The sequence below is a fragment of the Salmo salar genome, chromosome 08 (genome assembly GCF_965601325.2).
Source record: "Salmo salar chromosome 08, fSalSal1, whole genome shotgun sequence".
Classification (NCBI taxonomy): Eukaryota; Metazoa; Chordata; class Actinopteri; order Salmoniformes; family Salmonidae; genus Salmo; species Salmo salar.
Window position 1 is genome coordinate 7,595,578 of NC_138298.1, and position 288,358 is coordinate 7,883,935.

Sequence of the window (288,358 nt, forward strand, 5' to 3'; positions counted from 1 at the left end):
ATGCTGAACGGAAGTATATATATTTTTTTTCTGTAGAAATGGAGCCGGAAGGATGCCAGGCAGAACAGTGATTGAATAAAACAGAAAAAAAATGCACGACACTCCGGTGCTTTTCAAAATGTTCTTATATGCAGTGATCGCGGCATTCTTGTGATTTCCTTTGGTGGCTTGAGATTAAGCAGTCCAGTGTCTAATTCTGTAATTTGTCGATCTATGTATCATGGATTCAAACAGTTGCATGTATCCTGTTTTTGCTTCCATTGTTCAACATTGTGTTTGGTTTTGTGCCTGACTACATGCATTCTTCGGCATAACTCTACAACTTCTGTCTCTATGGTTGGACAACGGAAGCAAAAACAGTGTTGACAACCCCTTCACACCATTTTGCGGAATGTCAGTGCGAGCAGCGTGAATTGCATTATCCTTAAATTGATTGTGTGATCTTTCAATTTGCAGTTGTTGACTGTAAGGATCTTACATATCCTCTGCCTTTGGGGACAACTTTACCGGGGTGCAAGTACCAGTCACAACCATATTCACCATTGAATTGCTTACAGTAACGAAGGATTGGCCTGGCAATTGCATCTGAGGAAAAAATCAAGGAGAAGACCTTTGTCCTCTTCAGAATCCCACTTCTCTCTCCAAAGTAATGGGTTTTGGGCTAAATCGCAACATTAATCAATAAAAAGGTATCCATTCTGGGTTTTTCTGAGCCAATCCAAAGTCCTGCAACCATCACATTTTCTTTCCGATGTATGTAAGGCAGTTCATTTATGGTAAATTGAAGGGGCCAAACTGAGTAATTTGAGGAGTTAAAAATGGGTACTCCATCACAGTTCCAGGTTCATGTTAAATCATCAGCAGATAGTCTCTTCCCTTTCAGTACTGTTTGGTACAGCTTTCCATCCATGACATCCTCGATTTCATTTTCTTCTTCCTTCACCGTTTTCCTCAAAATATTTATTCCATGGTTCTCCACTGTATCTCGCAAAGGTATTGACAAAATTAAAACATTTTGTTTCTCTGATGAAGGACGTTCCACAATGTGAGCAATTTGTGTCTTCGGGTTGCTTTCCTAAGTAATTTTGGCATTCATCACAAAATAAATGAGAGACAGCTGTCAGGGCTGGATTACCCAAAAACTTTTTGAAGAGCTATTTAGATGTTGGAGACAAGCAAATTCAGCAACGCAAGTAAGTCTATCAGGGCAGTTCCAGTCAGGTGATGATGCAGAAAAAAGAGCATTATTGCCATAAGGCATTGCCCCCTTTGTTACTGATTCCCCAGGGTAAATCCTTTCTTCATTCTGAAAAGAGTTAGATGCAACGTATATTTAGACATTTGTTTAAGCCAGAAGGAAACCTATAATAAATCTGCAAAGGTAGAACAGATTGCTAAGGCCTGAGAGTTGTGTGTGTTTGTGAACCTGACACTAACCATCTCAGGGGCTTCATCATAGTCTAAATCATCAGAGCCAGGTTGATTGTGGTGTGTCAGGGGGTCCTGAATTAGGAATACATGGAGAAAATCAAAACATTATTTAACTGAAATATTTGCTAGAATACATAACACTGACTTCACAAGAGTGAGGCTAAGAAACTGAATGTCTATGTGTGTGTACCACCTTTATGTGGGTACCTGATGTCCCCACATGTATACAAATACCTGACAAATTGGACCTCGTGGGGATATTTGGCAAGTCCTCATAAGGGGAATTGCGATCTTTGGCTTAGGGGTTAAGTTTAGGGAAAAACATACAATTGGATATAGTGTTAGAATTGGGGTTACTATTAGGTTTAGGCATTGTGGGTTAAGTTTAGGGTTAGGCATTAGGGCCAGGTGAATTTTAGCCTTAACATTTAGGTAATGGAGGTTAGGGTTAGGATAAGAGTTAGGGCTACGTTTAGGGCTAGGGAACATGGTTTTTTGGGTTGTTGCGAGACCCAAAAAGTTGGCCATTGTTTCCCCTGGGACTTCTCACACCCCTGTAGCACTAGGGTGGGAGAACTCTGTTGACTTAAACCAGGCTTCAGGAAGTGATACCCATGTAAGGCCTGAGACATCCGTAGACCAGGCTGAGCCACCTCTGTCAGAGGAAGTCCCCACTGGTTCGGTTGATACTCAGAGAGTGTGGGAGGATCTGACAGAACTGAACCTGAATGAGTGACTTATGCTTAAGTAAACTGTATGGCTTAGAAATGTATACACTAGCGGCATGAGTGCCAAAGAGTTAAGATAAGTAGATGTCAGCCACCTTTGATCCAAAAGAGTATATAAGAGGACAGCTGCCCTGTGGAGGGTAGAGTAAAACAGAGCTATAGATTGCCTCACCTTAGTTCGGAATTTACAGAAACTCTCGAGCAGCTTGAAGTTGACGGAACACTTGGGTTGAAACTGAGTAGCTAAGTACGGACTTACCTCTTGCAGTTTGCTCACTGTTTGCAACGGCAAGGCTAGTTTGACCAAGTGGTCTCTTAGACAACGGCCATTGGATTCAGGTTGGAATCCTCTGTACCGTCCCAGTATAAGCTGACAGGGTCAACTACAAGTGACATAGACTAAACCTCCTTTTATTAGTAAATACTCGTGGGTCATTGGTGGCTGTACCCATAGGACTATCAGGGACCTGATAGACTAGGTGAGGATACCTAACGCACCATAGACACACTGTAACTGATTTAGACTTAGTTTATTCATTGCATGTAACCACTGTGTAACCATTGTTGTTGATGATTGAAGTATTATAAAATAAATTGCTTACACTGTTAAACTTACATTTCTAAGATTGGACAATCCCTTACTGAAAGTGTAATTACTAACAGCTGAGCTAAGGAAACAGTTCATGAAATACACTGCTCCAAAAAATTAAGGGAACACTTAAACAACACAATGTAACTCCAAGTCAATCACACTTCTGTGAAATCAAACTGTCCACTTAGGAAGCAACACTGATTGACAATAAATTTCACATGCTGTTGTGCAAATGGAATAGACAACAGGTGGAAATTATAGGCAATTAGCAAGACACCCCCAATAAAGGAGTGGTTCTGCAGGTGGGGACCACAGACCACTTCTCAGTTACTATGCTTCCTGGCTGATGTTTTGGTCACTTTTGAATGCTGGCGGTGCTTTCACTCTAGTGGTAGCATGAGATGGAGTCTACAACCCACACAAGTGGCTCAGGTAGTGCAGCTCATCCAGGATGGCACATCAATGCGAGCTGTGGCTAGAAGGTTTGCTGTGTCTGTCAGCGTAGTGTCCAGAGCATGGAGGCGCTACCAGGAGACAGGCCAGTACATCAGGAGACGTGGAGGAGGCCGTAGGAGGGCAACAACCCAGCAGCAGGACCGCTACCTCCGTCCTTTGTGCAAGGAGGAGCAGGAGAAGCACTGCCAGAGCCCTGCAAAATGACCTCCAGCAGGCCACAAATGTGCATGTGTCTGCTCAAACTGTCAGAAACAGACTCCATGAGGGTGGTATGAGGGCCCGACGTCCACAGGCGGGGGTTGTGCTTACAGCCCAACACCGTGCAGGACGTTTGGCATTTGCCAGAGAACACCGAGATTGGCAAATTCGCCACTGGCGCCCTGTGCTCTTCACAGATGAAGCAGGTTCACACTGAGCACGTGACAGACGTGACAGAGTCTGGAGACGCCGTGGAGAACGTTCTGCTGCCTGCAACATCCTCCAGCATGACCGGTTTGGCGGTGGGTCAGTCATGGTGTGGGGTGGCATTTCTTTGGGGGGGCCGCACAGCCCTCCATGTGCTCGCCAGAGGTAGCCTGACTGCCATTAGCTACCGATATGAGATCCTCAGACCCCTTGTGAGATCATATGCTGGTGCGGTTGGCCCTGGGTTCCTCCTAATGCAAGACAATGCTAGACCTCATGTGGCTGGAGTGTGTCAGCAGTTCCTGCAGAGGAAGGCATTGATGCTATGGACTGGCCCGCCCGTTCCCCAGACCTGAATCCAATTGAGCACATCTGGGACATCATGTCTCGCTCCATCCAGCAACGCCACGTTGCACCACAGACTGTCCACGAGTTGGCGGATGCTTTAGTCCAGGTCTGGGAGGAGATCCCTCAGGAGACCATCCGCCACCTCATCAGGAGCATGCCCAGGCATTGTAGGGAGGTCATACAGGCACGTGGAGGCCACACACACACTACTGAGCCTCATTTTGACTTGTTTTAAGGACATTACATCAAAGTTGGATCAGCCTGTAGTGTGGTTTTCCACTTTAATTTTGAGTGTGACTCCAAATCCAGACCTCCATGGGTTGATAAATTGGATTTCCATTGATTATTTTTGTGTGATTTTGTTGACAGCACATTCAACTATGTAAAGAAAAAAGTATTTAATAAGATTATTTCTTTCATTCAGATCTAGGATGTGTCGTTTAAGTGTTCCCTTTATTTTTTTGAGCAGTATAGTTCTCCCCCAATGGGTAGGAGAGGGACGCCTGGAAAGTGCTCAAGGCCTTAACATAGTTATGCCTGCACCGCCATCTATTGACTGATAGTAAGATTGCCACTTGGGCCTAAAATCTTATAGGGAGTATCTAGTGAAATAACATTGTTTACACTTATTAAAAGGTACAGCTACTGCTACTGGAACCTGAAGGAATAAGGGGTTACACTCTTAAGGCCTCTCCCCTAGGAACGGTTGAGAGTATCTAGAACAGTAGGTCCGGCTAACTGTCACAATTTGGTGACTAGTGTGTAAATAGGCTCACGTGCTGAGTGTGAAGGAAGAGAAGGCATCGGACAAAGGGTCACCTAATCACTTGGTGCGGATCTCAGGGGCATCATCACAGTCTAAATCATCACAGCCAGGTTGATTGGGGTGTGTTAGAGGGTCCTAAAAAAGTAACAGAGAAAACCAACACAGAACATTATCTAATGAAAATATTAGCTAGAATACATGACACTGACTTCACAAGGGTGAGGCTAAGAAACTGAATATCTGTGTGTGTGTGGGTCAACATAGCTCTAAATAACAGAGCCATGTTGATTGAGGTTTGTAAGTAGCTAGTTAGAAACGAGATGCTGAATACAAACACTGTCAGTGTACCATCTAGTTAGCAAGTTAATTAGCTACTGTATCTAGCTAGCAGATATACAGCTAGTGTATACATACCAGTAACAGCATAGCATAAGCAATTGAACACACCAAACAGTAATTATGCTTGTAGCTTCATAAAAAATGAATCTAGTTTTCTAGAGCTCACACCTAGCGAAGGCAATATAACAACAATACCTTAATATTCCTGCTTGACCTGGTCTGTCGAGGAAAAGGGAAGTTTTCATCACGCATCCATTTTATTTTATATGGTCCCTTTATCACTCGGACTGGAGGCATTTCTTACTTAGCAAATGATCTAATTGTTGAAAACTGCTCGCATCATGTCAACTGCTAATGAAACTGATTCCGTAGCCAGCTATAAGATAAACTTTGCGGCAAAGCATAAAAGGCGAAAGTAAAAAATGTAGAAAACTAGGTGCAATCAAAGAACACGGTTTACTCTCAGTTTGCACTTTGCAGCACAAGCAAAACTTGTGGATTTTTTTAAGGGACATCAGAAATTGTTTCAGTGGAAAATATTGACGAGTTTGATGGGACGTGCGACAATTTTAAAGAATGTATTGTTAATTGGCAGCGCACAGGGAAGAGATATCCCGCCTACGTCATGGCTCTGGCTGGTATTCTAACTAGCTAGCTACCCAGCTAATGACACAGTATAACGTAGCTAGCTAACAATATATGGTTAATGTTATCAGTCGTTAAACTTAGTTATAAAAAGTAATGCAGCCAATACATTGGCTATAACAATAATTAATGTAGCTAACGTTAGCTAGCTAAGGAGCTAGTTATAGCACTTAAGTTCACTAGTATATGTAGGTAGCATGCTAACCACTGGCTAATTAGCTGTTCGACAGGCCGATCCACCAGCTAACTACCTGCTGGTTAGCACGAAAGCTAGCTAACACATACTAACTGGGCTGATTGCATGGTAAAATAAAATGGCTTACTAGCTAGCTATATATTTTAAGTTGCAAACACAGCTTATGATATTATGGGGTGAGGGGGGTATGCAACATGATGAGTGACGTGAGCTTTGTGTGTTCCCAGACATCATGGCTAGTGGATCCAAACCCATCTCCAAAACTCACAATGGTGAGAGAGGAAACACAATTTCTAACAGCGTGTGTGTTTGGTTTAAGCATGATGATCAGAATATGAGGAGTAGAGATTGAGAGTAACAAATATGATTAGACCTTGGGAAGGAGGTGGTTGAATGAATCTTTATCAGGGATGTGTTAGGTTGCGTCAATCGAATCGGGTATCAGAACAGAATTTAACACTAAGTCACTGAATATATTCTCTGCTTTTTTATTCAATATAATTAGTCAGGTGAATAAATGGTAAATGCAATCTTCGTATGTATGGGTTCACTGTAACACCTCTCAGGGCAAACAGAGAACTGACAGTTCAAACTCAAAGTAATTTTTTAATACTCTGACAGAGATAGTTCCCGCTCAGAGCGGGCCTGTCAGAGTAGAGGCTGAGCGTGGTTTAGACTTGCTCAGCCTATCGCAGGCGCACAGGCTGGTCCCAGCCTCTTGGCGCATCACTGTTGCCAAGCGTAGTTGTCTTCCAGCTTATCTTTGTGTGTGTACCCGAGAGTCAGACACCCAAGGACAGTGCCTGTTTTTATGCTACAGTTATTCTCCCCTCTATCAGAGTCTAACTCAGCCTACACCGTAGTAACCCCCCCATTAGTCACATTTTATTATGTTGCTCAATCTATGTCAGCACAGCACAAACCTGTTATGTTTAACATTAATGTATGCATAAGCTATGCACCACAACTAGAACTAGTTTAAGAAAATATAACCCAACAGATGCAAACTAGTCACCTTTCGGCGAAATTCCCCGTTTTGAATCCAAAATAGGTGACGTACGTGATTCGTGTAGATCCAATGAAAAAAGTTTGGGAGGGGGGTTGGATCACTAGTGGCTGTAAGCGAACGTGTGATGCGCGTTTGGAGCAAAACTGGCTGTATCCAAGGCTCAGCTATCGTTTACATAACAACATAATGCAGCGCAGCAAGCGACTGAAGAGAGAAGAGATAACCAACTTGTTAGTTACAGCGTCAGCATGCACTCTGGAAAGACCACATTGAGTAGAAAGCCAGTTACAGCAGCACGTCCCCTGAACGATAACGAAGAGGTAACGTTAGGTGAGAAGCCTGACCACGGAGACGGGGGTGAGAAGGTGATGAAGCATACTTCATGATCTGTAACCGAAAAACAACTGGCATTTGGAAAATTTGAGGTGGGGGAGAAGGTGTGGATTGTTAAGTATCTTGCTAGCTGGTTTGAATTCTCCGTTAGCTAGCCAGAGAAGTATTGAGCAACATAAGCCAACTCATCTGATCAAATAATAGAGTTTATGGTGTGAGAATTAGCTTGCTAATAAAGTCAGACAGCTAACGTTAGCTAGCTAACCTTACAATATCAGATGAGCTAACATTAGTAACCTAACCAATTGGCTATACTATTAGCTGGTATACGAGTCCTTGCCGTTCAAGTTATAAAGCGTTAGTTGCATACTGCACCCTGGCAATCTGTGTGAAATGTTAACTAGCTAACGAACAAACCACTATCTGTTAACTAATGTTTCCCCTCTACAGTATGTGGTTTATTTTCGGAATGAGAGAATTAGGTGAAAATGAGGCGTTGCTTCTTAAACAAGTGGATTCAGGGATCAAGTGGAGCTAGTGCTGGGCCTGGCTTAAACTGGATGCCACTATAGATGTGAAAGGAACACTACACACTTTCCCTCTTTCTCACTTTTACTGGCACATTGTAGAACAGATGTCCACAGGCAGAAAGTGTATAATTTGCAGTGTAGCCCAAAGATATTGTTTTGTTGTGTTGAACTTGACATTAACACGTGTGAGAGTGAGGGGGATTATCTTTTTTTTAAATTCAGTGAATGTTATTTTTGCACACATGTAGCCTTGTGCACATGATCGATGTCTATAGTATAGTGTGTATATATATATAATAGAGAAAAAATAGTGTTTTTTTCCCAAGTGCAATATTTATGTGTGTGGTCACAAGCATTCTATTATAAAGGCTGTCATGGCTAACTGCAATATTAGTGTATCGTTTTTTTTTCTCAAGACTTAAGTGACATTTGCAGTAAAGTCTAGGCAACAAATAACATTGGATTGCTTTCTTTACATTTTTTAGCTGTGAGTTAGGTTCACATTAACCACTAGATTTTAAAACAGAGACTGATCATGTTGATCATATTCTTTGTTGTTTAATTAGTTAAAACCTGCATTTCTCCCTAGAAGGGATTTTTTAAAATGTTTCAGTGCAAAAAAAGTGTCACCTTTTTGGGCCCTCACCAGTTTGCATCCCTGCTGTATTCATTTTCTCTAACTGTCTGTCATACTGTGTGTTCCCAGACATGGCTGGTTGTTTGAGACCCATCCCCAAATCTCACAATGGTGAGAGAGGAAAAACAGTTTCTAATGGTGTGTGTGTTTATATATTGTTGTTGGTTGATGATCAGAATGTGAGGAGTAGAGTAAATAACTTCTGGACATCAGAAAAGCAATTACGCACTGCGGACTGGAAGAAACTTTTTCCTTTAACGAGTCTGACAACAAGGATATCCTGCTTTCACTGGATCAGGCCCAGATCCACGCCTTTTGCGTGAAGAAAAGGGGACGCAGATCGGGGATATTTCTGAGAAGCCGGAAGAGAGCGAGTAAACTCCCAATGCCTTCCATTCTCCTTGCTAATGTGCAATCGTTAGAAAATAAGATTGACATACTATTAAGATTATCCTACCAACGGGACATTAAAAACTGTAACATCTTATGTTTCACATGTGTCTGAACGAAGAAACGGACAATATAGAGCTGGTGGGATTTTCCATGCACCGGCAGAACAGAGACACTGCCTCTCATAAGACGAGGGGTGGGGGTGTGTGTCTTTTTGTCAATAACAGCTGGTGTGTGATGTTTAATATTAAAGAAGTCTCGAGGAATTGCTCGCCTGAGGTAGAGTACCTTATGATAAGCTGTCGACCACACTATCTGCCAAGAGAGTTCTCATCTGTATTATTCGTAGCCGTCTATTTACCACCACAAAGTGAAGCTGGCACTAAGACGGCTCTCAACCAACTCTATAAGGCCATAAGCAAAGAAGAAAATGCTCACCCAGAAGCGGCGTTCCTAGTGGCCGGGGACTTTAATGCAGGCAAACTTAAATCAGTTTTACCACATTTTTACCAGCATGTCACATGTGCAACCAGAGGAAAAAAAGCCTAGACCACCTTTACTCCACACACAGAGATGCATACAAAGCTCTTTCCCACCCTCCATTTGGCAAATCTGACCACAATTCTATCCTCCTGATTCCTGCTTACATGCAAAAACTAAAGCAGGAAGTACCAGTGACTCACTCAAAACGGAAGTGGTCAGATGATGCAGATGCTACAGTACAGGACTGTTTTGCTAGCACAGACTGGAATATGTTCCGGGATTCATCCAATGGCATTGAGGAATACACCACACCAGTCATTTGCTTCATCAATAAGTGCATCGATGACGTTGTCCCCACAGTGACTGTACGTACATATCCCAACCAGAAGTCATGGATTACAGGCAATATCCGCATCGAGCTAAAGGCTAGAGCTGCCGCTTTCAAGGAGCGGGAGACTAATCTGGATGCTTATAAGAAATCCCGCTATGCCCTCAGACGAACCATCAAAACAAAACGTCAATACAGGATTAAGATTGAATCCTACTACACCGGCTCTGACGCTCGTCGGATGTGGCAGGGCTTGAAAACTATTACGCACTACAAAGGGAAACCCAGACGCGAGCTGACCAGTGACGCAAGCCTACCAGACAAGCTAAATGCCTTTTATGCTCACTTTGAGGCAAGCAACACTGAAGCATGCACGAGAGCACCAGCTGTTCTGGATGACTGTGTGATAACGCTCTCTATAGCCGGTGTGAACAAAACCTTTAACCTCTCTGGGATATAGCGTCCCACCTCGACAACAGCCAGTGAAATTGCAGGGCGCCAAATTCAAAACAACAGAAATCTCATAATTAAAATTCCTCAAACATACAAGTATTATACACCATTTTAAAGATAAACTTCTTGTTAATCCAGCCACAGTGTCTGATTTCAAAAAGGCTTTACGGTGAAAGCGCACCATACGATTATGTTAGGTAAGCGCCTAGTCACAAAAAAAACATACAGCCATTTTCCAGCCAAAGAGAGGAGTCACAAAAAGCAGAAATAGAGATAAAATTAATCACTAACCTTTGATGATCTTCATCAGATAGCACTCATAGGACTTCATGTTACACAATACATGTATGTTTTGTTCGATAAAGTTAATATTTATATCCAAAAATCTCAGTTTACATTGGTGCGTTATATTCAGTAATGTTTTGCCTACAAAAACCGGTGATTTTGCAGAGTCACATCAATTTACAGAAATACTCATCATAAACTTTGATGAAAGATACAAGTGTTATGCATAGGATTATAGATAAACTTCTCCTTAATGCAACCGCTGTGTCAGATTTCAAAAAAGCTTCACGGCGAAAGCACACCTTGCGATAATCTGAGTACAGCGCTCAGCCACCAAAACAAGCCATACAGATACCCGCCATGTTGTGGAGTCAACAAAAGTCAGAAATAGTGTTATAAATATTCACTTACCTTTGATGATCTTCATTGGAATGCACTCCCAGGAATCCCAGTTCCACAGTAAATGTTCGTTTTGTTCGATAAAGTTAATATTTATGTCCAAATACCTCCTTTTTGTTCGCGCGTTCAGTTCACTATTCCAAATGCATAAGGCGCAGGCACAAAGTCCAGACGAAAAGTCAAAAATTTCCATTACAGTTTGTAGAAACATGTCAAATGATGTTTAGAATCAATCTTTAGGATGTTTTTTATCATAAATCTTCAATAATATTCCAACCGGACAATTCCTTTGTCTTTAGAAATGAAAAGGAACACAGCTTGCTCTCACGGCCGCGCACTTGACTTAGCTCATGGCATTCTGCCAGACCCCTGATTCAAACAGCTCTTATTCTCTCCCCCTTCACAGTAGAAGCCTGCACCAACGTTCTAAAGACTGTTTACATCTAATGGAAGCCTTAGGAAGTGCAATATGACCCCACAGACACTGTATATTGGATAGGCAATCACTTGAAAAACTACAAACCTCAGATTTCCCACTTCCTGGTTGGATTTTTTCTCAGGTTTTTGCCTGCCATATGAGTTTTGTTATACTCACAGACATCATTCAAACAGTTTTAGAAATGTCAGAGTGTTTTCTATCCAAATCTACTAATTATATGCATATTCTAGCTTTTGGGCCTGAGTAGCAGGCAGTTTACTCTGGGCACCTTATTCATCCAAGCTACTCAATACTGCCCCCCAGTCCCAAAGAAGTTAAACAGGTCAACATTCACAAAGCCGCTGGGCCAGACGGATTACCAAGACGTGTACTCAAAGCATGTGCGGACCAACTGGCAAGTGTCTTCACAGACATTTTCAACCTCTCCCTGACCGTGTCTGTAATACCTACATGTTTCAAGCACACCACCATAGTCCCTGTGCCCAAGGAAGCGAAGGTAACCTGCCTAAATGATTACCGCCCTGTAGCACTCACGTCAGTAGCCATGAACTCCAAGTCGCATACCGCCCCAACAGATCTACAGATGACGCAATCTCAATCGCACTCCACACCGCCCTTTCTCACCTGGACAAAAGGAACACCTATGTGAGAATGCTGTTCATCGACTACAGCTCAGCATTCAACACCATAGTGCCCACGAAGCTCATCACTAAGCTAAGGACTCTGGGACAAAACACCTCCCTCTGCAACTGGATCCTGGACTTCCTGACGGGCCACCTCCAGGTGGTAAGGGTAGGCAACAACACGTCTGCCACGCTGATCCTTAACACTGGGGCCTCTCAGGGGTGTGTGCTTAGTCCCCTCCTGTATTCCTTGTTCACCCACGACTGCGTGGCCAAATACGACTCCAACACCATCATTAAGTTTGCTGACGACACAACAGTGGTAGGCCTGATCACTGACAATGATGAGACGGCCTATAGGGAGGAGGTCAGCGAACTGGCAGTGTGGTGCCAGGACGACAACCTCTCCCTCAATGTGAGCAAGACAAAGGAGCTGATCGTGGCCTACAGGAAAAGGCTGGCCGAACAGGCTCCCATTAACATCGACGGGGCTGTAGTGGAGTGGGTCGAGAGTTTCAAGTTCCTTGGTGTCCACATCACCAACCAACTATCATACTTAAAACATACCAAGACAGTGGTGAATAGGGCACAACATAAGCCTTTCCCACTCAGGAGACTGAAAAGATTTGGCATGGGCCCCCAGATCCTCAAAAAGTTCTACAGCTGCACCTTCGAGAGCATCCTGACCGGTTGCATCACCGCCTGGTATGGCAACAGCTTGGCATCTGACCGTAAGGCGCTACAGAGGGTAGTGGAAACAGCCCAGTACAGTATTGGGGCCTAAGCTTCCTGCCATCCATGACGTATGTAATAGGTGGTGTCAGAGGGTAGCCCATAAAATTGTCAGAGACTCCAGTCACCCAAGTCATAGACTCTTCTCTGCTACCGCACAGCAAGCGGTACCGAGCGCCAAGTCTAAGACCAAAAGGATCCTCAACAGCTTCTGCCATTAGACTGCTGAACAATTCATAAAAATCACCACCGGACAATTTACATTGACCCCCCCCTTTGTACACTGCTGCTTCTCACTGTTTGTTTGTTACCTATGCATGGTCACTTCGCCCCCACCTACATGTACAGATTACCTCAACTAGCCTGTACCCCTGCACACTGACTCGGTACCGGTGCCCCCTGTATATAGCCACGTTATTTTGATTGTGTTACTTTTTATTATTACTGTTTATTTTAGCCTTCTTTGGTAAATATTTTCTTCTTCTTGAACTGCACTGTTGGTTAAGGGCTTGTAAAGCATTTCACGGTAAAGTCTACACTTGTTGTATTCGGTGCATGTGGCAAATAAAGTTTGATTTAGAGATTGAGAGTAGGGATGATTTGAAGTTGTAAGGAGGTGGTTGAATGAATCTGTATTAAATCTCTTTAACTGTCTGTCATACTGTGTGTTCCCAGACATCATGGCTGGTGGATCCACACCCTTCCTCCAACCCCCAAAAGCAGCACCCCAAGACATAGCCGTCACAACTAGAGGTCGACCGATTATGATTTTTCAACGCCGATACCGATACCAATTATTGGAGGACCAAAAAAAGCCGATACCGATTAATCAGCCTTTTTTATTTTTTTTGTAATAATGACAATTACAACAATACTGAATGAACACTTATTTTAACTTAATATAATACATAAATAAAATCAATTTAGCCTCAAATAAATAATGAAACATGTTCAATTTGGTTTAAATAATGCAAAAACAAAGTGTTGGAGAAGAAAGTAAAAGTGCAATATGTGCCATGTAAGAAAGCTAATGTTTAAGTGCCTTGCTCAGAACATGGGAACATATGAAAGCTGGTGGTTCCTTTTCACATGAGTCTTCAATATTCCCAGGTAAGAAGTTGTAGTTATTATAGGAATTATAGGACTATTTCTCTCTATACGATTTGTATTTCATATACCTTTGACAATTGGATGTTCTTATAGGCACTTTAGTAATGCCAGTGTAACAGTATAGCTTCCGTCCCTCTCCTCGCTCCTACCTGGGCTCGAACCAGGAACACATCGACAACAGCCACCCTCGAAGCAGCGTTACCCATGTAGAGCAAGGGGAACAACTACAAGATACATGGTTGATGATATTACTAGTTTAACTAGTGATTATGTGAAGATTGATAGTTTTTTATAAGATAAGTTTAATGCTAGCTAGCAACTTACCTTGGCTTCTTGCTCCCCTCGCGTAACAGATAGTCAGCAGGCTCCTTTTGGAGTGCAATGTAAGGCAGGTGGTTAGAGCGTTGGACTAGTAACCAGAAGGTTCCAAAAACGAATCCCCGAATCCCCCCTGAACAAGGCAGTTAACCCCCGTTCCTAGGCCATCATTGAAAATAAGAATGTGTTCTTAATCTGACTTGCCTAGTTAAATAAAGGTGTACATTTAAAAAAATAATTATAATAAATAAATTCATCTGCAAATCGGTGGCTAAAAATACCGATTACCGATTGTTATGAAAACTTGAAATCGACCCTAATTAATCAGCCATTCCGATTAATCGGTCGACCTCTAGTCACAACCCTACCAGACAGCATGGTAGGGTGACTTCAAACCTTGAGCTGTAAAGTGGGGATGCAAACTAGTCACAATCTGAATACAAAAGCAGGTGTATTAACATTGTAACAATACAGCAAGCAGAAAAATACTGTAAGCATGTGCAGTTTTGCTTAATTTAACGAAAATGTTTAATGCATATTATAGTACAATGATAATTTGTCTTATAAGTGTTTTAACTTACAGATCGCCATATAGGATTATGCGAAACATATTCACGAAGCTATTTCTCGTTAACTACTAAAACTATCTAACCGAGTACAGCAAGCAAACAACTTGGGTCGTGGCAGAAAGGACGACGAGAATGGTTTTATTATTCAAATACAATTACTTAATTAAAGGGGTGGTTCATCTAAAAATACTTTTAACCTCATTAGAGCATTAGCCTTTACCAGAGACAGTTTTTAGGTTAGTTGGATCAGTATTTAGACTTCTGCAATTTTATTTCAAAATGCGACATTTACGATTTTATCTAGAATGTGTAAAAAATATCCTCACTTTATGCAACAAATATTGTCTCGTCATTGAATTGCCCAAAACCTATGTTTTGCTTTAAAACATGTTACGAAAATCGACCTACTAGAGCTAATGTTTTCTTCAGATTTGTGTCATCTGGTTGATACTCTTCCTCTTGATTCAAAGATTTGTAATTAAGTTCTGACTCTGACCCAAATCGCGGCTCGGCGCAGATTAATCATAAATGACTTCCTGGATTTTAATGAAAAAATTACTGATATCATTTGGAAATATTAGGCTAGGTAAATATTTTAGCAAAGCAATCTTATCGAGATTTTAACTACAAGGGCTATTGCAGTGATTGGAGGCACCGGTTGTGTCTTTCGAAGGTATTTATGACAACTTTGACATTAAATGGGGTTTCTATGGGAGAGGGAAATGTAGAATTCGCTGATGAGCTAAACTAAATACTGATCCAACCAACATAAAAACTGTCTCTGGTTAAGGCTAATGCCTAGGAAAATGTTCTAGCCAGATGAAATTTATTTTTCGATGAACCACCCCTTTAACATAGTTGATGAAAACATTAAACAAGGCAATATAACAGTTTACATTTCAAGATAATACTTTATGAACAAAGCATTTATCTAAACATGAATCTGAGAGATAGGCAGAGAACGTAGCTTGACTCAAATCTAATATACTGTACTTAGAAAGGGGGGGGAGAAAGATGGAAGGGTAGAGTGACAAAGCGAGGGAGACAGAGAGAAAGAAGGAGATACGAGTTGTATAGTTGCCACTAGGGCTGAGGGATAGGACTACATCCATCGTCAATGGCAACGACGTGACAATGTCAAAAACAATGTTTTGTTAAATTTGTAGTCAACTCGAGAAATTCTGTTTTCAGAAACTTTTTACAATCGCGGATAATGTTAATAATCTATTCATATTTGTGTTCTGCAAAGTCCTAATATTGGTAATAATAATGGTTTTGTTCGAATACTCGGCACACCCCTATTAAAGACATACTGGGGACGATTGCGCTAACAAGGCAAGGGGTTTTTGGAACAGGTGCACACAAACTGGAACTCAGAGCAAATCCTAATATTAAAATACTGTGTTGATTTCAGATATAATTTTAAAAAAAATTCTAAAATGCAAAAAACTAAGTTTCTGTCCATCACAAAGGAAGTTTGAATGCATTGTTGATAACTACTACAGTACTGTACAAAGAGCACATTTTGACCACAGCTTCTAAAGGCCGATGTTTTACAGGTGGAACTGGGTGTTAAACTCCAGGCGAACATTATCACTCGACTGAGCAAAGAACCATCAAAGTGCATTTCTGAGCTCATGACAGCTCTATTTCCCAGAGACGTGATGGCCGTCTCTTGACAGAAAAAAAACTGAATGCATTCCGGGACCCGGAGGCAAAGAAACAGCTGTGCCCAACCAAAGTGTGCCATTTGCAGTAAGTTGCATATAGTCATTTTTTAGTAGAATTCTGAAAGATTTTCACTTCAAAATACAGCAGAACTACTAGTACTGTAAATGGCCAAAAAGGGGTTTTGTAGTTTATTTTATTATTTATTTATTACAAGAGTGTGAATGTGTGTGTGTGTAACCTGATCTCAGGTCCATTACTTTGTGCCAAGACTGTTGATTCATTTGGGGTTAGGCAGGCTATTCTGCACTCTAAGCAAATTTGTTTAAACCTTCTTCTTTTTCTCCACAGCCTTTTTAATTTGGCGAAACCTGATGGAGGAGAAGGATGTCTTAAAAATTATTTGATCGAAGCTTAACAATGAGCCAGAATTGCTTAAGAAGTCCAAGATTTAGGTTTAAAACTGCTTTTTTTTTACTCAAAGGGAGTAACTTGGAGGCTAAGGCCTAACTATTTGGTTTGTTAACTCAGTGAAAAAGTATTCAAGTTGATAATTTTTCAAATATGATGTCCTCGTATCTGTCAACTTCTTAACGTACACAGAACATTTTTTTTTTCAAAAGTGTACTGTAGTTATTGCTATAGTATAAGAAGATGTTATAGTATTCCTTTAAGGTTACCATAGTTATTCTATATTATGTCCGAATTTACCAAAAGAATACTATAGAAGTTTTTCTGTGATATTTACATAATATTGTTCTATACTAATCTTATAGGATCACAGTAATATTGCTATAGTTATTGCTATATTTTACTATAAGATTACTATGGTTATTCTATAGTATGTCTGAATTTACCACAAGAATACTGTATGTTTTTTAGTGACATTTGTATAATACTCTTTTATAGTAATCCTATAGTGCTTTTTTGTAAGGGATAGTCCATGCCCGATGAATTGAGGTTGTTTAGAGGGCAAAGGGGGTCAAACTCATGAGGTATTCCTAATGTTTTGTAAACTGAATGTGTATTTTGTCTCCAATGTTCATAGGCAAATTATTACATTTGTACAATGAGCACTTCTCTCAAATATGTCATTAGTTGTTAGTTAGCAAGCCAGCTAGCTAATTTTTGCCATATTAGCATTGACATGAAATCAGTCAGAACACCTCAAAACAAATATCAAGAACAAGACGAAACAAGTAAAATTGTGGGGCTTGCTTTAGCTCTTTACAAGTATTTTATATACAAAAATATAAACACAAAAGGTAAAGTGTTGTTCCCATGAGGGGTCTTTGGCCTGGTTTGCTAACTACCTCTCTCAAAAAGTGCAGTGTATAAAGTCAGAAAATCTGCTGTCTCAACCACTGCCTGTTGCCAAGGAAGTACCCCAAGGCTCAATCCTAGGCCCCACGCTCTTCTCAATTTACATCAACAACATAGCTCAGGCAGTAGGAAGCTCTCTCATCCATTTCTATGCAGATAATACAGTCTTATACTCAGCTGGCCCCTCTGCGGATTTTGTGTTAAATGCTCTACAACAAAGCTTTCTTAGCGTCCAACAAGTGTCCTCTACCCTTAACCTTGTTCTGAACACCTGTTATGTTTAGAGGTCGACCGATTACTCGGAATGGCCGATTAATTAGGGCCGATTTTCAAGTTTTCATAACAATCGGTAATCAGCATTTTTGGACACCGATTATGGCTGATTACATTGCACTCCACGAGGAGACTGCGTGGCAGGCTGACTTCCTGTTACATGAGTGCAGCAAGGAGCCAAGGTAAGCTGCTAGCTAGCATTAAACTTATCTTATAAAAAACAATCAATCTTAACATAATCACTAGTTAACTACACATGGTTGATGATATTACTAGTTTATCTAGCTTGTCCTGCGTTGCATATAATCAATGCGGTGCCTGTTAATTTATCATTGAATCACAGCCTACTTCGCCAAATGGGTGATGATTTAACAAGCGCATTCGCGAAAAAAACTCTGTCGTTGCACCAATGTGTACCTAACCATAAACATCAATGCCTTTCTTAAAATCAATACACACGTATATATTTTTAAACCTGCATATTTAGTTAATATTGCCTGCTAACATTAATTTATTTTAACTAGGGAAATTGTGTCACTTCTCTTGCGTTCTGTGCAAGCAGAGTCAGGAAATATGCAGCAGTTTGGGCTGCCTGGCTCGTTGCGAACTGTGTGAAGACTATTTCTTCCTAACAAAGACTGTAATTAATTTGCCAGAATTGTACATAATTATGACATAACATTGAAGGTTGTGCAATGTAACAGCAATATTTAGGGACTTAGGGATGCCACCCGTTAGATAAAATACGGAACGGTTCCGTATTTTACTGAAAGAATAAATGTTTTGTTTTGGAAATGATAGTTTCCGGATTTGACCATATTAATGACCTAAGACTCGTATTTGTGTGTGTTATTATATTATAATTAAGTCTATGATTTGATATTTGATAGAGCAGTCTGACTGAGCGGTGGTAGGCAGCAGCATGCTCGTAAGCATTCATTCAAACAGCACTTTCCTGCGTTTACCAGCAGCTCTTCGCTGTGCTTCTAGCATTGCGCTGTTTATGACTTCAAGCCTATCAACTCCCGATTCGATCCTGGTCTGTATCACAACCGGCCGGTTGCGCACAATTGGCCCAGCGTCATCAGTTTTAGGGTTTGGCCGGAGTAGGCCGTCATTGTAAATAAGAATTTGTTCTTAACTGACTTGTCTAGTTAAATAAATAAATAATACAATTTTTAAAAGAAGTCGAAGGAATTGTCTGTTGAGCTCTGAGACAGGATTGTGTCGAGGCACAGATCTGGGGAAGGGTACCAAAACATTTCTGCAGCATTGAAGGTCCCCAAGAACACAGTGGCCTCCATCATTCTTGAATGGAAGAAGTTTGGAACCACCAAGACTCTTCATAGAGCTGGCCGCCTGGCCTAACTGAGCAATTTGGGGAGAAGGGCCTTGGTCAGGGAGGTGACCAAGAACCTGATGGTCACTCTGTCAGAGCCCCATAGTTCCAGAGAACCTTCCAGAAGGACAAACATCTCTGCAGCACTCCACCAATCAGGCCTTTATGGTAGAGTGGACAATACGGAAGCCACTCCTCAGTAAAAGGCATGACAGCCCACTTGGAGTTTGTCAAAAGGTACCTAAAAGACTCTCAGACCATGAGAAACAAGATTTTCTCTGTTCTGATGAACCAAGATTTAACTGGTCTGAATGCCAAGTGTCACGTCTGGAGGAAACCTGGCACCGTCTCTACAGTGAAGAATGGTGGTGGCAGCATCATGCTGTGGGGATGTTTTTCAGCGGCAGGGACTGGGAGACTAGTCAGGATCGAGAGAAAGATGAACGGAGCAAAGTACAGAGAGGTCCTTGATGAAAACCTGCTCCTGAGCGCTCAGGACCTCAGACTGGGTGAGCACACAGCCAAGACAAAGCAGCAATGGCATTTTGGGACAAGTCTCTAAATGTCCTTGAGTGGTCCAGCCAGAGCCCGGACTTGAACCCGATCAAACATCTCTGGAGAGACCTGAAAATAGCTGTGCAGCGACGCTCCCCATCCAACCTGACAGAGCTTGAGAGGATCTGCAGAGAAGAATGGGAGAAACTCCCCAAATACAGGTGTGCCAAGCTTGTAGCGTCATACCCAAGAAGACTCGAGGCTGTAATCGCTGCTAAAGGTGCTTCAACAAAGTACTGAGTAAAGGGTCTGGATACTTATGTAAATGAGATTTTTCATTGTATTTTTAATACATTTGCAATTTCTAAACCTATTTTTGCTTCGTCATTATGAGGTATTGTGTGTAGATTGATGAGGAAAAAAACGAATTTAATCCAGTTTAGAATAAGGCTGTAACAAAGTGGATAAAGTCAAGTGGTCTGAATACTTTCTGAATGCACTGTAAAGGGATAACTGCCACACCACATTCATACGATACTCGGTCAATGAACGCATCTCTGCTGTTACATGTTGTTTTCATTGTAAGAGGGCTAATCTTCTATAACATTATTGCGGTCCGCAAACAAATGTCAATAGGTGCATGCCGCTGCCTACTGTACTGGAGTGTGTAGTCAATCACAGTTTACAAACGAAATGAATAAGAACCAAACATTATGAGAAACTAAACCCTCCTATCTCATCCTGTACAACTAAGAACATAAAAAAGAGCCCTACTAACTTCTATCTAAACCTCTCCCACCCCATCCACCCTCAATTACTCTATACATCAATCTTTCTCTTTCTTCCACATCGCGGTATTTCCAATAATACATAAACAAACGCTTCACTGGTTCATTGACTATACACTCTGAACACAAACCATTCACGTTTGCCAACCAAATATGACAAATTCAATGTCCTAGATGCAATCGCGCAAACACCACATCTTCCTTCCTAATCTGACCCTTGAATCTTGGTCCGACAACCTTTTTATGGAGGGAATATAAATGCCGGCCCTTGGGTTCTGAGTCCCACCTCTTCTGCCACACATCTATCATAATGGCTGTAATCTTACATTTGGCCTCACCTCTACCCAATGGAGCACGAATATCAATTATATCTCGTTTTAAAGCCTTTTTGGCTACCTGGTCTACCATTTCATTCACGTTCACTCCCGAATGGGCTGGGACCCAGCAGAATTTCACTACTACACCCTGTCTTTCGATTCTCCATAATACATTAATACCTCCAATAGTAGGTCACTCCTATTAGATTTGCCAGATGATAAACGAATCAATACAGACAGGCAATTGTATACTACAATTCTGACAAGTTGAACATCCTCCACCCACTGGAGGGCAGCTACCATCGCAAACAAGTTAAGAGTATACTGAGAGTTCATCTGTTAGTCTTCTACACATCTCCACATCAAATTGAGGAATGTAAACACCTGCTCCTGTACGACCAATATCTGGGTCTTTCGAGTCCCCCAAAAAAGTTACTACCAATGTAATTGTCAACAAGTTCCCCTATATCACTCACTTCTGTACAATCTTTTCTTTACCAAGGTTAGATCAACAACAGGACCACAGAAGGGCTAAACCTCCAACTCCCTCAGACCACTCATCAGGAAGCTTTTCAACTGTCCATCCAAATCCACTGCCTTGTTTACTAGTATATTTCCAACAGCCATCTAGAACAGTAGCAGTGAGATGACCAACCTCACAGCTTTTCAGGGTAACCCACATGTGTAAAACTCATTCCACGGAGGACAGAGTGTCTACAGGTTTCTGCTCCTCCCTTGTACTTGATTGATGAATTAAGGTCATTAATTAGTGAAAAACTCCCCTCACCTGGTTGTCTAGGTTTTAATTGAAAGGAAAAAATGTTTAACCCGCAGACACTAGGCCCTCCATGGAATGAGTGACACCCCTGGTCTAACACAATAAGTTAACAATGTTTTACTGCGTATCACCAAAGGCATCGCTGCTGCCTCTACTAATAATGCACTTAAACGTGTTGATTTAAATGCACCAGTACATATCCTTAAAGAGCTATACTGGATTCTGTCCAGCCTCTGAAGCCAAGTCTTTGCCACTGTTCCATAAACTTTGCACCAATAATCAACTGCTGTTCTGATCAAAGCTCTATAAGTGATTGTATGTCAGCACCCCATTTATAACAATTTCACCACGCTCGCCACCGGGTCTGCGTCGCATCAAACGGTGGGCATCACAGACACAGGGAATTTCCAATTTACGGTCAGATGCCGAGCAGTTACCATACCAGGCGGTGATGCAACCGGTCAGGATGCTCTCTATGGTGCGGCTGTCAAATTTTTTGAGGATCTGGGGTCCCATGCCAAATCTTTTCAGTCTCCTGAAGGGTGTTGTCGTGCCCTCTTCACGACTGTCTTGGTGTGTTTGGACCATGATAGTTTGTTGGTGATGTGGACACCAAGGAACTTGAAACTCTCGACCCACTCCACTACAGCCCCGTCGATATTAATGGGGGCCTGTTCAGCCCGCCTTTTCCTGTAGTCCACGATCAGCTCCTTTGTCTTGCTCACATTGAGGGAGAGGTTGTTGTTCTGGCACCACACTGCCAGGTCTCTGACCTCCTCCCTATAGGCTGTCTCATCGTTGTCAGTAATCAGGCCTACCACTGTTGTGTCGTCAGAAAATGTAATGATTGGGGTTGGAGTCATGTTTGGCCACGCAGTCGTGGGTGAACAGGGAGTACAGGAGGGGACTAAGCACACACCCCTGAGAGGCCCCAGTGTTGAGGATCAGCGTAGCAGATGTGTTGTTGCTTACCCTTACCACCTGGGGGCGGCCCGTCAGGAAGTCCAGTATCCAGTTGCAGAGGGAGGTGTTTAGTCCCAGGGTCCTTAGCTTAGTGATGAGCTTTGTGGGCACCATGGTGTTGAACACTGAGCTGTAGTCAATGAACAGCATTCTCACATAGGCATTCCTTTTGTCCAGGTGGAAAAGGCCAGTGTGGAGTGCGATTGCGTCATCTGTGGATCTGTTGAGGCGATATGCGAATTGGATTGGGTCTAGGTTATCCGGAAGGATGCTGTTGATGTGAGCCATAAAAAGCACTTCATGGCTACTGACGTGAGTGCTACGGGGCGGTAATCATTTAGGCAGGTTACCATCGCTTCCTTGGGCACAGCGACTATGGTGGTCTGCTTGAAACAAGGAAGAGGTTGAAAATGTCAATGAAGACACTTGCCAGTTGGTCCGGACATGCTTTGAGTACACGTCCTGGTAATCCATCTGGTCCCGCTGCTTTGTGAATGTTGACCTGTTTAAAGGTCTCACATCGGCTACCGAGAGCGTTATCACACAGTCATCCTGAACAGCTGGTGCTTCAGTGTTGCTTGCCCGAAAGCGAGCATAAAAGGCAGGCTGCATATGGTGAGTTGTAGAAGCTGAGCTGGGGCCTGGTATGGCTGGGCCAGGGGCTGGTAGGGCTGAGCTGGTGCCTGGTATGGCTGGGCGGGAGGCTGGTAGGGCTGAGCTGGGGCCTGGTATGGCTGGGCCAGGGGCTGGTAGGGCTGAGCTGGTGCCTGGTATGGCTGGGCGGGAGGCTGGTAGGGCTGAGCTGGGGCCTGGTATGGCTGGGCCAGGGGCTGGTAGGGCTGAGCTGGGCCTGGTGTGGATGGGACAGGGGCTGGTATGGCTAGGCCAGGGGCTGGTAGGGCTGAGCTGGGGCAAGTGTGACTTGAAGGTCCAATGCAGCCATTTTATCTCAATATCAAATCATTACTCGGTAACAGTTAACTACCTTACTGTGATTCTTTTCTATTAAAATGTTGAAAAAGAAACAACAATAGATTCTTAGCAAATAGCAATTTCTCAAGCACTAATTTTGCAAGCACGGTCTGAGAGTGGTCTGAGTGGGGAGGAGAAAATGGAAAATGACCTGCTATTGGCGGAGAGCCTTGTAACTCTCTTTCTAATTGGTCTATTAACTGGTCCTGTATGGCTCAGTTAGCGCGAGCACCATGCTCTACCATCAGGGTAGTGGGTTCAATTCCCGGAGTCTTCCATACATAAAATGTATGCACACATGAATGTAAGTTGCTTTGATAAAAGACTCTGCTAACTGACGTATAAAATATATAACTAATTTAATACCTAGTGATGTCACCAGGCAGATGACAAACAGGCTGAAATTTCAGGCAATCTTTTCTAACAGCTCTTACACTAAAAGGGCATTAACCACAATTTAACAGTATTATTCCAACCTCATAGTGTGGAAATATATATAAAATAAAGTGTTTGACTGCACTGGGCATTTAAAAGATGCCTCAGGCCATTTGAAAACATGATTTATTCTACATCATTTGAAGTCCACAAGTACGTAACCTTTGTTCGTTTCTCATGAAAAAAAAAACATTGAACTTTGTGTTTGCAGAAGGCTAATATATCTACTAGAGTTTGAGGATAATAATAATAATGATAATAATTATAATAGAGCAACACACACGTGCCTGAGTCTATCATGTGCCAACTGGTTGTGTAACGTTTTCTAACAAAATGATAACACTCCACCCTTAAAACAAAAAGAGGAGGACTGCGTCCCAAAAGCCACCCTATTCCTTGTATAGTGTATTACTTTTGACCAGAGTCTTATGGGCCCTGGTCAAAAGTAGTGCACTATATAGGAGGTAAGGTACCTTTTGGAACACAGTGTATGTAGAAGTGTATGTAGAAGAAGAAGAGTCAGCCAGCCTGTCTGTCTATCGATAGAGATAATCAGCTTGTATGTCGGCAAAGATCTCGGCCTCCCACTTGTCAAGCAGTTCCCCTTTGTTGTGGAGCTCCTCATGGGTCTCTGTAGAAAACTAAAAGAGAGTCAAGCACTGACACCAAACTTGGTTTTCTTTAGGCTTATTTAGTGAGGAAACTGACACTTTTTACTCTCTATTCTATAGGCATTTTGACTCTTCTATCAAAATGCCTGATAATGCTTGTAGGAGATGTCATGGCAACGTTGGTTAGCTGAGCTTACGTTCAGAAACACGTCATGGAGTCTAACGGTCGTCTCGCGCCGAACTGTGCATGTGCAGGCCGTCAAATCAAAGGAACTCCTTCGATATAAAGTTGTTTTGACAAATGAAAACATGTTAGTTTGTCACTTTCACAAGGTTGGAGTAATAACATGTTCAACTACTGAAGACATTGGCTCCAATCAAAGTTGTGCCTTTAGATTGAGAAAATGAACAACTAAGGAATAATTTTTCACTTCTCTCATTGGCTTCTCAAATCGCAAACCCCGCCTGGTCTGCTTTGTCTGTTTCACAAGCATTCTCAGAAGTCTCATGATGTTGCGACTCTGGGTTTAGAAACTCGGTGCTAGTAGGGTTTTCTAAACTGACACTATTGGCCTTTACAAGTAAACATTAGCCCTGTTAAGAAATGCATCATAGACCAACGCTCTTACATAAGACATGTTGAAATATTAGAGTAACTCCCAACTGAAGTGTGGTCCAGCCAACGCTGCTGGCTACAATATGCAAACCTCCAAAATGACCTGCACAATAACAAAGGTAATGCGTGCGTCTCTTTCAGGTGCTCACAAGCTCATTTCACAACAAACTCGTTACATGGTACAATAAAAAAGTATCTCCTCGTTGTAACAATAGCTATGTTTCCTTTAACTTGTCCAGTGATTTTGTTGACATTTAGAACGTTTATATAAGAAATAAATTTGACATTTGCCTGCTACGATGTGTTTCCATTTAACAGTCTTGTCTCGATTTAAACAGCTGGACATAATGACGTCACAATAACACAATTAAAAATAAACTAAAGTGTTGAATAAAAATGAAGCGGTTGAAGTGTTTCCATTACCCATTTAGGCAAATTGTGCATCAATAAATTGGCGACAGCCTGCATGCCCTCCCTCCTGCAGTGCCTTCAGAAATTATTCACGCCCCTTGACTTTTTCCAATTTTTGTTGTGGTACAGCCTGAATATAAAATCGATTAAATTGAGATTTTGTGTTTGGCTAACTCTTGGAAAATTCTTCTGAAATACCAACCCTATCTTGTCACAACTCAATTGGCTCAAACGCATTACGAAGGAAAGAAATTCCACAAATTAACTTTAAACAAGGCACACCTGTTACATGAAATGCATTCCAGGTGACTACCTCATGAAGCTGGTTGAGAGAATGCCAAGAATATATTATGATTTGTTTAACACATTTTTGGTTCCTACATGATTCCATATGTGTTATTTCATAGTTATTATTCTACAATGTAGAAAATAGTACAAATAAAGAAAAACCCTTGAATAAGTAGGTGTGTCCAATCTTTTGACTGGTACTGTACATACAGTGCACTCAAAGTATTCAGACCCCTTGACTTTTTCCACATTTTGTTACGTTACAGCCTTATTCTAAAATTGATGAAATATTTTTTTTCTCATTAATCTACACACAATACCCGATAGTGACAAAGCAAATACAGGTTTTTAAAAATGTTTGCACCAAAAAAAGCTGAAATATCACATTTACATAAGTATTCAGACCCTTTAACCCAGTACTTTGTTGAAGCACCTTCGGCAGCAAATACAGCCTAGAGTCTTCTTACGTATGATGCAACAAGCTTGGAGTACCTGCATTTGGAGAGTTTCTCCCATTCTTCTCTGCGGATGCAATTTTGCTCACTCTTCAGCTGTAAACTGCTCCCAATTCTTCAATGTATGATGGTTGCCTTTGACCAACTGCTGTTTTCAGATCTCGCCGTAGGTTTTCGATGGGACACAGATCTGGAGTCATTGCTGGTCAGTTCAGTGTTTCTTCTTGAACCATTCCTGGGTGCTTTTTAATGTTCTTGGGTTCGTTGTCCTGCTGGATACCCACGACTTTGACGGAGACCTAGTTTTTGAACACCGGGTTGAACACTCCACTCCAAAACCCCTTGATAATCTGCTGATTTCATGATGCCTTGCACATGTTCAAGGCCCCCAGTACCAGAGGCAGCAAAGCAACCCCACAGCATTATCGAAACTCTCCCATGTTTGATTGTAGGGAGGAATGCTGTAGGAATGCTTCATTTGGTGATACATTACTGTAGTTATACTTGTTGTTTTTCAATGGGACAAGTAAAACAAATAACTGGAGTTTTTTTGTTGTTGAAAAGTGCAAGGGTGACAACTGTACCCAGGGATTGCACATACTGTCGAGACAAACCTAGAGGGGTTGCAACTTTTTATGTGTAAGAGGTTGAGACAGCAGAAAAGAGGAAATACATCTGAGATTAGGATGGAGATTAAGAGGCATGGAATAGGTATATAAGGAAGCAGAGCTGAGTGAAAGAGAGCATCTGAAGCATCGAGAAGCAAGAATAGAGGAAAAAGATGTTGACATTTACATACACCAAGGTAAAACCCAAATATTTAATTCTGTAATGAGAAAAAGCACCTCTTTCCCATTTGTCTCTGAGTTTGCGAGAGTCTGGTTGCGTGCCTCCACAGATCGGAACTCCCAGTTTCCTTTATAAAATATATATAATAACTTTGCTCTTTTCCCAACAGCTGAAGAGAAGTGTAGATTCCATGATGAAGGTCCTATCCATTCTGGCCATGATGCTACTCGGGGCGTCTGCCATGGGCGTCTGCTCAATGGCCTAAAGTCCACCGGTACAGTAGCCTTCCCTCATCATCTCAACACCACAGTGACTGATGTAGATTCTCTCAATAGAAGATATTTATTGAGGGCCGGTTACCCTGACCCAGAATAAGTCTCATCCTGGACTGAAAAGAATGCTCAAATTAGAATAGCCATGTAAAGTTCTGTGTCTGCCCACATAAGAAAATATATGCTATAGTATACATGTGAATACTATAGTATTCACTGTAGCGTGAATACTATATGAGTCTAAGACAGGCCCTAACGCTTCTGCTCTTTTCTATAACCTGTAGGGAACACAATATTTGGTATATAATTGGCATGTAGGTTTCTCACTTATGGGTGGAAAAAATGGCGATATGGGTGAGGGGAATGGGCAGGTTATATGCAAATAAGATAGTGTAGTATTTACTATAGTTAAAAAAAGTGTAGTGTTTTTTTGTGTGGATAATACTATAGTATTTACTATAGTATTCTACAGTATACTACAGCATTCTATAGTAAGTACTACACATGTTCGAGGGATACAACAGTGTGTAGTGTAGTGTTCCACAGTTTACTACAGTTTACTATGGAATTCTATAGTAAGTAGAGTACTATTCTATTGGAAATTGTAGTTTTTTTTTCATGTGGGTGGGAAACCAGCCCTGTGAGTATATGGACGGAGCCTCTCTCTCATATCCGTCCTTTTAATCTCTCGCTTGTTCTCCCCTTGTTCTTTTAGAACCTAAGTGGGTCTCTGGGAAGGTCAAGGCCTTTCTCCCATGTCCTGGCCATTCTACCTGGTATAAACTGGGGTCCAAATGTGTTAAGCACTTCAAAGAAGAATTGGACTTTGCATCTGCTGAGGTAAATTCAGACTTCTCTAAGGTTTTAGTCTACAGACCCATGTTCCCTCAGTTAATTAACCTTTATTTAGGCAAGAGAGTCCCATTGAGACCAAGGGCTCTTTTCGTTAAAGGTAGACATACTGTAGTGTACCTCTGTATCTCTACATGATATGCCTTATTACCAAAATTACCACCATAACTAACTCTCAAAGCCGCATGCTGTACTCAAGTTCAGTATATCCACACTATTGTCTTTAACAAGTTTTCAGTGTTGCGCATTAGTGTCTAACCCTAACTCTAAATGTATTTTGATGATGACATCTCTCTCTCTCTTTCGTTTTCTCATTCATTCATTCTCACCCACACAGGATTTCTGCCGCTCTCAAAAGGGCAAATCTCATCTGATATCAATCCACTCTGCCCAGGAGAATGAGGATGTGGATGTTTTTGCTCAGACGTTCAGCAGAAATTCCCCTCGCATCTGGCTTGGCGGTTTTACAGTATCCGACCCCCTTCAGGTGGTGGTTTTAGACTCAATAGGGGCAGTTTCCCAGACACAGATTGACCTAGACTAAAAATTATTATTGATGGAGTTTCTTTATTGAGTCTGCTTTTTAGTCCAGGACTAGGCTTAATCGGTATCCAGGAAACCACCCCATAGTGTTCACCATTCAACTTGATCATCATTATAAAAACCAGGTGGACAACAGTGTTCATGCCCCCCAACTCCTTCTGTCGTTATGCTTGATCTCTGTCTGTCTCTCTCTGTATCGCTCTCTCTTTCTCTCTCTCTCATAGCCTCACCGCTACCTCTGGACTGATGGGTCCCCCATGGACTACTATTCCTGGCTTCAGAACCCCAGGCAGCCATCCGATGACGGACAGTGCATGGAAATGAACTGGCAGCGTAAGCAAGAGAAGGCAGGGATAATGGGAGGGGAGGGAGAGAGGGGGTGAGGGAGGGAAGGAAGGCAGGCAGAGAGGGAGGGAGTATTTTTTTTATTTAACTAGGAAGGTCAGTTAAGAACAAATTCTTATTTACAATGACAGCCTACCTCGGCCAAACCCTAAACTGGACAACGCTGGGCCAATTGTTCGCTGACCTATGGGACTCCCGATCACAGCTGGTTGTGATACAGCCTGGAATCGAACCAGCGTCTGTAGTAATACCTCTAGCACTGAGATGCAGTACCTTAGACCGCTGCTCAACTCGGGAGTAGGGGAAAGAGGGGACATGACAGAGCGACATCCAAGAGCAATTAAGGTTAATTGCCTTAATCAAGGGCACATCGACAGATTTCTCACCTAGTCAGCTCTGGGATTTGAACCAACGCTCTTAACCGCTAAGCTACCAGCTGCACCAAATTCAGTATGCTGATGTATTCAGAATTGTGTTAAATATTGTGGAAAAAGGGAGTGGGAGGTTTTAGATTTGAAGTATGACAAATCTCATAGTTTTGTGTTATATAGATCAGTGGCCATGTGGTTAGAGTGACTGTCCTGAGCTTGGAAGGTTGGGGGTTTGATCCCAGGTCAAGTCATACCAAAAGGGGACAGATTCCTCTCTGCTTGGCACTCAGCATTAAAGTGAAGTTTTGGGGGTAAGGCCCTGTGATAGACTAGTGTCAAGACGTTGTACTTGTATTAAATGATACATCAAAAGCCTCATGGTACAGAAACAGTAGATAGGCTCATGCGGTTCTGGCTTGGACAAGGCTACTTAGCTACTTATATAGCTCAATACTCTCTAAAAGGGATTTAATAATGGATAAAACTAACTTTTTTCATTTTATCTCTCCATCTCTATGCATCTCAGTCAAAGGGGAATGGAATGATAAGCCGTGCAGCCAAACCAATTACTTTCTGTGTGCCTTCATATCTGGTGAAAGAGAGGAAACGAAAGGAGGAGAAGAAGAAGAGGGGATGGTGGAAAAAGGGAGTGGGAGGTTTATCATTTAAAGTAGATGACAGATGAGCAGTATAGCAGTATATACTACCTGTCAGATACGCTTTGCATTACAGCTTTCTCAGACATCACGACACCAGGACCCTGTAAAATGTTAGAGAAAACCCACTGCTCAAAGACTAAGCCTTTGTCAGCTAAAAGTTCTCACCATCACAGTCAGTTTCAGTCCGCCCAAAGTAAGATTTAATGAAACAACTGATTGTATTACAAACTTCTAAACACATTGCATTTGAGAATTCTATCTAGGCCTATTGTCAGAAAATAGTGTAACCTAATCTATTTCAGGGGAATGGTGTTGATAAAATACTGCTTCACTTGTTTGTACTATGAAACACTGTGCATTGCTTGACTAGCAAAAATAAAAAAGGAATAGAAAAATATCTTCATTAAAATAATCATTGCATGACTTTCTTTTGTTGACTTGGCCTTATTTAGCAAGTCGATGGGGACAAGGGGTCACTACATAACAACACAGCCTCGTCTTATAGATAGATGGACAACCCACTGGGTTGACTTTACAGATTTAGAATTTAACCTATTACCTTTCCATTCGGTGCCATGTTTGAGTAGTGTGCCCAAAACAGAGAGCATGCATGATATTTACTTTGCTTGCTTTTTTACGCATGCTATTGATCAGAAAGAGAGGGAGAGATTAATCTAAACATTAGCGCCACAGGTAACTTCCACAAAGCTGTGAACGAGCTGAGAGACAAGGTAAGAAGGGCCTTCTATGCCATCAAAAGGAACATCAAATTCGACATACCTATTAGGATCTGGCTAATAATACTTGAATCAGTTATTGAACCCATTTCCCTTTATGGTTGTGAGGTCTGGGGTCCGCTCACCAACCAAAAATGCAGAAAATGGGACAAACACCAAATTGAGACACTGCATGCAGAATTCTGTAAAAATATCCTCTGTGTACAACGTAAAACACCAAATTACGCATGCAGAGCAGAATCAGGCCGATACCCGCTAATTATCAAAATCCAGAAAAGATTGGTTAAATTCTACAACCACCTAACAGGAAGCAATTCCCAAACCTTCCATAACAAAGCCATCACCTACAGAGAGATGAACCTGGAGAAGAGTCCCCTAAGCAAGCTGGTCCTGGGGCTCTGTTCACAAATACAAACAGACCCCACAGAGCCCCAGGACAGCAACACAATTAGACCCAACCAAATCAGGAGAAAACTAAAAAGTATTACTTGACACATTGGAAAGAATTATTAAAAAAACAGAGCAAACTAGAATGCTACTTGGCCCTAAACAGAGAGTACACAGTGGCAGAATACCTGACCACTGTGACTGACCTAAACTTAAGGAAAGCTTTGACTATGCCTTGCTATTGAGAAAGGCCTCCATAGGCAGACCTGGCTCTCAAAAGAAGAAAGGCTATGTGCAACACTGCCCACAAAACCTCCTGCCAAATGTACAGTTTGACAATATTAGAGACACATATTTCCCTCAGATTACACAGATCCACAAAGAATTTGAAAACAAACCCAATATTGGATGAAATATCACAGTGTGCCATCACAGCAGCAAGACTTGTGACCTAATGCCAAAAGAAAAGGGCAACAAGTGAAGAACAAACACCATTGTAAATTCTACCCATATTTATGTTTATTTATTTTCCCTTTTGTACTTTCACTATTTTCACATCGTTAAAACACTGTATATACACATAATATGACATTTGAAACGTCTTTATTCTTTTGGAACTTTGTGAGTGTAATGTTTACTGTAAATTTGTATTGTGTATTTCACTTTGTTTATTATCTACTTTACTTGATTTGGCAATGTTAACATATGTTTCCCATGCCAATAAAGCCCTTGAATTGAATTGAGATCAATTGCCCTCTATACAACTGTTGCTCTAATCCTCCTTGAGAGGATAGGCGTAGTAAAACTACAGGTTGGAAACACTGCTGCAGCCATATTGAGCAAAACAAATTTAATATCATCCAGCTACTGTAGCCGCCTACTTAACATCAACAGGCAGTACTAGTAGTGCAACAATTGAAAATAGAAACCAAAAGTAAAGTTCCTAGCGATCATAGCGATCTGACTCCCCCCTTCTGTCTGAACTTGGAATATTCCTGTTCGCGGGCTTGGGCCACTGACCCTTCACCTGGATATTCTGTTCTGCGTTGTGTACTATTCTAATAATTTAAAGTTTGATGGAATAAGCATTTTAACTCTTTTAATTTCACCAAACGTTAAGACATAAGGTAAGAGTTCTTCCTCCACAGGGGTAACCTTGATCAAGCCAGGTAGAAATATGGCCTTATTCATATAACCTATGACCCTCTAATAAAGTATTTCTCATTCCCTTAATCTATTGATTCTTTCTTGAGATCTATTTCTCTATTAATCTATCCTCTGGGTCTCTATGTTTCACTGGGGTAGTACTGTCACTTCAACAAAAGTTGATAGGGCTTGAATCAGGGCAGCTAAATGCTCTTTTGTCAGGCTCAGCAATCACTTGACTCATTGACTCTAAAAGTCTTCTGACAGGCTTCACAACTCTTCCAGTTCGAGTTCTCAGGGTGTCTTCACTGGGTCTTAGGACTGTATCAGTGAGCTCAAAAGTCTGGCTGTTTCTGCGCTCTTCCTCTCTTTGGTTACTCATTCTCTTCTTAGTAGATCTTATGTTCTGGTTACTCGATCTCATTTTAGTAGATCTTATGCATCCAGAGCTGCTGACTGATGCCCTTCTACTGCTGATGCCATCTAGACTGCTCACTGACGTCGCTTTTTTACTTGTGTCATCTTTGGAAGGATCACTTGAACCATCACTAGGCATCCTTGAGGAGCTTCCTGTGCTTGAGCTAGCTGTTTGTCCGGAGATCATGTCCACCCGTAGGCTTCGAGGATCAGCTTCTCTCATGTTTACTCCATCTTCAAGTCCCGAAGATTTTTGGGCTTCAGCTTCCGTGGGCCCCTCAGGGTTCTGGCCCTCGAGAATCCAGGCAGCAGTCCTTTGATCCTCTGAATCCTCATCCATATCGAATACCGGTCTGTCGTCACCTTTGTCTGCGTTTATGTTCTCCTCTGAAGCAGTAGAGGTGACTGTGGACATCTCATCTGTCTGTCCCACCGGCAGGAAGTTCACTGGCAGTATGAAGTTTCGATGAAGCATCTTCTTGGTGGTAGGATCTTCAAACTGTAGATGTGCACAGATGGGTCTTTCCATGTGATCACATAGACCATTGAATCCCACAAGTTTTCCCTTTCCTCTTTTCTTTCGGTTGGCCAAGAGAGCTTGGTCTCCAATCTCCAGGGTAGTACCTTTCACTCTCTTGTTATACTGACTTGCTTGCTTTTTCTGAGCTTCAGTGGTGTTGGCCTGAGCGATCCTGACAGCCTCTCGCAGGTCCTTTTGGAAGGAGTCGACATACTTGTCATGAGTCAACACATCTTTGTTTTTCAAGGTGCGAACATGATGACCACTGGCAACCTTGGAACTCGGCTGAACATCAGGTAGAACGGTGCGAATCCTGTCATTTCGTGTGTGGTACAGTTGTACATCTGGGGTCATCTTTCTTTTGCTCTCGCTGGCAACGATCGGACCATGTTACCAAGCATGCGGTTGAATCTTTCCGTCTGACCGTTGCCCATAGGTTGATATGGAGTGGTATGGGACATAAACATATGCTTCACTATTTCATTGACCATACACTCTGAACACAAACCATTCACATGCTTGCCAACCAAATATGACAAGTTCAATGTACAATGTCCTCGATGCAATCGCACAAACACCACCTCTTCCTTCCTAATCTGACCCTTGAATCTTGGTCCGACAACCTTTTTTTGGAGGGCATATAAATGCCGGCCCTTGGGTTCTGAGTCCCACCTCTTCTGCCACACATCTATCATAATGGCTGTAATCTTACATTTGGCCTCACCTCTACCCAATGGAGCAAGAATATCAATTATATCTCGTTTTAAAGCCTTTTTGGCTACCTGGTCTACCATTTCATTCACGTTCACTCCCGAATGGGCTGGGACCCAGCAGAATTTCACTACTACACCCTGTCTCTCGATTCTCCATAATACATTAATACCTCCAATAGTAGGTCACTCCTATTAGATTTGAGAGATGATAAACTAATCAATACAGACAGGCAATTGTATTCTACAATTGTGACAAGTTTAACATCCTCCACCCACTGGAGGGCAGCTACCATCGCAAACAAGTTAAGAGTATACTGAGAGTTCATCTGTTGGTCTTCTACACATCTCCACATCAAATTGAGGAATGTAAACACCTGCTCCTGTACGACCAATATTTGGGTCTTTCGAGACACCCATGAAGTTTCTACCAATGTAATTGTCAACACTGACATTCCTGTCTTGTAGGAAATCACGCACAGAACGAGCAGTATGGCTGGTGGCATTGTCATGCTGGGGGGTCATGTCAGGATGAGCCTGCAAGAAGGGTACCACATGAGGGAGGAGGATGTCTTCCCTGTAACGCACAGCATTGAGATTGCCTGCAATGGGTTTGTGCCCATAGGCGACGTTGTTGCCGGTGATGTCTGGTGAGGACCTGCCTTACAACAGGCCTACAAGCCCTCAGTCCAGCCTCTCTCAGCCTATTGCGGACAGTCTGAGCACTGATGGAGGGATTGTGCGTTCCTGGTGTAACTCGGGCAGTTGTTGTTGCCGTCCTCTACCTGTCTCGCACGTGTTATGTTTAGAGGTCGACCGATTACTCGGAATGGCCGATTAATTAGGGACGATTTCAAGTTTTCATAACAATCGGTAATCAGCATTTTTGGACACCGATTATGGCTGATTACATTGCACTCCACGAGGAGACTGCGTGGCAGGCTAACTACCTGTTACATGAGTGCAGCAAGGAGCAACGGTAAGTTGCTAGCTAGCATTAAACTTATCTTATAAAAAACAATCAATCTTAACATAATCACTAGTTAACTACACATGGTGGATGATATTACTAGTTTAACTAGCTTGTCCTGCGTTGCATATAATCGATGCGGTGCCTGTTAATTTATCATCGAATCACAGCCTACTTCGCCAAACGGGTTAGGATTTAACAAGCGCATTCGCGAGAAAAGCACTGTCGTTGCACCAATGTGTATTTAACCATAAACATCAATGCTTTTCATAAAATCAATACACACGTATATATTTTTAAACCTGCATATTTAGTTAATATTGCCTGCTAACATGAATTTCTTTTAACTAGGGAAATTGTGTCACTACTCTTGCATTCTGTGCAAGCAGAGTCAGGAAATATGCAGCAGTTTGGGCTGCCTGGCTCGTTGCAAACTGTGTGAAGCCCATTTCTTCCTAACAAAGACTTTAATTAATTTGCCAGAATTGTACATAATTATGACATAACATTGAAGGTTGTGCAATGTAACAGCAATATTTAAGGACTTAGGGATGCCACCCGTTAGATAAAATATAGAACGGTTCCGTATTTCACTGAAAGAATAAATGTTTTGTTTTCGAAATGATAGTTTCCGGATTTGACCATATTCATGACCTAAGACTCGTATTTGTGTGTGTTATTATATTATAATTAAGTCTATGATTTGATATTTGATAGAGTAGTCTGACTGAACGGTGGTAGGCAGCAGCAGGCTCGTAAGCATTCATTCAATCAGAACTTTCCTGCATTTGCCAGCAGCTCTTCGCTGTGCTTCAAGCATTGCGCTGTTTATGACTTCAAGCCTATCAACTCCCGAGATTAGGCTGGCAATACTATTATAGTGCCTATAATTACATCCAGTAGTCAATGGTATATTAAATACAAATGGTATAGAGAGAAATGGTCCTATAATTCCTATAATAACTACAACCTAAAACTTCTTACCTGGGAATATTGAAGACTCATGTTAAAAGGAACCACCAGCTTTCATATGTTCTCATGTTCTGAGCAAGGAACTTAAAAGTTAGCTTTTTTACATGGCAAATATTGCACTTTTACTTTCTTCTCCAACACTTTGTTTTTGCATTATTTAAACCAAATTGAACATGTTTCATTATTTATTTCAGACTAAATTGATTTTATTGATGTAAGTTAAAATGAAAGTCTTCATTCAGTATTGTTGTTATTGTCATTATTACAAATATACATACTGCTCAAAAAAATAAAGGGAACACTAAAATAACACATCCTAGATCTGAATGAATGAAATAATCTTATTAAATACTTTTTTCTTTACATAGTTGAATGTGCTGACAACAAAATCACACAAAAATAATCAATGGAAATCCAATTTATCAACCCATGGAGGTCTGGATTTGGAGTCACACTCAAAATTAAAGTGGAAAACCACACTACAGGCTGATCCAACTTTGATGTAATGTCCTTAAAACAAGTCAAAATGAGGCTCAGTAGTGTGTGTGGCCTCCACGTGCCTGTATGACCTCCCTACAATGCCTGGGCATGCTCCTGATGAGGTGGCGGATGGTCTCCTGAGGGATCTCCTCCCAGACCTGGACTAAAGCATCCGCCAACTCCTGGACAGTCTGTGGTGCAACGTGGCGTTGATGGATGGAGCGAGACATGATGTCCCAGATGTGCTCAATTAGATTCAGGTCTGGGGAACGGGCGGGCCAGTCCATAGCATCAATGCCTTCCTCTTGCAGGAACTGCTGACACAATCCAGCCACATGAGGTCTAGCATTGTCTTGCATTAGGAGGAACCCAGGGCCAACCGCACCAGCATATGGTCTCACAAGGGGTCTGAGGATCACATCTCGGTACCTAATGGCAGTCAGGCTACCTCTGGCGAGCACATGGAGGGCTGTGCGGCCCCCCAAAGAAATGCCACCCCACACCATGACTGACCCACTGCCAAACCGGTCATGCTGGAGGATGTTGCAGGCAGCAGAACGTTCTCCACGTCTGTCACGTGTGCTCAGTGTGAACCTGCTTCATCTGTGAAGAGCACAGGGCGCCAGTGGTGAATTTGCCAATCTTGGTGTTCTCTGGCAAATGCCTAACGTCCTGCACAGTGTTGGGCTGTAAGCACAACCCCCACCTGTGGACGTCGGGCCCTCATACCACCCTCATGGAGTCTGTTTCTGAACATTTGAGCAGACACATGCACATTTGTGGCCTGCTGGAGGTCATTTTGCAGGGCTCTGGCAGTGCTTCTCCTGCTCCTCCTTGCACAAAGGCGGAGGTAGCGGTCCTGCTGCTGGGTTGTTGCCCTCCTACGGCCTCCTCCACGTCTCTTGATGTACTGGCCTGTCTCCTGGTAGCGCCTCCATGCTCTGGACACTACGCTGACAGACACAGCAAACCTTCTTGCCACAGCTCGCATTGATGTGCCATCCTGGATGAGCTGCACTACCTGAGCCACTTGTGTGGGTTGTAGACTCCATCTCATGCTACCACTAGAGTGAAAGCACCGCCAGCATTCAAAAGTGACCAAAACATCAGCCAGGAAGCATAAGAACTGAGAAGTGGTCTGTGGTCACCACCTGCCGAACCACTCCTTTATTGGGGGTGTCTTGCTAATTGCCTATAATTTCCACCTGTTGTCTATTCCATTTGCACAACAGCATGTGAAATTTATTGTCAATCAGTGTTGCTTCCTAAGTGGACAGTTTGATTTCACAGAAGTGTGATTGACTTGGAGTTACATTGTGTTGTTTAAGTGTTCCCTTTAATTTTTTGAGCAGTGTATATATATATATATATATATATATATATATATATATATATATATATATATATATATATATATATATATATATATATATACCTTGTGCTGGGGACAATAAAAAGACACTCTCAAAGTGCAGTTTTGTCACACAATACAACACCACAGGTGTCTCAAGTTGAGGGAGCGTGCAATTGGCATGCTGACCGCAGGAATGTCCACCAGAGCTGTTGCCAGAGAATTTAATGCTAATTTTCTCTACCATAAGCTGTCTCCAATGTCGAATTTGGCAGTAAATCTAACTGGCCTCACAACCGCATACCACGTGTAAGCTGCCCTCCCAGGCCCACCCATGGCTGCGCCCCTTCCCAGTCATCCAACCCGCCTCACCAATTAAAAAAAAAAGTATTATTTACCTCAAATCTGAAATCTACAACAGAAGCTAGCCAGAGGATAGCCAGAGGCTGGCCAGTTCACTGGCTAACGTAGGAGTTCAGCTAGCCACGGTTGGCGGTCATCAGCTATCCCTTAGCTCGGAAAACTATCGGCAGTTTTGTACAGCGCGACTCAGACCAGAGCATACTGGACCTATTTTTCTCTCCATATACCGGGATTTCTACCACAGGCTCTGGACATTTACACCTGGATCTTGCAGCTAGCTAGCTGCTACCCGAGTGACTATTGGCTAACGTCGGTCCCAATTATTCCGGAGCTAACCAGCTGAAGAGTTCCATCAGCCACTCCTGGGCTACAATCACCTATCCGGACCCGTTTTACTGCCGATGCGGAGCCCCATCGGGCCTTCACGACTGGACTACCGATGTTATCTGCCCGAGGGAGTTATCCAACTGGCCCCTCCGTCGCGACGTAACCTGAACGCCCATCTGCGGCCCGCTAATCGTTAGCTGTCTTATCGGCTGCTATCTTAATAGGTCTATCGGACAATTTTCTTGGGCCACTATAACTATAACTATTTTGCCAATTGGACTGGTCCCCCCTACCACACAGAACCCCACTAATATACAGACAGAAATCCACGAGGTGGCTAAAAACAGACCTCCCTCCATCTTCTGCCAGCTTGCTACCTATGGCCCGGCTAGCTGTCTGAATCTCACTTGGACATTTATGAGCATGCCTATCCTTAATGTCAATATGCCTTGTCCATTGCTCTTCTGGTTAGTGTTTATTGGCTTATTTCACTGTAGAGCCTCTAGCCCTGCTCATTATACCTTATCCAACCTTTCAGTTCCACCACCCACACATGCTATGACATCTTCTGGTTTCAATGACGTTTCTAGAGACATGTCAGGATGAGCCTGCAGGAAGGGTACCACATGAGGGAGGAGGATGTCTTCCCTGTAACACACAGCGTTGAGATTGCCTGCAATGACAACAAGCTCAGTCCGATAATGCATGGACACACCGCCCCAGACCATGGCGGACCCTCCACCTTGATCCCGCTCCAGAGTACAGGCCTCGGTGTAACGCTCATTCCTTCGACGATAAACACGAATCCGACCATCAATCCTGGTGAGACAAAACCGCGACTCGTCAGTGAAGAGCACTTTTTGCCAGTCCTGTCTGGTCCAGCAATGGTGGGTTTGTGCCCATACGTGACGTTGTTGCCGGTGATATCTGGTATGGACCTGCCTTACAACAGGCCTACAAGACCTCAGTCCAGCCTCTCTCAGCCTATTGCGGACAGTCTGTGCAATGGAGGGATTGTGCGTTCCTGGTGTAACTCGGGCAGTTGTTGTTGCCGTCCTCTACCTGTCTCGCAGGTGTGATGTTCGGATGTACCGATCCTGTGCAGGTGTTGTTACACGTGGTCTGCCACTGCGAGGACGATCAGCTGTCTGTCCTGTCTCCCTGTAGCGCTCACTTAGGCGTCTCACAGTACAGACATTGCAATTTATTGCCCTGGCCACATCTCAGTTCCTCATGCCTCCTAAGGCACATTCATGCAGATGAGCAGGGACCCTGGGCATCTTTCTTTTGGTGTTTTTTAGAGTCAGTAGAAAGGCCTCTTTAGTGTCCTAAGTTTTCATAACTGTGACCTTAACTGCCTAAGCTGTTAGTGTCTTAACAACCGTTCCACAGGTACATGTTCATTGTTTATGGTTCATTGAACAAGCATGCGAAACAGTGTTTAAACCCTTTACAATAAAGATCTCTGAAGTTGTTTTCATGAATTATCTTTGAAAGACAGGGTCCTGAAAAAGGGACATTTCTTTTTTTGCTGAGTTTATATCTCAATAAGCCACTTAATTATTATTACCTCATATCAGTCTCATTCTGAATGTCGCATAATTCTTTGATATCTGCAAGAATCCTAACCTAATTGATGAATCAGCAATACACAAATTGGCTTAATGTTTTATTTAGTAACTAAATAATCACACAAATACATAAACACACACATGGTATAGGTTATTTATTACTAACATAATGCAAGTGGACTAACAAAAGCATGACTGTTTGGTTACACAATGGAAAGGGAGGGGTATGTAAGGAGAGGGGGAGACAATGAGTCAACTTATCATACATATATTTGGAAGCTACGGTCATGGGAATATGAATACTTAGCACCCAACAACTGCTCATTCGGATTAGAAATGCAATATATATTTACGCATAGATGTCTTTCTCTGTCGTCTCTGTTGAAACCACTTGATCCGTCTATGGGGAGTGGTTCGATATAAGTCTCTGGTTGTCCACCAGAGGTCAATGCCCTTAGTTTTAGGCTTCTTTGATCTTGTAGTGTTCGTTAGAGTAGACACTACAGACGAACCTACAGTGGTCAGAGGGATCGGTCTTCCCCCACGTACTGAGAGTTTAATGTCCTAGAACCACTTTTACATGCACAGCTGCAGACTGTGAATGTTCTGGTCTAGTCTTTACCTTCTTCACTTGTGTTGAGGGTTTCAGAACTTCTAACCATTTCGTAATGTGTAGCTACCGCTCCACGCTGTCTGGTCTTGTAGTTAACCATTCGTGATGCCCGGTTTACACCATCTGTCTGCTTGGTCTCTAACCACTTTACACGCGAGCAGCAACCTGGCATGTTTTGGTCTGGTTTACAAAGTTTCTAACCATTTCAACGTTTGGACCCTGGCCTCACATTATCTGGTCTGTATGTTAATTCTTAGCAAGTCCTTTTAAGCACTCAGGCCTTGGAGAGCATTCAGTCATGTTGAAATGAACTCTGAGCTCACTTGGGCGTGACTACTGACTGGGCACAAGTTTGCATGAAAAACAATTATCATTTATAAGGCTAAAATCACATTGCTATCTTCACAAAAGTATTCTCATGTTTAATCAATTTCTACAACATTTAGATGCAAACCTTATACCAAGGACGCATACACTTTGAGTTACCGTTACCTTGATATAACATCCTTAATGACATCACAAAAGAATAAACCATGTGACAGGTTTATTCTTTAAGTTCCCACTGACCATTTCCCACATTCTTTGTTAGAAAAATTGTTCCAAAGTTCTTCTTTGGCCGTTAAGAGTTTTTAGGCGGGCCACAGTCTCTGTAACAAAGGGATTTCTTTCCCAATACTGCAGGCCAGAAAGAGAAAGTTCTCTCTAAATTTACGACCGGCTGCTAAGTCATAAAACCTTCCTAACTCCCCCTCCTCTCCTGTGGGAGAGAGGGGGTTTTGCTGTCAGCCATGTGCCAAGCTGATCTGGCACCTTTGATCCTCACCAAGGAGAGTCACGACAACTGTCAACTGTGGGACCTTACATAGACAAGTGTGTGCCTTTCCAAATCATGTCCAATCAATTGAATTTACCACAGGTGGAGTCCAATCAAGTTGTAGAAACATGTCAACGATGATCAATGGAAACAGGATGCACCTGACCTCAATTTCGAGTATCATAGCAAAGGGTCTGAATACTTATGTAAATAAGGTACTTGTTTTAGTTTTTTTTATAAACGTGCAAACATTTATAAAAACCTGTTTTCACTTTGTCATTAAGAAAAGAAAAGATACATTTTAGAATAAGGCTGTAACGTAACAAAGTCTGGAAAAAGTAAAAGGGAATGAATACTTCCCGAATGCACTGTATAACTAATTTACCACCTGAAACAGGCTCTTACACTAAAAGGGCATTATCAATTCCACAGTACTCTTCTAACCTCAGTGTGAAAATATATATAAAAACACAGGAAAATCACACCTTTGACTTCAATGGGACTTTAAAAGACAACGCTGCAGGCCATTTTAAAACTTAGGACAGAACAAGATTTATTCTTCATAATTTAAAGTCCACAAGTATTTAACCTTTGTACAATTCTCATGACAACAAACCCCCATGTAACTTAGTTTGCAGCAGGCTAATATATCTACTAGTTTGAGGATAATAATAATAGAGCCTGAGTATCATGTGCCAACTGGTTGTGTATTACTATCTGACAAAATGTTAACACTCCGCCCTTAAAACATAGTAGGACTGCATCCCAAAAGCCACCCTATTCCTTCTATAGTGCATTAATTTTGACCAGTCTTATGGGCCCTGGTCAAAAGTAGTGCACTATATAGGAGGTAAGGTACCATTTGGGATACAAAGTAGGTAGTTGTCCCTAACAACTAACACATGGTAAGATTTTTTTCCCTTGTCCCTAATGGTTCAAGTTCATTTGATCGGATCCTAGATCTGTGGTTTGGGGAAATATCTTACCTCGAATCAGATAGATATCAGGGGTGCGTTCAGCAGGGCACAGCGTTCAGACATATGGTACGTAGAACAAACATGCCTCTCTGACAAGTAGAATAAAGAATCATGTCAACTCCATTATGTAATTTCTTTATGAAATTTTCCACAACGTATCCCTATTGAATATACCCCAGGATAGGCATCTGTGGGCTGGCCGCCGGTACAGGAGACCGAGGGTGCATCTCTCTGTGGGTGAGCTGAGCTTATTTTAACAGTGGTCCACACAGACCTGGTTCTGGAGAGCTGTGGCTTCCTGCTGTTTATTTTATCCCATTCATCCAAGTCACATTCAATATCTATACAGTATAGATATGCAATATAGATAAACGGTGCTGTCTGGATCTCTGGAAACCGGTCTGGGTGTGAACACTGATCTGGATCAACTGTACAGTAGAAATGGACGTGTGTCTGTGTCAAAGAGGCTGACGGATATCTATACAATGTGCATCTGTGTGTGTTTCATGGTTATCAACAGAGCACGGTCGGTCAGTCTGTGTGTGTGCGCGCATGTCAGCCAGCCTGTCTGTCTATCGATAGAGATAATCAGCTTGTATGTTGGCAGCGATCTCAGCCTCCCACTTGTCTCCGTTGTTGAGCAGTTTCTCTTTGTTGTAGAGCAGCTCCTCATGGGTCTCTGTGGAAAACTCAAAGTTGGGGCCCTGAGGGAGAGAGAGGGAACGAGAGGGGAGACACCAAAACAAATAGTTTTACAGGTCCTTCACGCCAACCTCAGTCACAGGAATCTGAACATCCAGACATCTACAGAGGAAGCTATGGTAGAGGGGTTTGTGCCAAAAGGCACTCTTTTACCTACATAGTGCACTACCTTTGGTCAAATGTAGTGCACTAAGTAGGGAATAGGGTGCCATTTGGGACAACGACCACAGTAGAGGTTTAGAAGGTCCTGCTCACCTCCACGATGGCATCAACAGGACAGGCCTCCTGGCAGAAGCCACAGTAAATACATTTGGTCATGTCGATGTCGTAGCGCGTTGTCCTCCTGCTGCCGTCCGAACGGGGCTCTGCCTCAATGGTGATGGCCTATGCATTGGGGGGGGGGGGGTAAATCATGTTTAGGGCAGCGAGCCTTAAGGTGTTATGCTATAGCAGACATAGGATTGGTCCCAAATGGCACCATATTCTGTAAGTGGTGCACTTCTTTTGACCAGGGCCTATAGGGTGCACTATGTAGGGATCTGCGCAGCCATGGAGGTATTTACGTTGCAAAGTGCAGGTGTTTTAATGCCCTGGGAGTGGTAGGGATATGCAGATGTGAATAGTACAGTCGTGTAAACACTACAGGGTACGGTTGCACCAGTTGGTCGTAACTACGTCAGACGTAAAATGCGCATAACGCCGGACAAAAAAAATCATACCCGTTGCACCACCTGGGCGTAAGCCTTCTGTGAGTTGTCTAGTAGTGAGCAGGAGTATGGTGTTAAATTGAGACGATCTTCATCACGATACCGATTTAGAAATGAATAGTCCTCCATTTTCAAAAGCATGTGAATCTCGCGTTCGTATTTCACAACCTCCACTGGCTTTTGGAGTTGCCTACGCACGAGTCATTAGCTAAATAACACTGTAGATTTGGGCAACATTATAGCATGCTAAATGTTTCTGATCAGCGATCGATGAGCAAATGAATAAATGAGCTGCCAACACTGATTTGCCCAGCCCGAGACCAATTAACCAAATATACAGACGGAGATTCAGTGAAACAAAATCACATCAGACAAGTTAATACGAGAGTAAATAGAAAAATCATCAACTTGTTATAGGCCACATAACATGCTATCAAAATGGTCTGAGTGCTAAATAATAGATGAGTCGTCAAGACTAAAAGATAGGTTTCCCGCCTGCAAATATCTTGGCATTTACATTTAATACGCATGACTGCATCCTGTATCAAAAGGTTAGCTGGTCCTCATGAAAGTACAGTAGATCACTTCATTATTCCTTTTTTGTCCACAAAGCTCTACTACACAAGCTTCTGATTTACCTAGCTTCATTGTGAAAGTATCAAAACATGATACCAAACCAGTTCAAGGTTCCTCTGGTCTCTCCACCGAATTAGGTTTTAAATGCCCCCAATTGTTTTAATAATCTGCAGAACTGCATATTGATTCCCTGGTGTCGCTAGGGCAGTTTAGGAGTCTAATGTTGAATTTGTTAAATGAGAATTGCATTTGTTTTGATTGAAAGCAACAACAAAAAATAAAAATGGTGTTGAATTTTTTTATATTTGAGATTCTTAAAATAGCCACCCTTTGCCTTGATGACAGCTTTACACACTCTTGGCATTCACTCAACCAGCTTCATGAGGTAGTCACCTGGAATACATTTCAATGAAGAGGTGTGCCTTAAGTTCATTTGTTGATTTAAAAAAAAAAAAAAATTCTTCCCCATCTTAATGCGTTTGAGCCAATCAGTTGTGTTGTGACAAGGTGGGGGGGGGGGGGGGGGTATACAGAAGATAGCCCTATTTGGTAAAAGACCAAGTCCATATTATGGCCAGACTAGCTCAAATACGCAAAGAGAAATGACACTCCATTACTTTAAGACATGAATGTCGGTCAATACGGAAAATGTCAAGAACTTTGAAAGTTTCTTCAAGGGCAGTCGCAAAAACCATCAAGCGCTATGATGAAACTGGCTCTCACGAGGACCGCCACTGGAATGGAAGACCCAGAGTTACCTCTGCTGCAGAGGATAAGTTCATTAGTTACCAGCCTCAGAAACTGCAGCCCAAATAAATGCTTCACAGAGTTCAAGTAACAGACACATCTCAACATCAACTGTTCAGAGGAGACTGTGAATCAGGCCTTCATGGTTGAATTGTTGCAAAGAAACCACTACTAAAGGACACCAATAAGAAGAAGAGACTTGCTTGGGCCAAGAAACACGAGCAATGGACCTTAGACCGGTGGAAATCTGTCCTTTGGTCTGGAGTCCAAATTGGTGATTTTTGGTTCCAACGGCCGTATCTTTCTGAGATGCGGTGTGGGTGAACAGGTGATCTCTGCATTTGTATTTCCCACCGTAAAGCATGGAGAAGGAGGTGTTATGGTGTGGGGGTGCTTTGCTGGCGACACTGTCTGTGATTTATTTATTATTAAAGGCACACTTAACCAGCAAGGCTACCACAGCATTCTGCAGCGATATCCCATCTGGTTTGTGCTTAGTGGGACTATCATTTGTTTTTCAACAGGACAATGACTCAACACACCTCCAGGCTGTGTAAGGGCCATTTTACCAAGGACAGTGATGGGAGTGCTGCATCAGATGACCTGGCCTCCACAATCCCCCCCACAATATTAATATATATACATACTTTTGTAGGGAATGTTCATGTTGAATTTGTTGTCCTCATGGCACTATTGAAAATGAGACCCTTGTCTCAATGGGTTCCCGATTAGATACAAGTAAAACAATATATAGAATATTAATTCCCACAGTAATTCCTTATGGATCCATCCAGTTGTGGTTAACAAAGGTTAATGCATAGTGGTGGGTTATGCAAAAGGATGGACTGTTCTCTCTCTATGGAAGTGACATGGCTCGCAAAGTTTAGAACTGCCACGAGGACGGTAACAGCCTAGTAACAGGAGCTGCCTCGCAACCATCATGCAGGGATGCAAAAAAAAATCCCTGCTAGGGGGAAATGCAGGTTTTAACTAATTAAACAACAAAGAATATGATCTACATGATCATTCTGTTTTAAAATCCAGTGGTTAATGTGAACCTAACTCACAGCTAAAAAAATTTAAGAAAGCAATCCAATGTTATTTGCTGCCTAGACTTTACTGTAAATTGCACTTATGTCTTGAGAAAAAAACAATACACTAATACTGCAGTTAGCCATGACAGCCTTTATAATGCTTGTGACCGCACATAAATATTGCACTTGGGGGAAAAAAACATCTTAAAGTAGAAATAGTGAAACAGGCATTCTATTTTTGCTCTATTATAGTGGCCACTATAGCAGACGTCGATGAAGTGCACAAGGCTACATGTGTGCAAAAAATAACATTCACTGAGTAAAAAATGTAATAATCCTCCCTCACTTGCAGGTGTTACTGTCACGTTCAACACAACAAAAGCAATATCTTTGGCAGCACTGCATATTATTACATTGTACACTTTCTGCCTGTTGACATCTGTTCTACAACGTGTCACCAGCAGAGCATGATACCCTTTGTTGGCATAATTGATCTTTCAGGCAGAGAGTACACCTGGCATACCCCTTGTTATCCACTGTATTGAAAGAGGGAAAGTGTGTGGTGTTCCTTCACCTCTATAGTGGCATCCAGTTTAAGCCAGGCCCAGCTACACATGATCCCTGAATCCACTTGTTTAAGAAGCAACGCCTCATTTTTCACCTAATTCTCTCATTCTGAAAACTAACTACAAACTGTAGAGGGAAAACATTAGTTCACAGATAGTAGTTAGCATTTCACACAGATTGCCAGGGTCCAGCAAGGTGTCGTATACCAGTTAATACTATAGCGAATTGGTTAGGTTACTAATGTTAGTAACGTTAGCTGTCTGACTTTATTAGCAAGCTAATTTTCACACCATAAACTCAATTATTTGATCAGATAAGTTGGCAAATTTTGCTCAACATGTCTCTGGCTAGCTAACGAAGAATTCGATCCAGCTAGCAAGATACTTAATCCACACCTTCTCCCTCACCTCAAACTTTCCAAATGCCAGTTGTTTTTCGGTTACAGATCATGAAGTATGCTTCATCACCTTCTCACCCCCGTCTCCGTGGTCAGGCTTCTCACCTAACATCACCTCTTCGTTATCGTTCAGGGGACGCGCTGCTGTAACTGGCTTTCTACTCAATGTGGTCTTTCCAGAGTGCATGCTGATGCTGTAACTAACAAGTTGGTCATCTCTTTTCAGTCACGTGCTGCGCTGCATTCTGTTATGTGAACGATTGGCTGAGCCTTGGATACAGCCAGTATTCCTCCAAACGCACATCACTTGTTCACTTACAGCCAGTAGTAATCCAGCCAGTAGTGATCCAAAGTCGCCCCCACCAAACTTTTCTCATTGGATCTACACGAATCACGTAGGACACCCATTTTGGATTCAAAACGCCGAATTTTGCCGAAAGGCGACTCGTTTGCATCCCTGATTATGAAGCATTAAATCTCATGAACACGCTTTGCTTAGCTACGACAAGTCTTATTTTGGGTTGGTGCAACAGGTGTAAATTCTGATCACAGTCTGACGTAGCTACGCCTGACCTAGCATTTAAGACCACGCTTTAACGCCCAACTGGTGCAACAGGTGTGTTTCTATGTACCTGGGCGGGGCAGATGGCTTCACACAGCTTGCAGGCGATGCAGCGTTCCTCTCCAGAGGGGTACCTGCGCAGGGCGTGCTCACCGCGGAAACGGGGAGACAGGGGCCCCTTCTCAAACGGGTAGTTTATGGTGGCCGGCTCTCTGAACAGGTAGCTCATGGTCATGCCCAATCCTGGCGGAGCAGGAAGTGATGTTATACACTGCACTGGCTGCATCCAAAATGGCACCGTACAAGCACAGAGTTCAGGTAAAGACTACTTTGTCAGTATGTAGCCGTTATCACAGTCATTGCAAGGCTGGTCCCTGATCTTTTGGTGCCCTCTTGTCAACTCCTATGAAAGTTGTCATAGGAGTTTGCAAAATAACAACAAGAAATCTGGGACCAGGTTATTCAGTGGCTGTGTCTGAAATGACATCCTATGGGCCCTGGTCAAAAGTAGTGGACTATATAGGGAATACAGCACCGTTTCAGACATGGGGGTTGGTGTCACGAAGAGTCAGGAGGGAAACTGACCTCTGAAGAGCTCCGTCCACAGCAGAGTCTGAGCGGCTCGGTCTGTTATGGACTTCATGTCTGTGGGCAGATCCTGAGCATTCACATACTCTACAGAGAGAGGGAAGGGAGGGAGAAAGAGAGCGACGTAAAGAAAAAAGACAGTGAGATTAATGTTGAGTGCGCGTCTGAACATTCATACTAATCAAAGGCAAACAAAGTGCAGCTGTGTGGGGATCACAGTGGTCAGGTGTATATGAGAGACACTGGGTGTGCTCGTTTTGAATTTCCCAGTGCCCCGGATGGGTGGGGGATACCCCTCGAGGACTAATGGAATGTGCAAATGCCGCCCACCCAGTGATGCAAAACTAACGTGCCTTGAGAGCCGGGGGAAGAGGCAGTACTTACTGAATCCCTCTCGCTGGGCCGACAGACTGATAGGACGCACAAGATTGTGTCCAGCCGCAATGGTGCCTGTGGAAAAATAAAAATAAAGGAGTAAAATTATGACATAAGGCAGAAGATGGAATGGCGCTATCAGGGAAATGTTTTCACCACAAGAGATCAACAATTAGCAAGTAGACTTCAATGACGGCTAACAAATAACAGCATTGACTCGTCTTACATTTTCACATTTAGAGAATTTATCAGACACTTATCCAGAGCGACTTAGTCAGTATCTTCATAGATAGTTGAGATGAGTTGAGATGTGTTTTGGGTATCTGTAACCACTGTTACCCCCAAATAACTGAGTATAGCCTAAATTTCCTCTTGAACTGTTGATGACCAATGTGACTTTTCTATCAATAAAGCAGTGCACCACATCAATATCCATCCATCTTTCCTTCCCTCCCTCCTCAGGTGAGGTCTTACCTGGCCGGGACAAGGAATATAGTACACGCAACGCTGCAGACATGCCTGGAACATGTCAACACCACAGGAGGAAAGAGGTAGAGAAAGAAACAGAAACATGTTATTATTAACCATGTGACACGGAACAGGTGCAACATTTTAAGGTTACTGATCTATTAAACCGACAATGTGAAATCTATTGGCAGATAATACATTGCGCTCATTCAGAAAACCGGTATTGGTCTTACTTTGTTTGTCATGACATAATGTAAAGATGTGCCTGGTCAAGAAATAGGTAGATAGCTAACTAAGTTCCATAGCTAAGAGGTTAGTATGTGAGCTTGTTAAGAAAATCCTTCATGTGTGATGATCATAATGACCCTTATGTCAGCGTTCAGCTGGTCCTTGTGATGACAGCATGCGATGCGAGAGAGAAGCTACTGTACTGCTGAATATCTGTTGACAGCATAGGTTAGTCAGTACGTTATCTCGCTAGTTGAGGACATAAGTGTTCTAGCAAGACAACTGTTCTTCCCGAAAACAAAAGTCAACCGTCTACCCAGGTGACCCAGGCCCCGTTCAACGCTATTTTTACTGCGTGACAATATATATTGTAGAAAAATGTATTACTCCCAAAAATCTAAATACCAAAACGCGTTATACTATGACAAATGCTTGTTGGATGGGTATTAGCGAGCCGGCTAGCAACCGGTTAGCCATACCATCCTCAAGGACTTTTCCAATGACTGACGTTATGTCGCTTAGCTGTAAAAACAGCGGTAATACAAGCACCAAAAGGCAGTAGAAATATAAAATATATTATGTGTTGTAAAATATATTTAAAATCATTGCAAATAATGATGTAGTTGATAAAATAACTTGAAGCTCACTGACCTGTCGCTATTTGGCCTTCTAAACCAGAACAGCGGACGAATTGGGAAGTGCAACCTGCGTGGGCAGGAAGTGAAAGCACGTTATGACAGATCTCGCGTTGAACGTCAAAAAGTCGCCATGTTTGATGTGGCAAGTTCAAAAGTTTGAGAATATGATTTTCTATCCTAAAATAGTGCTACGTGAAATTATTAAATGTATCGTTGTTTTGAATTGATTGTGCTTCATTCAGTATTTAGTAGTGATATTTTACAGACACACACACACAATGCTTGATACCGTATTTGCTAGCAAATGAATCAGGATAGTTTTAATTGGAGATTGTGTTTTTGATGTCGCTTTGTGTAATTTTCACTCTCCCATAACTCCCTCTATCTCCTCATGGTTGTGGACTCTAACCATCCGTTTTAAAAGTAAGTACGCTACTGTATTACAATTACATTAATTATTCTATAATATCAATGATTTTTTCTACAAGTTGTGATGCTTTCAAGATTGTATAATTTGACTAACCAACAGTAATTGACTGAATTAATTTATATCTTTATAACGTATCCCTGTTCTTTCTCTTCTCCATCGCTCAGTGAACGAGTGGGCCAACAGTACAGCAGTAGTGTTGGAGCAGTCGTGGACGAGGGCTGAGAGGTCAGTGCTGGTGGCAGTTCTGAGCGTGGAGATGGTGCTGGGGGTCATTGGGAACTGTCTGGTACTACTGGCAAAAATCCTGCTAGGTAATTGTTATTAACTCTAACTGAGTGTGACTCTCTTTCTCACACACACTTCTCTCCCTGACCTACTGTTAGGAGATCTAACCAAGGACTCGTATATCCTATTTTTAACCAGTGTTCTGACTAGCTTACTTCTGTGAATGCGTTTTACTTTACATATGCCTGCCTGATGGTGGCATTCTTTTACAAAATGTCATAGTACAAACAAGCTCTATCTGCTGATAAAGAGGCACTGAGCAATGCCAATGAGCATAGCCCATTATTTATATATATATATATATATATATATATATATATATATATATAAGCTTGAAATAGAATAATCTCTTTCTGTCTCTTTCTCAGTGTAGGGGTCAGTTTCCCTGTAGATACTGGGTCCCCTTTGTCAGTCTGACCCTCTCCGACCTTGGCTCCTCCCTGCTCATCATCTCTGGCTCCCTATTGGCTATGCTGACTAAGGGTCAGAGGTCACCATGGTGCGAGGTTCAAATTCACCTTCATCACTTCCTCTATTGGAAGCATAGGTGAGACTCTCCTGGGCTTAGGTGTTACAAGACTGACTTTGATGACCACTTACTGCCCTAACCAACTTCTCTTCCCACACACACCTTTTACCTTCCATTCTCACTATTCACTTCTAAACACCCACTCCTCTCCTCACACATACAGCTTTTACATCCAATTCAACAATCCTCAATCCACTTACATCTATGGTGTATACCAAATAGCACTCTATTTCCTATGTAGTGCACTACTTTTAAAAACACTAATTCCTCCCCTGTCCACAGCGATTCTCTGCATCCAGCGAGCCAAGGGCTTTGGTGCCACAGGGAGTGGCGCCTTTGTTTTCGTGGCGCTGGCTTGCCTGGCTTCCTGGTTGACAGGGGTGGTGTTTGGGAGCATCCCTGTGGTCTACAACTGGATCAGGTGAGGGAGGGGTGTGGAGATGGTCTTGTAGTTTGGGTCATACAAGACATACAGTGAGGAAGACTAGGTCAATGTTCATTTATCTTCTCTCCAATCAATGTACTAGAGTCCATCTTTAGCCCAGTTAGCCAATCTAAATGAGTGGTTTTGCACAGAATTATAATTATTTAGTCAATAATGGGGGCCCAAGGAAAAAGTGGGCTGGTGTTGGGCCCTCAATGAAAGAAATAGGCCGGTCTGTTAGAAATGTTCAAGGCCGAATTTGGTCTGGTCTGTCCCTGCCTCTGAACTCTCTCTAACTCTCAGGTACGACCCTGCAGAGATGCTGTGTGCAGTGTTCTGGGAGAGCAGTTACTCTGACATGCTGGTCTATATCCTCTGTGCTTTCTCCATCTTCTTCCCCTTCTGCTCTCTCTTCACTGCTGCTGGCTGTGGGAGGAACTGCGACAGGTATGTGTTGTGTTTTGGATGCATCGTAATAGTCTGAAATGGTCTCCTCCCCCTCGTCTCGTTTACATCATCTGCATTTGTATGATGCATTGACACCATTCTTGCGTTACCAAAGTATCTTATTCAAGTTGGAAATGGAGGTTCCATTCATATATAGTCCAAAATGACAGATCAGTGCAGATGATGGAAAGGCGATGAAGAGAGAAGGCAACCTCACATAGAATGAGAGGCACCCAGATTAGTACCTTCCTCAGTAACGGCTCTCTTTCCCTCTCTCCTTCATAGTGACCCAGATGACCTCTCCTGTCACTCCTCTGATGGTCGCCTTCTACCTGCTCTGCTACACTCCATTGTGTCTGAGGTGACACGCATGCACGTGCACCCTCACTCTCCCCTGAAGCCAATGGTTCTTTTTGATCCCTCTCACCACAGCTGATTCTCCTGGGTAGACTGGACCTATCCACTGCACCTGATTGGCTGAGAACCCTGTCGTCGGTGATGTCTTACCTAGACTTCGGGTTGAACCCCATCTACTGTGCCAATCAGGACTTCCGAGAGGCGGGACTTGCTCTGTTCTGGACCAGTAGGATGTTGTTATTCTCTGAGCCTTTGCTGGCAAGCATGACAAAGTTGGAATTGTAAAGATTGACAAAAAAATAAATTATGTAAAGTTGGTGGCTATAAGATTTCTCATAAAAGTTTTAATTCCTCCAATTTGAAGTATTATGACAATGATTGTTTTACATATTTACACATTTGTTGGAAATACAAGTTGCACTGATGTTGATATTACGTATGAGATAAGATGGTAACGAATGAGACATCACGCATTGGTTAAAATTACAAAGAAAAAAACATCTTCATCGATCTTAATTCTTGCTGACTATTCCCCTCTGAATTTGATCAAACCAGCCTACATGTACCTACATTCCTTTCAAATCTAAATTAGGTGTGATTAGCCTAATATCTAAAATACAACTTCAGTGAATGATGACACAGTTTTGTAATTTGTCCTTGAAGTGGGCTAAGTTTCTTCTACACAATTTCTGCTCCCTCAAGTCCATGAAGACAATTGAATGAATTAACATACATTAGTTGCAACCAGACTCCGACCTACTGCCCCATGACATTGATTGCCATTGATCATCCACGGATAGACCTATTCAGACCGTTTTGGTGCTATACTTGTGAAGCGCGTGAGAAAGCAGAAACTGTAGTGGAACTGCAGAACGTCACACACTTTGGACCAGAAGTGTCCAGTGAGATGTTGGAACGGTCGGTACCGGGCCAGGGTGTGATCCAACAGTTTCAGCAACACGAAACCACAGCAGGACAGTACCGCAAGACCCAGGTATCTCCGGGAGTTGTAGTCTCCATGGTTACGGTTTACCCCTACACCTTTGATGACCGCGAAGGCCACATGACACCCGAGGGCCACCTCGAACCCTTGGTCGTGCACCAGCGAAAGGCCATAGCTGAGAATGGAGAACAACTCGACCGTTAACGCGTACCGTGGCCGCCAACCGTGCTCTATAACCACACCGGAACCCACGCAAAGATGGGAAGACTGAACCACTGGTCCAAAACAGCTGGGGCGCGAAGGAGCGTTGCGAGGCGCACCCACTGCACAGGTGCGTAGGCAATGGCCATGAGTGCGAACATGTCTTTGATGTAATCTGCCCTCGTGTCTCTTTTACCGTCCGTCCGTTGAAGTAGCCAGTAAATGCCCATGAAAATGTATCCCAAATTGACCAAGGAATTGAATGGCATTGCCAGGTAAAAGGGTAGGTAGTCAACTGTCTTCTCGGCGTAGTGATCATAGTCCATGTCGACTAAAACGCTGTTGAATAGACCAGTGTTCGCCAAAGCGATACAAACACAAAAGGGCACTAAAACGTGTAACAATGCAGACTTCATTGTTATATCATATATTCCATCGCATTGGTGCAATAACTGTTTAAAAAAATAATGGAAAATGAAATGTTTTGACAGAGCAAGTTGCGAATCAAACTTTTTTTCTATTATTTTTCCGGGGTTGGAATCACATGATGGTGCCAATGATTAATACACTAGATGACTCATGGGTCACTGTTTTGAAAATAGGTGCCTCCATCTTGGCACTCCCCCACCGGTTTAAAACAATATAAAAGGACGTTTTGATATGCATTTATTAATGTCTACATTTGTTTTTGTCAAGTTTATTCTATTACAGACACCTGAATGTATACTTGTATATATTATTATCTAAACATAAAAGTAAAACATTTGAAAATATATAAAAACATTTTACTTAAAGTATTATTTTTGTTGTTGATTGAAGTAGCTATTTACTGTACATATAGGTAGGGGTAAAGTGACTAGGCAAACAGGATATATAATACAGTAGCAGCAACGTATGTGGTGAATGTGAAAGTGTGTGTGGCGTCAGTATGCATGTATGTGTTGGGGTGTCAGTATAGGAGCCAACTTATGCTTGATCCGAAAATATGGTCGTAGACTTCATATGGAGGGTGTGACGCATTTGCGGAGCCTCTGAAGGCATGCAGAGGCCAAATTGAGCTTGAATTCTGTTACGGAGGGCTCCGTATATCTCCGCATTGACATGATTGGTTAACGGTAGCTGGGGGCGGGAGGTCCTATATAAACACAAACTCACTTCCTTGACAACTTCCTTCACAACAACGCTGCACTGTGCCGTGAAGCGCAAGTTGTATGAAACCGGATGCACCTGAGCTCCATTTCGAGTCTCATATCAAAGGGTGTGAATACTTATTTAAGTGTGATATTGCATTTATTTATTTTTATACATTTGCAAAGAATTCTACAAACCTTTTTGCTTTATCATCATGGGGTATTGTGTGTAGATTGCTGAGGGGAAGAAAAAAAAACGATTTAATCCATTTTAGGATAAGGCTGTAACGTAACAAAAATGTGGAAAAAGCGAAGGGGTCTGAATACTTACCGAATGCTCTGTATGCAGGAGCATACAATACATTTTTGGACTCACCATTGTTGTGCTGTGCTCATTTGAACAGGAAGGTGGCTCAACGGTCCTTGTGGCCAAATTTTGTCATCGGTCTGGCATTCTCAGGATTTATGGTGCTTTCAAGACAACTGGGAACTGGGGGGGAAAAAAATAAGTTTGATTCCATGATGTCAGTGATCATCAGGTCGGAGCTCCAGAAAGAGGCCAGAGTTCCCAACTTGGAATTCCGAGTTGGATGACCGTTCAAAACGTGTTTTCCAAGTCGGAGCTCGTCTAGTTGGCTTGAACTCACTGAAGTCTGAGATTTCCCAATTCAGAGTTTCCAGTTGTTTTGAAAGCGGCAGAAGTCATGTTGGATTGACAGCATGGCCAATGTATTCAACCTTTTCTGGCCCATGGTGTTGTGTGTGAATGTTCCTTCCAAACCCCTCTTTGTTGAATTTGCGATTTCTGACTTGTTATGTAATGTTTATATCCAATGGCCGATGAGCACCAATACGTTTTATCTATCATTTCTCTTCATATGACAAGGATTGAAAAGGATTTGCCAGTAGATTGTCGATGTGATTCATGATGATGACTGCTTGTCTAGCTTGCTTGCTACGATATTGAAAGTATGATGTTGACATGATCAGTCCAATCAAAGCCACGGTAGATATAATGGGATATAATGTAATTTTATCTGTGGCCAATGACCTTGAGCCTTCTTGGATGGGCACTTCTAATGTAACTCTATGGCAGCACCCAAGGAGGCTTGAACTGCCTAGCTCTCCCTGTAGATTCTGCGTTGTCGTAGTGTTCCCATGAGTGACAGAACACTGAGCAACTAGAGAAGATTACCAACGCCTACGCTGTAGTTTCAGCTGGCTGCCCCTCCACAACAGAAAGCACTGAGCTTGGCTGAAACACCTGCATTTTGGTGTTGCCTTACTCAAGAAAGCAAGAAAGAGACGGCGTTTGTATGCGGCTTTATTCACTCAAATGTTTTTACATTGTTTTCAAACTGATATGTGACAGGAATTAATGCCAAAATAACATGCAAAACAGTCAACAAATCGGTGGTGCTCAAAACTGCCCTGAATGGCGGGTCGCCACTGCTGGCACCACACTGCCAGGTCACTGACCTCTTCTCTTACAGGCTGTGTCATTGTCTTCTGTGATCAGGCCTACCACCGTTGTCTTGTCGGCAAACTTATCGATGGTGTTGGAGTCGTGCATTGCCACAGTCGTGGGTGAACAGGCAATACAGGAGTGGACTAAGCACGCACCTCTGAGTGGCCCCTGTGTTGAGGGTCAGCATGGCGGATGTGTTATCTACCCTCACCACCTGGGGTGGGCCCGTCAGGAAGTCCAGGATTTAGTTGCACAGAGCATCACCTTAGCTTAGTGATGCGCTTTGAGGCACTATGTTGTTGAATGCCGAGCTGTAGTCAATGGACTGCATTCTCACATAGGTGTTCCTTTTGTCCAGGAGGGAAAGGGCAGTGTCGAGTGCAATCGAGATTGCGTCATCTGTGGATCTGTTGGGGCGATATGTGAATTGGAGTATGTCTGGGATGATGGTGTTGATGTGAGCCTTGACCAACCTTTCAAAGCCTTTCATGGCTACAGATGTGAGTGCCAAGGGAAGCGCAGAATCGTCTAGAATGTCATTGTATGCTGTAGCGTAAAGATTTCCCTTCACTTGAACTAAGGGGCCTAGTCCGAACCATGACAAACAGCCCCAGACCATTATTCCTCCACCTACAAACTTTACAGTTGGCACTATGCATTGGGGCAGGTAGTGTTTCCCTGGCATCCGCCAAACCCAGATTCGGCCGTCAGACTGCCAAATGGTGTAGCATGATTCATCACTCCAGAGAACGCGTTTCCACTGCGCCAGAGTCCAATGGCAGCAAGCTTTACACCACTCCAGCTGACGCTTGAAATTGCGCATGGTGATCTTAGGCTTGTGTGCGGCTTCTTGGCCATGGAAACCCATTTCATGAAGCTCCCGACGAACAGTTATTGTGCTGACGTTGCTTCCAGAGCCAGTTTGGAACTCGGTAGTGAGTGTTGCAACTGAGGACAGACAATTTTTACGCGCTTCATCACTCGCTGTTCCCGTTCTGTGAGCTTGTGTGACTTACCACTTAGCAGCTGAGCCGTTGTTGCTCCTAGACGTTTCTACTTCACAATAATAGCACTTACAGTTGACCAGGGCAGCTCTAGCAAGGCAGAAATTTGCTGAACTGACTTGATTGAAAAGGTAACATCCTACAACCTGTGTGAAAGTCACTGAGCTCTTTAGTAAGGCCATTCTACTGCAAATGTTTGTCTATAGAGATTGCATGGCTGTCTGCTCGATTTTATACATTGGTCAGCAACGGGTGTGGCTAAAATAACCGAATGCACTAATTTGAAGGGGTTTCCACATAGTTTTGTGCATATATAGTGTACTATTTGGACAATGATGCAGCGGAGGAGAGTGAGATGGACCACTCCAGACCCATGTCTAAGGACATCCATGACTCTAAGTCCCCCATAAGGAACAAATCAAAGGACCTTCTTGATGTCTCCTGTGTTGAGGTGAGCCACACTGCAGGATTGTGGGTATTGCAGTCATTTTAGAGTGCTGTAATAGGCCTGAGTGTATCGAAACACTCACTGCAAATCTCTATCTCTCTCTGTCTCTCTGTCATTTGGAGTTCTGGACAGTTCTGCTCAGAAACATTGGATTCATCTGAACAAAAAGAGAAAGCACAGACTTCCGGGGCTAAAGAAGAGAAGTAAGATTAAATGGCTGGAAAACGGGATGAAGGAATCAGTGAAAACAGAAGGGTAGAAAGGAGTTGGACAAAAGCTGAGACCCTGAAATATAAAACAATTCTGCTGTTCTCTTTCTTTCCAGAAACCGAGACCTTCAAGAGAAGATGCACTGCAATCAAAGCCTCTCAAACCCTTTCCTCCTCCACACTCTCCCCCACATTACTCCCTTCTTCCTCCTCCCTCTCTTCCTCCTCTTCCTGCTTCTCCCACCTATGTCTTTTCGTCCTCTGTTTTCTACAACATCGCTCCATCCGCTGAAGAACAAGACCCTGTGACATCACCGACACAGGACAACCTCTCCGGAAAGTTCAGAGTTCATTTGACCCCGTAACCATTGGCAACATTTTCAAATACTGTACATTAACATGATGTGCCTCTGAAGTGTGTCTGAAATGGCACCCTACTCCCTAGTGCACTATAGGAATAGGATGTAATTTCAGACATAGCTTATTACTGAATGTACACTGAACAAAAATATAAACTCAGCATGTAAATGGTTGGTCCCATGTTTCATGAGCTGAAGTAAAAGATCACAGAAACTTTCCATACGCACAAACCGGCCTCACAACCGCATGCTGGAGCATTCATCTCCTCTTCAGGGATTAATCCCGGTTTCAACTGTACCGGGCAGATGGCAGGCAGCGTGTATGGCGCCGTGTGGGCGATCGGTTTGCTGATGTCAATGATGCGAACAGAGTTCCCCATGGTGGTGGTAGGGGCAAGCATAAGCTACACACAACAAACACAATTGCATTTTATCGATGGCAATTTGAATGCACAGAGATACATTGACAAGATCCTGAGGCCCATTGTCGTGCCATTCATCAGCTGCCATCACCTCATGTTTCAGCATGATAATACACAGCCCTACTCGCAAGGATCTGTACACAATTCCTGGAAGTTGAAAATGTCCCAGTTCTTCCTTTGCTTTATACTCACCAGACATGTCACCCGTTGAGCATGTTTGGGATGCTCTGAATCGACGTGTACGACAGTGTGTTCCAAATGTAATGCAGATGTAAGACGGTTACGGTATCTGTAAGGGTGAGAGGCACAGGGAGGAGGTGAGATTACATTTTATATTAGATAATGGACTATCTCGACAAAAAAGGAGAAGAGAGGATGATTTACTTTAAAATGCCATTGTGAAAATTTTATTTTTTTATTTGTAACGAGAGTCATAGAATAGACTTTATTCTCAGTCAATTTACCTGGTGAAACAGTGTAGTTATTCCATCATCGTCCCCTAGGTGGCGCTGCTGTCCCAGTGAATCTCCAGGAGGAGACTGCAGGGTATGACATGCCCAGAGCCTGTGACCTGAATACATTTGACGACTGTTACAGGCTGGGCACCTACTGCATCAAATACTAAAAGGCTTCTCTCAACTTCACTACCAATTTCGGTGCTTTATGAGAAAAAAACATACCATTTCACCTAGGAGCACATGTTCAATTTAATAAAAAAACATGTTTTCCCATCTCAAGAGGTTAATAAAATGTTTACTATAAGTGCCAAATGAAGTAACATGGTTGATGATTTCATCTTCAATCAGCCATAAATCCCCTTGTAGCATAGGGAATGGAGGCTTGTTGAATGCAAGAGGAAGGGCAAATGAATGCAAGCTCCACCAAAAAATAAATGATGAAAACATTTCTAGCCTGTCTCTCTGTGGGTAACAGGGTTGACGTGTTATGCTCGACCCACTCAGTTTTCCACCAGAAAACGACCAAAAGAAAGAGTAGAACCAGCTCACCTGCCCTTACACTATGATTGACTATTAGATGTTAAATATTTACTTAAAAAAAGAATAGTTTCAATATATTAAAACGGGAGTTTAGTTCACGTAACAGGGTTGACCTTAAAATTAGGGATTACATTTTTTTTAATCTTCAAATGAATCACTAATCGCAAATGAATCTTTAGAAATGACTTTGTCAAAGCAACTGGGACTTACATTTTTTTTTTTTTAACTAAGCAGCCAAGATTTAAACCAGTGACTGTAGTGACGCCTCTTGCACCGAGATGCAGTGCCTTAGACCACTGCGCCACTAGGGAGCCCACATTGATGGTGAAAACTTGGAAACATTTTGGGGTTAAGTGGGTTAAAATCTTCCTGGATGTCACAGAGGGTGCAAAGAGGGACCTGTCAAAATTCTGAATTTGGGCAGTTAGGAAGTCTTTATTCATATTAAAAATCTGATTTATTGAATTCTCCATGTGGTCTATATTAAAGTTCACTACATTGAATATAACAGGTTTTAAAAATTCAATATGGGTGCACAATTTCTACTTAACATATCAAAGGGATGCAAAAGGCACTAACATTCTATGAGAGGACAATGATGTTATAGTACAGTAGATAAGCTCCCAAAAAATACCATATTGTTTGATTTACTATGGAAGCGTGGAAATTGGCACACTTATATAATTTTTCACGCTGAACAAAATCTGATATAGGTCCATTTCAGCACCCCCTATAGGTAAATGGTGAAAAAGCATTCACCTGTATTGACGTTTTGGGTCATGGCTTCCCTTGTTGCCCCAAAATACCTTAAAATATTTGTATTTTATAACCTTTATGATCGCAACAATGATGAAAAACAGAAACCGCAGAAACCGCAGTAAAATGTTTATATTTCTACTTTCAATGTGGTGTATTAATTACAAAGTTACCTTTTACACGAAATTTTACACTAATGTATCCATCTCATCATTAAATGACAATTTACATGACGGTTTTGTTATCCATTCATCATGATGCATTACACCTCATGGCACAACAAGCTGCTTAATACTGATATAGAAATATACTTAATTTTTTCAAACATGCATTCCAGATGAAATCCTGCGATGGGTCATGTCTGGCTGCTCAACTATCTACCCGCTCGACCCCATCTCCTCCCTTCCCCAGACCATCTCTGGAGACCTTCTTCCATTCCTCAATTCTCTCATCAACTAATCCCTGACCACTGACTTCAAGATAGCCAGAGTCGCTCCCCTCCTCAAGAAACCAACACTCGACCCCTCTGACATCAAACTATAGACTGGTATCCCTTCTTTCTTTTCTTTCCAAAACACTTGAGCATGCTGTCTATGACCAACTCTCTCATTATCTCTCTCAGAACTATTTTCTTGACCCTAACCAGTCAGGCTTCAAGATGGGCCACTCACCCGAGATCGTTCTCCTCTGCTTCATGGAGGCTCTCCACACTGCCAAAGCTGACTATCTCTCCTTTGTTCTCATCCTCCTAGATCTATCTGCTGCCTTTGACACCGTGAACCATCGGACCCTCCTCTCCTGCTCTCACTACTGGTGTCCCCCAGGGCTCGGTTATAGGCCCTCTTCTCTCTATACACCAAGTCACTTGGCTCCGTCATATCCTCACGTGGTCTCTCCTATCATTGCTATGTTGACGACAGTCAATGACTTTTCTCTTTACCCTCTACTGACACCCAGGTGCTGACACGCATCTCTGCGTGCCTGGCAGACATCTCAGCTTGGATGTCGGCCCACCACTTCAAGCTCAACCTCGACAAGACAGAGCTGCTCTTCCTCCCAGGGAAGGCTTGCCCGCTACAAGACTTCTCCATCATGGTTGACAACTCCACTGTGTCCTCCTCCCAGAGTGCAAAGAACCTTGGCGTGACCCTGGACAACACCCTGTCGTTCTCTGCAAACAAAGCAGTGACTCGCTCCTGCAGGTTCATGCTCTACAACATTCATAGAGTGCGACCTTACCTCACACAGGAAGCGGGGCAGGTCCTAATCCAGACATCTCCTCTCTCAACTACAAAAACTTGCTGTTGGCTGGGCTCCCCACTTGTGCTATTAAATTCCTGCAACTGTTGCAGAACACAGCAGCCTGATTGGTGTTCATCCATTCCAAGTTCTCCCATGTCGCTCCGCTCCTCCATACACTCCACTGGCTTCCAGTCGAAGCTCGCATCCACTACAAGACCTTGGTGCTTGCCAACAGAGCAGCAAGGGGAACTGTCCCTCCCTACCTCCAGCCTATGCTCAAACCCTACACCCCAACCCGAGCTCTGACACCTCTGGTCTCCTGGCCCTCCCACCTCTAAGGGAGGTCAGCTCCCACTCAGCCCAGTCAAAGCTCTTGTCTGTCCTGGCACCCCAATTGTGGAACAAGCTTGCCCCTGCCCATCTCTCCCCAAAACGTCTGAGACCCTACCTCTTCAAAGAGTATCTTAAATAATCCCACAGCACCACCCACCCCTTGCCTTTTATCGAATTGACACTCGGAAGTGACTTTTTTTTTCGTACTAGCATTGCTAGCGCTTTTCCTACTAACTATTTTATTTAGGAAAATGTACTTACTATGACTGAGATAATGTGGTTGTCCCACCTAACTATCTTAAGATAAATGTACTAACTGTAAGCTGCTCTGGATAACAGTGTCCGCTAAATGACTAAAATGTAAATGTTATTCAACATTGTGTAAAATAATCATAAGGTAAAACATTTTTGAATTACCCACAGTCCTCGAAAAATGGAGCCACTTGGCAAGTTGTTGCAAGAACTTAAATTATGTTTAGAGAAATATGATAATACATTTTGAGCAACATATTAAATAGGATTTATTCTGAAATGTTGTGGTAAAATGTAATTAACAAATCACTGAAACTACTTGCCTTCATTTTGATTAAGTATATGTTTATTACCTTTTTTGTCAATTTCAATTAACTTTTTTTACACTGGCGAATAACAGTAACAGTTTTGTTCTTTGTCCTAGAAGTGGGCTAGGACTATAAATCAGCATTAGTGGGAAATCAGGTGTGGTGGGACATTTGTGATTGATGGTACTGTACTATGATAATGTATACTACAAAGTAATTTCAGTGTGTACAGAATATTAAAATAAATGGTAAGTGTGTGGTATGGTGCAATATTCAACCCAAGGTTCAGCTGTTGGAACAATATTGTGGCTTGATTGTAGAGGCTGGCTTTGAGACAAGTGGTCTGAATCTTGATGTTGACCTTCACTGCAGCAGATCCCTCTCTCCTGTGCGCCACCACCTCCTGCCTTCACAATCGGAGGCCCCTTTCAGATAACGGGTGACCTGAATCTGGACCCTCATCCGTGGCAAGGTAGCATCTGCCACACTGTCGACTTCAGGTCCTTGGCATTACAGCCAGAAACCTAAGCTACAAAATGCAAGAGAAGTATTAGAAATGACTTACTATGTTAACATATTTCCCTCCCCCACCCCCTATATTTTTTATATATACATTCATTGTGACAGTCTATAAAAACATGAACGTTTTTAACAGTTATGTTCTTACCTTCATGTCTGCGGCCCAAACTTGGCACCGTTGGCCTGTAGTGTCTCTCTCCTGGCCCTGATTGAAACAATAACGCCACATTGAAATGAATACCCTAATTGAATGAAACCAGAGTAGCAACATGAATAAAAGGGGCTTCAACATGAATAAAATGGGCTTTTTTCTCCTCTGAATGTGCATATAAAGTTAGTCAATGTTGTTAGCTATCTAGCTAACTAACATTAACAAACCATCTAAGGTTAGCAAGATGGCTAGCTACGTAAATCGGCTAGCAAGGACACAGTCAGATAGCAAACTAGCCAACTTAACAGCATTTACCCCATAGTTTAGCTAGCTAGCAACTGCTAAGTTCATGTTTCTAGCTAGCTAAGTAGCTAACATTAGTAAGCCATCTAACTTTAGCAAGCTAGCCAAGTAACGTTAACTAGCTAGGCTAGCTATCTATCTTGCATTATTGTCGTTTTTTATGTTAATGCTTTACACAAGTAAAACTACACACAAATGAAGGAAAGCCGTAACTTTCCTTACTTGGGAAAAAAAACTTTGCATTCCAATCTGGTGTATGAAAAGATGAGAACATTTTTTTTTTGAACATTTCAAATTAAGTCTATTGTCTCCAACGAACAATCCACTCTCTCCATGCATGATTCAAAATCCATGCTAGCGAATTGGTGATCAATCTATCTACAGTCCCTTCAGAAAGTATTCACACCTCTTGACTTTTTCCACATTTTGTTGTGTTACAGCCTCCCTTTGAGCATGGTGAAGGTTTTCATTACACTTTGGATGGTGTGTCAATACACACAGTCACTACAAAGATACTGGCGTCCTTCCTAACTCAGGACTGGGGAAGGTGGGAAGCTCCTTGGCGTACACATCACTAACAAACTGAAATGGTCCACTCACACAGAGAGACTGAAGAAATTTGGCTTGGCACCTAAAACCCTCACAAACTTTTACAGATGCACAATTGAGAGCATCCTGTCGGGCTCTATCACCACCTGGTATGGCAACTGCACCGCCCGCCCGCAACCGCAGGGCTCTCCAGAGAGTGGTGCGGTCTGTCCAACGCATCACCGGGGGCAAACTACTTGCCCTCCAGGACACCTACAGCACCCAATATCACAGGAAGGCCAAAAAGATCATCAAGAACAACAACCACCCGAGGCACTGCCTGTTCGCACAGCAATCATCCAGAAGGTGAGGTCAATACAGGTGCATCAAAGCTGACTGTTAAATAGACATTACTAGCACATTAAGCACATTAGAGCTGCTGCCCTATATGCATAGACTTGAAATCACTGGCCACTTTAATAAATGGAACACTACTCACTTTAATAATGTTTACATATTTTTGCAGTACTCATTTCATATGTATATACTGTATTCTATTCTATTCTACTCTATCTTGGTCTATGTTGCTCTATTCTTAATTCCATTCCTTACTTAGATTTGTGTGTATTGGGTATATGTTGTGAAGTTGTTAGATATTACTTGTTAGATATTACTTGTCGGAGCTAGAAAAACAAGCATTACACTACACCCACAATAACATCTGCTAAACATGTGTATGTGACCAATAACATTTGATTTGATTTGAGTTGCTGGAGAGGAAGTAAACTTCTCAAGGATTTTACCATGAGGCCAATGGTGACTTTAAAACTGTTACAGAGTTTAATGGCTGTGATAGGAGAAAACTGATCAACAACATTGTAGTTACTCCACAAAGTTAACCTAATTGACAGAGTGAAAAGAAGTAAGCCTGTACAGAATACAAATATTCCAAAACATGCATCCTATTTGCACAGCCTGGTCTCACAGACTAGACGTAACACAGTAAAGGTCAATCCAGGACACTCAAATGAGTATGATATGAAACGTTTGGTATGGTTACATCAGACAGATGGCTACTTAAGGCAACAACCAAAGTAGGGTGGTTGGTCTGGGTGGGTGTATAATGCGAACATTAAGGACTGGGGAGTTTTTCAGGATAAAAAAGAAACGGAGTGGAGCTATGCACAGGCAGAATCCTAGAGGAAAACCCGTCTGCTTTCCACCAGACACTGGGGGAGGAAATCACCTTTCAGCAGGACACTAACCTAAAACACAAGGCCAAATCTACACAGCGTTGCTTACCAAGAAGACATTGAATGTTCCTGAGTGGCCGAATTTTGAAAATAATAATGGGCAAATATTGCACAATCCAGGTGTGGAAATCCCTTAGAGACTTACCCGAAAGACTCCAAAAGACTCCAGATGCCAAAAGTGCTTCTACAAAGTATTGACTCAGGGGTGTGAATACTTATGTAAATGAGATACTTCTGTATTTTATTTATTTTCAATACATTTGCAAACATTTCTGAAAACATGTTCTCAGATTGTCAATATGGGGTATTGTGTGTAGATGGGTGAGAAAAAACATATATTTCCACATTTTGAATTCAGGCTCTAACACAACAAAATGTGTAATAAGTCAAGGGGTATGAATACTTTCTGAAGGCACTGTATATCGAATGTGTGCAGCTAGTGTATTATTGATCAGTATTTCAAAACGTTAGGTGTGTTACTAATGCCTCCTAGTAGGAGGGAGGTGCAGGAATCAGGAGCAGGAGAGCAAGGAAGTTCCAGTGGCACAAACGTTTATTATTGTAGTCCTGACTCAAATACACACAGGGAAACTAATTACACACGGAGGGGAAACCTTGACTCCTAAACAAAATCTCGAAAACGGTAAACACTACCGAATAAAACGAAAGCCCCGTGGTGCAGACACGCACCCCTAACGTAGAAAACATACAAACAATCCCGCACAAAGACTAGCGGGCAGCGGGGTGTAAATAAACCCACCGAAATCAACTAAATGAACACAGGTGTGAAAAAACAGACAGACACAAACGAAAAGGAAAAATGGATCGGTGGCAGCTAGTAGGCCGGCGACGACGACCACCGAGCACCGCCCGAACAGGGAGAGGAGCCACCTTCGGTGGAAGTCGTGACAGGGTGGTGATAAATACAGACAATTAAACTGTTCTTTACCTCCAAAAGCCTGTGGCGTTTTCATTCTAAAAGCTACTGGCTTCTTCTTTGTGTGGCATATTGCTGCCTTTCACAGTTTAGAAAGTGCATTGCACATTTTGTTCACAATAAAGGGAAAATGGAAATGGGGAAAATATAAATTGCATCAACATCCAACCCTAGATCTATACCTCTATCCCCAACAAACCCACAACCCCATCCCACTACTTTGGCCCGGACAGATCCTATACTAGGCCATCAGCCTGAGAGGCTGGAACCCCTTTTCTCAACCCCCCCCTGCAGTTCTGCACTAAAATCTCTTGCCACCCAACAACGTCTCTGTTGCTACTACCAATTCAATGTTCTGGGATTTCCTTTCCGACTGTGCAATACAATTAATGACCATCGTAATCAATGCCAAGAAGTCAGCCTTACTAAAGGACAAACTGTTCGGGTAACTCTGTACTGTCCTACTGACAGTGATCCTCTCAGGCTCCCTCACCCTTAGCCCACCATCCTCTACTTTCCTCACAGCCTCAGAGCTACTGGCTACTACCAAGTATCAAAGACAGTTTTGAAAACTTGATGGAGGATGGCAAAAAAACGACTTCCTATTGAAGGCTTTTCAGCTTCTTCTGTGGGGTTTACACGGTGCCGCCACCTACTGTACGTAGTGACCTACACTTTTCTTCCAGTGGGTGAGGCGGTTCAGCGACTGGCATTTATTGATAGAAAGGAACCGTTCGGATTGCCTCAAAAATATTGTATATTAAATCAATGGCAAACATGTAGGCTATTTTGGGGTATATCCTGAGTACAGAGGACAGCTATAATCACATCTTGAACGGCAAACTCCGCTCACTTGCTGGCTGTAGGAATTTATAGGCTAAAGCCGGCCCTGGTTGGCCTACTTGTTGAAGGAGTAGGCAAGTAGTCAAAGGGGGGGGGGTGTGTGTGTGTGTGTGTGTGTGTGTGTGTGTGTGTGTGTGTGTGTGTGTGTGTGTGTGTGTGTGTGTGTGTGTGTGTGTGTGTGTGCATCCGTGCACTCCTGTGCACAACATCTGATGCCGAATCTACCTTACACAGTTTAGTCACAGAAGCCAATGGAAACTGGCATCTCAAAATGTTCAAGGAAAAAGGTGGATCATTTAATGTTTGGAAACTGTGTGTTTAATATAGCATGCCATGCAATGTTAAACTTTGAGTCACTGACACTGTGCGCGGAATGGGAAAGAACTGGTTTTGGCAGATTCGATGAAGAAATTATTAAAAACACACACACACATGCACGAGCACACAGAGCCAGAGGGAAACGACAGGAGGGAAGAGTGAGGCTGCACATGTTAGAGTTGTGTTTGTTAGGAACACACATGGGAAAAAGAGAGAGAGGGACTGAAGGAAAGCAGCTGAGTTTAAAGGAGAGCTTTTAATGAAAGAGGGAGAAGAGGATGAAGGGAAGGAAACACAGACGAAGAGAACAGAACAGCGGTAAGAGAAATATACAGACAGATTTTTCCAGAAATCCTGGTGGGAGGTCTCGGGATTCCCTGTGTATTCCCTTCTGATTCCGGGAATATTCTAACCGGAATTTCCAGAGAACCTGGGAATTTGGGGAAATGTACCGACATTTTTCAACCTTAAGTCTAATACATAGATCTCTAAAGAACTGTGAAGAAGCAGTGATTGAAATGCATTAACATTACACTGAGGGAGAGGGCGTAGTAATGTTAACAGCTTGTTGTACAGCTTCTGTAGGGGCATATTGGACGTCATGAGTGAATCCGAGCTGTGAATAGCCTCAGTTGACAAAACTAAGTCAAGATTTCTGTAAAATTATGCCATCAATGACTTGTGCTGACTTTGACACACACTGGTCACAGACAGGCAGACAGACAGGTCGAGAGACAGACAGGCAGACAGACACTGAGTGTATTATTACTGTAGAAATGTGGTTATGAAACAACACTCTGTATGCATCTAAAATGACACCGTATTCCTTATGTAGTGCACTACTTTTGACCAGAGCCCTATGGGCACTATATTTGGAATGGGCCCTGGTCAATAGTAGTGCACAATAAAGGGAATAGAGTGCCATTTGGGCCACACATGATAAAAATGTCTCTGTATTCCTCTCTTTCTAGATGTCTGAGGCGGACAGTCACTCTGGAAGTATGTTTCTGATCCAGTCCATGCTGCGCAGACTGAGCACTGCAGAAGACACTGATCAACCTCCTAACACACACCGTAACACACACTGTAACACACACCGTAACACACACCAACACCTCAGAGACCTCAGTGGAAACAGACAGGGGATTCTATGTGACCCCTCAGGACCACAATAATGCAGAGCTCATATTCAAAGGAAAGCTTGTTGCAGTGATTGAGGATGATGATGGTGATTGTGTTGATAATGATAATGATCCCCAATTGGAAGTTTTGACTGAAAGGGACAACGGTCTGGAATCATCAGACAGGGATTCAGAAAGAGAAGAATGGAATTTTGGTATTCCATTTTTGGATGCAGGATTGGAAAAACTGGGCAACGAGGAGGAAGAGGAAATCAGCGAAAGCCCTGCTGTGATTCCCAGAAGGGAGGGAAGGCAGTTGCTACCCTGTCCCCCTGGCCTGGACGCCAGACCCCCACTTCCCCCCCTTCCCCCCAAGAGGAGGGCTAAACCACCGCTACACCCTACAGGGCCACCACCGCCGCCCCCTCCACCAGCCCTCGACCCTAGCCAGAGTGCTCCTGTGTGGGGGAGAGTGGTAGGCGAGGGCCCAGGCTGTGAGCTGAGGCCTACAGGGCATGGGAGAGGGCCTGGAGGCCAGGAGGAGGATATGCTATCATCCTCAGCAGATAGGCTGTCAATATACTCAGCTGTCACCCTTAAGTCAGAACGCCGATTCTCACAGCCCATTCTGGATTTTACTCTGAGCTCTACAGCACAGAGGGGTGGGGGCGTGCAGCAGTTGGAGACGACTGTGTCCGTGGCAACACAGGACCCTTCCCACTTGAGGGGGAAGGATATAGGGCGCCCCCCTAAAGCCTCTGAGCCGGTGGGGATGGGGGTAATGGGGATACCCAAACCATTGGAATTCACCTCACCCAAGCCACTTATGCCAAAACCTCCACGCAGAAACAGATCTCTGCCCCAGGTACCTGAAGGGAGAGCCCAGGACAGCCCAGATGGAAGTGCCTCTTCTGGCTCTGAAATGAGAGACATCCCCCCTGGCCTCCAGTCTATATCTCCAGAGACAGAGGGAGTTAGAGAACCATCAGAGCCTAGCAAACACATCGCAGATGGGAGCGAGAGCTCCAGAACCCCTGCAGAGATTCGGTGTAACACGGAGGAGGGAGGTTTGTTAGAAGGGGGGAGGAAATTTAGAAGGCACACAGGAAGTTGTGGTTCAGGACACTGCAACATGGGGTGGTGGGGGTATGCTTGGGTCGAAACGCCCGAATATGAAGAAAATGAAGGGAGGAAAGCTGAGGAAATTTACCAAGAAGATGATGAGCAGATGGAAGGAGAGTCGAGAGGAGAAGAGAGGAAATGGAGAGATTCAGGAGGACGACGGAGGAAAAGAGGTGGAGAGCGAAATGCCGTTAGTGAGTCTTTCTTGCTCATTAATGCGACGAAATTACATTCGTATTCTTTCTTTTACACCAATGAACTATCTAACATTAAATAATGAGACAATTATTGCATCATTTTCCTCTTACAGTTATGTTAGAACAGGTGAACCTCAATCAAGATCAACATCCAGTTGAACTATTTAACATTGATTAAGAATGAAGTCGCCCTCTTCTTTTAGGGTGATGATCATGGTGTGATCTTTTTGACAGGTGAACCTCCATCGACATGCATACTAAAATGTCCGTCATAGAGGAAGAGGAGGAGAAAGAGGAGGAGAAGAGGAGTGATGAGGCTACACAGGAGTCACTAACGATGGAGCAGCCCAGCCAAGCTGAGACGGAGAGGAAGCCTGTGGGACACCATGCATGTTTTCAGAGGTGAGAGACAGAATGAGAGGGAGTAAGATGAGGAGAAAGAGAGAGAGAGAGACACGTTTTCAGAGGTGAGAGACAGAATGAGAGGGAGTAAGATGAGGAGAGAGAGAGAGAGAGAGAGAGAGATACGTTTTCAGAGGTGAGAGACAGAATGAGAGGGAGTAAGATGAGGAGAAACACACACACACACATTCTGTGCTCCGAGCTGTTAGGTCAGTTATGTGGCATTTTTGCAATATCGTTATTTCCCCCCAATCGCTTTGGTGCTATTTTCACAAGTATGTGGTGAATTTTCCCACACAACGACATAGGTGACTCATTCACCTTGACAGGCCTGCTCAATCTCATGGAGTAACTCAATGAGATGTGCAGCATTGTAAACCAGTGTGAAACCCCCCCTGCAAAAAGAACAAAAACAACAACATTATTTTCGATCCGTTCTTACTGTGTGGGTGATGCATCGGTTGCATACAGTACATCTCTGTTCTTGTCAATATCAGATTTGTTTTTAAACTTACCGTAGAGTCAAATCACAATAGCCATCATCATAATTGTACATTACAGTATACATCCCTTTCCATGACATAGACTGAGCGGGTGAAAGCTATGATCCCTTATTGATGGCACTTGTTAAATCCATTTCAATCAGTTTAGATGAAGGAGAGACCGGTTAAAGAAGGATTTTCATGAGACATGGATAGTGTATGTGTGCCATTCAGAGGGTGAATGGGCAAGACAAAATATTTAAGTGCCCTTGAACGGGTTATGGTAGTAGGTGCCAGGCGCACCACTTTGAGTGTGTCAAGAACTGCAACGCTGCTGGGTTTTTTGACACTCAACAGTTTTCCGTGTGTATCAAGAATGGTCCACCACCCAAAGGACATCCTGCCAACTTGACACAACTGTGGGAAGCATTGGAGTCAACATCCCTGTGGAACACTTTCGACACCTTGTAGAGTCCATGCCCTGACGAATTGAGGCTGTTCTGAGGACAAAAGGGGGTGCAACTCAATATTAGAAAGGTGTTCCTAATGTTTTGTACACTCAGTGTATATCATACGTTATATGTTTATACTTTACAAATATACGTTTTTATTCTGTAGTTATAAAAATGAGAATATAGGTTTACCAAATGGTTAAGTGATTATCAATTAAGAGCAGTTGGATTAAGTACCAGAACAATGTATTTGAACAAATGAGAACAGAATCATATCATAAGTAATGTGAACAATGCATTGTGAAAGGCTATTACTTTATATGAACATGTATTACAATGTCAAACATGCATTTCTAGATTAAACACTGATTAAGTGTGGTGAAAAAGTGACTGTGTGAGTTTGTGTGTTGTACTTTGTCAATTGAAAATGTAATTAAAGTTTTGAAACAACTACCTTTTAGATGATATCTTTTGAGTTTTGTACTATCTAGAGTTGTGAAAATGTACCACATACTTGTGAAAATTATTATTATATATATTTGTTTAAAGAAATGTGACTACTGGTTTCATCAACCCATGACAGACGACATAATATATATTTTGTTTCCCAAATGGCACCCTATTCCCTATATAGTGCACTAATTGGTTAAATGTAGTGGTCAAATGATGTGCACTTTATAGGGAATATGGTGTATAGTTTTATCAGAGCACTGTTCAAATGTAGTGCACTATATAGGGAATAGGGTGCCATTTTGTGACAAAACCATTAACTTCAATGTTTTTTCCCCTCTATTTTTCAGCTCCTTCAGCTCTTTCAAGTTCAACTTCAGTCCCATCAGCTTGGTGGACGAGATTCTAACAGGAGAGGAGTGGTCACCATTCCTGTCCATCAAGGACAGTCCCGCCCCCTCACCGTCCGTTTACCAATCAGAGGCTGCTAGCCAACACGGTTATGAGGAAGGCGACCAATTAAAGACTGGACCAGAGTCCCAGCGACGTTCAACGTAACCACGAGGACATAGGCCTTTCTTTATACGAGGCCGTTAGCTTCAGCCAATCAAGTCCGAATGAGATCATGGACAACCAATCGGACAACAGACAACAGGAAGTAGACAACAACAATGACACAGGAGCTGATGCCATTGCTGTCATCAAACCGAAGATACTATTGGACAATGATGCAGCGGAGGAGAGTGAGTTGGACCACTCCAGACCCATGTCTAAGGACATCCATGACTCTGTTGAATTGTGCAAGTCCCCCATAAGGACCCAATCAAAGGACCTTCTTGACTTCCTCTGTGTTGAGGTGAGCCACACTGCAGGATTGTGGGTATTGTAGTCATTTAAAGTGCTATTGTAGGACTATGTCTATAGAACAGGGCTCTCCAACCCTGTTCCTGGAGAGCTACCCCCCCCCCCCCCCCCCCCCCCGTGGGTTTTTGCTCCAACCCCAGTTGCTACTAACCTGATTCATCTTATAAGCCAACTAATTATTACAATCAGGTGCTCTGGATTAGGGTTGAACACCTATGGGACAGTAGCTCTGCAGGAACAGGGTTGGAGAGCCCTGGTATATAAACACTCACTGCAAAATCTTGTTCTTATTCTCTCTCTCTCTCTCGCTCTCTCTCTCTCGCTCTCTCTCTCTCTCTCTCTCTCTCTCTCACACACCCTCTCTTTCTCAGTCACTTGGAGTTCTGGACAGTTCTGCTCAGAAACATAACATTTGTCTGAGCAAAAAGAGAAAGCACAGACTTCCGGGGCTAAAGAAGACAAGTAAGAGTGAATGGCTGGAAAACTAGATGAAATAATCAGTAAAAATATACGGGTAGAAAGGAGTTGGACAAAAGCTGAGACACTGAAATATTCATTTTTTCTGCTGTTCTCTCTCTTTTCAGAAACAGAGACCTTCAAGATAAGATGCACTGCAATCAAAGCCCCTGAAATAAAATTCCTCAAACCCTCTCCTCCTTCCACACTCTCCCCCACATTACTCCCTTCTTCCTCCTCCCTCTCTTCCTCCTCTTCCTGCTCCTCTCCCTCCTATGTCTTTCCGTCCTCTGTTTTCTACAACATCCCTCCGTCCGCTGAAAAACAGGACCCTGTGACATCACCGACACAGGACATCCTCTCTGGAAAGTTCAGAGTTCATTTGACCCCGTAACCATTGGCAACATTTTCAAAGACTGCATATTAACATGATGTGTCTCTGAAGTGTGTCTGAAATGGCACCCTACTCCCTAGTGCACTATAGGAATAGGATGTCATTTCAGACAGACTGTAGCTTATTACTGAATGTAATAATGTATATTAGCATCACTAACCTGGTTTCCATCCAACCTTGTTATGTGAGTAAAGTACATGTCGGATTAAACATGTCAGGACAGGCCTGATGGAAACAACACATTTGGCTGTAAACTTTCCAAATGTCGACAAAACAAAATACGCCAGGCAAGGTGGGATCTTTCTGTGTCGGTAAAATGAATTATGCGAGAAATGGCGGTGGAAACACCTTTATGCGCAGATATTGATATAATAACCATCATATCGAAGTCAACTTGGATTCAGGTGATATGGTGTGTGGTCCTCCCACTACGACTCGGGAAAGGCTACAGTTTATTAGGCTAGAGGTGAAATAAGTTATGATGAACTTTACAGGGTGGTGAAAGATGAGACTGATCTCTCTCTCTCTCTCTCTCTCTCTCTCTCTCTCTCTCTCTCTCTCTCTCTCTCTCTCTCTCTCTCTCTCTCTCTCTCTCTCTCTCTCTCTCTCTCTCACCACTGAAAGCAGCAGAAAGCCAGGTTCAAGTCCCAAGCCGCCTCTGTCCAATCAGTCCTGAGAGACAAAACCAAGAGGACGCTTAAACAGTGAAGAGAACTAGGTCTTGGTGATCCAATAGTAACCCATAGCTTCTTCTCCATAGCCCCTACCTCCATGCCCTAGCCACTACCTCTTTAGTGTTTACAGTTTTAGGTGAGTAAGCGATAACACCGCAGCTGCACACAGTAATGAAATATGTATGCCTATCTTTGATCAAAGTATTATCTTGCTATATTGAGTGTGTTACCAACACTTTTAGTCACTAATACATTTTCTCTAACATCAGTGAGATTCTGTAAGATCTGAATAAATGTTATTTTTTTTGTATCCCCCCCAATTTCATGGTATCCAATTGGTAGTTACAGTGTTGTCTCATCGCAGCAACTCCCATATGGACTCGGGAGAGGCGAAGGTCAAGAGCCGTGCGTCCTCCGAAACACAACCCCAACCAAATCAAGCCGCACTGCTTCTTGACACAATGCCCACTTAACCCGGTGTGTTTCCTCTGCACCAATATATCGGAGGAAACACTGTACACTTGGCTACCGTGTCAGCGTGCACTGGGCCCGGGCCGCCACAGCAGTCGCTAGTGCGTGATGGGACAAGGACATCCCTGCCGGCCAAACCCTCCCCTAACCCAGACGACGCTGGGTCAATCCATGGGTCTTCCGGTCGCGGCGACAGAGCTTGGACTCGAACCCAGAATCTCTAGTGGCACAGCTAGCACTGCGATGCAGTGCCTAAGACCACGGAGCAGTGCTAGCAAATAAGCATTTCACTGTACTTGTGCATATGACAATAAATCATGAAACTTGCTGGTGTCACCACACCACAACAGAGTGTTAACAGGAAGTCTGCATCTCAAATGGCACCGTAGTCCCTATATAGAGCTCTACTTTGGACCAGAACCCACAAGAATAGTGCCATTTGGGACACAGAAGGAGAGGGGTGGGGAGGGTATTTTGAGGACACAAAACATTTATGAAAACTGTATACAAAAAAAATCTGCCACCCCAAAAATACACTATAGAACAAGAACACACAAACAATTAATCAATGTATCCATCCATCCATCAGTTTATCAAACAATTTATTGGAACTAGATCATGATGATAATGATAATGCAGAAGTAAGACATTATGGTATCTGTAAGGACGGGGTGAGAATTACAGGGAGGAGGTGAGAATACATTTGCTATAAAAGAGGGGAGTACCAAATGTGTGAGAGAGAGGAAGTATGAAAGAGGGAGAAGCAACCTAGTCCACACTCTGGTAAGGTTATTTTTCAGATTACATTGTGCAAATGTTCCTTTCTTTTGCTTTGCATTATCATGACACAAGGCGAGACCCAAATGCAGACACAGGAGGCAGATGGTTGGAGTTTAAGATGCAAAAGAATGGTCATGGACAGGCAAAAGGTCAAAACCAGATGTTAAAAGAGTTTTATATCTTGATGATAATAATCAACAATCAATAAGCCTTGACCAATTCCCAAGACAATGGGTTAAATATTTAGGCAAGGACTCAGCTTTCTGCAAAAGGTTCATGTAGCTTTATTCAGAGAACGTTCTGAGGTCAAGATAACAAAACAGTCATTATATAGTTTCTTGCTTACTTACACACATGCATTGACACACAAACTGTTGGTGAACTGCATCCCCTTTGACTTCCCAGACTGTTTATCACTATCCAGCTCAGCCTGTTCCTTTCCCTCAAGGTTAGGAACCCCTTGAAGTTTCTACTCCCTTTACCATCTGGCCCCTGCCATCTTGGGCACACTAAATACACACACACATTTCTCTCCCTCTCCAGCCTCTACTAGACTTTCTGGGACTAATCGGACTAATCATTCATTACATTGATTATTCATTAACCATGCTACATGACTAATAATTCATCATGGTTTATTGATTCATTTACCTTTATTAGATAATTCTCTTATCATTCCACCCTTAAATGATTCAATAATTCACCATGATGATCAAACGCTATATGGGAACACTACTAATCACATGCTATATGTAAACACTATTAATCATATGCTATATGTAAACACTATTAATCACATGCTATATGTAAACACTATTAATCATATGCTATATGTAAACACAATTAATCACATGTTATATGTAACCACAATTGTGATACAAGGATTAAACAAAACCAATACATGAATATTCCTCCTATACCCATCAATGACTGTCCTAAGCCTATTTTCAATTATGACACTTCGATTCAGGATTTTCATCATAATTTTCATTAAGGAACAGTCAATCTAAATGTTGAAAATTCAATCTAAACGTTTAAAATTGTGTCATCAAACATTGGCTCCTCGTGATTAAAAGAGCCATTTTCCTGGCCTGGAGGCCCGCATTTGCCATCCCACTGATCGGAGCTCGGAATCGGCCCATATCTCACCAACTGCTGCGTCATCGATCTCTCTAGAGTCCTGGTGATTAAACCTCTCACACATGGGACGAGAAAACATCCACACAACACAAGCACACTCATACAGGTGAAAGCAGCCCATAATACAGTTCTTACAACACTTTTCCATTTCCCAAACATGAGAAGTGTTATCAGGAATGTACGTGCAGCAATGAACCTAATCATTCTACCTACACCGCCCTCTTCTGCCAATAACATATTGAGAGTCAGTCTATTTTACCAGGTCATGAGGGAGGTGGCGGATAATTAGTCAGAGAACCTCTTTACTGCATCCCCGTTTTCATTCATGAATCTCTGTTGATTATAAAAGATGTCATTAATCCAATCCACATTTCTATTTGTTGTCAACCACCAAAATAATTTGGTGTTAAAGCATTCACATATTTGATTCATAGCTTTGTATTCATCTGGAACTTCCCTGAGGATGCCAATAGCATCCATCTAGACAAAGCTACTCCCATCCTGGTCAAAACTACTCCTGTGCCTACTTTAGCCTCCTATAACTGGCCTCTGATGACTAACTTAAACTGGTTGGACCTATAACCCCAGGGCGCAAGTTCCTAACCACCCTTTGTGGTAATTTCTGTCGTATGCGTCCTTTGCTGGTACTAGCCCACCCTACATCAGTTATAGGTGCTGTGAGGTTAAGAATTTTCTATTCATCTTTCAAACCTAAGTCAGTCACATTAACGATTACTTTCCAGCCATTAAAGTCATCTAAGTTCTCGGTGCCATTCTTGTATCTATAACACTGGTACTCATCAGGAGTTAAGGTGAACCGAGGTGGGTTGGCTAAGCACTTCTATCTGGCCAACCCCAATTCCTGTACAGTTGTCTGCTTCCCCAGGAAATTGTTTAATGTTTACCTTGATCTTCTTTGATTCCTTATTCTGTATGTCACTCATCAGTGTATTATATAGTTTATCTTTTACTTCTTCTCAATGACAACGGTATCGTATGATTAGTACCGGAAGGTGGTGGATCTGAATGTATCAGAAAGGTTACCAAAACTATGATGCAGCTCAGAGTCTCTACTCTTCCCAAAAACCGCCAACCCTCTCCTGCCCTTAGTCTCTCTGCTAGGTACCACCCCATACTCACACCTCTAGGAGCACACACAGTGATGAACAGTCGGGATAGGGAATCTTTGTTAAGGAGGTAACCCCCGGACCCTGTTGGTACTTGGTTCTTCTCCTAACTCTGTGTGTGATCAGCAGTGCTCATATGTGTACATACCTCCTTGCAGTGGATAACGTGGACCCAAGTGACTCTTTCAGCTTTTCTAATGGCAAAGGCAGCAGTGGTTTAACAGAACCTGGTATGGGCCTTCCCAACGGGACTGCTTCCAGTCTTTTCTCCTCAAGGACTGGATCCACACCCAGTCTCCTGGTTGGATCGAGTGAATCACCTTCTCCTGTAATTCACCTGTTGGACACAAAATCTTGGACATACGGGTTTGGTTAACAAACAGTCTTCTCATGAGTTCTGTTAGTATTTCTTCAACTTCTATGTCTACCTGTTCTGGTATCTCTAACTCTGGCATTCTATTTGTTCAACCTGATTAGCTAAATTGTAATCCATCATTTAAAGAGATAGATCCTAGTGAACCAACTCTAGGGATAATATCTTGACCTAATATTTTAACTACCATAATCATGTCCACCAAGTAAGTTGGGAACGCTTCTACCCATTTGCTATACTTATCTATTCCTGTTAAACACCCCTTCTTCCCCTCTCTTCGGAATAGTTCCATAAGTCCATTTCCAAATGTTGGAATGGATATCCTACAATTTTTTTATTTTTTTTTAAGTAGTTATTCTCTAGGCCACTAGGTCTTTCCTAACCTGCAGTGTTTCCTTACCTGCTCTATCACCTGTTCTACTATCCTACCCCCCCCCCCCCCCCCCCCCCCCGTTGATACATTGCTTAGCCTATGTATCAATATTTCTGCATATCTAAACAATGTCTTTGGTAAGATAAGTAAATTATCCTTATGTCAGGCCTTCTCTTGTGAGATTGCCCCCTTTCATTTTCCACATGTCCAATTCTTCCTGGGGCCTTCATCCTTGGCTATCATGTAACAATTCTCTGTCAAGTGTCTTATCGTCTTTAAGATTTAACAACTACTTTCAACAAAATTACCAAACCTAACTTAAAATCAAAACTAAAATACATGCTTGCCAACGGAGCCGATAGTCTCTCCATGAATTAATATCCTAAAGCTAAGTGAACCAAATTCTCTTCCTATCTACTCCTGCTGGCCCCCCTCCTTTCTTCCTGCTACTCCCCAACCCTCAAGGTTTCAGCAGTGCAGGGGAGGACTTCTCCATCTGCCCTTCCTGCTATCTGTCTGTTGCTCTTTCTCATAACAGTCAGTATCAAATATGGGTTGTTTACAAATATTGACTAAATGTCTCATTGTCTCCTTGGTTGCACTCCTGAATTTTAGAAAAATCAACCTGTCTAGATATTGCATATCTACTTAAATTTATCTCAATACCCTCAATGATCCTGGATCACCTACAGATGTCATATATACCTGTCCTGTTGACATAAGTCTACCATTATTAAACTTATTCACAACAAAATATAGTAATACTATTATATCAATTCCACAGCCTTGTTGTGTTAAATCTCTTCCACTGAATTCAACAACAGCTGACTTCCTAAGGGAAAATACTTATCTAGATAATGTAAAAAATACCCCTACTACTGGTCAAAATATTTTCAAATAACATAATCCGATCAAAATGACTAATCTGAATTACTCCACAAAGAAAAATCATTGTACCCTTATCGTCATTCTGTCTTCTCATTGGTTCAAATGATCAATTGTGTCTAAGAACTTTAACTCCATCGTAATTATCAGTTCTACCAATTTCCTTAAAATCAATATCACCAATGACCTTAAATTCACCATCCAAATGGCTTTTCATTGCGGCTGATCAGACCACAAAAGGAAAAGTCACCAGAGGGGTCAAAAGTCATACCACCCTTTCAGAACCGTGTTTCTTACTACATTAGACAAATGAAGGCTAAGAACTTTATCTACATTTTGTATCCCAGGTTCCCAGAACATTCCCTATCAAAATAATTTCACGTGCTTAATTAAAACTCAGAAAACAAACTTCCAAAATGCCATGTGTGTATACCCCTTTAAGATATCCTGTCCCTAGGAATTTTTCCCAAAGAGAGCTAAGCGCTCCTTTTTCCATAAAATAACCATGAACATTTGGTCATCATTCCTTATACTACACCGATTCAGAAACCCAAACGTTAGCTACAAACAAAACCTAATAATACTTATAATTCCATTGTACTCCCCCCCAATCATTAGTTTTAAACTACCTCAATGGTTTATGTGATTGAACATGCCTTTCCTTCCTCCTCCTCTGAGTCTGGCTGTGGGCGCCTGACCTTCTTCTCTCTGTATTTGTCTCGACCCCCTCTCTGGCATCTCTTACTTCCCTCAGATCTGCTAGCCCCCACCCTACGAGGTTCTGTTTGATGGCACGACTTATCTCGGGACGCATTCCACTGAGGAAAGCAAATTTTAATTGCTGATAATACGGGGCATCAAATCCATCCACTACCGGGGGTTCTATTAACCCACTATTTGCGTTGGACACGTCCTTTAATCTCTCTAGGTATTGGCTTATAGTCTCACTGTCTTCTTGTTTACACTCGTGGACCTTAGAGAAATCTGCATGTCGGTGATAGTGGTCGCTCAGATTATTACACAGCTGTGTGATTTTCTCGACATATTGTCCATCTATCGCCCAGGGCACTACTATTAAATCACCATTTCCTGGTACCCAATTTATTTGTTTAACCATTGATTCCAATCTTTCAACATTTAAAAAGCAAATGAAAAAGGTAATTCAAATAACCAAATGCAACCTAGCTAATTTCCAAAACATATGAAATTGTTTTACTACAGAGGTACCAAAACTATACTTCAAGGGCTCAGAGCGAGTGACGTCACCAATTGAAACGCTGTTAGCGCGCACCACCGCGGTTACACTCACCCCCCTTACAAATAGCGCATCCTCGAGTTAGCTTGCGACTCTACGTCCTACAGGAACGCGCACGCCGGCCAGGCACACGTACAACTATGATTCATTTGCACTGTTCCTGCGAAATAAAATAAACTCACCCTGCAATCCACCTTTCTGACCTGACATTGTTTCATGCAATGGTAACATTATAATGTTAGCATACATTCACTTCCCGTTCAATTCACTGGTGTTACTAGACAATCAAACCACGAATCAATAACCAGAATTTATCACCAAACTTTTACGATTCCATTATTCAGACCAGAATCGCTTCCAGCCACATATAGTCCAGTGCTCACAACCAACTCTCCTCGTTTTACCCATAGGAAAAAATATTATCTCTTTTCAAACAGCGTTCTGCCTTACCTCTATCGTAAGATTAAAACCAATGTTACAACTTTATCTCTCTTTCGGCTTCACTCTTATGAAATGTCCAAGACTTTAAAAAATATGATGTATATCGCCAAAATTCTGTCGCAATTACCTATCCGCTCCTTATAATTCATTAGATTTAGGTAACTGCCTTTTCCTTGATCCCGTCATTCAAATACAACTTCCATTCTCTATAAATCCTTTAAGCAGGCCATTTAGACCACAAACAACGTACTTTATCGAATTCGCCTCGCTATTATTTTGAATGAATCTGTCTTTCAATTTAACCTAAACAAGCTATCAAAGCATTCGGTTTCTATCTTAAACAAACACTAACAACCGTATCGTTCCAGTCAAAACATACCAACAGTTGAATGACAATCAGCACCTCAAATTATCCCTTATCGCCATTCTGTCTATCCGTAAACTGTCTCTGTCTACTGTTCCTTGGTGGGGCCTTACAATCCTCTGCCATGTGGCCTGTTTTATTGCAGTTGTAGCACTTTCTGTCCTCGGGTTCTATCCACTTTCTACTCTCCCTGTTTCCCCTTTCTTTTTAAAATCTTTCCTGCTTTTTCCTGCAATTTCCCCAAGAGTGGCGATCAAATTTTCTGCTCCTGTCTGTTCTTTCTTACTTTTCTTTTCCTTGCCATTATGCTCATGGTGTATAGCATACCTCTTTACTTCGGCCAATGTGGCTGTTCCCCACCCTATCAGAGTCTCTTTTATGATTTGGCAAATTTCAGGCTTCATACCACTCAAGAAGGCTATTTTTAACTGTTGGTGGTAAGGTCCGTCGTCTCCCTGTCTAGGCTCTACCAGTCCACTATTAGCATTGAACACGTCTCTCAGTCTCTCTAAATACTGGCAAACAGTTTCCCCATCCCCTTGTTTACACTCATGTATCTTTGAAAAGTCTGCATGTCTATGGTAATAGTCCCTAAGATTATTACAGAGCTGTGTCAATTTGTCTGCATAATCCCCATCTCCTTCCCATGGTAAAACCGGTTCTCCTCCTTGCCCTGGAACCCAGGCTCCCTTCACTGCTGCCCAGTCTTTCCCCACTATCTGTCGGACAGCCCTTTCCAATTCTCCTGTATTTAGTTTAAAACTCTCGGTCAGTCCCTCCATATCTCTCCTAAACCCTTCTATTCCTGTTTTTGGATGTGCTATTCCCTCAACTGCTCTTGCTACATCTCTCTGAGTCCAGGGTCGATACACTTGTAAGGTATCCGATTGATCAGCTTTGCCTGCCCTAGGATTAGGAAGCTCTATGAGAGGACATTGATCCTCCTCCCAATCTGATTGAACCTCCCTCAGCCCTGGCTTATTATATGGTGCCAGTCGCTTTTTAAGGTTAGACTCTCTTGGTTCTCGCTCTTCTTTCCTCTCCCTGGCTATGGCTTGCTCTCTCTGTTCGCGTTCATATCTTTCTCTCTTTTTCTCCTTTGAGGATTTACCACCCATGTTTATTCAATTACTGTTATTCCTATTGTCACAATATGTGTGTACTTACTCAATTACTACGTTTATTTTCTAATATGTATTTTCACTTTAAATGGGTGTAACCTCCTTCCTCCTGTTTGGAATAATCAGACCTATTTTGCGCGCCTCCGGTAGATCTCGATTATCCCCTCTAAAATGTATTTTGACAGGCAATCTATATTCATACAAATTATGTCCCTGACCTACGTTCTTATAAATTGTATTATTATATTTCGCCTTCCATATTATGTTTTCTGCCTAATATATTATTGACCAGGTATCGTTTAGGTCTCAATATTAGCTCCAATTCTCACAATCTATGTGTGTGCTTCTATAATTCTGTTATTATACTTAAATCTCACAATCTATGTGTGTGCTCTACTGTTATCTCACTTACTCCTGTTAGTCCTAGACTAACGTAACTTACTTATCTTTATTTCGCCTTCTATATTACGTTTTCCGGCTACTGTACTTCGACCAGTTTTACTGTTAGGTCTTACTGTTAAATACTGTACTTCAACCAGTTTTACTTTTAGGTCTTACTGTTAAATACTGTACTTCAACCAGTTTTACTTTTAGGTCTTACTGCAACCGGTTTTACTTTTAGGTCTTACTGCAACCAGTTTTACTTTTAGGTCTTACTGCAACCAGTTTTACTTTTAGGTCTTACTGCAACCAGTTTTACTTTTAGGTCTTACTGCGACCAGTTTTACTTTTAGGTCTTACTGCGACCAGTTTTACTTTTAGGTCTTACTGCAACCAGTTTTACTTTTAGGTCTTACTGCAACCAGTTTTACTTTTAGGTCTTACTGCGACCAGTTTTACTTTTAGGTCTTACTGCGACCAGTTTTACTTTTAGGTCTTAGATCTGTGACCCAGTGCCGCCAACACTAACATAGATACTTTTGTCTTAAACTTTCTCTACATTAGATTATATGGACGGTATACCCGATACAAAGCTTACTTTTTGTTAGTTTTACGGTTAATATCCTCCCTCACATTTATCTTGACCAATGCTTAATAGGAATTTAATCCAGTCCATTCTAAGTCAATTTTTAGTAAGTTTAGAATTTAACCCCAAACTAATGAATAAAGATTACTGACCTTATTTTGCAGCTGAGAATTCAATGTAGGTTGGATCTCGTCACCGCTTCTGTCGCATACCAGTTTGCCACCGGCCTGTAAAGAACCCACAGAAAAGGGCCAGGTCTTTGATTGACGGATATTTCCTCCACCCGTGCATGGTTTCGGTGTCTCCATGGAACGACAGGAGCGGGTATTGAAATCCGGCTCGAAAAGGACCAATTGTTAAAAGAGTTTTATATCTTGATGATAATAATCAACAATCAATAAGCCTTGACCAATTCCCAAGGTTTGTAAGACAATGGGTTAAATAATTAGGCAAGGACTCAGCTTTCTGCAAAAGGTTCATGTAGCTTTATTCAGAGAACGTTCTGAGGTCAAGGTAACAAAACAGTCATTATATAGTTTCTTGCTTACTTACGCACATGCATTTACACACAAACTGTTGGTGAACTGCATCCCCCTTTGACTTCCCACACTGTTTATCACTATCCAGCTCAGCCTGTTCCTTTCCCTCAAAGTTAGGAACCCCTTGAAGTTTCTACTCCCTTTACCATCTGTCCCCTGCCCTCTTGGGCACACTAAATACACACACATCTATCTCCCTCTCCAGCCTCTACTAGACTTTCTGGGACTAATCGGACTAATCATTCATTACATTGATTATTCATTAACCATGCTCCATGACTAATAATTCATCATGGTTTATTGATTCATTTACCTTTATTAGATAATTCTCTTATCACCAGATCAGAGTCCAGGAGGTACAGAGTGGCAGACAGGCTCGTAGTCAAGGCAGGCAGAATGTACTCGCCTGCCTGACCAGAGTCCAGAAACAGGCAAGGGTCAAAACCGGGAGGACCAGCAAAAAGAGAAAAGAGAAGGCAGGAGCACAGGGAAAAAACGCTGCTTGACTTAAACATACAAAATTAACTGGCACAGAGAGACAAGAAACACAGGGATAAATACACTGGGGAAAACAAGCAACACCTGGAGGGGGTGTAGACAATAACAAGAACAGGTGAAACTGATCAGGGTGACAGTACCCCCCCTAAAAGGGACGCCACTGGGCGCCTACCTGGTTGACCGGGGTGTCGGCGGTGGAAGTTGGTGATGAGGGCTGGATCCAGGATGTCTCTAGCGGGAACCCAGCACCTCTCCTCCGGGCCGTAACCCTCCCAGTCAACCAGGTAATGGAAACCCGTGCCCCGTGGTCGAACACCCAGGAGACGTTTTACCGTGGGGGGGCCTGGTAACAGAAGACAAAGAACAGTGAGACACGGGCTTAATCTTAGACACAAGGAAGGTAGGGTGAATACGGAGGGTACGGGGTAACACAAGACGGGCAGCAGTGGAACTCAGGACTCTGGAGATGGGAAACGGCCCAATGAAACGAGGGGACAGTTTGCGGGACTCTACCCGGAGGGGCAGGTCCCGTGTGGACAGCCATACCCTCTGCCCAATGCGGTAGCGGGGAGCTGGAGTCCGGCGGCGGTCCGCTTGTTGATGATACCTGGAGTTGGTCTTGAGAAGTGCTACCCGAGCTCTTCTCCAGGTAGGTCAACAGTGACGGACGAACATCTGGGCCGAGGGTACGTTGACTTCCGGTTCCTGTTCTGGGAAGAGTGGCGGTAGATACCCAATGGAGCACTCTAAAGGGGAGAGTCCGGTGTCTGAACAGGGATGGTGTTCCGGGCATACTCCACCCAGACCAATTGTTGGCTCCAGGTAGTAGGATTGGTTGAGACCAAGCATCTTAGGGTGGTCTCTAAGTCCTGGTTAGCTCGCGCCGACTGGCCGTTCGACTGTGGATGAAACCCGGAGGATAGGCTGGCCAATGCCCCAATAAGGGTGCAGAACGCCTTCCAGAACTGAGACGAGAACCCCGGTCGGAAACCATATCCACCGGGAGTCCATGGATCCTGAAGACGTGCTACACCATGAGCTGGGCCGTTTCCTTGGCAGAAGGAAGTTTGGGGAGAGCGGCCTTTGAGAATCAATCCACCACTGTCAGAATGACGGTGTTGCCATCAGACGGGGGAAGCCCAGTGACAAAATCCAGGGAGATATGAGACCAGGGTCGATGAGGGACCGGTAGTGGCTGAAGAAGGCCAGAAGGAGATTGCCGTGGAGGCTTGTTCTGGGCGCACACCGTGCATGCGGCGACGAAGGCAGAGGCATCAGGCACCATTGTGGGTCACCAGAAACGTTGTCAAAAGAAGGCTAGAGTATATCGGGAGTCAGGATGACAGGTTAGCCTGGAGAAATGAGCCCATTCCAAGACCCAGAACCGGATTGAGTTGGGGACAAACAGCCGGTTAGCCGGGCCCCCTTCAGGTCCAGGCTGGGAGCGTTGGGCCTTGCGAACCAGGGTCTCAATACCCCAATCCAATGTGGCTGCTAGGCATAAGGTAGGGAGAATGGTTTTGGTGACCGAGGGTGTGACAGAGGAACTGTATAGGCGAGAGAGAGTGTCAGGCTTCACATTTTTGGACCCTGGGCGGTAGGAAATGGTGAGTTTAATCTGGTAAACAACAGAGCCCACTGGGCCTGCCTGGAGTTAAAGCGCTTGGCTGTACAGAGATATTCCAGATTTTTATGGTCGGTCCAGACCAAGAATGGCTGTTCTGCTCCTTCCAGCCAGTGCCTCCACTCTTCCAACGCCATCTTGACTGCCAGGAGTTCTCGGTTGCCTACGTTGTAGTTCCTCTCTGCAGAATTGAGATGATGGGACAGGAAGGCACAGGGATGAAGCTTTTGGTCCTGGGCAGATCGCTGGGACAGAATGGCCCCCACTCCAACATCAGATGCATCCACCTTAACCACAAATTGATGCAACAGGTCCGGATGGATGAGGATGGGTGCTGTTGTGAACCGATGCTTCAGGTCCACAAAGGCTTTGTTGACAGCAGCAGACCATTTGAACGGTACATTGGGAGAAGTGAGTGCCGAGAGGGGGCCTGGCAGGGTGCTGTAACCCAGAATGAAATGGCGGTAGAAGTTTGCAAATCTTAGGAAACGTTGCAACTGCACCCTGGACGTAGGTTGAGGCCAATCCACCCCTGCTTTCACCTTTCCAGGATCCATCTGGACATTACCCTCAACAACGACATGTTCCAGAGAAGCGATTGTAGAGCCGTGGAACTCACACTTCTTGGCTTTCATGAACAGAGGTTCAAAAGCCGAGGAGAGGAGTGGTATTGTGTAACGATTTTTTACAACAATGCTATTCAGTCCCCGGTAGTCAATGCACGGAGGGTCTTGTCCTTCTCCACAAAGAAAACCCTGCGCCGGCAGGAGATGCTGACGGACGGACGGCCCCAGTAGCCAGAGACTCCTCTATGTACTTCTCCATAGCTTTGGTTTCTGGCCCGGATAGAGAATATAGCCTGGGAGAAGATCAATGGCACAATCATAAGGACGGTGCGGGGGTAGGGAAGTAGCACGTGCCTTACTGAAAACTTGAAATAGGTCATGGTACTCAGTGGGAATGACAAACATCCGAAGCCTTGCTGACGTCCTGAGGAAGACGTCTGGGGGAAAGTTGTGCTGCTTGAAGACAGTGGGAATGGCAAGATGGGCTCCAACCCATGATGGAACTTGTGGTCCAGTCAATAATAGGATCATGTTTTTGGAGCCAGGAAAACCCCAAAACACCAAGTACATGGGGAGATGCAATGAGGAGGAACTGTATGGTCTCACTGTGGTTACTGGAAATCCGTATTTGAATGGGCACCGTACAATAGGTGACTCCATCTATTGAGCGGCTGTCCAGTGCCCTAGCATCCATGGGAACCGAGAGAGGTTGAATGGGAATACTTAGCTCAGAAGCAATAGTAGCATCCATAAAACTCTCATCCGCCCCAGAGTCAATAAGCACTCGGAGAGGCTTAGATTGGTCTCCCCATAGCACAAGCACAAAGAAAGGTGTGCGGGTGATGGGAATTAGGGAACTCCCAGTCTGACTCACCAAAGTACTTGTACCCACCAGCGACAAGGGTTTCCTAACAGGGCAGGTAGCTATGTAATGTCCTGCCTCTCCACAGTACAGACAACAGTTGGAATTCAGCCTACATGAGCGTTCCCCAACCGATAACCTAGCTCTTCCCAACTGCATAGGCTCAGGACAATCCAACTCACCCGTCGTAGATAGTTCACAAGGGAGCTCGGGTGGCTTCGGATCCTCTCGGCAAAACTGCCTTCGTGAACTTCCGGATTCCTTTGAAAATGAGCTAGCCATAGCGGGTGAACGAGTGTGCCCGAGGCCAGACCTCCTATCACTCCTGCGTTCCCTTAAGCGTCCATCAATTTTAATGGTAAGAGCGATGAGGGAGTCGAGATCCACCGACAATTCCCGAGCAGCTAGCTCCTCTTTTACCACCTCGGATAATCCATGAAGAAAGGTATCGAAGAGAGACTCTGGATTCCAGGCACTCTCGGCGGCCAAAGTGCGGAAATCCACCGCATAGTCTGCCACACTATGGGAGTTTTGACGTAAATCAAGAAGTTTACTGGCCGCCTCTCTCCCGGATACCGAAGACTCGAATACCTTCCTCACTTCTGCCATAAATTCCTCCAGATGACAAAGTGTGGATTGTTGCTCCCAGACAGCCTTGGCCCAGGAGAGCGCCCTTCCCGATATTAGCGTAATAATATACGCCATCTTCGACTGGTCCGAAGGGAACGAAGTTGGCTATAGCTCAAATAAGCGAGCACTGAGAAAGAAAACCCCGACAGGTACCAGGATCTCCAGAATATAGCTCCGGAGAAGGTATGCAGGGTTATCGGGGAACTGGGGTAGGCTGTACCAACTCATCACTAAAAGGAAAAAATGTACTGGGAGGTTGGGGTCTCTCAGGGATGGCAGACAGCCTATGAGTTAACTCCTGAATTAGCTCCATAGTAGCCTTAAACCCTTGATCGTGGCATTACAGGACCTTCCAGAAGGTCCTGTAACAGCTCCTCATGTCTCCCAATGGTGGCTCCTTGCAGGGAGACAGCGTGACGAAGCTGGTCCAAGTCTGCTGGGTTTGTCATGGCCAGTTCGTACTATCATGACACAAGGTGAGACCCAAATGCAGACACAGGAGGCAGATTGTTGGAGTTTAAGATGTTTAAGATGTTTGCCTACTCCAAAAGGAATAGGCAAGAGAATGGTCGTGGACAGGCAAAAGGTCAAAACCAGATCAGAGTCCAGGAGGTACAGAGTGGCAGACAGGCTCGTAGTCAAGGCAGGCAGAATGGTCAGGCAGGCGGGTACAGAGTCCAGAAACAGGCAAGGGTAAAAACCGGGAGGACTAGCAAAAAGAGAAAAGAGAAGGCAGGAGCATGGGGGAAGAAAAACGCCCTGTGCAACTCGGTCCTGGACTTCCTGACGGGCCACCCCCAGGTGGTGAAGGTAGGAAACAACATCTCCACTCCGCTGATCCTCAATACTGGGACCCCACAAGGGTGCGTTCTTAGCCCTCTCCTGTACTCCCTGTTTACCCACGACTGTGTGACCATGCACGCCTCCAACTCAGTCTTCAAGTTTGCACACGACACTACAGTGGTAGGCTTGATTACCAACAACGACGAGACGGCCTACAGGGAGGAGGTGAGGGCCCTCGGAGAGTGGTGTCAGGAAAATAACCTCTCAGTCAATGTCAGCAAAACAAAGTAGATGATCGTGGACTTCAGGAAACAGCAAAAGGAGCACCCCCCCAATCCACATCGACGGGACAGCAGTGGAGAAGGTGGAAAGTTTTAAGTTCCTCTGTGTACATGTCATCGACAAACTGAAATGGTCCACGCACAGACAGTGTGGTGAAGAATGCGTAACAGCATCTCTTCAACCTCAAGAGGCTGAAAAAATGTGGCTTGTCACCGAAAACCCTCACTAACTTTTACATGTGCACAATTGAGAGCATCCTGTCGGGCTGTTTCACCGCCTGGTATGGCAACTGCACCGCACACAACCGCATGGCTCTCCAGAGGGTGGTGCAGTCTGCACAACGCATCACCGGGGGCAAACTACCTGCCCTCCAGGACACCTACAACACCCAATGTCACAGGAAGGCAAAAAAGCACATCAAGGACAACAACCACCTGAGCCACTGCCTATTCACCCCGCTTCTATCCAGAAGGCAAGGTCAGTACAGACAGAGATTAAAAAACAGCTTCTATCTCAAGGCCATCAGATTGTTAAACAGCCACCATTAGCACAGAGAGGCTGCTGCCTACCTACAGACTTGATATCATTGGCCACTTTAATAAATGGAACACTAGTCACTTTAATAATGCCACTTTAAGAATGTTTACATATCTCGCTTTACTCATCTCATATGTATATACTGTATACTGCATCTTTCACTATCTATTCTTTACTATCTATTGCATCTTAGCCGCTCTGTCACTACTCATCCATATATTTTATACCTTTATATTCTCATCCCATTCCTTTATTAGATTGTGTGTTAGGTTTTGTTGTGGAATTGTTACATATTACCTGTTAGATACTTCTGCACTGTCAGATCTAGAAGCATAAGCACTTCGCTACACTCGCAGTAACATCTGGTAACCATGTGTATGTGACCAATCAAATTTGATTTGGTTATATTATGTAATGCTTGTATGTGTTGTTTTTTTCTTCATTTCCAGAGATGGAGTCAATTTAGCAGACCAGCTCACAGGAATAGCAGGAAGAGGAGAGTTGTCTGGTTGTTGTTTTGACCTTCTCCTCCAATGGGTTTTGAGCGGGAGGTGAGGAGAGAGGACGCGAGGAATCAAGGAAATGCAACTGAGATTTTCCAACTGTCCTCAATTGAGATTTTCCAACTGTCCTTATTCCGCTTACTATGTCCTTGTTGGAAGGCTTTTTTAGTATAAAATTCATGGAATTCATAAAGTAAATAGTTTCTCAATACTTAGGATAGCATTCATTATTAGTTGTACATAGATTGCATCAAAATTGACTGAATTGGGGTTAAGGTGTGATCTTTACTCCCAAATTTCTCTTAAATATAACTTCCAAATGAAAAGAGACGAGACATAAAATAATCTGCGAAAAAATGCTATTTTATGGACAACGGTGAATGGTTATTAAAATAACCTTGGTGTTTTAATAACCATCCATGGGACTTCGCCTGCTGGCGATGAGAAGTAGGTGGTCAGCTTCTCCCTCACCTGGAGTGCCTGTTGGGGGCGTTGTTGGCACCTGCCCTGATGATATCAGGTAGGTGACCATTTGGCGTGCCCATCTCCATCCGGAGCAGCTTCTGGAATGACCTCCGCAGGTAGTTGCATCGACATTTGAGGGGCCGAGACCAAGCACTCTCCGATACATTCTCCACCGGGCTGCCAGAATCCCAAAGGCGCATTCAACAACTAACCTTGCCCTGGATAGTCGTTTGTTAAAGATCCTTACAGGCTTTGGCAATGGCAGCTGGTGTCCAGCGTAGGGCCTCATGAGGTTGGGTCTCAAAGGGAAGGCCTCGTCGCCGACGAAGACGTGGGGAACGGGTCCCTCCTTGGGGACAGGCATGTATTCACCAACCAGACAGTCCCAAATGACTTGTGCCACAGAGGGGACAATGTCTGCCACCGTGGACCGTCCAACTCGGAAGCTGAATCCGAAGGTGCTGTAGGAGTCCCCTGTTGCCAAGAATCTGAAATATAATTCAAAATAATTATATTTCCCCAAAAAAGGTATGGCATGCGCATGTCATACATGGGCTATATAGTAAGACAGAGGGGCGCTGTTTCGCTTTCTTGGATGCTTTCTCCGCTGATAGTTTCAGCCACTTGCGAATTGAAGGAAAGTTGACGGTGCACAGTGTACAGCTCAGACGCTGGAATTATTTTGGATAAACGTACAAAGGTAACCTACTTTTTGAAGTGATTTGTTTAACAATCAGATAAAACCTCATGACTGGTTGTGTTCATGGCACATTAAAGGTAATACATTTGTATAGTTAATTCGATGTGTTAACTATAAATCTATGGAACGCCGTTTGGGTGTTTACGTGTCAAAAAAGATACACATCAAATAACACTATATGACGTGTTAAATAAACTTTTAATTTGTCGTGTCAAATAACACAATTCTATTAGAATGTTGTGTGTGATGAGTTTTCACGTGTAAGCCAAGCTCCACCACTATCAGTAGCACTGTCAAAGCTGAACAAAAAAGTCAACAAACAAGCACACACTGGTCACGAATGATGTGTTTACAGTACCGCGATGGTAATAAAGCATTATTTGTTCGACCGCAACTTCTGGTGTAGCTAGCTTTAGCTTGGTACCTAGCTAGCACCAATACAACCGGCCTGAAAACAATGACCAGTAGAAACTGCAGTCATTGTCATTATCCTTAACAATGATTTAGGAATCCCTGTGAATAAGTATTAGCTACGTAGCCACTTGTTGTTCGCCTATTGAAATTGAACTTCAGTTCATGAAAATAAATGGCTAGTGAAACCGATGTGAAATGGCTAGTTAGTTAGCGGTGGTGCGTGCTAATAGCGTTTCAATCAGTGACGTCACTCACTCTGAGACCTGAAGTGGTTGTTCCCCTTGCGTTGCAAGGGCCGCGGCTTTTGTGGCGCGATGGGTAACGATGCTTCGTGGGTGTCAGTTGTTGATGTGTGCAAGGGTCCCTGGTTCGAGCCCAGGTTGGGGCGAAGAGAGGGAAGGAACCTACACTGTTACACTAGCCAGCTACCAAACCTTGTTGCCCAAAGCTAATGTTATAAGCAGCCAGCTAGCTTCATCTGGCTAGTGAGGCTTGATCGGACCAGTTATGTGTTGTGAAGCTAGCCACAATAAGGATTAGGCACAATAGTGGAATTTGCAGTTTGCCTTCAAAACTGAAAGTACCTCTTTGAAAGTGATGCAGAAGGTTACATTTGGTGGAATTATGCCATGTTTAGACTAGATAATGTTAAACAAGGTTGGAATGTGAAGCAATGAAATGGGTAACCAGTCTACTCTGTGACACCCACAGAACACAACTGTGAAGAGTTTACGCAAATATTAGTGTTGTAGCTTTTATCGCGGGACTGTTACTGTGTGAAATCACCTCCCCAGTCAGCCTATTGTGTGTATTGACATTCATATTGCACTGTACAGCTTTACCTAAGGATTGGGGATCAATGAAATGGGGTATCAGTCTACTCAATACCCAAGATATTCTCAGAGTTATCAGACTCCAAAACATCCACCCAATATTGTATTTCCTTGGGAATGGTGTTCAATACACATGGGTTGACAATAAATGTGGCTCAATTCACAGTTGTTTCAGAGTCCCGCAATAAGAGCTACGACGCTAATGTTCTCTGGGTGTCACTAAGTAGACTGATACCCCATGTCATTGATCCACAATCCATAGGTAAGGCTGTACAGTGAAATAAGTATGCCCCCAATGCAATTCTAAAGTCTAATACATTCAGTGTGATTTCAACAGCTTTTTGTGAAATGAACAAATTATTCTCTTTTGTTGATTTTATATGACAACATTTCAAACTCGTTTAGCATGATCTATTCAATTATGGCATAATTATATTTGCATGAATTTGCATCACTGTCAATGACATTCTTTTATTTTGAAGGCTAACCGCAAAGTCCACTATTGTGGCTAGCTTCACATAGATGGATCCGACCACCATTAATCAAATAACAACCGTTTTATGAGGGTTATTTTAGATGATGACACCGAACTATATAGCTACTGAAACAGATTGTCGTTTTGGTGTGTTTTTGGGGAAGAACATTGTTTGCATCCATGAGCTAGCTAGCTTTATTTTATGACCAGCACTGTAGGTGCGTGAGACAACTTTACCAGCGTCATAGCATGCGTATCGATGAATCGTTGTGACCTATGAAATACGAGTGATAGTGTAATCATTGTGTAATAACTACGTAAAAGAATTCTGAACTCGTTAAATTATTATGTGACGTGTAGTCATATTCAGGTCCTGATTGGTCAACAAGCTTATTTGACACGTCAAATAGTGTTATTTGACACATGAAATAAATAGTATATTTTTTGACACGCAAAAACCCAAACAGCGTTCCATATAAATACCATTAAAAGAAAATGGTGCATGCGCATTAGTGGCATGGGCCTCTGACTGGCCTCTCCCTGGGGCTCCAAATCAATTGGTCTGCACATTCTTACTCCTTCTCGCTCTCTCTCCTTCCTCCTGCCCTCTCTTTCCCTCTCACTCCTTCCTCCTGCGCTCTCTTTCTCTCTCACTCATTCACTCTTTCACTTCCCTCCACCTATTTTCTCTTTCTTTTCCTCCTCTCTCACATCCCTCTCAGATGAAGTGCAGATCTGCTGCCCCCGGTGGCCACCTTGTGTCGGTTTATAACAAAAAGGCCAACGCGGACCCGCTTTAGAACCAAGCCAAAAGCCCTCGCATCTGGCTGGGAGGCTTTGAACTCTTCCTGGTAGGAGAGGGATGGATGGAGAGGGAGATGGATGGATGGAGAGAGAGAGGGGGGTGAAGGGGGATTAATGCATGTGGGGAAGAGAGTAAGGGAAGGACCACTATGCCAAACGCCTTCCCATCTGTCTAGGAGGCTTCAAACTCTTCCAGGTAGGAGAGGAAGTGATGGATGGAGAGAGGGGTATGGATGGAGAGAGAGGGAGTGATGAAGACAAGGCAGATAATGGGTGGATGGAGAAGAAGGTAAATTAAGGTGGGAGGAAAGAGTGATGTTCGGTAGAAGGGGAATGAGGGAAGCTTTGCAGCACAACATTTCACTTTGAACATATGACTTCTGTCTTGATATCTACATTTACATTATTCCGACCCCTTCACTTTTTCCACATTTTGTTACGTTACAGCCTTATTCTAAAATGGATTCAATTGTTTTTTCCCTAATCAATCTACACACTACCCCATAAATGACAAACACAGGGTTTTAGAAATAAAAAACGGAAATATTACATTTATGTAATTATTCAGACCTTTTACTCAGTACTTTGTTGAAGCACCTTTGGCAGCGATTACAGCCTCGAGTCTTTTTGGGTGTTACGCTACAAGCTAGGCACACCTGTATTTTGGGAGTTTCTCCCATTCTTCTCTGCAGATCCTCTTAAGCTCTGACAGGTTGGATGGTGAGCATCGCTGCACAGCTATTTTCAGGTCTCTCCAAAGATGGTAAATTGGGTTCAAGTCCGAGCCTGGCTGGGCCACTCAAGGATATTCATAGACTGGTTTTCATCAAGGATCTCTCTGTAGTTTTCTCTGTTCATGTTTCCCTCGATCCTGACTAGTCTCCCAGTCCCTGGTGCTGAAAAACATCCCCACAGCATGATGCTGCCACTACCATGCTTCACCGTAGGGATGGCATTGGCCAGGTGATGAGAGGTGCCTGGTTTCTGTGACGCTTGGCATTCAGGCTAAAGAGTTCAATCTTGGTTTCATCAGACCAGATCCTCTTGTTTCTCATAGTCTTGAGAGTCCTTTAGGTGCCTTATGGCAAACTCCAAGTGAGCTGTCATGTGCCTTTTACTGAGGGGTGCTTTCCGTCTGGCCACTCTACCATAAAGTCCTGATTGGTGGAGTGCTGCAGAGATAGTTGTCCTTCTGGAAGGTTCTCCCATCTCCACAAAGGAACTCTGGAGCTCTGTCAGAGTGACCATTGGGCTCTTGGTCACCTCCCTGACCTAGGCCCTTCTCCCCCGATTGCTCAGTTTGGCCGGGCGGCCGGCTCTAGAAAGAGTCTTGGTGGTTCCAAACTTCTTCCATTTAAGAATGATGGAGGCCACTGTGTTCTTGGGGACCTTCAATGCTGCAGAAATGTTTTGGTAACCTTACCCAGATCTGTGCCTCGGCACAATCCTGTCTCGGAGCTCTACAGACAATTCCTTCGACCTCATGGCTTGGTTTTTGCTCTGACATGCACTGTCAACTGTGGGACCTTATATAGACAGGTGTGTGCCTTTCCAAATCATGTCCAATCAATTGAATTTACCACAGGTGAACTCCAATCAAGTTGTAGAAACATCTCAAGGATGATCAATGGAAACAGGATGCAACTGCGCTCAATTTCCATTCTCATAGCAAAGGGTCTGAATTCTTATGTAAATAAGGTATTTCTGTTTTTTTATTTATAGTACATTTGCAAAAATGTCTAAACCTGTTTTTGCTTTGTCATTATGGGGTATTGTGTGTAGATTGATGAGGAACATGTTTTATTTAATCAATTTTAGAATAAGGCTGTAAAGTAACAATGTGGAAAAAGTGAAGATGTCTGAATACTTTCAGAATGCGCTGTACATATTTTCTCAACACCTGTCTTTCTATCGCTCTCTCTTTCTTTAAACACCTCTTTCTCTCTCTCCCTCCTTCTCTCAGTGTTGTAAGTTTGTGTGGACTGACGGCTCCAACTGGAACCCCTGGGGAGCCCATCGCCTGCTGGACGAGCCGCGAGGACTGTGTGGAGATGAACTGAAGCAGTAAGAGATGGATGGAGGGAGGAGTGATGGGAAGGAGAGAGGGATGGATGGTTTTTACTTGCAATAGCTGTGATATATGTTTGTTTTTACCTACCTTAGTTGAATGCAGTGGCTAATTAACGGCTAAAATGACAAACGTGAAATTAACATTTAATGGAAGGTGGTGGGGAGGAAGTTAGAATGAATGGTGGAGAGAAGAGATGCTATTTTGAACACATTTTAACCTCTGTTTGTCTGTCTGTCTCTCTGTATATGTGTTCTCTATCTCCAAGGCATTGGGAAGTGGAACGACCACACATGCTTCACCAAGAAGAGCACGTGTGCTTCAAGAACAGAGTTTGAGGAGAGAGAGAGACTGTGGGTCTTTTCTAATATCCACACTCACATACTTAGTATGAAGCAGCAATGGGTCCCCTGGTCAAAATATTGCACTATAAAGGATAGGGTGCCATTTCGCACTCACCCTGCTCCTTTCTCTAATGATCCCAACCCACAGATCTCCCACTGTGAAACCAAACCACAGAGAGATGTGCCTGCTTTCTGCAAACTAAAAAAATGCATGAAAAATAGAAATAAAGAGTGTTAAGCAAGTAAACAACTAGAGTTTTTGTTTGTCTGTTTCGAGCAGGATTTGAGTCTCTGGCAGAATCAAACCAGAATCAAATTGAAGTGACATCATTTTATTTAAGTTGTGGGTAGCCTTTAATAGGAGCTCAAATACAATAGTCCATGGTGGGTCACATGCAAAGTTAAGGATTACACATACAACCTCCACTATGAAAATATTACAGGTAAATTACAGGTTCATGTGAAATATTAGGGATATTACAATGCTATACATATATGCATTCTCTGTCTGGGGTGAAGTCTACCCTAGATACAGATCCAGGATCTGCTTCCCCTTCCCCAATCCTTACCATAACCATTTGTGGGGAAAATGTTAAACTGATCCAAGATTAGGGTCTATGGGCAATATCACCCTAAACCTACATTTGCAGCCAAACATCCCAAATTGCCACCACCCACCCCTTTCCATTCCATTGGCTGTCCGTTAGCCGTATTGCCCAATGGAAAAGGCCCCTGAGTCGTTTGACTGCTTCTCTACTCCAATGAACTCCCTACTCCGATACAGCCCATTGCTGGATAAGGAGTTCTCGATCTGCGTGTCTGATACCTAATGGAGTAATGGTAGATTGGGGGAGAGAGAGGAAATTACTTTATTGAATTGTATACACTTGAAGAACATCAGGTGCACATTTTCACTTAGTCTCCAGTTGCTATCAATGCATGATTTAAGTGGACGTTAGAATTTGCCCCTTAGTTTCAACTATTCCTCTGGGCCGTATGTATCAACTTCTCAGAGTAGGCTTACTGATTTAATATCAGTTTTGCCTTTTAGATTACAATGAATAAGGTCATGGGATAGGGGTGAGCTGATCCTAGATCAGCACTCCTACTCTGAGATGGGGCCCCAGGCTTGCAAAGGCTGACACTTGTTATTAAGAGAAATATCTATATCACAGTAAGCAGGGTTGGTGTCTTGCCTATAATTTTACCTCCTCAAACTTCTTGGCCTTGTATTGCTCTGCTCCCTTCAGAAAGTTCAAGAGTATGATGTCACAAAGCACGGTGCCCTGCAACCAATCCAAGGCAGAGAAAGAAAACAAGGTTTTAAAATAGAATAGAAAGAAATTGAAGAAATGAGGAGAGAAGATGAGAAGAAAGGAGAAGAGAGTAGAAAATAAGAATAACTTCATTTTCCCCGGAAATAAATTCAGTTGGCGAGACATTTTCAAACTAGCCAATAGAGACTGTGTGGATAATATTATTACAAAGTTAAGAGACTGAAGGTGGAACAGATATGTTTTAATTCAAAACTAGCCTAGAGACGGTGTGGATAGAAAGTAGCAACTGAAAAGAAGGGCTCACCACTCCAACTGACGTAAAAGCAGCTACCATGTTGATCAGAGTTGGGATCATGTTAAACTTCCCTGCCTGTAAGAAACAAGTTAAGTACTTTTTTCTTTTAAGGGGTTAAGTATTTTACAGAAGTGAACATACACACACACACACACACACACACACACACACACACACACACACACACACACACACACACACACACACACACACACACACACACACACACACACACACACACACACACACACACATACACACACACATACATGACCCCCCCATCTAATAACACATACATGTAGAACAGTCATGGACCCACATAGGCAATTAGAGACACACACACACACACACACACACACACACACACACACACACACACACACACACACACACACACACACACACACACACACACACACACACTTCCATTAAAATCACTCACATTTCCATTGACAAGCACATCAAACCTGATGGCATAGGCCTTGAGCAGAGTACGGTAATCTGTCCCGTTGTCCATCTTGTAGTACTTAGCATACCTATCAGCACAACATGGACAGAGAGTAAGGACATGGGCAATGCACATGGGTTGACAGCTAATCCTACCCCGAGTCCATATTTACAAACGAAGCATGTATTTAGTGAGTCCGCCAGATCAGAGGCAGTAGGGATGACCAGGGATGTTCTATTGATAAGTATCTGAATTAGACCATTTTTCTGTCCTGCTAAGCATTCCAAATGCAACGAGTACTTTTGGTTGTCAGGGAAAATGTATGGAGTAAAAAGTACATAATTGTCTTTCGATTTTGGAAAATTGCGCTGAAGAGGATGGCTGACGTTTTACATGCCCGTAATCAATTGTGCTATTTTGTTAGTTTTTTTTGCGTTGTTCGTAACTTATTTTTTTACTTATTTTGTGCATAATGTTGGTGCTACTGTCTCTTATGACTGAAAATAACTTTTGGACATCAGAACTGGGATTACTCACCACGGACTGGAAGAAGCTTTTTCCTTTAACGAGTCCAACGAGAAAGATATACTGCTCTCCCGGGGACAGGCCCAGGTCCATGTCATTTGCGTGAAGAAAAGACGTAGGAAAAGAGGACGCAGATCAAGCTGCCTTTTGAGAATCCATAAGCGAGCGAGTAAACTCCCATTACCATCAATTCTACTTGCTAACATGCATTCATTGGAAAATAAAATGGATGACCTACGATTACGACTTTCCTACCAACGAGATATTAAGACCTGTAATATCCTATGTTTGGCTAAACGACGACACAGACAATATAGATCTGAAGGGATTTTCAATGCACCGGCAGAACAGAGAAGCTACGTCTGGTAAGACAAGGGGTGGGGGTGTGTGTCTTTTTGTCAATAACAGCTGGTGCGCAATGTCAAATATGAAAGAAGTCTTGAGGTATGATAAGCTGTAGACCACACTATCTCCCAAGAGAGTTCTCATCTATATTATTTGTAGCCGTCTATTTACCACCACAGACCGATGCTGGCACTAAGAGTGCACTCAACCAACTCTATAAAACCATTAGCAAACAAGAAAATCCTCTCCCAGAAGCGGGGCTCTTAGTGGCTGGTGACTTTAATGCAGGCAAACTTAAATCAGTTTTACCAAATTCTTACCAACATGTCACATGTGCAACCAGAGGGGAAAAAACTCTAGATCACCTTTACTCCACACACAGAGATGCATACAAACCTCTCCCCCGCCCTCCATTTGGCAAATCCAACCATAATTCTATCCTCCTGATTCCTGCTTACAAGCTAAAACTTAAACAGGAAGTACCAGTGACTCGCTTAATATGGAAGTGGTCAGATGATGCGGATGCTACGCTACAGGACTGTTTTGCTAGCACAGACTGGAATATGTTCCGGGATTCATCGAATGATATTGAGGTGTATACCACCTCAGTCATCAGCTTCATCAACAAGTGCATTCCCACAGTGACCGTACGTACATATCCCAACCAGAAGTCATGGATTACAGGCAACATCCGCATCGAGCTAAAGGCTAGAGCTGCCGCTTTCAAGGAGCGGGACACTAATCCGGATGCCTATATGAAATCCTGCTATGCCCTCAGATGAACCATCAGTCAAACAAAGCGTCAATACAGGTTTAAGATTGAATCCTATTACACCGGCTTAGACGCTCGTCGGATGTGGCAGGGCTTGAAAACTATTATGGACTACAAAGGGAAACCCAGATGCGAGCTGCCCAGTGAAGCGAGCCTACCAGACGAGCTATATACCTTTTATGCACTCTTCAAGGCAAACAACACTGAAGCATGCACGAGAGCACCGGCTGTTCTGGATGACCGTGTAATAACGCTCTCGTTAGCCGATGTAAGCAAGACCTTTCCACAGGTCAACATTCACAAAGCCGCAGGGCCAGATGGATTACCAGGATGTGTACTCAAAGCATTCGCGGACCAATTGGCAAGTATCTTCACAGACATTTTCAACCTCTCCCTGACTGAGTCTGTAATACCTACATGTTTCAAACAGACCACCATAGTCCCTGTGCCCAAGGAAGCGAAAGTAACCTGCCTAAATGATTAGTAGCACTCACACCGGTAGCCATGAAGTGCGTTTGAAAGGTCATGGCTCACATCAACAGCATCCTCCTGGATACCCTAGACCCACTCCAGTTTGCATACCACCCCAACAGATCCACGGATGACGCAATCTCAATCGCACTCAACACTGGCCTTTCCCACCTGGACAAAAGGAACACCTACGTGAGAATGGTGTTCATTGAGTACAGCTCAGCGTTCAAGACCATAGTGCCCACAAAGCTCATCACTAAGCTAAGGATCCTGGGACTAAATACCTCCCTCTGCAACTGGATCCTGGGTAGGCAACAACACGTATTCCACACTGATCCTCAACACTGGGGCCCCTCAGGGGTGTGTACTCCCCTCCTGTACTCCCTGTTCACCCACGACTGCGTGGCCAAACACGACTCCAACACCATCATTAAGTTTGCTGACGACACAACAGTGGTAGGCCTGATCACCAACAACGATGAGACAGCCTATAGGGAGGAGGTCAGAGAACTGGCAGTGTGGTTCCAGGACAATAACCTCTCCCTCAATGTGAGCAAGACAAAGGAGCTGATCGTGGACTACAGGAAAAGGCGGGCTGAACAGGCCCTCATTAACATCAATGGTGCTGTAGTGGAGCGGGTCGAGAGTTTCAAGTTCCTTGGTGTCCACATCACCAACGATCTATCATGACCCAAACACACCAAGACAGTCGTGAAGAGGGCACGACAAAACCTTTTCCCCCTCAGGAGACAGAAAAGATTTGGCATGGGTCCCGAAATCCTCAAAAAGTTCTACAGCTGCACCATCGAGAGCATCCTGACCGGTTGCATCCCCGCCTGGTATGGCAACTGGCAAGGGATGGAATAAGAATATGTACATATAAATATATGGATGAGCGATGGCCAAGCGACATTGACAAGATGCAATAGATGGTATAAAATAAGTATATACTGTACATATGAGATGAGTAATGTAAGATATGTAAACATTATTAAAGTGGCATTTTTTAAAGTGACTAGCGATCCATTTATTAAAGGGGCTAATGATTTGAGTCTGTATGTTGGCAGTAGCCTCTTTGTGTTAGTGATGGCTGTTTAACAATCTGATGGCCTTGAGATAGAAGCTGTTTTTCAGTATCTCGGCCCCAGCTTTGATGCACCTGTACTGACCTCGTCTCATGGATGGTAGCGGGGTGTACAGGCAGTGGCTCGGGTGGTTGTTGTCCTTGATAATCTTTTTGGCCTTCCTATGACATTGGGTGCTGTAGGTGTCCTGGAGGGCAGGTAGTTTGCCCCCTGTGATGCGTTGTGCAGACCGCACAACCCTCTGGAGAGGTTGATGGCGGTGCAGTTGCCATACCAGGCAGTGATACAGCCCGACAGGATGCTTTTAATGTGCATCTGTAAAAGTTTGTGAGGGTTTTAGGTGACAAGCCACATTTCTTCAGCCTCTTCTTCACCACTCTGTCTGTGTGCGTGGACCATTTCAGTTTGTCCGTGATGTGTACGCCGAGGAACTTAAAACTTTCCACCTTCTACACTACTGTCCCGTCGATGTGGATAGGGGGGTGCTCCCTCTGCTGTTTCCTGAAGTCCACGATCATCTCCTTTGTTTTGTTGAAGTTGAGTGAGAGGTTGTTTTCCTCACAACACACTCCGAGTGCCCTTACCTCCTCCCTGAATCCTGAGCCAAATATTGTGTGTCATTCAGTTGTTGTAGCCACTAGGTGGTGATCTACCTCAGTGGTTATCAACTGGTGTGCTGCGAAACTTTTCCTAATCTCGATAATTTTTTGAACACTCACTTATACACGTGACCTGTGAAATGCACATGGAATTTTGTCTTGGGAGCACCAGTGCCGCTCAGATAATACATTGAATGGCACATTGTTTCAAGTCCCGTGTGCTCAGGCTGTTGTTACCTTTGTATCATTTGAAGGTCACGCATCATGAGCAAGGTCATTTTTATAATTTTACTTTGCCTGTGACTGAGAACCATTAGCACATGCACGTCTGATTAGGCTTACCTGTACCACAGCCTCTGCCACAGAAAAATACGGAGCGTGGTGTTGTGTTCCTGGTTGCACCTTTACAATGCAGAAAACCAATGTCTTTAACCCAACCCGTTAAAAATGAATGACCTATTTTATCAGAGCTAAAAAAAATCCTTCCAGCACATTTTTCGTGGGGTGCTCATTAAGGGGTATCAGAAAAATGTATCAAATAAACCCGATTTAATCTATTCAAATTTTTGTCACAGAAGTAGATGACTTGCAGTTTGGATCAGATGAGACTGAGTTAATTTACACTAAATCAATTAATAGGGACATTTTAGGTGTCAGACCTAATTTTTTCTTCCATCACGCTGTGCCGTGGTAAAATCACTGATCTAGCTTAAAGACATTTACCACTCATAGGCAACCCAATTTGAAGAAGAAGACAATGCTCGGATCATTGACTGATCGCTCCCAACCCATAGGAATCCCCACCAATTTGACTACTTTAAAATGGTGTAAGCCCTCAATGGCAATGTCCATGCAAAAACTGGTTATATACATCTAGATATCTCTATGTATCTCTATGGGGCTCACACTCTAAAGGTTAGAGGTCAGAGGTCATGGCTACCTGAAGTTGTACCCAGGGGAGACGCTGTTCTTCTCCGACATGGCGTCCAGCCGGGTGAAGGAGTAGGAGGGGTTACACTCATCCTCTGACTTGTCCAGGTCACACATCCAGCCAATCTTTATACCTATCACCCCTCCCTGTAGGAAGGGGTTGACATACATTTAGAAAATCTCTCTCTGGGAAAAAGACAGCATTTGAATGTAGCCTAAAGGGGAAGGAGTGAATACAGCCGACGGGTAGGAAAAAGAGAGAAAGAGAGCATAATATGTGAGTATATAAAAAGACTAGTATCGATGGAAATAACTGTGGATAGAAATCACAGGAGGCTGCTAATAATGGCTGGAACGGAGCAACTGAAATGGCATCAAACACCTGGAAACCACGTGTTTGATGAATTTGTTACCATTCCACTGATTCCACTCCAGTCATGAATAAGAACCTGTTCGCCCCAATTAAGGTGCCACCAACATTCAGTGATAGTAACACATCGCATTCAGAAGGTATTCAGACCCCTTCCTTCATTACACATTTTGTTACATTACAGCCTTATTCTAAAATTGATAAAATCCTTTTTTCCCCCCTCATCAATCTACACACAATAACCATAATGACAAAGCAAAAACGTTTTTTTTAGAAATGTTTGCAAATGTATATATATTTTTTAAACAGAAATAACTTAATTACATAAGTATTCAGACCCTTTGCTATGAAACTTGAAAATGAGCTCAGGTGCATCCTGTTTCCATTGATCATCCTTGAGCTGTTTCTACAACTTGATTGGAGTCCACCTGTGGTAAATTCAATTGATTGGACATGATTTGGAAAGGCACACACCTGTCTATATAAGGCCTCACAGTTGACAGTGCATGTCAGAGCAAAAACCAAGCAATGAGGTCAAAGGATTGTCAGTAGATCTCCGAGACAGGATTGTGTCGAGGTACAGATCTAAGGAAGGGTTCCAAAACGTTTCTTCAGCATCGAAGTTCCCCAAGAACACAGTGGCCTCCATCATTCTTAAAAGGAAGAAGTTTGCAACCACCAAGACTCTTCCTATAGCTGGACACCTGGGTCAAACTGAGCAATTGTGGGAGAAGGGCCTTGGTCAGGGAGGTGACAAAGAACCCGATGGTCACTCTGACAGAGCACCAGAGTTCCTCTGTGGAGATGGGAGAACCTTCCATAAGGATAACGATCTCTGCAGCACTCCACCAATCAGGCCTTTATGGTAGAGTGGACAGATGGAAGCCTCTCCTCAGTAAAAGGCATATGACAGCCCATTTAGAGATTTCCAAGAGGCCCTTAAAAGGACAAGATTCTCTGGTCTGATGAAACCAAGATTGAACTCTTTGGCCGGGCACCATCCCTACGGTAAAGCATGGTGGAGGCTGTGGGGATGTTTTTCAGCGGCAGGGACTGGGAGATGAATGAAGCAAAATACAGAGATCCTTGATGAAAACCTGCTCCAGACTGCTCAGGACCTCAGACTGGACAATGATCCTAAGCAAACAGCCAAGACAACTTAGAAGTGGCTTCAGGGCAAGTCTCTAAATGCCCTTAAGTTGCCCAGACTTGAACCCAATCGAACATCTCTGGAGAGACCTAAAAGTAGCTGTGCAGCGACGTTTCTCATCCAACCTGACAGAGCTTGAGAGGATCTGCAGAGAAGAATGGGAGAAACTCCCCAAATACAGGTGTACCAAGCTTGTAGCATCATACCCAAGAAGACTTGAGGCTGTAATCACTGCCAAATGTGCTTCAACAAAGAACTGAGTAAAGGGTCTGAATACTTATGTAAATGTGATATTTCAGTTTTTTTATATATAAAAAAAATGCCAAAAGAATCCAAAAGCCTGTTTTTCCTTTGTCATTATGGGGCATTGTGTGTAGATTGATGAGGGAAAATAACAATTTTATCAATTTTAGAATAAGGCTGTAACATAACAACATGTGGAAAAAGTGAAGGGGTCTGAATACTTTCTGAATGCACTGTATGCCAAGTTAATATACTAGTATGGATATATACCTGGGAGTGAACCACCATACCTTCTGTGCCAGCGTGGTGAAGTTCTGGTGTGCATAGCGGATGACGTCCCCCACCCTGAAGATGGGACAGTAGGTGTTGTTCTCATGGTCAAAGTTACACGCCTTGATGTACTGAGGGGTGATGGTGGGCAGGAAGTTACCCCTGAGATGCGCACACACACACACACATATAAACACAGGAGAGACAGGGGACCATTTAGAGTTGTAACATGATTATCTTTATCATCATGGTCAACATCATTATCAACATCAACATCATCATAATCATCATCATAATCAATCATCATCATCCTCACTTGGTGAAGTTGAAGAGGGGGAAACGGATGCTGTTCTTGATGAAGATGGTAAAGTTCTCCACCTCCATCATAGGATGCCTGAGGGAAGGTCAGAAAGAAAACCATGTTCATCAACATACACATCTGAGCGCGACATATGTTTGTTGTTGAACGCCGAAAGCTGAACGAGAGACCTCGGTTTATTGTTTTTGTAAAGCTGTCAGTGTTTTTATATACTTATATTTGATTTTGGATCCTGCGGCTCTGTTGGGCTTAGTTGCTCTGAGCGCTGCTGTCTGTCCCGGGATCCTTCAGGATTCCGCAGAGGGGGAGAGACATGGAAGCCCAGCTAGACTAGCTGGTTCGGCGGTCTCAAATTGAGGTCACTATTGAACGTTTCCAGTGCTGCAGGAGCTGTGTTTACTTTGCTTTGTTCCAGGACAACGTGGACCATGCTGACTTTCAATGCAGCAACTGCTTGCTTGCGGAGGACTACAGGAGCGAAGTGGCTACTCTTAGCAAGCAAGTAGCACACCTACACAAGCTACTGGGGAATTCACGCCCGCGTACTTTTTATTTTTCTTCCACCCCAGTAGCCGGACGCCGCTCTGTTCTGGTGGAATGGAACACAAGTCACTTTTGTCATGACGTTGGCCTGTGGGTAAGGTTTATGACCCCCCCATAAATACCTTTCTCCCTTCCCCTCTCTTTCTGACCCTACTGAAGGACTGTTGAATAGCCTGTGTTAAATATAGAGAGTCTGGGAACATCAAACAAATGGGGAAAAGGAACCATATTTTGGTAATAAAACCAGTTGGAAATATGCTTTGGAACGTAATGAGTATGGATGTCAGTTCGGTTGTCATCTGAGACATTATGACTGATGACAGGACGACATAAACTGTACCTGGGAAAGTATACACCCTCTAGTTATCAGAGTCACATGGAATTGTTATGCAATTGAAATGTTTGATATTGAAATTGTTTGTTAGGAGATTAAATGTAATTTTAGCTTCCAAATGAGAGAATTGGGTTTTCATAAGGAAAGTGCCGTGCTTGATCAGTGGCCCGCCCCTGTGAAGAGACAGGGGTTATAAACGATGAAACACATCCTTCCCCCTCTCCACTATATAAGCCTTTGACGAAAAGATAACCACATGTTCCACTACGTGAGGTCTGCAACCTCTGCGTTATAAGGACACACATGTCAAGTACAGAACTAAGCCAACCTCGGCGTGAGCTTTGGTGGCGAATGGTATGAACTTTGAGCTTATTCACTACAGAAGTGATACTTCCTAGCCATTGAGTTAGCAGCGGCCGCTGTAGACGTGGGCTAGGAAAGGACGGACGACGGATCCAGTCTAACAACCACAGACGAAGATACCACCATGTATCCACTTTACCACCATTGACATTCTTCCGAGGACAGGAAGATCTGTTGGCCAACCTGGCCAGCATCTACGACCAATCTACCGAAGCGCAGCTCAGAGTAAATATTTATTGCATTTTCCTTTTCCAAATGGGCGATAATTTAGAATGCATAAGATAATGTATTTACGATAGCATAGCTGCTGTTTCTTTGTTCCTAAGTCTTCCCACTCTTTCATTTAAGCCAACCCCCTTTCTTTGTGTAATTAATGTCAGCTCCGTCCACCAGGGACGTTTTCTGTATGACATCATTTGTGTTCTGTGTATATGTAATTCTGTGTGATTAGTTTAGGTACTTAGTAAATAAATAATTAAACCCAATTTTGTATTGCTGATTCAACTTGTTAGCCAGGGTTCGTGAAGATAACCAAGAATTTACAACTTTCATTATTAGACTGAAAATAAGATGATTAAGATGACGGCTATCGATGTAAAATATTACTAAGTATTTTAAGAGTTTATTCGGAAGATAACAGCTCTATAAACGTTCTTCCGTGGTGCCCCGACTTTCTAGTTAATTACATTTACATGATTAGCTTAATCAGGTAATATTAATTACAGAGAAAGGATTTTATAGAATAGCATGTCATATCACTTAATCCGGCATAGCCAAAGACACGACACTTTAATAATGTTTACATATCTGGCATTACTCATCTCGTGTGTACAGTTGAAGTCAGAAGTTTACAAACACTTACGTTGGAGTCATTCAAACTCATTTTTCAACCACTCCACAAATGTTGTGTTAACAAACTATAGTTTTGGCAAGTCGGTTAGGACATCTACTTTGTGCGTGACACAAGTCATTTTTCCAACAATTGTTTACAGACAGAATATTTCACTTATAATTCACTGTATCACAATTCCAGTGTGTCAGAAGTTTACATACACTAAGTTGACTGTGCCTTTAAACAGCTTGGAAAAATCCAGAAAATGATGTCATGGCTTTAGAAGCTTCTGATAGGCTAATTGATGTCATTTGAGTCAATTGGAGGTGTACCTGTGGATGTATTTCAAGGCCTACCTTCAAACTCAGTGCCTCTTTGCTTGACATCATGGGAAAATCCAAAGAAATCAGCCAAGACCTCAGAACAAAAATTGTAGACCTCCACAAATCTGGTTCATCCTTGGGAGCAATTACCAAACGCCTGAAGGTACCACGTTCATCTGTACAAACAATAATACGCAAGTATAAACACCATGGGACCACGCAGCCGTCATACCTCTCAGGAATGAGACGTGTTCTGTCTCCTAGAGATGAACGTACTTTGGTGCGAAAAGTGCAAATCAATCTCAGAACAACAGCAAAGGACCTTGTGAAGATGCTGGAGGAAACCGGAAACCGGTACAAAAGTATCTATATCCACAGTAAAAAGAGTCATATATCGACATATTGTGAAAGGCCACTCAGCAAGGAAAAACTGCTTCAAAACTATACTATACTATTCTACTGTATCTTAGTCCGTTCCGCTCTGACATCGCTCATCCATATGTATATAGTCTTAATTCATTCCTACTTAGATTTGTGTGTATTGGGTATATGTTGTGTAATTTGTTAGATATTACTTGTAAGATATTACTGCACTGTTGGAGCTAGAAGCACAAGCGTTTCGCTTCAACTGCAATAACATCTGCTAATCACATTTATGTGACCAATAAATTTGAATTGGAAGTGTCGCCGCCGTGTCGGCTCTCCACAGCCGACTGGCCGGTGCTCAGCAGGGTTCCATCCCCGAAGGTGTCTCCCCTTCCCTGGAGAACAGAGCTGTTCTCGACCCAACCAACCAGCCATGGAGATACGTCACCCGACATGGAAGTCGAAGACCGCGTCCTCTGGCAACAGGGGTCTTCTTGGAGATGTTGAGCTCGGACCTGACACAGACCAGAAACAGCTTTGCCACCCTGGATCCAGAGGTTCCAGCGCCTTCTTCCTTGGGGGCTTCCCACTCAAGATCGGATCTGGAGGTACCTGTGTCTTCATCCTCTGTTCTGTCTCCCTCACCGGTGACTTCTACCTCAGGATCAGATCCTCGGAGCTCCCACCCTCATCAGACTGTGAGGCTGCGTGAGAGACAAGCCCATTTAACATCGCCAGCTGTCATCATAAGCAGCTCTATGAAACATCTTGGTTCCCAAGGCAAAAACCCTGTGCTGCCCAGGAGCACGACTACAGGACATCACAAGGCTGCTTCCGACTGTTCTACAACAGATGCCGGGACGCTGACACTGTCGTAATCCATGTGGGGTCAAACGACATCAGGAGGGCTAGCTCGGAACATCTGAAAATGGATTTTAAGAACTGATTTTAGCATTAAAAGACAAAAAAAAACAGCCAATCGTTTCAGGACCAGTACCATCGTTGGGCCGTGGGTGTGAAAGATTCAGCAGGCTACTGGCCTTACACATCTGACAAAAATATTATTGTAGCTCTGCTTGAGTCACTTTTATAGATAACTTTGACACCTTCTGGAAACAGAAGATACTCTACAGGAATGACGGAGTCCATCCGAATCATCTTGGCTCCTGCATTTCAAGGCTGCATTGAAACAATGACTTATCAATGACCCAAGACCAGCTCAGCTAATCCGTACCATTGAGATGTCATAATGCTGCATTAAATGTACATTATCATAGGGGCATTGGCACACACAATGTAAGTAACTTAATTTATGTCCCGCTAATTGCCCTGAATACCTTTGTTAACCCTACAGCTATTGGATGCAGTAATCATGAGCCTATGAACAAGAGTTACACTGTTAGCACTGAGGCGGTGTACCCTAGTAGGAAGACCACTTTTGCAGCTCACCATGCACTATCAAGTCTACTTCTGATAAGCTTCCCAGTAAAGCTTTAAAAACAATCAAGCAACACAGAAAAGTGCTAAAAATAGCCCATAGTAACATATGCAGCCTGAGAAACAAGGTCCATGAAGTCAATAACTGGCTTGCAACAGATGACATTCATGTCATTCATATACCTCTCTTTCGTATCATCCGAGATCCCTAAAGATTGGAAAGCTGCCGCAGTCATCCCTCTCTTCAAAGGGGGTGACACTCTAGACCCAAACTGTTATAGACCTATAACCATCCTGCCCTGCCTTTCTAAAGTCTTCGAAAGCCAAGTTAATAAACAGATCACTGACCATTTCGAATCCCACCGTACCTTCTCCGCTGTGCAATCCGGTTTTTGAGCTGGTCATGGGCGCACCTCAGCCATGCTCAAGGTCCTAAACAATATCATAACCGCCATCGATAAAAGACAGTACTGTGCAGCCGTCTTCATCGACTTGGCCAAGGCTTTCGACTCTGTCAATCACCGTATTCTTATCAGCAGACTCAACAGCCTTGGTTTCTCAAATGACTGCCTCGCCTGGTTCACCAACTACTTCTCAGACAGAGTTCAGTGTGTCAAATCGGAGGACCTGTTGTCCGGACCTCTGGCAGTCTCTATGGGTGTGCCACAGGGTTCAATTCTCAGGTCGACTCTTTTCTCTGTATATATCAACGATGTCGCTCTTGCTGCGAGTGATTGCCTGATCCACCTCTACGCAGACGACACCATTCTGTATACAACTGGCCCTTCTTTGGAAACTGTATTAACTAACCTCCAAACGAGCTTCAATGCCATACAACACTCCTTCCAACTGCTCTTAAATGCTAGTAAAACCAAATGCGTGCTTTTCAACCGTTCGCTGCCCACACCCGCCCGCCCGACTAGCATCACTAATCTGGACGGTTCTGACTTAGAATATGTGGACAACTACAATTACCTAGGTGTCTGGCTAGACTGTAAACTCTCCTTCCAGACTCATATTAAACATCTCTAATCCAAAATTAAATCTGGAATCGGCTTTCTATTTTGCAACAAAGCCTCCTTCACTCACGCCGCCAAACATACCCTCATAAAACGGACTATCCTACCGTTCCTTGACTTCTGCGATGTCGTTTACAAAAAAGCTTCCAATACTCTACTCAGCAAACTGGATGCAGTCTATCACAGTGCCATCCGTTTTGTCACCAAAGCCCCTTATACCACCCACCACTGCGACCTGTATGCTCTAGTCGGCTGGCCCTCGCTACATTCATCGCCAGACACACTGGCTCCAGGTCATCTATGAGTCTATGCTTGGTAAAGCTCCGCCTTATCTCAGCTCACTGGTCAAGATAACAACACCCACCAGTTACATGCACTCCAGCAGGTATATTTCACTGGTCATCCCCAAAGCCAACACCTCCTTGGCTGCCTTTCCTTCCAGTTCTCTGCTGCCAGTGACTGGAACGAATTGCAAAAATTGCTGAAGCTGGAGACCTATATTTCCCTCACTAACTTTAAACATCAGCTATCTGAGCAGCTAACCAATCGCTGCAGCTGTACATAGCCCATCTGTAAATAGCCCACCCAATCTACCTACCTCATCTCCATATTATTTTTATTTACTTTTCTGCTCATCAGTATTTCTACTTGCACATCACCATCTGCTCATCTATCACTCCAGTGTTCATTTGCTAAATTGTAATTACTTCGCTACTATGGTCTATTTATTGCCTTACCTCCTCACGCCATTTGCACACACTGTATATAGACTTTCTTTTTATTTCTATTGTGTTAGTGACTGTATGCTTGTTTATTCCATGTGTAACTCTGTGTTGTTGTTTGTGTCGCACTGCTTTGCTTTATCTTGGCCAGGTCGCAGTTGTAAATGAGAACTTGTTCTCAACTGGCTTACCTGGTTAAATAAAGGTGAAATAAAAATAATAAAAATATATATATTCTGACTATCTCTGAAACTCACTTAGATAATACCTTTGATGATACAGTGGTAGCAATACATGGTTATAATGTTTACCGAAAAGACAGAAATGCCAATGGGGGCGGTGTTGCGGTTTATATAAAGAACCACATTCTTGTAAAGCTTAGATCTAATGTTAAATACTCTTGAAGTAATATGGCTACAGGTTCATCTGCCTCACCTAAAGCCCATTCTTGTGGGAAGCTGCTATAGACCACCAAGTGCTAACAGTCAGTATCTGGATAATATGTGTGAAATGCTTGATAATGTATGTGATCTCAACAGAGAAGTATACTTTCTGGGTGATTTAAATATTGACTCTCATCAAGCTGCCCACTCAAGAAAAAGACGTCAAACTGTAACCAGTAACCTGGTTCAAGTTGTCGGTCAACCCACCATGGTATTTACAAACAGCACAGGAATGAAATTGATCACATCTTTACTAATGCTGCAGAAATTGCTTTAAAGCAGTATACAAATCCATAGGATGTAGTGATCACAATATAAAAGCCATATCTGAGAAAACCAAAGTTTAAAAGCTGGGCCTAATATAATGTATACTGCTTAAAACAATTCAGGGAACACTTAAACAACACATCCTAGATCTGAATGAAAGAAATAATCTTATTAAATACTTTTTCTTTACATAGTTGAATGTGCTGACAACAAAATAACACAAAAATAATCAATAGAAATCCAATTTATCAACCCATGGAGGTCTGTATTTGGAGTCACACTCAAAATTAAAGTGGATAACCACACTACAGGCTGACCCAACTTTGATGTAATGTCCTTAAAACAAGTCAAAATGAGGCTCAGTAGTGTGTGTGGCCTCCACGTGCCTGTATGACCTCCCTACAATGCCTGGGCATGATCCTGATGAGGTGGCGGATGGTCTCCTGAGGGATCTCCTCCCAGACCTGGACTAAAGCATCCGCCAACTCCTGGACAGTCTGTGGTGCAACGTGGCGTTGGTGGATGGAGCGAGACATGATGTCCCAGATGTGCTCAATTGGATTCAGGTCTGGGGAATGGGCGGGCCAGTCCATAGCATCAATGCCTTCCTCTTGCAGCAACTGCTGACACACTCCAGCCACATGAGGTCTAGCATTGTCTTGCATTAGGAGGAACCCAGGGCCAACCGCGCCAGCATATGGTCTCACAAGGGGTCTGAGGATCTCATCTCGGTACCTAATGGCAGTCAGGCTACCTCTGGCGAGCACATGGAGGGCTGTGCGGCCCCCCAAAGAAATGCCACCCCACACCATGACTGACCCACTGCCAAACCGGTCATGCTGGAGGATGTTGCAGGCAGCAGAACGTTCTCCACGGCGTCTCCAGACTCGGTCACGTCTGTCACATGTGCTCAGTGTAAACCTGCTTTCATCTGTGAAGAGCACAGGGCGCCAGTGGCGAATTTGCCAATCTTGGTGTTCTCTGGCAAATGCCAAACGTCCTGCACGGTGTTGGGCTGTAAGCACAACCCCCACCTGTGGACGTTAGGCCCTCATACCACCCTCATGGAGTCTGTTTCTGACCGTTTGAGCAGACACATGCACATTTGTGGCCTGCTGGAGGTCATTTTGCAGGGCTCTGGCAGTGCTTCTCCTGCTCCTCCTTGCACAAAGGCGGAGGTAGCGGTCCTGCTGCTGGGTTGTTGCCCTCCTACGGCCTCCTCCACGTCTCCTGATGTACTGGCCTGTCTCCTGGTAGCGCCTCAATGCTCTGGACACTATGCTGACAGACACAGCAAACCTTCTTGCCACAGCTCGCATTGATGTGCCATCCTGGATGAGCTGCACTACCTGAGCCACTTGTGTGGGTTGTAGACTCCGTCTCATGCTACCACTAGAGTGAAATCACCGCCAGCATTCAAAAGTGACCAAAACATCAGCCAGGAAGCATAGGAACTGAGAAGTGGTCTGTGGTCCCCACCTGCAGAACCACTCCTTTATTGGGGGTGTCTTGCTAATTGCCTATCATTTCCACCTGTTGTCTATTCCATTTGCACAACAGCATGTGAAATTATTGTCAATCAGTGTTGCTTCCTAAGTGGACAGTTTGATTTCACAGAAGTGTGATTGACTTGGAGTTACATTGTGTTGTTTAAGTGTTCTCTTTATTTTTTTGAGCAGTGTAGAATAGGTCATACAATACGTTTTGTAGTGATTCATATGTTGATGATGGAAATAATATTTGCTGGTCTGTGGTGTGTAATGAGGAGCAACCAGACGCTGCACTTGACACATTTATGAAATTGCTTAAAACTGTTAAATCCCCTTGGATACATGAGGAATTGAAAAATGTTATGTTTGAGAGGGAGGAGGCAAAAGGTATGGCAAATAAGTCTGGCAGCCCAACTGACTGGCAAACGTACTGCAAATGAAGAAATAATGTGATTAAGCTAAATAAAAATAAACTATACTATGAAACAAAGATAAATTATATAAAGAATGATGGAGCACCTTAAATGACATTTTGGGGGAAAAAAACAACTCAGCTCCATCATTCATTGAATCATGCCAGCAACAAATGCTGACACTACACATCCAAGTGTATCTGACCAAATTATGAAAGACAAGACTTGTACTTTTGAATTCCGTAAAGTCAGTGTGGAAGACGTGAAAAAATTATTGTTGTCTATCAACAATGACAAGCCACCGGGGTCTGACAATCTGAACGGAAAATGATTGAGGATTATAGCGGACGATATTGCCACTCCTATTTGCCACATCTTCAATTTAAGCCTACTAGAAAGCGTGTGCCCTCAGGCCTGGAGGGAAGCTAAAATCATTCCCTACCCAAGAATAGTAAAAACCCCCTTACTGGCTCAAATAGCTGACCAATCAGCCTGCTACCAACACTTAGTAAACTTCTGGAAAAAATTGTGTTTGACCAGATACAATGCTATTTCACAGTAAACAAATTGATAACAGACTTTCAGCATGCATATAGAGAAGGACACTCAACAAGCATGGCACTTACACAAATTACTGATGATTGGTTGAGAGAAATTGATAATACAATTATTGTGGGGGCTGTCTTGTTAGACTTCAGTGCAGCTTTTGACATTATCAATTAGAGTCTGCTGCTGGAAAAACGTATATGTTATGGCTTTACACCCCCTGCTATAATGTGGCTATATAGTTACTTGTCTAACAGAACACAGAGGGTGTTCTTTAATGGAAGCCTCCAAAACATAATCCAGGTAGAATCAGGAATTCCCCAGGGTAGCAGTTTAGGCCCCTTGCTTTTTTCAATCAATACTAACGACATGCCACAGGCTTTGAGTAAGGCCAGTGTGTTTATGTATGTGGATGACTCAACACTATACATGTCAGCTACTACAGTGACTGAAGTGACTGCAACACTTAACAAAGGGCTGCAGTTCGTTTTGGAATGGGAAGCAAGGAATAAGTTACTCCTAAATATTTCCAAACGAAAAGTATTGTATTTGGAACAAATCATTCACTAAATCCTAAAACTAAAATTGAGCAAGTTGAGGTGACTAAACTGTTTGAGTAACCCTGGATTGTAAACTGTCATGGTCAAAACATATTGATACAGCAGTAGCTAAGATGGGGAGAAGTCTGTCAATAATAAAGCGCTGCTCTGCCTTTTTAACAACACTATCAACAAGGCAGGTCCTACAGTCCCTGGTTTTGTCGCACCTGGACTACTGTTCAATCATGTGGTCAGGTGCCACAAAGAGGGACTTGGGAAAATTGCAGTTGGCTCAGAACAGGGCAGCACGGCTGGCCCTTAAGTACACGGAGAGCTAACATTAATGACATGCATGTCAATCTCTCATGGCTCAAAGTGGAAGAGAGATTGACTTCCTCATTACTTGTTTTTTACTTGTTTTTTGACAAACTGAATGTACCGAGCTGTCTGTTTAAAATACTAACACACAGCTCGGACACCCATGCATACCCCATAAGACATGCCACCAGAGGTCTCTTCACAGTCCCCAAGTCCAGAACAGATTATGGAAGGCACACAGTACTACATAGAGCCATGACTACATGGAAGCCTATTCCACATCAGGTAACTGATGCAAGCAGTAGAATCAGATTTAAAAAGCAGGTAAAAATATACCTTATGGAACAGCGGGGACTGTGAAGTAACACAAACATAAGCACAGACACATGCACACACGATAACATATGCACTATACACACACATACACATGAATTTTGCGTTGTAGATATGTGGCAGTGGAGTATGGGCCTGAGGGCACACACTAGGTATTGTAATGTTTTTAAAATTGTATAACTGCCTTAATTTTGCCAGACCCCAGGATGAGTAGCTGCTGCCTTGGCAAATACAAATACACACACACACACACGCACGCACGCACGCACGCACGCACGCACGCACGCACACGGTTACCCACGTCTTGATGTAGTCGATCTCCGCGGGGCACCAGCCTCTGATCTCACAGGTGTTGAGGGTGTCGTTGAAATGTACACACCTGCCCGTCGGAAGACCTGAGGAAGAGAGGGAGGGTAAAGAGAGAGGGGGAAAGAGAAAGAGAGAGGCAGGGGAGAGAGAGACAGAGAAAGAAAGAAAGAAAGAAAGAAAGAAAGAAAGAAAGAAAGAAAGAAAGAAAGAAAGAAAAGAAAGAAAGAAAGAAAGAAAGAAAGAAAGAAAGAAGGACAGATAGGGACAATAAATGACAAAGACCAAACCATTATTCTGGAAGCAACTGTTTGGCAAATTCTGTAACATCTTCAATCCTCTGAAGGAAAGACAATAAGAAAGGGAAGCAAATTGATACAGAAAAAGTGGAGAACCTCACCATTTCCTCCAGGCTTGTTGAGGAACCTAGTGCAGTTGTTGTCGTGCGTACACTTGAATTTCATCTCACTCTGTGCATCACACATAATACAGTGTTAGAGTAACATACAGAGACAGAGACAGAGGAAGACAGACAGACACAAAGAGACAGACAGAGAGAGAAAGAGACAGACAGAGAAAGAGACAGACAGACAGACAGACAGACAGACAGACAGACAGACAGACAGACAGACAGACAGACAGACAGACAGACAGACAGACAGACAGACAGACAGACAGACAGACAGACAGACAGACAGACAGACAGACAGACAGACAGACAAAAACACAGAGAGAGAGAGAGAGAGAGAGAGAGAGAGAGAGAGAGAGAACAAACATATGGGGGGGAAACAACAGAGGGCCAATGGTAGAGTAAGTGGTCTCACTTCGGGACAGTATCCCTGCACCTGGTTCTCTGTGGTGATGAATTTAGTGATGATGCAGAACACAGAGGCCCCCTGTCAGACCACACACACACACACACACACACACACACACACACACACACACACACACACACACACACACACACACACACACACACACACACACACACACACACACACACAGCATCAAAAACACTCCCATTTCCATTGACCAGCACATCAAACCTGATGTCATAATCCACACATACCTCAGTATCAATATTTGGTATCCATTTTGTGTCAAGTATTAAGCGATGTTTAAAGGGCTTTTAACAAATCCACTACCCACGAAGCGCCTACAACAACCCAGATATAAACAAAGACTGAGCAAGCAGAGGAGACAGAGGCTATACAACAACTATACAAAGGCTCCTTAGTCTATCTATCAATGCCAATTGCCAACATTAACATAAGGAATCCAAATATCTCAGACCATAATCAATAGAATGTGTCGCTTGTCGGTGTGTGTGTGTGTGTGTGTGTGTGTGTGTGTGTGTGTGCATGCTTGGGTACCTACAGTACGTGCGTGCATGTGTGCATGTGTCTGTGTGTGCGCATGCACGCGTACAGATGTTTGCGTGTGTTTTTGTGTTACCTGAGAAGGGGTGACGTACTCAGCTACGTCCATGACTCGGTTGTTGTACAGTCCAAAGCCTTTGACTTTGGTCATGACAGACGACTCTATAGCCGTGTCTCTGATCTGGTACGCCTTCTCATGCACAAACACCCACCTGAGAGAGGTGCAGGAGAGGAAGAAGGAGAGAGAAGAGAGAGGGGGGGATGGAGAGAGAGGGGTTGAGATAACATAATGGGAAAAATCATTCAACCACAGTTTCCCTTCTCTTTCTGTCACGTATAGAGTAATAATGAATGGTCTATGAGTCTTTAAAGACTGGCCCTTCGTTGGGCTGAAAGAGATTCTAATTAACAAACAATAGATTCATAAGATTCAGCTCCATAAGCAGATGTTGAAAAAAACATTTGTTTGAAAAGACGTTGAAAATACCTAAAGCACAGCCTTTATAATGAGAAATGTGCATCTGACTGGAAGTGTGCGGAGACTTTTTCCTGTTTCTCCAATGAAAAGACGTTGAAAAGACGTCTTTCAACCAATTTTTCTCACCGGGAGATCCAGAATGAGCATAGGGTGATAGTACTTGCGTCTGACTGGAAGTGTGCGGAGACTTTTTCTTGTTTCTCCAATGAAAAAACGTTGAAAAGACGTCTTTCAACCAATTGCTTTCACTGGGAGATCCAGAATGTGAGTGATAGAGGGATACTACTGACCCGATGAAGTAGGTGATGATGAGGAGCTGTACGACGCGGTTGATGATCCCGATGGTCCAGCTCTTCACCACCACCGACTTGGTGGTCTCGTAGGTGAAGAAGTCTGTGATACACGTCCACATCCTGGCGTTGAGGCAACCCGCAACACCCAATAAATTCAACGTGTCACAGCGAACAATTCACAGAATGCCTCTTCAGAGTGTGTACAGTACGTGTGACTTAGCTACACCCCCCCCAAAACAAAAGACAAATCTCAAGATGTGTTGATTTCCCTACATACTAAAACACTGCTATTTGTTCCAAAAAAGCAACCTGATCCTATTCTTCGCTTCTTTCAAAAAGGTCCAAATAACAGACCTCAGTGTCGCTGCTGAAGTAGTGAAATGGTAAACATCCTTACTCTCTCCCTCCCCCTTTCTCCATCTCTCTCTTTACCCCCTTCTCTCATCTCTCTTTTCCCCCCTCTCTCCATCTCTCTCCATCTCTCTCTTTACCTCCCTCCCTCCCCCTCTCTCTTTCTGTCTCTGCTTTTTTCTTTCCTCCACTTACCAGATTGACTCTCAACCCCTTTATCTTTCTTTCTCCTCTTCTGCTTCCCCTAATGCACACACACGCACACGCACACGCACGCACGCACGCACACACGCACACACACACACACACACACACACACACACACAAACACAAACACACACGCACACGCACACGCACACACACACACACACACACACGCACACGCACACGCACACGCACACACACACACACAAACACACACACACAAAAAGATGAGGAAAAGACTTGAGCGTTTCTAAGGAGGAGGAGATTCATTTCCTGAGTGGTGCCAGTCAGTCTGTCAGCATCCTCAGTAAAATTACCAAAACTGGAGTTCGAAGTAAAATACAATCCCATTACAATTAACGACAGACACAACGCACGCACAAATTAACATTTAATGCGCAGTAACCTGGATTGTTAATTTCCTCATCTGTTGTCTTTGGCCCTTAACCTGAGGTCTAAAAGTCCATGACCATAGCTATTGCATGCTACTGTATGTATGTTATAGATACATTTTCATAAATATCGATTTCACCCGAAGTTTCAACCGTGTCTTCATCCCAAGTGGCACCCTATTCCCTATATAATGCCCTACTTTTGACCAGGGTCCATAGGTCAAAAGTAGTGCACTATGAAGGGAATAGGGCGTCATTTGGGATGCAGCCCCTTGTCTTTGACCATGCACATTGAAAGATGAACATATAACCTAATGTACGGCTCCACCACTTTTCAGCGTTATTTTCATTATCTCCAGCACAATACCAGTGTCTACATATGTGAAAACGGTGTATTTCTACATTTTGTAAAAAAAACATTTAAAGTTAACATTTTAAAGACAGTGATTTTCAAACACTATGACATTCTTTTTTTAACCACGCTCTGTTTTCACATATGGATTGGTGCTGGAGATAATAAGGTTGAAAAGTAGCCCTTTAATAATGCATAATAATTGATTGGATTTATATAGCGCTTTTCCATAGACTGAAAGATACTAGACTAGAGATTAAGGCAGTATCTCTGGATGTCAGATATGTGTATGTATACAGTATAATAATAATAACACATTTTAATTGTACAGCGCTTTTCATTCCAGAGTTGTCTTAAAGGTCTACGGAGGGGGAAAAAAGTAAATACACTACCGTTCAAAAGTTTGGGGTGACTTAGAAATGTCCTTGTTTTTTAAAGAATAGGTCACTTTTTGTCCATTAAACTAACATCAAATTGATCAGAAATACAGTGTAGACATTGTTAATGTTGATAATGACTATTGTAGCCGGAAACGGCTGATATTTTATGGAATATCTACGTTGGTGTACAGAGGCCCATTATCAGCAACCATCACTCCTGTGTTCCAATGGCATGTTGTATTATTTAATCCAAGTTTATCATTTTAAAAGGCTAATTGATCATTAGAAAACCCTTTTGCAATTATGTAAGCACAGCTGAAAACTGTCGTCGTAATTAAAGAAGCAATAAAACTGGCCTTCTTTAGACTAGTTGAATATCTGGAGCATCAGCATTGGTGGGTTCGATTACAGGCTCAAAATGGCCAGAAACAAAGGCTTTCTTCTGAAACTTGTCAGTCTATTCTTGTTCTGAGAAATGGAGGTTATTCCATGCGAGAAATTGCCAAGAAACTGAAGATCTCATACAACGCTGTGTACTACTCCCTTCACAGAACAGCGCAAACTGGCTCTAACCAGAATAGAAAGAGGAGTGGGAGGCCCCGGTGCACAACTGAGCAAGAGGACAAGATAAACAGACATCTCACAAGTCCTCAACTGGCAGCTTCATTAAATAGTACCCGCAAAACACCAGTCTCAACGTCAGCAATAAAGAGACGACTCCGGGATGCTGGCCTTCTAGGCAGAGCTGCAAAGAGAAAGCCATAGCTCTGTCCAGTGTCTGCGTTCTTTTGCCCATCTTAATCTTTTTTTATTGGCCAGTCTGAGATATGGCTTTTTCTTTGCAACTCTGCCTGGAAGTCCAGCATCCCGGATTCACTTCTTCATTGTTCCAAACTTCTTCCATTTAAGAATGGTGGAAGCCACTGAGTTCTTGGGAACCTTCAATGCTGCAGACATTTTTTGGTACCCTTCCCCAGATCTGTGCCTCGATACAATCCTGTCTCAGAACTCTACGGACAATTCCTTCGACCTCATGGCTTGGTTTTTGCTGACATGCACTGTCAACTGCGGGACCTTATATAGACAGGTGTGTGCCTTTCCAAATCATGTCCAATCAATTGAATTTACCACAGGTGGACTCCAATCAAGTTGTAGAAACATCTCAAGGATGATCAATGGAAACAGGATGCACCTGAGCTCAATTTTGAGTCTTATAGCAATGGGTCTGAATACTTTTGTAAATAAGGTATTTATGCTTTTTATTTTTAATAAATTTGCAAAGATAAAAAAAAAAAAAGGTTTTCACTTTGTCGTTATGGGGTATTGTGTGTAGATTGATCAGGATTTTCTTTAAATTTAATCATTTTTGAATAAGACTGCAATGTAACAAAAAGTGGAAAAAGTCAAGGGGGCTGAATACTTTAAGAATGCACCGTATTTCTGTATTTTGAAAGTTATATATCTTGAAAACTTGATTGCTGACATGCAACACATTTTGGCACTATATCAACAATTGACTAATGAAAAAAATACCAAAATATCTTCTTCCTTTACTTTTTCTCGGGTTGAGGTGGCCTAGTCATTAAGAGCATTGGGCCAGTAAGTGAAAGGTCACTGGTTCAAATCCCAGCACTGACTACATACAGTGAGGGAAATAAGTATTTGATCCCCTGCTGATTTTGTACGTTTGCCCACTGACAAAGAAATGATCGGTCTATAATTTTAATGGTAGGTTTATTTGAACAGTGAGAGACAGAATAACAAAAAAATCCAGAAAAACGCATGTCAAAAATGTTCTAAATTGATTTGCATTTTAATGAGGGAAATAAGTATTTGACACCCTCTCAATCAGAAAGATTTCTGGCTCCCAGGTGTCTTTTATACAGGTAACGAGCTGAGATTAGGAGCACACTCTTAAAGGGAGTGCTCCTAATCTCAGCTTGTTACCTGTATAAAAGACACCTGTCCACAGAAGCAATCAATCAGATTCCAAACTCTCCACCATGGCCAAGACCAAAGAGCTCTGCAAGGATGTCAGGGACAAGATTGTAGACCTACACAAGGCTGGAATGGGCTACAAGTCCATCGCCAAGCAGCTTGGTGAGAAGGTGATAACATTTGGTGCGATTATTTGCAAATGGAAGAAACACAAAACAACTGTCAATATCCCTCGGCCTGGGGCTCCATGCAAGATCTCACCTCGTGGGGTTGCAATGATCATGAGAACGGTGAGGAATCAGCCCAGAACTACACGGGAGGATCTTCTCAATGATCTTAAGGCAGCTGGGACCATAGTCCCCAAGAAAACAATTGGTAACACACTACGCCGTGAAGGACTGAAATCCTGCAGCGCCCGCAAGGTCCCCCTGCTCAAGAAAGCACATACACATGCCCATCTGAAGTTTGCCAATGAACATCTGAATGATTCAGAGGACAACTGGGTGAAAGTGTTGTGGTCAGATGAGACCAAAATGGAGCTCTTTGACATCAACTCAACTCGCCGTGTTTGGAGGAGGAGGAATGCTGCCTATGACCCCAAGAACACCATCCCCACCGTCAAACATGGAGGTGGAAACATTATGCTTTGGGGGTGTTTTTCTGCTAAGGGGACAGGACAACTTCACCGCATCAAAGGGACGATGGACGGGGCCATGTACCATGAAATCTTGGGTGAGAACCTCCTTCCCTCAGCTAGGGCATTGAAAATGGGTCGTGGATGGGTATTCCAGCATGACAATGACCCAAAACACACGGCCAAGGCAACAATGGAGTGGCTCAAGAAGAAGCACATTAAGGTCCTGGAGTGGCCTAGCCAGTCTCCAGACCTTAATCCCATAGAACATCTGTGGAGGGAGCTGAAGGTTCGAGTTGCCAAACGTCAGCCTCGAAACCTTAATGACTTGGAGAATATCTGCAAAGAGGAGTGGGACAAAATCCCTCCTGAGATGTGTGCAAACCTGGTGGCCAACTACAAGAAACGTCTGACCTCTATTGCCAACAAGGGTTTTACCACCAAGTACTAAGTCATGTTTTGCAGAGGGATCAAATACTTATTTCCCTCATTAAAATGCAAATCAATTTATAACATTTTTGACATGCGTTTTTCTGGATTTTTTTGTTGCTATTCTTTCTCTCACTGTTCAAATAAACCTACCATTAAAATTATAGACTGATCATTTCTTTGTCAGTGGGCAAACGTACAAAATCAGCATGGGATCAAATACTTTTCCCCCTCACTGTAGGTGAACAATCTGCCGATGTACCTTTGAGCAAGGCACTTAACTATAATTGCTCCTGTAAGTCACGTTTTATAAGAGCATCTGCTAAACGACTAAAATGTTAAGGAATTGAATGGGCCCCTATGGGCGTTAAAGCGGTCAGAGACAGTGCCATGGGGGTGGCGACAGTGTCCTAGTCCAAATTACAAGCACTGTACAACGGATCGTAAGTATTTATGGCCATGGCCCTGTTAAGAATTCAGTACACCATAGCATCCGTCTCTCTCTTAGCCCAGAGGGTTAAGTCCCAAATTACACCCTATAGGTCCTGGTCAAAAGTAGTGCACTATATAGGGAATAGGGCCCTATTTGGGATGCGCACAGAGAGTTATATTTGTCATAATGATGATTGTGGCGCCGTTAGAGAATACAGATACTGGGAAGTTCTTTCCAACCTGTTATTAGATTTCCTTAGAAATGGGAGAATGAGAGAGGGGGAGAAAAAGAAACAAGGGAGAGAAAGAGAAAGATTGCCGGGGGAGAGACAGCGATGAAGAGAGAGAAAGGAAATGGACTTAATAGCTGATAAATAAAACTCATCCACACCTTAAATTAGATTACCTAGTAAGTGGTCTGAGAGGAAGGAGAGAGATAGAGGGATGGAGAGGACAGACAGACAGAAGATGGAGCGGAAGGGGATGGAGAACAGACAATGATAAGGGGAGAGAGAAACAACAAAAAAGAACAAAGGACATGATGGAAAGGGCGGCAGGTAGCCTAGCGGTTAGAACGTTGGACCAGTAACTGAAAGGTTGGTTTGAATACCCGAGCTGACAAGGTGAAAAATCTGTCGATGAGTAAGGCTGACCCTGTAAAACAACACATTTTACTGCACCTCTCCGGTGTACGTGACAATACAAGATATATATACTGTATACAGGTATATCAATCCAGGGCTAATATATAGAGAGAAGAGGGTAAGTGTTGTGGCAGATAAACAATATAACTGTCATATACAGAAGATGGTGTGGTTGGAGAGGGGTGTGCAGAGAAACACAGAGAGAGAGAACAAAAGGGAGTGTGAGAGAGAGAACAAGAAAATAGATTTTGAGGTTGGCTAAGAAGGAGAGGGGAGAGAGAATTGATAGTATTGCTGGAAAGAGAGCGAGGGAGCAGCAGGAGATTGTGTTCCTTTCGAGCGCTTGTCATCAGTATCAGATTACGTACCGACACTTAAAAGACAGGCCTCCTCCACCCATCCCCCTCTCCTGTCCTCCCCGTCATTCTCACTTGTCATAGTTGACCACACCGTGGCATATTGAAACCACAGCCCTCTTCACTACTCTAACTCAGTCCAACACCACACATCCTTCTAAACCACGTTGAATAACCATAGAATGTTTATTGTGCGTCGCTAACAGCAAATGGTTGTTTATGTGTGTGTGTGTGTGTGTGCGCGTGCGTGCGTGCATGTGTGTATGAACATGCGTATATGACAGACAGCATTTAAGCCAGTCAGCACCAAAACACTCAAGACATGAAAAAGAGCATTTACTTATAATATTTAATTGAGTAATATTCTGGAAAACTACATTTCACAGTAGGCAAGGGTTTTTACCTGAGTTGTTCACAGCCTAAACCGACAGACAGTGTCATGCATGTGTAGCTGGGAAATATAGTCATGACACTGGTCAGGTTATGGGATTTTTGCACTGGGCTAAAACAATGAAATACGGTATTTTGCTTCCTGAGATAAGAGGGATAGTTTTACAATTCCTGGACAGAATATTTTTGAATACATCGGTATGAATTATCTTCATACTTGCTTCATGTACTTTAAAACGGAATAGAATTAGCGTGTGAGAGAGGAACAGAGGGCGGTAGAGAGTTCACAACCCCTCTCCACACGTTGCCCTCTTTTCCCTCACCATGTCCTTCCCTCTCTTTCTCCCTCTCCTCTCAGGCGCGCCTCAGTCTGATCCTGAGTCAGAACTGGGTGGGGTCGAGGCCACCTCCTCCTCTTGTTCATCTGAACCCTGAGATGGAGAAAGAGAGAGGGTAAAAGAAGAGGCGTGAACATGATTAAACAAAACAATTGTCTGAAATGCCATACTTGTAGCAAAATGCTTTGTATGTGAAGTACAGTGTGTGTGTGCATGCGCGTCCTCACCTTGCGTTTGCCCTTGCCTCTGTCTGACTCTGAGGAGCTCTCTTCGCTGGAGATAAACTCCCTGCTCTTAAAGCTGTCGTTTCCTGTCTCCCTCTCTCTCTCCCTCCCTCCACCAGACTTCCCCTTCTTATTCTCCTCATCACTCTTCCCTCCCTTCTTTTTCCTCAACCTGAACACATGAAAAAGAGGAGGAGATATATTCAAGACAGGATAAATAAGCAAACGTTCAGACAAAAATACTTCAAATATGATGCACCTTTTGGTGTTATGATCAGCAAAACTCTTACATGATAATCTATGATAATCTATGACACAGACCCAGACTAAGCCTAGTCCTCGATTAAAAAGCATGCTCAATGGAGAATCTCAATTAGAAATGATTTCTAGTCTAGCAGTATGCTTAATCTGGGTCTGGGAAACCATCCCACGTTATATATACACTGTAAATTATATACAAGTAGTGCATCAATTGTATCTAAACTCTTAGAAAAAAATGTTCTGGATAGAACCAAAAAGAGTTGTAGTGCTTTCTTCATATTCATAGGTTGCACCTCCGTCACTCGGCGGTGCCATAGTGGTGCCCTAAAGTGGTGATAAACCCAGTCACTCTGGACAGAGGCTAACTACGGTTTAGTCTAAATTACACTACTGTGCCTGGAAATACAATGACATTACTAAAGTAGTCAAATATTTAGTAGGAAACAACTTTGCCAGCATTATCATGTCGTCAAATGTACTTTACAGATTGCAATGTTGTCATTAGCTAGCAAAGTTTGTCACAAATAGCTAGCAATGCTAACGTTAGCGAGCTAAAATCCGGTGGCCTCTCCTCAATCTTAGCTAGATAGCTAACGTTATACTGCATCTAAAGTCAATATGGCGACATCAAAATGATGACAAAAGGTTTTCCTACTAATTATTTGTCTCCTTTTGAATGTCATTGTATTTCCAAGTCACTGTAATGCACTTTTGATATAATCTTCATCAACACTCATTGACGATGCATTGAGTAGAATGCTCAGTCGGGCATCAGTCCAAAATGAACGTTCAAAAAATATTGTGACGAAACAGGCAACCCAGGAATATGGCACCCTTAAAGGTTCTATATAAAACCCTTTTGTAGGGTTCTTTGATCAGAACCCAAGGGGTTCTTCTTCACTGAACCAAAATTGGTTCCATATAGAACCCTTGGGTTTCCTACAGGGTTCTATATGGAACCAATTTTGGTTCTATATTGAATCTTAATCAATCAAATGTATTTATGAAGCCCTTTTTACATCAGCCAATGTCACAAAGTGCTATACAGAAACCCAGCCTGAAACCCCAAACAGCAAGCAATGCAGATGTAGAAGCCATGTACAGAGCATTCGGAAAGTATTCAGACCCCTTCACTTTATCCACATTTTGTTACAGCCTTATTCTAAAATTGATTAAATCGTTTTTTCTCCTCATCAATCTACACACAATACACCATACTGACAAGGCAAAAACAGGTTTTTAGAAAATGTTGCAAATGTATAAAATATAAAAAACAGAAATACACATTTACATAAGTATTCAGACCCTTTACTCAGTACAATGTTGAAGCACCTTTGGCAGCGATTACAGCCTCGAGTTGTCTTGGGTACGATGCTACAAGCTTGGCACACCTGTATTTGGGGAGTTTCTCCCATTCTCTTCTGCAGATCCTCTCAAGCTCGGTCAGGTTGGATGGGGAGTGTCGTTGCACAGCTATTTTCAGGTCTCTCCAGAGATGTTCAATCGGGTTCAAGGACATTCAGAGACTTGTCCTGAAGCCACTCCTGCGTTGTCTTGGCTGTGTGCTTAGGGTCGTTGTCCTGTTGGTAGGTGAACCTTTGCCCCAGTCTGAGGTCCTGAGCACTGGAACAGGTTTTCATCAAGGATCTCTTTGTACTTTGCTCCGTTCATCTTTCTCTCAATCCTGACTAGTCTCACAGTCCCTGCCGCTGAAAAACATCCCCACAGCATGATGCTGCCACCACCATTCTTCACCGTAGGGATGGTGGCAGGTTTCCTTCAGACATGACACTTGGCATTCAGGCCAAAGGGTTCAATCTTGGTTTCGTCAGACCAGAGAATCTTGTTTCTCATGGTCTGAGAGTCCTTTCAGTGCCTTTTGGCAAACTCCAAGCGCGCTGCCTTTTTTTTTAGGCTGCAACGTAACAAAATGTGGAAAAAGTGAAGGGGGTCTGAATACTTTCCGAATGCACTGTATGAAGCAAGCATAGAACCCTTTTTGGTTCTATCCAGAACCTTTTTTTGTAAGAGTGTAGGATGTAGGTGTTTAACGGGGACATGATACTGAACTTTTTGGAGGGGGCAGAGGATCCCCCTCCACTCTTTCTGTACTCCCTCATAGTCCTTCTTCGCCTCCTCCGCGTTCCACGACAGACAGAGAGACAGAGAGACACAGAGACAGAGAGAGGCGGGGAGAGGAATCGGGCGGAGGAAAAGAAAGAGATAGTCAATAGGTCAAAAATGAACTACATTTTTTTATAATGCACTACATTTCTTCACACTATTGAAAGGGAGAGCAAAAGAAAAACAAGAGGGAAGGATGAGAGGAGGACAATTGCAATACTGGTATCTCTCTCTCTCTCTCCCCCTCCCTCTCTCACACCTCTTTCTGCTCCTTCCCCAATTCCCTCCACATCTCCCCGGCCCTCTTGGAGATCTCTGCTTTGATGCTATCGCGACTGGCGTTCAGCCACAGGAAATAGGCGCTCATCGGCCTCTTGGGGGCGCCACTGTCCTTCGGCTTCTTCTGAGGAGAGAGAGGGAAGGAGGGCGAGGGGAGAAAAGAGGGAGGGAGAGTGGAAGGGAAGAAGGAGAAAAACAGAGGTGAAGAGAGAGAACACGCAAAGAGGAGGAAGGACAGAGAAAGAGAGGAAAGAGGAAAAAGGAGGAGAGAGGTTGAGAGGTTGAGAGATGGAAAGACGGGTTCATTTCAGATAAGGTACTTAGTTTTACCTCTCCTCCCTCTTTCCCTCCATTCCTCCCTCCTTTACCTTGCGTGGTTTCCTCTCCTTCACCAGTTTGGCCTTCTTGGCTGGTCTCTTCTTCTTCTTCTCTCTGTCACTGTCTCCCCCCGCTGCACTGCTGTCACTGGCTGACGCCTTACTGTCATACCTGAGAGAGGAGACAGAGAAAGAGAGAGAGTGTGAGAGAAAGAGAAAGTGTGAGAGTGAAAGAAAGTAGGCAAGTGAGAGAGAGGGAGGCAGGATGAGAAGAGAGAGGGGAAAGTGAAAGAGATTGAGTGATAAAAACATTGAAAAAAAGCGGTAAATTGAAGGGAGTGATGGATTGGAAACAAATACATACTCTTCCGCTATGTCATCCTCCTCCTCTCCAGGGTTAAAAGACTAATCTGGAAGACAAGAGAAACAACTGTGATTGGCCCTGCCTCCTGTCACTCACCACTCTCACCCTGACTGACATCGTTTCAATTATTTGAGTTCCATTTCGTTCCGTTTTCTTCCCCTGTGATCCCAATGTGCAGTTACTCTAGAGATAAATCAGGCCAAGCCCGAACTGTGTGATGTAGTAAAGAGTTGTAGTTTTCAACAGGCCAATATTATACACTGTTTAGTGCAGAAAACATGGTAAATAACTACAATGACCATAATACATTGCGCGCCTACTTGCATTGCGCGCCTACTCAGGACAGACACCGAGAGGGAGAGAAGAGACAGAAGAATGCGCTATCGAGAGGAATAGAGAGCAGTTGCTTCGCAAGGTATTTAAAAAAAATACATGATATAAGTGATTGATAGTTGGTATTAAAAGTATGGTCATAAAAGTATGACTTATTTAGTTTGAAGAACTACTAAAATAAGGATTTTGTCAGACAGCATAGGCAGCAGCTCTATAGAGGTTAGATGATGACTTGAAATGAAATAATAAACTAATAAAATAAAACAAATGTAATATACACAACAACCAAAATATTTTATTAACGTTAAGTAATGTGAATAAATGTTGGTTAATAAGTGATAAGCCGTAATGGGCAGTCACTACCATCATGGGACTTTTATTCATTGATTTATTCTCTGTTGTTACAGCATTCAACCCACATAATGCATAGTGCTTTTAATATTTACAAAAATGATCTAAACCGAAAACAGTGATTATTTTTTAAGAATCAAACCGAAACCGAACCAACATAAATAATCGCTCAGCAATATCTGTCACTCACTGTTCTCACCCTCTGATTGGCCCCGCCTCCTGTCACTCACTGCTCTCGCCATCTGATTGGCCAAGCCTTCTGTCACCGCTCTCTTCATCGGAGTCATCACTGTCATTGGCCTCCTCTCTGATCTTGCCCTCCTCTTTCATCCTGTTCAGGTAGGCATCGTGCTTGTCCTCGTCTAAGTTCTCCAACATGTCATCTTTACCCCTCATACCCTGACAGGACAAAAATACCCAGCAGTATTATAGTAAATACATAGTAGTATCATAGTAAATACACAGTAGTACTGTAGTAATACAAGGAAATATCATTCATTGTAAAACGCAGACAACCCATGTAAAGATGCTAACTAACTGTGGGAAATATACACAGTGAACAAAATGTAAAATGTTGTCACACTTTACCAAGTTAGGTGTCACTTTGCTATATCATCAGTAATAACACACACAGATTTAGACTCCTCCCACCCCCACAATTCCATAAGAGACAGGCAATGCAATTAACACCCCCAATCCTGATCATAACATTCTCCCAAATCACACACCATGCAGTTTAAAACCAAACCACCACCTCCGTACAGGACCAACCTTTTTCTACCGGACCACAACACAGAGAGACAGAGAGGACAGGTCAGTGGACGAAGGGATGAAGGCACATCTAATGAAAGAGTGAAATAGTGGAGTTGACAGGTGACCAGGTGAGATGTTTACCTCTTTGAATCCTCTGTTCTTGATGCTGAGCTTCTTGGCGGTCACAAAGTCAAAAAGCTTCCCATACCCCTTCTTTGATGGAGAGATAGAACGAGAGAGAGAGAGAAAGAGAGAGGATGGAGTGAAAGATGAGACGTGACAAAGGTGTGTGTATGTATAAGTGTATGTGTGTGAGTGTTTGTGTGTGCGTTTCGTGTATGCGTGTGTGTGAGTGTTTGGGTGTGCGTTTCGTGTATGCGTGTGTGTGAGTGTTTGGGTGTGCGTTTCGTGTATGCGTGTGTGGGAGTGTTTGTGTGTGCGTTTCGTGTATGCGTGTGTGTGAGTGTTTGTGCGTGCGTTTCGTGTATGCGTGTGTATCCGTCACCTCTCGATGCTGCTGAAGGTGAACTGGGTGCCCTGCTTGGTTTCGTTCTCAAACTCGAAGGAGCGCGTGGTGGTGGTGCCTCTGGCGAAGTTAACACATGACACCTGGACGGATGAAGAAGAAGGAGTAGAAGAAGTATGAAGGAATGAAAGAACAACAACAAAAAGGTACTTGAATGTCCCATAAGGACAAATAACAAGCATACAGCACCTCCTCAAAGCGCAGGTGCACGGGGGGCTTGTGTACGTAGACAAAACCCCTCTCCAGAGGGTAGAGCAGGCCTGACGACGCTTTGTAGGAACACGTTATACACTGGGTCCCTGAGTGACTGCAGGGGAGAGAGTTAGAGCTTTAAGAGAAAGTTCTATTTTAGAGTGGAATGACAGACCAACATGAACGCTAGCTGTGCGCAGCAGTTGGCCGTCCTATCGCCTCTGACCACAGAACATCGGACATCATTTTCCATTCATTTCCAGATGATTTTAAATGTGGAATCGGCACAGTTCGTCGACTACTGCGCGCGGCTGACATTCATGTTGCTTAGTCTTGTCTTAGAAATGTGTGTATGAATGTGTGTTTACTCCTGGACGTACGTGCGTGCGTGCGTGCGTGCGTGCGTGCGTGTGTGTGTGTGTGTGTTTACCCCAGAAAGTTTTCTGGCACGGTGATCTTCCTGTTGACCAGAGCCTTCATCACCCTGCTGACCATCTCATAGAGAGAACCTGACATGTTCTTATTGAGCTTCCCCCTATAACGCTTCTCCACTCCCTCTCTAGAGAGAAGAGAGAGGAGAGAGAGAGAGGAGAGAGGAGAGACAGAAAGAGAGAGGAGAGAGATGAGAGAGGAGAGCGCGAGAGAGAGAGAAGAGACAGAGAGGGAGAGCGTGAGAGAGAGAGAGGAGAGCGCGAGAGAGAGAGAGAGAGAGAGAGCGCGCGAGAGAGAGAGAGGACAGCGCGAGAGAGAGAGCGGAGAGCGCGAGAGAGAGCGTGAGAGAGAGAGAGAGAGAGAGAGAGAGAGAGAGAGAGAGAGAGAGAGAGAGAGAGAGGTATGTACAAATTCAGTGGTAGGCCTCGAGTGGACTTCTATGGTAGGTACACCTATAGCTTATCTCTTGGCAGTAATACTGTGGACTACTTATCACTGACCTCAACCCAGAGTCTCTCAGAGCGTTTACTGTCAGCCCACTGACACCCTTATCAGATCACAGAAAAATCACAGTCTATCTGAACAGAACAATACTCAATCATGAGGCAGCAAAACCAAAGGAACTGAGTAATATTAAGAAATGCTATAGATGGAAGGAATGTAGTGTGGAAACCTACCAAAAAACAATTAGGCAACAACAAATTCAATCCCTTTTAGACAACTTCCTGGACAAAACGTTCCACTGTAATAGTGAAGGTGTAAACTTGGCAGAAGAAAATCTAAACAGTATATTTGACCTCTCAATTTCAAGCAGACAACCTAAGAAAATGAACAACAATGACAAATGGTTTGATGAAGAATGCAAAAACCTGAGAAAGAAATTGGGAAACCTGTCCAACCAAAAACATAGAGACCCAGAAAACCTGAGCCTACGCCTTCACTATGGTGAATCACTAAAACAATACAGAAATACACTATGGAAAAAGAAGGAACAGCACGTCAGAAATCAGCTCAATGTAATTGAAGAATCCATAGACTCTAACCACTTCTGGGAAAATTGGAAAACACTAAACAAACAACAACACGAAGAATTATCTATTCAAAATGGAGATGTATGGATAAACCACTTCTCCAATATTTTTGGCTTTATAACAAAGAACAAAGAGCAAAAACATATACATGATCAAATACAAATCTTAGAATCAACTATTAAAGACTATTAAAGAACCCACTGGATTCTCCAATTACATTGAATGAACTACAGGACAAAATACAAACCCTCCAACCCAAAAAGGCCTGTGGTGTTGATGGAATCTTCAATTAAATGATAAAATATACAGACAACAAATTCCAATTGGCTAAACTTAAACTCTTTAACGTCATACTTAGCTCTGGCATCTTCCCCAATATTTGGAACCAACGACTGATCACCTCAATCCACAAATGTGGAGACAAATTACGGTGGGATATGCGTCAACAGCAACCTTGGGAAAATCCTCTGCATTATCATTAACAGCAGAATTGTACATTTCCTCAGTGAAAACAATATACTGAGCAAATGTCAAATTGGCTTTTTACCAAATTACCATATGAAAGACCACGTATTCCCCCTGCACACCCTAATTGACAAACAAACAAACCAAAACAAAGGCAAAGTCTTCTCATGCTTTGTTGATTTAAAAAAAGCCTTTGACTTAATTTGGAATGAGGGTCTGCTATACAAATTGATGGAAAGTCGTGTTGTGGGAAAAACATACAACATTATAAAATCCAAACAACAAGTGTGCGATTAAAATTGGCAAAAAACACACACATTTCTTCCCACAGGGCCATGCGGTGAGACAGGGATGCAGCTTAAGCCCCACCCTCTTCAACATATATATCAACGAAATGGCGACGGCACTAGAACAGTCTGCAGTCCCCGGCCACACCCTACTAGAATCTGAAGTCAAATGTCTACTGTTTGCTGATGATCTGGTGCTTCTGTCACCAACCAAGGGGGGCATACAGCAGCACCTAGATCTTCTGCACAGATTCTGTCAGACCTGGGCCCTGACAGTAAATCTCAGTAAGACAAAAATAATGGTGTTCCAAAAAAGGTCCAGTTGCCAAGACCACATATACAAATTCCATCTAGATACCGTTGCCCTGGAGCACATAAAAAAACTATACATATCTCTGCCTAAACATCAACGCCACGGGTAACTTCCACAAAGCTGTGAATGAGCTGAGAGACAAGGCAGGAAGGGCCTTCTATGCCATCAAAGGGAACATAAAATTCAACATACCAATTAGGATCTGGCTAAAAAAATCAGTTATAGAACCCATTGCCATTTATGAGGTCTGGGGTCCCCCCACCAACCAAGAATTCACAAAATGGGACAAACACCATATTGAGACTCTGCATGTATAATTCTCCAAAAATATCCTCTGTGTACAAAGTAAAACACCAAATAATGCATGCAGAGCAGAATCAGGCCGATATCCGCTAATTATCAACATCCAGAAAAGAACCGTTAAATTCTACAACCACCTAAAAGGAAGCGATTCCCAAACCTTCCATGACAAAACCATCACCTACAGAGAGATGAACCTGGAGAAGAGTCCCCTAAACAAGCTGGTCCTGGGCCTCTGTTCACAAACAGACCCCACAAAGCAACACAATTAGACCCAACCAAATCGTGAGAAAACAAAAAGATAATTACTTGACACATTGGAAACAATTTACAAAAAACAGAGCAAACTAGAATTCTATTTGGCCCTAAACAGAGAGTACACAGTGGCATAATACCTGACCACTGTGACTGACCCAAAAATAAGGAAAGCTTTGACTATGTACAGACTCAGTGAGCATAGCCTTCTTATTGCGAAAGGCCACCGTAGGCAGACCAGGCTCTCAAGAGAAGACAGGTTATGTGCAACACTGCCCACAAAATGAGGTGGAAGTAAAGTAAAGGGGTACATCTTCCTACTTTTGCCACAGGTGAAGGGGTAGTTGGCATGAATAAGGTTTGTGTGTGCCTACCTGCCCCTGCATATGTGTGCATAAAGGTGTGTGTGTGTGTATACGTGTGTAAAGGTGTGTGTGTAAAGGTATGTGTGTGTATATGTGTGTAAAGGTATGTGTGTGTATATGTGTGTAAAGGTGTGTGTGTAAAGGTGTGTAAAGGTGTGTGCGTATGTACCTGCCCCTGGGCGTGAGACACTGCAGCTCTTTGAAGATACACACAGCATCTCCGGTAACCTGGATCACATCTGCCTTGGACAGCACACTGTCTCTAAACACCTGAGAGGGGGACAAAACATGTTACATTACATGCAATATCTACATTTGTTAATTTATTCATTTGAGGCATTTGGCAGAGACCTTTGTTCAAATCCCCTGTAGATACTCATTTATTTCAGTTTTAACATGTCAAACTTTTATCCCAATAAAGTTGAACTTGACGGTTGGTGGCAGTTCAGTTGACTGCCAGTCCAAGCCGTTTGAGTGTCTCATTATTCAGACAGAGATGTCTAGTCGCTGAGTCCTGACACTGAAGTTTGTTGTGGAGAAGAGTTTGCTCTGCAGGACTGAAAAGGTCAAAACATCCATAATACAAGCTGACTTTGGTCATCAGTTGGACAGTGTTTCCTCCGACACACTGGTGCGGCTGGCTTCCGGGTTAAGTGAGCAGTGTGTCAAGAAGCAGTGCGGCTTGGCAGGGTCGTGTTTCGGAGGACGCATGGCTCTCGACCTTCGCCTCTCCCGAGTTCGTTGGGGAGTTGCAGCGATGAGACAAGATAGCAACTACCAATTAGATATCACGAAATTGGTGAGAAAAATGGGAGAAAAACATAAACAAACAAAAAAAACATCCATAATACTGGAGGCTATGAGAGACTATGCATTATCCTGACGACTTACTGTAAATATCAGTTGCTTCGTTCTGTTGTTGTGTTTTACATTTTAATATGTGATCGTGTCTGTATGTACTTTGACTGCTGCAAAATGAATTGCCTTTTGAGGACGTTAAAGTTTTCTGAATCTGAATATGGGACTAATATGGGAGTCTATACCAGACTTTGACGAACGCTGCCATCCATTAGTTCTGATCTCCGCTGCAACAAAAAAAAACATTACAACTTAAAGAACATTTCAGTGAGTGTGGGTTTTTCCTTTCTTCAAGTCTATACCAGACACACGCTCACACACAGCCCCCCACCTCTACGGGTTCTGGCCCCTCTTCCGTGGTGGCGGTGTCCCCGGGCGGGACATAGAAGCGGACCTCCATGAGCGACACCTCTGCCTCATCGTTCTGGTGGAACTCCAGCGTCACCTCGTTCTTCCCCGTGGCACACTGGGACACGCTGGCCAGGGGGATCTCAAATGCTGGGCTGTCACTCACCTCGAATGACAGGAGAGGGCCTGGGGATAGCAACTAGACTGTGTTGGAGCCAAAATGTTATAACCAAAATGGCCTCTGAGAACTTGAATATGTGGTACTGTTGTCCTTACCAGAGAATTTGGCGGTGCCCCAGTTCCAACCTTTCACACATAATTCCTTCTCTGACAGCTCCACTTTGTAGTGGGCTTTGAAGTACTCAGAGATCTTCTCAAAGTCCTGGAGAGAGAGAGGAGAGGGATGTAGAGAGAGAAGACAATGTTTATTTTCCATGCAGATTTTTCTGTTTCAAATGATTCTATACTCCTCTTTGATCTCGTTCCTACTCCAAACTCACTCTTTACTCTCTTTTCATTCCCATTCTTTCCTCTTTCCACCTCTTTCCTCCCTGGTCTCATTTTTTCTCTCTTCCATCATCCATACCTCCCTCCCCTGCATCCTTCCCTCCATCTCTCTGTCTCCCCTCAACGATATCTCCCTCCCTCCCCCTCCCTCTCTCTCTCCTCCTACCCTCCCTCCTTTTTTCCTCTCCTCCACCCCTTTCCTCTCCTCACTTCTCCTCATCCCTCTCTCTTCCCCCCCATCCCTCTGGTCACCGTGTCTCTGAAGCCGTCATATTTGTAGATGTGCCCGGTGCTGGTGGTCACTGGGCCTGAGACAGTTCCACAGATGGGATGCTGTCCACCTTCCCTGTCTTACTGCTCTTATACACAACACTCTGTCTACCGAACCACAGACGGCCGTCATTCTGGGGAAAACACAGTAAATAGTGTTGACACCCAGTTGAAGTCGGAAGTTTACGTACATACACCTTAGCAAAATATATTTCAACTACATTTTTCACAATTAATCTTAAATGTAAGTAAAAATTCCCTGTCTTAGGTCAGTTAGGATAACCACTTTATTTTAAGAATGTGAAATGTCAGAATAATAGTAGAGAGAATGATTAATTTCAGCTTTTATTTCTTTCATCACATTCCCAGTTGGTCAGAAGTTTACATACACTCAATTAGTATTTGGTAGCATTGCCTTTAAATTGTTTAACTTGGGTCAAACGTTTTGGGGAGCCTTCCATAAGCTTCCCACAATAAGTTGGGTGAATTTTGGCCCATTCCTCCTGACAGAGCTGGTGTAACTGAGTATGGTTTGTATGCCTCCTTGCTCGCACACACCTTTTCAGTTCTGCCCACAGATTTTCTATGGGATTGAGGTCAGGGCTTTGTGATGGCCAGTCCAATACCTTGACTTTGTTGTCCTTAAGCCATTTTGCCACAACTTTGGAAGTATGCTTGGGGTCATTGTCCATTTGAAAGACCCATTTGCGACCAAGCTTTAACATCCTGACTGATGTCTTGAGATGTTGCTTCAATATATCCAAATCATTTTCCTCCCTCATGATGCCATCTATTTTGTGAAGTGCAGCAGTCCCTCCTGCAGCAAAGCACCCCCACAACATGATGCTGCCACCTCCATGCTTTACGGTTGGGATAGTGCTCTTCGGCTTGCAAGCCTCACCCCTTTTCCTCCAAAAATATCTATGGTCATTATGGCCAAACAGTTCTATTTTTGTTTCATCAGACCAGAGGACATTTCTCAAAAAATTACGATCTTTGTCCCCATGTGCAGTTGCAAACCGTAGTCTGGCTTTTTTATGGCGGTTTCGGAGCGGTGGCTTCTTCCTTCCTGAGCGGCCTTTCAGATTATGTCGATATAGGACTTGTTTTACTGTGGATATAGATACTTTTGTACCTGTTTCCTCCAGCATCTTCACAAGGTCCTTTGCTGTTGTTCTGGAATTGATTTGCACTTTTCGCACCAAAGTATGTTCATCTCTAGGAGACAGAACGCGTCTCCTTACTGAGCAGTATGACGGATGCGTGGTCCCATGGTGTTTATACTTGCGTACTATTGTTTGTACAGATGAACGTGGTACCTTAAGGCGTTTGGAAATTCCTCCCAAAGACGGACCAGACTTGTGGAGGTCTACAATTTTTGTTCTGAGGTCTTGGCTGATTCATTTAGATTTTCCCATGATGTCAAGCAAAAAGGCACTGAGTTTGAGGTAGGCCTTGAAATACATCCACAGCTACACCTCCAATTGACTCAAATGATGTCAATTAGTCTTTCAAAAGCTTCTAAAGCCATGACATCATTTTCTGGAATTTTCCAAGCTGTTTAAAGGCACAGTCAACTTAGCGTATGTAAACTTCTGACGTATGTAAACTTCTAAACCCACTGGAATTGTGATAGTGAATTATAAGTGAAATAATCTGTCTGTAAACAATTGTTGGAAAAATTACTTGTGTCATACACAAAGTAGATGTCCTAACCGACTTGCCAAAACTATAGTTTGTTTACAAGAAATGTGTGGAGTGGTTGAAAAACGATTTTTAATGACTCCAACATAAGTGTATGTAAACTTCCGACTTCAACTGTATATATACTGTATAGAAACACCTGACGTAAACATAGACAAACACACATTTAGAAAAGTTGGTAATAGTTTTTAACTGTTGACTTGTTACTGCATTGTCAGATATCTGTTGCTGTGCAGAAACACACACAAACAGTCTCTCCTCGAGTCCTCTCTCTCTATTTCTCTCACACACACGCACAAACACGCACGCGCACACACACACACACACACACACACACACACACACACACACGACCCTTTGACCTCCTGGTAAATGTCACTGAACTCCAGTGGGTTGCCCATGGCAGCTATTCCTCAGGTCCTCAGGAGCCACTGTACCTCTAATACCACACACTGAGGATAACCATCTGCCTTCATTATACTGGTCCTCGAGCTCAATTGGTAAAGCATGGGGCTTGCAACACCAGGACGGTGGGTACGATTACCGGGATCACTCGTAAATAAAGTGTATGCACGCAACTGTAATTCGCTTTGAATAAAAGTCTCTGCTAAATGGAATATATAATTATTATAATATTATCACCGTATCTACTGTACTGTACTGTCTATAGTATAAACTAACTACAAACTCATAGAGATATCACTGTCTAACTCCACATTTGTAAGAAATATATATTGTTTCAATGATTTACATTTTATGTGCAGGAAGTGGACTAAATCTTGAATGAAATACATCTAAACGATTTATATGGAAGCCTGTATGAACTGCATGCCCCAACAATTTAGCATAGTAGGCCTTGCAGTGATGATTATAACAACCCGACCAAGCTTGCTTGTTATGTGTTGCTGTCAGCTGTCAAGCAAATTGGGACTGAGACATGTAAATAACCATTATGACATGTAAAAACTATTATGCAATATAGTACAGCTTGCTATAATGGTGCCATTACTATGTTATTGTCTACCGATTATAGTTGATATGTGGAATAACGTCTTGTTTACATTACTAACCGTTTTGTTGTAGCTGTCAACTTGTAATGTTGTGCGTGGGGAGAACGTCAAGTCTTTACGTCGTGTACGTCGAAAGTGACGTAGCCAAGGCTGTTATGTGTTACGTTTGACGTTTTTTTCTTCTCTTGGTCCGGGTTTCTTGCGTTTCGATTGTTTTGTTCATGAGAACATACAAATTGATCGTCAGGCAAAAAACGAAGTGGAAAGACATCGAACAGAATTGCGATCTGGTATGTTATAAAACAATATCAAGGGCTTGATAAAAAACGTTTTTGCACGCAAAGAATTGCGCAAGTGCAAGAAACCAATGAAAACGCGCAGAATAGGTCATATGGTAGTAATGCATACAAAATGTTCACAATACTTTGCATTGGTGGCGAAATATCGTCGAAATTGCAAGTTATGCAGCTAATGTTTGCATGACAGACCTCAATCCATTTGTAAAGGAACTGAGGTTGAGTGTGGGACGTTCAGTCGCTGTGTCAAAATGTAGTTATGCCCTGTGTGTAACGTCAACCCGCAAACTATACTGCAGACTTGGTTTAAACGAAACAAGAACCCAGATTCTGAATTCTACTATTGAAATAGAAACACTGCCTACTCATCAATGTCAGTAGAAAACACACCCTGTCTGTCTGCCTGTCTGTCAGCCATGACGGCCAAACGTGCAGCTCTGATCACCGATTCCTACAAGGTGGTAAAGAGATCCAGGAGAGAGGAGAAGAGAGAGAAGAGGACCCCATCGCCTCCCCAGAAGGGTTAGACTTGTGTGTGTGTGTGTGTGTGTGTATGTGTGTCCAGCAAACCACACAGCAGTCATACAAGACAAATGGAACATAGTAGAGTATGAAATTGAACAACTGTTTTCAAATGACACGCAAATAATTGTATTGACACAATGAATAAAATGAAATAGCGTGCTAGAATAGTTTTATCGCTCTCCGGAGAGGAAATTAGTGATGCAACTCAGCTTGTCAATAGAGCACTATTGCCCAGCTGTATGTGATTGGTCATGGTGGTGTCAGTCTAACCTCGCTTCCTGTCTCTCGTCCAATCAGACACTGAGCCGCGCCCCCTCACGGCCAGAGAGATAGAGCTGCAGGAGCTGAGGCAGTTTGACCAGGACTGGCGGTATGGACCCTGCACAGGTAAAATTCAGTAAACGGTGTTAACTATCTGACAACACATTTTTAATACCGTTGTTCATAATAACAATATGCAGCACAGCGGAGAGCCAGTGTTTCATCTTTGCACTGTTCCTTTATAGTGTGATGTTTTAGCGTTTCCTCTCCTGTGACATATTGCTTTGTGAATTGTTTTAAACCAATCCAATTGTTTTCCTTCCTGTATCTCATAGTGTTATATGATCTACAGTAGCATTCCTACTCCCACTGTACTCACACTCTCTCTCTCTCTATCAGGTATCAGTCGCTTGCAGCGGTGGGAGAGAGCTGCACAGCATGGGTTAAACCCCCCTCAGGAGATCAGAGATATGCTGCTTAGCGCAGACACAGACCCGGACTACACACACTGGTACTACGATCAGAATAGTACACACACAACGAACAAGCAGATGCACACACACACATACACAAATGCATGTACATTCTTAGAAAAAAAGGGTTGTTCGGCTGTCCCCATAGGAGAATCCTTTTGGGTTCTAGGTAGAAGTATTTTGGGTTCCATGTAGAACCCTCTGTGGAAATGGTTCTACATGGAACAAAAAAGGGTTATTCAAAGGGTTCTCCTATGGGGACAGCCGAAGAACCCTTTTAGGTTCTAGATAGCACCTTTTTTCTAAGAGTGTACACACACCACACACACAGTCAAAAATACACAAAAAACTCTCAAAAACACACACACTTGATTCTGGACCATTACAAATGTATTCCAGCCATACAGTATCATAAGTAACGTTGTGCATAACAGTAATGAGAAATTATACAATTGTCATAAAATATTGTGTTTGTACTGTTTTGTCTTTCAGCCTGTGGAGTGACTATCCATTGTGAGAAATAAAAAGTGGAGCGACAGAGAAGATAAAAGTGAAATGTCCAAAGTTCATGTGCTTTTGCTTTTGTTCAGTTCAGGTTTGACTGCTAACCATCACACTACACATTTTTGATTAAAATACCCTTTTCTACCCAAATATCTGTTTTTGTTAGGTCTGTCACACAAACACACACACACCACTGCCTACGTCACACATTTGGTACACTTTTGAGACATTTCCATAAATATTTTTATAGGTAACCTATTTCAAAATAAAGTATTTCAATTGTATATGTACCAGAGTGAGGAAGAGAGCGCGAGGGACAGTCAGATGTTGCTATTACCTGCTAATGTTGTGTAGATAGTGACACATTCTATTACACAGTAATACACATTGAGTATACCAAACATTAGGAACACCTTTACCCTCAGAACAGCCTCAATACATTGGGGCATGGACTCTGCAAGGTGTCGAAAGTGTTCCACAGGGATGCTGGCCCATGTTGACTCCAATGCTTCCCACAGTTGGCTGGATGTCCTTTGGGTGGTGGACCATTCTTGATACACACGGGATGGCACACATACACAATCCATGTCTCAATTGTCTCCAGGCTTAAAAATCCTTCTTTAACTTGTCTCTTCCCCATCATCTACACTGATTGAAGTGGCTTTAACAAGTGACATCAATAAGGGATCATAGCTTTCAGCTGGATTCACCTAGTCAGTTGTCCATGGAAAGCGCAAGCGATCTTAATGTTTTGTATACTCAGTGTATATGTAGCTATACAGACAAGTTTTCATCACTCATTGTGTATTTATTCCTTGTTTTATTATTTTTCGAGTATTTCAATTTTTTCTCAGCATTTTTGGGAAGGGCCCGTGAGTGTTAGTCTATATCTGTTGTTTACGAAGCATGTGACAAATAAAATGTGATTTGATTTGTGTAATAGCCCAGAATACGTGATGTAGGCTAATGTGTTGCGTCAGACTAGCAATAGCCTACTGCTTTTAACGTGACGTCTTACAGAGCAGATAGGTGTGTTTGTGGGTGTGTGTGAGAGAGAGAGAGATGGGGCTGGGGGCACATAATTTCTGACCACATATGACTTTACGTACATATGCGACCAGATATGCCGCGTTCAAAACAACTGGGAACTCGGAAAAATACGAGATGAAATCATGATATCGGTGTTCTTCAGGTCGGAGCTCTAGAAAGAGTCCGATATTGCGCGTCACTCATTAGCCGTAAGACGCATTCTGGTGACAGATGGGCGTTGGGGGAGGGAGCTCTCAGCTTTACCTTTTAATCTACGTCCCGCCTATTTTACTTGACAAACTTTACTATTGGTCAGGGGTAACGCGAAGCGAGTGTCCTTGACGAACCCATTGGGTTGTACAAAAGTCAATCATCTGAAAAACGACTGTCGCACAGCACGTTCATTGGTCAAGCACTGAGCCAAGGGCAAGGTTGGGGTTCCACCCTCCTGCAGCAAATCACCGGTAGGCGTGTTTATGGAAGTTGCTGCAATGTGATTCGCTGTACAGCCATTTCAGTCTAAATCCCAGGTCTCTAATTGGCCTAACTTCTGCTCCTACGATTTCTGCCACTGAAGCACAACTGTGTAATTATGTGGCCTAGCATTAAGTAAAGCGACGGCTATTTAGATAGCTATGACATAGCGGGTGGATTAAAGCGCACGACATCGGTGTTGTAATCTTATATAAAAGTAGGGGAATACGCCTCCAACAAACCTTAGTTGTACCGGAAGAAAATGACTGTTATTCTCTGAAAATGCCTTCCTAATAATTTTCCAGGACGTAACGTTAGCTAGCGATTCAGTGGGAGAGATAGCCAGGCAGTTAATGTAACGTTAGATCGATTTCTCAATTCGTCGTGGGTATTAACGTTTTCTTTTTGTGGTTTTCTAATCCTATTTGTTTTGATATTGTGTTATTTACTCAACGTTTCGGAATTAGTTGTTAGTCAACGCAATACCGGGATACGTATTGCACTGGTAAGTCTCCCTAAATTATTTGAGCGTAAACGTCCCGTGCAAACAGGATTATTCGCTAGTTACCGATTCTGAGAACGCCAGTTAGCAAATGTTAGCATATTGAAGGCGTCGCAGCGGATCGGCCTGGAAGCAGGACATTTACCTTCAATGCAGATATTTAAAAGCTCGTCAACAAGACTGTATCGTTGTATATCAACAAATAGACGACATTACTTTTATTTTATTTGTAAAATAAGGTGAGAATGGTTGACAAACAGTTGACCTGTGTCTGCGTGCTCACTTGAGCTCTGCGTTGGATGCTGCGAAGATGATTCTTTCAGTAACATTCTGAGATTGTGACATTGTATCTTCTTCGAACCATCGATAGATGCAATTTAGCACAATGTAGCACAATTCACGGTTCTAGTATATTACGATGTTGCTAAGTTTACTGTATCGTGTTGAATCCCCTACTGAACCGGAAAAGGTGCTGTAAATCAACCTAATTTACATGCAACAGGTGCAACTGCTCACCTGATACACTATCTAGGCTCGTTTTGTAATGTCCCTAGGCGGTTATTTCGGTCTCAACATTGTCGGTATTTATAATATCAAGTCGGTCCCCATATTGTGGTAATGTTTCATTCAGTGCAGTGAGATCATGAATAGAATGAAATGGAGAGTACACAATTCTCCCCCCCCCCCCCCCCCCTCCATTTTATTACCACTAGTTAAGATTTAATGTTATGTAGGCCTACTGATGTGTTGTGCATCCCCCTTCACACTCTCTCTTTCTCCCTCCATCCTCTCCGTCCGTCTCCACCCCCCTTCTCTCCATCCCGCTCTCCTTCAGGGATGGACAATGCCCATACTAAGACGGTCGAGGAGGTGTTGGGGTATTTCTGTGTGAATGAGTCGACAGGCCTGAGCTGTGAACAGCTGAGGAAGAGCAAGGAGAGATGGGGCCCAAACGGTATGTCCTAGTTTGTGACCTAAATGACACTATTACCTATGTAATGCGCTGCTTTTGACCAGCGCCTATAGGACTCAGTTCACTATTTTTGACCAATGTAGGAAATAGGTGCCATTTGGGACACTGCCCTAACCCTTCACTCCTAATCCTTAACCCTTGACCCCTATTTCACCCTTAAATTAAATAAACGCCAGACTTTTACTCTCACCAGTATTCAATTGTTTCAATGATTATTATAAAGTAATGACACCCAAGTTAGGCCTATGTTTAGTAATGTGATGATGATATTGATGATGGCTGATAATAGCAATGTTATTACTATGTTTATAACAATCTCTTTCTCTCTTGATTTCTGAACTCCATGATGCAGAGTTACCGGCAGAAGAAGGTAAGATGTTTATTATCTCTCTCTGTTTGCTCTCTCTCTCTGTCCCCTGCATTTACATTCTTTCCATCTCTGTGTTTCCAGGGAAGTCACTATGGGAGCTGGTCCTGGAACAGTTTGAGGATCTGTTAGTTCGTATTCTTCTGCTGGCTGCCTGCATCTCCTTCGTAAGGACACACACACAAAGACAACCAGAACAAACACTATTGTAAATACTGTAACTTTACAGTAAATGGCTAAGTTACAGCCTACCCAAAGCCAGTCAGACATATGTTTATAGCTATTTCAATATGTTGTTCTGAGAATTACTATTCACTCTTTATATCCTCACAGTATTACCATCCATGTCACATACTCTCTTGGTTCTTGAAAACACATTCCTCTTTAACCTCTCTCTTCTCTCTCTCTTTTCTGACAGACTCTTGCCTGGTTCGAGGAAGGAGAGGGGACCATCACAGCCTTCGTGGAACCCTTCGTCATCCTCCTCATCCTCATCGCCAACGCTATCGTCGGGGTGTGGCAGGTAAAGTCAGTGTTTTGACATGTTGCAACAGTGCGTGTTCCTTCCTAAGTGTGTGTGTGTTCATGCATAAACAAGTTTATTCATGTCCGAGATGATGTGTGTTCATTCGCGTGTGTGTGATTCCAGGAGCGAAATGCTGAGAACGCGATCGAGGCGCTGAAGGAGTATGAGCCTGAGATGGGGAAGGTGTACCGACAGGACAGGAAGAGTGTCCAGAGGGTCCGGGCTAAGGACCTCGTACCTGGGGACATAGTGGAGGTGGCAGGTAGGCAGAACTACAAATCCCAGAGTCCTCTAGGGACCACAGTGTTCTACACTATAACTGATAACATTGTTGCGGTACTATAGCAGGTAGGCAGAAAAATCCCACCATCCTCTAGTCATGGGGCCCAAGTGTATTTTAGAAGAACAGCAACTCCAAAAAAACACACCTATGATATTGAGGTACTATAGCAGGTAGGAGAAAAGACTACAAGTTCTGTAACTCCTGAAAGGTCCCTAGTGTTCTATATATCATGCCTGGGGAGTAGAGATACAGCGAAGGTGGCAAGTGTGTAGGGGGAAACAAAAACTACAAATCCCATAACCATTTAGTAAATCCCATACCCAAAGTGTTCTATTATTGACCGAGTTGTTTAAACGTAAAAAAAAAAAATGTTTAGTTACCCTTGACATTTTTTTATCTGTATGGGTTGGATCTTAGCCCTCTTGCATCATCATGGAAATCAAAGAAGAAATGTTTTATGGGAAATTAACCTCTATGGGCTAGGTGGGACGCAAGCGTCCCACCCGTGGTGCACTCCATCAACAGCAGGTGCATTTCAAGAGCGGCAAATTTGAATCCAAATAAATGTCAAAATTCAAATTTTTCAAACATACAACTATTTTACACCCTTTGAAAGATAAACATCTCCTTAATCTAACCACGTTTTACGATTTCAAAAAGGTTTTACGGCGAAAGCATACATTTAGAGTATGTTAGGACAGTACATTTACAAGAGTTGTGTGTAATGTTTTGTCAATTCAAAGACAGGGTCACCAAAACCATAAAACCAGCTAAAATGATGCACTAACCTTTTACAATCTCCATCAGATGACACTCCTAGGACATTATGTTAGACAATGCATGCATTTTTAGTTCTATCAAGTTCATATTTATATCCAAAAACAGCGTTTTACTATGGCATTGATGTTGAGGAAATCGTTTTCCTCCAATAACCGGCAGTCAAGTCAGCGTCACAAATTAAATAATTAAAATTAGAAAACATTGGTAAAATATTATATTGTCATTTAAAGAATTATAGATTTACATCTCTTGAACGCAATCAACTTGCCAGATTTAAAAATAACCTTACTGGGAAATCACACTTTGCAATAATCTGAGCACTGCGCCCAGAAAAATACGCGTTGCGATACAGACTAGACGTCATGTTGGGGAGATCTAAAATCGAAAATACTATGTAAATAATCCATTACCTTTGATTCTCTTCATCAGATGTCACTTCCAGGTATCACAGGTCCATAACGAATGTAGTTTTGTTCAAAAAAGCTCATCATTTATGTCCAAAAATCTCCGTCTTGTTAGCACATGATCTAAGCCAGCCGGACTTCTCGTCATGAACGAGGGGAAAAAATATATTTACGTTCGTTCAAACATGTCAAACGTTGTTATAGCATAAATCATTAGGGCCTTTTTTAACCAGAACATGAATAATATTCAAGGTGGACGAATGCATACTCTTTTATAACGTATTGGAACGAGGGTACCCAACATGAACTCGCGCGCCAGGTGTCTGATGGGCCATCATCGTTCCATGGCTCTTGTTCGGTCAGATCTCCCTCCAGAAGACTCAAAACACTTTGTAAAGGCTGGTGACATCTAGTGGATGCAATAGGAAGTGCCAAAATATTCCTCAGCCCCTGTGTTTTTCAATGGGATAGGTTTAAAGGTAATACAACACATCAGGTATCCACTTCCTGTCAGAAAATGTCTCAGGGTTTTGCCTGCCAAATGAGTTCTGTTATACTCACAGACACCATTCAAACAGTTTTAGAAAATTTAGGGTGTTTTCTATCCATATGTAATAAGTATATGCATATTCTAGTTACTGGGTAGGAGTGGTAACCAGATTAAATCGGGTATGTTTTTTTTATCCAGCCGTGTCAATACTGCCCCCTAGCCCTAACAGGTTAATCATTTAATCAAGGTGCTGTCAGTTGATGTGATATTCGAAGAGGACTACAATACCCAATATCCCTGCATCTTGATAAGCTCTGGGAATGAGGCCAGACGAGTTCAGCGACGCTAACCTTTCTTTTCCAAATATTTCCTCAAACTTTTTACAGATATCTGATTGAAAATGCAGTTTGGGGGTCAGTTTCACATTTCTGTGTGACTTTTAGCGACAACACAGTTCGAAGGGTTAAGACCGCCCCAATTGTCGAATCCTCAAGGCGCTCCGTTTCTATTCTTAGAGCTTCAAAGAAGTAACAGAGGAAATGGGGGTTGAGTGTGTTTTTTATTTGTGTGTGACTCAGAGAGATTCACAGTGGCGATGTTTGGCTTAAAGAGCATGGGAACTTTGTGACACCAATCACAGTTTACCAAGCGGAACACTGGGGGATGCGTCCCAAATGGCACCCTATTCCCTTTTATAGTGCGCTATTTTTGACCAGAGCTAAGGAATAGAGTGCCATTTGGGAATCATCCATGGAGGATTGTTAAAAAAACGTAACGCACTGTTTATCTCATCAATCATCACATCGCTGCCTGTCTGTCCCTCTGAGCCAATGATCTTGCTGGGTTTGAGATGTTTACCAATTAATTTGGTTGATTGACAGGTCATAAATAAATAAAACAGCAGTTATGTGGAAATAAGAGGATAATAGTCTATGGGCTTTAGTTTACTAAACTTATTTTTGCTATTTTCACAACCATAATTATCAACGCTGTTGCTGGCATGGGCGGTAAAGGGCTGGGTTTTAATGAATTAACAAGTTTAGGGTGTGTCGAGGCTTGGCCCTTCACTGGCCAATCAGAAACGTGCTCCATGGCGAAATATGTGGTTGCTTTAAGTTGTGTATTTACGGTCTTTTATGTATTGCCTTGGAATCAACTCCAATTCCAATGTTAGTCTGTTTATAGTTTGTTCAACAGCTTACAGAAACTTAATAACAAAATGTAGACCTATCCCATCTTTGCTAAATTCAGTATGTCAACTTGACCCTGTTTACATTCCACTTTGTTCTAAGAAATTGCATGGCTTCAATGTGGAAATATACACAAGTTGAAACAACTTGTTTTAAATACAGTAGCTGGACAAAGGTCCACTATAAAGGGAGAATGTCCGCTCACCTTTTTTAAACTGCTACCAAATATGTTTTATATACAATACCGTTCAAAAGTTTGGGGTCACTTAGAAATGTCCTTGTTTTTGAAAGAAGAGCACTTAAAAAAATTTTTTTGTCCATTTTAAAATAACATCAAATTGATCAGCAATACAGTGTAGACATTGTTAATGTTGTAAATAACTATTGCAGCTGGAAACGGCAGATTATTTTATGGAATATCTACATAGGCGTACAGAGGCCCATTATCAGCAACCATCACTCCTGTGTTCCAATGGCACGTTGTGTTAATCCAAGTTTATCATTTTAAAAGGCTAATTGATCATTAGAAAACCCTTTTTATTTTAGCACAGCTGACAACTCTTGTCCTGATTAAAGAAGCAATACAACTGGCCTTCTTTTGATTAGTTGAGTATCTGGAGCATCAGCATTTGTGGGTTCAATTACATGCTCAAAATGGCCTAGACACAAAGACCTTTCTTCTGAAACTCGTCAGACTATTCTTGTTCTGAGAAATGAAGGCTATTCCATGTGAGAAATTGCCAAGAAACTGAAGATCCCCTACAACGCTGGGTACTACTCCCTTCACAGAACAGCGCAAACTGGCTCTAACCAGAATAGAAAGAGGAGTGGGAGGCCCCGGTGCACAACTAAGCAAGAGGACAAGTACATTAGAGTGTCTAGTTTGAGAAACAGACTCCTCACAAATCCTCAACTGGCAGCTTCATTAAATAGTACCCGCAAAACACCAGTCTCAACCTCAACAGTGAAGATGTGACTCCGGGATGCTGGCCTTCTAGGTTCCTTTGTCCATGGTCTGTGTTCTTTTGCCCATCTTAATCTTTTATTTTTATTGGCCAGTCTGAGATATGGATTTTTCTTTGCAACTGCCTGGAAGGCCAGCGTCCCGGAGTTGCCTCTTCACTGTTGACGTTGAGACTGGTGTTTTGCGGGTACTATTTAATGAAGGTGCCAGTTGAGGACTTGTGAGGCGTCTGTTTGCTTACAGTTGACCGGGGCAGCTCTAGCAGAGCAGAAATTTGACAGACTGACTTGTTGGAAAGGTGGCATCCTATGACGGTGCCACGTTGAAAGTCACTGAGCTCTTCCGTATGGGCCATTCAACTGTCAATGTTTGTCTATGGAGATTGCATTGCTGTGTGCTCCATTTTTAAACTCCTGTCAGCAATGGGTGTGGCTGATCTAGCCAAATCCACTAATTTGAAGGGGTGTCCACATATTTCTGCAATGTAAGACTTGAACCATCACCTCCCCCATTCTGCCCCTTTTTCCCCCAGTGGGTGATAAAGTCCCAGCAGACATCCGGCTGACCTCCATCCGCTCCACCACACTGCGAGTGGACCAGTCCATCCTGACGGGGGAGTCTGTGTCGGTGATCAAACACACAGACCCAGTGCCTGACCCGCGAGCCGTCAACCAGGACAAGAAAAACATGCTGTTCTCTGTAAGTGGGAGAGGGAGTGTGTGTGTGTGTGGGGGGGTTTAGTTCATTATCTGATTAGGAATAGACCAGCCCAGCATGCTGGAGTAAGGCCTCAAGCCAAAAGGTGCACATTTGTTTGTGTAAGTGTAGAAGAGCGAGTGTGCGTTTTATTGATCTAATGGGAGATATGGCGTGAGAGAGGAACCAGAACTCAGGACCGTGTGTGCGTGCACTGGGATGCTTTGATGCGAGTGTTGAAGGTCTGACTCAACCATTTGTTGAATAAAACATCACTCGCATTGTTTGCACAGGACACATACAAAAACACAATATACTGCGTGATGTAATCTACTAAAGCGCTCCTAATACACTTCTGAAGAGGCAGGTGAACGAGCTTCAAGACCACTCAGTCTTCCAGGTTAATGTACTGATAGTGGAGCAATCGAACTGGACCATCGAGGGCTGTGTTGGTACTAGACCTACACCCACGTACTGATTCTGTTCTGTATATCACTAAGCGATACCGAATGTGCGAGATGCATGTCGTTGATCCCCACGCCACCTATATAGTCAAAACACAATTAGTGATTTATAATACATCTACCCTATGAGCACAAGACGTTGGAAACACTTTGTGGTTTAAATGTCTTTGACAAAATGTTGAAAATACAGTATCTATTTCTGGTTGAAAAGACGTCTTTCTGCTCTTGTGTTGACTGTGTAATCCATACATTTTCTCTGACTCGTTTTTCTATTTGATCTGGAAAAGTATGCTGCTTTACAGATCAAACTCATGTAGTAGTTAGTGTACCAACACATTGCTTTGTATCATTGTTGTTCCAGGGCACCAACATTGCGGCGGGCAGGGCTATAGGTGTGGTGGTAGCTACAGGGGTGCAGACTGAGATCGGGAAGATTCGTGACGAGATGGCTGCTACAGACCCAGAGAGAACACCGCTGCAGCAGAAACTGGACCAGTTTGGAGAACAGCTGTCCAAGGTACAAGGACTTTCCTTCTCTTCCCTCTTTCTTTCCCTCATTCCTTTTATTTTTGATCTGTCAGCTGTATTGTTCTTAACTGACTTGCCTAGTTAAATAACAAAAAATATATTTTTTTAAATTGTGAGTGGCAGTGCTGTGATTACAGGCTCTCTCTCTCCCTCCCTCTAGGTGATCACAGTGATCTGTGTGGCAGTTTGGGGTATCAACGTTGGCCATTTCAATGACCCGGTCCACGGTGGCAGCTGGCTCAGAGGGGCTGTCTACTACTTCAAGATCGCTGTGGCACTGGCTGTAGCTGCCATCCCTGAGGGTACGTGATGGGACCAACCACCTCTCTCTCTTCTCTCCTCTCTCTTTCCTCTCTCTCCTCTCTCTCTTTTCTTATCTCCTTCTCTGCCTCTGTGTGACACACACAAAGTAGAGCATGAGTCAATTCCATTCTATTCTGAGCAATTTAAACCAAAATGAATTCTCTCAAGACCGCTCCTCTCTGTGTCCATGTAGACTCTAACTCGATAAATAGATTGATCAGTGTACTTTAGTTACATGACTCGGAGGAACCATTATGGAACCATATATTTAACCCTGCTAACCGTCCCTTCACCCTATTCAATCTTGCCCCCCCCCCCCCCCCCCCGCTGCAGGCCTACCCGCTGTGATCACCACCTGCCTGGCTCTGGGGACCAGACGCATGGCCCGGAAGAACGCCATCGTCCGCAGTCTGCCCTCTGTGGAGACCTTGGGCTGCACCTCGGTCATCTGCTCCGACAAGACTGGTACCCTCACCACCAACCAGATGTCTGTCCACCGGGTGAGAGGGGGAGGGAGGGAGGGGAAAAATGTAGATGGGAGAAGAGTAACCACTTGGGTTCCCTGGAGCTGACCTGAAATTGGAATGGTTTGGCATGTTGATTGACAGACACTCAGCCTGATGCTGACCTAACCTTACTGATTGTGACAATGAGTGTGTATTTTCTAACCCGGTCTGTCTGTATCTGCATGTGTGTGTAGATATTTGTTGTGGACAGTGTGTCAGGGGAGCAATGCGCCCTGAGTGAGTTTTCGGTGACTGGATCGACTTACGCCCCGGAAGGGGAAGTGTGAGTGCCTTTAACCTTTTAACCCTTAACTGATGATTGCCACGTTCAAGGTAACTGGGAACTCATGAACAAAACGAGCCCAGACTGGGAAAAATCGCTTTGAATGGTCATCCAACATGAAATTCCATGTCAGAAACTCTGGCATCTCTCTAGAGCTCCGAAATTCTGACCTGAAGATTAGGGACATCATGATCTGACCTCGTTTCTTTGTTCCCAGTTATCTTGAAAGCGCTAGATGTCATGACAAATCACTCATCCCCAATTTTACTAGGACTGTCTGAGCGGGGGGGGGGGGAAACTGAAAACTAGCTGTTATTGGCAGAGGGGTTTGGAACTCTTTCTTATTGGTGTATTAACTAATTTTTACCGCCTGGTGATGTCACCAGGCAGGCCAAAACTCCATCCCACCAAAATAGGCTGAAATTTCAGGCAGTCTTGTCAAATGGACATGATAATTTTTCACAATTTCCATTTTATTCCAACCTCAGTGTGGAAATTTAAGATGCTGAGAAATGTTATCTTTCTAATATTTGGTTCCCCTCTACTACTTTCTTTCTCTGGTGTCCTTCTCCCCCTCTTCTGGCTTTTCACAATCCCTTACTTCTCACTCCATCTTTCCCCTTTCTCTCTTACACTCTCTCCCTCTTATCTCTCTCCATGTCATCTTCCATATCCACCCTTAACTCTCTTCTCCTTGTCCTTCTCTCTCTCTCCCCCAGGTATAAGGATGAGACGGTAGTGAAGTGTAGTCAATATGAGGGCCTGGTGGAGATGGCCTCCATCTGTGCTCTGTGTAACGACTCCTCTCTAGACTACAACGAGGTGAGAACAGCGCCAGCCTACTTTGCGCACTACACTGCACACCGTAACCACTGCACTGCACACCATGATACACACAAATGTCCATGGACAGACACTTCTTAGTTCTAGTCCTGGAGAGCTACTTTTTTTGTTCCAGTCCAGTAGCATCTGTTTGGAATAATACATTCAAATAATATCCTTGTTGACCCTTAACCTGTGGTTGTGTGTCCCAGTCTAAGGGTGTGTATGAGAAGGTAGGCGAAGCCACAGAGACGGCCCTGTGCTGTCTGGTGGAGAAGATGAACGTGTTCGACACAGACCTCCGAGGACTGTCCGCTGTCGAGAGAGCTACTGCCTGCTGCTCGGTGTGTGTGTGTGTCTGTAATATAAAAAATCTGTCTGTGTTTTTGAAAAAATCTCTGTGTACCATTTGAGATGTGCTGACCTAATTTACCTCCTGGCAGGATGATTGAATGATTTATGTCCTCTATCTCCCTCCCTCTATCCTCTCCATCAGGTGATTAAACAGTTGATGAGGAAGGAGTTGACGTTGGAGTTCTCTCGTGACAGGAAGTCCATGTCAGTGTTCTGTTCTCCCAACAAGCTCAGCCGCTCTGCCACTGGGGCCAAGATGTTTGTCAAGGTCAGCTCTCTCTCTCGCTCTCTCTCTCTCCGTTCTTTCTTGTCATTTCTGTTCCTTACGCGTTTCTTTCATCTGAGCTCTTTCTCTAACACTCTCTCCTCACTTTGTATCAACTTGTCGCCTCTCTCCCAGGGAGCTCCGGAGAGCGTGCTGGAGCGCTGCCGTTGGATCCGGGTGAACGGGGGCGCGCGGGTGCCCATGACACCAGCCGGGCGGGAGCAGCTCCAGGGGACCGTCAGGGAGTGGGCCACGGGGCGGGACACCCTCCGATGCCTCGCCATGGCGACCCGGGACTCGCCCCCTGAGATACGCTCCCTCAACCTGGAGAACTCGGCTACCTTCGCCGACTACGAGGTGAGTGATTTTTTTAGGATCATTTCATCCTTTGTGTTATTATGCACTTTTTATTCATCTCTTTTATTGCTTTTTGACTATAAAGTGTGTTGTGGATTTTTTAAAGGCACTTCAAATACAGTTTTATTTGATTAGCGTTAAATAAACAACAATGCCCCCCCCCCCCCCCCTCCCCCCAGTCGGACCTGACCTTCGTGGGCTGCGTGGGGATGCTGGACCCCCCCAGGAAGGAAGTACTTGGTGCGGTCCGCATGTGTCGACAGGCTGGCATCCGGGTCATCATGATCACAGGTATGACACGCCTCGCACCCACTCCCTCTGTTTGTTGTGTTGTGATACATGTTTGTTGGATGGGAAGACGCATAATCCAAGGGGATTCAATGAAGTCAACTGAACAGAATTTCTAGCCTCACACTCACCTACCTTAAAATGATATTGTAACGTGAAAGGCCGGGACGATACCAGCATTGGAATATGTTTTTCAATGGCAAAAAGGAATACACGATGCAGACAACTTTTTTTTTTGTCCTTTAAAAAGCTGCTGTATGTCAAATATTGTATGCTTTAGCTTGGAAAATGAAATAAATGTGACATTAGGGCTTTTTTCCTCTAAGTTAAATCCGTTTTGTTTACTTGGCACGACACTATCGAGTATCACGTTACTGGTATCGGCCCCGCCCTTATAACGCGGTTTCAAACCGTTTTACCTGCTGGGTGTCATCTCTCCATCTAACGTCTTACCTCTAAACTCACCCCCCCAGGTGACAACAAGGGCACGGCCATGTCCATCTGTCGTCGCGTGGGCATCATCACGGAGGAGGAGGAGGAGGCGGGCAGGGACGACCCGTTCTCAGGGGGCCTGACGGGGAGGGAGTTTGACGAGCTGCCCCCCCACCTCCAGAGGCAGGCCTGTCGTACCGGGCGCTGCTTTGCCCGTGTGGAACCCACGCACAAGAGCCGCATCGTGGAGTACCTACAGAGCCTCGATGACATCACAGCCATGGTGAGAGGGCTGTGTTTAGGGGGTTGGTGAACGTGTCTCTCGTTTGGCAGCAGCGTCCCTGTCTAGGTCTCTACTTTGTGACACTCAAAAAGGCATGTTTGCATTGTGTGGGGCCTTTCAATGCGTTTCCTCCCTGTTTTGACTCACCGCCTGTTCTTGCCCCCTCCCATCCCACTCTCCCCCAGACTGGTGATGGAGTAAATGACGCGCCAGCCCTGAAGAAGGCCGAGATCGGGATCGCCATGGGTTCAGGCACGGCTGTGGCCAAGTCCGCCTCCGAGATGATCTTAGCTGATGATAACTTCTCTACCATCGTAGCGGCTGTAGAAGAGGGCAGAGCCATCTACAACAACATGAAACAGTTCATACGATACCTCATCTCTTCCAACATAGGAGAGGTTGTCTGGTGAGGATAGGGGGATGAGAGGGATGGGTTAGAGGAGAGGAAGGGAAAGCCATCTATAACAAAACGGAACAGTTTATACTTAGAGGTTGTATGGTGTGGAGAGGGGGATGGAAACGGGGGAGGGAGAGAGGGTGGTGGGCTTATGGTTATAAATAAAGGGGAAGGATAACAGAACAGTGGTGCACATTTAGGAGAGGATTAGTTTTTAGGTCAGGTGACAATAGGGAGAAGGAAAATTTAAAAAGGAGAGATGGTTGAAGGGTTTAACTTGAGGGAAAATAGTGGTCTGGGACAGTGAGAGAGGATTTCTGAATTATTATGTTGTATCCCTCTCTCACCCTCTTCCCTCCAGTATTTTCATGACCGCTGCTCTGGGCATGCCCGAGGCCCTGATCCCAGTCCAGTTGCTGTGGGTCAACCTGGTGACAGACGGCTTCCCGGCCACTGCCCTGGGCTTCAACCCCCCTGACCTGGACATCATGTCCCGCCCCCCACGCTCCCCCAAGGAGCCACTCATCTCCGGATGGCTCTTCTGCAGATACCTCATTGTCGGATGTGAGTAAATCTAGTATATCTCGATCTATATCTATGGCAGATACCGCATTGTGAGGTTATAGATTATGAACAGACAGGGTTTTTGTATTTTGAACTTGTATACTTTGCAGAGGTAGCCTCGTGAGCACTTTGTGACAGATGTATTTGTAAACCACTAACATTTGGACGATTGATTGATTTTACGTCACAATATCAGCTGGGATTCTAGAATATACACATCTAACCTTTGACCTCTCTCTCAGGCTATGTGGGAGCAGCCACAGTAGGAGCGGCAGCCTGGTGGTTCATGGCAGCACACGACGGACCCAAACTCTCCTTCTACCAACTGGTAAGAACACGTCCCTCTCTTCTCTCACTTCTCTTACTTTACCGTCTCTAACCTCCGACCTCTCACTCCCTCCCCATCTCGCTCTTTTGTTGTTGTTGCTCTCTCTCTCTCTCCTCTCAGTCCCACTATCTCCAGTGCAGTGAAGGCCACGGGGAGTTTGCCGGGGTGCAGTGCTCGGTGTTCGAGTCTCCCTACCCCATGACCATGGCCCTGTCTGTGCTCGTTACCATAGAGATGTGTAACGCCCTCAACAGGTACGCTACTAAAACTGCAACTCCCAACGATTCCTTGCGGCACTTAGCATCGGTCATAGAGATCATTATTTATGACGCGACACAGAACAGGTTTAGTTCTCGTACGATAACATTTCTATTTATTAGTCACAGTACATTCTACATGTATGAATAGCAACTATAAAGTTCATTCAGTTCTGTTGCATTTGTTGTCCACCTTTTGCTCTTTTCAATCAGACATAAATGTTTAAGTCAAATTAAACAAAAAAAATGATCATGATATGCGTGATTATTCAATTGAGTACAGATTTATATCAGATTATTTAGTATAAGTGTGGATATTTTACTGACATCTGACTTTGTACTGATATCCAGAGTTCTGTTGTTAGTATCAATATTTTATTGGCATCTTTTGCGTTTGTACTGGTCCATCTCTGAGCGCTGCTGTGTGTGTCCTCAGTCTGTCGGAAAACCAGTCCTTGCTGAAAATGCCTCCTTGGTCCAACCCCTGGCTGGTGGGAGCTATCTGTCTCTCCATGGCGCTCCACTTCCTCATCCTCTACGTTGACCCCCTGCCTGTAAGTCTGTGTGTGTGTTTGTTCATCTGGCATAATTTTGTCAACAACAATAACATATTAGTCAAACACCTATTTTTCAGTGGCAATTGTCGTGACTATAACTGACTAAATAGACTCAAAAAAAATAAACTAAATGAAAATAAGTTTTCATTTCAGTTGACTAAAACGAGACCAGATGAAATCTCTGACTACTAAATGGACTGGAAAATAAATGTGGGAGAGCTTTTCAGCGACGTGCACAATTAATATTAGCAGCACAGATGCGCAGGGAAGGATGCCCCAGACCCGGCACAGTACACACAGCCTACATCCGCTGGTGAGCTGCAGGGGAGTTAGCGTTGAGTGTGAGCAGAGAGGGGCTCCGCTCTGGCTCCCCCTCCGATTATACACGTTGTGGTGGCGACTCTTGCTTCCCCGTAGCTAACCAGTCACCACCAGCCTTCTAGTTAATTACCCTTTGCCTGGTTAACTAGTATGGGCTATGTGGGACGCTAGCATCCCACCTGCGGGACACAGCCAGTGAAATAGCAGGGCGGCAAATTCAAAACAGCAATCTCATTCAAATTTCTCAAACATACAACTATTTTACACCATTTTAAAAATACACTTCTTCTTAATCCAACCATGTTGTCTGATTTCAAAAAGGCTTTACGGCGAAAGCAAAACATTAGATTGTTAGGACAGTGCCTAAAAAATAAAAGCCACACAGCCATTTTCCAAGCAAGGACAGGCGTCACAAAAACAGAAATACAGCTAAAATTAAGCACTAACCTTTGGTGATCTTCATCAGATGGCACTCATAGGACTTCATGTTACACAATACATGTATGTTTTGCTCGATAAAGTTAATATTTATATCCAAAAACCCCATTTTACATTGGCCCGTAATGTTCAGAAATGGTTTTCCTCCGAAAACTTCCGGTGAATGAGTACATCAATTTATAGAAATACTCATCATAAACGTTGATAAAATATTAAACTGTTATTCAAAGAATTATAGATAAACATCTCCTTAATGCAACTGCTGTGACAGATTTTCAAAAAAGCTTCACGGGGAAAGCACACTTTGCAATAATCTGAGTACTGCGCTCAGAAAAAGACATCAAGCAATACAGATACCCGCCATTTTGGAGTCATCTAAAATTATAAATATTCACTTAGCTTTGATCTTCATCAGAATGCACTCCTAGGAATCCCAGGTCCACAATAAATGTTGTTTTGTTCGATAAAGTCCATCATTTATGTCCTTTTTGTTAGTGCGTTCAGTAAGCTACTCCAAATGTAGGAAGCGCGGACAAAATTTCATGACGAAAAGTAAAAAAAAAAGTTATATTTACGTTCGTAGAAACATGTCAAATGATGTATAGCATCAATCTTTAGGGCCTTTTTAACATCAAAGTTCAATAATATTCCAACCGGACGATTCAAATGTCTTCAAAAATGTAATGGAACACAGCTACCTCTCACGTGAACGTGCGCAACTGAGGCCATGTCATTCTCTCGGTCATCACACTCCAGGAGGTCTTGTTCGCTCTCTGTTCACTGCAAAAGCCTGAAACAACGTTCTAAAGACTGTTGACATCTAGTGGAAGCCTTAGGGTTCATTTGCACTTCCTAAGTCACTGTGTACTGAATAGGCCCAGTCTTGAAAAACTACAAACCACTTCCTGGTTGGATTCTTTTCTCAGGTTTTTGCCTGCCATATGAGTTCTGTTATACTCACAGACATCATTCAAACAGTTTTAGAAACGTCAGTGTTTTCTATCCAAATCTACTAATAATATGCATATCCTACATTCTGAGCCCGACTAGTAGGCAGTTTAATTTCCGAATACTGCCCCCTGTCACTAAAAAGTTAAGAAACACAAGCTGCTTTATAAAATTAAAAGCAACTTTAATAGTAAAACAACAACCGGGCTATGCTTTTCTCCCTTGAGTAGGCTGTAGAAAAGAAGACACTTTTTGAAAAAAAAATGTCTTGCTCAACCCTCCCTCTTTTCCCACTAAATTTCATATACAGGTTCTGTAACCAACGTAGCCAAGCTTCCCTCTTTTCCCACTAAATTTCATATACAGGTTCTGTAACCAACGTAGCCAAGCTTCCCTCTTTTCCCACTAAATTTCATATACAGGTTCTGTAACCAACGTAGCCAAGCTTCCCTCTTTTCCCACTAAATTTCATATACAGGTTCTGTAACCAACGTAGCCAAGCTTCCCTCTTTTCCCACTAAATTTCATATACAGGTTCTGTAACCAACGTAGCCAAGCTTCCCTCTTTTCCCACTAAATTTCATATACAGGTTCTGTAACCAACGTAGCCAAGCTTCCCTCTTTTCCCACTAAATTTCATATACAGGTTCTGTAACCAACGTAGCCAAGCTTCCCTCTTTTCCCACTAAATTTCATATACAGGTTCTGTAACCAACGTAGCCAAGCCTCCCTCTTTTCCCACTAAATTTCATATACAGGTTCTGTAACCAACGTAGCCAAGCCTCCCTCTTTTCGTCAGAATGACTTGATTATCCGTTCAAAAGACATGACCCATAATTCCGCCACTACATTTTTTTCTTCTTTCTGTCGTGCATTGGCAGGCCGCATGTCACATTCATAAAGCATATTGTGGGCCGTTCTAAAACTAGTTGACTAAATTCCGCATCCCACTACGCTATATCTGACTGGGTAACACGGACTCTGACTTCAGCCACTCGGACTTGAGCACAGGGGACTTGGGAATTGATTCGGACTCGAAGTTTAGTGACTCTACCACATCACTTGGCGAAACAGTCATTAGCTCCCATTCTACTTCTGAACATCAATGTGGCTGGGGCGTCTGGAACCTTGTTATCAATGGCAATGATGCAACCGCGTGATGGAGGTACAACCATACTACTTTGCGGCATCATCTGGCGATGGTGCTTCTCTCATTCCTTCTGTCTCTTGCTCTCTGCGTTTGTCTGTTTGTTTAGTGTGTAATATCTATGTAGGCTTAATTAGGAATTTACATGGCCAGATAATTCTTATAAACTTTTCTTTCAGGACCCTGTCTTTTCATAGATAATTCGTAAAAATCCAAATTACCTCAGATCTTCATTGTAAAGGGTTTAAACACTGTTTCCCCATGCTTGTTCAATGAACCATAAACAATTAATTAACATGCATCTGTGGAACGGTCGTTAAGACACTAACAGCTTACAGACGGTAGGCAATTAAGGTCACAGTTATGAAAACTTAGGACACTAAAGAGGCCTTTCTACTGACTCTGAAAAACACCAAAAGAAAGATGCCCAGGGTCCCTGCTCATCTGCGTGAACGTGCCTTAGGCATGCTGCAAGGAGGCATGAGGACTGCAGATGTGGCCAGGGCAATAAATTGCAATGTCCGTACTGTGAGACTCCTAAGACAGCGCTACTGGGAGACAGGATGGACAGCTGAACATCCTCGCAGTGGCAGACCACGTGTAACAACACCTACACAGGATCGGTACATCCGAACATCACACCTGTGGGACAGGTACAGGATGCTACAACAACTGCCCGAGTTACACCAGGAACGCACAATCCCTCCATCAGTGCTCAGAATGTCCGCAATAGGCTGAGAAAGGCTGGACTGAGGGCTTGTAGGCCTGTTGTAAGGCAAGTCCTCACCAGACATGGGCACAAACCCACCGTTGCTGGACCAGACAGGACTGGCAAAACGTGCTCTTCACTGACGAGTCGCGGTTTTGTCTCACCAGGGGTGATGGTTGGATTTGCATTTATCGTCGACGGAATGAGCGTTGCACAGAGGCCTGTATTTTGGAGCGGGATCGATTTGGAGGTGGAGGGTCCGTCATGGTCTGGGGCGGTATGTCACAGCATCATCGGACTGGGGTTGTTGTCATTGCAGGCAATCTCAACGCCGTGCGTTACAGGAAAGACATCCTCCCTCATGTGGTACCCTTCCTGCAGGCTCATCTTGACATGACCCTCCAGCATGACAATGCCACCAGCCATACGGCTCGTTCTGTGTGTGATTTCCTGCAAGAAAGGAATGTCAGTGTTCTGCCATGGCCAGCGAAGAGGCCGGATCTCAATCCCATTGAGCACGTCTGGGACCTGTTGGATCGGCGGGTGAGGGCTAGGGCCATTCCCCCCCCCCCCCCCAGAAATGTCCGGGAACTTGCAGGTGCCTTGGTGGAAGAGTGGGGTAAAATCTCTCAGCAAGAACTGGCAAATCTGGTGCAGTCCATGAGGAGGAGATGCACTGCAGTACTTAATGCAGCTGGTGGCCACACCAGATTACTGACTGTTACTTTTGATTTTGACCCCCCCCCCCACACCCAATTTGTTCAATATCTGTTAGTCACATGTCTGTGGAACTTGTTCAGTTTATGTCTCAGTTGTTGAATCTTATGTTCATACAAATATTTACACATGTTAAGTTTGCTGAAAACAAACGCAGTTGACAGTGAGGATGTTTTCTTTTTTTGCTGAGTTTATATAATAGTATTCTTATTTATGCTTTGTGGAAGAATATGATCTCATGCAGAAAAATATCTTGGTAGGACAAGGTTATGTATGTTTATATTTACTATAGGTTAATGAGGCAATACAAATGTGATGTGGCTAAAATGAAAGGACATTTTACTTGACCAAAATGGCCCATTGTTTTCATTATTTTGACAGACTAGACTAAATCATTATTCAAATGACAAAAATGGGACTAAGACTTTGAATAAAAAAAAGTGCCAAAATTACCTCTGCTGAACAGTGAAGTGTGTGTGTGTTACATTGTGCTCTCCGATATCTCATTGTCTAACCACCACTTGCCTTCTCTCTCCCTTCCCTTCTCTCCCATCTAGGTGGTGTTCCAGATCCGCCCACTGTCGTGGCCACAGTGGGTTGTAGTCCTCAAGATGTCCCTGCCCGTCATCTTCATGGACGAGGCCCTTAAGTTCCTGGCCCGGAACTGGATTGAGCCGGGTACCGACGTGGAGCGCCAGGAGGAGGAGCGGGAGCGCCGGCGGAGGGGTCAAGGGCCAGGGGGCATGACCGCCTCCGTAAGCAGGGCGTTCAAGGGCGTGTCCTGGTCGTTCGTTTTAATGTCGTTCCCTCTATTGGTCTGGATTTACAGCCTAGACTCTGATATTACTAACATGTTCTATGAGTGACGGGGAGAAGAGGGGGTGGGAGGGGTTTGGTGAATGAATGAAAGGGAAGGAACTATAAAATAAATAGGGGAGCAAGTTGAGGTGAAGATGGAGTGCAGGGAAAGAAAAATAAAAAAACACATTTTTGGAGGGATAAAGCCAGGGATGGAGGGATGAAAGGTGAACAATCTGAGATGGTGAGAGAAAGAGGGATACACAGGAAGTGAAGAGGAGGGAGCTGATATATCCTAGCTCAGCACGCTGACTTTTTTAATACGGCCCTGATTGTGAGGGATTTTACAAAACTCAAGGTCCTATTTAATCAAGCCTGGTTTAACGAGTTACCGGAATAGGTCTTGAGAATATCACTCCTCTTGTGCAGAAAGAACACACGTTTGGGTTCACGTAGCTCCTTGACAACATCATTTTTACAATGTGGGACAAACCAGAGAAGAAACGCAATTTTGTAGTTGATTCAAACAATCTTTCTGGCTGCTCAGAGTGAGTGTTTATTTTTTTCCAATTTAACTTCTCCCCAGAAAGCTTATTTGATTGAATATGGCTTTTGCTTGTGTCTTGAACTCTCTCCTGCATATTTATTCAATTTTGAAAGGTAAATTCCTGTCCATAGATGATTTCTAACATGAGATAGTACTTATTAATTTCATTCCAGTTTCTCTACCTGTAAGGTGACAGGTGGGAAGGTAGAGAGAAAGCGAGGGAGAGAGAAGCTTCTTCAGTCCAGTCTAGGGAATGGAGGGATGACTGGACGAAAAGCGAGAAAGGGAGAGCTGAAGAATCTTCCAGCATCAGTCAGACTGGCCACACACTGACATTCCAGCCAGCTTCAGAAATACAATCAATAATCAATTAACATTTGATTTAATTTAGATGTCATCAAACAGTGTCTAGAGAAGAGGACAGCAGAGTTACTTATTTAATGTGTATTTCCTAGGGTTATGGGCTGGCAAAGTTGAATTTTGAAAAGTAAAAGATTTTTCGTTCGTTTTCACTGCACTATTCATATTTATTAACGACACTGAATTGTGTTTTCTTTTTTTGATTTCTGTCAGATTTTTCTATGCCCAACTTCTTTGCTACAGAATGGATGTTGCTGCCATGTATGGTTCTGATAAGGAGACAAAGGGTATGATGCCATAAAGAGTAGCCAACCTTCTTTATCATCATGCATGTTTGAGATTGACTACTGGTACATTGCAGATGGACTGCTCAGAATCACTGATCTCCAAATCACCTTGCATTCTAAATAACTACTCATTATGTGATCAAGATTAGCGATTCTGTGCTGTGCCTTGCTCAAACACATCCTCCTCAAACAGGCTGACTGTTGATCTATACTAGAACTGTCCAGGTTGGGTAGTAATGGGCTTTAGGTGCAGGCTTGGCAACTTTTTACGTGACCAGATTCGTTCTGATGTCCTCCACACGATTTCAGCTTGGAACTGCGTCCTTAAAGTTATGTCACAATCCTCACGTAGGCCTAGAAGTAGTCGACTTGCCTCTCCGGAAGGCTCCAACATCTCTGACATTGTTTTCAGGCTGAGAAATTGCATCATATTTTAGCTAGGCTACTCTACCATTCTACTAGTTGACCCTGTGTGTTGATGGTCTTAACAGCCACTGTGACATCGCACCATGAACTAAAGGTACAAAGATGTGTCGTCTGCTTATGTGGACACCAATACCACTTCCCCTATAGTAGTGGGTTTGTTAGGGCTGGGAAAACTTTTGTATTTTATTTACTACACACCAAATTTGCTTACTCCCCCCCCCACCCCCCACCCCCAAGACTTGCAACATTGTTTTTAGTTATGATTTGATATAAGTACTACGGTAATTCGGATTAATTGTCGCTGTGGAATCTGTATTACCCCTACTGTGCTATTTTATTTTCTGAATGTAGTAAAGGGTGGGGGGGGGGGAGTTATTATTAAAATCATTAATAGGTGTAAGAATGAGAGGAGTGGAAAAGGGGGATTAGGGAGGAGAAGAGGGGCAGTCTGACAGGGTGGCTTTACAAAAGAAAGGGATGAGGGAGAGATGCTGAGAGAAGAGGTCTCTTTTCTTTCCATCTCTCTGTTTCCCTACTAGCATTCTGACTGTCTTCATCTGAAACCAATAAGCAAAATAATTATTAAACTAACGACTTCAAAGAAATACACATTGAGTGGAGTTATTGGAACTTTTTTAACATTTTCTTTTGACTGAATTAAAGTGGGAATGTATTTTGTTTATTGTAAATTGTTCCATTGCTGTCTGTCACATTACTGCTATTTCAAATATGGAAAATGCTTTATGGGATGAAAACAATAAAATTGTTAATTTAAATGTACGTTTCTGTGGTTGCTGATTTTACAGTTAGGGGTCAGAGCAGTGTAATGATATACATGGCTGTGGTTATTCTTCACATTGTAAAGCCATGGTGTGTCTCAATATGGCCCCTCACCATGTAGTCCAGGGTTTCCCAAACTCCTACATTGGGAAACCCTGATGTTGGCTAACCTCACCAGGAAAGACTTTATGCTGTTTGTTAGTGTATATATATTTTTATATCGCCGCAAGGTGGCGCAGTAGAGCAGGGTTTGAAGATTTGACAGCTGTGAAGTACCACTGACAACTGGGCGTACATGCGTAAATGGAAATTCGTTGCGGCGTGTGTGTGTGTGTGTGTGTGTGGGGTGGGGGGTTTATCTAGACCGTAGGAAGGAGAGAGGAGGGGTTTAAAACCATGCAGATGTAATGAAGTTGTGACGAGGAACTAACCGAATGGAAAGTGAAGTTTCACAAGACCAACAGTAACTGACTGTGTAACGTGTTAGCAACACATGAACACTTTAAGTCCCGCTTTTTTTCACTAAAGAAGGGAAATAAACCATTTACCATAGATATCAATTCTTTCAGGGATTAGCGTCTGAAGTAAGTCATTTCCATCATATTTTTTGGTTTTGCATGTTCAGAAATGTTAATCTTTTGTGTCTGTGGTAAGAGGAATTTGACTTTACGCACATGGCACAAGACTTCTCTTGAATATTCGTTTTTTCCCCTCATTCTATTTCATTCTTATATTACATAGTTTTTCATTTGTTATCCTATTAATGTACATGCCTTTTGTGTAGACAGAGTGACAAGGATGATTTTATATCAGTTTGCACAATGCTAAAGTTAATATGTTGACACTATTATGTTTGGCGCTAATTATATACACATCACAAATTTGGTCTTGACACGTTTCAGGTGTCGTTTGGCCATAAGAGTAGTATAATGGAGGGTGACCAGTAGATTGTTTATAGTCAACTTTGTATATTTGGAAATGGGTCCAGATTTGAACGCGGCACTGGCCAGTCCATGCGCTGTGCACGTAAAAGGTGTCACCACCGGTGTCACCTGGACGCAGCTGTTAGTGCGCACACAGGGGACCAAGAGGAGAGGTCAAGTGACTGGCCGCACTAGGGGAAACAGCTGAGAGTGAGTGACAGAGAGAGAGGTGGGGCGGTTTTACCACCCCTGGTTTTAGGAAGAGATCTGTGACCATCCATTTTAACTCCATATTACTACTAGTAGTAAACCAACCTATGACCATGCCAACAGCACCAATCAACCAGGGCCACAGACTTGGTTGTGATGCAAACATTCTATGACATGTCATCTCTTTCTCACTGGACACACTTCACAGTTAGTTGGTGTCAGTAGACTGATCTGTTCATCACATGGCCAGTGAATGGTGGTGCCAGTGTTAACATATGGTGTATTTACTTTGCCTTAACTGGTGTCTACAGCAGGAATTGGAAATTCAGCAACTCTTGGAGGACAGTGGAAGTTGATAAAAGGGCTTCTTTATTATTAGTTTACCAATAAAGAAGATCTTTATCAACTTCCACTGTCCTCCAAAAGTTGCTGAATTTCTGAGAATGCTGCTTTTTTAAATCAAATAAAATGTTATTGGTCACATACACATGTTTAGCAGATGTTATTGCGGGTGTAGTGAAATGCTTGTGTTCCTAGCTCCAACAGTGCAGTAATATCTAACAATTCACAACAATACACACAAGACATACAACCTAAAAGTAAAAGAATGGAATTAAGAAATATATAAATATTAGGACAAGCAATGTCGGAGTCCGGAGTATAAATATAAATATATGATGGAATGAATAGACATTATGGACAGTATGTGGAGAGAATATTTAGTATATATGTAGAATACGTAGGATAGAATAGTATTTATACAGCAATGGTTGAATGGGATGGACTTGACTCGAATACAGTATATACATATGAAATGAGTAAAACAGTATGTAAGCATTATTAAGGTGACCAGTGTTCCATTATTAAAGATACCAGTGTTCCATGTCTATGTACAAAGGTCAGCAGTCTCTAAGATGCAGGGTTGAGTAATCGGGTGGTAGCCGGCTAGTGACAGTGACTTAAGTTCATGGCAGGGTACTGGGTGAAGAACAAAAAAACACACAAAAATACTCCAAAGTTGCTTAGGAGCTAGAAGCAGAGCTGCTATGTCTGTTGGTACCATCTTCCTGCTGAAGGGAAAGATAATTCATTGACAGACCATTTCCCCTTTTTCCCCTTTGGTTCCACTGGCACACTAAACAAAAAATGACTTATGACCAGTGCCTGAATTGGGCCAGTACACACCAGTAATATGTACAGGCTCCTCTATAAACAGTACCAGCACCCATTTTAGTCCACATCAAGCAACATCTCCCTGTTTTTTGTTTAGTCATTTAGCAGACACTCTTATCCAGAGCAACTAGGGTTAAGTTCCTTGCTCAGGGACACAGCAACAGATTTTTCACCTAGTTGGCTCTGGGATTCAAACCAGCAACCTTTCGGTTACTGGCCCGATGCTCTAAACCGCCGTCTCCATCTGAGTGATGGTTGGAAGTGACGTGACATCCCGTTGGTGATCGTCGTTATAGCAATCATAACACGACCAGCCAGACAGACAGTCAGTCAGTCATTGTGGACAGGACTCGTGTGGCGGGTGCAGTCTCTCTGGATGCATCCCAAACGGGCACCCTATTCCCTACATAGTGAACTATAAAGGGAGTAGCGTGCCATTTGGGGCCATCCTCTATCTGTCCCTGGCAAGGTTGAGATACAACTTTATCTGTTCTGCTGGGGGGCATCGGGGTGAAAAGAATCAGAGAGACAGACAGACGAAAGAGATGAAGACCGAAATAGTAAGGGGAGAGAGATCAACAAAATGGACAGGGGAGGGGGATTCTTCAGAGGGGGTCTCCTCAGATCCGGCGCCAGGAGACAATGAAGTTACAAAGATAAAAGAAAATATGTTTTTTCCGATGGCATGATCCGGAGACACTGATGACATCATCGGGTGTGAATCATGTGATTTTAGCCAACTATGAGCAGGCAAAGATTACTTACGACCACGTCTATATGACATAAGTATATTGTATCTGGAATGTGCTCATACTGAACCCAAACAGAAAAAAACATGTAATTTAACCTTTATTTAACTAGGCAAGTCAGTTAAGAAAAAAATCTTATTTACAATGACGGCCTACACCGGCCAAACCCGGACGACGCTGGGCCAATTGTGTGCCGCCCTATGGGACTCCCAATCAGGGCCGGTGATTGGGAGTCCCATCCCCAGATCCTCAAAAAGTTCTACAGCTGCACCATTGAGAGCATCTTGACCGGTTGCATCACCGCCTGGTATGGCAACTGCTCGGCATCTGACCGTAAGGAGCTACAGAGGGTAGTGTGTACGGCCCAGTACATCATTGGGGCCAAGAGTCCTGCCATCCAGGACCTAAACTCAGCAAAAAAAGAAACGTCCTCTCACTGTCAACTGGGTTTATTTTCAGCAAACATAACATGTGTAAATATTTGTATGGACATAACAAGATTCAACAACTGAGACATAAACTGAACAAGTTCCACAGACATGTGACTAACAGAAATGGAATAATGTGTCCCTGAACTAAGGGGGGGGTTAAAATCAAAAGTAACAGTCAGTACCTGGTGTGGCCACCAGCTGCATTAAGTACTGCAGTGCATCTCCTCCTCATGGACTGCACCAGATTTGCCAGTTCTTCCTGAGAGATTTTACCCCACTCTTTCACCAAGGCACTTGCAAGTTCCCTCACATTTCTGGGGGAATGGCCCTAGTCCTCACCCTCCGATCCAACAGGTCCCAGACGTGCTCAATGGGATTGAGATTCGGGCTCTTCGCTGGCCATGGCAGAACACTGACATTCCTGTCTTGCAGGAAATCACACACAGAACGAGCAGTATGGCTGGTGGCATTGTCATGCTGGAAGGTCATGTCAGGATGAGCCTGCAGGAAGGGTACCACATGAGGGAGGAGGATGTCTTCCCTGTAACGCACAGCGTTGAGATTGCCTGCAATGACAACAAGCTCAGTCTGATGATGCTGTGACATACCGCCCCAGACCATGACGGACCCTCCACCTCCAAATCGATCCCGCTCCAGAGTACAGGCCTTGGTGTAACGCTCATTCCTTCAATGATAAACGCGAATCCGACCTTCACCCCTGGTGAGACAAAACCGCGACTTGTCAGTGAAGAGCACTTTTTGCCAGTCCTGTCTGGTCCAGCGACAGTGAGTTTGTGCCCATAGGCGACGTTGTTGCCGGTGATGTCTGGTGAGGACTTGCCTTTCAACAGGCCTACAAGCCCTCAGTCAAGCCTCTCTCAGCCTATTGCGGACAGTCTGAGCACTGATGGAGGGATTGTGCGTTCCTGGTGTAACTCGGGCAGTTGTTGTTGCCATCCTGTACCTGTCCCGCAGGTGTGATGTTCGGATGTACCGAGCCTGTGCAGGTGTTGTTACACGTGGTCTGCCAAGGCGAGGACGATCAGCTGTCTCCTTGTAGCGCTGTCTTAGGCGTCTCACAGTACGGACATTGCAATTTATTGCCCTGGCCACATCTGCAGACCTCATGCCTCCTTGCAGCATGCCTAAGGCACGTTCATGCAGATGAGCAGGGACCCTGGGCATCTTTCTTTTGATGTTTTTCAGAGTCAGTAGAAAGTCCTCTTTACTGTCCTAAGTTTTCATAACTGTGACCTTAATTGCCTACCGTAAGCTGTTAGTGTCTTAACGACCGTTCCACAGGTGCATGTTCATTAATTGTTTATGGTTCATTGAACAAGCATGGGAAACAGTGTTTAAACCCTTTACAATGAAGATATTTGGATATTTACGAATTATCTTTGAAAAGACAGGGTCCTGAAAAAGGGATGTTTCTTTTTTTACTGAGTTTATATACTAGACAGTGTCAGAGGAAAGCCCACAAAATGTTCAGATACTCCAGTCACCCAAGTCATAGACTTTTTCTCTGCTACCCACACGGCAAGTGGTACTGGAGCGCCAAGTCTAGTACCAAAAGGCTCCTTAACAGCTTCTACCCCCAAGCCATAAGACTCCTGAACAATTAATCAAATTTCCACCAGACTATTTACGTTTACATCCCCCCCCCATTTGTTTTGTACACTGCTGCTACTCAACTAACCTGTACCCCCGCACATATACTCGGTACCGGTACCCCCTGTATATAGCCTCGTTATTGTTATTTTATTGTGTTACTTTTTATTGGTTTTTACTTTAGTTTATTTGGTAAATATTTTCTTAACTCTTTCTTGAACTGCATTGTTGGTTAAGGGCTTGTAAGTAAGCATTTCACGGTAAGGTCTACACTTGTTGTATTCGGCGCATGTGACAAATAAAGTTTGATTTGATGTTAGGGTGGTGCTAGAGATGACCAATTTCATGTTGAAAAAGGATGAAGTTTCTCTTTAAACACTTCTCCAGCCATTGTAATAACCAGATATTCTGTGCAACATAGATGTGTTCCCATGTAGTGTACAAGTGTAGTTAAGTGTAACTGGGTCTGTGACCACTGCAGCTATTTTTGGCCCCAGCTGGCAGGAGTCCCAGTCCGGCTGCAGGCCTGTGCTCAAGATAGGTAATAGACCCTCAGTCAAACCTGCTTTGACTGAGGGTCACAGATAGACTGGCATTTATTCACACTTATATCAAATATTTTTATAACTAAACCAAGAAAGACCACAGCCTATAATTTCAAATGGGAACAAATGAGTCATAGTGGGCAGAACAAGCAAGGTGGTGGGCAGAGCCAAGCACGAGCTAGCGAGATCCTATTGGCATGCTATAACATGCATTTGCATATTTATGTTAGGGACCGCCTACTCTGAAGTGTGTGTGTGTGTGCAATAACTCAATTCGTCTTTGCTCTCCTTCTAAACAACATAATTTTATATTTTTTTCTACAAAACTTAGTCCACTCTGTTCATAACAGATTCTAGTTTTGGGAACAGAAAACTGAATTGAGATCAAATCTTTCATTGATGAGAAAATTAGCAGAACGTCGACCAAAATCCATCTCGTTCCATCTTCTCCCACTGCCGGCCACTGGGCTTCCTCTCACAACCATATTTGGTCGTGAGTGGAAACGCCAAGCGGATGCTTCAAATGTATACATCCTGTGAAATATCTGTCTCATTGTTCTATCTGTGCTTATATGTATACACACACACACATACATCTAACATACAGACGTCATGCCTTTTGGCCACAGGTAAACATGTACAAATTTGTGAGTTATACTCAGGAGGAAAATCTTCTCACTAGAATTTCAATTTTTACAAGGCACATTGCACAAGGCTAAACTCTCCCTAACTAGGTCAGGCTGTGTGCGTATGTGTGTGCCCATAGGCACATGCAAATAACAGAGTGTGTGTTTGTGTCAGTCCATGCTCTCTGATACCTGATAGGTCCACAGTGTGAGGTCAGACACAACGCAATAAGGTCAATGTGACGTGGTGAGGTTGGAGTATGTGTTCTGGAAGGGTTTTGGAGAAGATCAGGATGTCATCGAGGTCAACAAAGACGAACCTATTCAATATATCCCTAAGAGTGGCATTGACCAATGCTTGGAAGACTGCCAGTAAATTCAATAATCCGAAGGGCATGACTAAATACTCATAGTGACCACTAGGGGTATTAAAGGCAGTTTTCCACTCATCTCTCTCTCCCTGATATTCACCAAATTGTAAGCGTTGCAGAGGTCCAGTTTGGTGAAGAATTGGGCCCTTTTTGCCAACTCCAAGGCGGCGTACATCAGAGGTAGGGGGTAGCGATTCTTGATCGTAATCCGGTTCAGCCCGCTGTAATCGATGCAAGGACGCAGGCCTCCATCCTTCTTACCCACGAAGAAGAAGAAGTCTGCACCAGCTGGATGTAGAAGGGCGAATGAAACCTGCCTCCAGCGACTCCCGGATGTAATTGTCCATGACCAGGAGAATAGTAGGTTATGTAGAGCTAGACAGGGGTACCCTAGGATGAGGGGGTTCTCGGGAGCAGTGATCAAAAGGAAACTAAGAGTCTCTGAGTGATTCACCCCAACCTGCAGTAGAATGGGCTTGGTCTGATATTCCACCAAGCCAGAGACAATGGGGCATCCATCAAGGGCTTGAATCTGCAGAGGGATGTGACATTTCACGCAGGGGATTTGTAATTTGTAAAAGTCTTGACCAATGGAATCCGCTGTGGCCCCGGAGTCCACGAAGGCTTGAATCTGGTGCTGACGGTTGTCCCATTGGAGGGTTTCGGGTAGTGACAGACGGTGACTGGGTAGCTGGGAGGTATCTGCACAGCTTGTCAGGGTCTCCCTTTGTCCTGGCGAGCCCTGGCGTTTCCCGTCAGCTCTGGGCATGTAGCTCGGAGATGACTGAGACCTCCGCAGTAGAGGCAGTAGCCTTCGAGGAATGCGCCTGTCACGCTCCTGTGGGCTCAGACGTGTGCGTCCCAGGTCCATGGGCTCCTCAGTGCTGGGTTCGGGGAGACTTGGGATGCTCAGGAAACTGGAATACTGGGGTGGTGTCATAAAGGTGCTGTCTCACACATTCTCAGAGGCAGTTGTCGATCCTGATTTCCAGCGTTATCAGGGACTCGAGGTCCTCTCCCAGGTCCCAAGAAGCCAGTTCATCCTTGATGGAGTTAGACAAACCCTGGTGGAAAGCGGTGACCAAGGCCTCCATATTCCACCCACTCTCGGCGGCGAGGGTGCGGAACTCAATGGCGAAGTCAGCCAATGGTCTGACCCCTTGGCGGATGTTGAACAGTCAGCTGGCCGCTTCTCGTCCGCCAACTGGGTAGTCGAAAACTCGTCACAGCTCGGCAGTGAAGGCTAATATGGAGTTGCAGGATGGTGGCTGCTGTTCCCACACCGATCGGTGTGGAACGAGGAGGACTGTAGCTCGAACACCAGGGAACAATGAGTGAGGAACCCCTTTCATCCTCCCGGGTGGCCGACATACCGCTCGGGGGCTGGGATCTTGGGTTCCAGGTGCAGGTTCCCTGGAGGAACTACGGCGACGCCTGTAGCACTGGGCGATGAGACTTGGGCATTGGCTCCTCCTGGGTTGAGGTTGGACTGTGGTTGGAGGGAGTTGGTAAGTGCCCAGAGGCTCCTTGGTGGGTTACAACATTCTTGATCTGGGTGACAGGTGGAACCATGACAGTCAATTCAGGGGTCACTACTCAAATCAAATCAAAGTTTATTTGTCACGTGCGCCGAATACAACAGGTGTAGTAGACCTTACAGTGAAATGCTTACTTACAGGCTCTAACCAATAGTGCAAAAAAAGGTTTGTGTGTGTGTGTGTGTGTGTGTGTGTGTGTGTGTGTGTGTGTGTGTGTGTGTGTGTGTGTGTGTGTGTGTGTGTGCGTGCGTGCGCGTGTAGGTAAGTAAAGAAATAAAACAGTAAAAAGACGTGAAAATAAGAGTAGCAAGGCTATATACAGACACCGTTTAGTCAGGCTTATTGAGGTAGTATGTACATGTAGGTATGGTTAAAGTGACTATGCGTATATGATGAACAGAGAGTAGCAGTAGCGTAAAAAGAGGGGTTGGAGGGTGGTGTGACACAATGCAGATAGCCCGGTTAGCCAATGTGTGGGAGCACTGGTTGGTCGGGCCAATTGAGGTAGTATGTACATTAATTTATAGTTAAAGTGACTATGCATATAAGATAAACAGAGAGTAGCAGCAGCGTAAAAGAGGGGTTATGGGGGGGGGGGGCACACAATGCAAATAGTCCGGGTAGCCATTTGATTACCTGTTCAGGAGTCTTATGGCTTGGGGGTAAAACTGTTGAGAAGCCTTTTTGTCCTAGACTTGGCACTCCGGTACCGCTTGCCATGCGGTAGTAGAGAGAACAGTCTGTGACTGGGGTGGCTGGGGTCTTTGACAATTTTTAGGGCCTTCCTCTGACACCGCCTGGTGTAGAGGTCCTCGATGGCAGGCAGCTTAGCCCCAGTGATGTGCTGCGCCGTACGCACTACCCTCTGAAGTGCTTTGCGGTCGGAGGCCGAGCAATTGCGTTACCAGGCAATGATGCAACCGGTCAGGATGCTCTCGACGTTGCAGCTGTAGAACCTTTTGAGGATCTCAGGACCCATGCCAAATCTTTTTAGTTTCCTGAGGGTGAATAGGCTTTGTTGTGCCCTCCTCACGACTGTCTTGGTGTGTTTGGACCATTCTAGTTTGTTGTTGAGGTGGACACCAAGGAACTTGAAGCTCTCAACCTGCTCCACTACAGCCCCGTCGATGAGAATGGGGGCGTGCTCGGTGCTCCTTTTCCTGTAGTCCACAATCATCTCCTTAGTCTTGGTTACGTTGAGGGATAGGTTGTTATTCTGGCACCACCCGGCCAGGTCTCTGACCTCCTCCCTATAGGCTGTCTCGTCGGTGTTGATACTCTACTCACCACTCAGGTCTTTTCTCATCTTTATCTCTCTTTTATTCTCCTCTACACCAATCCCTTATTCCTCTCCCTCCTCGGGGCAGTTAGTTCTTTCCACTTACACTAACAGGGAAACTGTCCCTTTTTTTTAAGCAGTTATTGGTCATGTACTGTATGGTCAGAATTAGGTACTAATGGATTACATGTAACCGGGATTACGTAATCAGATTACAAAAATGCAGTAACTAATCAACCCAAAAATAAATAAACACAAGTATTCTGATTACAGTTACATTCTTAAAAACAGCTGATTACATTTTGGTTTACCCTATCTAATATCAAGATGTGGGCTTAAAGTGTTTGTCTCAAACACACTGAGTTTTTGAAAGCTGTGCTGAGCCACACAGCTTGGAAGTAACATTTCAGTGGAAGCTTTACCCTTTTTTTCTAATCTATTTGAAATCTCCAAAACTTCAACATTTGCTCTCTTGGTTGCTTTCCACAGAATTTTTTTTGACCAAAAAACATCAGACCCCCACTTACTGAGAACTGAATCATCCCACATTGTGTCAGGATTATCAAATAAGGAACATTTTTGATTAGTCAACACAGCCCCATCCTGTTCACTTCCCAAGCACAAATCAGCTGCTTACTCGGCGAAACCTCTAGTTTCAGTGGAAATGAGTACACTCAAATCTACCCTTCTGTCTTTGCAGTAGTGCTGAGCGATTAGTGCTTTTTGAAGTCAGTTTGGTTTCAGTTCTATTATTCAAAAAATAATCACGGTTTTCGATTTCGATTTAAAAAAAAAATAACATTAAATGCACTATGATTATGCGGGTTGAATGCTGTAACACAGAATAAAACAATTACTAAAAGTCCCATGATGGTAGTGACTGCCCATTACGGCTTATCACTTATTAACCATCATTTATTTACATTACTTGAATAAAATATTTCAGTTGTTGTGTATATACTAAAAACATTATTTGTTTACTTTATTATTTCATTCCAAGTCATCTTATCTCTAGCTGCTGCCTATGCTGTCAAAGAAAATCACTTATTTTGTAGCTCTTCAAAGTAAATAAGGCATACTTCTATGACTGCTGAATACCAACTATCAATCACTTAGATCATGTATTTTCAGGTGGAGTTCCTCACAAAGGAACTGCTCTCGATCACACATATTAACTTAGCAGGCATAACAGAAACACACAGACCGGACAAGTAGGCGCACAATGGATTATGGTCATTGTAGTTAATTACCAGGTTTTCTGCGCTAAACTTTGTCGAATATTCGCCTGTTGTAAACTAAAACTCCCTACTACATCGCACAGTTCGGGCTTGATCTGATTTATCTTTCGAGGAATTGGCAATGTGCGCATTGAGCTCACAAAAAATAAAATAACTAAATGGAATTCAAATAATTGAAACCAACAAAAAATGATAAATAACCAACATTTCGGCTCATCGCTCAGCACCATATTACAGACATATGTATGGGTTTTTTGCTAACTTAGAGTAGTCTACATTCAGAGTATTTCCACAATGAATTATCCAACTCATGAAATAATTCGATTTCTCTTGGAGCCGTTACATCTGTCTATTGAAGTCTTCATCGTACCAGTCTGTTATGTTAAGGGTGCTATATGTTTTATACAAAGTCAATGTCAACACATTCAGGGATTATAGCAGAATGGGCAGAGAAACCACTCAGCACAGCTTCCTTCCAGAAACCAGAATAATGTTGTCGCCGTGATGGTGGTGATGATGAGTCAGTCATGTGGTTAACCTCACTCTCAGTAGTAGTATCCCACAGAGAATTTATATTGCCGTCCCTGTCTTTTTGTTGCTCTCTGAGCTCAGATGAAAGTGAGGAGGAAAGCAGCTGCATACTTAAAAAAAAAAAAAAAATCCTTTCTTGCTTTGATATGTATTTTTAGTTTTTGTCGACCTTTGACGTTGTTGATGCCACATTGAAGTTCTGTACGGAGAGTGTGTGCAGTTCTTCATTCTTTAAGAAACGATTGTTAAATGTTAAACTCTCTCTCCCCTTCCTCTTGTCTTTTTCTTTCTACCACCTTCTCGCTCGCTCTCTCTCGCTCTCTCTCTCGCTCTCTTTCTCTCCCCCCAGAGCAGCGATGGCTCCTTCTCTGGCCCAGGCCTATCGTAGGCGGTGGTGGATGGCGGTGACTGCGGTCATAGAGAACCTGCTGTTCTCTGCTGTGCTGCTGGGCTGGGGATCGCTACTCATCATGCTCAAGAACGAGGGCTTCTACTCACACCTCTGCATAAGTACGTCCCCATCCATGGGTAACACTCACACAGGGATACCGTATACTTCAGGGTTGAGGCCAATTCCATACTAAGGGATACTGTATACTTCAGGGTTGGGGTCAATTCCATACTAAGGGATACTGTATACTTCAGGGTTGAGGTCAATTCCATACTAAGGGATACTGTATACTTCAGGGTTGAGGTCAATTCCATACTAAGGGATACTGTATACTTCAGGGTTGAGGTCAATTCCATACTAAGGGATACCGTATACTTCAGGGTTGAGGCCAATTCCATACTAAGGGATACTGTATACTTCAGGGTTGAGGTCAATTCCATACTAAGGGATACTGTATACTTCAGGGTTGAGGTCAATTCCATACTAAGGGATACTGTATACTTCAGGGTTGAGGTCAATTCCATACTAAGGGATACTGTATACTTCAGGATTGAGGTCAATTCCATACTAAGGGATACTGTATACTTCAGGGTTGAGGTCAATTCCATACTAAGGGATACCGTATACTTCAGGGTTGAGGTCAATTCCATACTAAGGGATACCGTATACTTCAGGGTTGAGGTCAATTCCATACTAAGGGATACCGTATACTTCAGGGTTGAGGTCAATTCCATACTAAGGGATACTGTATACTTCAGGGTTGAGGTCAATTCCATACTAAGGGATACCGTATACTTCAGGGTTGAGGTCAATTCCATACTAAGTGATACTGTATACTTCAGGGTTGAGGTAAATTCCATACTAAGGGATACTGTATACTTCAGGGTTGAGGTCAATTCCATACTAAGGGATACCGTATACTTCAGGGTTGAGGTCAATTCCATACTAAGGGATACCGTATACTTCAGGGTTGAGGTCAATTCCATACTAAGGGATACTGTATACTTCAGGGTTGAGGTCAATTCCATACTAAGGGATACCGTATACTTCAGGGTTGAGGTCAATTCCATACTAAGTGATACTGTATACTTCAGGGTTGAGGTCAATTCCATACTAAGGGATACTGTATACTTCAGGGTTGGGTTCAATACCATTTAAATTCCAGTCAATTCAGAAAATAGACCAAATGCCAATTCAAAATGTTTCTCATTGAAAAGTACTGAACAGAATTTCAGAGTACTTCCTGAATTGTCTGGAATTGAAATGGAATTGACCCCAGGTATACATAAACCTGTGCATAGATACTGTGGCGTGAATCCTAACTACCACTGATATCAATGCATGACTAAGTGAAAATTCAACTGCAGTGGACCTTGGGATTCACCGCTGTATACGTCCATAGATAGATATGTCTATAGCACATGTGGTTTCCTGTGTCTTGTATAGTTCTCAACTCCCCCCTCTCTCATCCCCTTCCTTACCCTTCTCCTGCTCCCCCCTCTCTCTCTCCACCTCCCTACCTTTCTCCCCCTCACTCTCTCACTCTCTCTCTCCACCTTACCCTTCTCCTTCTCCCCCCTCTCTTTCTTCACTTCTCTCCACCCCCCCTCCCAGACAATGAGACAGTGTTCAGTAACATCAGTTCGTGGGACAGTGGTATCTGGCATAGCTGCGTGGACCAGGAAGAGATGTTGAATCTGGGCTTTACCATTGGCTCCTTCCTGCTGAGTGCAGCCACTCTGCCGCTAGGTATCCTGATGGACAAGTACGGGCCCCGCCCACTCCGCCTCCTCGGCAGGTAAAAGACGGGACACATCATCATCGTCATTGCCATCATCATTATAGTAATAGTAAATCAACAACGATTAACACTGTCATTGTCATCATCATCATTATTATTGCAATCATCATCATCATCACAAATACCATTGAGCATTGTCATCGTCATAATTATTTAAACAATTATCATGTTCATCGTCATGACCATAGTCATCATCATTATCTTCCATCAGTCAGCATCAGTCAGCAACTCTCTCTCTTGCAGTGCGTGTTTTGCTTTCTCTTGTGCCATGATAGCCGGAGCTGCCTATAACCCTGAAGGTAAGAATCCTAAGCCACTGTAAGTCACTGTAAATGAACACTAAATGTACATAAAAATCACATTAAAACACATCTGCTTATTACATTACACTGCACACACAGATCTCACTAACTCTGTCCTCTTCCTCTTGTCTCCTCCTTCCTCCTTCTGCTCCTCCTCCTCCTCCAGTACTCTCGGCCCTCATTTTCATCGCAGTCTCCTTCAATGGCTTCGGAGGAATCTGCCTCACCTTCACCTCCCTCACGGTAAGACATGCGCACACACACACACACGCACGCACACACACACACACCACACACACACACACACACACACACACACACACACACACACACACACACACACACACACACACACACACACACACACACACACACACACACACACACACACACACACCGTCCTTCTCCTCTACATGGACACAACGACAACATATCCAAAGCTACCAAGTTCCCAGAACACGCCAGCGGCTGGTTGGAGGGGCTATAGGAGGACGGACTCATTGTAATGGCTGGAATGGAATTCATGGAACGGTATCAAACATATGGAAACCACGTTTGTCTCCATTCCATTCCTTCCATTCCAGCCATTATAATGAGCCCCTTCTCCTATAGCTCCTCCCACCCCTCATGACCAAAACCTCCCGTCACCTGAAAAGTTTCTTACCGCGTGCTGTGGCCCATAGAGACTAAAGGACTGCAGTCTATGCTGCACCCCGCTTTAAGTCATCTCTGGACTGTACACAAAATAACTGCACTCTACTGCATTTGCACTCTGTTCATGTCTCTGCATGTAGATACATTCATACTGATACAGTAGATGTACACATTTACAGTATATCAGCAGTATACCCACTGTATGTCAACCGTATACCCACTGTATATCAACAATATACCCACTGTATATCAACAATATACCCACTGTATATCAACAATATACCCACTATATGAACCCTTGACTTTTTCCACATTTTGTGACGTTACAGCCTTATTCTAAAATGGATTAAATCGTTTGTTTCCCTACACACAATACCCCAAAAGGACAAAGTAAAAACAGGTTTTAAAAAAACTGAAATATCACGTTTACATAAGTATTCAGACTCTTTACTCAGTACTTTATTGAAGCACATTTGGCGGCGATTACAGCCTCGAGTCTTCTTGACAATGACGCTACAATCTTGGCACACCTGTATTTGGGGAGTTTCTCCCATTCTTCTCTGCAGATCCTCTCAAGCTCTGTCAGGTTGGATGGGGAGCATTGCAGCACAGCTATTTTCAGGTCTCTCCAGAGATGTTCGATAGGGTTGAAGTCCAGGCTCTGGCTGGGCCACTCAAGGACATTCAGTGACTTGTCCCGAAGCCACTCGTGTTGTCTTGGCTGTTTGCTTAGGGTCGTTGTCCTGTTGAAAGGTGAACCTTCGCCCCAGTCTGAGGTCCTGAGCGCTCTGGAGCAGGTTTTCATCAAGGATCTCTCTGTACTTTGCGCCGTTCATCTTCCCTCGATCTTGACTAGTCTCACAGTCCCTACCACTGAAATGTATCCCCACAGCATGATGCTGCCAACACCATGCTTCACCATAGGGATGGTGCCAGGTTTCCTCCAGACATGACGCTTGGCATTCAGGTCAAATAGTTCAATCTTGGTTTCATCAGACCAGAGAATCTTGTTTCTCACGGTCTGAGAGTCCTTTAGGTGCCTTTTGGCAAACTCCAAGCAGCTGTTATGAACCTTTTTCTGAAGAGTGTCTTCTGTCTGGCCACTCTACCATAATGGCCTGATTGGTGGGGTACTGCAGAGATGGTTGTCCTTCTGGAAGGTTCTCCCATCTCCACAGAGGAACTCTGGAGCTCTGTCAGAGTGACCATTGGGTTCTTGGGCCTTCTCTCCCGATTGCTCAGTTTGGCTGTGCTGCCAGCTCTAGGAAGAGTCTTGGTGGTTCCAAACGTGTTCCACTGATGAAGGCCACTGTGCTCTTGGAGACCTTCAATGCTGCAGAAATATTTTGGTACCCTTTCCCAGATCTGTGCCTCGACACAATCCTGTATCGGAGCTCTACAGACAATCCCTATGACCTCATGGCTTGGTTTTTTTCTCTGTCATCCACTATCAACTGTGGAACATGATTTAGACAGTTGTGTGCCTTTCCAAATAATTTCCAATCAATTGAATTTACCACAGGTGGACTCCAATCAAAAAAGTTGTAGAAACATCTCAAGGATGATAAATGGAAACAGGATGCACCTGATCTCAATTTAGAGTCTCATAGCAAAGGGTCTGAATACTTATGTAAATAAGGTATTTCTGTTTTAAATTTTTTATACATTTAAAACCCTGTTTTCGCTGCGTAATTATTGTGTGTAAATTGATAAGCAAAAAAAGTAATTTAATCAATTTTAGAATAAGGCTGTAACGTGACAAAATGTGGAAAAAGTCAAGGGGTCTGAATACTTTTCGAATGCACTGTATAAGGCATACTGTAGCTATTACTATTATACGCTATATTACTGTATATTTTTGTCTGTTGGTGTTTTGGGAGGATGTATACTTTTTTCTGTATAGTATGTGTGTATTTTAGTTTTTCTTTGCGTATAAATGTGATTAATAGTGTGTGTGTGTGTGTGTGTGTGTGTGTGTGTGTGTGTGTGTGTGTGTGTGTGTGTGTGTGTGTGTGTGTGTGTGTGTGTGTGTGTGTGTGTGTGTGTGTTGGCCATTCAGAGTCTCCACGGCACATGCTGTTCTGCTCCTGGCTCTAAATTCTGGCACACGTCCGTCGGCCAATCAGATCACTGGGCTGTTGACACACTCGTCCCTGCCCCCCACCCCTTCCCAAAACACACAAGGACACGCGTCTCTCCCTCTCTCCACCCTCTGTCTATCTCCCTCTCCCCCTCTCTCTACCCCCCCTCTCTCTCTCTACTGTATATCTCTTTCTTTTCCTCTATATATACACACACACTGTAACCCTCCGGGTCTATACCAGTAGTTCCGTCTGTACCAGTAGTTCCAGGTGGTCAAGGCCCTTTCGTTCCATTGACCTAAATCACACGTCCGTCCGTCAATCCGTCAGTCAGTCAATATTAGGTACATGAGCTATATGACCTTACATTCTCCAGGGCAATCTTTTTTTGTTCTTGTAGAATGTTGTTCTGATTCTGTTTTTAAAGCTCCCTGCTTTTTCTCAAGTTCACCCATCTTCCTACCCTCTCTCTGTCTCTCTACCCCTCTCTCTGTCACTCTACCTCTCTGTCGGTCCCTCTACCTCTATCTGTCCCTCTACCTCTCTGTCGGTCCCTCTACCTCTCTGTCGGTCCCTCTACCTCTCTGTCGGTCCCTCTACCTCTCTGTCGGTCCCTCTACCTCTCTGTCGGTCCCTCTACCTCTCTGTCGGTCCCTCTACCTCTCTGTCGGTCCCTCTACCTCTCTATCTGTCCCTCTACCTCTCTATCTGTCCCTCTACCTCTCTATCTGTCCCTCTACCTCTCTGTCGGTCCCTCTACCTCTCTATCTGTCCCTCTACCTCTCTCTCACTCCCTCTCTGCCTCTTTCACACACGTACATGTACACATACCCACCAGTGGAGGCTGGTGGGAGGGGCTATAGGAGGACGGGCTCATTGTCATGGCTGGAATGGAATTAATGGAACGGAGTCAAACATTGGTTTCCGTATGTTGGGTGTGTTTGAGACCGTTCCATTCATTTAATTCCCGCCATTACAATGAGCCCATCCTCCTATAGCTCCTCCCACCAGCCTCCTCTGATACCCACACATGACAGGGCTCTATGCTGACCTTTTTTTTGACAAAGAGCATGTGTGCGCCTAAGATGAAAAATGTAATTTAGGAGCACAATGAAAAATAAAGGAGGTAATGAAGCCAGAATCGCCCAAAAATGTTGGCGCACTGGTGCTCCTAAATTAAAATTCCAGGTCGCAGCAAAAATATTTAGGAGCATATGCAAGTAAATGGTTACACTGTAGAGCACTGCATGACATGGCAAACGCCTCACACGTTTCCCTCCTAGTCATTGACTCTTTCGTTCTATCCACCTAAATAGTGTCAACCTTTGGTTCTGTCTGCCTGTCTCTGTCTGTCAGTCCATGTCCATGGTAGTGTGTGTGGGGGCCACGTAGCTGAGGCCCCTGAATACCTCCGATTGGTCATTAAGAACGAGCTGGAGCTCAGCCATTACCCATACACTGACCTACAGGACCTGGAGAAAAAATGGTCATGGTCATGGGGCGACTTTATCCGTACCTCTGCCAAGACCTGACCAGGGAAAACTGCAGGCCCTAGTTATTGGCTAAAACTACACTCTTAGGAGAAAGGTTTCTATGTAGTACCAAAAATGGTTCTATCACTTCATATAGCAACCCTTAAGGTTCTATATAGAACCCTTTTGTAGGGTTCTTTAATCAGAACCCTAGGGGTTCTATATAGTAAGTGTAGGGGTTCTATATAGTAAGTGTAGGGGTTCTATATAGTAAGTGTAGGGCACAGGGTTGTTCCTGGTCAGGTCACTTGGTCTGGAAAACTGTGGTACTGGCTAGTATGTCACTATCAGCAGGGTTAAATTGGGGGGGGGGTGATAAGAATGGAAAAACAGGGAGAGAGACTGTTGTGGAAAGCAGGAAAGATCTAGAGAGGGAGAGAGCGGGATAAGGAGGAGGAGAGGGATAGGAAGGTGGGGAGGACAGCAGTATGTCCTCAGTTAAACTTAGTAACCAACTGGAAATAGGGTGTCAAAGTGTGTGTGTGTGTTTTGCTTCTTCCTGTTTTTTTTGTGTTTTTTTTTATACCATTTCGCATTTAATTGTTAAAGAGAGATAACTGCCCAAGCATCAGAAGAATATCTTTTTTTTAAAGGAGTGGTAATTCCCACCCTTTTCCTATTTTCAGATTTGAATTGAACTGATAGTGAAGGGATGACAGAGGGGAAAGATATACAGAGTTATTATTTCTATAAATGATTTCTATAACTTGTTTACATAGATTACATAGATTCCGGTTGTAATGCACATCTTTAAATAGAGGTTAGCACAATGGTGTTTGATATATCTCTTTAAGCTCAGCTTGGCACAGTGTGGAGTGACATAGTTTGCATCCGAAATGGCACCATATTCCCTACATAGTGGTCAAAGGTAGTGCACTATATTGTGAATAGGGTGCTACTTCAAATCGTAACACATATCTATATAGAGAAGTGCAAACAGTGCTGTAGCTCTGAGTCTGTACGTTTATATACAATGTACAAAAAGGCTAATCACATAAATTTGATTTAAGCCCCCATAGAGAAATTGTGTCACAATTCTGGTATGTATTTAAGCTCAGTGTGGTGACACAGTATGTGTTGTCACTAGATTTAACTTGAACTAATTACCGCTCCGTGCAGCGAACATTCATGTAAGCTCGCGAGGTCAGGCGATGTTTTCCAAAGGGAGAGTGGTGCTGACACACAGCCTGATGTGATGTACGGTATTATCTGTGTGTCTTTTTATCTGCGTAGGCTGGCACTGGCACAGTGTCGTTGGCACGACATAGGGGTAAATATTCACAGCTGTTTGTGTTGGGTATTACTTCAGCAGGTTAAGGAGGACACTGCTTCTACTGTGCCACCTGCACAATTTCACGCACACACACGTTCACAGCAACAACAAAAAAAAAGCATTTTTGGCACGCAGACACTCAGTACTTGCACAACGTCCTCCAACAGAGAAAAGAGAAAGGAGAGAATGAGTGAGGAAAATAGGAAGGCAACGACAAGACTTCTTGTATGGCATTTGTTCATTCATAACCCCGTATGTCCACATTTTCTACCTTTTCCCTTTGTTAAACCGTTAGTTTTGTAAAAGTGCCAGCAACCAAGAAATGTCTAAAATTAACCTTGTACTGTGTAGCAATATTATATACCAAGTCAGAGGCTGTGAATACAAACCAAGGCTATTCCACTTGCCTCGGGCTAGCATGTGTCTTCTAAAGCAGCAGAGTAACTGACCTAACACATGTTGCGAAGCTGCATATTAGGACCCTCTCCATAAAGATGAACAGCTCATATGACCACCTGGTGTTTCTTTCATAGAATTGCATCTTGAGCACTTCCAGTGCCTTCAGGAAATATTCACACCCCTTTACTTTTCCCCAATTTTGCTGTTAGAGCCTGAATTTAAAATGGATTACATTTAGATTTTGTGTCACTGATCTACACACAATACCCCATAATGTCAAAGTGGAATTTTGTTTCTAGAAATGTTTTTTTTATTTTATAAAAGATGTAAAGCTGAAATCTCTTGAGTCAATAAGTATTCAACCCATTGTTATGACAAGCCTAAATAAGTTCAGGAGTACAAATGTGCTTAACAAATCACATAATAAGTTGCATGTTCAATAATAGTGGTTAATATGATTTTTGAATGACTACCCCATCTCTGTACCTCACACATACAATTATCTGTAAGGTCCCTAAACCGAATAGTGAATCTCAAGCACAGATTCAACCACGAAACCAGGGAGGTTTGTCAATGCCTCGCAAAGAACGGCACCGATTGGTAGAATTGTAAAAAAAAAAAAATATTTAAAAAGCAGACACTGAATATCACTTTGAGCATGGTGTAGTTATGAATTACACTTTGGATCGTGTATCAATACACCCAGTCACGACAATGATACAGGTGTCCATCCTAACAGTTGCCGGAGAGAAAGGAAAGCGGTCACGGATTTCACCATGAGGTCAATGGTGACTTTTAAAACAGTTACAGAGGTTAATGGCAGTGATAGAAGAAAACTGAGGATGGATCAACAACATTGTAGTTACTCCACAATGACCTAAGCTAAATTAGAGTGAAAAGAAGGAAGCCTCTACAGAATAAAAATATTCCAAAACATGCATCCTGTTTGCAACAAGGAAATTAAGTAATACGGCAAAAAATGTGGCAAAGAAATGAACTTTTTTGTTCTGAATACAAAGTGTTATGGTTGGGGAAAATCCAACACAACATCACATTGTATATTTATCATATATTTTCAAGTGTGGTGGTGGCTGCATCATGTTGAGGGTATGCTTGTCATCGTCAAGGACTAGGGAAGAAAAAAAAAAATCTCATAAAAAGAAACGGAATACAGCTATAAGTGCACGCAAAATCCTAAAGGAAAACCTGGTTCAGTCTGCTTTCCAACATACACTGGGAGATTAATTCACCTTTAAGTTGGACAATAACCTAAAACACAAGGCCAAATCTAAACTGGAGTTGCTTACCAAGACAATGTTGAAGGTTTTGACTTAAATCGGCATGAAAATCTATGGAAAGACATGAAAATTGTCAAAGACTCCAGCCACCCTAGTCATAGACTGTATCTCTGCTACCGCACGGCAAGCGGTACCGGAGCCCCAAGTCTAGGTCCAAAAGGCTTCTTAACAGCTTCTACCCCCAAGACATAAGACTCCTGAACAGCTAATCAAAGGGCTACCCAGACCCCTCTTTTACGCTGCTGCTACTCTGTTTATTATTTATGTATAGTCACTTTAATAACTCTACCTACATGTACATAGTACCTCGACTAACCAGTGCCCCCGCACATTGACTCTGTACCAGCACCCCCTGTATATAGCCTCACTTGTTATTTACCTGCTGCTGTTTAATTATTTGTTACTTTTATTTTCTATTTTTTACTTATCTATTTTTTACTTAAACATTTCTTAACTTCTTAAAGTGTTGTTGGTTAAGGGCTTGTACGTAAGCATTTCACTGTAAGGTCTACACCTGTTGTATTTGGCGCATGTGACAAACACAATTTGATTTGATTTGAAATGCCTGTCTGGCAATGATCAACAATCAACTTGACAGAGTTGATTTAAAAAATAAAATAATGGGCAAATATTGTACAATCCAGGTGTGCAAAGCTCTTAGAGCCTTACCCAGAAAGACTCCGAGCTGTAATCGCCCCCAAAGGTGTTTCTACAAAGTATTGCCTCAGGGGTGTGAATAGATATGCACATTTGATATTTCTGCGTTTCATTTTCCATCAATTTGCAAAAAATGCCAGATTCAGTTAACAGTCACTGCTCAGCTGTGATCTTTGTCTGTCTTCCTCTCCCTCCCTCTCTTCTATCTCCCACTCTCGCTGTTTCCCCTCTTGCTACCTCTCCGTCTCCCCCCCTACCCCTTCTCTCTGTCTCCTAGTTGCCCAACATGTTTGGGAACGTGCGCTCCACCATCCTGTCTCTAATGATCGGCTCCTACGCCTCTTCAGCCGTCACCTTCCCTGGAGTCAAGGTAGGAGAGTTACTCCTCAGTTCCCTCTGGGTGTTTAGGTCCGTGTTTGTTACGGTAAGCACCTTGGGACAAATGTTGATTGGTTTGTTGATTGATTGAGGATTCACCGAAAGGCATTACCTTATGGCTTTACTTGATATCGTGATATATTATAGTTGAATTTGCGAACCTCTTTCCCATACTTCTCTCTCTCCCACCCTCTGTTTCTTCTCTCCAGTTGATCTATGATCTAGGTGTGTCCTTCAGGGTGATTATGTGGGTGTGGTCGGGGCTAGCCGGTCTCGTCTTCCTCAACTGCTTCCTTAATTGGCCGGTGGAGTCTTTCCCCGCACCTGAGGACATCAGCTACACGTCAGTCTCCATGACAACGTTACTATCATAACACAACATTACATGACTTAACTCTAACGTTAAAGACTGTTACAGTAACCCAAAATCATTGAATAACAGAGGGAGTTTTTTTCTCTCTCTCTCTCACTCTCTCTCTCTCTCTCTCTCCTCTCCTCTCCTCTCCTCTCCTCTCCTCTCCTCTCCTCTCCTCTCCTCTCCTCTCCTCTCCTCTCCTCTCCTCTCCTCTCCTCTCCTCTCCTCTCATCTCCTCTCCTCCCTCCCACCTTGCCCCCTTGCTCCCACAGTAAGGAGGTGAAGCTGAGTGGCATGGTGATGGATGACAAGGTGACGGGGGACAGATTCTACAGTCATGAGACCACGATGGAAAAGAAGATGGCTGCGAAGCAGCAGGAACCAGATCCCTCGTCAGAGCAGCTCCCAACTGGAGAACAGACACAGGGTGAGGAATAGCATGGGATCACAACAAAAACAGTTAGAACCAGTCAGATCTAGACATAACTGCTTAGAACCGGATACAGTTAAATGGAACTGGTCAGAACCGGTCAGAGCTGGTCTTCCAGGGCTTCACTCACCAACCAGAATAAATGGACGATATTGAGCTCAACCCTACTTTAATCTGTTCAACTTTTTAATAAAAATTGAGAAATTGAGAAAGTAATTTAGCCAAGTGTCATCATCTCATGTTTAATTCTTATCCCCGCACCTCCCCTTCTTTCCCTGACAGGTGGCCCTCCTTTCCGCAGTTCAGTCTGCTCGCCCATCTTCCTGTGGAGTCTCATCACCATGGCGATGACCCAGCTACGCATCATCTTCTTTATGGGCGCCATGAACAAGATTCTGGAGTTCCTGGTTACCCATGGCGACCCACACCGTAAGGACCAATCACTTGTAAAGGCTTGAAGTTGTGGGCACTGTCCCATTTGCCTTGTGAAACCAGACTGATTTCGTAATAGCTCACATTCTGTTTCACTTCAAGTGATGTTAAACAAAACATAAGCGCAGTGGTTAGTCTGCCAAATCTTTATTCTGTCACATATCTTAATCTTTATTTTTTTGTAAAGTATATTGTGATGATAAAATAAAAGTTGACTTGAATATCTGTGGCGCCGAATGGTCACAGTTGTCGGAGAATGGCATCTGTGATTTGTTATGATGTTAGTGGGTGGGAATTTGTGACTTCCATGACTTTCTGTGTGTTTTTTGTTTTCAGCCTCTAACGATCTATTGATGGAGGCAGAGCAACAAGGTGAGAGAACGAAACAGAAAGATCCTTGTTTGATATTGGAAGCTATTACAATGAGTCCGTCCTCCTATAGCCCCTCCAACCAGCCGCTGGCGTGTTCTGGGAACTTGGTAGCTTTGGATATGTTGTCGTTGTGTCCATGTAGAGGAGAAGGACGGTGTGTGTGTGTGTGTGTGTGTGTGTGTGTGTGTGTGTGTGTGTGTGTGTGTGTGTGTGTGTGTGTGTGTGTGTGTGTGTGTGTGTGTGTGTGTGTGTGTGAGAGAGAGGTGCATTTGTGCATGTGTGCGTGCGTGCATTCGGGTGTGTGAGAGAAAGTGTGTGTGTGTGTGTGTGTGGTAATGTATAGTGACTGTGTATGTGCACATGTACGTACGTGTGTGTGTTTTCTGACCGTGTGTCTCCTCTCCTTAGTGGGTTTCTACTCGTCAGTGTTTGGCTCTCTGCAGCTGCTCTGCCTGCTCACCTGTCCTCTGATTGGCTACATCATGGACTGGAGGATGAAGGAGTGCGACGTAGACCAGAGGTGTGCGTGTGTGCGTGCACGTGTGTGTGTGTGTGTGTGTGCACGCATGTGTGTAACAGAGTGAAACAGAGAGAGAGCGGAACAAGGAGAGAGAGAGAGAGAACGTAGGAACTTCAGTTACAAACCACCCATCTCATCCATCATGCTGATTGGACAGTGTTTACACTTACAGCCCACCAAGAAAATCTCTGGGTCCTAGGTATTGTAAAACATTCACCTGGTCATTCGTGGCCCCCCTAGTAAACTGCATGTCCTTGCATGTGTCTATTGGTGCCTGGGATGCATTAATACAAAATCACCACTAGCTGGCGACATAAGCTGTTCATCCCTATGGAGACATGGACAGCAGTTGACTAATATTGGTCACTCAGCTGTCTTTTATTTATTATTTATTATTTAACCTTTATTTAACTAGGCAAGTCAGTTAAGAACAAATTCTTATTTACAATGACGGCCTACACCGGCCAAACCTGGACAACGCTGGGCAAATTGTGCGCCACCCTATGGGACTCCCAATCATGGCTGGTTGTGATACAGCCTGGATTTGAACCAGGGTGTCTGTAGTGACGCTTCTAGCACTGAGATGATGTGCCTTAGACTGCTGCGCCACTCTCTTTAAGGGAGAAATAATTCAGAAGGGACCAAGCATGACATGTTGAGAGAGAGCCGGGTTGTGTTCATCAGACATCCAACTAAAGAAAACTGACTAAAATGCTAATTTTCGCTTTCCTTTGTATAAAATGTTTAAATGTCTTCTGTGGCATTCCATAATAAACACAACCCTTGGTATTTTACTCATGCTTACATTTTTTTAATTTTATCCCTGACCTCTTCTTTCCAGCCAACCTGAACCCCCGAAGAGAGACAGGAAGATCCAGAAACTGACCAACGCCATCCGCGCTTTCATCATCACCAACTTTCTACTGGTCACCTTTGGAGTCATCCAGATGATAGACAACCTGCCTGTACAGGTAAGAAGACAGCCACATGACCCTACCGCACACAGCTCACCTGGGGTGCGTTCAACAGGCCCCCGCTTTGTGGAACGTTTCGATAGAAATATATGGGGGGCCTCCCGAGTGGCGCAGTGGTCTAAGGCTGTGCCACTAGAGATCCTGGTATGAGTCCAGGCTCCGTCGCTGCTGGCCGCGACCAGGAGACCCATGGGGCGGCGCACGATTAGCCCACCGTTGTCCGGGTTAGGGGATGTTCTTGTTCCATCGTGCTATAGCGACTCCTGTGGTGGACCGGGCGCAATGCACACTGACACGGTTGCCAGGTGTACGGTGTTTCCTCCGACACATTGGTGCGGCTGGCTTCCGGATTAAGCGGTGTCAAGAAACAGTGCGGCTTGGCAGGGTTGTTACGAAGGATGCACGGCTCTCGACCTTTACCTCTCCCGAATCCGTACGGGAGTTGCAGCGATGAGACAAGACTCCGGAGGGATGCGTGGCTGTCACATTTGTTATTTGAATAAAGATTTAGACTAGTTACTGTATTGTCAAAATGATGAAAACTGTGGGCCGTTTTTGTCAACTAAATGCCCTTTCATTTTAGTTACATCACATTTGTATCGCCTCATTAACCTACAGTAAACATTAATCACTGACTTCCATATGCACAAACATACATAGCCTTGTCCTATGAACATATTTTTCTGCATAACATCCTACAACCTGACAAACATATAGAAGAATTATCTGGCCATGTAAATGTCTAATTCAGCCTACATAGATATTGCACATTACATACAAAACAAACAGATACACACAAACACAGGGAGAGAGAGAGTAGCACCAGATGGTGCCGCAAAGTACCGTATTGGCAAAGTAGTATGGGTTGCTCCTCCTCCACTCGGTCGCGTCTGTCGTGTCTTTGGCATCATTAAAACTGAAGACATATTTATCAAATAACTCTCTGTAATTATTATTACGCGATTAACCTGATTAATCATGTAACTGTAATTAACTAGGAAGTCGGGGCACCAAGGAAAATATTCAGATTACAAAGTTATACTTTTCCTAATATAACTTTCAGATATTTTAATATCTGATCAATTAGTCTTCTAATTAATGACGTATTCTTTACCTCACGTCAGTCTCATTCCAAACGTCGTAAATTGTTGGTTATCTGCACGAACCCAGTCTTCACTATGAGTCATCCATACATCAATTGTCTTAAAATAATTTATTTACTAACTAGGTAATTCACAGAAATGCATAACAAACAGTAGATATGGTTACAAGGAAATGATAGGAGAATGTTCCCTAGTGGGCTAAACCGGCATGGCGGCTTGTTAGACAAAAGGGGGGTGGGGGTCAGCTGAGAAGGCACTACAGAGTTGATAATTATAACAATTGAAATGCTAACCCTTTGCACATGAACGCTCACTCATTCGGGAACAATTGCAATCAATATATATATTTACGCTCAGTGTGTCGTCGGGATCTCTGTTGAAAAGTTTGTTTCTGTTGGAGAGTCTGTCCGCCCTCTCTCTCTCTGTCATGGTTAGAATGGGTAGATCAGAGTGACATTCATTAATGTCGTTATAGGACAGATGTTTCGGCGGTTGTCGGTCTTCACGTTCAATGATACCGAATTCCTAGCTGCAGACTAGTAATTCATATCAAAAACTTGTTCTTATTCTGTCGGTATCGATAGTCTAAGAGTTTAACCACGTGGTATGGTTAAAAGTTCAGCAAGAGGAATGCATGGTCAAACCTTGGCCCTCTCGTTATCGAGGTAAGCTGGTCTCCAACCTTTAGCCATCTCGTAATTGAGGTAAGCTCGGTCTCCAACCTTTAGCCATCTCGTAATTGAGGTAAGCTCGGTCTGGTGATATAAAACCCCCACCTAGGTTTTCTTCGGAAGAGCAGAAAAAGGCTGTCTCATGATGCCAGGTCCTGTCTGTGTTCATGGGCGGTCCTCTGATTTAGGAATTGGAGTTCCCTTCATTAAACAGTCCAAAATCACATTACACAATTTCACAAATAGCTTCATCCTTATTCATTCATTTTATACAACCATTAGATGTAAGTCTCATACCTGAGACTCTTCTATAAACATGATTATGGTAATGTGGCGGTATTGTCTCTCATGGGTTTCACAAAATTGTACCAAACGGACCAGTTCGTAGCTGGATTCTTCACCGATCTTATATACCTTCTCCAGAACATAAATGTCGTTCGGTTCTCCAGTTCTGTGAGGTGGAAGAACTCCTTTGTTCTCTATGAAACCCACTCTCTCTATACTGTGGCCATGTGGAGAGAATCTCCTCATAGGAATTTACGACCGCTCTTACAGAGCCTGGTGTCAGAAGTATAGAGGTCGGGGGATGGTGCATAGAAAAGGCCTGGTGCAGAGGGAGGGGGGTCAACTGTGCTCGCTGTACCCAAAGAGGGCAACGTCATGACACGTCATTGCCATTGTTTTCAACGTTCCACAGACGCCGCTGCCACATTGGTGTCTGAAAGTATAACGGGGGCAGTGGTGTAAAAGTACTTAGGTAAAAATACTTTAAAGTACTATTTCATTCATTTTGGGGGTATCTGTACTTTACTTTACTATTTTTATTTACTTCATGACATTCCTAAAGAAAATAATGTACTTTTTACTCCATATATTTTCCCCGACACCCAAAAGTACTCGTTAAATTTTAAATGCTTGGCAGGACAGGAAAATGGTCCGATTCATGTACTCATCAAGAGAACATTCCTGGCCATCCCTACTGCCCATGATTTGGTGGACTCACTAAACACACATGATTCGTTTTTTTAAATGACGTCTGAGTGTTGGGACTGTGCCCCTAGCTATCCATGAATTTAAAAAGAATAAGAAAATGGGTCTGTCTGGTTTGCTTAATTTAAGGAATTTGAAATGATTTATACTTTTGATACTTAAGTATATTTATAACCAACTACTTGTAGACTTTTACTCAAGTAGTATTTTACTGGGTGACTTTCACTTTTACTGGAGTCACTCTCTATTAAGGTATCTTAACTTTTACTCAAGTATTACAATTGGGTACTTTTTCCACCACTGAAAGGGGGCTAATGACTTTGGAATGGGAGCTAATGACAGTTTCGCCCAGTGATGTAGTCAAGTCACTAAACCTTGAGTCCGAATCGAGTCCTGGTCCACATTACCTAAAAATAAAGTTATTTACCCAGTCAGATATACCCTTACAAAAATTATTGCAGTTTTGAAACTGCAGTAAAAGTGCAGTAACTGCAGTCAACTGGTATTCTAGATGCAGTAATTGCAGAATAACTGCAGTGTACTGCAGTGTACTGTAAAACTGCAGCTACACTGCAAAATTACTGTAGTAAAAAAAAACAGTTATTTGTGACGCAGTATTTGCAACATACTGCACTTTAACTGTAGTTATACTGTATTGTACTGCCGTTATACTGCACTCTGTCTGCAATCTTTTTTCATAAGGGTAATGCAGTGGCAAGAGGAATTTAGGGAATTTCTTTCTGTGCCACCAAATGTTTGCATGTTTCGTCACAATATTGTTTTGAACATTGGTTTTGGACTGATGCCTGACTGAGCATTCTACTTAGTGCATTGTCAATGAGCACTGAAGAAGATTTGATCAAAACTGCATTACAGTGGCTTGGAAATACAATGACATTCAAAAATGAGGCAAATAATTAGTAGGAAAACCTTTTGTCATCATTTTGATGTTGCCAGATTGACTTTAGATGCAGTATAACGTTTGCTAGCTAAGATTGAGGGGAGGCCACCGGATTTTAGCTAGCTAACGTTAGCATTGCTAGTTATTTTTGACAAACGTTGCTAGCTAGCTAATTACAACATTGCCATCTGTCTAAAACAGGCCTGGGCAATTATTTTCCATGGAAGGCCACATTAGAATATATTTTTTCCATCGTGGGCCAGAATAAAATTACAGGATTATACATCATGTGTATGACTGTGTTGACAGATATATCTACTGTAAATCACGTTCAGATATGCTACTTATTTTTCTTTTTTAACATGCACAGAAATAAACCACATCCATGTTCTCCTTTTGGTAGTTATTTTCATTATTAAACATGCAATGAACTACACAGAGGGAAAAGTACACTGTGCATTCAGCACCATGGACAGAACTCTTGTTAACGGGTATGCACAAAAACACAAAAAAGAGCGGGAGCTCAACATTACATTTAAACTAACGTAAACTAACTCACTCTTGTACATCGCCTTGGTCCGTACAATTGACCTTATTTTAGCGCCCAAAAAACATAATACTTCCAGATCAACTGTAATATCAATACCATTGTAAAGCACAATTTCTCCCCTTTCCAACAAAATCAATGACGAGACCTTCACGCTGCCCGTTTCTGTATGATTCAAGAAGGCAATGAGCTCCGTCGGGTCTTTTTAAAAATGGCGGGTGGGAAGCGAAACTAATGCGTGATAGTGAGAAGGAGAGATGTCGTGTGGGGAAACGGCTTTTTTTCACTCGATCTGTCCAACTTATCACCTTATCGCCTCTAAAATGTCAATAAAACACTATGAAGAGTTTATATAATGTGTCATTACATACCTATTTGAAGGTTTGTGTCGAGTTTGAATCGGGTTTTTAGGGCGGCGCTAAAGTGATCTTCAGAAGTAAACAGCGGCTTTTGAGAGTCATGATCGCTTGCAGTGACGATGCAAAAAATGACTAGGTATCCCACCTTACCCCGTCACTGTCCATTTCTTGTTTTTAAACGATGAGAGAAGTGCTACACCTGGTGGAGAGAGATTGTAAGACAGAAATAGTTGCTTTATGCGTGCTGTACGTTACGGCATGACACGTCACAATGTAACAGAGGGTCAGTTTTCTCAACTTTTCTCCAATACTATAGAGCCATTACCATACCGATCAACGCTTGAATAGAAACGTAGTTCACACCCCAGATTTTTAACTCAACACAGTCGCTACAGTCCTATTAGTTTTCTTTGCAGCCTCGTTTGAATGTCGCGGTTGCTCACATTGGTACGGAATGGGGTGAGTTTACGTTAGTCAATCAGTGTGAGGAGTGAAGTTGTCTGATGGGCATTGACTAGAGCAGTGAAGTCAGGTGTAGTTTCTGACGTCGCTATGTGCAGGATTGCTGAGAGGTGAGAGTCAGTAAGAGATGATCTGTGCATTGACTTGTTATATTTCATCACTGAAAATGTCTGTTCACATACATAGGTTGACCAAAACAGTACAAACATCTTCTGAGCATGACTCCTAATCTTTGGAAAGTTTTTTTCATCAAGAGATGACATTGTTTTGAATAGTTCTCCAATTACTGCATCAGACTGAAGATCGATAAGCTCAAGTTGCAGGTCAGTGGGAGCGTTATCCATATTGAAGGTGAAAGGAGAGGAGACCAACAGCATGTAATTTTACAACACTTTGAAATCCTCAAAACGACGAGAAAACTCACCGTTCAATGCATGCAGCAGCGATGTATACTTCTCCCGCTGGTCATCTGATAGGGAACAGACTAGTAGTGTAGGAAGGTGGGTGAGATTGTTGGCTTCTACTTGGCGGGTCAGGAGGAGTAATTTTCCCTTGAAGGCTTTGACAAGGCTGTACATCTGATGTGGAAAAAGGCCCTTCCCTTGTAGTTTGGAATTCAGTTCATTCATGAGGGCCATGATGTCCACGGTGAAGGCAAAATCAGCCAACCATTCTTTATCTTGCAGTTGAGGGAAATCCACATATTTTCCTTTCATTTGCAAAAACTCAGCAATCTCCGACTTCAGGTCCCACACCCTTTTAAGCACCTTCCCCAAACTTAGCCATCTCACATTTGGGTGGTAGAGGAGATCTGCATGACCCGACTCTGTCTCTTCCAACAGTGAGACAAACTGCCTGTGGTTTAAAGATTTTGCTCTTATGAAGTTTACCACTTTAGTGACTGTATCCACAACATGGCTCATTTTCAGAACACATTTACAGAGCACCTACTGATGAATAATGCAATGCAGGAAAATCATTTTCTGATCTGGGTTCAGCTCAGCTACTTGATCTTGTATCCTTTTCAAAAGACCAACGTTTTTTCCTGTGAAGTTTGGGCACCCATCAGTGGTCACACTGGATAACTTTTCAAAACTCAGTCCCAGCTTTGCCACACACTTATTAACCTCCTCCAATAAATCTTTCCCTGTGGATGTGCTCTTCATTGACTGCACTGAAGCAAGCTCCTCTGTCATTTCAAAGTCTGGGGTTATGCCTCGTAAAAATATCAACAACTACGCCTTGTCACGTGCATCACTGCTCTCATCCAGGGCCAAGGAGAAATAGATGAAATCCTTTACCTTGTCTTTCAACCTTCGTTCCATATTTCTTTGAAATCTTTGAAAAACTATTTTTTTGTGCAATTTCTATCTAGCTACTATTTGTAACTGTGACGTGTGTGTCCGCCTGTCAGTCACTGTCTGTCATCTTGCAGTTGTTTATTTATACGTGCCTTCAAAATAAATGTCCCACAAGCAGTGGGAGTTAAATCCTTACACAAAGGCAAGTATTCATTGGGCTTTTAATTTGAATAACATTTGTATTTACGTTTTTATAAACTTTATTATTGCAAATTCTTTATGTGATCTGAGCATGATTCCGCAGTCCGTATTGAATCAGGTCGCGGGCCGCATACGGTCCCCAGTCCGACCTATGCCCAGGCCTGGTTTAAAGTAAATTTGACGAGATGGTAATGCTGGCAAAGATGTTTCCTACTAAATATTTGAAAACTTTAGCAATGTCAACGTATTTCCAGGCACTGTAGTGTAATTTAGACAAAACAGTAGTTAGCCTCTGTCCAGAATGAATGGGCTTATCACCACTTAAGGGCACCTCTATGTCGCCACCGGTAAACTGGCGCCTTGAGAACGTTCATAACAATGGCAAGACGCGACCGAGTGACGGTGATGCAACCTATGAATGAATAGGCTGCCAGGGTCATGTTCAGTTGCAAAACGTTCTCAAACGTTTCAGATATAAATTCCATCAACAGATAAGATGTTAGTTCTTATTCAAAGTGTCAGAGAGGCATGTTTGTCCTACATAGCATTTATATCTGAACGTTCCAAAACGTTGCATCCTACTGAATGCGCCCCCAGGTTGTTAATTATAGCTAACAAATGAGGTAACATGACTGAACAAGGTGTAGCCTAAACAAATGGTTAACGGTACGGTCCGCATGTGGCCTAGTTTTAGTACGGCCCGCGATATGCTTGATTATTGTAAAATGCGACCCACCAATGCAAGATAGAAAGTAAAAAAAATGTAGCTCTGGTATTATGGGTCATACACTATATATACATAAGTATGTGGACACCCCTTCAAATTAGTTGATTCGTCTATTTCAGCCACAGGACAAACAAATAAAATCGAGCACACCGCCATGCCATCTCCATAGACAAACATTGGCAGAAGAATGGCCTTACTGAAGAGCTCAGTGACTTTAAACGTGATACTGTCATAGGATGCCACCTTTCCAACAAGTCAGTCCATCAAATTGCTGTTATTGTTATTGCGGTTATTGTGAAGTACAAATGTTTAAGAGCAATGGCAGCCCACACAAGCTCACCGAACGGAACCGTTGAGTGCTGAAGCCCATAGCGCGTAAAAATCGTCTGTCCTATGTTACAACACTCACTACCAAGTTCCAAACTGTTTCTTAACGCAACTTCAGCACAAGAACTGTTCGTCGGGAGCTTCATGAAATGGGTTTCTATGACCGAGGAGCTGCACACAAGCCTAAGATTACCATGCGCAATGCCAAGCGTCGGCTGGAGTGGTGTAAAGCTCGCCGCCATTAGACTCTGGAGCAGTGGAAACGTCTGAAGTGATGAATCACGTTTCCCCAACTGGCAGTCAGATGGACAAATCTGGGTTTGGTGGATGCCAGGAGAACGCTACCTGCCCAAATGCATAGTGCCAACTGTAAAGTTTGGTGGAGGAGGAATAATGGTCTGTGGCTGTTTTTCATGGTTCGGGCTAGGCCCCTTAGTTCCAGTGTAGGGAAATCCTAACACTATAGCATAAAAGTACATTCTAGACGATTCTGTGCTTCCAACTTTGTGGCAGCAGTTTGGGGAAGGCCCTTTCCTGTTTCAGAATGACAATGCCCCCGTGCACAAAGTGAGATTCATACAGAAATGGTTTGTTGAGATCGGTGTGAAAAAACTTGACTGGCCTGCACAGAGCCCTGACCTCAACCCCATCAAACACCTTTGGGATGAATTGGAACGCCGACTGCGAGCCAGGCGTTATTGCCCGACCTCACCAATGCTCAAGTGGCTGAATGGAAGCAAATCCCAGCAGCAATGTTCCTACATCTAGTGGAAAGCCTTCCCAGAAGAGTGGAGGCTATTACAGCAGCAGGAGGGGGACCAGCTCCATTTTAATGCCTGTGATTTTGGAATGAGATGTTCGACGAACACGTGTCCACATACTTTTGGTCATGTAGTGTATCTTTTGAATGGTAAGGGCTAGAATCAATCCGTTTTCTCTGAGGAAAAGATTGAGACTTGACTACATTGACTACAGAACCTGGCTCTGAAATCCATTGGGGAAAGTGTAAGGGTTAAGCGAGACTGTGCTGCTAATATTAATTGTGGTTATCACAGAAAAGCTCTCAATCTCTCCAAAAACTCTTGTCCAGTCCACTTAGAAGTCCGATTTTTGTCAAAAATAATTTCATCTTGTCTCGTTTTAGTCAACTGTAATGAAAATCACTTTTACTGTTTCCTCTCTATTGATGAGATTATGTATTTTGTTGTGTATATATTTAGTTTTCATGTATTTTCAAGAGGGCCACAATGGAACTTTTTTGTGTGTCATCCTTGATGATTTTTAAATGCAGCAGTATCAAGGTGTGGTTGTATTGTGTTTTTAATTGTCCAAATAAAATAAACTATTTCTCTCCCTCTCCGTCCCCCTATCCTTTTATTTTCCTAATACCCCCCTTTCTCTATCTCTTTCTCTCCTCTCTTTCCCTCCCTCCCAGATAATTTCCTTCATCGTCCACACCATGGTCAGAGGTTTCGTCCACTCCTGTGCTGGAGGACTCTATGCTGCTGTGTAAGTACATTACAACGTCAACTAAACACATTGCTGGACGTTTGCTTTCCAGCATATTACACCCACGCTGTGATCGTCTCAGTAAGATTCGTAGGTGTCAGATAGCTTTGAGAATTGTTCGTTACACAATTTGGAAAACACTATGTTGCATATCAATAGCAGTGAAAGGCTAAATTATTTGATACAATTCACAAATGTCACAAATTGGAGAGGTCAGTCAGTTTTGATTGGAGAGGTAACCATTACATCCTGCCCCTTCCAGATATCCGTCCAATCACTTTGGGACATTGACGGGGATGCAGTCGATGATCAGCGCGCTATTCGCTCTCCTCCAGCAGCCTCTTTTCGTCATCATGGTGGGACACCTGGGAGGAGACCCCTACTGGGTAAGGCTACACACACACACGCACATGCACACATACACACAAACACGCACACAGAGCATACAGACACACAGATCACATACATGCATGCAGACACACACAGCACACATGATGACATTAGTACTTTGCCATTGTACTACTGAGATTGTAAGGTGAATGAATAAAAATTGATTCATGTGAATGGGCAGAAACAGACAATTGAGGCAATAAGATTTATTAGAACGGTATGTCTCAAACACGTTCGTTCTCTGACTAACTCTATCTTCCGATCAACAGATCAATCTGAGCCTGCTCATTGCCTCATTGGCTGGATTCCTGTTGCCCGGATACCTGATCTATCACCGTAGGAACCTGATGCGAGAGAAGGTGGAGGAGTGTGAGAGGGAGGCCGCTAACCAGTCAGAAAGAGAGAGACAAACCTTATTGCAATCAGAAAATGGCCATACCAAAAACCATACTAATGGACATCTCAGCAATTAAGCTTCAGAATCTTGACCAAACTAGCTGTCAAATATCATAGTCGTTAATTGTAAAATATCATTATAGACCATCGTCATGACGATGACAAATTATGGTTGTCATTTTCGACAAGGACAGTGATGACGATATTGTTTGGACATGTCGCCCTTTGTCACGTCCTGACAAGCAGAGGGAGTAGTGGTGTAGTATTTTGGTCAGGACGTGGCAGAAGAAGTCTGTATGGGTTGTCTAGTATGCCTGTTTCTGGGTTAGTCTTGTGACTCCTGATCAGGAACAGCTAGGGATCGTTGTTCCTGATTGGGAGTCATATATTTAGGAGTATGTTTGTCACTTGGGTTTGTGGGTGGTTGTGCTAACACTGCTAGTCTTTTGTTTGTAGTAAGCATGTTAGCCTGTCGTGAGTGCCGTGTGTATTGTTTTCCTGTGTATACTTTGCTTTAATGTATTTAGTTTGGTCCATACACCACGGCTTCAACTACTGTGACAGAACCACCCACCTAAACAAGACCAAGCAGCGGAAAAAGGAGAGGAACGCTGAGTACATGGACTATGGTGAGAAATGGACCTGGGAGGAGATCTTGGAGGGAAAAGGCTCCTACACTTGGGAGGAGATCCAGGCTGGAAAGGATCGCCTTCCATGGGGACAGGTGGAAAGGGAGAGGGAGGAACGGCGAAAGGCTGGTGAGGACCGGGAACGCTACCGGGGTACACGACTGGCGAGGCACCCCTAATAATTTTTTTGGGGGGGGCACACGGGTAGTTTGGCTAGGCCAAGGAAGAGCACTATCTCACCCATACGCACGCACAGTCTGGTGCGCGCCATTCCAGCCCCTCGCAGATGCCGTGCTAGAGTGGGCATCCAGCCTGGTAGTAGGATGCCTGCGCAGCGCATCTGGTCGCCAGTACGCCTCCTAGGACCAGGCTACCCTACTCCCGCTCTACGCATGGCAACCATCAGGCCCCTGCACAGCCCAGTTCGCCCTGTACCAGCACCCCGCTTGTACAGGGCTGCTAGTTCCATCCAGCCAGGACGGGTGGTGCGGTCAAGGCCACCTGTGCGCCTCCATGGCCCAGTCTTTCCGGTTCCCGCCTCTCGTGCTATCCCGGAAGTGAGTACCTCCAGTATGGCACGACCAGTACCAACAACCTGGACCAAGCTTCCCATGAGTCGGCCTAGTCCTATTCAGCCTGTTCCCGCTCCTCGCACTAGCCCTAGGGTGCGTGTCTTCAGCCTGGTACCACCTCTACCAGCTCCACGCACCAGGCTTCCAGTGCGTCGGCCCAGCCTCAAGAGCCCGGCACCAGTGTGCAGTCCAGAGTATCCGGCACCAGTGTGCAGTCCAGAGTATCCGGCACCAGTGTGCAGTCCAGAGTATCCGGCACCAGTGTGCAGTCCAGAGTATCCGGCACCAGTGTGCAGTCCAGAGTATCCGGCACCAGTGTGCAGTCTAGAGTAGGGGACTGCCTGCGACCCGGAAGCGAAGGGGACTGCCTGCGACCCGGAAGCGAAGGGGACTGCCTGCGACCCGGAACCGGGTGAGTCTACCTACGACTCAGAACTGAAATTGACTAACTGTGTTGTAAATGAGTCTGCCTACAGCATGGAAATGAGGGGACCTGCCCACGAGCCACAACTACTTGAGTCTGTCTACGACCCGGACCCCAATGAGTCTACCTACAACCTGGAGGGCAGGAGGCCGGAACCAGAGCCACCTCCAGGGTAGGTGGGTTGGGGAGGGAGGGTGTAGCACAGTGCCGTCGTTGACGGCAGCCACCCTCCCTTCCCTCCCTTTTTTGTTTAGGGGATATTTTTGTTGTGGTATTGGGGATTTTTGTTTTCTTTTAAGGTGCATCCCGGGGTCTGCACCTTTGGGGGGGGGGGGGGGGGGGTACTGTCACGTCCTGACCAGCAGAGGGAGTAGTGGTGTCGTATTTTGGTCAGGACGTGGCAGAAGAAGTCTGTATGGGTTGTCTAGTATGTCTGTTTCTGGGTTAGTCTTGTGACTCCTGATCAGGAACAGCTGGGGATCGTTGTTCCTGATTGGGAGTCATATATTTAGGAATATGTTTGTCACTTGGGTTTGTGGGTGGTTGTGTTAACACTGCTAGTCTTTTGTTTGTAGTAAGCCTGTTGGCCTGTCGTGAGTTCCGTGTTTATTGTTTTCCTGTGTATACTTTTCTTTAATTTATTATTCTTTACATTAAAAGATGAGTATCCACATTCCGTCTGCAGTTTGGTCCATACAACACGGCTTCAACTACTATGACACCCTTAAGCCCTTTTTCATTTGACATCAAAATACACACTCAATATACACATTTTTGTTTTAGGTATGACATGCCAAAGAAATACTAAAATATACATTTAACTAATATTTATTTTAGTTAAAAACATTTCATGGCTAAACGTGAAATAGAAATCTCAATGGAAATTGAGGTTTGGCAATTCAATAATTAAGCAATAATATTTACGCTGACCAAAAATTCCATGAAGGCTATTGGTACCTTTTCAGGTCACCCTTCCACCAACCAGAAGCACAGCTCTCAGTATTCTGTAGTAGACAGGAAGTGGATCTCTTTCGCTATCAGATTGGCTGGTGTAACATTGAACTACCTCCCCCACCCAACTCTCACAACCCCACAGTCACTTCATTCATTTAGGCCGAGCAGCCAGTCTGGTAGTAATATTTTATTGGTCATTGTTTTGTCTTTCTGCCTTTCCCGGTTCCCTCCCTGTATCTATACTTGTCTTTATTGTGTCTTTACATCCAGCGGAGGAGACAAAGTGGGAATGGTGGAGAAGGGGAACTGCAGTTTCCCCATACATGTGCCCAGACCGCACATCCCTATTAATTTGACTATCAATCTGCACCTGCAATCTTTCCCCGTGTCCCCTTTTTTATGTCCATGTCATTGTAAGTCCACTAAGTACTATGCCCAATTGGTCAAGTCTGCGGCAATGTCTGAAATGGCACCCTATTCCCTATATAGTGCACTACTTTTGACCAGAGCCCACAGGGTACAATTTCAGACACACCCTCTATGTCCTTGTGTTCATCCCAGAGTTAGTATTTAAATAACTCTGTGCATCACAATGTGTCCACCTGAAATGTGTGATAGTCCCAAATGGCGCACTACTTTTGACCAGAACCCTATGGGCCCTGGTCAAAGGCAGTATACTACATAGGAAATCGAGTGCCATTTGGGACAGAACCTAGGTTTTGAGATGACATCATCATCCATTGTTATTTCAGCCAATCATAGCTAAGTTCAGGACAGTGGTACGGTGTGTGAGGTGTTGTGCAGGCACAGCCTAGTTTGTAACAAAATGTATGGAATTTTGTTTTTAGATAATCATGTTATTGAACTTGTTGCATATCATAAAATTGGAACGTGAAATGTCTGTGTAGTTAAAGAGAAATGCCAATCAGTACCCATCACCAAAACCTTTAAGGTGAGCTGTTACACATTAGCTTTTACAGAGAGCTGTTGATTAGTTTAAAAGAAAAGTATTTATATAAATGTGGGCAAGAAAGAGCACTTGTCAAAAGCTGATTCAATCTGGTCCAACAGCCCACCAACCAACCATCTTGAAATGTTAAACTGTGTTTACAGTTAGCAGTACTGTATGAGATAAAATAGATGTACAGATGTGTTGCTCAAATCAACTCCAAAAGCTGGTTGAATCTGATCAACCAACCGTCTTCAGTATTTAAAAACAATACATTATTTACAGTTAACAGTACTCTATGAGGTCAAATAAAACACTATTTACAGTTAACAGTATTGTATTTGGTCAAATAAAAGTTTTGTTAGTTAACAGTACTGTATGAGGTCAAATATAACAAACAGTATTACTAGTTAACAGTACTGTATGAGGTCAAATATAACAAACAGTATTACTAGTTAACAGTACTGTATGAGGTCAAATATAACAAACAGTATTACTAGTTAACAGTACTTTATGCGGTCAAATATAACAAACAGTATTACTAGTTAACAGTAATGTATGAGGTAAGATGGATGCACCTGAACCCCAATATCACTGTCCCCATGACAACGACAGTAGAATCACCTCATTGGAGCAGGGCTTCATTTAGCAGGTGCATTGCCGCTACCAGGCAATTTATTTAGTGTGCATCCCACTAAATCCCTATGTAGGGTATGGGGTGCATTTGTGATGGAGACAGTGTGTATCACTTAGTAGCGCTTGAATCTGAAAGATAATACTGTAATGTATGTATGTAATGATATGTAATAAATTGAATGTGTGTGCTTTATTGTAAGTGCCTGGGAAGCAAGTCTTTTTGTGGTAGTCTGGTCTCAGATCTGTTTGTGCTTTTCCCAACTCTATTGCAAGACAAATATGGCATGACAATAAGTGAAAAGGAGTTGACATGATTGCACAAACAGAATGGCACTCTGGCTACTTTTGTGCAATGTAGTGGTATGTGTAGTACCTATAGTGTCTGAATTGCACTATGAGAATGTAAAGCCATAGTTTTGCTACATATGCGTGTTGAATGTTTTCTCATCTTTTTAAGACTTGAGAGTTGCTGTGCTATTTATTTTATTTGAGCATCAGAAAAAGAACAGTTGGTTCATCCACATCACAGTTGCTCTTCAACTATGCCTCTCAAGAGTAGGAGTGGTGATCTAGGATCAGTTTAGCCTTTTAGATCATAATTAATTAGATAACATGGACAGGGGGGGGACCAGATCCTAGATCAGTACTCCTACTCTGAGATGCTTTATGATTACATGCCCAGAACATAGGGCAACTTTCACATACTGTACTTCCACCTCTGTGTTTGAGAACATTCATTATTATCACTGATCTTATTACATTTGTAATAATAAGATCATATTATGTGGGCAATGTGGTGAAGAGAATGTAAGAGGATCCAAAACAATTTATTATAAATAGGCTTTGAATAGAAAATGTCATATTTAAAGACATGCTCCGGAGCCTGTATTTTATTGGTTTCTAGTGAACACAACCCAGGTGTGGGTCATTAGGTCATTCCCTGGTTGCGGGATTACAGAACTGTGGACTTGACAGACCAACTCTACAGAACCCAAACATGGCTGGTGAGTAACCTTCTCAAACTGTAATAAGACACATGAGAACTTTATTTTTCTACCTGTAAGGATAAGGGTGTAACATAAGGCTACAACAATAGGGCAAAGTGAAGTGTCTATTAGTTAATAAGAAGTGGCAAGGAGTCTTCTAGTAGAAACTGACCTAAGATCAGTTATGTGTTTCCTCCACAATTGTTTTTAAAGGAAGGGATTGGTGTTGAGTAAACTGATCCTATATCTGTGTCTAAGGGCAACTTGTAGCCTACCTGGAGTGGGACGCAAACTGCAGATACCTTTTCTTTGCAGTAATGTGACTTACACTGAAATAGAAGGACGCATTAGATCAGGGTTTGTAAACCAGTCCATTTATTCTTAACCTCCTTCCCAGTCTCAATTTCTACTGCCTAAAGAGTCAGCTTGTAGATTAGATGAATTATTTATTATATTTTATTTAGTGTCAGTTAGGGGTGGGAAGAGTGTAATGCAAAGACACATTGTCTATGAAACCACATGACACTCAAAGAGAGAAAAACTGACTAACGCCATATCCCATCTCTTCAGAGATGTTCCTTAGTATTTGATACAGGCCATCTCCACCTCCGCCCATAAACTCTCCTGAAGGCTGAGGCCTCCCTGTGGGTTCTGCCCCCTCACCCTCTACACCCTCATCCTCTACTCCAAATCTTATTCCGTCAATTTATTGAATAAACGGCCAAATTCCATGCATGAATTGAGCCTAACAATGACTTTTGTGTTGTTGTGTAACGTAATAAATTGTCCTCCAATACGTGGAAATAACCACCAAGGATGTAACATCTACATTATTATAAGCAGTAAGAGCTACAATAATTCAAATTGGGCTCTGAAGAGTAGATTCATGTCCCTGAAAATTGGCATTGCAAGCTGAGCTATGAAATACATTTCTGAAATATGCCCCTGAAGGTCTTGTTACAGTACATCCACTTTGAAGCAAAGGTTTTTACAAGTTTACTGTTGGAAGCGACTTGCATCCCAGTTAGCAATGAGCACTCGGTAGCCCGGCGTCCCTCCATAGTGGTCTATCGCGGTGCACCAGCTTTTTTTCCCCAAACCGCCTCACAGAGCACTTGCGATAGGCCGTTTGGGTCACGCTGCTACTCCCACTGACATACCGTTTTCCTTACACAACCCAGTCGCCCTTCTCCAGACCGGCAACACGGCAGCTGCCAGTCGGAGCCAGTGGCATACCTACTCCCTGTCACCACTTATTTTATACATATTTATATTATTTAAAATACATTGAATACCATGTCCATTTGAAAAAGGTTTGTTGAAAAGTACAGTAAATCATTATGTGTGTGTGTGTAAAATATATCTGATAACGAGGGGCAGTCCTGGTCACCTGGATCCACTGGTGACAAATCAAATTCAGTCAAATCAAATGTTATTGTCATGTACCTGCAGGCTTCTCACACAGTTCAGTGACATACTGTAGTAGCAGCAGGGTTTTAGGTAGGTGTGCTGATTATTACATTTACATTACATTTAAGTCATTTAGCAGACGCTCTTGTCCAGAGCGACTTACAAAATGGTGCATTCACCTTATGATATCCAGTGGAACAACCACTTTACAATAGTGCATCTAAATCTTTTAAGGGGGGGGGGGGGGGTTAGAAGGATTACTTTATCCTATCCTAGGTATTCCTTAAAGAGGTGGGGTTTCAGGTGTCTCCGGAAGGTGGTGATTGACTCCGCTGTCCTGGCGTCGTGAGGGAGCTTGTTCCACCATTGGGGTGCCAGAGCAGCGAACAGTTTTGACTGGGCTGAGCGGGAACTGTGCTTCCTCAGAGGTAGGGGGGCCAGCAGGCCAGTGGTGGATGAACGCAGTGCCCTTGTTTGGGTGTAGGGCCTGATCAGAGCCTGAAGGTATGGAGGTGCCGTTCCCTTCACAGCTCCGTAGGCAATCACCATGGTCTTGTAGCGGATGCGAGCTTCAACTGGAAGCCAGTGGAGAGAGCGGAGGAGCGGGGTGACGTGAGAGAACTTGGGAAGGTTGAACACCAGACGGGCTGCGGCGTTCTGGATGAGTTGTAGGGGTTTAATGGCACAGGCAGGGAGCCCAGCCAACAGCGAGTTGCAGTAATCCAGACGGGAGATGACAAGTGCCTGGATTAGGACCTGCGCCGCTTCCTGTGTGAGGCAGGGTCGTACTCTGCGAATGTTGTAGAGCATGAACCTACAGGATCGGGTCACCGCCTTGATGTTAGTGGAGAACGACAGGGTGTTGTCCAGGATCACGCCAAGGTTCTTAGCACTCTGGGAGGAGGACACAAGGGAGTTGTCAACCGTGATGGCGAGATCATGGAACGGGCAGTCCTTCCCCGGGAGCAAGAGCAGCTCCGTCTTGCCGAGGTTCAGCTTGAGCTGGTGATCCGTCATCCACACTGATATGTCTGACAGACATGCAGAGATGCGATTCGCCGCCTGGTTATCAGAAGGGGGAAAGGAGAAGATTAATTGTGTGTCGTCTGCATAGCAATGATAGGAGAGACCATGTGAGGATATGACAGAGCCAAGTGACTTGGTGTATAGCGAGAATAGGAGAGGGCCTAGAACAGAGCCCTGGGGGACACCAGTGGTGAGAGCGCATGGTGCGGAGACAGATTCTCGCCACGCCACCTGGTAGGAGCGACCTGTCAGGTAGGACGCAATCTAAGCGTGGACCACGCCGGAGATGCCCAACTCGGAGAGGGTGGAGAGGAGGATCTGATGGTTCACAGTATCAAAGGCAGCAGATAGGTGTGCGTTTAAAAAAAAAATGCAAATAATATGATTATTATTGTTGCACATGTGCGTGTAGATTAGTTATTTTTGGTTTTCAATATATCAAACTGTCCCTGCATATTGGTTGTTGATTTGGACACTTTAAAACTGTGTTTTGACATTGGGCTATTTATCAATATGTCTTAGGGAAGCAGCGACAGCATCATTTTCAACTTAAAGATGCACTATGCAGATATCGCTCTGCCATTTCCTGGTTGCTATAATTAGAATAGTTTGCTCCCATTGTACCATCTAAACCGCTGTGAACTTGTAATGAGTGCGCTGAGAGTCGGGAAGCAAGTTCAGGGAGTGAGTGATTTAATCAATAAACGAAACATAATACAAAACAAGAAACACGAACAACGCACAGACATGAAACGGAAGCAATGATGCCTAGGGAAGGAACAAAAGGGAGTGACATATAGGGCAGGTAATCAAGGAGGTGATGGAGTCCAGGTGAGTGTCATAATGCGCTGACAACCTAGAGGCTGGAGAGGGAGCACATGTGACAGAAGTATATTTTCCATAACCAAAAATATTGTATTTTCAGCTGTTAGAAGCTGGTGCAAAAAATTACACTTATTTTTTTATTAATTTAACTAGGCAAACCAGTTAAGAACAAATTCTTATTTACAATAATGGCCTACCCCTGCCAGACCCGGTCGACGCTGGGCCAATTGTGTGCCGCCCTATGGGACTCCAAATCATGGCCGGATGTGATACAGCTTGGATTCAAACCAGGTACTGTAGTGACGCCTCTTGCATTGAGATGCAGTGCCTTAGACCACTGCGCCACTCGGGAAGTATAGAAATAACCCACATTGAACATATATACCGGTTCTTAGACTTGCTTTCAATGAGAATGACAGATCTATAGCACACATTTGTATGTGAATTTTATCAGGTCACCCAAAAAGTTACATATTGCAGCTTTAAAGTTTTAGGAATATAAATGGAACTTTAATTTAATGCTAATATATATATATATATATATATATATATATATATATATATATATATATATATATATATATATTAATGCTATTATACTTAACCAGGTAAAAACCCCTGAATGAGTCCAAAAACATACTGTGATTGATTTATTTTGATATACCAATAACCACCAAAACGGGTTTCCCCTGCTTACTCCATGATTCAAAATCCAGGCTAGTTAACATTAGCTGGTGCTCTATCTATATCGACTGAATGGTGGCCACTAGTGTATTATTTGTTAAGTATTTCAAAACATTTGGTGGTGATAAATACAAACAATTTAACTGTTCTTTACCTCCAAAAGCATGTGGCATTTTCTTTCCAAAATTCACTATTCTTCTTGCTACTAGCCGAGAATGGTAACTTCCTGTTGAAGTTGCTGTATGGAATTAATGGATACTCAGAATGCAGTCCAAACACTTAAAAGACACACCCTATCCCCTCAGCCCTCAAATTAAGTGGACACTTCTGACGAGTATACACTTGCAGGGAAAGGGGCGAGGGAGGAAGAAATTATTTTTAAATGGACCACCCCTGGCCAGAAATTTGTTACTTGTTCATCCTGCGACGATTGTGTTTTCAGACACCGGTAGCTTGTGGGTAATTTATATGCGCTACAGTCAATTGAGTGCATGTCTACTTATATTAAATATATAATTATTAATATAGGCCTACTGTATGATAGCTAGCAAATGAATTAGCTAACTAATGTTAGCCTGCCTAGCTGGAACTTCTGAAGAAGGAAAATGTTTTATTTCTACAATTTCCAAAAGATAACCAAACAAAACATTTACTTTTTATGAGAGGTGTTTGTGCCGTCATGTGCATTAGTAGCACAATTTCTGACTTATTTGCATTCGTTTTTACTTACACTTGTGTCTTGTTTTGTACGCTTTGTACAAAATAATAAAATGCAGTACTACAGGATATTTCTTAACGTAGCTCTTTATTAGCTAGCTACAACTGGCATGTTCACGTATCCCCAACCATGATCAACTGACCATGACCTAACCATCTGGGTGGTCTTAACCAATCATAGCACAGTATGACACGGCGGTAAAATGCATCCAATTATAATTCAGTATGTTTACACATGAATATTACAACTTGTATGCTGACTTCTCCATTGAGGTTGTTTTTAAGTTTTCGCAGCATTTTCTTAGCGGATGTACAATCGTTGCGAATTGAATTATGGGGAGTTTCAGGCCCTGGAGTGAACATAATTGTACACTCGCAAACGCGACAAAAAACAAGGGCTGAGGGGCTTACGTTGCAAACTTCCCTTGCTTGGCTAATCACTTGGACCGCCCACCAAGATAGCGATGGGGATTCCCCCAAGGGCATAAGGCGAGGGTAAGTGGACAATGGTGTGTGTTTTATGAGTTTGAACCGCAACCTCAGACTGCTCTCCTCTTCTTCGCTGGTATTATGGCGGTCCGCAAACAAACGTTGAAGGTGCATGCCACCACCTACTGTACGGGTAGTGAATGAGAAAAAAATATCCATTGCTGGAAAGGGGAAAAACCCAACATCATATACAATACAACAATTTAAATAAATCCAAAAACCCATCCCACTCCTTCAAAGTCCAAATAGCATCCTTACACAGGATTCCTTGTAATGTTTCTGCTGTAAAATCCCTGATTCCCCAAAAAATCTTCAGCCGCACTCAACGATGCCTATTTTCTCAGATTTCCTCTTTGTTTGTGCTGTACAGTTTATAACCAATGCAATAAATGATATAAAGTATTTATTTTTAACATGCAACATGTCAGGATCCTTTGGTAACTAACATTTATTGGTTTCTCTAATCCAACTACCATGGTTTCTTCAACGTTACTCTACTCTTCTTAACACCTCTGGATAGGAGACATGCTGGACAGCCCTCCTTCACCCTAACTTGGCACTTCATGAATTCGGGCGCATGCTCGCCACCACAATTGCAGCATTTCACCTCAACCGGAATACGATACTCCTCCCGTCTACATACACTTAACACATGTTCAAAGACGAAGGCTCTTACAGGGTATCTCACCCAAATATACAGTACATGCGAAGGGAGAGACTCTTCTTCAAAGAACAAAATAATGGATGGAGTGGTCTTCCTCACTCCATCAACCATATGAGTCATTTGGAGTGCATCTACTGCATATTCAGGTTATATCAACGTGTCATGAGTCCAACAGTTTGTACCTTTTCATGTGAGTTCCAAACATCTCTAAGGGTTGCCAACTCACTGTTCCAAAATGGGATTGTTACACAACAGGACAGTTAAAGCACGCTGCCCTCAAACCAAGACACACCGCATGCTAATAATCTATAGGCTATGTCAATTTCAAACTAACAAGTTTTATTTTCTAACAACAGTTGGATTTGAGGTGTGTTAAGCCTCTTCATTAATTCACATAGAAGTAGCCCATTTCAGTGTTGCGGACAAAGATTGACTTCCGGCGCCGACAGAGATGGCCGCCTCGCTTCGCGTTCTTAGGAAACTATGCAGTATTTCTTTTTTTTATGTATTATTTCTTATACTGTTACCCCAGGAAATCTTAAGTCTTATTACATACAGCCGGGAGGAACTATTGGATATAAGAACAACGTCAACTTACCAACGTTATGACCAGGAATACGACTTTCCCGAAGCGGATCCTCTGTTTAGTCCACCACCCAGGACAATGGATTGGATCCCAGCAGGCGACCCAAAACAACAGTGCCGCAGAAGGGGCAGACGGAGCGGTCTTCTGGTCAGGCTCCGTAGATGGGTGCATCGCCCACCGCTCCCGAGTATACTACTCGCCAATTTCCAGTCTCTTGACAACAAGGTAGACGAAATCCGATCAAGGGTTGCCTTCCAGAGAGACAGAGAGTGTACCATTCTCTGTTTCACGGAAACATGGCTCACTCGGGATACGTTATCAGAGTCGGTACAGTCACCTGGTTTCTTCACGCATCGTGCCGACAGGAACAAACATCTCTCTGGTAAGAAGAAGGGCGGGGGTGTATGCCTTATGATTAACGAGTCGTGGTGTGATCATAACAACATACAGGAACTCAAGTCCTTTTGTTCACCTGACGTAGAATTCCTTACAATCAAATGCATTATCTACCAAGAGAATTCTCTTTGATTATAATCACAGTCGTGTATATCCCCCCCAAGCAGACACCTCGACGGCCCTGAAATAACTTCATTGGACTCTTTGTAAACTGGAAACCACATATCCTGAGGCTGCATTTATTGTAGCTGGGGATTTTAACAAGGCTAATCTGAAAACAAGGCTCCCTAAATTTTATCAGCATATCGAATGCGTGACCCGGGCTGGCAAAATTCTGGATCATTGTTACTCTAACTTCCGCGATGCATACAAAACCCTCCCTTGCCCTTCTTTCGGCAAATCTAACCACAACTCCATTTTGTTGCTCCCAGCCTATAGACAGAAACTAAAACAGGAAACGCCCGTGCTCAGGTCTGTTCAACGCTGGTCCGACCAATCTGATTCCACGTTTCAAGATTGCTTCGATCATGTGGACTGGGATATGTTCCGCATAGCGTCGAACAACAACATTGATGTATATGCTGATTCGGTGAGCGAGTTTATTAGCAAGTGCATCGGTGATGTTGTACCCACTGCGACTATTAAAACCTTCCCCAACCAGAAACCGTGGATTGATGTCAGCATTCGCACAAAACTGAAAGTGTGAACCACTGCTTTTAATCAGGGCAAGGTGACCAGAAACATGACCAAATACAAACAGTGTAGCTATTCCCCCCGCAAGGCAATCAAACAAGCTAAGCGTCAGTATAGAAACAAAGTAGAGTTGCAATTCAATGGCTCAGACGCGAGAGGTATGTGGCAGGGTCTACAGTCAATCACGGACTACAAAAAGAAAGCCAGCCCCGTCGCGGACCCCGATATCTTGCTCCAGACAAACTAAACAACTTCTTTGCCCGCTTTGAGGGCAATACAGTGCCTCCGACACGGCCCGCTACCAAAACCTGTGGGCTCTTTTTCACCGCAGCCAACATGAGTAAAACATTTAAACGTGTTAATCCTCGCAAGGCTGCCGGCCCAGACGGCATCCCTAGCCGCTTCCTCAGAGCATGCGCAGACCAGCTGGCAGGTGTGTTTACGGACATATTCAATCAATCCCTATCCCAGTCTGCTGTTCCCACATGCTTCAAGAGGGCCACCATTGTTCCTGTTCCCAAGAAAGCTAAGGTAACTGAGCTAAACGACTACCGCCCCGTAGCACTCACTTCCGTCATCATGAAGTGCTTTGAGAGACTAGTCAAGGATCATATCACCTCCACCCTACCTGACACCCTAGACCCACTCCAATTTGCTTACCGCCCCAATAGGTCCACAGACGACGCAATCCCACTGCACACTGCCCTAAACGATCTGGACAAGAGGAATACCTATGTAAGAATGCTGTTCATTGACTACAGCTCAGCATTTAACACCATAGTACCCTCCAAACTCGTCATTAAGCTCGAGACTTTGGGTCTTGACCCCGCCCTGTGCAACTGGGTCCTGGACTTTCTGACGGGACGCCCCCAGGTGGTGAGGGTAGGAAACAACATCTCCACCCCGCTGATCCTCAACTCTGGGGCCCCACAAGGGTGCATTCTCAGCCCTCTCCTGTACTCCCTGTTCACCCATGACTGCATGGCCATGCACGCCTCCAACTCAATCACCAAGTTCGCAGACGACACTACAGTGGTAGGCTTGATTACCAACAATGACGAGATGTCCTATAGGGAAGAGGTGAGGGCCCTCGGAGTGTTGTGTCAAGAAAATAACCTCACACTCAACGTCAACAAAACAAAGGAGGTGATCGTGGACTTCAGGCAACAACAGAGGGAGAACCTCCCTATCCACATCGATAGGACAGTAGTGGAGAAGGTGGAAAGTTTTAAGTTCCTTGGCGTACACATCATGGACAAACTGAAATGGTCTACTCACACAGACAGCGTGGTGAAGAAGGCGCAACAGCACCTCTTCAACCTCAGGAGGCTGAAGAAATTTGGCTTGGCACCAAAAACACTCAAACTTTTACAGATGCACATTCGAGAGCATCCTGTCGGGCTGTATCACCGCCTGGTACGGCAACTGCTCCGCCCACAACCGTAAGGCCCTCCAGAGGGTAGTGAGGTCTGCACAATGCATCACCGGGGGCAAACTACCTGCCCTCCATGACACCTACACCACCCGATGTCACAGGAAGGCCAAAAAGATCATCAAGGACAACAACCACCCGAGCCACTGCCTGTTCACCCCGCTGTCATCCAGAAGGCGAGGTCAGTACAGGTGCATCAAAGCTGGGACAGAGAGACTGAAAAACAGCTTCTATCTTAAGGCCATCAGACTGTTAACCTCTATGGGCTAGGTGGGACGCAAGCGTCCCACCCGTGGTGCACTCCATCAACAGCAGGTGCATTTCAAGAGCGGCAAATTTGAATCCAAATAAATGTCAAAATTCAAATTTTTCAAACATACAACTAGTTTACACCCTTTGAAAGATAAACATCTCCTTAATCTAACCACGTTTTACGATTTCAAAAAGGTTTTACGGCGAAAGCATAAATTTAGAGTATGTTAGGACAGTACATTTACAAGAGTTGTGTGTAATGTTGTGCCAATTCAAAGACAGGCGTCACCAAAACCATAAAATCAGCTAAAATTATGCACTAACCTTTTACAATCTCCAACAGATGACACTCCTAGGACATTGTGTTAGACAATGCATGCATTTTTAGTTCTATCAAGTTCATATTTATATCCAAAAACAGCGTTTTACTGTGGCGTTGATGTTCAGGAAATCGTTTCCCTCCAATAACCGGCATTCAAGTCAGCACCACAAATTAAATAATTAAAATTAGAAAACATTGGTAAAATATTATATTGTCATTTAAAGAATTATAGATTTACATCTCTTGAACGCAATCAACTTGCCAGATTTAAAAATAACCTTACTGGGAAATCACACTTTGCAATAATCTGAGCACTGCGCCCAGAAAAATACGCGTTGCGATACAGACTAGCCGCCATGTTGGGGAGATCTAAAATCAAAAATACTATGTAAATAATCCATTACCTTTGATTCTCTTCATCAGATGTCACTTCCAGGTATCACAGGTCCATAACGAATGTAGTTTTGTTCAAAAAAGCTCATAATTTATGTCCAAAAATCTCCGTCTTGTTAGCACATGATCTAAGCCCGCCGGACTTCACTTCATGAACGAGGGGAAAAAATATATTTACGTTCGTTCAAACATGTCAAACGTTGTATAGCATAAATCATTAGGGCCTTTTTTAACCAGAACATGAATAATATTCAAGGTGGACGAATGCATTCTCTTTTATAACGTATTGGAACGAGGGTACCCAACATGAACTCGCGCGCCAGGTGTCTAATGGGCCATCATCGTTCCATGGCTCTTGTTCGGTCAGATCTCCCTCCAGAAGACTCAAAACACTTTGTAAAGGCTGGTGACATCTAGTGGAAGCAATAGGAAGTGCCAAAATATTCCTCAGCCCCTGTGTTTTTCAATGGCATAGGTTTAAAGGTAATACAACACATCAGGTATCCACTTCCTGTCAGAAAATGTCTCAGGGTTTTGCCTGCCAAATGAGTTCTGTTATACTCACAGACACCATTCAAACAGTTTTAGAAACTTTAGGGTGTTTTCTATCCATATATAATAAGTATATGCATATTCTAGTTACTGGGTAGGATTAGTAACCAGATTAAATCGGCTACATTTTTTTATCCAGCCGTGCAAATACTGCCCCCTAGCCCCAACAGGTTAATGTCACGTTCTGACCTGTAAAGGTGTTATTTGTTAGTGTTTAGTTTGGTCAGGACGTGGCAGGGGGTATTTGTTTTATGTGGTTCAGGGTGGTTGTGTGTATGTGTCCATGTAGAGAGGGGTATTTGATTTATTAGTCCAGGGTTTTGGTTATTGTTCTATGTTAGTTTATTTCTATGTTCTGTCTAGTCATTTGTATTTCTATGTTTAGTTAATTGGTGTTGGGGCCTTCAGTTGGAGGCAGCTGTCTATCGTTGCCTCTGATTGAAGGTCCTATAATTAGGGGTGTGTTTGTATTGTGGATTGTGGGTAGTTGTATTCTGTTTTGTGCTTGTCACCTGACAGAACTGTTAGTGTCGTTTCTGTTAACCTCTTACATCTAGACGTTCCGCTAGCGGAACACCTGCTCCAATATCCAATGATAGGCGTGGCGCGAATTACAAATTCCTCAAAAATACAAAAACTTCAATTTTTCAAACATATGACTATTTCACAGCATTTTAAAGACAAGACTCTCCTTTATCTAACCACACTGTCCGATTTCAAAAAGGCTTTACAGCGAAAGCAAAACATTAGATTATGTCAGCAGAGTACCCAGCCAGAAATAATCAGACACCCATTTTTCAAGCTAGCATATAATGTCACAAAAAACAAAACCACAGCTAAATGCAGCACTAACCTTTGATGATCTTCATCAGATGACAACCCTAGGACATTATGTTATACAATACATGCATGTTTTGTTCAATCAAGTTCATATTTATATCAAAAACCAGCTTTTTACATTAGCATGTGACGTTCAGAACTAGCATTCCCACCGAACACTTCCGGTGAATTTACTAAATTACTCACGATAAACGTTCACAAAAAACATAATTATTTTAAGAATTATAGATACAGAACTCCTTTGTGCAATCGAGGTGTCCGATTTTAAAATAGCTTTTCGGTGAAAGCACATTTTGCAATATTCTGAGTAGATAGCCCAGCCATCACGGCTAGCTATTTTGACACCCACCAAGTTTAGCCCTGACCAAACTCCGATTTACTATTAGAAAAGTTTGATTACCTTTGGTGTTCTTCGTCAGAATGCACTCCCAGGACGTCTACTTCAATAACAAATGTTGGTTTGGTTCAAAATAATCCATAGTTATATCCAAATAGCGGCGTTTTGTTCGTGCGTTCAAGACACTATCCAAGGGTGACGAAGGGTTACGCGCCCGACGCGTTTCGTGACAAAAAATGTCTAAATATTCCATTACCGTACCTCGAAGCATGTCAACCGCTGTTTAAAATCAATTTTTATGCCATTTTTCTCGTAAAAAAAGCGATAATATTCCGACCGGGAGTGGTGGTTTTCATTCAAAGACGAAAGAATAAAAACATGGAGTCGACTCGTGCACGAGCCTCAGTCTCATAGTACTCTGACCAGCCACTATCCAAATGCGCTAATGTTTTTCAGCCAGGGCCTGCAAAGCCACGATTCAGCTTTTTGCTGCCTTCTGAGAGCCCATGGGAGCCGTAGGAAGTGTCACGTAACAGCAGAGATCCCCTGTTTTGGATAGAGATAATCAGGAAGGCCAAGAAATGGTCAGACAGGGTACTTCCTGTACAGAATCTTCTCAGGTTTTGGCCTGCCAAATGAGTTTTGTTATACTCACAGACACCATTCAAACAGTTTTAGAAACTTTGGAGTGTTTTCTATCCAAAGCTAATAATTATATGCATATTCTAGTTTCTGGGCAGGAGTAATAATCAGATTAAATTGGGTACGTTTTTTTATCCGGCCGTGAAAATACTGCCCCCTAGCCATAACAGGTTAATTGTATAAGTGTTTATTTTGTTTCTCCTTCTTATATATTAAAAAGAGAAGATGAGTATACACTTCCCTGTTGCGTCTTGGTCCTCCACACACGACACTCGTTACAGTTAAACAGCCATCACTAACATTGAGTGGCTGCTGCCAACATACTGACTCAAATCTCTAGCCACTTTAATAATTAAAAACTGGATGTAATTAATGTATCACTAGTCACTTTAAACAATGCCACTTTATATAATGTTTACATACCCTACATTACTCATCTCATATGTATATACTGTGCTCGATACCATCTACTGCATCTTGCCTATGCCGTTCGGCCATCGCTCATCCATATATTAATATGTACATATTCTATTCATTCCTTTACACTTGTGTGTAAAAGGTAGTTGTGAAATTGTTAGATTACTTGTTAGATATTACTGCATGGTTGGAACTAGAAGCACAAGCATTTCGCTACACTCGCATTAACATCTGCTAACCATGTGTAACCATAACCATGCTCTGGATAAGAGCGTCTGCTAAATGACAAATGTAAATGTAAAATGTGTAAGTGACCAATAGAATTTTATTTTATTTTGATTTGATTTACATTTGATGCATTACTGAGTAGGACAACCTTCTCTCTTTGAGAGCCCAAGCACAAACTTTTTCCTCCTTGGCACATTTTCCGGCCCACATTGCCTTTCACTACTAATGTTAACTTTGGACATGTGTGCTTTCCTATCAAAGTAAGTGCCTTATTACGTTTCTACTGTAGCACACCGTATGTATGTATGGAGCATAATGTATTTACTGTTTTATTCACGTTTTCAAGAACTGGTGACAAATGATTCATTACGATTCTTGCATAGATTGTAATGGACACATGATGTATGTAAAATACTTTTTTGTTGTACTGATTATGATGAGCTAATAATAAGCTTATTGGCAGGTATGTGTGGCACCATGTTTATTGATATCATACAATGCATTTTCGTTGTCACGTAAACGTCTTTCAGACCAAAGATGTTATAATAAAATGAGGTGGTTCTCTTGTCTTTTGAGTAAACTTCCAGAACTGAATGATGGAAACAGACCCAACTCATCTTGTAACCTCTTATCTTTGGTTGACGCGAAAAAACAAACATGGCGGCGTGCACAAACTACCCATCGTCGGATTACTTTAGATTTCTAGAAAGAGGTTTACTCAATTATTTTGATCACTGGTGAGATCACCCATGATGGGGTTAATTAATTAGAAATAGTGAGTGCTATTAGCTCATTCATATTATGGTTTCTGTCAGCCGAGAGTTAGCTAAATATAACTGCTTGTTTTGGGTCACTCTTTCCTCAGTGAGCACTACGACTAATGTAGCCTACATTTTCCAGTTTGGATGAGAATCGTGTTATGCTGTTGCTACTTCTCTAAATGTCTGAATATCACCTCTAAAAATAAACTGCTGACATTGAGGACATAACGTTGTGAAGACTGTGTTTATGCAAAATGTTTCTGTGAAAAAACAGTGTAAACAGCTCAAACGTTGACTGTTGCGTCAATCGTAACTGGACGTTCTAAATTAGTGTTCTAATCACACCATTTTGAGCGTAAGCTGCAGGGACCACTGTAGAATGATCACACCCGTGTGTTCGTACATGTCAAAGGGTTAATACAGTGAAGATAATGTGTTTAGTTGTCCTTTTGCGCTCTTGGCGCCATTCCTTCTTCAAGGAGAGCACACCTCTGCTGACTGTCTTGTGTTGAGGTTTAAAGTTCCAACCATTTCAAATGTGTAGCTACCACTCCACGCTTCTCTGATCTAATGTTAATTTCAATACCAATCCTTTTATGCACTCTAGCCAAAGGGGGCGTTTCCATCAGCTTGACACGCTCTCTTACCTCACTCGGGTTGTGGCTACTTACTATGCACAGTTTATAGGAGATAGATTCTCTCATGGCTCCTAAAATCACATTCATATCTTAACAAAAATACATTCATCATTTTTCATTTCTCATATACAACATAGAGGATGGAGACTTCGTACATGTAATGTATATACTTTTCAAGTTACAGTATTTCCCTTAACCTTTTTAATGACATCACAAAATAACAATCCATATGACATGATGATTCTTTAGATCCCCACTGATCATTCCCCACATTTTTACGTGAGAAATATTGTTCCAGTACTCACTTTATGAACGTGTTAGAATTTCGGCAGGAAAAAGGCTGTTAACAAAGTATATTCCTTTGGTTAATACTGAAGGGGGGGAGAGACAAACTGATCTGACCCATTCTGATCCTCACAGGACAGTCATGACACAGGTGTATAAAATTTAGCACACAGCCATGCAATCTCCATAGACAAACATTGACAGTAGAATGGCCTTACTGAAGAGATCAGTAACTTTCAACATGGCACCATCATAGGATACAAGTCAGTTTGTCAAATGTCTACCCTGCTAGAGCTGCCCCGGTCAACTGTAAGTGCTGCTATTGTGAAGTGGAAACATCTAGGAGCAAAAACGGCTCAGCCGCAAAGAGGTATGTCACACAAGCTTACAGAACAGTACCACCAACTGCTGAAGTGCGTAGGGTGTAAAAATTGTCTGTCCTTGGTTGCAAAACTCACTACGAAGTTCCAATCTGCCTCTGGAAGCAACGTCAGCACAATAATTGTTTGTCATGAAATGGGTTTCCATGGCCGAGCAGCCTCACACAAGCCTAAAATAACCATGCACAATGCCAAGAGTTGGCTGGAGTGGTGTAAAGCTCGCCACCATTGGACTCTGGAGCAGTGGAAACGCATTCTCTGGAGTGATGAATCATGCTTCAGTTCAAACGGACAAATCTGGGTTTGGCGGATGCTAGGATAATGCTACCTGACTCAATGCATAGTGCCAACAGTAAAGTTTGGTGGAGGAGGAATAATGGTCTGTGGCTGTTTTTCATGATTCAGGTTAGGCAGCCTTAGTTCCAGAGAAGGGAAATCTTAATGCTACAGCATACAATGACATTCTAGATGATTCTGTGCTTCTCACAGTTTAGGGAAGGACCTTTTCTGTTTCAGCATGACAATGCCCCCGTGCACAAAGCGAGGTCCATACTGAAATGGTTTGTTGAGATCGGTGTGTAAGAACTTGACTGGCACAGAGCCCTGACCTGAACCCCATCGAACACCTTTGGGATGAATTGGAACGCCGACTGCAATGTTCCAACATCTTGTGGAAAGCCTTCGCAAAAGTGTGGAGGCTTTTATAGCAGCAAAGGGGGACGAACTCCATATTAATGCCCATGATTTTAGAATGAGATGTTCGACGAGCAGGTGTCCACATATTTTTGGTCATATAGTGTATTTAGTGTTGATACTGGCAGTGTTTTGTAAGGCTTCAAAATTGTAATATGTATCATATACAAACTACTACCTGTGAGCTTTGTGACACATTGGTACTTCCCTCAATTTTTTATAGAACAATCTACAGAATACATTTACAATATGAAGAACAGCATATTCAATTAAGATCCATGTGGAAATCAGGAGACTTGATCAGGCTACTTCCGAAAGAAAACAATGATTAACAAATCCACTGGTTTCAGTGATTCCTCATTTAATTGTTCCTGTATTCATAATGTTTCTCCACAGACTATTTTCTCTTCATTCATCTATTGTTAAGATGTCCTGAGACTGGACCCTATTTCATAATATTGCATGATGGCATTGTGTTGGTGCGTTCTGTTTCTGTAGACAAAGGATCCAACATGAGGATTGGGACCCCGATCCCATTTTTTCCCATTCAAAATATAAAGCAGAGTTCGTCCCCATATTCTCACAAATCTTGTATTTGAAACGGCAATGTTCTTGTATTATTCACAACACAGCCCCTCTTCTTGCCATTCACTTGTTGCTCTTCATTCGTTTCCATATGTTTTCATGCTTTGAACTTTGTTGCCACCTCAGCTCATTTAGTCTCATGGTTCCTCAGAGCGTTCTGGTCCAACTACTTCACTCTGCCCAACCTCTGTCGCCAAACACCTCCATCACTTCCCTCTCATTCTCTTCGGCCCAGTTCCAGTGGTGTGTATTCATGGATGCAAAGGGAAGACAGGCTTCTCCCGCCCAAAACATAATAATAATAATGTATCTGTTGTCTCTCTGTGTTTCATAATTGTCCTTCAATTCTCAAGAGGCTGAATGTACATGCTTTTTGGTCCTTCACAGTTTTATTTGAGACGACCGTAGAACCATCAAGATACGTTTTCAGATCCAACAGCAGATCTCTTTGTTTCTGGGGACCTAGAACTAGCACCTCTGTTTTGTTTGAGTTCAAAAGTAAAACATTTGCCACCATCTGAAACACAGGCTTCCAGGGTAGGCAATTTTGGGGCTTTATCATGTTTCATCGAAATGTACAGCTGTGTATCATCCGCATAGCAGTGAAAGTTGACATTGTGTTTCGGAATGACATCATCAAGAGGTAGAATATATAATGAAAACAATAGTGGTCCTATAATGGAACTTTGAGTAACACAAAAATGTACAACTGATTTGTCACAGGACAAACCATCCACAGGGACTAACTGATATCTTTCCGACAGATAAGATCTAATCTAGGCAAGAACTTGTCCACGTAGACCAATTAGGGTTAATAATCTCTCCAATAGAATGTGGTGATCGATGGTGTCAAAAGGGGCACTAAAGACTAGCAGCACGAGGACAGATGCAGAGCCTTGGTCTGACGCCATTAAAATGTAATTTACCACCTTCACAAGTGCAGTCTCAGTACTATGATGGGGTCTAAAACCAGACTGGAGTGTTTTGTATACATTATTTGTCTTCAGGAAGACAGTAAATTGCTGTTTGAGAGGTATGGGAGATTCGATATAGGCCGATAGTAAAAAAAAAAATCTGGCTTCAGGTTTGGCCTTTTCAGGAGAGGCTTTATTACAGTCCTTTTTGTGAGTTTGGTATACATGTCTGTACTAAAAGTAGTTATAGAGTCCTCCATTTATCTCTATGATTGACATTTGACACCAAAACGCCTGTTATTTTGCCAAAATAAAGATAGGTAAAGTGACGATTTAAACATCGAACAACATAATAACTAGACGCATAAGTAATTCAATCAACAAGTTTCAGATTCATACAATCCACAATGAACATTTTACAGATAACAATAGAGATGATATTTCTCTCATTTCAATTGAAATGTTTCGAAAATCAAGTTTTTACTATGATATTAACTTCGCATGCAGATAAACATTTCTAAAATGAATCAACATTTTCACTATAGTACATTGTTCTCCCTTTCTTGCAACCTTTTCACTATGTTTCAGTAGTGATACATTTATTGGGGTGGTAAGGAATTCAGGTAAATATATTGAAATGGAATACAAACAAGTAGTATAAGTGTGATTAGTATACCTGACATATGTTGGAAGACGTCTGCTGAAAATTTGGGAAAAATAGGATACACATTTTTTATTTATTTTATTTTTTCGATTTTTTTTCTTTCGTATCCCTAATTTGCACCACTTTTGTCGAATGACTCACATAGGGTATAGGGTGCCACTTAGGATGCAGAACAGAGCACAGACAAGAGGCGTGTCTGGCCCCCTGCCTGCATGCGTCAAGAGTATACTGTATACATTTTCCTTGACCTGACATGCAAATAGCCTGTTCGCTCTGATTAGACTCAAACCCATCTAAGAGACCAAAATGTGAATGCAAAGACAGCTAATTGTTTTTTTGATTTGTTTTCTGACTTAATGATTGCCGGATTCTTTCTGCTGTACAAAAAGTTAAAGGCATGAGTAGTTCAACACAATTTATTGAATATCTAGGATAAAAAAAATGTTTTATTAAAAAATCCATTAGTGGCGTGCCGTTTAAATACAGACACAAAGATACATTGTGAAGCACTAGCAAAAAGATTGATAGGTTATCTTCCTAGACAAGAGGGAATGCATCAATCCTAGGGTTGGAACATTTTGGATTTCCTGGTTGTTCCCTAATGATTACGGGAATCATGACCATGATGACGACCATGATTTCTGGATAACCTTCTTGGTAAATTTACCGGAATATTGCAACCCTAATCAAAACACATGCATATTTTTGCCAGTGCATCTACAACTAGCAACCTCTTTACAAGCGATCACCTAACAGTTATAAACAAACAGGTTACAATTGTTCCTCTGTATCAAGTGAAACTGGGGGTATCACCTCTCCCTCAGAGATCTCTGATACAGGGCAGTTTCCCAGCCCTGTGGAGGTAGAGGGGCTGCACAAACCCACTGACCACAGTCATGGAGAAACAAATGGATAGTGACAAATAGAAGACAACCCGATTGAGGACATTGTAAAAAGGGGTGGAGCTGGGAGGGTCATCAGCAAAATTGGACACACCTGGGCTCAGGTGTGTCCCAGGGATAAATACACCTTTCCCCCATACAATGAGGAGACTCTCTCCACACAGACACACTGTTGGTTTTTGTAGTTGCATTTTGGGGCTTCTTTGTGTTTGTTTATGTTGCACCTCTAAACACCCCTCATTATCACCATTTATGCACTCATCCACTCACTTACACTACTGACCACTGACTACACACACCATTGTTAATTGTATATAGTTTACTTTATTTAATAAATATATTTTTGTTATTCCTCTATCTCCGGGTGGTCTCCCTCTTTGTTTCGGGTTACGAGCCGGTTCGTGACACATTAATATAGAGGTAGTTCACCATTATAGACACCAGGATAATCAAAATATCTTAAACACCGTCATCTTCATGTTATTTGTCACCTTCCTTCTCCGCTTCCCCCGGCTCGGGACGTATCAGAGCCTTGAACTGAGAGGTAGCAGAATGACATCACAAACATCAGGATCAGGTCCTAAACCAAGAAAGCATAGTAGTATATTGGTGGGGAGACTCAGGATGAGGCAGTGGATATGGATGTGATGTGTGCAGAGTGCAGCTACTGAAGAGCTGTTTGTCTCTGAGCAGGGGTGTGTATTCATTGAGACCAAGGGAAGCCTGGCTTCCCCCCAAAAAATGTACCACGAAAAAAACATGAAATAATCTTTAGTCTCTCTGTGTTTCATAATTGTCCTTCAATTAGCAAGAGGCTGAATGTATCTCACCGGATAAAGCATCCGAGCGAGTGAAACAGCGCCCCGCTGTCTCTGTATTTTTAGGCCATCTATCTGATGTTGTCTGGTGAAAGAAGTATGATGTTGCCGCCCCTAGCATTGAATGCAAGGGAAGCCAGAGAGCATTTGGCTTCCGTTGATAGTAAAAAATTATAATAGCCAATCAGCGTTGAGCTAAACTGAATGAGCTCAGCTGTGAATGGTCCTGGCGCACCAAACGGCACACCCACTAAGTGTTTTTTTTCTTCACGATGAATCTGGATTTGATCTCCTCCACGACGATTTCTTGAATACAAAGATATTCAAACAATTTTGATTGGTCCTAGAAACTGATGGGTTGGGTCAGAGCCTGAACACACAGTCCGTGCTATCCGGTATCCTTGGGACATCCCTACCTTGAAGGTGAAATGTAAAATGGTTAGGGTTATTTCGTCGGCCGGTCGCGCAAGCAGGCAGGCGAGAGAAGCCATGGAGAGAAGCAGAGCCAAACGCGACTGTGGGCTTTGTCTCAAGCAGAACATCAGGCGGATAGATCAACATTTTAAACTTTCTCACCAATTTAAGTCTGGTACTATCAAATGGAGGCACGCTATGCTTGCGAGCCGACTCTTAGCCAACAGACAGCAGCCAGGACCAGAACAGTTGATGCAGCAAAGCAGTGGTGGTGGTGGTTGTGGAGGCTGAAGAACTTTGGCTTATCATCGAAAACACTCAAACTTTTACAGATGCACAATCGAGAGCATCCTGTCGGGCTGTATCACCGCCTGGTACGGCAACTGCTCCGCCCACAACTGTAAGCCTCTCAAGAGGGTAGTGAGGTCTGCACAACGCATCACCGGGGGCAAACTTCCTGCCCTCCAGGACACCTACATCACCCAATGTCACAGGAAGGCCAAAAAAGGAAGGACAACAAGGACAACAACCACCCGAGCCACTGCCTGTTCACCCCGCTATCATCCAGAAGGCGAGGTCAGTGCAGGTGCATCAAAGCTGGGACCGAGAGACTGAAAAACAGCTTCTATCTCATGGCCATCAGACTGTTAGACAGCCATCACTAACATTGAGTGGCTGCTGCCAACATATAGACTCAAATCTCTAGCTACTTTAATAATTGGATGTAATAAATGTATCACTAGTCACTTTAAACAATGCCACTTAATATAATGTTTACATACCCTACACTACTCATCTCATATGTATATACTGTACTCTATACCATCTACTGCATCTTGCCTATGCCGCATTGCCATCGCTCATCCATATATTATTATGTAAATATTCTTAGTCATCCCTTTACACTTGTGTGTATAAGTTAGTTGTTGTGAAATTGTTAGATTACTTGTTAGATAGTACTGCACTGTCGGAACTAGAAGCACAAGCATTTCGCCACACTCGCATTAACATCTGCTAACCATGTGTATGTGACCAATAAAATTGGATTAGATTTGGTGTGATGCGGCCTGACCCAATGGAGAGTACTGGGATGCTGCCGACAAACAAGATTGAGCAATCGGCGAAGCGGCTGATGTAGCAAATTGGTGGTGGAACACTGCCGGAGCCGACGGAGAGCGCTCAGAAGCCACCAGCAAACGAGACAGCAATCAGAGTGGAGTGGTGGACCTATTTAAAAAAAAAATTGTTTCATCTTTATTTAACCAGGTAGGCCAGTTGAGAACAAGTTCTCATTTACAACTGCGACCTGGCCAAGATAAAGCAAGGCAGTGCGACAAAAACAACAACACAGAGTTACACGAGGGATAAACAAATGCACAGTCAATAATACAATAGAAAACAATACATACAGTGTGTGCAAATGTAGTAGGATTAGGGAGGTAAGGCAATAAATAGGCCATAGTGGCAAAATAATTACAATTTAACATTAACACTGGAGTGATAGATGTGTAGATGATGATGTGCAAGTAGAGATACTGGGGTGAAAAAGAGCAAAAAAATAACAATATGGGGATGAGGTAGTTGGGTGGGCTATTTACAGATGGGCTGTGAACAGGTGCAGTGGTTGATAAGCTGCTCTGACAGCTGAAGCTTATAGTTAGTCAGGGAGATATAAGTCTCCAGCTTCAGTGACTTCTGCAATTCGTTCCAGTCATTGGCAGCAGAGAACTGGAAGGAAAGGCGGCCAAAGGAGTTGTTGGCTTTGGGGATGACCAGTGAAATATACCTGCTGGAGCACGTGGATGTTGCTATGGTGACCAGTGAGCTGAGAGAAGGCGGGGCTTTACCTAGCAAAGACTTATAGATGACCTGGAGCCAGTGTGATTGGTTACGGATATGTAGCGAGGGCCAGCCAATGAGAGCATACAGGTCGCAGTTGTGGGTAGTATATGGGGCTTTTGTGACAAAAAGGATGGCACTGTGATAGACTAAATCCGATTTGCTGAGTAGAGTGTTAGAGGCTATTTTGTAAATGACATCGCCGAAGTCAAGGATCGGTAGGATAGTCAGTTTTACGAGGGTATGTTTGGCAGCATGAGTGAAGGAGGCTTTGCTGCAAAATAGGAAGCCGATTCTAGATTTAGATTTAGATTTTGGATTGGAGATGCTTAATGTAAGTCTGGAAGGAGAGTTTACAGTCTAACCAGACACCTAGGTATTTGTAGTTGTCCACATATTCTAAGTCAGAACCATCCAGAGTAGTGATGCTAGTCGGACGGACGGGTGCGGGCAGCAATCGGTTGAAGAGCATGCATTTAGTTTTACTAGCATTTAAGAGCAGTTGGAGGCCACGGAAGGAGTGTTGTATGGCATTGAAGCTCGTTTGGAGGTTTGTTATCACAGTGTCCAAAGAAGGGCCAGTTGTATACAGAATGGTGTCGTCTGCGTGGAGGTGGATCAGAGAGTCGCCAGCAGCAAGAGCGACATCATTGATATATAGAGAGAAAAGATTCGGCCCGAGAATTGAACCCTGTGGCACCCCCATAGAGACTGCCAGAGGTCTGGACAACAGGCCCTCCGATTTGACACACTGAACTATATGAGAAGTAGTTGGCTCGGAAACCAGATTGCATAGCGGAGAAGGTACGGTGGGATTCAAAATGGTCTGTGATCTGTTTGTTAATTTGGCTTTCGAAGACCTTAGAAAGGCAGGGTTGGATAGATATAGGTCTGTAACAGTTTGGGTCTAGAGTGTCTCCCCCTTTGAAGAGGAGGATGACCGCGGCAGATTTCCAATCTTTAGGGATCTCAGATGATTCAAAAGAGAGGTTGAACTCTCTTTTTTACTGCAGCTCTTTCAGAACATCAGCTATCTGGATTTGGGTGAAGGAGAAGTGGGGGGGGGGGGGGTGCTTGAGCAGGTTGCTGCGGGGGGTGCAGAGCTTTTGGCCGGGGTAGGGGTAGCCAGGTGGAAATGTCTGAATATTTGGTGGACTTCCTAAGCCAGGATTCAGACAAGGCTAGGACATCAGGGTCGAGGCTAGCTCGAGGCTAGCTCAAGGCTAACTGGTGCTTGCTTCGGGACAGAGGCGTTAGCCAACAGTAGCTCTGCAGACTGGCAGGTAATTGTCCGAGCTAAAGCTGGCTAGTGTCCGAGCTAAATTGCGAAGACCTCTAGCAGTGGCAGACAATGACTAGGAGCTAGTAGCTAGTTTGCTGGCTAGCTTCTGATGGAGGTTCCAGTTATAAGGTATAAAAAATGGCAGATCCGTACCATATTGGGTGAGGTGGGTTGCAGGAAAGCATGTTTAGTTCGTGGATGGATAGTGAGATTAAAATATAAACGAAAAAACGAAACAGACTATTTAGAGACTAATTAACACGGGACAAGACAAACACACATCCGACTGCTACGCCATCTAGGTACAGATGACTACAATATGACTACAATATGGAAGCAAGGACGGACCATCCATGATATCAAAATTATAGCTTTACCCATGTTTTTGGGCTATACAGTGTTGGTTTACATTTACTTCGTTTACAAACATTGGAGTAAATGTGGAGTTTTCTTACATTAGACTTCACATGTGGATTTGCAATTTCACTAGTGAAAAATAATGACGTACAAGTTTTTAAAATGGGATTTCTACATGCGACTGTTTTTCACGTGAACTTGCAATTCCACACATGAAAGTGAGTTTTTCACGTGGAGTTTTCTTAGATGTAAACCTACAAATTATATTTTTTCACGTGATTGATTTTCACATGTGAATTTGACATTCCGCATGTGAAAGTGAGATTCACATGTGGAGTTATTTTACATGTAAAATAGCAAATGTGATTTTCACATGTGCATGTTTTTAACATGACAAGCTGCAAATTTCACATGTGAAACTGAAATTCACACTGACTCATCACAATAATATATGCAATTTCGAATAAACCTGTGCAGAATATATTCCCACAGTCCAGACCAGATAAATAGTTAAGTTGCGCCGAAGATGGAAGCAAACATTAAATAAACCAAGATAAAACAATGAATAACATGGCGCACAAATTGTAAGCATATAGACATTGATTATCTTACGGAAAAGACATTTAAACAACATCAAGTATATGCCTAGTCTCACACAATGGCAATTTAAAAACACCAAAAGAAATTCAGTCCAATAATCAATCTGTGTGTGTGTGCAAAGAGAAAAACATTTTGACTCACCCTCTTTCATGCTGGCACAATGGTCAATGACATCGTCATACAGTATTCCGCTGGACTTAAGTTCACGCAGCACACACGTTTCCATTGACATTTGTTTGCCAAATGCGTGAGTCTCTCTTATCCACAACTGCTGCATAGGTAGGTTTTAATCCTTTTCAGACAGGAACATTACCTTTCCGCTGATGTACTTGTAACAGGGAGAGTCAGCATCAGTTTCATGTGCTTGCGTACCACGGGTAAAGTGGTGGTCAGGTCATTGTACTAGCTCACCTGGTGGTGTGAGGAAGGAGGCATCAGCGTAGCATGCGCTGCTCTACTTTTTAAGTTCCAACGATTGGCACAGCCTCCTGGTATCCGAATGATATTGTCAACCTCAGTAAGCATGGCTGTCTTTTTGTATGATCGAGTAAAAGAAAAAGTGAGGAAAACGGTCAAAAACCTTTGTGTCTAGAATATTGCTTGTCCCCTGTGCTAAAACTAAGTTTAGTTTGTTGGGCATAACAATGAATGAACAGGGCATATTGACACTGGGTTTTCATGAGCGCCTGAACCCCACCTTGCTGCCCACTCATGCAGCTTGCCCCGTCGTAAGTCTGGCAGATGATTTTGGCTGCTGGGTTGTATTTGCCGATAGTTTCCACTACAACAGCAGCGATCACCTCTGGGTTTCTCTCTGCACTCACATCGAAAAACCCTAGGAATCTCTTGCATATAACATCCGTGTCATTGACATAGAGTGCTCTGATTATCAATTGACATTTGCAGGATATGTCATCCACATGGACTGCTATGAAGGTTGCTGAACTGATCTCACTGTCAATTTCACTTTATTTTCACTTTACATCTACGATGCTCCGAATTATGTCATTCTGTATGTTGTTTGACATACCTGTAGATATGTTGCTTGTCCGAAGGTGTTCAGCCACGGCAGTATTGAACTGGGCAAATGCATTGACAAGTTCCACAAATGACATGTGTTAGTTAAGGCTTGTTGCTGACTCATCATGCCCCTGAAGGCTTGCTCCTGCTGTCCCAGGTACGTTACTGCAATGATCATTTTCTTCAGAATGTCTCTTTTTTTCTTCACCTGTTCGTTGCGCCTCTGGACACTGGTCACTGCGGCCTGGTTGAGAGCCTCGTTGATCCGGACTCGACCGGAGAGCTTTAGTTTCAGGCTCGCCATAATGTGTTTTCTTTTAGATTTTTCATGTCAGTCAAGGGACCTGCCCAGGTTTGCAGGATCAGAAAAACCGGTGGTGGCTCAAGGGTTGTTGAGGAAACATGAGCTCGTCAAATTGAAGGCATGGCCAAAACAGATTCTTTAGCCTAGCACTCCATTCTCACTGTTGAAATGTCGGGTCTCCCCTGTGCTCCTCGCCCCTGCACAATATCAAATTTTGGAGTCGGCCTTCCATTCTCCTTCATTTTTAGCTGCTGCTCAAATTAACTAGAAACTTGAGATCCTCATCTCCATCTATAGCTAGCTACTGCAGGACACAGACCAGAAGCTAACTATAACGACACAGAGCAAGATCCAGATGATGACACAGGAGGCAGATGGTTCGAGTCTCTGATATTTATTGAACAAGAAGGGGCAGGCAAGAGGCAGGTCGAGGACAGGCAAATGTTCATAAACCAGGTCAGAGTCCAAACGGTACAGGGTGGCAGGCAGGCTCGAGGTCAGGGCAGGCTGAATGGTCAGGTAGGCAGACTTAGTGTCAGGGCAGGCAAGAGGTCAAAATTGGGAGGACTAGGAAAACCAGGAACTTGGAAAACACACTGGTAAGCTTGACAAGATGAACTGGCAACAGACAAACAGAGAACACAGGAATAAATACCCTGGGAATAATTGGGAAGACGGGTGACACCTGGAGGTGGGTGGAGACAATCACAAAAACAGGTGAAACAGATCAGGGTGTGACACTAACAATGACGTTTTGCTTTGGCATGATTTGATTGAAGTGAGGAAAAAAGTGATCTGCGTTCAGGGGATCTACGTGTTTGAGAGTGTGAGTTGGAAGCAGACGCTACAGGTGACATGTCTTGTGGGGTGTGCATGGGTGTCTGAGTGTGCGCTAATACATGTTAATCCCTCTCATGAAGATCAGTCGTGATGCAGTCAATCTCTTCTCTACTTGGGGAGCCGTGGTTAAAGCGTTGGGCCAGTAACTGAAAGGTTGCTGGTATCAAATCCCCGAGCTGACAAGGTAAAGAAAATGTAGCATCTACCAATAGGTGCCCTTCTTTGCGAGGCATTGGAAAACCTCCCTGGTCTTTGTGGTTGAATCTGTGCTGGGGATGTACTGCTTGACTGAAGGACCTTACAGGTAATTGCATGGGTGGGGAACAGAGATGAGGTAATCATTCGAAAATCATGTTTAACACTATAATTGCACTGAGTGAGTCCATGCAATGTATTATGTGACACGTTAAGCAACATTTTACTCCTGATCTTATTTAGGCTTTCCATAACAAAGGGCTTGAATACTTACTGACAAGTCATTTCAGCTTTTCATTTTTAATTAATTTGTTGTTTTTTTTAAATCCACTTTTACACTATTGGGTATTGTGTATAAGTCATTGATAAAAAAATATATATCAATGTAACCCATTGTAAATTCAGGTTGTAACACAACAAAATGTGTAAAAAGTCAAGGGGTGTGAATTCTTTCTGAAGGCACTGTATAGGGACTACAGTAAATAAGGAGTAGGGTGCCATTTGGGACAAGTCCTGGTATTGGGGAGAAGAAAGACAGGATCAGATCAGAATCACAACTCTTCAAGAGAAGATGATTATCAAGTTGACAATTGAAACACCTCCTTCACTCCAACTTCTCAAAGACATGGCAGACAAATACATATAATATATATATAGTCATACTCTAGTCATGAACTTTCCAATATTCCAATTTAAGGCAGAAATGTGTGGTGGCTAATTTCTGCATTACCAAATGAGGAGAGTTACAAAATTCACACACCAGTCAGAGTTATACTTAAAACTACATCTTTAATAATTAAGATGCTTTTGCAAAAGCACTTTACCTTCAATGATGCCATTGAAAAGTGATTACACAAAAGTACAAAGATCTTTTATACCCAAGACCCACCCCTCTCAACGTACATGGCGAACAACAGATCTTAGGAACAATTCACAAAGGTTAAGTTCTGTTTGAAAGATATCTATAAAACATAGCAGACAGCAACTGTTGTATCAACAGTGTTCATTGTATAGACCAGTGTCTGGTCCTCCTACCCCAAACTGGAACCGTCTCTCCCTGGTACGGTATAGAACAGAACCATTAGCTCATCCAATGGCATAAATCAATTGACAACTCTAGATACTCCCATCTCAAGTAAACCCCCTCTTGACTCCACTCCTGGACAAGCTCACTGAGGGGAGTGAGCCTCTAGGTCATACACTATCCCAGGATAAGTGCAACATCAAAGAGGACATACAATGGTCCAGACACGGCCATAAACCTTCCCCCAATTCCAAAGGAGGGAGTGACTTGTGCACAGACATTGTGGAGACAAGTAATTTGTTCCCCATTAATCACACCATCCCTTCACATGGTTTAACAGATACATTCACATATGACAAGTATCTCACATAAGCATATTATGCAAATAAAACATCTTAATTATCTATGTTACCCAACTAATTCTGATTGATTCACAACAAATGACATTTTTGCATCTACCTTTAAATTTTGATATTTGTTTGTATTCTGTGCCGTTCATATGAATATTTTTTAAAAAGAAACATAATGTCAAAATCAAGATCATTTTTTACATTTTCACGAGTTTATCATACTAGTGTAATCAAAATGTCATGAATATTAACCACTTTAAATTGGACATACATCCATAATTACAAAGCTCACTACATGGTAATAAACATAATTTATAAACCAATTTCATAGATATTGTAATAAACTGGACTATATGTAGTAATTTACTTTGACGAGATGGCGATTGGGTCTAAAAAAGTGTTTAGCGTTTGGTAGTCTAAATTCAGTGTACTTGTTTTTAACTGCCACATGCCGAAAGTCAGACTTCCCACATGCCAACAAATTTTTCTCAGCACTTGCCCGTAGGGATTTATTGATATGTGGTATATTTTATTTCTATTTAACATTGTCTTTAGAAAACATTTTCATAGAGGCATATAGTATTTTAAAGATAGAAAGATTTAAAAAAGTATTTATCCACAATCTGCTCTGAGTAAGTTCTGTCCTGGAGTGTCTTAACAAATTAAACCAAATTATTTAGTGTTACTTAATCTATAGTCCAGAACCTTTTTTGTAGGATATGCAAATATGCAGATATTAAATGAGATAATATTTCAGAAAAATGTTAATACAGAAAAGTATTATATTTGTGTCTACTTTCAACTGGTAAAAGTTGATTGTGATATGTTAAACGGAGATAAAATCCCTATTAGGGTGTGGTGCCTTTCCTTAAAAGTATATTTTTCTTATGTTTTTATACAATTGGGGTTTCAATTAAAAAATGTAAAATACAAAACAAACATTTGGCTAAACTGTCCCCTGGGGGTGTGGTGTGGTTATCACAGACACTGGACCTGATCCAAATCTCTGCTCTACCCAACACGGTGTGTCCAAAATGGCACCTAATTCCCTATATAGTGCACTTCTTTTGACCAGAGCCCTTTATAGGGTGCCATTTCAGACGCAGACCAGATTACCAACAAGGGGAGTGTCTGCCCACCTGCCTGCCTGCCTTGACCTGACCTGACATGCAAATGGCCTGTTTACTCATGATTGCTGGATGGTTTCTGCTCTACAAAAAGTAAAAGACATGAGTAGTTCAACAGATTTTTAGAACCATTGAAATAATGTGGGTCTTATTGTCCCATCTCACTATCACATACAGACACAAAGAGACAATGTGAAGCACTAGCAACAATATTGAAAGGTAATCTTCCCAGATAAGAGGGAATTAATAAAAACAAGGGTTGCAATATGCAGGACTTCCTGGTTATTATTACAATTGGTCCTCTGTATCAAGTGAAACTGGGGGTATTAACTCTTCCTCAGAGACCTCTGATACAGGGTAGTTTCCCAGCCCTGTGGAGGAAGAGGTGGGGCTGCACAAACCCACTAACTACACTGATGAAGAGACAAACATATGTGGCTTGAAAAAAACGCCCAAAATCTAAGATTCCAATAAAAGATAGAACGACTACCCATGGGAGGTAGTTCACCACCATAGACACCATGATAATCACAATGATCTTAAACGCCCTCATCTTCATGTTATTTGTCCCCTCCCTCTCTCTCTCTCCTTCCCCCGGACCAGTCTGTTTCAGAGCCCTGAGAACTGAGAGGCAGCAGAATAACATAAATGAAATTAAGACCAGTATTTCACCCAATAACAAATAATACAAGACATTTTGATGCCTTAAACACATAAAAGTAAAACAGAACCCAATCACAACCAGCCAAACCAATCCAGAAAACATCACCTTGTATCTCAGGGGTCTGTACTTCAGGAAGACCACAGGGTGGACCACTGCCAGGTAGCGCTCAAAACATATACAGCACTGGAACAGTGGGCGGCCTGGGATTATAAAACCATTAAAGAATGTTGCTAGAGCTCGGAGAGGAGGAAGAGGGAGGTGTATGTAGACAAAGACAAAGACAGCACACAGGGAGTACAGCATCTCTGACACAGCCAAATGTAGAGCGAAGAACTCTGAGGTCATCGTCCCTCCGGCTCCGGTCAGTATCAGCCACAAGACGTAGCCATTGGTGGGTAGACTCAGGATGAGGTTGACTGCATAGCAGGAAGTGGCAACAGCTACATCAGGCTCCAGATAGCCAGAGAGGACAGAGGAATGGTTGGAAGAGTTCATTATGGAAGTGCCGGCTTTAATATTCCAATGATCACCGTAGAAGAGAGAGAGTTGACAATAACAACACCACCATGTTAATTCTTCACTATCAAATGGACTTCGAAAAAACATAATTTAGAATATCCGTCAATGTCTGCACTTTCCGATGAAAATAACATGAAATCAATTGAAAGTTATTTATTAATTAAACACAAACATTTCACTCAGTTACACTGCTCATATCAGAGATTAAAAAATGGCATCCCACCTGAACTCTGTTTGGTGTCTCCTCTCTTCCTGGTTGTTTTGTGATTGTGTCTCGCTTAGAACTGAGCTAGGTACATCTATAGGCTATATCAAATACCTGCCAACACACCTGTGTGGCATATATCATTGACAACCTCTGTTGCCTAAGCCTCATGTCCACACGCCATGCAAATATCCTACTCAGTGTGACAGGAACCACAACTATCAATGTGATTGATGAGGATGTGTTGCGCAGACTTGGATGGTGCTAATACATGCTAGCCAAAAATAATATATTTTCTTGACATGCTAGAAGAAAAATAAGTAATTTTTCAGGTAGTATATAAGGCTCACTAAAGAGACCAAAATGTGTATGCAAAGGTTAATGAAGTGTCTTCGACAATTTGCCCTGTCTACGTTAGCTGTAGCCTCCTCACATGTTATAGTAGTACGAGAGGAACACTTCTCTATGGGTGTTAAATAATTGGATCAATTTGATTCAATACAATTTCACCTTTGACGAATACAACCATTCACCTTCACCCTCACACCTTTCGTCTGTAAACTGATGCTGCCCATCACCTCACTTGATGGACCACACCTGACATGCAAATGTAGTATATTGGTTATGACAACACTTTAGTATGATTGAAGAGAATATGCCGTGCTGTGTGGAACGTGTTAGGGATGGAAAGGGCTCTGAGTTATTCCTGACCAGGTCAGGTCAAGTGTGTCACTTATTTAAATGATGCAGATATTATTATTTAACAAGACCGACAATTGTGTGTACTCAGCTTGAGCCTTTTTTGGAAATAAGACAATGGAGTGAAAATCCAAGTTATTTGTGTTCTCTCTCTCTCAGTTTCAGAGCCCTGAGAACTGAGAGGCAGCAGACATCAGGATGAAGTCCTGAACCAAGAAAGCGTAGTATTATATTGATTTAGGATTCAGAAGCATACAGAACAAACAGGACCAAAGCACCATCAACAACACAACACCACACCCTGTATCTCAGGGGTATAAACATCAGGTAGACCACAGGTTGGACCACTGCCAGGTAGCGCTCCACACAGACAAAGGTTTGAAACGGGCCGGCCAGTGTTCAATAAACCAATAAAAAATGCATAGACAGAGATGTATTTGTAGACAAAGAATAAGACATTAGACAGGGAGAAGAGGATCTCAGACACGGTCAGGTTGAGAGCGAAGAGCTTGTCCCTCCCGCTCCGGTCACTATCAGCCAGAGGATGTAGACATTGGTGTGGATAGCCAGGATGATGTTGATTGCATAGGAAGCAGTGGAGATGGATGTGAGTTGTGCATAGAGGACAGCTACTGAAGAGCTATTTGTCTCTGAGATGTTCATGTCTCCTCCTTCTGGACTGATGTGTTAGCTTCAATATTCTACATCAATAAATAGTTGTCACCAGGATTTGTTCCTGTTGTAATGGCACTGTAAAACATGAATCAATCAATCATGAATCAGTCAAAGGAACCAAGGTTGGGTACAATTACATTTCAACTCAGTCAATTCAGGATATTAATTCATATCAGCACAAAAGACATATACTCAATGTATTTTTCAGCACATCTAATGAAATTATCTAATTGAATAAATCCTAAAAAAATATATAATTGTTTCCTAAATAATTTTTTTACAAAATGAACAAACCTGAACAGGCAGTTCTCCTCTCTTCTGGAAGGTGTAGAGGCGACGTTAGGTTGACAAGCTGAAGTCAGAGTGCAGACAACACACAGTCACTCAGTCATTCACCCTGACCCACAAACTTCAGTCGTTCCAATCTGTAAACTGATGGTGCCCATCACTTGATGGACCACACCAAACATGGGATGGATAGGAGCCCTGAGTTTTTCCTAACTAGGGCCGAAACCCAGAAGTAAAATCTTGCGTAATTGCGTTGGCTACTTGATGAAGTTCTGTAGGGAGATGAGAAAAGATGTGAGAAATAAGAGCAGAAGCAGGGCCAAGACTTTACAAATTTCTTTCAAGTGTATCGTCGAAGTGTACCATCCCCTTCCGAATTTCAAAAGACACGCACACCCACTAAATCATTATTTGTTCAAATAACCAAAAAATACATTCCCCCCCCCAAAAAATGCAAAAAAGATAAGTGGGGAAAAAAAGAAAGAAATTTAAAATATACATCTTTTCCGTGTTTTTCCCACATGTAAAAAGAAAACCCACAGTGACATTTCTTCCAAACTCTTTTATTTTTCATATAATTTAATTTCACCACATGCAAAAGTACAGTGAAATGCCTTTTTTGAAAGCTCTATCCCCAACAATGCAGTAGTCAATAACAATTGAATACAAAAAATGACAAGGTAGAACAAAAACACACGAGATATGAAAACAAGAACTAAGAAGAACACAATAAAGTAAGCATACGATATACACAGGATCAGTTCCAGTACCATATTTACAACATGCAGGAATACTGGATTGATAGTGGTAGATATGTATAGGGGGTAAGGTTACTAGGCATCAGGATATATGATAAAGAGAGTAGCAGCAGCGTATATGATGATTATATTTGAGTGGGTGTGTGTAGAGTCAGTACAAATGTATGTGCATATGATGTGCGTGTGAGCAAATGATGTTTGTATGTGTGTTGGAGTATCAGTGTGCGTAGTGTGTAGGGCCCTGAGCATGCATAGAAACAGTGTAAAAATAAGAATATAATACAAAGATCAACTCAGATAGTCTGTGTAGCTATTTTGTTAGATATTTGATTCTCTATTTAGCACACTTATGGCATGGGGACAGAAGCTGTTCAGGAACCTGTTGGTGTCAGAATTGACACTATCGGAGGTCCATGTTATTATCAAGTGACCAGTAGAATGACAAGAGGTGTCCGGTTCTCCCTTCACCTTAATTTCATCAGTATCACCCCTCTCTTGCCTCAGTAACATCGACATTTCCTCTTTGTTAGCCCAAAACAGAAATGAGCCCAGGGCAGATGAGGTGAAGTTGAATCGAGGTTAGTATCTGATGTTAAAAGTTATTCTCGGTTGTAAGAAATTACAGCGGATACATTTCAGGAAAAGAAACAAAAAATAAACAAAAATTGAATCACAATATAGCAAAGTTGGGTCGGAGCTTACAAAACAGCGGCCATCTTCCATCTTCTATCACTTCCAGCTTTATCTGGTTTCACGTACATTGACCGACCATGCAGGACTGACCTTGCTTAGCTTCAGAGGAAAAAACAGCAGTGGGATGCAGGGTGCTTTGTTGCTGAAATTAATGTGCCTAAACTTGCAACTGGAAACATAACCAAAGATCGGGAAAATTGCAGTAAAAAGGGAGAAGGAATTTAGTTAATTGCGTTATCATAAACAGTGTTTTCACTGAAAACTTTTTTTTTTGCATCCATTTATAAATCTTTTACTATTGCATTTAAAAAGTATATTTCGTTTTGCTATCAATACTTTTGAGTTAATGTTTTGCTTTCAATATTGTTATTTTTGTTTGCAATACCGTCATCTATGTGTTTGAGAGAGTCTCACCTTTCCATAGAGAGTTCATAATAGTTTTTAGGCCAAACCCTTCAGACGCTACAGACGATTTTCTGAGAAGACCGATTTTCAGTATGTCTCATGGTCTGATAAACACTGCTCTAGCTCTGTCAACCTTTCACCGCAGATGTGGAAGTGTGACATAGGCGGATGTGCTGAATTGAGACGCATCCAATGCAAAAAACCCCAGATATCTCTAGTTTAAACAGGACAGATTTTTTTATGTAAGTGCTGCGAGCTGGAAAAACTAATACGATACCGTTTGTGTTACTTATTCTGTCCACGAGAGATCAGGTCAGATCAAATGTTTAACTTATTTAAATGATGCATCTATTATTATCTAACGAGACAAACAAACAGGTGTTCTTTAGCTTGAGCCTTTATTGGAGAAGAGAAAATGGGGGAAAAATACACCTAGTAATAATACCTTACACATCATTATAGTTTAGAACAGAATGAATAACATTCGTAGTATTAATTATGAAAAAGTCATTATTCTGTAAGATTATCTGCAAATCAATCAAACAGACGGTTTCCAAAGTAAAAACAAAAACATTTAATTTGTCCATGGTATACTAGAACTATGTTCGAACAAATGGGTACATTGTCTTTCTTAGAAGCCTCAATTATTATCTGGTCTTTCCACTGTTGGAGAACCCCTATAGAGTTAGCATTTACAAACAGTGAAAAACATATAATATCAGTTTGAAATTGATTTTGAGAGCTACATTTAACAGTGATAGTGGTCTATAAGATCCACATACTTGCTCAACCTCCTCCCGCTTACAGAAAACAACTCTTATGTCAATTTTAAAGTGTATGGACGTTAGCCATTTCTAAGAGACTCATATAACATCGCAATCAGATTCTTAATCATTTAAAAATAACTGAATTTAAAGGTCAACAGGACTAACTTATTGATTATAAACTGAAGTTCATAACATGTTATTTACATTATAAACATTATCCTACATTATCTATCACACATGTGTCCTCCCATTGAAATTTATGGATTTCTGGTAGCTTAGTTACTGAAATTAGTGAGCAATATGAGCACCCCGTAAAAGTAAGTCACCTCTTCCTCAGAAATCTCTGATACAGGGCAGTTTCCCAGCCCTGTGGAGGTAGAGGAGGGGCTGCACAAACCCTGCCACCACAGCAACGATGAGAGAAACAATCAAAGCCTGATGTAATCTGGATCCCAAGTGCCAGTAAAGAACTGCTATCAGCAGCATTGGGAGGTAGTTCACCACTGTAGCTATTAGAATGATCAAAATGTTTTTAAACGCCCCCATCTTCATGTTGTTTTTCCCCTCCCTCTCACCTTCCCCCGGCCCGGGGCGTTTCAGAGGCAGCAGAATGACATCACAAATAAAATCACGATGTAAGCCCTCATGGTCAGTCTAAAGTAGGGAGCAGACAAACCTATTAAAAATGTGGACAAACAGAACCCGATCACAACCAGTGATTCCAACTCTGTATCTGAGGGATTTGTACTTAAGGTAGACCATAGGGTGGACCACCGCCAGGTAGCACTCCACACAGACACAGCACTAGAACAGGGGCAAGGACCTATCAAGAAACCAGAGAACAATTGCACATCAGACCAGAGAGAAACATATGGGAAGTAATTAATCATCAAAGAAAAGACGTCAAACAGGCAGACAATCATTTCAGATATGGTCAAGTTGAGAGCATAGAACTCTCAGGCCATCGTTCCTCCGGCACCGGTCACTGTCAGCAACAGGACGTATACATTGGTGGGGAAACTCAGGATGAATTTGATTGCATGGACCACAACTAATATGGTCTCTGGTTGAGATGTAAGGATGGTGGTGTTGACCACAGAGGGGAAATAAGAATCCCCCGCTTCAGAAGTGTTCATCTCCTCTCTGGAAACTGCTTCTGTGGGAACAGGTGGAGGAGTGAACAGTTGAGTCCTGGGATACATCTAAAATGGCACCCTTTTCCCTACATAGTGCAGTACTTTTGACAAGAGTCTGCTGCGCTATTTAGGGAACAGGGTGCCATTTGGGACACAGGCATGGTATTGGGAGAAGAGAACTACGATCAGATCAGTAACACACAAATGCATCAAGAGAAGATTATTATCAAGTTGAAACTTGAAACACCTTCTTTACTCCAACTATATTATCAAAGACACGACAAACAAATACATGTACAGTGCATTCGGAAAGTACTCAGACCCCTTGACTTTATTCACACTTTATTACATTACAGCCTTATTCTAAAATGGACACACTTATATAGTTTTCCCTCATCAATCTACACACAATATCCCATAATGTTGAAGCAAAAACAGGTTTGTCGAAATGTTTGCGAATGTATAAAAATAGAAAGCAGAAATACCTTACATACATAAGTATACAAACCCTTTGCTATTAGACTCGACATTGAGCTTCGGTGCCTCCTGTTTCTATTGCTCATCCTTGAGATGTTTCTACAACTTGATTGGAGTCCACCTTTGGTAAATTCATTTGATTGGACATGATTTGGAAAGGCACACACCTGCCTATATAAGATCATTTACATTACATTTACATTTACGTCATTTCGCAGACGCTCTTATCGAGAGCGACTTACAAATTGGTGCATTCACCTTATGATATCCAGTGGAACAACCACTTTACAATAGTACATCTATATCTTTTTTGGGGGGAGGGTGAGGGGAGAGGGTTAGAAGGATTACTTAATCCTATCCCAGGTATTCCTTAAAGAGGTGGGGTTTCAGGTGTCTCCGGAAGGTGGTGATTGACTCCGCTGTCCTGGCGTCGTGAGGGAGCTTGTTCCACCATTGGGGTGCCAGAGCAGCGAACAGTTTTGACTAGGCTGAGCGGGAACTGTGCTTCCGCAGAGGTAGGGAGGTGAGCAGGCCAGAGGTGGATGAACGCAGTACCCTTCTTTGGGTGTAGGGACTGATCAGAGCCTGAAGGTACGGAGGTGCCGTTCCCCTCACAGCTCCGTAGGCAAGCATCATGGTCTTGTAGCAGATGCGAGCTTCAACTGGAAGTCAGTGGAGTGTGCGGAGGAGCGGGGTGAAGTGAGAGAACTTGGGAAGGTTGAACACCAGACAGGCTGCGGCGTTCTGGATGAGTTGTAGGGGTTTAATGTCACAGGCAGGGAGCCCCGCCAACAGCGAGTTGCAGTAATCCAGACGGGAGATGACAAGTGCCTGGATTAGGACCTGCGCCGCTTCCTGTGTGAGGCAGGGTCGTACTCTGCGAATGTTGTAGAGCATGAACCTACAGGATCGGGTCACCGCCTTGATATTAGTGGAGAACGACAGGGTGTTGTCCACGCCAAGGCTCTTAGCACTCTGGGAGGAGGACACAATGGAGTTGTCAACTGTGATGGCGAGATCATGGAACGGGCAGTCCTTCCCCGGGAGGAAGAGTAGCTCCGTCTTGCCGAGGTTCAGCTTGAGGTGGTGATCCGTCATCCACACTGATATGCTTGAGGTGGTGAGCCGTCATCCACCAGACATGCAGAGATGCGATTCGCCACCTGGTTATCAGAAGGGGGAAAGGAGAAGATTAATTCTGTGTCGTCTGTGTAGCAATGATAGGAGAGACCATGTGAGGATATGACAGAGCCAAGTGACTTGGTGTATAGCGAGAATAGGAGAGGGCCTAGAACTGAGCCCTGGGGGACACCAGTGGTGAGAGCACGTGGTGCGGAGACGGATTCTCGCCACGCCACCTGGTAGAAGCGACCTGTCAGGTAGAACGCAATACAAGAGTGAGCCGCACCGGAGATGCCCAACTCGGAGAGGGTGGAGAGGAGGATCTGATGGATCACAGTATCAAAGGCAGCAGATAGGTCTAGAAGGATGAGAGCAGAGGAGAGAGAGTTAGCTTTAGCAGTGCGGAGAGCCTCCGTGACACAGAGAAGAGCAGTCTCAGTTGAATGACCAGTCTTGAAACCTGACTGATTTGGATCAAGAAGGTCATTCTGAGAGAGATCGCAAGAGAACTGGCCAAGGACGGCACGCTCAAGTGTTTTGGAGAGAAAAGAAAGAAGGGATACTGGTCTGTAGTTGTTGACATCAGAGGGATCGAGTGTAGGTTTTTTGAGAAGGGGTGCAACTCTCGCTCTCTTGAAGACGGAAGGGACGTAGCCAGCAGTCAATGATGAGTTGATGAGCGAGGTGAGGTAAGGGAGAAGGACTCCGGAAATGGTCTGGAGAAGAGAGGAGGGGATAGGGTCAAGCGGTCAGGTTGTTGGGCGGCCGGCCGTCACAAGTCACAAGATTTCATCTGTAGAGAGAGGGGAGAAAGAGGTCAAAGCATAGGGTAGGGCAATGTGAGCAGGACCAGCGGTGTTGTTTGACTCTACAAACGAGGATCGGATGTCGTCAACCTTCTTTTCAAAATGGTTGACAAAGTCATCCGCAGAGAGGGAGGAGGGGGCGGGGGGAGGAGGATTCAGGAGGGAGGAGAAGGTGGCAAAGAGCTTCCTAGGGTTAGAGGCAGATGCTTGGAATTTAGAGTGGTAGAAAGTGGCTTTAGCAGCAGAAACAGAGGAAGAAAATGTGGAGAGGAGGGAGTGAAAAGATGCCAGGTCCGCATGGAGGCTAGTTTTCCTCCATTTCCGCTCGGCTGCCCGGAGCCCTGTTCTGTGACCTCGCAATGAGTTGTCAAGCCACGGAGCAGGAGGGGAGGACCGAGCCGGCAGGGAGGATAGCGGACATAGAGAGTCAAAGGATGCAGAAAGGGAGGAGAGGAGGGTGGAGGAGGGTTGAGGAGGCAGAATCAGGAGATTGGTTGGAGAAGGATTGAGCAGAGGGAAGAAATGATAGGATGGAAGAGGAGAGAGTAGCAGGAGAGAGAGAGCGAAGGTTGCGATGGCGCAATACCATCTGAGTAGGGGCAGAGTGAGTAGTGTTGGAGGAGAGCGAGAGGGAAAAGAATACAAGGTAGTGGTCGGAGACTTGGAGGGAAGTTGCAGTGAGATTAGTAGAAGAACAGCATCTAGTAAAGATGAGGTCAAGCGTATTGCCTGCCTTGTGAGTAGGGGGGGACGGTGAGAGGGTGAGGTCAAAAGAGGAGAGGAGTGGAAAGAAGGAGGCAGAGAGAAATGAGTCAAAGGTAGACGTAGGGAGGTTAAAGTCACCCAGAATTGTGAGGGGTGAGCCATCCTCAGGAAAGGAACTTATTAAGGCGTCAAGCTCATTGATGAACTCTCCAAGGGAACCTGGAGGGCGATAAATGATAAGGATGTTAAGCTTGAATGGGCTAGTGACTGTGACAACATGGAATTCAAAGGAGGAGATATACAGATGGGTCAGGGGAGAAAGAGAGAATGTCCACTTGGGAGAGATGAGGATTCCAGTGCCACCACCCCGCTGACCAGATGCTCCCGGGGTATGCGAGAACACGTGTTCAGACGAGGAGAGAGCAGTAGGAGTAGCAGTGTTTTCTGTGGTAATCCATGTTTCCGTCAGCGCCAAGAAGTCGAGGGACTGGAGGGTAGCATAGGCTGAGATTAACTCTGCCTTGTTGGCAGCAGACCGGCAGTTCCAGAGGCTGCCGGAGACCTGGAATTCCACGTGGGTCATGCGCGCTGGGACCACCAGGTTAGAGTGGCAGCGGCCATGCGGTGTGAAGCGTTTGTGTGGCCTGTGCAAAGAGGAGAGAACAGGGATAGACAGACACATAGTTGACAGGCTACAGGAGAGGCTACGCTAATGCAAAGGAGATTGGAATGAAAATTAACTAAACAACTGGGGAAGCGAGAGAGCAGGGCCTCCCTCACTAACCATTCACTGAAACACTCAAATATAACTTTTCCAACTTCCACTTTAGAAATTATAATTGACGTAAACTACAGTGGTTCAATGTTTCCAGGAATAGGCTCAAAGTTAGTTTATTCAGCTAGGTAACTTGGTACAGTATTCTTCCGTGAAACCCACCCAGTGCACCGTGTCCTATGACGCCGTAGCTAACTAGCATGCTAGCATCCAATAACACACGGTTAGCACCAATACTTGGTTACAACAAACTAACAATGGATCATTCGTGTCCGTGTCTAGTTCCTTTCATAACGCAGAAGTAATTCAACGTTGGCTAGCTAACACATAGTCAGTCCTGCTAGCTACACAAGTGGACTACACAACTCGAAAGTTCAGAAAGTTAAGCTTACGTTGCAAAAATCTTATTGACTAAAAATGATACAGTACTGCTAGCTGTAGAGTTGGCTAGCTAGCAGTGGCTGCGTTAACCTTTACCTTTTATCTTTGATACAGAGACAACTATGTAGCTATGTAGCTAGCTAACATTACACTAATCAAAACATTCCGTTGTAATGTATTTAGTTTCTACAGTACTGCTACTTGAAAGTGCATGTCAGAGCAAAAACCAAGCCATGAGGTCGAAGGAATTATCCGTAGAGCCGCGAGACAAGATTGTGTCGAATCACAGATCTGGGGAAGAGTACCAAAACATTTCTGCAGTATTGAAGGTCCCCAAGAACCCAGTGGCCTCCATCATTCTTAAATAGAAGAAGTTTGGAATCACCAAGACTCTTCCCAGAGCTTGCCGCTGTTCCAAACTGAGCAATCGGGAGAGAAGGGCCTTGGTCAGGGAGGTGACCAAGAACCTAATGGTCACTCTGACAGAGCTCCAGAGTTCCTCTGTGGAGATGGGAGAACCTTCCAGAAGGAAAACCTTCTCTGCAGTTCTCCACCAATCAGGCCTTTATGGTAGAGTGACCAGACGGAAGCCACTCCTCAGTAAAAGGCACATGACAGCCTGCTTGCAGTTTGTCAAAAGGCATCTAAAGGACTCTCAGACCATGAGAAACAAGATTCCTCAGTCTGATGAAACCAAGATCGAACTCTTTGGCCTGAATACCAGGTGTCATGTCTTGAGGAAACCTGGCACCATCCCTACGGTGAAATATTGTGGTGGTGGCATCATGCTGTGGGGATGTTTTTCAGCGGCAGGGACTGGGAGACTAGTCAGGATCGAGGGAAAGATGAACGGAGCAAAGTACAGAGAGATCCTTGATGAAAACCTGTTCCAGAGCACTCAGGACCTCAGACTAGGGTGAATGTTCACCTTCCAACAGGACAACGACCCTAAGCACACAGCCAAGACAACACAGGAGTGGCTTTGGGACAAGTCACTGAATGTCCTTGAGTGGCCCAGCCAGAGCCCGGACTTGAACACGATCGAACATCTCTGGAGAGACCTGAAAATAGCTGTGCAGCGACGCTCCCTATCCAACCTGACAGATCTTGAGAGGATCTGCAGAGAAGAATGGGAAAAACTCCCCAAATGCAGGTGTGCCAAGCATGTAGCATCATTCCCAGAAAGACTCAAGGTCGTAATCGCAGCCAAAGGTGCTTCAACAATATAATGAGTAAAGGGTCTGAATACTTATGCAAAGGATATTTCTGTTTTTTATTTGTAATACATTTGCAAACATTTCTAAAAACCTGTTTTTGCTTTGTCATTATGGTGTATTGTGTGTAGATTGATGAGGCAAAAAAAATATTCATCTATTTTAGAATAAGGCTGTAATGTAACAAAATGTGGAAAAAGTAAAGGGGTCTGAATACTTTCCGAATGCATATAATGTAGTTCTGTAGTCAACATCTGAACTTTACAATATTCCGATTTAAGGCTGAAATAACATTTTTTGCATCTTCCGATCAATTTTGAGATTTGATGGTATTGTGGTCCATTAATATTAGTAAACATAAAAATGTCAACATCTTGATTAAAATGTATATTTTCTTTAGTTTATCATACTACCGTCATCAAAATGTCATGAATATTAACCGCTTTAAAATGGAGATACATCCATAATTTGAAAGCTCACTACATTGAACTACACATAATTTAACTCTTGAATGCAACTACACGTAATCTAAAATGTAATCGATGTACTACCCCAAAGTAATTATTTATCATGAGAGGACCATCTATGACATAAAAAAATGTTTTTTGTTTAAAGTATTTTAGATGAATGCTATGAATCAATCTCTGAATGTACTATAGTGATTAAAAAACACTCTCTCCTGCTGCGCTACCGTGTAGGGATTGGAGACGTGCTTTGAAAGTGGCAATGATGTCGGGTTCAGCCAGGAGTTGATAGACAGTCGGAAGAGCAAATTAAATGGTAGGAGGGACATCCCAGCTTCAAGTGGTTTTAAATGTTGATTTATAAGCGGAAATGACAATCGGAAACTGTACCGAACCATGCAGGTCCCCTAAACAGGGGACTTTACATCTAAGAGGTTTTAAAATCTCATTTCTTAGAGAATGTAAAAAAGTAGACAAAAAAAGTAATACAAAAAAAGTAATACAATTTGTGTCTACATTCAACTGTTAAAAGTTGATTGTGATATGATAAAGGGAAAATAAAATCCCTTTTAGGGTGTAGTCCCTGGCCTTAAAAAAATATATTTTCTGCAGGAAAAACGTTCTACATCTCCTTTTTTGAAACTCTATTCCGACATTATCCATCACAAAAGTATGTTTGTACTTTGCCAAGTTTTGTTATTGAAAATGATGTATGACAAATGTCTGACTAAGTCAAACTAAATATCTTGTCGATGCCATACTTCAGAGCAGGGACATCTAACAGGACACACACTACTCACTACCTTCAACTACCTTGTTGCCAAAACCTTGCCTCAGTGGTGTATCTTCTGAACAGCATGTATAATAACATGTTGGTAGTTAGCCTGTCCAACACAGCGTCAAAGCTACTGTAGCTAGTAAGACCCTCCTCTGTTTAGCTATCAAGCTAATTTGTTTTCTGTAAGCAGGAGGAGGCTGAGCAACTACGTGGATCTTATAGACCACGATCACTGTTAAAAGTACAGTACCAGTCAAAAGTTTTAACACACCTACTCATTTCAGGCTTTTTCTTTATTTTTACTCTTTGCTACATCGTAGAATAATAGTGAAGACATCAAAACTATGAAGTAACACATGGAATCATGTAGTAAGCAAAAAAGTGTTAAACAAATGAAAATGTATTTTCTATTTGAGATTCTTCAAAGTAGCCACCCCTTGCCTTGATGGCAGCTTTGCACACTCTTGGCATTCTCTCAACCAGCTTCACGAGGTAGTCACCTGGAATGCATTCAATTAAACAGGTGTGCCTTATTAAAAGTTCATTTGTGGAATTTCTTTCCTTCTTAATTGTCACCTTATTTCAGTCTCATAATGAAAGTTGTAAATTCTTGGTTATCTTCACAAACCCTGGCTAACAAGTTGAATCAGCAATACAAAATTGGGTTTAATTATTTATTTACCAAAAACCTAAACTAATTACACAGAATTACATATACACAGAATACAAATTATGTCATACAGAAAACGTCCCTGGTGGACGGAGCCGACATGACGGCTTGTTATACAAAGAAAGGGGGTTGGGCTTGAATGAAAGAGCGGGAAGACTTAGGAACAAAGAAACAGCAGCTATGCTATCGTAAATACAGATTCTTATGCATTCTAAATTACCGCCCATTTGGAAAAGGAAAATGCAATAAATATTTACTCTGAGCTGCGCTTCGGTAGGTTGGTTGTAGATGCTGGCCGGGTTGGCCAACAGGGATCTTCCTGTCCTCGGAAGAATGTCTCTTTTGGTAAATTGGATACGTTGTAGTATCTTCGTAGTGTGTTAGACTGGATCCGTCGTCCGTCCTTTCCTAGCCCACGTCTACTGCGGCCGCTGCTAACTCAAAGGCTAGGAAGTATCACTTCTGTAGTGAATAACTTCAAAGTTCATACCATTCAAAACCGAAGCTCACGCTGAAGTTGGCTTACTTCTGTACTTGACATGTTAGTCCTTTTAACACAGAGGCTGCAGACCTCACGTATTGGAACTCTGATTACATTGTGTCATTGTCTTATATAGTGGCGAGTGGAGAAGAGTTTCATCGTTTATAACCCCTGTCTCTTCACAGGGGTTATAAAAGCAGGGCACTTTTGTTATGAAAACCCAATTCTCTCATTTGGAAGCTAAAATTACATTTAATCTCCTAACAAACAATCTCAATATCAAACATTTAACTTGCACAACAATTCCATGTGAATTTGATAACTAGAATGTGTAGACTTTCCCAGGTACAGTTTATGTTGTCCTGTCATCAGTCATAATGTCTCAGATGATAACCGAACTGACCTCCATACTCATTAAGTTCCAACGCATATTTCCAACTGGTTTTATTACCAAAATATGGTTCCTTTTCCCCATTTGTTTGATGTTCCCAGACTCTCTATATTTAACAAAGGCTATTCAACAGTCCTTCAGTAGGGTCAGAGAGAGAGGGGAAGGGGGAAAGATATTTATGGGGGGGTCATAAACCTTACCCACAGGCCAACTTCATGACAATTGTGTTGTGAAAAGGTAGGGGTGGTATACAGAAGACAGCCCTATTATGTCAAGAACAGCTCAAATAAGCAAAGAGAAACAAAAGTCCATCATTACTTTAAGACGTGAAGGTCAGTCAATCCGAAAAATGTCAAGATCTTTGAAAGTTTCTTCAAGTGCAGTTGCAAAAACCATCAAGCGCTATGATGAAAAACTGGCTCTCATGAGGAAAGTAAGACCCAAAGTTCCAAAGGATAAGTTCATTCGAGTTAACTGCACCTTTGGAACTTTTTGCAGTTGAAATGTTGTTTTCAGGATGAGTGTAAATCAAATGGCTAGGTAGATAAATAGCTAGTTAGCTTTGGGTAACCCTTTGGAATTACCTGGATTTCTCCATAAATTGGTCATAAAATTTGATCCGATCTTCATCTAGGTCACAACAATAGACAAACACATTCTGCTTAAACTAATAACTCAAACAATTATACATTTCCTTGTCTTTATTGAACACACCGTGTAAACATTCACAGTGCAGGGTGGAAAAAAGTATGTGAACCCTTGGATTTAATAGCTGGTTGACCCTCCTTTGGCAGCATTAACCTCAACCAAACGTTTTCTGTAGTTGCGGATCAGACCTGCACAACGGTCAGGAGGAATTTTGGACCATTCCTCTTTACAAAACTGTTTCAGTTCAGCAATATTCTTGGGATGTCTGGTATGAACTGCTCTCTTGAGGTCATGCCACAGCATCTCAATTGAGTTGAGGTCAGGGCTATTTTATTCTGTTGAAGCCATTCTGTTGTTGATTTACCTCTGTGTTTTGGGTTGTTGTCCTGTTGCATCACTCAACTTCTGTTGCGCTTCAATTGGTGGACAGATAGCCTAACATTCTCCTGAAAAATGTCTTGATAAACTTGGTAATTCATTTTTCCGTCTGATAGCAAGCAGTCCAGGCCCTGAGGCAGCAAAGCAGCCCAAAACCATGATGCTCCCTCCATCATACTTTACCGTTGGGATGAGGTTTTGATGTTGGTGTGCTGTGCTTCTTTCTCCACACATATTGTTGTGTGTTCCTTCCAAACAACTCAATTTTAGTTTCATCTGTCAACAGAATATTTTGCCAGTAGCGCTGTGGAACATCCAGGTGCACTTTTGCAAACTTCAGACGTGCAGCAATGTTTTTTCTGGACAGCAGTGGCTTCTTCCGTGGTGTCTTCCCATGAACACCATTCTTGTTTAGTGTTTTACGTATCGTAGACTCATTAGAGATGTTAGCATGTTCCAGAGATTTCTGTAAGTCTTTAGCTGACACTCCAGGATTCTTCTTAACCTCATTGAGCATTCTGCACTGTGCTCTTGCAGTCATCATTGTAGGACTCCTAGGGAGAGTAGCAACAGTGCTGAACTTTCTCCATTTATCGACAATTTGTCTTACCGTTGACTGATGAACATCAAGGCTTTTAGAGATACTTTTGTAACCCTTTCCAGCTTTATGTAAGTCAACAATTCTTAATCTTAGGTCTTCTGAGATTTATTTTGTTCCAGGCATGATTCACATCAGACAATGCTTCTTGTGAATAGCAAGCTCAAATTTTGTGAGTGGTTTTTATAGGGTAAGGCAGCTCTAACCAACATCTCCAATCTCGTCTCACTGATTGGACTCCTGACTCCAATTAGCTTTTGGAGAAGTCATTAGACTAGGGGTTCACATACTTTTTTCCAACATACACTGTGAATGTTTAAATGATGTATTCAATATAAACAAGAAAAATACAATAACTTGTGTGTTATTAGTTTAAGCACACTATGTTTGTCTATTGTTGTGACTTAGATGAAGATCAGATCAAATTTGACGACCAATTTATGCAGAAATCCAGGTACTTCCAAGGGTTCACATACTTTTTCTTGCCACTTTGCCATTGGCATAGAGAGTGAACAAGTTAATCAGATGTGTTTGGCAATAGCTAACTATCTATCACATTAGGTTGCCTCTAGATACAATGGCTAAGCTAGCTAGCTGCAGTGTCAACCATGTAGCTAGTTAACGTTAGCTAACTAAGTTAATGGGTCAGTCCACCACAGCATCCTCCCGCTCATTGCTCGATCTCATTGTGTGTGTGTGTGTGTGTGTGTGTGTGTGGGTGTCTAAATGTCATTCTGTTTTTATGGCCTATAAGCACATCTGCCATACAGCCAGTGTATCATCTCAGTAAGCTTTTTGTGCCATATACTAGATAGAGCTATTTTAGTGTGTGTGTTTTTATTTACAGCTTGTAGCGGCACATATGAGGGGGAGGAGAATGGGCAGCCAGGAAAATAAAATACCCTTCAAAGTGGAAAAGAGAGGTCGGGAAGCGAAGGAGGATGGAGAGTAAATCTGGTTTGGTCTAGAAGGGATGACTCTTTTGTCAAATTGACTTTTCATAGCAGATAAGGAGAATTTACACAGCTGGTTAGGAATAGATTTAGGGTTAGCTAAATTGAAAGAAATTGTCAATTTGGAAAAAGCTGTATCCCTTCTAGACATTATCTTTAAATCCTACCTTAGCAGGAAATAATGGTTGAGTTGACTATGGCAGTCGACATCTGCACTGTTTGATATTTATTACTTACATGATTCTTACTGGGATACCTATTGTACCTTGCTGTTTAATTCTAATGCTGAAATGTGAAATGTGTCTGATTTGCATACTATAAGGGCACAGGGCGAGACCCAGATGCAGACACGGGAGGCAGATGGTTTGAGTCTCTGATATTTATTATAATCCAAGGGGCAGGAAAGAGAATGGTCGTGGACAGGTAAAAGATCATAAACAAGGTCAGAGTCTATGAGGTACAGAGTGGAAGGCAGGCTCGCTCGAGGTCAGGGAGGTGGGTTCAGAGTCAAGGTGAGCAATGGTCAAAACCGGGAGGACTAGCAAAAGAGAATAAGCAGGCGCACGGAAAACCACACTGGTTGACTTGACAAGACAAGACGAACTGGCAACAGACAAACAGGGAACACCGGAATAAATACCCAGGGACTAATGGGGAAAACGGGTGACACCTGGAAGTGGGTGGAGACAATCACAAAGAGAGGGGAAACAGATCAGGGCCTGGCAATACTAGTAACATTATTGATAGTGAAATGTTGATGTTGATTGTCATTTGACCTATGTAACACTAACCTGATCCTCTTTGATATTTAATTGAGTGAAAAATGAATCACACTTGGTGTAAATATTTGTAGTAACACACTCACCATCACATGCTTGAAATGATATTGTGAAATGTATTCTCATTAATGCTGTTTAAATTGTGAAATGATTCCAATGTCTTGTACCATATACCTTTTTATGAAATTGATATATTATAAGTTAACTTTGAATGACCGTAATTGAAACTGTACAGCCTACGGCAGGGATCATCAACTAGATTCAGCAGCGGGACAATATTTGTAGTCTGCAAATTGACTGCAAGAAGCCGAGACAGATATAATATTTGACTAAAGCATAATCATTTCAAACCTTGCTTATATTTCTGATTTCCTGGTGTTTTTACAGTGTTATGTCCAATAACAACAAAACTAAATACACATATTTTTTGCTCATCGTACTTGGGGAGCCAAATAAAAACAAAGCAGGCCAAATTCGGCACGTGGGGCGCCAGTTAGGGAACCGTGGCCTACGGACTTATGTTAGACTTCATTGGAGACTGGCAGCCTTAAAAAAGAAATCAATGTCAAATCCATTGGACTAATTTGTTGTCCTTTTGTCACAGTTGACCATAAGGTGTAAAAAAATTACGAAACCACATTTGTATCTACTACTTGAGTAATCACTAGCACCTTACAGGCTGCTGCCCTATATGCAGTTGAAGTCGGAAGTTTACATACAACTTAGCCAAATACATTTAAACTCAGTTATTCACAATTCCTGACATTTAATCCTAGTAAGAATTCCCTGTTTTAGGTCAGTTAGGATCACCATTTTATTTTAAGAATGTTAAATGTCAGAATAATAGTAGAGAGAATGATTTTTTTCAGCTTTTATTACTTACATCACATTCCCAGTGGGTCAGAAGTTTACATACAGTGGGGGAAAAAAGTATTTGATCCCCTGCTGATTTTGTACGTTTGCCCACTGATAAAGAAAGGATCAGTCTATAATTTTAATGGTAGGTTCATATGAACAGTGAGAGACAGAATAACAACAAAAATATCCAGAAAATCGCATGTCAAAAATTGTATAAATTGATTTGCATTTTAATGAGGAAAATAAGTATTTGACCCCCTCTCAATCAGAAAGATTTCTGGCTCCCGGGTGTCTTTTATACAGGTAACGAGCTGAGATTAGGAGCAGACTCTTTAAAGGGAGTGCTCCTAACCGCTGCTTGTTACCTGTAAATAAGACACCTGTCCACAGAAGCAATCAATCAATCAGATTCCAAACTCTCCACCATGGCCAAGACCAAAGAGCTCTCCAAGGATGTCAGGGACAAGATTGTAGACTTATACAAGGCTGGAATGGGCTACAAGACCATCGCCAAGCAGCTTGGTGAGAAGGTGATAACATTTGGTGTGATTATTTGCAAATGGAAGAAACACAAAAGAACTGTCAATATCCCTCGGCCTGGGGCTCCATGCAAGATCTCACCTCGTGGGGTTGCAATGATCATGAGAACGGTGAGGAATCAGCCCAGAACTACACGGGAGGATCTTGTCAATGATCTCAAGGCAGCTGGGACCATAGTCACCAAGAAAACAATTGGTAACACATTACGCCGTGAAGGACTGAAATCCTGCAGCGCCCGCAAGGTCCCCCTGCTCAAGAATACATATACATGCCCGTCTGAAGTTTGCCAATGAACATCTGAATGATTCAGAGGACAACTGGTGAAAGTGTTGTGGTCAGATGAGACCAAAATGGAGCTCTTTGGCATCAACTCAACTCGCCGTGTTTGGAGGAGGAGGAATGCTGCCTATGACCCCAAGAATATCATCTCCACCGTCAAACATGGAGGTGGAAACATTATGCTTTGGGGGTGTTTTTCTGCTAAGGGGACAGGACAACTTCACCGCATCAATGGGACGATGGACGGGGCCATGTACCGTCAAATCTTGGGTGAGAACCTCCTTCCCTCAGCCAGGGCATTGAAAATGGGTCATGGATGGGTATTCCAGCATGACAGTGACCCAAAACACACAGCCAAGGCAACAAAGGAGTGGCTCAAGAAGAAGCACATTAAGGTCCTGGAGTGGCCTAGCCAGTCTCCAGACCTTAATCCCATAGAAAATCTGTGGAGGGAGCTGAAGGTTCGAGTTGCCAAACGTCAGCCTCGAAACCTTAATGATTTGGAGAAGATCTGCAAAGAGGAGTGGGACAAAATCCCTCCTGAGATGTGTGCAAACCTGGTGGCCAACTACAAGAAACGTCTGACCTCTGTGATTGCCAACAAGGGTTTTGCCACCAAGTACTAAGTCATGTTTTGCAGAGGGGTCAAATACTTATTTCCCTCATTAAAATGCAAATCATTTTATAACGTTTTTGACATGCATTTTTTCTGGATTTTTTGTTGTTGTTATTCTTTCTCTCACTGTTCAAATAAACCTACCATTAAAATTATAGACTGATCATTTCTTTGTAAGTGGGCAAACGTACAAAATCAGCAGGGGATCAAATACTTTTTTCCCCCACTGTACACTCAATTAGTATTTAGTAGCATTGCCTTTGCATTCTTTTTATTTGATTTGATATGCCCTGGGAGTCATTCTGAATGCAGGTGACAAACTTATGTCTGCATATTAAGCCCATAGATATGCATTGGACTTGTTTTGGTGAGAGTGAATCATCTCGCTTCACCTCTTCCTCTCTGACTTAGTCCTGCTTGCAACCAATGTCTGTCAAGATACACTATATGGACAAAATTATGTGGACACCTACTCATCAAAATCTCATTCCAAAATCATAGGCATTAATATGGATTTGGTCTCCCCTTTGTTGCTATAAAAGCCCCCACTCTTCTGGGAAGCATTTTTGCTAGATGTTGCAACATTGCTCCGTTGACTTGTTTCCATTCAGCCACAAGATTATTAGTGAGGCCGGGCACTGATTTTATGCGATTGCGCCTGTCTCGCAGTCGGCGGTTCAATTCATCCCAAAGGTGTTTGATGGGGTTGAGGTCAGGGCTCTGTGCAAGCCAGTCAAGTTCTTCCACACCGATCTCGACAAACCATTTCTGTATGGGCCTCGTTTTGTGCATGGGGGCATTGTCATGCTGAAACAGGAAAGGCCATTCCCCAAACTGTTGCCACAAAGTTGGAAGCTCAGAATCGCCTAGAATGTCATTGAATGCTTTAGTGTTAAGATTTCCCTTCACTGGAACAAAGGGGCCTAGCTCAAACCATGAAAAACAGCATCAGACCATTATTCCTCTGTCACGTCCTGACCAGCAGAGGGAGGTATTGTATTAGTTTTGGTCAGGACGTGGCAGGTTTTTTGTGTGTTAAGTGTTGTGTTGGTGATTGGGACTCCCAATTGAAGGCAGGTGTGTTGAGTTGCCTTTGATTGGGAGTCCTATATAGGAGTGTGTGTTTTTCTGTGGGGTTGTGGGTAGTTGTTTTTGCACTGCGTGTTGTGTGCCTGCAAAACTGTTCCTGTCTTTGTGAGTATCGTTTATTGTTTTCCCTGTGGATGCTTTACTCTGATTCATTAAAACTATGAGTATCCACATTCCCGCTGCGCCTTGGTCCATTTTTGAAGACAGCTGTTACAGAACTACCCACCAAACCAGGACCAAGCGGCGGAGGATGAAGGAGCAGCAGGATTACAGCGTGATGGACCAATGGACTTGGGAACAAATCCTGGACGGAGAGGGACCATGGACTCAGGCTGGGGATTATCGCCTCCCGCAGTGGGAGATTGAAGCGGCGAGAGCGGAGAGGCACTATTACGAGGAGAGAGAGCGCAACGAGCGCCAGAGGCAGCCCCAATACTTTTTTGGGGGGGGCACACGGGACAGTCGGTGGAGCCGAGGTCGGAACCAGAGCCAGTCGGGATGACATTGGAGGTGAGCGAGGGGTACGAGGCAGAGACTGTGACGGGGTTAATGGGGAAATTAAGGGAGAGAGAGATGAGAGAGCTGCTAGTGTGGTGCATAAAGTACGGCATTCGCCCTAATGAGCGTGTCGTGGGAATGATGTCACCTGAGGCAGCTCTCCATACTCGTCCTGAGGTGCGTGCTGGTTGTCTGGTAAAGACTGTGCCTGCACCCAGAAACAGGCCTCCTGCATGTCTTCCCAGCCCTGCACGTCCTGTGCCTACGCCCAGAACCAGGCCTCCTGCATGTCTTCCCATCCTGGTCAAGCCCGTGCCTCCTCCACGGACCAGTCCTCCAGTGGGTCTCTCCACCCTGGTCTCTCCTGTGCCACCTCCTCAAACCAGGCCTCCAGTGGGTTTTCCCAGACTGGTGAGTCCAGGGCCTGCGCCCAGAGCCAGGCCTCCTTTATGTCTCCCCAGCCTGGTGAATCCTGAGCCCGAGTGGCCCGTCGTGCCGGATCTGCCAGAGTGGCCCGTCGTGCCGGATCTGCCAGAGTGGCCCGTCGTGCCGGATCTGCCAGAGTGGCCCGCCTGTCCTCCGGCCCAACCCGAGTGGCCCGCCTGACCTCCGGCCCAGCCCGAGTGGCCCGCCTGTCCACCGGCCCAGCCCGAGTGGCCAGCCTGTCCTCTGGTCCAGCCAGAGTGGTCCGTCTGCCAGGGTCAGCCCGAGTGGCCCGTCTGCCCGGCGCAGCTATCGGCGCCACCGAAGTGGGCGACGCCAAAGGTGGAGCGAGGTCCACATCCCGCACCTGAGCCACCTCCAGGATAGGTGGGTTGGGGAGGGAGGGTGTCGCACAGTGCCGTCGTTGACAGCAGCCACCCTCCCTTCCCTCCCTTATTGTTTAGGGGTTAGTGTTTATTGGTTTTGTTGGGGTATTGGGGATTTTTTTTGTGTTTTCGTTTTTTAGGTGCATTCCGGGGTCTGCACCTTGAGGGTGGGGGGGTACTGTCACATCCTGACCAGCAGAGGGAGGTATTGTATTAGTTTTGGTCAGGAAGTGGCAGGTTTTTTGTGTGTTAAGTGTTGTGTTGGTGATTGGGACTCCCAATTGAAGGCAGGTGTGTTGAGTTGCCTTTGATTGGGAGTCCTATATAGAAGTGTGTGTTTTTCTGTGGGGTTGTGGGTAGTTGTTTTTGCGCTGCGTGTTGTGTGCCTGCAAAACTGTTCCTGTCTTCGTGAGTATCGTTTATTGTTTTCCCTGTGGATGCTTTACATTCATTAAAACTATGAGTATCCACATTCCCGCTGCGCCTTGGTCCATTTTTTAAGACAGCTGTTACATATTCCTCCACCAAACTTTACAGTTGATACTATACATTGTGGCAGGTTACATTCTCCTGGCATCCGCTGAACCCAGATTTGTCATCGAACTGCCAGTTGGTGAAGCGTGATTCATCACTCCAGAGAACGCGTTTCCACTTTTCTGAAGTCCAATGGCGGTGAGATTTACACCACTCCAGCCGACGCTTGGCATTGCGCATGGTGATCTGCTTCTGTGCAGCTGCTCGGCCATGGAAACTAATTTCATGAAGCTCCTGACAGACAGTTGTTGTGCTGACTTTGCTTCCAGAGGCAGTTTAGAACTCGGTAGTGAGTGTTGTAACCAAGGACAGACGATTTCTACGCACTACGCACTTCAGCAGTTGGTGGTCCCGTTCTTTGAGCTTGTGTGGCCTACCACTTGGCGGCTGAGCCGTTGTTGCTCCTAGACGTTTCCACTTCACAATAACATCACTTACCGTTGACCGGGCAGCTCTAGCAGGGCAGAAATTTGCTGAACTGACTTGTTGGAAAAGTGGCATTCTATGACTGTGCCACTTTGAAAATCACTGAGCTCTTCAGTAAGGCCATTCTACTGCCAATGTTTGTCTATGGAGATTGCATGGCTGTATGCGCAATTTTATACACCTGTCAGAAACGAGTGTGGCTGAAATAGCCGAATCTACTAATTTGAAGGAATGTCCACATACTTCTGTATAGCGTATCTCTATGATTGACACTTGACACCAAATGGCTCTTATTTAAGCAAAATAAATAACAGTAAAGTGAGAATTTAAACATCGAACAAAATAATTTATTAAATACATAAGTAATTCAATCGATCAACAAGTTTCAGATTCATACAATCAACATTGAACATTTTACAGAGAACAAGTCAAATCAAATTGTATTTGTTACATGCGCCGAATACAACAGGTGTATTAAAGTGAAATGCTTACTTACAAGCCCTTAACCAACAATTCAGTTGTAAGTAAAAAATAGATAAGTAAAAAATGTAAATAACAAATAATTAAATAGCAGCAGTAAAATAACAGTTGCGAGGCTTTATACAGGTGGTACCGGTACAGAGTCAATGTGCGGGGGCACAGGTTAGTTGAGGTAATTGAGGTAATATGTACATGTTGGTAATTTCATTTGAAAGGATTTGAAAACCTTGTTTTTATGATTTTATTAATTTGGTATGCAGATACAAATGTCAAAAATGAATCTGTAATATAACGTTAATTAAAATAATCACTATTATGCATGATTCTCCCTTTGATGCAACTTTTTCACTATGTTTCGGTAGTGATACAGTCAGTGGCAATTTTAGCATGCAGATCTTGGTGGGGCCCCCCACAAAAAATTATGCATGCCAGCAAAGCCGCTACACAACACAACACAACACCAAACTATACATTAATTGCACAATAACGGTGACAAATGGTGCCCACAAACTGTTAGGGCCTACATAAAGCTGTGCCAACAGCAGAGTCCCAACATCAGTCCCAACACCTTACCACTGCTACACCTGGTTATCAGCGGAGCCTTGTCTGGCAGAGAAACAGTTCATTCAGCCTCATAGCTGATATGGCTGACTTGCTTAAACAAATGTGCTTTCTACTGACAATTAAGATGTACAAACTATGGCATAAGGGGACGACGAGCAGATAAAAGGCAATCCGTAATTTTGATTAAGACATTAATGAGCGCGTTAGGATGGACGTAGTCAGTATACAGTGGGCTCCAAAATTAGTGGCACCCCTGAATGGCAATACACAAACAAAACTTAAAAAAATATAAACAATATAATTACAGAGAAACTCAAAATACCAACATGTGAGAAATACTGTACTTTATTAATGTTTCAATGGAACCAAGCACAATCCTACAATTACTTATTACAAAATACATTTGACCAAAATCAAAGTTTCATAATTATTGGCACTCCTCATTTAGTACTTAGTGCAACCACCTCTGGCAAGGATAACAGCATGGAGTATTTTCCTGTAATGTTTGACAAAGTTAAGGAACACATTTGGAGGTATTTTGGACCATTCCTCTATGCAGATCCTTTCAAGATCCTTCACATTCTTGGGTTTGCGCTTATCAACTGCCCTTTTCAACTCAGACCACAGGTTTTCGATTGGATTGAGGTCCGGCGACTGAGATGACCATGGCAGAACATTGATTTTGTTGTCACAGAACCGTTTCTGTGTGGATCTTGAGGTCTGTTTTGAGTCATTGTTTTGTCCTAGCCTTCTGGCAGAGGCAACCAGATTGTCAGACAAAATTGCCTGATACTTGGTGGAATTCATTATGCCATCAATCCTCTGGGGACCTCTTGGGGATAGAATCCCACTGACGGGATTGCTAGCATGGCGGGAAATTCAAAACATCAAAAATCGAATAATTTCAATTTCTCAAACTATTTTACACCATTTAAAAGATAAACATCTCCTTAACCAGTTATGGCTAGGGGGCAGTATTTTCACGGCTGGATAAAAAACGTACCCGATTTAATCTGGTTACTACTCCTGCCCAGTAACTAGAATATGCATATAATTATTGGCTTTGGATAGAAAACACCCTAAAGTTTCTAAAACTGTTTGAATGGTGTCTGTGAGTATAACAGAACTCATATGGCAGGCAAAAACCTGAGAAGATTTCATGCAGGAAGTGGCCTGTCTGACAAGGTGTCGTTCTTCTTGTCTCTCTTTATTGAAGCGTGAGGATCTTAGCTGTCCCGTGACACTTCCTACGGCTGCCATAGGCTCTCAGAAGGCGGCAAAACGCTGAATCGTGGCTTTGCAGGCTCTGGCTGAAAAAAAGTAGCGCGTTTGGGTAGTGGCTGGTTACAGTACTGTGAGACTCAGGCTCGTGCCCGCGTCAACCGAAAGCATTGTTTTCTTTCCTCTGTTTAGCTAAATGGACATTCCCGGTCGGAATATTATCGCTTTTTTACGAGAAAAATGGCATAAAAATGGATCTTAAACAGCGGTTGACATGCTTCGAAGTACGGTAATGGAATATTTAGATTTTTTTTGTCACGAATTGCGCCATGATTGATTGCGCCATGACCCTGATTTACCATTTCGGATAGTGTCTGGGACGCACGAACAAAACGCCGCTATTTCGGATATAACGATGGATTATTTTGGACCAAACCAACATTTGTTATTGAAGTAGCAGTCCTGGGAGTGCATTCTGACAAAGACAACAAAAGGTAATCAAACTTTTATAATAGTAAATCTGATATTGGTGAGTGCTACACTTGCCGGGTGTCTAAATAGCTAGCCCGTGATGGCTGGGCTATGTACTTAGAATATTGCAAAATGTGCTTTCACCAAAAAGCTTTTTTAAAATCGGACATATCGAGTGCATAGAGGAGTTCTGTATCTATAATTCTTAAAATAATTGTTATGCTTTTTGTGAACGTTTATCGTGAGTAATTTAGTAAATTGTTAGCAAATTCCCCGGAAGTATGCTAGTTCTGAACGTCACATGCTAATGTAAAAAGCTGTTTTTTGATATAAATATGAACTTGATTGAACAAAACATGCATGTAGTGTATAACATAATGTCCTAGGTGTGTCATCTGATGAAGATCATCAAAGGTTAGTGCTGCATTTAGCTGTCTTCTGGGTTTTTGTGACATTATATGCTAGCTTGAAAAATGGGTGTCTGATTATTTCTGGCTTGGTACTCTGCTGACATAATCTAATGTTTTGCTTTCGCTGTAAAGCCTTTTTGAAATCGGACAGTGTGGTTAGATAAAGGAGAGTCTTGTCTTTAAAATGCTGTGAAATAGTCATATGTTTGAAAAATTGAAGTTTTTGTATTTTTGAGGAATTTGTAATTCGCGCCACGCCTATCATTGGATATTGGAGCAGGTGTTCCGCTAGCGGAACGTCTAGATGTACCACATTATCCGATTTGAAAGAGGCTTTACGGCGAAAGCATAAAGTTAGATTATGTTAGGAGAGTACATAGCCAAAAAAGTACACATCCATTTTCAATTCAAGGACAGGCGTCACCAAAAGCAGAAAACCAGCTAAAATTATGCACTAACCTTTGACAATCTTCATCAGATGACACTCCTAGGACATTATGTTAGACAATACATGCATTTTTTGTTCTATCAAGTTCATATTTATATCCAAAAACAGCATTTTACATCGGCGCGTGTGGTTGAGAAAATGTGTCTCCCCCAAAACTGCCAGTGAATTTACAAAAAATACTCATTATAAAACGTGGCTAAAGTATTAAACTGTTATTCAAAGAATTATAGATTAACATCTCCTGAATGCAACCGCATTGACAGATTTCAAAATAACTTTACTGGGAAAGCACACTTTGCAATAATCTGAGTGCTCTGCTCAGAAAAATACACTACGCAATACAGATAGCCGCCATGTTGGAATCATCTAAAATCATAAATAACATTAGAAATATTCCCTTACCTTTAATAATCTTTATCAGAAGGCACTTCCAGGAATTCCCAGGTCCACAACAAATGTTGTTTTTTGCGATGAAGTTCATAATTTATGTCCAAATAACTCCATGTTGTTCCGTGTTGTTAGCGCGTTCGGTAGGCTACTCAAAATGTAGGGCGCGGGAGGGAAAAGTCACGACGAAAAGTCAAAAAAATAAATCTATTTACGTTCGTTCAAACATGTCAAACGTTGGTTAGCATCAATCTTTAGGGCCATTTTTAACGTGAAACATCAGTAATATTTCAACCGGACCTTTCCTGTGTCTTGAAAAACGTTTTGAAAAAGGTCTCATCCCACATGAACGCGCATGAACGCGCAATAATGAAGTGACGACATCCCAGGGACATCAACTTCCCTTCCTTCTCATCCGGTCTCTGTTCATCATAGACGCTTCAAACAACTTTATAAAGACTGTTGACATCTAGTGGAAGCCATAGGAAGTGCAAAATGAATCCTTTGTCACTGTGTGTTTTATTGGCAATGACTTGAAAATAGTACAGCCACAAGATTTTCATTTCCTGCTTGTATTTTTTCTCAGGTTTTTGCCTGCCATATGAGTTCTGTTATACTTAGAGACACCATTCAAACAGTTTTAGAAACTTCAGAGTGTTTTCTATCCAAATCTAATATGCATATTCTATTTTCTGGGCCAGAGTAGTAACCTGTTTAACCTCTCTGGGATAGGCGGGACGAATTCGTCCCACCTACGCAACAGCCAGTGTAATCCAGCGGCGCGATTTTCAAATACCTTTGAAATGCTATTACTTCAATTTCTCAAACATATGACTATTTTACAGCATTTTAAAGACAAGACTCTCGTTAATCTAACCACACTGTCCGATTTCAAAAAGGCTTTACAACGAAAGCAAAACATTAGATTATGTCAGCAGAGTACCCAGCCAGAAATAATCAGACACCCATTTTTCAAGCTAGCATATAATGTCACAAAAACCCAGAAGACAGCTAAATGCAGCACTAACCTTTGATGATCTTCATCAGATGACACACCTAGGACATTATGTTATACAATACATGCATGTTTTGTTCAATCAAGTTCATATTTATATCAAAAACCAGCTTTTTACATTAGCATGTGACGTTCAAAACTAGCATACCCCCCGCAAACCTCCGGTGAATTTACTAAATTACTCACGATAAACGTTCACAAAAAACATAACAATTATTTTAAGAATTATAGATACAGCACTCCTTTGTGCAATCGAGGTGTCCGATTTTAAAATAGCTTTTCGGTGAAAGCACATTTTGCAATATTCTCAGTAGATAGCCCAGCCATCACGGCTAGCCATTTAGACACCGACCAAGTTTAGCCCTGACCAAACTCCGATTTACTATTACAAAAGTTTGATTACCTTTGTTGTCTTCGTCAGAATGCACTCCCAGGACTGCTACTTCAATAACAAATGTTGGTTTGGTCCAAAATAATCCATCGTTATATCCAAATAGCGGTGTTTTGTTTGTGCGTTCCAAGACACTATCCGAAGTGTAAATAAGCGTCACGAGCATGGCGCAATTCGTGACAAAAAAATTCTAAATATTCCATTACCGTACTTCGAAGCATGTCAACTGCTGTTTAAAATCAATTTTTATGCCATTTTTCTCGTAAAAAAGCGATAATATTCCGACCGGGAATCTGCGTTTAGGTAAACAGAGGAAAGAAAACAAAGCATTCGGTCGACGCGGGCACGCGCCTGAGTCTCACAGTACTGTAACCAGCCACTACCCAAACGCGCTACTTTTTTTCAGCCAGAGCCTGCAAAGCCACGATTCAGCTTTTTGACGCCTTCTGAGAGCCCATGTGAGCCGTAGGAAGTGTCACGTAACAGCAGAGATCCTTTGTAATGGATAGAGATAATCAAGAAGGGGAAGAAATTGTCAGACAGGCCACTTCCTGCATGGAATCTTCTCAGGTTTTGGCCTGCCATATGAGTTCTGTTATACTCACAGACACCATTCAAACAGTTTTAGAAACTTTGGAGTGTTTTCTATCCACAGCCAATAATTATATGCATATTCTAGTTACTGGGCAGGAGTAGTAACCAGATTAAATCGGGTACGTTTTTTATCCAGCCGTGTCAATACTGCCCCCTAGCCCTAACAGTTTAAATTGGGTACGTTTTTCATCCGGACGTGAAAATACTGCCCCCTAGCCCCAACAGGTTTTAACCAGTGACCCTGGACCTCTGGAATTAAAACAGCCCCAAAACATCACTGACCCACTGCCATATTTCACCGTGGGTATGAGGTGCCTCTCCTTGTATGCATCTCTGTTTCGACGCCAAACATGCCGATGCTGTATCTGACCAAAACTTTCAATTTTGGTCTCATCTGACCAGAGCACGTTCTTCCAGTCACAATTTATATTACGTTTGGCAAACTCCAAGCACTTGCGTCTGTGTCTTGGGGTCAGAAAGGGCTTTCATCTGGCAACCCTTCCAAAGAGCCTGTGGTTGTGGAGGTGGCTGATGGTGCTTTTTGAAACCTGGTGACCCCAAGACACCAGCAAGGCCTGCAATTCTTTCACAGTGATTCTTTTGGGATTTTGTTGCTTCTCTCACCCTCCTCCTCCCTATCTTGGGGGAACAAAATGCATTTGCGTCCTCTACCCATGAGGTTTTCAACTGTTCCATATCTTTAGAATTTTTTAAGAATTGCCCTGACAGTGCTTAGTGGTATATTCAATCGTTTGTGGATCTTCTTGTAGCCATTACCAGATTTATGAAGATCTACGACCATCTGTCTCTTTTGAACTGCCAGTTCTTTTATTTTCTTCATGGTGTTGGATGACAAAGGGATATTGCATGTGTGTTACCTCATTTTTATACCCTAGTGAAACAGTAAGTGATGTAATGGCTCAATATAGTTCCTTAAGACTTAGATAAACTTAAATAAGTGGAATTTAATTCCTGGTTTAATTTTGGTAGATGTTATTTAATATTTAAGGGTGCCATTAATTGTGAAACCTTGATTTAGAGGATATTGATTTTGAATTAAATCAGTAAATGATTTTGGTGGGTTCCATTGAAACATTTTAATAAAGTACAGTATTTCTCACATGTTGGTATTTTGAGTTTATCTCTATAATTATATTGTTTATATTTTTTTAAGTATTGTTTGTGCATTGCCAGTCAGGGTTCCAGTAATTTTGGAGCCCACTGTAACTATTTGTTCAGCACTTGGGCCGTTATTACAGTATTCTCCCTGTACACCAAGTCAGAACCGTAGGATCAATAAAGGGGGGCATATAAGCAGACAATGCAAGCTCTTACAATATTCAATGATTACATTTCTCTAAAACAGGCTATAGGCTACATGTGCACCACCAAGTCACAACAGTAGGCGAAATTAAGAGCAGAAAAGGGACCAAATGATTAGGGTGAGGCACTTGGGCTACTAACTGCTTACTACACAACATACACTTATTGTGCTTTCAAGACAACTTCGAAAAACAAAGTCGAATCATGATGACATCAGTGATCTTCAGGTCGGAGCTCTAGAAAGAGGCATGAGATCCAGACTTGCAATTCCGAGTTGGATGACCATTCAAACCGTATTTTCCCAGTCGGAGCTCATTTTTTTTCTGAGTTCCCAATTGGGAACTGCCCTGAAGGATGGGTCGCCACTGGATGCAGTTAGTGGGGTGGTAAAGAATTCAATAAATATATGGAAATATGCAATACAAATAAAGTATGTAAGAATTACAGTATGTCCCACTGACATTATGTTGGAAGACGTGTGTTGAAAGTTTGGGAAAAACAGGATACAACTTTGTATTTCTTTAACCCTTAATTTGCACCACTTCTGTAAAATATAGGGTGCAATTTAGGACACTAGACTAGAACACAAACTAGACGAGTCTCTGCCCCCCTTCCTACCTGTCTGCACTCCTGTGGAGTATATCATATTTCCCTTGACCTGACATGCAAATAGCCTGCTTACTCTGACTGGACCCAAACCCATGCAAAAAAACACATTTTTATAACCATTTAAATATTTTGGGTCTTATCGTTCCATCTCACTATTAAATACAGACACAAATATGCAATATGAAGCACTAGCAAGAAGATTGAAAGGTAATATTTCCAGATAAGAAAGAATGAATCAAGCGTAGGGATGCAAATTCTGGATTTCCTAGTTATTCCCTCCTGATTATTGGAATCATCTGACCATTTTTTGTAAAGTTACCAGAATATTGCAACCCTAATCAAAACACATACACATTGTTTGCTAGCGCATCTACAACTACCAACCCCTTACAGATAATCACCTAACAGTTGAAAACAAAAAGGTTACAATTAGCCCTCTGTATCAGGTGAAACTGGGGGTATTAACTCTCCCTCAAAGACCTCTGATACAGGGCAGTTTCCCAGCCCTGTGGAGGTAGAGCACGGGCTGCACAAACCCACTAACTACACTGATGAAGAGACAAATATTTGTGGCATAATGGAAATGCCCCGTGTCTAAGATTCCAATAAAAGGTATAACCACTACCCATGGGAGGTAGTTCACCATCATAGATAGCATGATAATCACAATGATCTTAAACGCCCTCCTCTTCATGTTATTTGTCCCCTCCCTCTCTCTCTCCCCTTCCCCCGGACCAGTCTGTTTCAGAGCCCTGAGAACTGAGAGGCAACAGAATAACATAAATGCAATGAAGACCAAACATTCGCCCAAAGACACATAATATAAGACATTTTGGTCTTTTAAAAGCATAAAAGTTAAACTGAACCCAATCACAACCAGCCAAACCAATCCAGAACTCCCCACCTTGTATCTCAGGGGTCTGTACTTCAGGAAGACCACAGGGTGGACCACTGCCAGGTAGCGCTCAAAACATATACAGCACTGGAACAGGGGGCGGCCTGGAAATAGTAAACCACCAAAGAATGTTGCTAGAGCTAGGAGAGGGGGAAGAGGGAGGTGTATGTAGACAAAGACAAAGACAGCACGCAGGCAGTAGAGGATCTCAGATACAGCCAAATGTAGAGCGAAGAACTCTGAGGTCATCGTCCCTCCGGCTCCAGTCAGTATGAGCCACAAGACGTAGCCATTGGTGGGTAGACTCAGGATGAGGTTGACTGCATAGCAGGAAATGGCAACAGCTACATCAGGCTCCAGGTAGCCAGAGAGGACAGAGGAATGGTTGGAGGAGTTCATTTTTTTCAGTTTGGAAGTACCGGCTTTAACATTTCGATGATCATTGCAGGAGAAAGAGAGAGCGAGAGAGAGGCGACAATAACACCACCACGTTAACTCTTCATATCAAAGCACATCGGAAAAACATAACTCAGAATATCAGTCAGTGTCTGCACTTTCTGATGAAAATAACATAAATTGAATTGAAAGGAATTTAAATACAAACATTTCACTCAGTTACACTGCTAATATCAGAGACTAAAAATAATCCTCAAACCTGAACTCTGTGATTGGTGTGTCCTCTCTTCTCTGGTCGTTTTGCGATTGTGTCTCTCCTTAGAACTTAGCTAGATACATCTATAGGCTACATCAAATACCTGCCAACACACCTGTGTGGCATATCCCTTTACCAAGCTCTGTAGCTACACCCAAGGACCACACGCCATGCAAATATCCTACTCAGTGTGACAGGAACCACACCGATCAATGTGATTGATGAGGATGTGTGTCACACCCTGACCATAGAGAGCCTCTATTTTGGTTAGGTCGGGATGTGACTAGGGTGGGTTGATCTAGTGTGTTTATTTCTATGTTGGCCTGGTATGGTTCCCAATCAGAGGCAGCTGTTTATCGTTGTCTCTGATTGGGGATCATATTTAGACAGCCATTTCCCCATTGTGTTTTGTGGGATCTTGTTTCTGTGTAGTTGCCTGTGAGCACTCCATGACTTCACGTTTCGTTTGCTGTTCATTGTTTTGTGCGTTTCGCTAATAAAGATGTGGAATCCAGATCACGCTGCACGTTGGTCCGAGTATGCTTCCAGTTCGTATGACAAGCATGACAGAAGATCCCACCACACCAGGACCAAGCAGCGTGCCCGGGAGGAGAAGGTATCCTGGGCTTGGGAGGAGATAAAGGAGGAGAAGACATCCTAGACGTGGGAGGAAATTATGGCTGGAGACGAAAGCCTTCCTTGGAAGCAGACGCAAGGAGAGAAGGGAGGACAGCGACGACGCCAGGGTTCGCGGCCACGTAGAAAGCCCAAAAGACAGCCCAAAATATTTTTTTTGGGGGGGGCACACGGGGTGGTCGGCAGAGCCGAGGAGTGAGCCAGAGCCAGTCTGGGAGAAGAGGGAGAATCTGGAGGAGAGTGAATGGAGAGTCAGAGACCGTCAGTGAGCTGATGGAGAAATTGGAGGAGAGAGAAATGAGAGAGTTGTTGTGTTGGTGTATGAGGCATGACATTCGCCCTAAGGAGTGTGTTATATGTTTGATGCCACCTGAGTCAGCTCTCCGTACTTGTCCTGAGGAGCGTGCTAGCAGTCTGGTCAAAACGGCCGGCTCCACGCACCAGGTCTCCAGTACACCTCCACAGCCCTGTACGTCCTGTGCCAGCTCTCCACACTCGCCTTGAGGAGCGTGTTATCTGTCCGGTACCATGTGTGCTGGCTCTACGCACCAAGTCTCCAGTACGCCTTCACAGCTCAGTACGTCCTTTGCCAGCTCCCCGCACTCGCCGTGCAAAGTGTGTCATCGTTCCGGTACAATTTGTGCCGGCTCTACGCACCAGGTCTCCAGTGCGCCTCCACAGCCCAGTGCGTCCTGTGCCAGCTCTCCGCACTCGCCGTGCGAAGTGTGTCATCTGTCTGGGACAATTTGTGCCGGCTCTACGCGCCAGACCTCCAGTACGCCTCCACAGCCCAGTACGTCCTGTGCCAGCTCCTCGCACTCGCCGAGTTGCATGTCACCAGTCCGGTGCAACCTGTGCCGGCCCCACACATCAAGCCTCCAGTGAGCATCCCCAGTCCAGTACGTCCTGTGCCTGCTCCCCGCACTCGCCCTGAAGTGCGTGTCACCAGTCTGGTGCAACCTGTGCCGTCCCTACACATCAGGCCTCCAGTGTGCATCCCCAGTCCGGTACGTCCTGTGCCTGTTCCCCGAACTCGACCTGAAGAGCGTGTCACCAGTCCGGTGCAACCTGTGCCGGCTCCACGCATCAGGCTTCCAGTGCGCCTCCCCAGTCCGGTACGTCCTGTGCCTGCTCCCCGCACTTGTCCTGAAGTGCATGTCACCAGTCCGGTGCCCCCTGCACCGGCTCCACGCACTGGGCCTCCAGTGCGCATTCACAGTCCAGAGCTTCTGGCGACGGTCCCCAGTCCAGAGCTTCCGGTGATGGTCCCCAGTCCAGAGCTTCCGGCGACGGTCCCCAGTCCAGAGCTTCCGGCGATGATCCCCAGTCCAGAGCTTCCGGCGACGGTTCACAGTCCAGAACCTCCTGCGACGGTCCACAGTCCGGAACCTCCTGCGACGGTCCACAGTCCGGAACAGCCTGCGACGGTCCACAGTCCGGAACCTCCTGCGACGGTCCACAGTCCAGAACCTCCTGCGACGGTGCACAGTCCGGAACCTCCTGCGACGGTGCACAGTCCGGAAACCTCCTGCGACGGTCCACAGTCCGGAACCTCCTACAGCGGTCCACAGTCCGGAACCTGAAAACAGGCATTTTGCGGTACCCTAGGAAGGAGACGGACTGTTGGAAAAACAGGCATTTCTCAGCCTTGACGTACAGGTCATGCTCCAACAGTCGACCAAGCACCCTGCGCACCAGGGACACATGCTCAGCGCGTGTAGCGGAATATATCAGAATGTCATCGATATACACCACTACACCCTGCCCGTGCAGGTCCATGAAAATCTCGTCTACAAATGCCTGGAAGACTGATGGAGCATTCATCAACCCGTACGGCATGACAAGGTACTCATAGTGCCCTGAGGTGGTACTATGCCGTCTTCCACTCGTCCCCCTCCCGGATACGCACCAGGTTGTAAGCGCTCCTAAGATCCAATTTTGTGAAGAAACGCGCCCCGTGCATTGACTCAATCGCACTGGCTATGAGAGGTAGGGGGTAACTGTACCTCACCGTGATCTGGTTGATACCTCGATAGTCAATACACGGGCGCAGACCTCCATCCTTCTTCTTCACAAAAAATAAACTCGAGGAGGCAGGTGAAGTGGAGGGCAAAATGTACCCTGCTCCAGGGATTCGGAGACATATGTTTCCATAGCCGCCGTCTCCTCTTGTGACAGGGGATACACGTGACTCCTGGGGAGTGCTGCGTCTACCAGGAGATTTATCGCACAATCCCCCCGTCGATGGGGTGGTAATTGAGTCGCCTTCTTCTTACAGAAGGCGAGAGCCAAATTGGCATATTCAGAGGGGATGCGCACGGTGGAGACCTGGTCTGGACTTTCCACCGTAGTCGCACCGACGGAAACCCCTAAACACCGCCCCGAGCACTCTCCGGTCGCCCTACGTGCAGCACCTCCCAGCTCCATGGGCATAGGAGCTGTGGTGCTGGGGGATGGAATCGACAGACCCCGATCTGGACATCTGCGGGTAGCCAGCAGGTTATCCAACCGGATGGACAGGTCCACCAGCTGGTCCAAGGTGAGAGTGGTTTCCCTGCAGGCCAACTCCCGACAGACGTCCCCGCTCAAACTACAATGGTAGTGATTGATCAGGGCCCTGTCGTTCCACCCCGCGCTGGCGGCCAGGGTCCGAAAGTCCAGAGAGAAATCCTGTGCGCTCCTCGTCCCCTGCCCAAGTTGGACGAGCCATTCACCCGCCGCTCTACCCTCAGGCGGGTGGTTGAAAATTGCCCGGAAGCGGCGGGTGAAATCTTCGTATTGGTCCAACATCGCTTCTCCTTCCTCCCATACGGCGTTGGCCCACTCCAGGGCTTTCCCTGAGAGACAGGAGACGAGGGCGGACACGCGCTCACGGCCCGAAGGAGCCGGGTGGATGGTCGCCAGGTAGAGCTCCAGCTGGAGTAGGAACCCCTGACATCCCGCAGCCGTCCCATCATACTCCTTCGGAAGATCGAGCTGAATCCCACTGGGACCGGGTGAAGGAGGGGTGAGTAGTGGTGTCCTTGGTGGTGATGGTGAATGCACTGGAGGAACTCCTCTTCTCTCCCAGCGGTTCAGATTCTGCAGGACAAGATCCATGGTGATGCCGAGATGTTGTAACATGGCCGCATGCTCCTGGACGCGCTCCTGCTGACTCCATATTGTTTGGTGTGTGATTCTGTCAGAAGGTGAGTGTAGCTGGTGCATGAAGTCAGGCGCAGGAGAGCAAAATGAGTGAGCAACGTACTTGACTCAAAAAATAAAGGCACAAGATAAACAAATACACTTGACCAAGAACCAACGGTAAAATACGCACGGGTGAACACAGCACCCGTCGAAATAAACCAGCCATAAAGAACTGAACTGAACATAGAAATAATCACACACAACAAACATGGGGGAAACAGAGGGTTAATTACATGAACATGTAATTGGAAAATGAAAACCAGGTGTGTAGAAAATAAAGACAAAACCAATGGAAAATGAAAGATGGATCAGCGATGGCTAGAAGACCGGTGACGTCGACCGCCGAACGCCGCCCGTACAAGGAGAGGGACCAACCTCGGCGGAATTCGTGACAGTTACCTAACTAATTCTGATTCTTCCGCCACAGAACTCTGAGGCCATTGGCCCTCCAGCTCATGTATCTATCAGCCAGAGGATGTAGACATTGGTGTGGATAGCCAGGATGAGGTTGATTGCATAGGAAGCAGTGGAGATGGAAGTGAGTTGTGCATAGAGGACAGCTACTGAAGAGCTATTTGTCTCTGAGATGTTCATGTCTCCTCCTTCTGGACTGATGTGTTAGCTTCAATATTCTACATTAATAAATATTTGTTACTAGGATTTGTTCTGTTCTAATGGCACGTTAAAACATGAATCAATCAAAGGAACATACTAGGTTAGGTTCAATTCCATTTAAACTCAGTCTAATCAGGTAATTAATTAATATCAGCACAAAAGAACATACATACTCAATATATTCTTTAACACATCTAATGAAATTATACCCCACCTTGTATCTCAGAGGTCTGTACTTCAGGAAGACCACAGGGTGGACCACTGCCAGGTTACGCTCAAAACATACAGCACCGGAACATGGGCAGCCTGGGATTATAAAACCACTAAAGAATGCTGCAAGCTCTAGGAGAGGGCGAATAGGGAGGTGTATGTACAAATGCATGAAATGAAATGTATGCATTCACTACTGTAAGTCGCTCTGGATAAGAGCGTCTGCAAAATGTAAAATGTAAATCAGCGTGACAGAGTGATCTCCAGCCTTGTCCTCGTCAACACTCACACCTGTGTTAACCAGAGAATCACTGACATGATGTCAGCTGGTCCTTTTGTAGCAGGGCTGAAATGCAGTGGAATTTTTTTCTGGGGATTCAGTTAATTTGCATGGAAAAGAGGGACTTTACAATTAATTGCAATTCATCTGATCACTCTTCATAACAGTCTGGAGTATATGCAAATTGCCATCACACAAACTGAGGCAGCAGACTTTGTGAAAATTAATATTTGTGTCATTCTCAAAACTTTTGGCCACGACTGTAGACAAAGACAAAGACAGCACACAGGCAGTAGAGGATCACAGATACAGTCAAGTTGAGCGCGAAGAATTCTGAGGTCATCGTCCCTCCAGCTCCGCTCAGTATCCACCTCCAGAAAGCCAGAAAAGACAGAAGAATGGTTGGAGGAGTTCATTTTTGTGAAATAAAAAATTAGCAAGCCCAGTTTTGAATTACCGGCTTTAACGTTATAGATATCACTGCGGGAGAGAGAGAGAGAAATAGAGAATTCCTGAGAATTCCTGACATTTAATATAAGTAACAATTCCCTGTCTTCGGTCAATTAGGATCCCCACTTTATTTTAAGGTGAAATGTCAGAATAATAGAATAATAGTAGAGAGAATGATTTATTTCAGATTTTTATTTCTTTCATCACATTCTCAGTGGGTCAGAAGTTTACATACACTCAATTAGTATTTGGTAGCATTGCCTTTAAATTGTTTAACTTGGGTCAAATGTTTCCCACAATAGGTTGGGTGAATTTTGGCCAATTCCTCCTGACAGAGCTGGTGTAACTGAGTCAGGTTTGTAGGTCTCCTTGCTCACAAATGCTTTTTCAGTTCTGCCCACAAATGTTCTATAGGATTGAGGTCAGGGCTTTGTGATGGCCACTCCAATACCTTGACTTTGTTGTCCTTAAGCCATTTTGCCACAACTTTGGAAGTATGCTTGGGGTCATTGTCCATTTGGAAGACCCATTTGTGACCAAGCTTTAACTTCCAGACTGATGTCTTGAGATGTTGCTTCAATATATCCACATAATTTTCCTCCCTCATGATGCCGTCTATTTTGTGAAGTGCACCAGTCCCTCCTTCAGCAAAGCACTCCCACAACATGATGCTGGCACCCCGTGCTTCACGGTTGGGATGGTGTTCTTCGGCTTGCAAGCCTCCCCCTTATTCCTCCAAACATAACGATGGTCATTATGGCCAAACAGTTCTACTTTTGTTTCATCAGACCAGAGGACATTTCTCCAAAAAGTACGATCTTTGTCCCCATGCGCAGTTGCAAACCATAGTCTGGGTTTTTTTATGTCGGATTTGAAGCAGTGGCTTCTTCCTTGCTGAGCAGCCTTTCAGGTTATGTCGATATAGGACTCGTTTTACTGTGAATATAGATAATTTTGTACCTGTTTCCTCCAGCATCTTCACAAGGTCTTTTGCTGTTGTTCTGGGATTGATTTTCACTTTTCGTAAAGTACGTTCATCTCTAGGAGACAGAACACGTCTCCTTCCTGAGCGGTATGATGGCTGCGTGGTCCCATGGCTTTTATACTTGCGTACTACTGTTTGTACAGATGAATGTGTTACCTTCAGGCGTTTGAATATTTCCCACCTGTACAAAGGAGCACTTATGTGAAATTTCTATTCATTGACTACAGCTCAACGTTCAACACCATAGTACCCTCAAAGCTCATCACTAAGCTAAGGATCCTGGGACTAAACACCCCCCTCTGCAACTGGATCGTGGACTTCCTGACGGGCCGCCCCCAGGTGGTGAGGGTAGGTAGCAACACATCTGCCACGCTGATCCTCAACACTGGAGCTCCCCAGGGGTGCGTGCTCAGTCACCTCCTGTACTCCCTGTTCACCCATGACTGCATGGCCAGGCACGACTCCAACACCATCATTACGTTTGCAGACGACACAACAGTGGTAGGCCTGATCACCGACAACAACGAGACAGCCTATAGGGAGGACGTCAGAGACCTGGGCGGGTGGTGCCAGAATAACAACCTATCCCTCAACGTAACCAAGACTAAGGAGATGATTGTGGACTGCAGGAAAAGGAGGACGGAGCACGCCCCCATTCTCATCGATGGGGCTGTAGTAGAGCAGGTTGAGAGCTTCAAGTTCCTTGGTGTCCACATCAACAACAAACTAGAATGGTCCAAACACCAAGATAGTCATGAAGAGGGCACGACAAAGCCTATTCCCCCTCAGGAAACTAAAAAGATTTGGCATGGGTCCTGAGATCCTCAAAAGGTTCTACATCTGCAACATCGAGAGCATCCTGACTGGTTGCATCACTGCCTGGTACGGCAATTGCTCGGCCTCTGACCGCAAGGCACTACAGAGGGTAGTGCGTACGGCCCAGAACATCACTAGGGCTAAGCTGCCTGCCATCCAGAACCTCTACACCAGGCGGTGTCAGAAGAAGGCCCTAAAAATTGTCAAAGACCCCAGCCACCCCAGTCATAGACTGTTCTCTCTGCTACCGCATGGCAAGCGGTACCGGAGTGCCAAGTCTAGGACAAAAAAGCTTCTCAACAGTTTTTACCCCCAAGCCATAAGACTCCTGAACAGGTAATTAAATGGCTACCCGGACTATTTGCATTGTGTGCCCCTCCCAACCCCCCCAAACCCTCTTTTTACGCTGCTGCTACTCTCTGTTTATCATATATGCATAGTCACTTTAACTATACATTCATGTACATACTACCTCAATTGGGCTGACCAACCAGTGCTACCGCACATTGGCTAACTGGGCTATCTGCATTGTGTCCCACCCAACACCCGCAAACCCTCTTTTACGCTACTGCTACTCTCTGTTCATCACATATGCATAGTCACTTTAACCATATCTACATGTACATACTACCTCAATCAGCCTGACTAACCGGTGTCTGTATGTAGCGTCGCTACTTTTATAATCTTGCTACTGTATATAGCCTGTCTTTTTACTGTTGTTTTATTTCTTTACCTACCTATTGTTCACCTAATACCTTTTTTGCACTATTGGTTAGAGCCTGAAAGTAAGCATTTCACTGTAAGGTCTACACCTTTTGATTTCTGCGCACGTGACAAATAAACTTTGATTTGATTGTATATTGCTCCCAAGGATGAACTAGACTTGTGGAGGTCTGCAATAATTTTTATGAGGTCTTGGCTGATTTCTTTTGATTTTCCCATGATGTCAAGCAAAGAGGCACTGACTTTGAAGGTAGGCCTTGAAATACATCCACAGGTACACCTCCAATTGACTCAAATGATGGCAATTAGCCTATCAGAAGCTTCTAAAGCCATGCCATCATTTTCTGGAATTTTCCAAGCTGTTTAAAGGCACAGTCAACTCAGTGTATGTAAACTTCTGGCACAGTCAACTCAGTGTATGTAAATGTCTGACCCACTGGAATTGTGATACAGTGAATTATAAGTGAAATAATCTGTCTGTAAACAATTGTTGGAAAAATTACTTGTGCCATGCACAAAGTAGATGTTCTAACCAACTTGCCAAAAGTATAGTTTGTTAACAAGAAATTTGTGTAGTGGTTGAAAAATGAGTTTTAATGATTCCAATCTAAGTGTGTGTAAACTTCCAACTTCAACTGTATATCAGAATTACATGGATTTAATTGAAAGGAATTTAAATACGAACATTTCACTCAGTTACACTGCTAATATCAGAGACTAAAAGGTGTCATCCAACCTGAATTCTGTGATTGGTGTCTCCTTTCTTCTTTTTCTGCGATTGTGTCTCTCCTTAAAGTTGAGGTAGGTACTTCTACAGGCAACATCAAATACCTGCCAACACACCTGTGTGGCATAGCACATTGCCAACCTCTGTAGCTACACCCAAGGACTACATGCCATGCAAATATCCTACTCAGTGTGACAGGAACCACACCTATCAATGTGATTGATGAGGATGTGTTGATGTTGCTACTGTAGGCCTACTTGATAAATGCAGAGCTGGTTGGTGCTACTACATGCTAGCCAAAAATATGATATTTTCTTGATATGCTAGAAGAAATATAAGTTATTGATCATGTTGTGTACAATGCTTACTGTAGATACATAATTGTAAATAGACAAAAATCTGTAGGGAAAGGTTAATGAAGTGTCCTCCGACATTTGGTAACTCATTGTTTGCTCTAGCATCCTCAAATATTACAGTAGTGCTAGCGGCACCCCACCCTATGAGCTGTAAATAATTGGATCTGATTAATTTGTCACAGCGTTGACTATCATTAAATTTGAAGACTGTATATTATCAAATCAATTCTCTATGTGTAATTTAATTACGCAATGAAATTAATCATGTAACTTTAATTAACTAGGAAGTCGGGGCACCACGGAAAATGTTGTTTATAGAGTTTAAATTTCCCGAAAATAACTCTTCAGATATTATCATAGCTTATCGATTACAGTCACTTATTAATGTATTATTACCTCATGAGTCATAGTATATCGCAAACCCTTGGATATATGCACGAACCTTAACATAGATCATGAATCAGCGATATACAAATTGCCTTAATTATTTATTTACTGACTAACTTAATCAATAACAGAATTACATAAACACACACACAATAGGTCATACATTGGTTACTGACATGATACAAAAGTCCCTAGTGGGCTAAGCCGATATGACGGCTTGGTAGACAAAGAAAAGGGGTGGGGACAGTTCAAGAGTGGGAAACTCAGAGTGGATTCACTACATAGATACAGTTGAATACTTCATCATAACTATGGACATTTAGCACCCTAAGACCCTCTCACTTGTATTTTAGAAATGCAATTTACATATTTAGTGTACATCTTGTTTGTCCCTCTCTGTGATCACCAGTCCGTCTGCTGGATAGTCAGTCGACAGAAAGCCTCTGGTTTGTCCACCAGAGATCAAAGTCTGTCAGAGTTGTAGGTCATTCAGAGTACCATTCGGAAATATTCTTAGATCGTATGTGTTTACCAGACTAAAGTATTTAAACAGCTGCAGCCTGAATAATTTATCTTTTAGTTTGTAGATTTCTTCACCCTTACAGCGTGGGAAGGACCTCCATGTTCTCTGGTCTTGTCCTTTTGTAGAGTTGTATTTTGAACCACTTCACACACCAGCTTCACCCATCATGTTTTGGTCTCTAGAGTGATAGCCATTCCAACATTCCGACCTGGCGTTATCTTGACTCGAGATTAAAATGCCAAACATTTCAACATGTAGCGACAGCTCCATATTTTGTGGTCTAATGTAAATTTAGTTGGAAGTGGCTTTTATACTAGAGTAGAAAAGGGGGAGTTCCATGACACCTGATGTAATGTCTAAGCTCACGGGGGCATGGCCACTGACTAGTTAAAACTTTATATCTATAAACTTTTCACAAATAGTTTCATATTCAATCAAATATTTTATACCCCATTCAGATGCAAACCCCATAATTGAGAAGTGTACACAACCAAAGACACAGTAATGTGTGTTCCTGTCCTTCATGAGATCACCAAATGAAACACACTCGACACGACTGTCCCTTAAGTGTCCATGGACAACTCCCACATTCTCAAAAATATAAATATTGTTTAATTACTCAAACTTTTGACGTCCAAGTGACTCTCTGTGTTTCACAGTTTACATTCCAATCTCGAACACTACAGAGCATAGAGACAGCATATTTTACGACTGCCATAAAGCGGCCCCCTCCCGCTCTCCCTCTGCGGGAGAGCGAGAGGGCGCTGTAGAGCGGACCCACTGCAACCTGATCCTTCAGATCTTCACAGGAAAGTTCTGACAAATTCGATTCAATACAATTCATCTTTGAGGAATACAACACACAATCATTCACCTTCCCCCACACACCTCAGTTGCTCCCGTCTGTAAACTGATGCTGCCCATCACCTCACTTGATGGACCACACCTGACATGCAAATGTCATCCATTGGTTATGACAACACTTTAGTATGATTGAAGAGAATATGCCGTGCTGTGTGGAACATGTTAGGGATGGAAAGGGCTCTGAGTTATTCCTGACCAGGTCAGGTCAAGTGTGTCACTTATTTAAATGATGCAGGTATTATTATTTAACAAAACCGACAATTGTGTGTACTCAGCTTGTCACGTCCTGACCAGTAAAGGGGTTATTTGTTATTGTAGTTTGGTCAGGACGTGGCAGGGGGTGTTTGTTTTATGTGGTTTGGGGTTTGTTGGGATTTGTACTTATGTAAGAGGGGTGTTTGTTTTATGTGTTCCGGGGTTTTTTGGTATTGTTCTATGTTTTGTATTTCTATGGTTTTTCTATGTTGTTTATTTCTTTGTTGTCCTGGTATGGCTCTCAATCAGGAACATCGTTGTTGCTGATTGGGAGTCATACTTAGGTAGCCCTTTTTTCACCTGTCTTTTGTGGGAAGTTGTTTTTGCATAGCTGTGTTTAGCCTGCAAGACTGTTTGTCGTTCGTTTTCTTGTTTTGTTACGTGTCTCAAATAAAGTAAATATGAGCACTCAACCCGCTGCGCCTTGGTCTACTCCATACGACGACCGTTACACAGCTTGAGCCTTTTTGGAAATAAGACAATGGAGTGAAAATCTACAGAGTATTTATTCAAATAATAGCTTCGTCATAAACAATACCAAAAATAGATTGAATGTTAGTATTAATTATTAAAAAGTAATTATACCACAAGTTTATCTGCAAATCTATCAAACAGCCTGTTTCTGAAGTAAAAACTGAAAATGCTACGGACCCATGATATACTAGAACTACATTCAAACAAATGGGTACATTTTCTTTCTTAGATGCCTCAAATATATGAAATAGTAAACATTTATTTTTGTTAGTTTCCTGGTCAACATTTAAAAACAGTTTATAATCTAAGAGCAGTTTTAAAAGATTTGGAGATCTACATTTAACAGTGATAGTGGTCCATAATATCCACAGAGTTGGTCAGCCTCCTCCTGCTCACAGAAATCATATTAAGTAAAACTAAATATCTTGTCGATGCCATACTTGACAGCAGTGACATCCAACAGAGAACTCACACAACTTACTACCTTCAGCTACCTTATTACCAAAAACCCACCCTCAGCGGTGTAGCAGCATTTAAAACAACATGTTGGTTGTTAGCCTACACAGCACAGTGTCACGCTATCTAGCGAGACCCTCCCTCCTCCAATTGGCGATCGCGTGGTCGCATTGCTGATGAGTTGCATAAAGTTGGAATTTTTCTCATATTTGGATGCCAACTCTCTAGTGGCCAAGTGTTCAATTGCTGAATGTCTCCTTTTTAAAATGACAGATTTCTGGTAGCTTGATTGCTGAAAGTAGTGAGCAGTGTGAGTGCCCCATATAAGGAAGTTACTGTACCTATTCCTCAGAGACCTCTGATACAGGGCAGTTTCCCAGGTAGGATGGTTCTAAGTGCCTGTGACTGACAAGGGCCATAAAAAATTCATAGAACAATAGGTACATTGTTTTCAATATTAAACAATGAAACCTATCATCGTTAATATAATATTTTATTTACAATGTACTAATAACGGTTTATTTTTCTTTTCTTGTTTTTGGCTAAAAGTAAACGTCCAGAGAGCCTCTGTATTGAAAGTTTGGCAGATTAGCGAGGATAAAGTCCCTTCTGTGTGCCAACCACTGATCATGAAGTATTATAGAGAACTTACACCTGAGTTTCAAAATGAAGTAAGACACCTGAACACTGTATATGCTGCCACTTTCCCCCCTAACTTGTCCCCTCTTGGTCTCCTGAATGCAGTTTGTAAGATGCAGCTTCAAAGCATTTTTGGAGAAGTGTACATTGCTTTACGTTTGCTGACGGAGAGAGAGCTTTCAGAAAGCTAAGACTGATAAAAACTTATTTGAGGTCCACTATGTCCCAGGACAGGCTTTGCAGTCTTGCCATGCTGTCCATTGAAAGTCAGTTAGCTAGAAAGCTGGACGTCAAAGCCTTGATCAGTGACCTTGCTAGCAAGAAGGCTCGGCGCTGTGCTCTTGGTGAGTAAGGCTGAGCAAGGGCCAGTGATAACTGTTAAATGGCATGGCTATGGATATTGGATCACCCAAAGGCTGAGAACAAGATATATCTCAAAGTAATGGCTGGATTGCCATAAAATTTGTTGTGCACAATCAAGACCCCAAGTGGAAGAAACCTATTTATTTGGTGACCACTTGACCTTTCCTCTAGCGCCACCATTAGGCCTTTTCATTTCCATTTTGTTTCCCATTTCCACTTTTTTAGCTGCTTATTTTGTAGTGTGTATGTATACTTAGTTCAATAATCTGCTGCTGATTTTATTATTTTGTTTTATATAATTCTATAGATGATAATGTTAATTTATTTTAATGGAAGAGGTTAATGTATATACATTTTACATTTTAGTCATTTAGCAGACGCTCTTATCCAGAGCGACTTACAGTAGTGAATACATACATTTCATACATTTTTTTCCCCCGTAAATATATTTAAGTTATATTTATTTTAAGTTATTCCATAATGTTTAGATAATTTTCCATTCAAGAATTTTACCATTAAAATTACATTCAGACTGTAAAAGATGGCATTTAGTACATTTCTTATAGAGGGTATCAGTCTTGCAACAAACAGTGAATTCCACTGTATGCAGAACATTGCATGCCTGCACAGTGTTATATTTTCACAGCTCACTGTCAGTAAGTATCGTACAGTACATATTGGACTACAAGAGAGTTGCAAACCTGCAAAGGTAGTTATTTAATGCTTTGAATGGGTCAAGTGGATTCTGGAGGTGTGTGGTTACAGAAATTGCGCATGGTTGGTGTGGCATGTGGTGGTGGGGCCCAATGTGATATCTTTTCATGGGGCCAAAAATCCCTGGCGGCGCCCCTGGCTGTGTGGAACGTGTTATCGATGGATAGGGCTCTGCGTTATTCCTGACCAGGTCAGGTCAAATATGTCACTTATTTATATAATGCTTGTATTACTACCTAACAAGACAGGCAAATGTGTGTACTCAGCTTCAGCCTTTATTGGAAATAAGAAAATAGAGGGAAAATCTAAAGAGTAATTATTCAAATAATAGCTTTGTCATAAACAATATAAAAAATAGATTGAATGGTGGTATTAATTAAGTAAAAGTAATTATACCACAAGTTTATCTGCAAATCTATCTAACAGTCTGTTTTCTGAAGTAAAAACCGAAAATGCTACATACCCATGATATACTAGAACTACATTCACACAATGGGTACTTTTCTTTTTTAGAAGCCTCAATTATATTAAATAGTTTATTGGGGGAGTTTCTGTCACACCCTGATCTGTTTCACCTGTCTTGTGCTTGTCTCCACCCCCCTCCAGGTATCGCCCATTTTTCCCCATTATCCGCTGTGCATTTATGCCTGTTGCCAGTTCGTCTTGTCTCTTCAAGACTACCAGCATTTTCCCCCGTACTCCTGTTTCTCGTTAGTTCCTATTTTCTAGTTCTTCTGGTTTTTGACCATTCTGCCTGCCCTGGCACTGATCCTGCCTCCTGTTCTGTACCTCTAGACACTGCCCTCTATTACTGACCCTTGCCTGCCCTGACCCTGAGCCTGCCTGCTGTTCTTTACCTTACGGACTCTGCCATGGATTACTGACCTCTACCTGCCCTGACCCTGAGCCTGCCTGCTGTTCTGTACCTTACGGACTCTGCCATGGATTATTGACCTCTGCCTGCCCTGACCCTGAGCCTGCCTGCTGTTCTGTACCTTACGGACTCTGCCCTGGATTACTGAACTCTGCCTGCCCTTGACCTGTCGTTTGCCTGACTAGGAAACTAGGACAGGACAGTGGAGTCTGGGAAATCAAGGGGGGGAGACATCCAGCAATTCAACAGTTGCCTGACCTGTCGTCTTTTGTATGATTTTGAAGTTCTTTAGTAATGTCCTTCATTTTGTCCTGTCATTTTGTCCTGTCTCCAAGTCTTCTGGATGTCAATGAGCAGGCGCCATTCATCATGGCCCTCCTCACCATCCACAGGTCGCGGATTGGGGAACGTTACCAAAGGTGCCTGGAGAAAGGTTGTGTTTGGGTCCCCTTTTTGACCTGTTCTGGTCGTGACCATTCGGTGTGTGGGACTTACCTGCGTGGTAGGGGTCGACGTCGATGGTGGACTAAGGTCCCAGAGTCCATCAACACCAGCGACGGGAGTCAATGTGGGCGGTGTATGGAACGGATTTCCACTGCTCATGGGCCGCCTCCGAGGGGTCTGGTGGTCCCACAGTTGTATCAGGTCTTGTTGGGGGTAGAGCTACGACGGGGAAAACGGCTGAGTGGGCTGCTGTTGGACAACCAGGGTGGGTGCTGGTGCAGTGGATACAGGGGTAAAATAGGGGGGTGGAAAGTAATCATCCTCCGTCTGTTTCTCCTTCTTACTTTCTTTCACCATGATCCCTTTAACTTTCCTGTCTGCCCTTCTCTCTGCCTCTCTTTCCCACTTCCTAAAATCATCCCAGTCTAATATAGTTGCCTCTTATTTCTTGGTTGTCTCAAAGCGCTGTCACTTCTTCCTACATTCCGATAATAACGCATCACTGAATGTGCAATTTAAGGGAAAATCGGCTACCTTGTGCCAGAGCAGTACCTGTTCCAGAATGTTCCTGCCCCAATTATCTGCCATTACCTTCTCCGTTCCAGTCAGCGGGTCGGCCAGACATGGTTCTCCCTTGCTGCTCTTGGCTCCCATTGTGAAACTCTGTCTACACACATACACTCAGACACAACCATAAAACAATAGTGTTTCATTCGGAATGTCTTCCTTTCTATCATTTAAAAGGAGTAATTTCTTCTCCATCAAAATATTTTCTAATTTCTTGATGTAATTTTGGATTTTGTACCCACATGGTAGTTCCCTCGTATGCAAATTTCCATTTAGGTTTTAATTTTATAGCTGGTTTCCCAATCATAACCAACTACCAGGACACTGATTAATTCATTTTCTTTTACAATGTTTTTCTAACCTGCAGGAATAATTTCTTAATTCTATATTAGAATCTGAGTTCGGAATGACATAAAATATGCATTTTACTTCTTACGTTAGTAAACCATGTCATGTCATCCTATGGTCAGTTCTCTGCTCCAACAGTGATGCGCAAGCTGTTCCCAGAATTTTCCATTTAACTAAAGATATCTCTGTTCCAACAGAGTTCCCAATTAAAGATTTCAGAACTTTCCCCCAATTAAGGATGTCTCTGCTCCAACAGAGATCCTAATGTGCACAACCTGTTCCCAGAACAGGATTTTCTGGAGGTTGTGGGGTAGGGGGCAGTATTTTGACATCCGGATGAAAAGCATGCCCAAAGTAACCTGCCTGTTACTCAAGCCCAGAAGCTAGGATAGGCAACACTATAAAGTTTCTAAAACTGTTAAAATAATGTCTGTGAGTATAACAGAACTTATATGGCAGGCGAAACCCCGAGGACAAACCATCGCCAAAAAAATATTGTTCAGCTTACCACTTTTTTCAATGGCTATTACTTTAATTATAAGGCCAAGTCCTCCCAGATTGCAGTTCCTAGGGCTTACACTAGATGTCAACAGTCTTTAGAAAGAGGTTCAGGCTGGTTTTTGGAAAAATGATCCAGAAATTGTAGTTTTTCTAGGTGGGTCCCATTTTGGCTGTAGTGTTTCCAAGCGCGTGGAAGAAAGCTCGTTCTTTGGTATTTTTCTCCGGTAAAGACAATAACGATTCTCCATCTTAAATTGTATTGTTTATTTGTGATCTTGTCAACTTTGGACCTCTCGGTGGTGGGGGTTCCCGTCTGATGGGAAAAATAGAGGGAGCACTGGAGTAGGAAGCCACAGCATTTCGATGGAGTACCGTCATACTTCTCCAGAAGGGACAGTTGGGCATCGCTGACCTGGGCGGACGGCTGGATAGGCTGGGGGACTGGCTCACTATGACGACTCGTGGTAGGAGGCCCTCTGACGGGGGTATGGAGAGCCTCACTTATGGTGTCAAGGCGGTGGAGAACGCGGAGGACCTCCTCCATGGCCATACCGAGTTGCGCCAGCTGATTATGGTGTTGATGGGGTAGATGACCCTGTTCATTGGCCGTCTGGAAGATGGTTTTATTCTCTTCTGCTTCCATATTGTGAGGCAGTATTCTGTCACGTATACGCCGGAAACAGGAAGCAGAAATAAAGGGAAGGTAATCAAGGTGATGATGAATTCCAGGTGTGAGCAATGATGGGGATCAGGTGTGCGTAATGATGGGGAGCATGTGTATGTTATAATGGTTGCCAGGGCCGGTGGTTAGCGCTGGAGAGGGGGAGTGGGAGTAGAAGGGAGAACCGGCCACCTCTTGGCATTCTACTGGTCACTTGATAATAAGATGGATGACATCCGATCATGGATTTGCTACCAACGAGACTCTCAAAACTGCAATATTCTCTGCTTTTTCTGAAACATGGCTCTTAGACACGATACCCCCGTGGTTATACAGCTCAATGGATTCTCCATTCACTGTGCCGACAGGACAGGACAGTGGAGTCTGGGAAATCAAGGGGGGGAGACATCCAGCAATTCAACAGTTGCGACTAGAAAGCTTGCATCCAATTTTTAGAAAGTTTCCAACTTTATGCAAATTATCAACAATGCGACCGCCTATTGGAGTATGGAGGGTCTCACGAGCTAGCTTTGACCCTGTGCTGGATAGGCTAACAACCAACATGTTGTTTTCATTGCTGTTCAGAAGATACACCGCTGAGGGGAGGTTTTGGCAACAAGGTGGCTGAAGGTAGTAAGTCGTGTGAATGCTCTGTTAGATGTCACTGCTTTAGTTTTACTTCATATGATGTAAGCAGGAGGAGGTTGACCAACTCTGTGGATCTTATGGACCACTACCACTGTTAAATATAGATCTCCAAATCATTTAAAACTGCTCTTATAAAAACTGATTATAAACTGGTATATAAATGCTGACTAGGAAACTATTAGACCGGTGACTTTACCACACAGTTACTCAAATTGGTGTGACTGTACGGACCATCAGCGGCCAAGGTCACTCACATTTGCCGTACCAAGATGAGGCTGCGATGGGCAGACGTGATAGGGGGATACGATGAAAATCACCTCTGGGGAGATGATGTATCCTATCACAGCCAACTGACTACACTGTGTGATGGCATAAAATAACATTAACCGCCCATGATCGATTGGGCAGCTATCCATAGTTGCATGCAGAAAGCTAAAGAGTAGTTGGAAGACTACAGACATAGGCTGGAGACCTGCTACCATAAGCATAGCGGGCTCAAACCAATTACTAATGGCCACCGCAATGATGACTGTGACAGCCTCTTGAAGGCTGCCCTTATGGACTTTTGCCAGCCCTTGGTAAACAGGTTAAGACGACCTGCATTGGCTGGGAAACTACCAGTCTACAGACGGTCATTGAACACTGTAAACACGCTGAGAGGCAGCAACTGTCTCATGAAGATAAAACGAAACAGAGAATGGAAAAGGAGGGTGTGAAACTTCAAGCTGCACAGCTGGCCTTCTATAAAGGACAGGGCCAGCTGCGGCAGGCTCAGGGAGGTCCTCCAAACGATGGGCAGAGGGGAAGAGGAAGGAGCAGAGGAAGAGGAGGTGGAGGGGGAGCCAGTGCTGACGGACAGGCTGGACGACAACCACCAAATACTGTTTGTTTTTGTTTTCTGTGTGTGTGTATTGACATGAGATTTATATTATGGATGGACGATGGACTCTAATTTTGGTAAATTGTGTTGTCAACAACAGTGATATTTCAAACTTGATACCGGGATAAGACATTAGGTCTTCCATATTCTCCAGTGGTAAACTGGCAGACGCTTCAGTATTGGTTCTAATATAAGGTAACAGGTCCCTTGACCAATTAAAAAGCACAAATACCATAACTACTATCCTGGGAAGTGGGTATCACTACATTGGAAAATTGTTAAAATTGGCATATATTAAAGACGTGAGTGAGGAAATCGAAAACACTCTGGACACCAGAGGCGCAGAAATAACCACAATTGAAATGGCATCCGTGGTTTCTGATACTCCCGTAAAAGGGGGAATAGAAGAGGTAAACTATAGCAAAGCCATAGAGGCCCTAAAAGAAGCGCAAGGGCATTCTACCAATTCGAATATGAAATAAATCCAATCACGGATAGAATTGGGCAGCATTTCCCTGCTGACGGAAAATTCCAATCTAATAAAGAATTCAGAGATGCTATTGTGAGTGGGAACAAAGACATTAAAGAAGAATCGAAAGTGACACGACTACTACTCATGTCTCTGACCATAGGACCAGTAATAATACCCAGATAACGTTACGTGGTGACGGGTGTGGAACCAATTTTGTGGAAGAATCTATGTGAAATGCCAGGGGAATGGATTCTAAAAGGTAACAAGTTAAAATTATCAGGCCAAACTACCAGGCCGAACAGTACCAGGCCAAAATTATGGAGTTAATATTGTGAGTAATTGTTTGTAGAGTGTTGAAAAAAGCAATTGTGTCAAACACCAGTATTGGGGTTGCCAAACCTAAAATAACTTTTTAACATTTTTGTTCATGAACATGAAGGGTATTGTAGTGTGGTGGTTACGTAAACTCATGGGGGAAAAGAGAGACCAGTCATATAAGGAAGTAAATCGTTAGACTGGGTGGCAAGATAAATGCCGCCGTGTCTAAGTGTAGTACCGGCTACATAAAGGGTACATACATGAAGGGATGGATAAAAAACAAATGATTAATGAGTGGAGAGAGGACAGTGGACTCCCTCTGTAATTTATAACTTTTTGTTCACCTGGTATAATAATAGACGGAAAGACAGAGGTAGAGTATAGTAGATTGTAGACGGAAAAAAGTGTTAGTGGAAGAGAAATATACTGGGTGATGGTGATTGAGAGGGTTTTCTGAGTTGAAGGAAACAGATATGTAGACCAGTGAAAGTAACAAGGAAAATGGAAAGTAAGAATTCAAATGTTGAATTGTTTGGACTGATTAAGATTTAGCAAAGCGAAAACTAACAAAATGTTAATTTTCCCTTTTTAGGAGAGGATGGAGTGTCTCAATCTCTCTTTGAAATGTTTCCCAGGGCTGTTGTCTTGGGAGAGCAGTTAGTGAAATTCTGCAGTTTTATGAAGTATAAAGGTATCCGGATCCATTTGTAGAGGGAGCTCCCAAATAAGTAAGGCCTAGTAATTTGTTTGTTTTTGCCCTACGTTTTACCACACACACCTGCACAAGCACTCACAACCCACCGTTATGAATACTTGTTAGTGGTGATTAATTCCATGTTTCATTTATTGTGTGGGGTCTTTTTAATTTGGTTGTAAAACCGGGTACGCAGAATGATGGAAATATTTGAAATGTTTTTAATTGGTTTCAGAAGTACAGGGAGAGAAAAGGGAAAGAAAATACTTAATGGTGTTGAATGACCTTTGACCTGACTTTCTGGTGAGGCCTAATCAACCTCACTAGAAATGATAGAGACATTGGGTGTGAGACCCTGATCTGTTTCACCTGTCGTTGTGCTTGTCTACACCCCCCTCCAGGTGTCACCCATCTTCCCCATTATCCCCAGTGTATTTATACCTGTGTTCTCTGTTTGTCTGTTGCCAGTTTGTTTTGTTTCATCAAGCCTAACAACGTTTTTCCCGTGCTCCTGTCTTCTCTAGTTCCTGTTTTGACCATTCTGCCTGCCCTGATCCTGCCTGCTGGTCTGTACCTTGTCACACTACCCTGGATTACTGACCTCTGCCTACACCTTCTGGACTGATGTGTGAGCTTCAATATTCTACAATGATAAAGAGTTGATACTAGGATTTGTTATGAGGAGTGGCACGGTAAAACATCAATCAATCATGAATCAATCAAAGGAACAAAGTCTGGTTTCAATTCCATTTCAACTAAGTCAATTCAGGAAATTAATCAATATCAGCACAAAATGACATACCAGCCAGAACATTTGGTTCCTTGGAAGTTGTGGGAACATATGTTTTGGTTTCCTGTTGTTTCTGGGAACGAAGCCATAAGTTTCCTGACTGTTGAAATTGAACGTTTTTTAAACATTCTGAGAATGGAAGTGACACTTGTCTGTTCTGGGAACATACATTTTTACGTTGCAGGGAGGTTCTGAGAAAGTTTTTCTATTGTTCCCTGATAGTTTTGCTGGGAGGTTTTATTAATGTTCTGAGAATGGAAAGTATAGGTTATTTGAAGGTAATTAAACAATATTCTGAAAACATCTTAGAATAAGACTTTTTTTAACACTGCTAGCTTAGTTTGGGTTAACTGTTTTGAACTCCAAGCACAGATTGGACACATGGAAATGAATTTGCTTAGGCATTAATTGTTCTAACAAGTCTTTTTTTTTATTGTGACCTGATACCCTAGACCCACTCCAATTTTCTTACCGCCCCAGTAGGTCCACTGATGATGCAATCGCCATCACACTGCACACTGCCCTATCCCATCTGGACAAGAGAAATACCTATGTAAAAATGCTGTTCATTGACTACAGCTCAGCATTTAACACCCTAGTACCCTCAAAACCCTTGGTCTCGACCCCGTCCTGTGCAACTGGGTCCTGGACTTTCTGACGGGCCGCCCCCGTGTGGTGAAGGTAGGAAACAACATCTCCACCCCACTGATCCTCAACACTGGGGCCCCACAAGGGTGCGTTCTCAGCCCTCTCCAGTACTCCTTGTATACCCATGACTGCATGGCCATGCACTCTTCCAACTCAATAATCAAGTTTGCAGACGACACTACAGTGGTTGACCTTTCAGTCAACATCAACAAAACAAAGGAGATGATCGTGGACTTCAGGAAACAGCAGAGGGAGCACCCCCCCATC

General features: G+C 43.2%; 6 protein-coding genes, 2 long non-coding RNA genes and 2 pseudogenes across 12 annotated transcripts; 5 read left to right on the top strand and 5 right to left on the bottom strand.

The window, feature by feature from the left end:
- Window positions 1-28,060: 28,060 nt before the first annotated feature.
- Window positions 28,061-30,522, top strand: LOC106609865 (uncharacterized). Its single transcript, XR_006770869.2, has 4 exons — window positions 28,061-28,177; window positions 28,527-28,676; window positions 28,957-29,065; window positions 29,975-30,522. It is a non-coding gene; the product is annotated as an uncharacterized LOC106609865 (long non-coding RNA).
- Window positions 30,523-42,012: 11,490 nt separating this feature from the next.
- On the bottom strand, window positions 42,013-50,143 carry LOC106609902 (NADH dehydrogenase [ubiquinone] iron-sulfur protein 8, mitochondrial). The gene is made up of 7 exons (XM_014208950.3): window positions 50,065-50,143; window positions 49,192-49,236; window positions 48,727-48,792; window positions 48,340-48,429; window positions 47,825-47,997; window positions 43,420-43,548; window positions 42,013-43,166 (listed from the first exon to the last, which is right to left on the bottom strand). Exons 2-7 carry the CDS (start codon window positions 49,232-49,234, stop codon window positions 43,035-43,037), a joined length of 633 nt encoding a protein of 210 aa, XP_014064425.1. The 5' UTR covers window positions 49,235-49,236; window positions 50,065-50,143; the 3' UTR covers window positions 42,013-43,034.
- Window positions 50,144-52,827: 2,684 nt separating this feature from the next.
- Window positions 52,828-54,213, bottom strand: LOC106609901 (transmembrane protein 187). Its single transcript, XM_014208949.3, is given in 2 exon segments — window positions 52,828-53,702; window positions 53,705-54,213. Coding segments are annotated over 2 exon segments (756 nt in total). The 5' UTR covers window positions 54,084-54,213; the 3' UTR covers window positions 52,828-53,325.
- A 29,901-nt stretch (window positions 54,214-84,114) lies between these two features.
- Window positions 84,115-96,536, top strand: LOC145881510 (uncharacterized). 2 transcript variants are annotated; one of them, XR_014393046.1, is made up of 5 exons: window positions 84,125-91,348; window positions 93,793-93,921; window positions 94,051-94,163; window positions 95,838-95,938; window positions 96,211-96,536. It is a non-coding gene; the product is annotated as an uncharacterized LOC145881510 (long non-coding RNA). The 2 variants fall into 2 exon arrangements; XR_014393045.1 differs by having other exon boundaries at window positions 84,115-91,348; window positions 93,793-94,163.
- An 88-nt stretch (window positions 96,537-96,624) lies between these two features.
- LOC106609920 (P2X purinoceptor 3) lies at window positions 96,625-118,555 on the bottom strand. The gene is made up of 12 exons (XM_045723223.2): window positions 118,130-118,555; window positions 117,438-117,573; window positions 116,804-116,875; window positions 116,380-116,449; window positions 115,975-116,068; window positions 105,383-105,460; window positions 105,087-105,228; window positions 103,044-103,180; window positions 98,301-98,394; window positions 97,868-97,933; window positions 97,495-97,572; window positions 96,625-97,112 (listed from the first exon to the last, which is right to left on the bottom strand). Exons 1-12 carry the CDS (start codon window positions 118,249-118,251, stop codon window positions 96,990-96,992), a joined length of 1,212 nt encoding a protein of 403 aa, XP_045579179.1. The 5' UTR covers window positions 118,252-118,555; the 3' UTR covers window positions 96,625-96,989.
- An 8,823-nt stretch (window positions 118,556-127,378) lies between these two features.
- LOC106609904 (FACT complex subunit SSRP1-like) lies at window positions 127,379-138,232 on the bottom strand (annotated as a pseudogene). The gene is made up of 13 exons (XR_014393047.1): window positions 138,179-138,232; window positions 136,110-136,261; window positions 135,627-135,732; window positions 135,334-135,536; window positions 134,314-134,414; window positions 131,127-131,255; window positions 130,694-130,811; window positions 130,484-130,587; window positions 130,120-130,192; window positions 129,492-129,624; window positions 128,542-128,587; window positions 128,229-128,349; window positions 127,379-127,981 (listed from the first exon to the last, which is right to left on the bottom strand). The product of XR_014393047.1 is annotated as an FACT complex subunit SSRP1-like (transcript).
- Window positions 138,233-138,950: 718 nt separating this feature from the next.
- On the top strand, window positions 138,951-141,050 carry pold4 (DNA polymerase delta 4, accessory subunit). 2 transcript variants are annotated; one of them, XM_014208887.3, is made up of 5 exons: window positions 138,951-139,131; window positions 139,552-139,659; window positions 139,960-140,049; window positions 140,323-140,434; window positions 140,889-141,050. In XM_014208887.3, exons 2-5 carry the CDS (start codon window positions 139,554-139,556, stop codon window positions 140,911-140,913), a joined length of 333 nt encoding a protein of 110 aa, XP_014064362.1. In that variant the 5' UTR covers window positions 138,951-139,131; window positions 139,552-139,553; the 3' UTR covers window positions 140,914-141,050.
- A 1,444-nt stretch (window positions 141,051-142,494) lies between these two features.
- Window positions 142,495-164,040, top strand: LOC106609905 (sarcoplasmic/endoplasmic reticulum calcium ATPase 2). 2 transcript variants are annotated; one of them, XM_082978331.1, is made up of 23 exons: window positions 142,495-142,908; window positions 143,741-143,860; window positions 144,231-144,248; window positions 144,330-144,412; window positions 144,664-144,768; window positions 144,895-145,033; window positions 149,415-149,581; window positions 150,404-150,559; window positions 150,731-150,872; window positions 151,207-151,373; window positions 151,574-151,662; window positions 152,382-152,484; window positions 152,697-152,828; window positions 152,981-153,106; window positions 153,239-153,460; window positions 153,640-153,751; window positions 154,222-154,463; window positions 154,649-154,869; window positions 155,222-155,424; window positions 155,667-155,752; window positions 155,873-156,006; window positions 156,446-156,563; window positions 161,404-164,040. In XM_082978331.1, the coding sequence occupies exons 2-23, from the start codon at window positions 143,743-143,745 to the stop codon at window positions 161,710-161,712; spliced, it is 3,192 nt and encodes a 1,063-aa protein (XP_082834457.1). In that variant the 5' UTR covers window positions 142,495-142,908; window positions 143,741-143,742; the 3' UTR covers window positions 161,713-164,040. The 2 variants fall into 2 exon arrangements, with proteins under 2 accessions (XP_082834457.1, XP_082834456.1); XM_082978330.1 differs by having other exon boundaries at window positions 144,231-144,412.
- A 417-nt stretch (window positions 164,041-164,457) lies between these two features.
- slc43a1b (solute carrier family 43 member 1b) lies at window positions 164,458-200,963 on the top strand. Its single transcript, XM_014208952.3, has 15 exons — window positions 164,458-164,628; window positions 175,619-175,779; window positions 177,275-177,458; window positions 177,705-177,760; window positions 177,930-178,006; window positions 185,935-186,027; window positions 186,245-186,378; window positions 186,663-186,817; window positions 187,103-187,249; window positions 187,589-187,624; window positions 188,033-188,144; window positions 188,986-189,115; window positions 198,143-198,216; window positions 198,479-198,602; window positions 198,876-200,963. Exons 2-15 carry the CDS (start codon window positions 175,626-175,628, stop codon window positions 199,077-199,079), a joined length of 1,680 nt encoding a protein of 559 aa, XP_014064427.1. The 5' UTR covers window positions 164,458-164,628; window positions 175,619-175,625; the 3' UTR covers window positions 199,080-200,963.
- LOC145881506 (general transcription factor II-I repeat domain-containing protein 2A-like) lies at window positions 194,535-196,750 on the bottom strand (annotated as a pseudogene).
- Window positions 200,964-288,358: the final 87,395 nt, after the last annotated feature.

Bases quoted from the DNA above. Each gene is read 5' to 3' on its own strand.
- LOC106609902 (XM_014208950.3), bottom strand. From the start codon at position 49,234: ATGTCTGCAGCGTTGCGTGTACTATATTCCTTGTCCCGGCCAG. The intron at 48,793-49,191 runs GTAAGACCTCAC...ATTTTTCCACAG, and splicing joins ATATTCCTTGTCCCGGCCAG to GCACCATTGCGGCTGGACAC. The intron at 43,167-43,419 runs GTGAGCAGGACC...TCTCTCCCTCAG, and splicing joins CTGTTGATGCCATCGTGGAG to GGCCCCAACTTTGAGTTTTC.
- LOC106609920 (XM_045723223.2), bottom strand. From the start codon at position 118,251: ATGTGGACGTGTATCACAGACTTCTTCACCTACGAGACCACCAAGTCG. The intron at 105,461-115,974 runs GTGGGTAACCGT...ACCTTCCCTCAG, and splicing joins GAGATCGACTACATCAAGAC to GCATCCTATGATGGAGGTGG. The intron at 103,181-105,086 runs GTATGGTGGTTC...CCCTTCCTACAG, and splicing joins TCACCACGCTGGCACAGAAG to GGAGGGGTGATAGGTATAAA.
- LOC106609905 (XM_082978330.1), top strand. From the start codon at position 143,743: ATGGACAATGCCCATACTAAGACGGTCGAGGAGGTGTTGGGGTATTTC. The intron at 151,663-152,381 runs GTGAGTGCCTTT...TCTCTCCCCCAG, and splicing joins TACGCCCCGGAAGGGGAAGT to GTATAAGGATGAGACGGTAG. The intron at 153,752-154,221 runs GTATGACACGCC...TCACCCCCCCAG, and splicing joins CCGGGTCATCATGATCACAG to GTGACAACAAGGGCACGGCC.
- pold4 (XM_014208887.3), top strand. From the start codon at position 139,554: ATGACGGCCAAACGTGCAGCTCTGATCACCGATTCCTACAAGGTGGTA. The intron at 140,050-140,322 runs GTAAAATTCAGT...TCTCTCTATCAG, and splicing joins GCGGTATGGACCCTGCACAG to GTATCAGTCGCTTGCAGCGG. The intron at 140,435-140,888 runs GTACTACGATCA...TTTGTCTTTCAG, and splicing joins GACCCGGACTACACACACTG to CCTGTGGAGTGACTATCCAT.
- slc43a1b (XM_014208952.3), top strand. From the start codon at position 175,626: ATGGCTCCTTCTCTGGCCCAGGCCTATCGTAGGCGGTGGTGGATGGCG. The intron at 177,459-177,704 runs GTAAAAGACGGG...TCTCTCTTGCAG, and splicing joins CCACTCCGCCTCCTCGGCAG to TGCGTGTTTTGCTTTCTCTT. The intron at 178,007-185,934 runs GTAAGACATGCG...TCTGTCTCCTAG, and splicing joins TCACCTTCACCTCCCTCACG to TTGCCCAACATGTTTGGGAA.